Source organism: Hirundo rustica, chromosome 6 (genome assembly GCF_015227805.2).
Source record: "Hirundo rustica isolate bHirRus1 chromosome 6, bHirRus1.pri.v3, whole genome shotgun sequence".
Classification (NCBI taxonomy): Eukaryota; Metazoa; Chordata; class Aves; order Passeriformes; family Hirundinidae; genus Hirundo; species Hirundo rustica.
In genome coordinates, this window is record NC_053455.1 from 36,005,166 (window position 1) to 36,293,523 (window position 288,358).

At 36.4% G+C, this 288,358-nt stretch overlaps 1 protein-coding gene across 4 annotated transcripts; it reads left to right on the plus strand.

Moving 5' to 3' along the window:
• Nucleotides 1-111,683: 111,683 nt before the first annotated feature.
• Nucleotides 111,684-233,811, plus strand: PRKD1 (protein kinase D1). Of its 4 annotated transcripts, none has more exons than XM_040068021.2 (19): nucleotides 111,684-112,163; nucleotides 173,097-173,235; nucleotides 189,863-189,994; nucleotides 190,685-190,845; nucleotides 193,591-193,614; nucleotides 203,280-203,490; nucleotides 205,131-205,208; nucleotides 208,094-208,298; nucleotides 210,765-210,888; nucleotides 211,686-211,763; nucleotides 212,331-212,610; nucleotides 214,737-214,789; nucleotides 215,872-215,944; nucleotides 216,891-216,997; nucleotides 217,429-217,590; nucleotides 218,961-219,059; nucleotides 220,117-220,384; nucleotides 229,860-229,945; nucleotides 232,165-233,811. In XM_040068021.2, exons 1-19 carry the CDS (start codon nucleotides 111,975-111,977, stop codon nucleotides 232,381-232,383), a joined length of 2,688 nt encoding a protein of 895 aa, XP_039923955.1. In that variant the 5' UTR covers nucleotides 111,684-111,974; the 3' UTR covers nucleotides 232,384-233,811. The 4 variants fall into 4 exon arrangements, with proteins under 4 accessions (XP_039923955.1, XP_039923956.1, XP_039923958.1 ...); XM_040068023.2 differs by lacking the exon at nucleotides 111,684-112,163 and adding an exon at nucleotides 164,044-164,135; XM_040068022.2 differs by lacking the exon at nucleotides 193,591-193,614 and having other exon boundaries at nucleotides 232,165-233,810.
• Nucleotides 233,812-288,358: the final 54,547 nt, after the last annotated feature.

The window sequence follows — 288,358 nt, forward strand, 5'->3', positions numbered from 1 at the left end:
TGTTTGTTTTTTACTGTGAGGGTAACTGAACAATGGGACAGGTTGCCCTTGGACATCATGGAATCTCGATTACTGAAGATGGTCAAAAACCAAAAAACAACCAAACAAAAAAACCCACCAAACAAACAAAACAAACAAAACAAACAAAATACAAAAGAAAAAAAACCTCCCACAAAAAACACCACCCCAAAAAACCAAAAAACCCCCACAACCAACCAACCAATCAAGCAAAAAACCACATTTTGGACATAGTCCTGGGCATCTTGCACTTGTTCACCCTTTTCGAGTAGGGCAGTTAGACAAGATGACCTCTAGAGATCCCTTCCAAAATCAACTGTCCTTTGATTCTGTAACTGTGGTCTGTCAACTTAATTGCTAAAACCTGCCTTTCAGTTTTTGAGTCTACATGCATCTTGGTCCAGAAACAGCTTTAACAAAAACTTTCTATTAAGAACTCAGCTATACCTAACTTTTGCTCCTAAAATCACATTCTGCAAAATAGGTCAACCTAGATACATGATAGAAAGGTACTGGTATGACATATGTGATCATGTAGTCAAGAGATGATGTCAATTTTATAAGTATTTTACATTTGTAAAGTATAACTACGTCTGACTGCTATGTAGATTTTTTAAAGCTACAAACCACAAATAACTTCTGATAATAAAAAGGCAAGAGTAGGGGATCGGAATGAAGTGTAAGATATGTAAAAGAGTACTCATTTATGTGAGAAAAAAAGCAATGTCAGTAACATATTCTATCAAGCTTTTGAAAAGCTTCATCCTCTCTAGTAACATTTTTTTCCCCAACAAATCTATGATTTCTCAGGTTGCAATGAGTCATGTCATGTAATTGAATGTGTCACATCCAACTGCGATATGATGAGAAACAACATTACAAAAAGTGACAAGATTTAACATGACAAGTAAGAATGAAATGCTACAGTGGTAAACACCAGTTTTCAGCAATTTGGTATGTCATGCTTTTTTAAAAAGGACACCTAACAGTATGATTCTCATATAATAATCACAGCTCCTGACAAACAGAATTACTTAGTTTTCAATGATTCATGTTTTCAGACACCCAATGGTGATTATGCTTTGATATGCAGTTGAAAAATTGTTTTTTTGGCTCAATTAACACTGATATACCCAAGAAAATTAACCATCACTGTGAGTTTAAAACAAAGGTGTATACTGTAATCAGCTGAAATGGGACAAACTTGTTAAACAAATAATTGCAATTTATATTATTGATAGGGAGAACTGCTTAAAAGAACAGTGTCACTGCTCATTTCACAGCAGCTTGTAATGACATGATTTCTTAGTGAAAACAGGTGATATCACTAAGAAATCAGGTGATAGCAGATGATATAAGCTATCATCTGCTAGGAAAATTTCCAGGTACAGAAAAAAAAAAAAAAATTAAAATTCATCAATGCACAGAGATTGAAAACTGAAAAATTTAATTCAGACTGGAACCAAAAAGACAAAAACATTAAGTCTGGGAGGCAGAAAGAGAAAAAACCAAATTGGAAAGAATCAACAAACATATAGGAAAGAAGAAGCTAAATCTCACCATACAAATTTTTATTTTCAAAAGTTTCAAAATATTGGTCTAAAATCAGTATTTCTTACTTTTGCAGCATAAGAAGTATGTTCTACAATTTTTTTTCCATTCTTGACAGCTTGATAAGCTAACAAAATAAACTATGATTTTCACTACAGGGTATTTTGTAGATTGTAAGAAGCAAATAGATTTTAAAATATGAGTAGGTCTAGTTCTCCATTGCTGCAAGATCAAGTTTTCAACCTCTCTGGTGTTTAGCAAAGTTCATCATAAAGAAAAGAAGGTAGTTCAAGGATTTCTGATTTTCAAAATCCTGAAAAGAATGTTCTGTCTTTCTCGATTTTTAATTTTCATTTAATAGTAAACTCACTTGAAACTACCAAAACTCTTGTATTCTGTAAACCCTTTTGCTACCATTTCACTACTAAAGACAAAGAAACTGGAAAAACACCCAAGAATCACTACTGCAGCTGAATTGCATCTTTAGTGCCTCTGAGAATGATGCATGTATCACCCCCAATGAACAATCATAGTCCGGATTTTTTAATTTATTTTGCAATTACAATCAACAATATGGAAGTCCTAAAAAAGTTTTTATTGCAGTGGAATAGCTTAATTGTGTATGGTCACTGGTGAAATGTGCAAAAGCAAATTCACAAATAAAAAAGGAATTGATTTAAACTTCAGATGATAAGACAGAAGTTTACATTCACTATCAGAAAAGAGATAATGAAGCCTTTGAACAACAAGAATTATCAAGACATAAACAATTTTTACTTAGATGCTGACTATGATTTTTCCCTTAGATGATCACAAAATGCTGCAACTGTGTGCCTAATTTACAAGAGACCAACATTACAGAAGCCATAGGGCTAGGACCTTGGCCAAAGTGCCTAACTGACAATCACAGTAGAGAAATGCGAGCAGGTGTCCCTTGGGAATCTAAACATTAGTAAATTGAGACAATAATTTCCATAGTGTCAAGCGTTTAAAGTTCTGGCTCTATACCCTTTGTCTAGAAAGAAAATAAATGCAGACTAGAAGTTTGCCAGACTTAGACAGAAGTAAATATAAACCACCACTCCTTCCTTCTATTACACTTTCAGGATTGCAGAAGCTCCCTTAGGCTTATTGAGGGTAAAGCATGTCAGAATTATCAACAAGAGATCTCACATTTTGAGAAATGCCTGTGTTTTACCACTAGGCAGTCACACTTCCAGGCAACAGTATTACTGCTGTGATTACAATATACTGCAGAGTTACAGGTCACTAAGCCAAAAGGTATTAAACCTTTTTTTTCCCTTCAGTTTGATTGTATGTATCTAGGAGAGACATGCTAGAATTAAATCTGACTCTGATCCACCAGTCTGTGAGCAATGTTTAGGTCTAAAAAAGATGTTCCATTTAGGTGACATAATTGTCAAGTATTGAAAGCGCCTACCACAGATGGGGAACTGCTATGGCCATAGCTCCTATCAGCCGCAGCTTTTGGTGCTGCTTCCTCGTACTCATTGCCAGGATTGCCTCTGCTGACACACCACAGTTGTGTTGTTACTGCTGCTTTTCAGACCCTGAGTTTGGAGCAAGAGCTCACATCAAAGCACTTTTCTGGTTCTCTTCTTGAGAAAAGGTCTAGCATGTGTTGTCAGTATCTGTTCATTTCTTAGAGGTTTTCCAAAGAATTATGGTTAAGTTCCTCCATCTATCCATAATTTCCTTGAGCTGCCAGAAAGTTTTTGGCACTCCCCCAAAAATATGCTCCCACAAGTTCTGCTAAGATTCTCAGAGCAGATTTGCCTACCTAGAGCAGAATATCAGAAGATGAGCTGAAGCTGTACAGCTAATGTGGAAACAGTGTACCACTGGCTCCTAAATATGAAAGTACACCGATGTTACAGGCTCTGCAAGACATCTCAGCTTTTGATCATACTTTTCAGGGAATATTTCCCAACTTTTCCTAAAGCCATGCTGCTATACAGGAAAGAATACAAAATTCTATGTATCTAGAAGAGCATGAAAAAAGGAATGGGGTTCTCTGCCCCAGCAATTTGCTTGCGTGGGGAGAAGGACTTCTGGATTCTGACATCTATAGTTAGGCTTTTGTATTTTCTATGGACCTGTCATTAATTAAAATGTATGGAAGAAAGGGGAGGTAGCAGACTATTTAAATTAATTTTTAAATGTGAATTCAAGTTTCAGCATTATTGTGCTCACCATGAAAATGAATAACAGAGTTTAAAAAAGACGTGTATTTCAACTTTTGCTAAAAGCATCTCCAGACACGTTCTACTGTCTTGGAATTTGAAATTTGACACAGACTACAGAAATATAAGGCAATGAAATGGTCAGTTCTTTGATGGAATTTTTGCTTGGAGTTTAAAAAAAAAATAAAAAAAAAGCACTTTCAAGGGACCTAGAAAGACACTTCATAGGCTTAGTTTATCATTATCCTTTTCTGTGCTTTCCACACAGACTGGAAGATAATGCACAATGGAGATGAGATCAGTTTACTAAGTAATATTACAGTATTGCATGAGAACACTTTATTGCCTGTATTTGCTCAATTCAGACAGTAAAAATAAAACACTAATCAACAGAATTTCCAAACTTAACCCAGCCATATGAGACTCAGAAAGAGTTCCTCAGGCAAGTCTGTTCTAAATAAAAATTTTATGCAGGCAAGGGTAGCATAATTAGTATGATGCATACATACCTATGAAATAATTTAATACTTAGGATTGATGAATTAGAATTCTTAATCATAAATTTCTCAGCAATATCTATAGATGTAGTGTTTTATTAGAAGACATGTTGATTTTTTTTCTGATGTGGGTATTAATTTGGAATTGAAATGCTGTAAAACATGAAAACTATGATCTCAGAAGGATAACCAAAAGAGTAACAATTCAAAACACTCTGAAATGACTGAAGAAAATGAAAGTGAACCTTCTCGTATACTGTGCACACTTTTGATCCCTTTACTTGTCCTTCAGCAACAAATTCACAAAATGAGGATAAAAAATGACCATTAGAGGTTAGAATATTCCAGTGTAGCCTGATTTTGAGACTCGTATTTATAAGCTCACTGTCACAACAAAAGGAAAAACAATTTTAATGACCAAATTCCATACTGATGTTTTGAAATGCCAATTATGATGCATAAGATATGGGCATAATTACTAGTTATTTGAGTAGTATTCTGAGTTCTAGATCACTAATCCTACTGTCCTATATACTTGGATAGTGTTTAGAAAAATACGAATCTCTGAGGATTTATTTTTATTTTTTCATTTTATAACCTATATTGACAAGAATGCTTTTAAATTTTAAAAAATACACAAAACTCTTAATTGCTTTTCTTTTGATATCTCATTATGTGATTTAAATAATTGGGCTATTTTCAAACAAACATTTGAGGTGGCTAAAGCTCTATGATGTGTAGTACATTTTCTCCCCAAGATGTTTTCTTCTCATCTCTATTCCATGAGGGTGTGGTTTGTTTTTTTTTTTAGTTTTATACGGGCAATCTGAACACATTCAGACAGTTGTTGGGTAACTTGTGTCTGATTCATGGGCAGGGAGTAAACTAGAAAATTCCATGTCATAATTCTGTCTTGAAACAGTTACAAAAATATGTCTTTATTTTTTGTCCTTTTATATATCATAATAACGATAAAAATGTATTTAATATTTAGTATTCATCTTTATTGTTTATATGTCAAGTCCATAGGACCTGTTTCCATATACTTAAAAAGAAAGAATATAAATCTTATTTTATTCATTCCTTTAATTACGACAACGCTTTCATATTTTGTGTCTCAACTGGACTGCCTAAGCATTTTTTATGATTATTTAAAACTTGAACTTTTCTTTTTGAGTCACGCACATAATTTTTAATCACTAACTGTAGCTCATGCAAAAAAAGTAACAGCTTGCTACTTGTATGAGTCAGAATCTAAACAGAGCTATTTAAAAATCATTTGGAAAATGTGTTATTAGCTAATTAGCATAATGTAGTTATAGAGAAGATATACAATCTAACATGTTTCACTGAATCAGTTCATAAACAAAAACTGCAATTAGCTACTATTTCCTTTGCATTATTATTTTCCTTCAGATCCTATCATATGGCCAAGCCAACCTAAGTGTTGTCAAACAGATTTGAGATCTGAAATGCTGTGCTGCAGTTAATGTACACCTTTCATTTTTCATGTATTACATTCCAACACTCTACTGAAACATTTGCACCAAATTTATGTTTGATGTCTTAATAACTTTATAATTATTTATATGCATGAGGAAAGATATCATATTCTAGCTCACTCTTACTATTTCCAATTGAAATGCCTAGGTTTAAAATCTGAAACAGTGAAACTGAGCAAGAAGGAACAATTTGTTTTTTCCAGACTCAATATTGAGTTGAATTTGTGTTGAATTAAAAAAACCCCACAGTTAAACAGGAAGATTAACTTACTTTTCATGGCTATTTTAATTAGTTGTTAGAATCTTGCTCAAAAACTGATTAATTGCAACCATTTGATCATCATATGGATTCCATGTCAAGTAAAAAAAGACAACAGTCCATAACTCAGGCCTGACTGGTCTCTGAAATTTTCATTCATCTGTTAACTTTGACATATCTTACAAAGCGTGGCCACATTTTCCTTGAGGTCAGCAGAGATTGCAAGATATGTGCCTTCCTCCAGAATCCCTAAGCTCCCCAGTAAAGCAGTAAGGCCTGAGAGATTTCAGGGATCATTTCTTGACATTCATAGACAATCTCTGCATCCTAGTTACACTATGTTTCCTAGGCCTCTAGAGAGAAAGAATGACAGGCTTTTAGCCACCATCTAAATTTTCCCTGATCTACACAGACTTCTGATATAGTCACGTAAGAGCCAGCACAGAAACCAGGATAGGGGAGGAAAATGAAAGAAAGGATAGTTACATTAGAAACAAAAATAATTTTGGATTTTGAAAAGAAAGTTCAACACAGTGTAAAAAAGTGATACCATCTGCATTCAGGGTGAATATCATAGTTATTTCCAAGAAAAAGGAAAAATTTATATTAAAAAAAAAAAAATCTCGAGGACACACTGACTGAGTGTTAGTGATATTTAATATTGCTACTGGTGAGGCCAAAGTTTAACTGATTTTAGACTACAGAAACATCAGGAACATCAAACAACATTCATCTGAAGCTTTGTAAGCAAAAAGCAGTATTTTCCAAAAAATGTAGTGTAACTGTAAAGTTAGAGGAGAATACTACCTGTCACTGGGCATCTGTGGTTATTAAACTGTTCCCAACATGTCATCTTTTGTAACTCTGACTTATAAAGACTGAAAATAATTAGGGGTTTTTAATCAGAGTTCCCAAGTATTTAATCTTGCAAATATCTAGATTTCCTGGTCTTGTGCCTTGTGTTCAGTGACAGTGCTACAGATGGTCTGGGTAACCTCACAGACAATTTTCTAACTGAGATCTTATCCTGATTCTTCAGACTCCTTCCAAAGGCACATGCTAATTGTTTTTTATGACTGCCTTTCAATATTTTCTGGTAGACAGACAACATCCTGCATTAAGTTGCTTGCAGTAAAAATGAAATTGAAGATTAATTTTCCTTGTATTTTTAGGTTAAGTTTTGAGATGAAATGATGAAAACTTAGACATTAGTAGAAATGGACATTATAAACAAGAAGAAAAATGCTGATGTACATCCAATTAAAATAAACAAATGCATTTAATTAAAAATAATTTTAAAAACCCAACAAGGCAAATAGGCAAATACCAACAGCTGCTGAGGAGGACTCATAATTGTAAACTGAACTGAGAGGAAAGGATTGAGGGAGTATTAAGGTAAACTCCAAGACCAGTGTTTAATGCTCATCATCATCAGGGATTTGCTTCCTTTTCTAGTACTGAGATAAATTAACTTCCTTGTGAAGAAGGAAGATCTCATTTGTCAGTGGATATTCTAATCTTGGCAGTACCTGACCTTCAAAATTGGTCTGCACAGTCATGCACTAGCTCAGACAGTTGCACAGGATTTTGGTTTGCTGATATGAAAGAACAATCGGACATTTCCTTGGGAAAATCATGGATATTCTTACGTCGCTCCAAACAGTTCTCTCTCAAGGGGAGCTACAGAACTCTCACTGATAAAGCACTGGTACTGTCAAAACCATCCTTAAACTTACTGTTATCCTAAAGGCCATTTTCTTCCAAGACAAAAAAGTCTGGATCTGAGGAGATGAATATGTAAATCACCTTATTAGTAGCATACCAGTTATAGTGAATGTTCCCAAACTCTGTACAAGTTGTTCATAAAAATGTTGCTATAGTTTTTCTGGGATATTTCAGAGTTTCAGCTTCCACATACCATCAGTTTTACATCTTTCATAGCACAGAAACTTTATCTCCAACAGGAATCACCTTCTAGATTTATTCTGCCAACCGAGCCGCACAATGTATTTTTTTCATAGTCTCTTTTTGAGGAACAGATTTTAAAATATTTAATGAGTAAGCCTATGTTGTGCAGTTGACTGGAAACATAAATTCCCTCAGCATTTTCTATCAAAAAGCAAAGAATCACTGCTTTCTCACCCAGTTGCTATATAGTTACCACATCATTTGGCATCATTGTAATAATTATTACAGTAATTAAAAAACCTGAAATTTGTATGAAGGCTACAAATCCATGCACCTAATCCTATAAAATTGTCAACAATCCAAATGAAACATTTCAGACAACTACTTTCCAGGTAAAACTGTGTTTTGAATATTCTCACGATACCATAACAATATAAATATACACCCCAAGAGGAGATATCACTTTTTAAAATACCACTTGAATACGATGGAAAAATTTATATGAAAGAAACACTGAACTCTGCTTGCTGTCTAGAAACTCTTGCTTATGCCCTAGAATATCATTAAAATTATTAATTCTATTCTGAAAGATGAACAGGAGATCATACTTTGCACCTCAAAGTCGTCAAAATTAGGAAGCCAGTCTCCATCAATGTCCTTGTATAGGCAATGAAGAGAGCTTGTCCCCATGAGAATTCCTAACACTTCTCTGAGATACACTCTGAAAGAATCTCTCCTACATTTGCAGTGCACAGAACATATGGAAACTGTCCTACTAAAGCAGGAACTATAAGTAGTAATTTTGTCATCAGACAGAATAGCCCACTTGCCTGTTTCCAGATAAGTAAATCCCTCAGCAGTATGTTATGGAGAAATCACTGGCAGTGATTATTTTTAATTATTGGTTTATTTCACTTTTATCTGCAACCATGTTGTGCAATTATATTTCACAGAGAAGGCATAGATGGGACATTACTGCTACGACTTCTGTAACTGCTCTTCAGGAGCTCATTACCTCAGCCTCAAAGCCCAGTTTTTGACCCATGCCAGACTGGCATTATTTGGACCCATGGCTGTGAGTCTGCTTCAGAAAAAGTTAATTTCAATGTGATCGCTCCAGCCCTTCAGATCCTGTGTTCCACAGGACTTGAGAATCAGGACTTTTATATAAAATTGATGATGTATTTGAAGAGGTGTTGGGGTTTAGGCTTCTTCCTTTTGTTTCTTTCTCTCAGGGAATTTTCTCCCATATGTGTTGCCAGGAGACAATAATGACTGGGTACTTACGAGAGACAAAAAAGTTGCCAAGTTCAGGGGAGGAGGGCACTTAGCTGTAGTCCTCTTATCTGAGGGCTTCTCTCAGAGGGCAGAGATACTGTGGGAATTGGGCTGGGAAAAAAGGGGCTGGGGCAACTGCTAGCTGCTTGCCCACTTGGCATTTGGACAAGAAGGAGGCTGTAGTCAGTGTGGGAAGAATCCACCACCACCGTGGGGTTCTGTCTCCTGCTGCCTTCTACTGTGAGTGGAGCACTGCTCCTAACAGCAGCCGTTGCACTGGGACCTTATTAACACCCTGCCTCACCATCAAAGGACTCTTTCTCCATCTGCTGCAGGTGCGGAGTTTCTGCTGCCTCTTGCTTGCTGCCTCAGGCGAGCCCGCCCTGCCGCTCCAGCCGCTGCTCCGAGGTTCCCGCTGAGGCCCGTTTCGCCATTCAGCCCCGCCGCCATTACCGCGTGCTCCCCGAGCCCGCGCCACAGCGCCCCCTGCAGCCGTGGGGGGATCATCGCACATGCCCCGCCCCGCCGGGAGCCCCCAGCGCCCCTGGTGGCTGTGAGCGGAACTGCAGCGAAGGGGGAAGCGCCGGCGGCTGAGGAGGCTGGTACTCTGTTAATGCCGGAGCTGGTGGTGGTTGTTTGCTTTGTTATGCACACTAGTAAAGAACTGTTACTCCTCTTCCCATATCTTTGCCTAAAAACTCCTTAATTTAGAAGTTATTATAATAACTCAGAGGGAAGGGGGTCATATTTTCCATTCCAAGGGAGGCTCCTGTTTTCCTTAGCCGACACCTGTCTTTCAAACCAAGACAAGAGGAAATACTTTGTCACGACCTGGGAAACCAAAGTAAGAACTCTTCATTCTTTGCAAATGTTTAAAAATAATTCAGACCTAAATTACTGTCTAGGTCAAGTAATTTTGCACAGAAGCTCTCTAGCTCCACATGGCTAATGCTTTTCAAATACAGCTGCTTTTGAATCTCAATTGACTATGACTGCATATGTTCCTTTTCCAAGTTAAAAATTTCTAATGCTTCCTTTTTACTTAGAGAAGGGAATAGAAAATAGTTACAGCAATAAAAATAATTAATGGAAAATTTCAAATCTATAACCTAGAAAAGATTGAGCCATTTTGAAATTAGGCAAGTATGAGACCTGACAAGATAATGGAGATAGATGATTCTCACCACCTACACAACAGGAGATGAGGATGAAGAGACAGAAATACTGAAATATATTTTGTAGCATGTTTGCTTCCCTTTTAAGTTTGTACAATCATCACAGAAATAGCAGAATACTTAATGGATAGGTAATCAAGACTGAAGGATAACAATGATATGAAAAAATAATTAGGTTCAGACTGCCCTTTAAAGGATCAGTAATAGTTAGGCAACTTAATTGGGAGTTTGTTTCTTTAGCCTGTATTTTTTTTGTGGCATATATATTGACTTCTCAGATTATGTTGAAGGGCTGTAAAGAAGAAGCAAACAATAAAAATACAAATTGAGAGTTCTTTGCAAGATACTTGTTGAGGGGATACTGTGCAGAGACTCACCGTCTTAGTCACTCAGGAAGAAAGTTGCATTTTGGAAGAAGGGTTAATTAGCTTTTACTATTACTCACCTGAGATCATTGTGCCTAACTCACTGCACACATACTGCCTTGCCTACAATCTACAAAGCCTACTTCATGTATCTAGTACATTAATTTCTGTTAAGGATTGGGAGTGGGTTTTTCTTCATTAACTACGTGAGGGGTCCCAAATCTCTTATCCAGGTTTTTCAAGAGGAAAAGCTACGTTCCGCAGTCAGCATTGCTAACAAACCTGCTCTCACACACTAACTCAGGCCTGGGTAAAATTTGTCTACTCTTTCCTAAATTTTTCAAGAACATCTTAGGTTTTTTTCTGGCAGCTGCTTAGAGGGTGACCCCTTCATACTCCTGGCCTGCAGCATTAGCAAGTACAAGGGAAGAAGGAAGTTTAAAGCAGCATTTTAAAATTTTTGTGAAAGAGCACTAAACCCTGATGGAAGAGGCAATTGAGGACTTAGATGCAGGATTTCTATCTCAAAATAGGGTTAAATAAGGTATTGTCCAATAGATAATATCATTGTCTAGTAGTAAAATCTTAAAAACACTCTTCCATACACCTGAAAAAAGAACTATTATTCCAGAAAATCCTCTAGACATGGAAAACTGAGGAAATAATTACTTAAGTTTAGATGTGACTTTGATGGCAAGGGTTATACACACTTCAGTAAAGTCTTTGACTACACATTTCTGTATGGAAAATGAGCCTTGTTTTTCTTTTCTCAACAACACGCATTTGTTTATTTTCCTCTTTGCTCTTTCACATCTACAGTTTTTTTGTTGGTTTTTTTTTTTTTTTCCCCTTGGATATTTTTTCAAATGGACTTAATAGTTAGCAAAAGAAATTCTCAGTTTCCTAGGAATTTTCATTTCTTGATGAAGTCAGTTATACTGGATATTTTACATGATAAATGGCAATGCTTTGACAGGAAGATGTAATCAGGGTCAAACAATCATGTCTAAATTCATACATGCACATAAATATATGCATTAATAATATTTACTTGCATACATAAACAAAGCATTTATAAAGCAATGTGCTTATTGAGTTGCACATTGCACATTGAATCTGAACTTGCAAGTGCAATGCAAGCAATGGATCAAAACTCTGCTTGAAAATGCACAATGGAGGGTGAAAAAAAGCCGACCCTGAAAAAAAATCCTGCTATTTTAATTATTATATAAGACATAAATTGGGATTTAGATTATGCTCTACACATTGACTCAAGATAGCCTGAAACTAAAGTTTTTAAGATTTAATTTTCTGTTGTTATTAATGAATATTACAACAGTAGCTGCCCCCTGTGGCTTGGTATAAAAAGCAGTGTATATACCTAGCACAACATTTGCAGACCTCCTCAGTTTTGTGTTTTTAATGTGATGAAAAATTGTACAAGTAACAAAGGAAAATGTCATGGTAACTAAAACATTTCCTATACATGTATTTTAGAGGGAAGCTAAATCAAAGGTCTTCAAAGAATTACTAGGGTTCTTTCTAGGAGGTTATTGACAAATATGTAGTTTGTCTTCTGAGTTTGTGCCTCTTTCACAGATTGGTGTATTTGTGATCCCACAGGCAGGAATAAGTGTCTGTAATTCATTTCTCCTTGTTAACTAGTGTGCTTTTGTGTGTAGGATGATTGACAGCAAACTCGGCTTAGTCCCAACGGATGAGCTTGTTAGCAAAACCCTAGCATCCTATCTCTAATAAAGCATATCAGCAGTACATTTTGTCCTATCTATTAGCCTCTCTGTTTCTTTTTTGTGAAAAGCTGAGTGTCCCTTTGAAGCAATGACAAATAAACCCCTGAACTGAAGTGCTAGGCTGCCTTATGGACAGCTGGATAGTAAATGTCACACCGTGTATAGAATGCCTATTATCAGAGTGAGCCATTTGTTCCATTCCTTTCAGTATCTTAATGTAATACAAAATTGCTAAATCAAGCCCCATGTCTGTGACAGAACATAATTAATGAGAAAGCAGGAGCCAATTCAACACTCTTTATTGGGACCTAATTGGCTCAGGCAACAGAGTTGTCACTCAACAAGAGACTTCCTTTAAAGCAATTTTGTTCTTGGTTGTATTACAGAGCCTATTAAATTGTCCCCTCCTTGATCACACAAAGAAGTATCTGCATGCAATAATTAGCTTTTCCAAGGGGATTTTTTTTAACTCTTTCAATAATAGCACATTTTCAAGCACTGCTGGAGGAAATACAGCACAGGGATATGTGCAGCCTCTGGACTGAATAACTGTAATACATGCATTTTGGGAAAGCCTGTGAGGATTGCATCAAAGCTATGGCCAGGACATAATGGGGTGGCCTGATTTCAGAGAAGGCTGCAGGTCAAGCTGGGCATCTGATAGTGCACTCAGTGCAAACTGTTCAGCTAAAGGAGCAAGTGAAAGTGTAGAGGTATGGATTGTTTAACTGAGCGCTTGCTTTAATAATATTAAGCCACCATGAGGAATGAGAGGTCCTATTTCCCCATGCAAGTATCTGCAGATTCTAATACCATCATGAGCAGCCATTTATTTCAAGTAAGGATCAAAGCCTGGGAGTCTTTTTTCAGTAATTATCCATCAGAATTTACTGGACTTTGTGTCTTAATCAGTCGACTGTGGGAGAGTAAACTGGGAAATCTGTTAGTTTAATGGGAGATTTTTTTTGCCACCCAAAGAACAAATGTAACACTTTGGAGTTAAGTAATACATAAATTGTGCCCAAGTAAAAAGGGATTCTAGAACCTGGTTCTGTAACCTCCAAAAGGAGAGATTTCAACAACCAGTCAAAAGACAACTTACTCAAAGTATATCACTGATTGAAATTCAGTGATTTAACCACCATCAAAAATGTTCAGAAATGTTCACTATGTCTATAGGTAGAAAAATTTAACATATTTTCCAGAAAATTTCAGCTACAGCTACTAAGCCTCATAAGAACTTATTTGAAAGCCAGACAACAAAATGCGAGGGTCCTGAACCAGCTGAATATCTCTGTGTTTAGAAAGGCTTATCATAAGTTGAACTTCACATTTGCTGTTCAGTTTGGAGTTAAAGATAGTATAGAAGGATGTGGCCCATGTTTTTCCTCAAAATTGTCATTGACATCTGCTCTACTATGCAAACTGCAACACAGCCACTGCTTTGAAGGCTCAGCTAGAAAAGAACACATAAATATATTACAAGACCATTTTTTCAAATTGAATAATGTGCAAGACAAGATCCTAAATGCCAATGTTAATCAACAATGTCCTTTCACAGGTGATTCATGAAGTGTCTGAAAGCATATATTCCGAGTACAGTTTTATTAGCTTATTCTAGTAACCAGTAAAAATGATTACAAAGACTTACATAATCTAATTTTCTTTTATTAATCACATTCAGTCAATATTATAAAAATAACGTGGTATGTTATGATTAATTCTACATAGTATAGAATACTAATGGGCTTTGAAGAATTAAAAAAAAAAAATTACAACATGGGCAGCTACTGAGAATAATTTGACAAGTCAAATTAGAATGTTAAAAAATAAACATTTAAATTGAAATATTTCACCAAACAAATATTATGTGGAAAAATAGTAATGGAAAAGATATTTTGGGAATATATTCAAAACAGCACTGATTGAAATATTTTATCTAATGAAATAGTTCTCTGATGCTTAATTTTCATTCAAAAAGTACTTGAGCTCCTAAGTGAATTGCCAAGCTTCTGTAGTTTTGGGCATCGTAACTGTGTAACATGAGTTGGATGCCATGCTGTTTGAATATAACGCAAGACCAAAAGGCTGTTTCTCATTTCAGAAAACCTTGCGATCCAGATATTAGTAAGTCTCCTGACAACACATAGGCTGAAGTTAGATATCTCTGCATGTCTATGCTTGAAAGGTCATTGTCACTGGTGACATAAAAATGAGGTCTAATCAAGAGAGAAATATGACATCATTTGGTTGTCAGTGCAAACAGAACTAGAATGTGTCATTCCATGACTGGTGGTTATTAATACTTCAGTAACTGAAAAAAGACAATCCATATTAATATTGTGTCTCTACACATGCATAAGGACAACATAATGCATCTACATTAGCTGACAGTGGCTAAGAATAGACAAGAATTAGATGTATGTTTTTGTGAATTATATAAACAAAGTTATTATGATGCATAAAAAACCATTGTTTAGGTCTGTAAGTTTTTCCTCCTTACATATGCGAGGACCTCACAACAGATGTCTCAATAAGGACTGGTTTACATAGTGGCTTTGAACTGTTTCCTTGTTTTGATAAACAAAGCATTGTTGTAATTAGTAAATTGGGAAAAAAAATCTGAGTCAGGACCGAAATCTTTCCGTCATTTTTTGTGTCTAGTATTATCCTGTAATACTCCACAATGTTACCCTAGGAAAATGATGGCAAATTCCTTAGCATCCAATTTTCCAGAATATTATGAAAATGTCATCTTTTTCATGTAAATGCTGTCTTCTTTCTTCATGTAATGAAAAAATATTATAATACTTGTCCTAGTACCTTGGTCCCCAGTTGCATAATTTTACATAGGTCATTGTATTTCAGAAACAAAAATATTGAACACTCTAAGCAGTCTTGGATTTCCAGGCAGTAACTCTGAGGGAGTCTGCAACCTCTGAATCTGTCATGTAACCAGACTTTTCTTCAGCACAAAGTATGATTAAAAGTAATAACACATGTCATACCACTGTGGCAATGCCAACACAGAGGATGCGTTTCTACAGAACAGATGGTACTTGCAATGCTAAGAAGTCTATTCTCTTCATTTTACCTCATTGTTGCTTGGCTTCTGTGCCTTCTCACACACGTCACACATTTGAAAGTGTGCACAATGTCCTCTTTCTAAAGGGCATGAGCATATGAACTCATATAAACAAGATCAGAATGCAGATTAATTTATCTAGAGCATAATTCAATATAGATTTAAAACAAATACTAATATTTTAGCAGTAGAACTCTATAGCTATTATTTTAGCACCCAAGGAATTTTTAATTTTGAGAGATAGGGAAAGGTATTACTCATTAAAAAAACCTAGCAGGAATCAGTTCACCTACTATGTTACAGATACTAGTGTGAAATATAGCAGTTTAAAGAAGTGCTGAGTAAACTACATTATAATTTAAGACTGAACATTATGAAGAATAAGTTAAAAAAGAAAAGAGGTGTGAGGCATGCAGAATTCTGTCTGACCTTCATCTAAAATTGATGTTATTGTGAAAAAATCATGAGACAAAATGATGGTTAGAGGTTTTAAAATATCATTCACAAATTGGCATGTCTGGTATTTAAGTAATTAACAAAGCAAGAAGTTACACCTATAAAGAACCTAAGGAAAGATAATTATATATTATATAATCAGTAAAATATCCTCAAGATCTTAAATTTCCTTTAGAGATATGTAAAACCTCCAAAGTCATGTTAATGCAGATTTTGCAGACCACAAACTGAGGAAGAAAGACTTCAATGTGTACAGAAAGAAGATACTGTTCTGGGTTATGACTCAGTAAGTCTGTGTCCTGCTCCAGCCGTTGTTCTGCTTGTTTATTTCTCAGCACAAGAAGTGACGTTCAGTTCATGAGAATAATACTCTCAGATACCATATGTAGAATCAGGAAGAGGTAGAACTACTTCAGTGAGCAAGCAGGAATGATCTGCTGTGTATGCACCAAAACCAGTCTATTAAGGGATGAGTCTGTATATGGTGTAATAATAAAATGTGATTTCTCTCTTGATCAGCAAGGGTGTGAATAATGGCCCTGAAAGCCAGTTTATGCATTCTTTTGGCAGTTGGAAAATTACACAAATGACCTGAAAATAGGGCAAAATTAACTGCCATGATCTATCTGTGTGTTATCTGAAAAATACTGACAGCCTGCTTAATCCTCTTCTATGGCTGCCTGTGGGGTCCCCTGTGCTAAGAGATATTGATATTCAGCCTGAATAAGTCTTGGGAAAATGCTAGCATATGTAACATCTATATTTTAATGTCATCCGCAATATTCTCTGTATTTTTTTCTGCAATCACTCTTTTCTACAATAAGTCTAGTCTAAAAAGACCTGTTATAGTAAACTGGTCAGCCTGTTACATCTGCTTATCTTGATGGCTAGACAGAGAATATTGTTAATTGTATGTTATATGATAGAGTTTTCACAGTGTCCAGTACAGCATAGTGACCCATAAATTATACAAATATTTTCCTTCATATTTTTCTTTCTGCTAATTGACTTCATTTGCTTTCTCTTTGATTCATATTCTCAGGAAGAAAACATCTTCTAAATCACTGGCCTTTATTGTATTATGTCTGAAATTTAGGTAGAACACAAAAAGTGAGCAAAAATAAATTATTCTCCCCTTTGTTATCTACTCACTTAAGGGATCTTAACTTTTTTGAACTTTGCTTCTGTAGACAAGATTTGCTAAGAGAATATGTAGCAATTTTTATGAATATTTCAGGGTAAAAGAATAACTTCGCCTTGCTTAGTCTCAAGTTCTTTGATCATTCAAAGTTAAAGCACCAGAAATCCTTGAGGCTTACTGCTGTCTATCTCAGTGTTGAACTTGTATATTACAAGTAATGATCCCTTATGATCTTTCTTACTGTGACATTCTAAACATACTTCTGGGATCTCTTGGAAAATTCAATGCATTATTGGTGATCCTTTTCTGCTAGATACTTCCTGTCAGCCCAGGGAACAAAAAAATGATTATGAGGAACATGAATAAAACTCCTTCAAAAGCTGACATAGGCATTGACTGTGGGTTAGAGTTATTCACACAGCTCATCAGTGGGGAAGAAAATGACGTAAGCATTGTACTTCTTTCAACCTTTGGGTACATTTTTCATTTTGGCTAGGAATTCTATGTGAAAAGCATTTTATCATCTAAACAGTTTTTAAAATAACTATAAAAAACAGTTCACCCTCAGACAACACATAAGGCTTTATTTGGGAAAGAGGATTAGTACGATGAAGCTGACAGTCACTCTTTATTCAGGAGAGATTCAGCAAGCTGTCACTACTTCTGTTTTGAACAAGAAACATTAAAAAATGGTTATTTCACTGAAATACAAGGTTGCTTAGACACTGAACAGTAAGGAGGTTTTGTGGCACTAAAAAGTGAGTGTGAGCATATCTGTGTGCAAACCACCGAGGAGAAGACAAAGTCAGAGAAAAAATCAAAATGCCATAGAGACACAAAAGCAAAATGACCCTGAAGAAAGACTGGAAATGCCTCTGAGGAGAGGAATCCTGGGAAAATGTTGAGAAATGTGAGAAGACAAATTGTCTCCAGCTATTTGATTCCTGCTGTGTTCTTAGGAAGAAGATTTTGTGAATTCTTTGTAAATGAATATGGTCTATCAAATAATTTCTCTCCTCTAATGGAAATAGTTCACAGCATTTCACTGGTTATGTTTTAATATCAAAGGGATGCAATTGCTAGTAGATTCTGTATTGCTCTTCCACAAAAGCCGCATGTGAAACTATCTAGTGAAAACAGTTTGAGGAGTAGGGCCTCAGCTAATCCCACTTGTGTAGATATTTAAAAAGGAATTTACATGATAAGACTCTGAAAATTTCAATGCTCATTTTATGATATTTGTGCATGGAAAATTAATAAAGGGTGTGTAAATTTCCAGGCCAAACCCTCAAGCAGTTGTGGATTGAGGAGTCATGGTGACAATAATTCATCTGACATGAAGAAAAATGCTAGAAAAGGTAATTTGCTATAATTTCTGATTAATTTTTAGGAATAACCCCTCTGATGATATATTTTTAAAAGGTTTAAGCTGCTTTAGAATTTCCACTAAGTTTTATCACTTCTCTAGAGAAGATGAAGAAATAAATTGATTTGTAGAAAACAAAACAAAACAGAAAATTCAGTCACAGCAATAATTAGATTTAGATGGGAATGTGATCCCCAGACAGCCACCAGACAGCCACCATGCTACATACAGATGCGTTTTTTATTTTTCTGTATACATTACTGAGATTTATTGGGGTGACATATTTTTGTATTTATTTTTTAAAATGATGGTTTTTAGTTAAAATTAATTAAATCTACTACACTATTAAATATGGAACATAGACCGTAATATAATGCCATATAGCTAGAATGTTTTAGGTTATCAGATGCTGTTAGCAAGTAATATAGCACATTGAATTTATGAAAGAGCAAAGTTGAACTGTATGTTTGTAATAGGATCCTGTCTACCAACTTTTCATCCCATTCTCTATGCTGACAGTTGAAGAAAGAAAATTATCTTCAGCATTTTGTAAAATCCAGGCTTTTATTAAACACTATGGCATGTGTGTGTGAATTAACTTGCTTTTGAATATGGAAAATTCTTAAAATCAAGAGTCTTAAGCTACAGAGGAAAACAGAAGAACCTTAGTTTAGGACTTGAAACTGCTGTAATAAGAGTACGAAGAATTCCAAATGCTGTTATGTTCATTAGAGAGGGATTGAGAGATGTTTATAGTTTAGATAAAATAAGATAATTAGTAGACTAATGAATCTAATGTAGATGTGACACACATATTATCAATGTCAAATACAGAAAGTATTACAAATAATTAAGCAGTTTTAGCAGTCCATTTTACTAATGCAAGGCTAAAACATTTCCAAGTTTATTCAAGAAGCAGCCAAAACAATTAAATGTTTTTTCAACTGCTATGTTCTTCACAATTTTTTCTATGCTAGCATTTGTGACAACTGGAACTGAAACCTGCAGATTTTTTGGTAATTCAGAGTATTAGTTCAAAGGAGAAGATGACTGTATGATGACTAAGAAAAATTGTCATTTGTTCAGGCAAAACTTCATATAAAGGAGAGAAACATCAAATTTTTGTAATTATACTAGATAGCCTATTCTCAGGTGTCTTAGTATAAATCACGGCATTAAAAATATTTATATAATTTTAACGTGCAGACATATTGACAGCAGGCATTAGAACAAAAAGAATTCAGAAAATTAGCCAGGAATATGAAATGTCCATATAAAATTGTTGATTAAGAAATCCACAAAGCCACAGACTTCTGTTTCTCATTAATTTCTTACTCTGTTTCACTCAAATTGTGCTTCTTTTATTTTATGTTGGCCACTGCTTTTATACACCACAGCGTCTTTATCTTCAAACTAAATTTAGTTTAGGATTTTACAAATCTCACCGACATGTAAAATTATTACAAGGCTGTACTTGCAAATACCATTTCGGGACCCTGATGGCATACAAAGTGATCCAAATAACTATTATGACATTACACCTTTTGCCATTCCAAACTGCATCAAGGCATATGGTTTCCCATCCTTCTTAGTATGTATCAGTATTAGTAGTATTAATCTCAATGACTTGTGGTTTGCTATAGTGCCTTTTTATATGTTTCTAGACTTCAAATTACACTTTTCAAAGTATTAATTTTTTGTACTTTCTCATTTGAATGCATTGCATTCAGAGACATTTGACAAAAGACACAAGCTCTTTTCAACAACTTATGTCAAAATCAGTATATGGCCTAGTGACTTTCAAATGAACCCTAGAACAACACATTTGTCAATGGCAGCTCCTGAGATATTAGTTTAGTCTTCCTCATACCACTAATTTACACAGCCATTATGACTTGAGACATGCAAATTAGCAGCCAGGATAGAATGGAGATTAACTGCTGAGATCGCAAGTAATATCCTCTTAAAATTAATTAGCATTTTGGCTTAACTTTATTTTTAGGTTCAAAAAAGTCAAAATAAAAATGTTGAATATATTTTTTTCAAGTAGAAGTCAATACTTGACATAATCAGCCAAATTTTCAGAAAATTTTGATTTCCTCTGAAATTCAGATCCCCTTGTTGTAATGCACCTTTATTGGGTCCTGATTTAATGGCAAGTGAGCCATTTGAGCCATGAGCTTTTTGCCTCTTCCTTTTTCCCTTCATGTTAGGATTTCTTTTTTCCGAGTTGGGAACTTGTGTCCACTGTCCTGTTGTTCTACCAGTATCTGTTGTACTGCTTATTGCATTTCTATGTATTTCCTACAATGATGCATAGAGGCATTTCAGAATTTTTCTAAAATAAAAATTTCAATTTTCTTTCAAAATTAAAAACCTGAAAAATCCAATATTATGCCCTAATTTATAAAAAAAAATCTCATATATATAAGTAAAAAATATACAGTTTATGACCTTCAGGATACCAATACAGAGCAAGTTTCTTAAATAAAAATACCAAGAACATTTTTATGTTAACATGTGAGTCTTCAGTGAAGATCCTCAGTTATCTGTTATAATGATATAATAAGTGAAGTACTTCCATTGTTATTTTCACAGCGCAAGACAGAGTGCACTGGGAAACCCTATCCTTTCTTCTGGAGAGCTTCCCATGGAAGAACAGACTCGAAAGTGCAATATACATACTACCTGAATTTTGAGAAAAGTATTTAGTGCATTTCTGCCAGTCCATAATAGTGATAGCACTTTCTAGAAGTTCTGCTGGGCTGAGCTGTAGGACTGAAAATGTGCTGTTTCTTATTTGGTCTAGTCACCAGTATAGTCTTACATACATAATCACTTTCGTCTCAAGATCTTTACTTCCAAAGAGCTTTTCAATAGTTAAACTAATTTCTGAAGTTCCATATTATTTCCTGAACTTATTTTGTCCTTAAATCAGTCAAGTGCCTTATTCACATCTAATTCAGACTTTTCCAAACTGTACATCAAAGGCTACAATTTATTTTTAAGAGATATTACACAGGCTTTTAAGCAAATTGCCAAGTGGAAAAATGAAAGCAAAAGATACAATACACAGTTTTATTGCAAAGGTTTTTAACTTGAAAAAAGAAAAAGTATAGATCTTCAACTGGAACAATTATTTTAGATGCTTGCTCTTACAGTATTAACATCATGTTGTGTGATGAGATCTTACCACTACTGAATCTTCGGTGGTTGCTGCAGTTCAGTTTAGGAAACAGTAACACAACTGCCTAATCTACTGTAAGACTTAGATCCTCATGTAATTTTCATTTCTCTGAAGACAACACTGTGCAAACAGGTGAAATTACATCAACAAAGTCTTCTTTTAAGTACTTGGTGCTTAGAGAATTAACAGAAAATTAGCTAGTGAAAGTGAAAGCAGAAGTCAGTGAAGTATTAAAGTATTCAGAATAAAACTAGTGTTACAGTCTGTTAACTATTTTATTTCTAGATTTCTATATTATGAAATATTTTTATTTGAAACACTTTGAGGTATAATACATTATGTTAGCCTTTGAATAAGGTTATATTATATTATATTATATAGATAGATAGATAGATAGATATAGATATATATAGAGAGATATATATATTCTTTCCATATAGCAGAGAGTAAATGGAGGTAATAGAGTTTTACCTTTTTTCTTCTTTCTGACTGGCCTGGAACGGGCGACATTAAGCATCTTTTACTTATTAGACACTGCTTAAAAATCTCATCACTGATTGCATGCCATCACTGAGGAGAACAGAAAAAATCATACTGTTGAGTCAAAAAATAAAAAGCGTATGTAAAACTACTTCGACCAGCCATCAACCATCATACTTTAATAGCATATTATTCTGTGTGTTATCTGGAAATGACTGAAGAAAAAAACCCCATGAAGTAAACTGGCCACCACTTGACAAAAACACTTTCACCTTCTGATTGTGCAGGTTAGTCAAAACTGCAAGAATAAACTGGCATGTGGGATTTATGCATGTGATAAACCACTGTTTTGTAACAAGAAAAATTATATATCACACAGATAGTCTAAGCACAATTCTTTGCAGTATTAAACAGAATTACTGGACCCTCTCAAGTCTTGATGATAACTTTAATGGAAAAAACTTTCAAATTTTTTGATATTTATTCTTTTTGTTTTTTTCTTTTGTGCTGCTTTTACAGACCATGAAATTATTTGTTGAGGGGTTTCTTTAAATACATGATGAAGTCCTCTTTTGTGGTCTTTTAGCAGCATTATCAATGAATTCTGGAACAGTCCTGTAACAACAAATTTACTGGATCTGCGTGATGAATAGTAATGACATACTACAGAAAATGTCAGACTTTTTACAGACTATGGCTAAATGGACCAAAACATTGCAATTACAGCAGCTTTCATAAACTCATCTATTTCAGCAAATAAGATTTAAAAAAAAATAGAGTCTAGCTGTTCCTAAAGTTGTTCCTGTTACAACTCCACCTGAAAGGCACTTTTCTCTTCTCTTTGGAGACTTGAGGGCTGTGATGGCTCAAGGGAATGGCATGAAGTTGTTTCAAAGGAGGTTTAGGTTGGATACCAGCGTAAGGTTCTTCCATCAGACTGTGGTTGGGCACTCGAAGACTCTCCCCAGGGAACTGGTCATAGCACCAGTTTGACAGTTTGGACACTGCTCTCAGGCAGTGACTCTTGGGGCTGTCCTGTGCAGGGCCAGGAGTTGGATTTGATGATCCTTGTGGGTCCCTTCCAAATCAGAATATTTTAGGATTCAGTGATTCTACGAAAGGTGCTGAACTGCAATACACAGGTGAAAATAAATTTAAATTGGAAGATTTACTAAAATGCATTGTAGAAGAGTCCTTTTCTCTGTTCCCATTCCTAGGAATTTCAGGTTCTGAGATCTGTCGTATTTTGTAATACATCAGCTCAGTTTAAAAAGAAAAAAAAACTAAACAAAAAAATTGTCCTTTCTGAAAACTGATTAGTAGAAAACACTGATACACTAAGTTGAAAAATTCTTTCAACAATAAAAAATTAAGACTGCTCAATTAAGTGAGCTGTATTTTCAAAGCATGCATTTTTGTGAAAAAACATTTGTAGCATGTAGATAGAGAAGAAGGCTAAAATCAAAATCTGGTAAATTTTGAAGTGACTGTTCTGGAGTAGAAGACAGATCTTTCTCTGCCAAGAAAAATGTGCAGTAATCTATGCATCAGCTTTCACAGACCTTCCATCTCTGTAAGAAAAGTTCTGCAGACACCAGTTCAAACACTGACCTAAATTTTGAGGGAGCTGTACTGAAATCCACCATGGAGCAATCCATAGATTTCTCTCTGTTTTGAAGAACAGTATATGGCCACAGTGTACAGTACACAAATAGACTCCAGTTTCAGGCTCTGTAATCTGAGCTTTTGAAAAATTAGTCATATTGCTCAAGAAAAAGAAAATCCATGCTCACAGTTTGAGAGGATGTCAGTAACAGCTTGTCTTGAATTTCAATGCTGTTTGGACAAAGCCTTAAGTAGTTTTCCAAAGAAAACACACACAAAAAATTGTATACTTTATAATATAAATTTTCTTTAAAATTCAAGCTGTCACTCAGTGACCCTAATCTCAAATTTAGCAATGTAAGAGCCTTATAGGGAAGTGTCAGCTAAAAAGAAATAAATAGTCCAGTATAATAGAGCTATTTCTAACTCCTATGCTCTGATAAAATGCCATCTTTCTGATAACAAGTCATCTATATTACATCTAATATCAAGAGATAAAATTAACATATTGCTTGGAATATTAAGACAAGTCTTCACTGACACAAAGGGAATCATACATGCTTGATAACATTTACCCACATTTAACCATGAATTTGGTTTATCTCTGTTTGCCTTTCCTATTGAGCATATTTTCTGTGAATATGTAGGTATTCAAAATACACTGTGTAAAACCTCCTTGGCACAGATCATATCTGAAAGGCACCTCATCATAAAGCTACTTTACAATCAACTAACAAGATTTAGAAATCAGCAAGAACCTTTATCTTCTCCTTATTGGGCTACAAGATTATAAAGTCTTAAACTTGATCATAAGGTAGGAAAAAATGTTTCTGAAAACTAAATGTACTGTAATGCTGACATGATCACAGATCAAGAATAATATATTTATTACTGAACATTATGCATTATACAGGTATTGTCACTCAAAGTTTGTGCACAGAAATAGAGTTAGAAAATTTGAACGAGAATTTTGAGAATTTTCTGAGATTATTTTGTCAGAAGATATTGCCTTGCATAGAAATCACCCAGACTCATAATCTTAGAAAAACCCAGGTTGGAAGATATCTCTGGAGGTCTTGTATTCCAGTCTTCTAGTCAAAGCAGGATCAACTTTGAAGTCAGAGCCAAATTCTAAGGTAAATTTCCAATAGAATTTTTTAATACATGCAAGCATGGACATGTCACAATTCCTCCGCCAACTTTGCATCCTATAATTCTGATGTAGCAGCTATCAGCCATTTACATGAAAAGTAGCATTTAGTGATCTTACAAATGTTCACCTCCTCAGCTCAGTGAGAAGAAAGAAAAAATGCTCTGACAATGGACAGCTCTCTGTGGACATAAAATTATTTTTCTAACAAGTTACTCTCTTGGAATCTCCCCTGATACTGAAAATATACCTTTAACAGTTACTGAAAACTCAAAATAGAAATGATGATTAAAAATGGGCTATAGCTGCTGCAGATTTTAAGCTGTGTAATATCAGAAATAGTTGTCCTTTGATAAATTTCTGTAAAAGGGATTGGAAATTAGATTATAGACTCTTTGAAATGCACAGAATTTAATAGACCAAATTATGTCCTTTTATTATTATTATTATTATTATATATTCTCTAGGCTGCAGATGACTTACTCTATGAAAATCCGCCTCATATCAACATGAAATAGGCTCTTTGTCCCTTCACAGTTCTCACTGTAAAATGAACTATCGGAGTTTATCCCCCTGGGTAAAACTGATTTAACATATGTGCTACTGTAATAAGCACTTCTTCTCATCACCTGTTAAAAAATTGAAACTTATTTAGTACCAACACTTTGAAAAAGTCCACAGAAATGAAAGTTGTTACTTCTTGTTTTATTCAAATTTGATGCAAATGTAACTGTGGAAGACTCCTCCCCTTCTTACTAAAAAATTAAAAACCGTAAATTCATTCCTAAATAGATACTGCGATTTTCCTCTTCAGCCTCATATGACTTTTCAAGCTACTCTTTTAGGTCATATCTGTGTTCCAGTAATGATATATATTGTATATATAATTTAAAATGCAATCCATAATGAAATACTTTTGCATATCTGCCTTGCACTTTGCTTGCACAGTTCTACTGCATCTCTTTACAAGCATTCTTTACAAACACTTCACAGACATTTAAAATCACATTGTATACATATTGTCAATCATGTTAATTATATTTCGTTTCAATTTGAAAAATGCTGGTGGTGGACTGAGTCATTTTCTGTATCATTAGTAGAGATAAAATTAAAGGGAATGAAGCAGAGTAACACAAAATTTATCACAAGCTATAAAGAAATAGGAACTACTCTTAGATATACTCCAATATTAGAAGGCAAAATATCCTATTATAATGCAGGTAATTGAGTCATGTAAAACTGTAAGCTTATAACTATAATCAAAACTTAGAGTCGTGCGGATATATATCAGATTGAATGTGTGGTTACTATTTAAGTCCAAAGGAGTAAGAGACTCCATTATATTTCTGATTATAATTTTTAAAATGAAAAATTTGCAAAAAAAACCATTCCAAACTAATCTATTAGAGGAAAAGAAGGAAAACAAAGATTGTTATTAACAAAAATTTCCAACAGAAACCTTGAGCAAAACTTCCCTCTCTACACAGTTTTCAGAAATATGCAAACAAAATCCAAAGCAGGTTTGATGCATGAAAAAAATGATAATCTTCCAGCATAGCTGTGTAGATTTGCTCTAGATTGGTCACCATCTCTACAGATGAAGAAAAATTAGGATGATCATCAAACAGCAGCTGGAAACCTGACCGTGTTCTAACTTTTATTTTAAACATATGCTTGTAAAATGCCAGTAAATTTTAGAGGAAAAGACAAAACATGATACTTACTTCTTTATCCTTTATAGAAGCCAAATTGGTTTAATAAACCTTCATTGCTTCAAGAACAGGATTTAAAAATAAAGAAAATATATTCACACACTACTCAAAAATAAACTTTAAAAATGTGACCCTATATTTTTAGTGGTGATATCAATAATCCTGTTTATATTTTCCCCTGCAAAAGGCAGGCTAAACCCCCAAATTTTTTACATTCATTTAAAGATTCTGCAGCATTTGAAAATTGACAGACTAAGATCAAGTTGAATTTTGGTGATTACAAATCAAGGCAATACACTGTATTGGCTAAGCTGATAGATGAAAGGATAGAATCATAGAAATTTAACTTATTCAGATTCTATGAAACATTGCTAGACAGTCGATGGGTAGCGCCTGTCTGGCACTACGTTAAAGACTGAGGCTGGATGTATTTTACCTAAGCAAAGAAATGGAAAGGAAGCATTAAAGGGAAGCTGGGTACCAAAATGATTACATCTAGTACCTTTGAGAGAGGCAGGACTCAAAAGAGGGTGTCCTGGGAGACAAGTCATCTTCAGAGAGAAAACGGTAAGCAATATTAGGAAGAAAAGTAGTGGAGGAGCTTAAAATTGAAATCCAATTCAATAACAGTAGAGTTTCAGTGCTCAAACATCTGTGGAAAGGTATCGCTACATTAAAAGGAGTAGGATGTTAAATGGTTTGGGCTGAGAGGCCAAGTACCAAATGCTTGGCTTTCTGGAGTGCTGCCAAGAAAATGCTAAGATTCCTTAGAACAATTACAAGGCTTTTCCTAGAACAGTGAGTTTATTAAACGATCAAATATATTGTCATAACTGAGATTTTAAAAGGGTACATAGGCAGTAATTCCAAAATGGTAAGACTACCAAAGAAATAATGGTAGTTGTTCTTTCTCCTAAAGAGTATTGAGATTAAGAAATGCAATTGGGCCTCAATAATGGTGCCAGTTTGGGAATGAATCCAATGCATTAGATCAAGGAATGCGATTGGGGCTTCGGAAATATCCTTGCTTTTAATTTCAGACCATGGCATAACTACTAAGATATTTTCATTGTCTCTCATCTATACTGCTACTAAAAAAATTCTGGTGAATTCAAGCCTTTAATTTAACTTTCATGGCTCCATGATTAATATGCTTGTAATGATCTTATTCTTGTGCTAATAAAAGTAGAGAAGCACATAATACTGGGAAGAATGAAGTTCATGGTCCTGGCATTCTTCCATAAAGGGGGAACAAGAGATGATATAGGTACCAACATCATACTTTGAAATTATATTAAAATTGTTTCTAAGGTGAAAATGGTCTCATAATAATTTCCAAATATTCTTATGACAAACCCACTATTCAGCTGGCTTGAGTCCTTGCTGACAAACCTGAGACTGAATAAAAGGGTTAGCACAACAATCCTAGCAAAACTAGTATTGAGAAGTATTGGCAGAATTGAGGAAGCCTGCCTACAACTGTCTAGAGACACTATTTCTCTTTGTTTTAATATCACAATATCTATTGTGATTTTCTAACCTAAAGAAAATCCCATATAACTTTTTGTAGTAGCACAACCCAAATGAGTAAAACTGAAAATATGCCAACCTGCTATTAATAACTGACAGACTGATAGTAACTGCTGTTAATAGTTTCTCAGATTGTTTTGGGAAGAAGACAGCATGTCACCGAGCTTCTAGGTAAAGCTAGTTTACAAGACAAGCTAACAGAAGGCTTGTTCTGTAGAAGCAATACACAACACTGTCATTACAAAAGCTTCATGTTTGGCAGAACAATCATTCTCCCCTTTGATCCTGGGATCTGTAAGACCCTGCAATTTTCAGATAGCAATGGCACAAGATCAAGGTCAATAGTATTTTTTTAAGATAACATTTTTTAACAAAAGGATAGAAGCACAGAAACAGCCAAGCAGCAGTTGCACATGTGGCATTCATGTTTTGTAATAATTTCAGTTTGAATCCTGCCAATATCACTTCATCTCAAGCCACTTGCTGGGACGCTGAGCCCATCCATCCTCTCCTGTAGGCGTTATTTCTACCCAACAAAGAGACTGTGCTTGGCTCCAGAGACTGTTAGTCTTCAGTTTCACGGGCACAAAAACAATTAAAAATGTACTATGAATAGTGAATAGGAAAAAACAAACCCTTAGCTGTCAGTAGCAGGCACAGCATCATGGAGGGTCTCTCCATTAGTAGATAGCTGTATTATAAAAATAATCCTTGGCAGAAAGAGGACTTGGAGCACGTTCAAGGAAGGAAATTTTCTAGAAAGATTTCATGATTTTCCAGAGATTATTCCAAGATTTTTTTGACTAATCTCCAGTCATTCTCAGTATGCTCACTTACATCTTACAAAATGTCATAGACTTTCTACCAGCAGCTTTGGTGGTACAATAGTTACCATCATAAACATTTATAAAATATGAGATAATATTTCTGAATAGAAAAGCACACTAGATAAACCCAGCTTCTGTTCTTCAAAAAAACCCTGTGCATGCATAAAGAAATACAGATTTAGTCTACAATAAAAATGCAGTTACTTAAATAAGAGTGGGAAAATATTTCGGAAGATATCTTAACACTTTTTTCTTCGCATTTGTGTAACACAGAGTTCATGCCTAATACTGCCGTGACTGATATTACAGTAATACAATTGCGGAGGTTGCAGAACATTGTGTGTCACGGAAGATGGGGGGTTTCATGTACACAGATCACTCAAATGTTCAATCTTACACTCTGTGCATCAGATATCCTATTTTTTCCTGAGGCTATGTGTAATTTAAGAATTGTTTTTAGCCTAAAGAGAGCAGTGTGCATGTTCCCTGTACCCAGGGACCAGCATGTGACACGATACACTTCTGGAAGCTCCCCCAGCACAGGTAGGAAGAGAAGCAGGCTCTGCAGCGCCCTGAGTGCACTGTGACAAGTCTTGATGGCCCTGAGGAGACTTCTTCTCCACCAAACCCCCTCCCATGGGCCCAGGGGCTCGGTTCAAATCCAGGTCTGCGCTCTCACGCCTCACAGCTGGGCGGTTCCTGAGCCTGGTTATCCTCTCCAGCCCTCACCCTGGCCTGTGGATTGCCATCCCGGCTTGGCCTCTCACCTGCCCTGTCAGCGGACACGGCCCAGCCTCTGGCTGCCCGCTCTGCCACTGGGGGTCTGGGCCCCGCCGCCTGAGACCGTGCGTGGACACGCGTCCCACAGGTGTTGTCATGGGACCTCCAGTACACCTCTGAAACCATAGAAAACAGATTAAAACTGTTTAAGAAGTGCAGTTTCGGCAGTTTGAGGATTCTTTGATGTTTTAGAACCACCATGTAACATCTGCACGCTCTAAAAAGTATAATGAACTAGAGGTTGTACTTCCCAGAGACAAAATATTCCTTTGACTGATGTGAAACTTAACGTAAATGCTGAAGGAAGATTTATCTCTCTCCAAAAAACAGCATGGAGGGGGCAATGTTCTTCAATTTTAACAGAAGCTTTTCTTCAGCTTTATTACATGTATTTCACCATATTCCTGGGAAGAACACACAGAAAAGAAACACCTGAAAAGAAGCCATGTAGTGGCATGTGGTAGGTTATGTCTCCAGAATATACGATGTATGTCAGCTTAGGGGCAGGCTGTGGACTGAGGCACTAAAAAAAAAATCCATTCAAGACTCATCATTGCACTTTTGCTTGTACTCAACATTTGGTAAATTGAGAGGACAACCACGACATCCTATGAACTACTGCAGCAACAGATGTCCTAACTATAGCACTCAATGCAATTTGGATACAAAGGACCGAGGTAGCTACCAGCACTGTAGAAAAGAAAAGGTTATATACATTTGTTTAAATTTATTCTCAGGTCTACAAATAATATATTGTCAGCATATATTTCATCAATATGCATATCCTTCTACAGAAGAAATCCTTCCAGGGACATTTTCACAATATGCATCTTGCTGAAGGATTACTCAGTCAACAACCTGATATTACTTTCCTGCTCAGTGATACAATGCAGTATGTTCAATACAATAATGGGCCATTATCTCTTGTTTTCTAAAAGATGCCTTGAACTGCAGATAGAAACTTGTGTCTTATTATAGCCTTTGCTATGTTAATGTAAGAAGCCAAAACACTGTTGCCTCTTCTGGAAAGGTGGAATTTTCATTTTAGGTTTTATATACCTTGAAAAGCACACTTAAAAGCCAAACCTTTTTTTTTTTTTTTTTTAAGGAGCTCTACTGACATGGTTGACAGATTATACTTAACTTTCTGCCAAAGAGTGTGTATCTTATATCCAGATACCATACACTTGCATCCCAGTTGCACTGAACTTACTTCTAGATTTTTAGTTTCTTCCCATGCCTCTGATTACCTAAATTGTTGAGTAGTTAACAATGAACTGAACTGTTCCAGCAATAATGGTGCATTATACTTCTAGTCTGAGATAAAACTTGTGAAAAAGAGGATCTTGAAATAAAGAGATAAAGAGGTAATGAGGAATTTATGTCAAATCCAAAATCATTCAGCCAATAATTCTGTGACATTGGTTTGGGTATTTATTCTATTGTGTTTAGTCAATTCCTTTGGCATGCAAACCAATAAATCAAAATGACACGTCTACGTAGAGACTTAGAGCCACAACTCATGAAGATCTGGCTTTTTACAGCATATAGGAAGTGGGCTTTCTTTTCCTGCAGGCATCATCATTGAGAACCTTTCTTACTCCCCTTTTGTTAGAAATTAGAAGGTGTAGTTATCAGATGGTGATTACATTAAAAAACCCTTAATATATTAGTTCTCCTTTTAAAATGTCATAAACCATTGCTCTGCCTTAAGCTGGCATAAAGATGCATAAATTATAAGGAAAACTTATATATAGACAATCCTATCTGTAAATACTGAATTTGATTCCTCTGTAAAGAATATCTGAGTCACTCAAGTAGACGTATTTGATGGGCATGTGATCTAATTGTGTTACTGCTAAACCTCAAACAGTTGCTATTAGAAGCAAATTAGCAAGAGACCTTTGGATAATTCTACCACTCAAATCAAAGCCTCAGTCAATTAGCCATCTTAATAAATAACAGTTCCCTAAAATGAGACCGGAAAAAGAGATTAAATAAATATGCAAAAACGCTATAAGGTGAAAAATTTAACAATTTTCCAAAGGTCAGGAAGGAAGCCAGGATCTAAATTAGATTACAGGTTTGATTTTTCTACTCTTTTACCTTTATTCAGGCATTTTAGAACCAAAACATTTTTTTTTTCATTGTGATCACAGGCCATATCATTGTAAAGAATTCAGTTCAGCTGCATGTCATGAGAGTCAGGAGGGTACCTTAGAGCAAACAGTTTCGTCAGAAGTAATCACCAGGTAACTGGAGGCTTTTGGCTTTTTGTGGCCTTTTAGCTGTCTTGACTGTCATGAAATGAGAATTGGTGCTCTAGACAGGAACAGTTTCCTTCTTCCCAGCGTTAGTGCTTCTCTATGCAGAGAATGCACATAATCACATCTATGCATATATAGTAGACCTCTCTGTCCCTTGCTTTGATTTTGCCCATGTTGTCCCAGCAATTTGCATCATGTAATTTTGCTGTGGGTCTTGAAGTCAGCACAGACAACAGGTTGTTAATTGAGCAAACTAACTGTATATTCCATTGCTCTAGAGTGTGTCTGAGCAAGATTCATGTCCAAGCATGATTCTAAGCAGGTCTTCTGGGAGGTGTGATGCTGCATATAAATATTCTTATACTATTTTTTAGGGGAAGATATGTAGAATAAATTGAAGAATAACTTGAAATAACATACCAGCCTGTGGAAAAAAAAAAATAAAGATGACAAAAAATGTACCTTGCAATTGTGCAAGTGATAGAATTGATGATACTGTATGGTACAGGTTCTCATGATTTGGAATTAAATCCATATGAAGCTTCCTCATATGCAGAGAAGAAACAACACTTAGCCCAGTGTTGCTGCTGAATAATGCATTTCATACTTGCATTTTAAAAACCTACATTTAAAATACTGAGTTGGCTGACAAAAAATGCCCAGCATAGAGTGACTGCATTTCAGCAAAAGAGAGCTTCGTAAGTACAGACTAAATAGGGAGATCATGTCATAAGTCACTACACATATGGTTACTGGCAATGGCAATTCTTAGGAATTAACTCACCTGATAACCTAATTCTGCTTCTGTTAAAGACAACAGTAAGCTACTTCTAACACAAACAGAACTGAACTTGTAATATGCTGAGGAATTGATAGCTCTATACTATACACATTATAATGCTGCACCCCATTTCCTCTTAGCTGAACATACTTTAACACTATGATTAAATAAACTGAAATAAATAAAAATATTTTTAACAAAATAGTCACAAATTTAGTGGTCTTTTAATCTGAATATATGTTTGTGTACCCTCATTTATCACACATAAATGCTCAGTCTATAGTCATAACCATTTTTCTGCATATGTAGAATTATTTATAATGTATGTTTCATTCATATTACAACAAAAACAAGATACACATAAAAGAATTAAATTAATTTAAAGTTCCAGTTTCATATACTTTTATTGCAGCTGGTTTAAATCTATTAAGAGCTACCTATTAAAAAGACTTGAGTAGATTCTATTAAAAGAAGTTAAATTTATGATGTTTAGCATTACACATTATACAGTCCCTTTATTTTTTTGCTCACTTGATCATGCTGTGAAAAATTCATGAATATTTAGCTATTAAATGAAATGCAAAATTTTCATTACCATTTTATTGAAAACTTGACATCTGAAAATACCATACATACCATTAGTATTCTAGTGCATTGTCACCTTATTGAAAAATGCTGCTAAAAAACAATACCACCATTCAGAGAAAAAAAAATTGTCCGCCCAAGGCTATTAACTATAGTTCTACACATACATTAGTGACAAATAAGTGAAGCAGCCAATGCTCACAAAAGATGTCACTAAAATGCTAGGAAACAACTGTAACCATAGAAACCATCTCACACTGCAATCTGAACATCTTTTGTCAGTGTTTGACTAGAAATGAGATGCTTAAAATCATTAGGCTATCAAAAAATCTGAAGTCTCTTCATTGAAATTTACATATTTAAATATTTTGAAACCTGCAAAAACTTCAACATGATACTTTCATAAAATATTGTTTCAGCTCTTAGTCCTCAACTATCACTTTTGATATAATAACAAGGATTATAGAGAAAATTACTCCCTCCCCCAAAGTCTCCCCCATCAGACCCTATCTTTACTGCATATACCATGGAGAAAGACAACCTAGGCATTTAAGAAACCCCAAAACAACCCACTATGAAAAACTGAGATGAGAAGTAAGGACAATTCACCCAACTCTCCTTAATCAAAAATATTCATACGCAAAGCATTCACTATCTCTGCCTACTGCTCTGATATTTTTTAAAATATCTTTGTAGACACCATCCCTGCTACTAACAGGATTAGAGGTATGGTATAACCTTCATGACTTTATGCACAAAATTTTCTACTGTCAACAAAATATTTGAATGAGAAATTTTCTTCATCTGACTTTCAAAAGTTTGAGAACTTTGTAAGATTAAGTATCTCTCCATTAGGCTAATGGCTCATTATTAACTAATGAAAATGACCTATACAAACTGGCTTATATAATAATAAAAATGGCCTATACTTCTGGCCTATAGAACAACAGTACAGCCCAGCCTTTCTGTACAGTGACTGATTCTGTTATGTCGGGCTGGGGGGGATGTAGGAACGCAGCCTCAGTTCATTTTGCAGTCAAAATCAGTGTTGCAGTAAATCTGTGATGGTCTGAAAATCCACTGTGGAGAAACAAAACAGGAGCATAAACGGTGATTAGTCTTTTAATACAACACACTTCAGTGGTATAAAGGAGAGCTAATATTGGACATGCTATTGTTTGCAAGGAAGTCTTGCAGATATTTAAGATAAAAAAAATTTGTATGTTCATTAATTTACCATTTATAAACTATGAAATTTTGGAGACTACGGAGTGAAAATATTTAATGGAAAAATCAAAGGACTGAAATAACTTGTACAGTTTTCTTCCATTATCTTTTCAATAGGCTCTTGACTTTCAATAGGTCCGAGGTGCATATGGGCAGTACTACTTAACCAAGTCTCTGTTATGTAATGCCTTGCTCAATTTCTGTGTTTTTCAAGGCTTGAAGCAAAGTTCAATGGCCTTATTAAAAAGTTTTGAGCTGTTCATTTAAAGCACTGTTTGCCAACGTATTGTGATTTAACTCTTGTAAAGGAATGTGGAGAATTTCAAATTCCGCCTCTTCTCACCACCCCCATCCTTTGGTGGTGGAAAAGGTCAGATTTCAAGGTCATCAATCTCATGCTTTCACAAGTACTGCAAGACACGTTAGAACTGGCAAGAATGTCTTTCTTCTGGTTGGCAAACAAAGACAGTACAATTTACAAACTAGGAATCTGCTATTTTTATCAGCCAACTAGATTGCAAGTAAAAAAAGCAAAAGAGGAAATGAGGAAATATATTTATACAATTCTTTACAGAGTGTTTTTAATTTGTGTGTTTTACCAGTAAGTTACATAGAATTAAACAGACAAGAACTGATATATCTTAAATGCCATCTAACTCATTCTATAATTAGTAATTGATTGACTTAACATATACTTCAGGAGGTTATGTATACATAGATATTATGCTGCAGAAATTAAAAGAAAGAACAGTAATAGAAAATGCAAGATGATACTTTCTAGAGGAAATGTATACATAAGTACAAAGGTAAAAAAAAAATCTTAATATGTTTTCTGAAGAAGAATGGCTCACGGTACTTTAATGATGATGAAGTAATCCTTTTGGGATGAAGTACTGTAGGCAATTTCATCTAAAGTTATAATGAGTTTTAATTTCTGAACCCAAACTTGTCCTACATCATGTCCACATGTATATTTAAGGATATTCCAAGAGTAATGCTTTGCAGAAGACAAAGAAAGAGGAAAAATTATGAACAAGTATCACAACTGTCTTTATAGTTCTAGTAGTCTTTAGTTGTTCTGGTATTCTGATGGTGAAATAGCAAGTATCTTGATTTTACCAAATGACATTTAAAATTGCTTCTTTAGGTGCCTGATTCATTTGTCAAACATGTTTTTCTACTTCATATGTTTTACAGAAAGATTATATAATAGGAAGCATTTGACTTATCCTCATTAGTAAGTCTCAGTTTAGTTTTATCAATATATTAGGATAAAGCACACACCATAAGAAAATAACATGTATCACTATATAAATACATAGATAATATAAAGATATATTATTAACAAAGTCATCAACTTCTTCAATGCTGGCAAAAAAAAATTGACAACTTATCATCTTCAAAACCCTTAGCATTACAGGGGTATCAACACATCCAAAATTGGACATTAGCTAGTTCTACATCCAGTGCTTGCGGCATCTGTATTAATTCTGTTTTTGACTAACTCAAAAGTTTTTCTGTCCTGAAAAAAGTTGACACAAAATTATCGAGGAGCAACTCTGTTCCAACAGCAGAAGAAGGTCTTTGGCTGATTCACAGACACGTGCTGTTACTTACAGTCATATCTGATACGAATCCCAAGAGAAATAAAGTCATATTTAAACAATCTCTATATTTATCAGGACTTTCCTGTGGTTAACTGAAAAGGATTTATTGATTATACTGATTTGTTTTGCTAAGGAAAACAATTTTAAAAACTGAAAATGTGAGGTGTGAAATAAATAAATTGTGCTTCTTGCTTTTTTTACCTACGTTGTCACCTATACTAATATTTTTCATCAAACTGAATTCCATAGTCAGTCAATCACTCAAGAAGGAGGTAGTAGTTGTAGGCTTTTTTTTCTTAAATATCTGTGTATCAGCAAGTATTTTTCCATAGTATAAAGTTGTAAATAAAGTTGTAAATAATCTTCAGGGTTGCTAGGCCCCTACAACTCCCCTTTTCAACTGCAAAGTGCAACAGTGCAACCATCGTCTCACAGTTCTGAATTATTACACATTTTTGGTCTAGTAATGTAGTAGATATACCTTTGTTGGTGTGATAAGTGCAGAGGTTTCCTATTTGTTTTTAGGTACAATCTAATAATTTAGTAGTTAACTTGCTCAATAATTATTACTCAATAACAAAATACTGAACCATTGACTTTGGTTAGATGACTGTTCTTTCTTCTGGCAGAAATTAAAATCTGCTGAGTTCTCAGAGAGTGCCTCAATGTTGTGGGTCATCCTTGGCTGTATGCCAGATGCTCACCAAGCCTCTCTGTCATTTTGCTTTCTCAGCTGGACAGGGGAGATAAAGGTGGAAGGCAACTCATAGGCTGAGATAAGCAATTTACTAAAGCAAAAGATAAAGGCTGCACTTTCACAAAGAGAAAAAAAAAAAATTCTCTACTTTCCATTGACAAGTACTGTTTAGCCACTTCCCAGGAAGCAGAGCTTCAGGCTATGTAGTGGTTGCTCTGGAACATAAACACTGTAAATAACAAATGCTCTTTGCTTCCTCCTTTTCTTAGTTTTTATACCTGAGCTGGTATAAAATGTGGTTTGGAATATCTCTTTGGTTAACTTGGTCAGCTGGCTTGATTGCATCTTCTCCAAGGATCTTTCCTATGCCCAGCCTACTGGTAAGGGGCAGAATTTTATAGAGGCAGCATTGATGATGTGTCAGAGACCCTCAGCAGCAGCTGAAACACTGTTTTATTATCAACACTTTTCTTGCTACCAATGCAAAGTACAGCACTGCAAGGGCTGCTGTGGGGAAAATTAACTGGACTCTAGGACATATCCAGGTTCACTTACTTTCAATAAAGTCCATCTCTTATTGCTTTTTTCAGAGACAGAATACTGTTCCAGATGGCCAAATTTACTAGTCCAGCCCCAGCAGAGCAGGTCTTGGTTATGTCTTGATGAATTGGAGGCCTCCTGTCTCAGCTCATAAGGCTAATTTCAAAGTCAATATTTATTTATTTATAAATTCATTTATTTATTTATTCATTCACTCACTCAAGTTTGGCTAAAACAGATTGAACATTAGCAAGAATGTCATGGCCTTATTGGATTCATTTATGCATTTGTAATGCATTATTTACTTCATTTATACCCTTGAATATTCAGTAATCTAAATGATAATTCAGTTATTTCTGCAACTGATCAATGACATTGTCTTATAATAGTAAATTCTTCATACCCACTACTGTCAAATATGTGGATTTCTATTCATGTAAATATTTTATATGTCAAGATTCTCCAGCAAAATATAACAATAAATTTTTCTTCAATAAAATTGATGTTAGCATACCAAATATTTTAATATAAAGAGGTAGTATTCATAGGTCAGTTACCTAATTTTATTTCTTTATTCATAGCGTTGATTTGAAAAAATAAATTAGATCATAAATTTGTTCTATCTCAATGCTTTCATTTTTATATTTGCAATAAATCGGTAGTTCACATATTTATGTATTAATATGAAATGAAATGCTTTACATAAAGATTAATGCTATCTTGATAGATTATGTATACAGTAACAGTTCAGGTCTGTGCATACTCATAACTGTTTGATGTTTTGGACTTCAAACTTCATATGCTCTTGTATAATTAAGTTACACATTATCATATTCCTGATAACTACACTGACCTGAAACAGTGTTTTCCAACCTTTGTGGGTGGGCCTGTCTCGACATTCACAATCGTGAGGCACGCACGTACACACAGTTGTTAGTAAACCCAAAGAACACATACACCCCTCATTTTCTGTGATAGGAAACTTATAGGAATGCTGTCTGATGTACAATGAAGGTTGCTGCAATTTCTCTGCATGTCAATCTCTTTAATTGCTGCTATTCTTCTGCTCAATTCTACCACACTCACACTTCAAACTTTTTTTTGTTTGTTTAGGATAGAATGTCATTATCGAGACACCAAACATTTCAGACGCGTACCAATTTCCAAGTAAGGAGAGAAGACTTTAGTCCAATCAAGGTTAGTATGTAAGTGCCCCACTTTCCTTTATCAGACATATCTGTTTATATCTATCAGTTGAATCTATATTTCTTGTATCTGTTAAACAGACTTTTAGTATTAGAGTCACTAACTATATTTCGACTTCATACTTAGGTTTTATAAATGCTTAGGCCAAAAAAAAAAAAAAAAAAAAAAATTGTTACATAATGTAACACTGTCTCTACCCAGACAAAGCTGGTCTTTAGAAAACGCAACCCAAACCTGAGTTTAATAACACATGATGAATGAATGCAGCTAAAGATACATATCAAATCATGCACATAGGGAGACATTAGTCTGTGTAGAAATAATCTGTATTGGAAGTAAACAGACTGCACACAACTCATGAAAGAATCAAATTCCTATTTTTACCAAGCAGTTCTTGAATTATACACATTAACCACAACTTGCAGAAAGGTGACTGACTGTAGTAGGTGATGAATAGGGAGCTTGACTACACTGAATATCCATCTTTCAAGCCTTCCTATATTTAATATTTTTTATTGCTGACACCCAACCATTGCGTTAAGCAAACACCAGAATTACACGCATATCCTTTATTTACAAAATCAGCCTAGTTTTCAGGGTGAAGGAAAAGATATGATTTAATTTTTTTCCAAGTTTTCATATGCCACCATTAGTGCAGCATTTTCACTCACAATTAAAAAAAGAGCTATGCCTAATGACTTCATATAACCACAGGCATACCCTGACTATCTTACTAGTGATGATTTCTGATTTGAAACCCAAAGCGTTTGTAAATATCCATTATTTATACCTTCACAGTATATCAAGTAAGTTTACACCCAGCATTTATGCTCCTTGACTACACGTACTGGTGCTAATGCTAAATAGGTTAAAATATTTATATAATACTTCATTATTAACAGTCTTTTTTCAAGACAATTACATCAGCAAATTTTGTTACTCATGCTTGTATAGAGACTGAACTTTCGCAGTGGATCACCAGACAGCCTGCCAAATTATCTTTGGCGGCTAACATGGTGGAATCAAAGTAGAAAATAATGGAATGGCATTCCAGGGTTCAGCAATACAATATTCCTTACATTTAAATTAATATAGAATTCATATTCCTTACATATAGAAAGTGTTCATAATTACATTGTTAATGACATATGATTGCATTTTGATACAGACATTCAGTATACCACTGGGTAGATAAAGATATTTCATAGAATTTATAAATAATAATCTTATTTCAGTTTCAGCTGTTGTTTATTGTCAAGCTCACACTAATGAATTCAAAGCTTGACTACAAATGTAAGGCAAAATACTGAAACACAAGAGTATTATCTGAGATTTTCACTGAAAGTTATTTTCACTGAATTTTTTTTGATTACATACAATGAGCTAAACAAATTTGATCTCAAAGGAATTTGATATTTCAGTGGCAGATTGCAATCTCTTCTCAACATCATAAAGAACAACCTGTTTCACATTAGATATCAATAAGCTTTCACTTCTGTAGTAAATCAGGAGCAAGCCTATGTAGAATCCCTAGTGTAAATGTGCTGGTTTTGGCTAGAGTAAATTTTCTTCACGGTGGCCAGTGTGGGGCTAGGTTTTGGATTTGTGCTGGACACAGAGCTGATAATATAAAGATTTATTATTATTGATGAATTTACACAGAGCCAAGGCCTTTTCTGCTTTTTATATGGCCATGCTGGCAGGGAACTTGGGGGGATATGGGAGGCTGGGAGGAGACTCAGCCAAGACATGTGACCCAAACTGACTGAAAGAATGTTCCAGACCATGTGACATCATGCTCAGTTTATAAGGTGAAGGGTTGAAGGAGGAAGGGGGCAGTATTTGTAGTGATGGTGTTGTCTTCCCAAGTCACCCCTGCTCTCTGGAGATTGCTGAACACCTGCCTGCCCTTGGGAAGCACTGAATTAAGTCCCTGTTTTGCTTTGCTTGTGTGCGCAGCTTTTGCTTCCCTCATTAAACTGCCTTTATCTCAGCCCATGAGTTTTCTAGGTTTAACACTTGCGATTTTCTCCCCAGTTCCACCGGTGAGGGAATGAGCAAGCAGCAGCCTGGGGCTTGGTTCCTGGCAGGGTTAAATCACCAACTCAGGACTTGAGTCTGGCACTCTTATGTGATCATCCATATTGTTTGCTGTGGTTCTGGCCTGGATCAGCTGGCATTCTGTTTGCCAGGAGCTAGCATGGTGTCCTATCTGGGCAGTGAACATTTGGTGATGATTTCAGCCAGTGGCCTAGATAGGAAACTGCTGTCTTTGGTGTGGCATGTTCTGAGTAGGTAAAATAGGCCTTGTGTCACAAACCAAACCAACCTGACTGAATAATCTATTTGTAAAGGTTTAAGTGTTACAGTGATTGGGGACCTCAAGATTTGAGTGATCTTTTGTGTTTCTGGGTGTTCAACAGAACATTTGGAATTTAGATTATTTTAGGCTGATGAAGTAATGAGTGGAGATGAAGAAATGAGTGGGAGATGAAGCAATGTTCTTAAATGTTGGAACTGCTGTTTAAATATATTTGGGGAATTTAATCCTAAATGTTTTTACTATAAGCATAATCTGAAGGACCCCATGGCTGAATGCCAGGAAGTTCTTGGAATAGTATTTTCAGGAACAGTGAGGCATAATGACAAATAGACCACTGCAAATGTAGTTTCAGCATCTGATAGGGACCTTCAAATTACACCACAATTATACTTGAATTTATTATTTTTTATGAGTGCTCTGGATCCAGCCCTCCTTCTACCAGTTTAAAAAGCAGTTTCTCAAAGTGAAATCGAATTCCATCATTAGGGGACAGATTGTTCTAACAAGCTGGATTAGAGCAGCATCAGCATGAATTTCAAAAACTTGCATGGAGCTATAAATATAATGTGCAATATTTTTGCAATATCTAATGTGTTTTGGTCTAATGTTCAACATGCCCCATTGTTAAAACCAGCTGTGTTCTTTCACTTTTCATTCCTATAAAGCTGTGATAAAGGCTGTCAAAGCAAACCCTGCAGCACCAGCCTTTCTTGATAAAAGTTCTGTGTACACAGTACACAGTAATCTCAAGATGGAACTTTGTTTCAAACCAGAACAAAATCTTCAGCTAATTATAAGTGAACTATATTAAGCACAAAAGGCAATTTCAATTTATACTGAACAAAGTTGCATTTTACTCTTTCAAAATGCATTTGTTGAGGTTTCTAGAATTAATTGAAAATTCATTTCGTTTAATTTTCTAAGGTTATTTCTTTTATTGCTTTGAAGTAGAATGTGTAATACTGTAACATCTAAATCCACCCCCCCGGAAGATTAGTGGGGCTTTTTCTTTGTGTAAATTTGTATTTAAAGCTTTAGAATAAGAAATGAATCCTTCTTTTCATTCCTTACATCACATTAGTGCAGCAATCACTAAACTAACGGTCTTATTATGAACACATTCAAAGCACTTGGAGGAAAATTGCCAACAGAAGTTATACACAAAAATAGGTCTGCTGTTTAAACAGAAGAGGATTAAAAATAAAATTGTAGTGTATAGGTGATTGGTTTAAGTAAAAAAACCCCAAAAAACCAAAACACAAAAAAGTGCACTTCTATTTGTTTTGACTTTCCTGTATATGGTATAAAGAAAACCTGTGGAATTTTTTTTTTTTTTTTTTTAATTATCTTACCTACTTTTTGGGCAGGATTTCATGGAAATACCATAGAATTGGCTCTTCTCCCTCTCCTGAAAGATTTATGACCACTGGGTAATTCTCACATCTGTTTTAAATACAGGATTTGGCTGGACCCAGGCAAAGACATAAAGGTTAGAATGTCCTACAGATATTACCTTGGCTCTACATCATCAAAGAATGTTTGAGTGGCATTTTTTTTTGTCTCAGAGATGTCAACAGTAAAATCTATGAGCCAGAATTAATTTCATATTTTTGGTAGGATTGTTCATGTCAACAAGAACGACATTGTTACCTCCTTACAGAAACCCTAGGGTGGCATGTGGCTTTCTCCTTGAATGCAGAACTAATTTGCCAGTCACCCAGCATTGCATGAAGTGGCATCAGCCCAGGATGTGTGCAGGGTTTTCTATGAGGCTCTTGAGACTAGGACTGAGGTCTGTATATTCCCTGGTTTGTTTGCTGTAGGTAGGAGCTGCTCTAATCCAACAGCAATCTTTCTGAAGCCCAGATACAGGAGGAAATTTGATGAGCAATTCAAAGTTCCAGACATTTCCTCTTGCCTTTGAGATCAAAGGAAAAATTTGGGAAGAAACATTTTGAAACCAAGTTAGGAAAAAGGCAAAAAGACTGTAGGAGCAAAGGAAATTTATTTTAAATGTATCACATCATCATTGCAGTTTCATCTGCCTACTCTGGGGTCTGCAATGCTTCTAAAAAAATAGGCTTACTTTCAGTGAGGAACTGCTGAACAGAATTCAGAGGCTGGCAGAAGTGACTCAGAGACAGCTCAAGTCTTCTCAGCAGTGGTAACTGATTTTAGTTTCCTAACGCTAAAGATAAAACTATCTCTGAGGCTGTAAGATAGGATAAGAGGCATAGAGAGGAGTGATTTTTCTTTCTACTATTAAAGGACTATGACAGATGTTTAGTTTTGATGATTACTTCATATTCAGGGGCTAATGAACAGCTGCATTGATATCATCTGAATGTACAGGTAGGAGGCAGAGACTAATAATCTAGTTTGGTACTTTTGGCAAGTGTGACCCAGAATGTGGAAGTCATTATTTGAGCCAATGTGGTATCCTAGGCAAATCTGAAATGCCTAAACCTATCTCTGGTTTGGCATTTCCAGTACATTGTTAAAGGAAAGCTATCAATTGTGTGAGAAAAGAGAGGAGTTCTTACTCCTCAGATAGAGTCAGGTAGAAACCAGGGCATACAGGGACCAGCTGCTCCCCCACAACTGGTTATCAGCCTTCCTCTTGCTTAGTGGTCATTAGGCTTTTTTAAAATTCATATGGTGTATATAGCTAGAACACCGACAAAAATATATCGTTATCAAGACACATTAAGAGAAAACTCTAGACCTGAGAGGCATGGAACTCAGACACAGAATGCAAATGAGATGTATGAACCTGTGGTTAACCTTATCACTGCAGACTTGCTAATTGGTGTCTGTCTGTGTGCCTGGTGAATTGTGTAGGAATCAATGTTCTAGCAGAACAGGACTTTCATTTCATTATAAAGCCATAAGGTGTTAGGACCCCTAACACACCCTTCCTGTTATGGAAGATTAGGACCACAGGAAGGTTCTTGCTGTGTTCAGAAGTTACCAACCCAAGATGCATGAGTCTTCCCCATTGGTTTGATGGTTAAAAGTGGCCAGACCAATGTAGGCTGTTTTTTGTCCCCCTAGTAATTTGCTGTTTGGTAAATGCTGCAGGTGTTTCATGCCAGTGGTATGTTATTAGCTCTATTTGGTCATGACCAAGGTCTGGTCAGGTGTATCTTATGAAGTGTCATATTTAGTCCTCTTCCTTCAGCTTCAATGAGTTAAGTTACAGGTTTATGGGTCAATGCTTTTCTGATTCGGTTGTAATTTTCCATTTTTATTTCAATATTTCAGTGGCACAGCACAATGTTGAAAGAGGCTGAGTCTGGCAAGCTGGTAGTCACAAGTAATTCATGATCTGTTTGTAGGCAAGCCTGAGACCAGCAAGTATGGTATTTTTCAGCTGTATTTCTTGCTGTCAGAGGTATATCATGAAGAAGAAGATTTTTAATTTTCTTCCAGAATAAGGAAAAAAGTAAAATCAGAGACTAGCTTGAGTGAATCCTATCTGTGATAGAATAAGATATAATCTTAAAGCCATGACCTTGGAAGCATAATTAGATAGAAAATTGTTAATTTGGTTTTTAATGGTTCTTCTACAATCTCGTACCTGGCAAGGGTACCTTCTAGGGTATTGTGTGACAGATGGTTTTGGCGTCTTTACTATATCAGAATGATGAAAGTGATGAGGAAGAGTCTGAACAATAGTACTGCTTCCTGTATTAATTTAAAGGGTTTTTATTCTGGCATTTTGGTTTAAGCAAGAAGAAAAAACCAGAAAGTGTTCTTGCATACACCAGAAAGGTCACTTTTAATTTCTACAAGCATTTCCAAGTAGAGCAGCATGTCCAGAGGTTCCCAAGGCAGTAGCAAGCATGGACATTGCTGAGAAGGAAGTTTCACTAAAAGCCAGATGCAATTTTCTATGTGACAACAACTAGAGAACCTTGTTGGTCCTTCAGTCAACTAGAGCTTTTGTGGTTCTCATCATGAGCATTCTTTCCTTGTATGGCATGACAGCACAGCAGGGATGCTGTCCCACTTAGAGGATGATGGATTCAGTAAATTCTCACACAGGCAGTGAAGATACACTTAAGGAGGTAAGAGTTAATGAAGGAGAACCAGCATTTTTGTCAAAGATGTTGAAAGTATGCAAGTCAGATCTTTAGGTGTTCCAGACCCTGTGCAGGTAGATGTCTCCACTCTTAGGGATGGCATGCCATGTTACACACCTCTAGGAGATGGCTGCATTCATCTGGTTGAGCAGGTTCACCTGCGCTTTGGCTGGGTTGAACAGGAATTTTGGATACGTACCATGACAATAAAGGAAGAAAATTTAGTTGAAACAGTCAAACTGAGGGAGAAAACATACCAGTAGATTTTTAAAGACCCTTGCTATTTAATTCAACTCTGCTGGCATTTATTCTAAGTGTCTAAAAGCCAGCTGGAATAAAAATATTTTTGTTGCATTCTTCACATTCTCTGATGCTGAAAGAAGGGTTCATACTTTGGTTCTATTGAGAAAATGTCCTAGTCTCTTTCTTATTGCTACAATAATATATTTAAAACAATAGCCATGCTGATATCAATTTAACTTTTCACATACTCAGTTTCATGTGGGTATAAAGACAGTTTGGGTTACAGTTTGCAACAGAAAGTGTTGGTCTTTAAAACCCAGCTCTGGAATCCCCATGGTTCTACAAGTAATATATTAAAAACTCCAACCGACATTATATTCATCAGCTGGTCCCTCCTCCTCCATCCTCCCTCTCCCTCCAGACCCCCCGTTTCCCCCCCCAGGATTAATTTAAAAAACAAAACATGCATGATAAACGTTTCAGGCTTTCTTAATACGAAGAAATTTTTAGGCCCTAAAATTCTTTCTTTTCATTTTTGGCAAATTCCTCAGTAGTACATAGGTAGTAGACATGGTGTTGTGCAATTGTATTTTGAAGTCTCTCTATGGAGTTTCTCCTTGTTTAAAGGATGGTGAAGGGAATGTAGAACTGCATCTTAATTCTATTTGTGGTTTATTTCTCAAGGAGCAGTGCACCTTAATGCGTTTAATGCAAAACTGATATTTGTTGCCTCGATCCTTATGTGTAATACCTAAAATGGACAAGAAAATTTTCTGCACCTATCTGGTAACAGTTATCTGTATAGTCATCATGTATTTGTTAACTGTATGCTGCTTTGTGCTTGACTTATGTCTTTTAAATAATTTTTTTTTGTTTGCTTAATTTTTTAAATAAATTCAGTTAAGGAGGATGTTCTTGTCATTATTTTCAAAGGAAAAAAAATGAGATAGCTTAACAAAGGACATAATCTAAGACTTGTGAAATCTGTGGATGCTATTTCCCTTAGGTTCTGAGAAGAAAGGCTGTCTCCCTGCAATTGCACAGAAAAGGACAAAGAGTTGGAATACTGTAACAAAACCCTAACAGAAATAAGAGAGGACACACACACTCTTACATGCATGAAATTACTCTTGTGATGCTCTTAATAGTGAAATTGTTATTGCTACAAATTTATCACTGTTCCAAAGTGCATGTTAAGATCAACAATTTTGCTTCTCAATATAGTAGTGATGAATTTTTCTGTCTCCTGAATCAAAAAGAATATTGAATTGCATGTGGCCATAGATGCTATTGAAAATGAACTGTAAAAGATTCAGAATGGATGCCCTCCTTTGGATTCTGCATTTTAAAAATATTTGGGGATAGATTTGATTACAGATTGAGATCCACAACTCCTTAGTACATACTTAATTTTAAGCACATGGATAATTTCACTCATTATAATGGGATAATTCAAATATTTATTAAAGTTATTTTGCAGAAATGGCAAAATTAATAAATTGAACTATATTTGTGAGATAAAAGCACTTTTGCCTTTTTTTTTTTTTTTCCCTTTAGTTCTACCTCTAGTCTCAAGGTATTTAAAACTCAAAATATTGTTCATGTTTTCTTAAGGTTCTTAAGTTTTTAAGTCTACTGAAAATGGGATATTATATTCTAAGTTCTTTACCTATTTTGAAAAAAAAATCTAATTATATGAATTTTTTCTTACTAAGGAAATTCTTTCTGTAAGGTTGAAAGTATATTCCTTTCTCCCAGGAAATAAACATCATCTTTATCTCTGAAGGCACTAGTATTGCCATCTTCCTTCACTTATATATTCCTTCACTTGAGAGAAAATACACATTTCATTTTCCTCTCCAGCTGTTTCACTTCTGTTCGTGTCTTCTTTGAATGTATAAGGAAAATATCATAACTGTAGCTTCCCATTGCATGTAATCTAATTTGAGCCTGATGACACATTTTATTAAGACTTCTAGATGATTGCTTAGATCTTAAAAGACATTTATATTTTTATTTAATCTGTAGAAGTCATAAATGCTAATCATCAATTCGTATACCTAATCTTTAGCCTTGCTATGTAAAAAATGAGTTCTTTAGATAAATCTTGCTACAAATATTCCATTACATCTTTCCAAAAGGTTTTAAAAGGAGTGGCATGCAAGACAATAAAGCCAATACATTTTATTTAAAATATGTTTAAAACACTTGGATCAGTTGCTTCGCTTTTAAATATGGAAGGTACAAATTCACTAAGGGAGTCATAGTAAGACAAAAAAGTAGTAGTAAAATTATGGTTCATGATTCAGTAAGATACAGCTTAAAAGTAGAGATGCAATTGTCCATCCAGGTGAGAAAGCTTGTGTTAAGAGTCACTTCATGGAACTAATGTGCACATAGAAATCTTTAACAAGAGGAGAAGCACACAAAACCCATCAGGTCCATGAAGAGCAAATAAAAAATAAGGGGGGAAAAAAAAATCTGCCAGTCATACCACTTTGACAACAGACTTCTCCTTTTAGCCTTTCATTACTCCCATTTAGATGAAGATCTGTTCTATTTCCGGGTCTATAATGAATAGCTAGTACATATATGCATAATGGACTTACTATTTCCACAGCGAGTCAAATATATGAATAGATCAAATCTACAACACATGCATAGTAAGTTCCAGTATGGTTGTGCTGATTTTTTCACAGTGCATTTACACAGCAAGTTCACATATGTGCATCTATATAGCTCCATAGTCAGGGTTTGGAGAACAGACTTATCGTTTGGGCAGTCTGGTACACAGCCCTGAGTATGAACATGGTGTTATCATGCAGTCACAATCAGGTATGCCCTGTCTCCATGCCCTGGCACCAGTGAATTCCTGCACAGGAGAATGCAGGTTCCCGCTGTCCTTTCCTCACTTCAGTCTGACTACTTTATACCTGGCACATCAAGAATTCTGCCTCAGGTTTTAAGCCTCCACGAGTAATGCCATGACAAAAACAGAAGCAGCACCACAACTTCCTTGTAACTTAAGGCCCTATATGCCCAGATGCAGCTCCTCCCAAGCATTACATTCAGAGTAGGAACACCTGGAGAGATGTTGTGGAACCATACAGCAGGAAAACTGTATGTGGCACTCAGAATTCCCCCCAGTTTCATCTTAGAACTCTCAGACAGTTTTCTACTAAGCAGGTGGGACAGGGGCTCTTTCTCCAAATACAGTGTATGGCACCTTACTAGTGAGAAACGGGAAAATTAAGAAGTTTACACCTCTTGAAAATTGTAACTTCTGGAAGTTGAAGACACAAATGATTTTCTTGGCCAGTCTTTCTAGTGAGCTGACACTTTCATGGTATTTAGTCTAGAGAAATATATTAATTCAAACAGCCCTCTTGCATAAGGCCGCAATGCTGGTAGCTGAGTGACAAAATCAATGGAAAGGTGGCTAAGGCTAATCAGCCAAATGAAAAAAGAAAATACGTAGGTTAGTCATAACAAATGTTCCCTGTCAAAACGATACACTCCTCAGTGGAGTGGTTTCCTGAGGGAAATGATGGAAATGCCATCACAAGAGAATTTTTAAACTGAAGTTGACAAAAAGCGTGCTCCAGGAAAAATCCTGTATCTATCTTATGCCAAAGAAATGTGCTGAGTATATTTCTATTTCTTAGATTTCTCTGATTCCACATAAGTTTATGCTATGTAATAGAAAAAAACCATCGCTTTAAAAAGATAAGCTGACTGTGCAAACCCAAACAAAATAATTTTCATTACTCTCAGATAATCTTTCCATATCATCCTTAATAGCAAGAAAGAAGCAGGGAATCTGCTCAAAATAATGGTAGGTGTTTTCTAGTGGTTTTTGTCTTAATGCTATAGATTTAATATACATACTTGAGTCTTAATGTTTTTTTACCAGCACATGAGGGCAAATTTTCTGTCTCAGACTGTGCTGAAAGACCTTACCATAGAAAACCTGAACCAAAATTACTGAGGAGTGATTATCTTGCTTCTCTTGTTGATGTTTTCCTTATATTTTCCTTTTCATTTGTTATTTTAAAATTATCTGTGCTCTAATGGAAATAAAACCTTGATGGCATTAGATGGTCAAATTCATGGGAGATTTCTGAGACTGCTTAATTCTCCAGAATTCATTGCCATTCTGTGAAGTGGAATAACACTTCAGGATTTTTGGTGGTGAAGGTAATTTGAGTTTTAAGAAAATTCCCATGGTTTCCCATGGTGGACGCTGAAAAAGATTAATGTAATCCTAGACTATTTTCCAGGTATGTTATAAATCTCTGCTCGATCAGTTCTGCTGCAGTGTCAGGAGAATATCTGTCACAGAAAAATATCTGCTGCAGAGCAGTTCATAAAAATGAAAACCTTTTCATTTTGCAATGCAGTATTACAGAAACAAAATGGCAATTCCTTCATATCTAACAGACACCGTTTTACAAGTAAGCTGAATAACAAACAAATCTCCAGAGAGCCAAGTACAACATTCGGGAATACATTTGAGAAGAGGCCAAGATAAGTATTTTTAGAAAATTGCTATGTAGGTAACCAGCTACAATAGTCTTTACAGACAGGATGATGCCTGACACTAACAGGCTTAATTTTGTTAAGCAAAGGAAAGGCTTATTTGTTCACGTTCCTATCAGCCCGTTCTGCATCACAGTAGTTTATGTGTTTCAAGGAAATTTTCTCCAGGGAATTGCCTTACTCTGTAAAGAGTGGAAAGGGGGTGGAAGGAAAGTGGAGAAAAATAAAGGCTCTTCCTCACATGAATAATTTGCCTAGTGCGAGGCGGAATTGTGTTAATCCTGCGAGTTTTAAAAGCCTGCTTATTTTTCATCCTCTGGAAGGTAGCGAAGCACGAACCCCAAATCCAGACTCACACTTTCTCCACAAAGCCTCAAACGCAAGCAACCTACCTGGGGCTGCTGGCTAAAGATACAAATTACTTAACTCTGAATTAACTTAGATTGCAATTTTGTTGTTGTTCAACCTGAGCATTGCTCACGCGGAGGAAAACTGACACCTAACTTTTAGAGAGAAATGCTTTGCGGCCGGAGCGGAGCGGCGGGAAGCGCAGCCGCCACTAGAGGTCACTGCAGGCCGCACGGTAACGGCCGCCGCCGCCGCTTGCGCACGCGCGCTCGGCTCGCACGGCGCCGGGCCGCTCCCGAGCGCCCTCCCTGGGAACGAGCGGTCACACCTCGGGGCCGCCGGCCGCGCACCGCCGTGCCGCGGGCACCGAGATCCCCGCTCTGTAGAACGGGGGAAACGAGAGATTCTAAATGCTTACCGTTAGGAACGTACACACAGTTTTTAACTCGGGATGTTGGCAGGTGTGTGGGCAACCAGTGGTGGAAGAAATATGCGGGTTTTTCCCTCCATGGAATCTATCTATCTATCTATCTATCTATCTATCTATCTATCTATCTATCTATCTATCTATCTATCTATCTCTCTCTCTCTCTCTCTCTCTCTCTCTCTCTCTATCATGTGTGTGTATCTATCTATGTATCTATCTATCTATGTATCTATCTATCTATCTATCTATCGTGTGTGTATCTATCTATCTATCTATCTATCTATCTATCTATGTGTGTGTGTGTGTGTATATATACAGTTAGTTAGTTAGTTAGTTCTTTATTTATTTATTTATTTATTTAGTTGTCTAGTTGTTTATTTATTTATTTAGTTGTTTATTTATTTATTTAGTTATTTAGTTGTTTATTTATTTATTTATTTATTTATTTATTTATTTATTTATTTATTTATTTAAAGATTAGTTTACAAATTAATCAAGGACTGAATAAGTGGAGGACAATCTGTACTGAAAAATGCTTGACTGTTTTGGTTGTTCAAGCTTCCAAACTGGACATTCAAATAGTGCGGCTTATCTCAGTGGCCTGCAAATATAATCAAAATAATTTTGTAGACGCATTGTCCATGAATATATACATTCATTAGTTAACCTTCCCCAATGTTGTCTCAAAAGTTATTTAAATTATTATTTCGGCAGCATTCTGCACTTTTGTGCAGAATGTATTACAAATACAACTTTTATCGGATAGTGTTTTCATAAAAGCAATCAAATTTAGAATTTTTTGTGTTGAGAGTTATTTTGGTTTCCTTCTTTCACCAAGCTATGGTACATTTGTGGAATGTATCTGTGTGCAGGAAAAGGCTGCGCTAGGGATAAGCAAATAGAACACTCCATTTGTGTACAGAGAGGAACCAAAGAGAAGACAATGATGATTCATGGCATAAAGAGAAAAGTTGAAGATTTTTTTCCCCTTGTGAACACATTAAGAACACTTAAACTTATGCATTCATGTATGCTAAAACATGCCTGGACTAAATGTAACCAGCATGTGTACCCAGGAAATGTAAGAGGCCTTTGTACCCATGGGGACAGAGTGGGATATGAAAATGTACCAGCAGCATCACAGCAAAATGTGTGTATATAAAGGAAGGATACACTGGAATAAGGAAAAGAGAAAGCTATTTAGAATTATTGTAGGGCTACCTGAAAAAAAGTAACTCAGACAAGTATATCTTTGAAGATTAATAGAAGCATTTAGGTTTGAAAAGACCCTTAAGGTCATTGAGTCCACCCATTAACTTAATGTACTAAGGTACACTAAACCGCGCCCCTAAATGCCACATCTACACGTCTTCTAAATACTTCCATGTAAAGTGGTTCCACCCCCTCCTTGGACAGCCTGTTCTGATACTTGACAACCCTTTAGGTGAAGATATACTTCCTTATATCCAATCAAAACTTTCTCTGGTGGAACTTGAGACCGTTTCCCCCTGTCCTATGGCTTGTTAGTTGGGATACCAAGACTCTCCTCATGACCATCTCCTTTCAGGTAGTTGTAGAGAAAAATAAGGTTCCCCCCCTGAGCCTTCTTTTCTCTAGGCCAGACAACCCCAATTTCTTCAAGTGCTCCTCATAAGACTACATGCCTCAGATTTTCATGGCTGGAATATGATGTATGGTTTGAGTTCTTTGAATAAAAGCAGTATTTAAGATCTAGTACAATGGACACATTTCTGTGTCAGAACTTTATGGAAATTGTAGCAAATGGTTTGTCATGTGTCCTAGGGTAACTTTATGATGCTTGTATCCCCAGTCGTCTGTTCTGTTTGTGCTGTATATTGAGTTCTGTGCCTTTAAGACTGGTTCTAAGGGCAAGGAGAAGCGCGGAGTTTTTTTGAGACAACTGCCTGACTCCTCCACATTCTTCTCCAGACTGGGTGTTTGGCAGAGGCTTGGAGAGACTGCAGGACAGAGATTTTTTTGCTTTTAGTTAGTTTTAGCTAACTAGGGCAGAGAAGTTCCCTGGACTGTTTTTTTTCCTTTTTCTTGGAACTGTTTAAACCTGCTCTGGACTGAAAACCCAGGGGAGCACTGGGGGCTGCACCTGCGGCCCATCGGTGATGCAGTGTCCGTCCTCGCGCTTGCCAGCATGGCCACAGGCCAGCTCAGTTTATGCACTGCAGCAACGTGGAAGGGTCGGGGCAGCAAGTCGGACGAGCCGCCTCCTCCCCGTGGGTTCTCAATTCCCCCACGCCGGCGACGAGCGGATCGATGGAGAACGCAACCGCGGCGGCCGAAGAAAGGGTGACTCCTCTAGGCAGGGTATAACGGTGTTTATTGCAGGGAGAGGGAGCACGGAGCTCAGCACTCTCTGACCCCCTGCCCAGAAGAGCCCCAGGAGCAGGTGTGCACGAGCTTAAAAACAGGGGAGGGGACCGGGGTGGCGACAACCGGTCCGCCAATTACAATAACGAGGGGTATAACTGGGGGTGTAAGCCTAATAACTGGGGGCCAACCAAAAAACGAAGAGAGGGGATTGCCAGGGCCCCAGCCTATCACTCGACCCCCTCCCTGGAGCTTTCTAGGATCCAGGGAAGGGTCCTGGGGTGACAGACAGGGCGCCCAAGGGGAGAGAGAGGAGATTGACAATTAGGTATAAAAGGGGGAAGAGATGACTGACATATAACAGACTTTCTCTAACTCCGAGCAGTCAGGTTACAACCAATACTAAAAACAGGGGGGTACAAGGAACAAACCATTACAGAAAACTCAATATAAATTACATTAAATAAATAAAACAAACGCACACCACCACACACCGGGGCCTGGAGCTCGGCATTTTCCAGCAGCGCCGGAGAGACTGGGACTGGTGAGAGACTGAGAGAGAGCCGAGCTACACCCACGGCAAGGACTTTCTCAATTTGCCATCTCACTCCAGAATGAGAGGTTTTATTCTTTCATATTATTCATTCTTTGTACTTGTGGGAACTTTGTTTGTTGAGTAAAATAGTTTTTTTCATTTTTCTCCAAAGAAGTTTTTTTACTGGACCGGTTGAGGGGAGGGGCCACTTGGGTTTGCTTCCCAGAGGGATCCCATTCAGGGGTTTTCTCCCAAATTTGCCCTAAACCAGGACGCCATGCAAAACAATAATAATAATTAAAAATTTTGTTTAAATTACTACTGTGTCAGCATAGTCATATGTTTGGGGTTACATTATAGTAATATGAAGTGTGCAATTCTTTAATATGACTTTTTCTAGGTATATATTTTAAAATGCAAAATCAAATTTAAATATTATCAAGTCGGTTTTATTTTACAGGCAAGTAGCAGATATTTGGTGATGTGCCATACCGCATCTCATTCAATGGTAATTGCCATCACTTTGTCCCCTCACCCATTGTATAATTTTTTACCAAAGCCTGTTTAGAGATAATGTCAGCCTAAATTAAAATGATCATCTATAAGGATCCAGGACTATGTGTCCTGTGTAAATCTAAGCAAATGCTAATTAGGGGTGTTGCTAAGAAATATTAATTACCAAATATTCTATCCATAGCAACTGTACATGGTACCCATTACAATTAATAGGAGCTCCTCATACATACTGAAGAGAAATAAAAGTATTTAAATAATTTAACATGGCTTCTTGCGGGAATCCTCTAAGTATGGAGAAGAATATTAAGTAGGGAGAACACAGAATCATGGAATGTCCAACTTTGGAAGAGACCTTTAAGATAATCAAGTCCAAAACTCAACCCAGCAGTACCACTGTAAGCCTTAAACCACTAGACCATCACTCACCACCAGATCCGGATCCCTCTTAAATACCTCTAGAGGTGGTGACTCCACCACCTCCCTGGGCAACCTATTCCGATGTCTCATCACCCTAGAAATTTTTTTTTCCAATATCTAATATGAATCTTCTCTTAAGATTGTTTCCTCTGGTCCTCTCCCTGCAGGCATGGCAGGAGAGACCAGCACCACCTCACTACAGCCTCCTTTCATTGTCAAAAGTGATGAGATTCCCCCTGAGCCTCCTCAAGACTAAAAAAGTTGTTCCTCATAAGACATAATCTCTAGTCCTTTCATGGGCCTTGTTGCCTTGTAATTTCAGTAGGTTTTAGTAAGGTTTTCTAGCACTTGGGACAGTGCATCTTGGATAAACGTGCAGCTATGCTAAAGTTAATGTGTTGAAAAAAAATTGCAAAGTGAGCCCTGGAGGAGACATGAAAATGTTTCCAGTACCTCTAAAACATGCATGTTGTTTTCATTTAGCATCAACAAAATGCACTACAAGATGCAAAGATTTCAGTGGCATGGGATCTCCCACAATGGGAGCTGTTCTCCAGCTCAAGGATTCCTAACAACCATTCAAAAGGCAAGATGACACTGTGGGTGTAGAGACAAGCCAACACGCTACTTGGCATCCAAGCATTCATTTTTAACAAGTCTTTAGAAAAAACAGTTGTGAAGGAAACTGAGAAAGCGTGCCTCAGAATAAATCACAGAACAATGCCTTTCTGAGTTAACAGAGGTGAAGCAATAGCTGTGAGATGTGAAGAGCCCATATTTATTTAGTAAAAAAACAAGCCCTGGAATTATGGTAAATGACACTGACTCTCAGAGATGAGCTGTTATTGTTCAGACTCCTGCAGCTGTTCCAGCTAACAGTTTCCAATTAGAATGAAATTACTCATAATCAAAACACGGGCCAAAGTAAACTGAAATCCCTAACTTCCAATATAACATGAAAAGAGAGTAAAGGAAACAGAAATACATTTAAAAACCCAACCATAGAAAACCATAGAAAGCAATTCACTTCAGCTCACAAAACAAGGCAATCTATCTTTCCTGCAAAGAAGCCTGAGTTCAATTATGGCATTCTCTCACAGACTAGTTTCAGTATAACTAGTTCTGCCTCTAAATGCTTGGCCATATGTGGCCAGTGTGAGAAATATTTGGTTGTTATCATTCATTTGCTGTTTTAAGCTGTTCCTTTATACCTCAGACTCAAAGGGAGTAGACAAATGGAGTAATCCTGTAGGCTACATTCAGTGAACTGTTCCCTGTCCCTGTTATAAGAAGGACAATGAACTCCACAATCAGATATAACTAGAGAGTACACATGGCAATTAATGTAATTACTTTCCTTTTTTCTACTATTATTACTATTACTATTACTATTACTATTACTATTACTATTACTATTACTATTACTATTACTATTACTATTTATGAATAAATGTTTCCAGGTTAATGAAATTTTCCATGTTGCAGATGGAAGCAGAGTCTTGAATCTATGAGTGCAGAAGGCTGTTGGAATAATGTTCTCAGACTGCTGAAGAGATTGCTCTTCTTAACATTGCTGGAATACTGACATTCCCAATAAAACCACAAAAAAGAAAATGTACCAGAACATGCAAAAATTTCTTTGCATGTTCTCTTGTTTTTACACTTGTCAGTAGCAGGATTCAAGATCCTGAGTTGCTGTGTGTTATTTCACCACAGAAGCAGAAAGCGAATGTTGAAGTGGATCACCAGAATCAGGGTTGAGAGGGCTTGATAGATGCATAGGTAGAGTCTCTCAGGGAGAATTTTAGAAAGCTGGAGGGAGAATTTGTACTGAGGTGGTGTTTTGCTTAAATCCCTAGTTATTTCATACTTCCTAACAGCTGAGAAGATAGACGTACTTTTTTTTTCCGTTTGTGTATCATTTCGCTTTAAAATTACACCTTGCAATATTGGAAGAAGTAATATTAAATATAATGTCTGTTTTCTAGCATTGTTAGAGAAGGTAGAATTAGAGACAGCTCTGGAGCCTATTGAATTACACCCAGCTTGACAAACTGAAGCATTTCCAAGGTTATGTCCAGTTAAAAAAAGTGTGAACTATGTTCCCTGGGAGACTTGTCCAATATGTAATTACCATAACTGAGGGCTTAAATCAAGAGAAAGTGACTACATTACTATTCTGTATGGGTATGCCAGAATTTTTTCCCCTACTTGAGGCAGGTTCTAATTAACAATGTTAGAATTTGTAAGTAATACTAACTGCTGTGGGTTAAAATTGTATTTCTCCCCTCAGATATCAAAACAACCTAATAACAAGGGAGAATTTTAAATGCAATTCAAGACTTTAGGAGCATGTTTACCCTTTCTTAGTAGAAAACATAGAAGTCTTAAAAAACTGGCAAAATGCTACGGAGCTCACCTAGGACAAAAGCATTTAATCAAAGAGAAGAAAAGTTTCCTGTAGCATTGTATACACTCTCCAAAAGGTACCCTCAAGCAACTACTCAATTCAGAGACTTGACAGGGGATATTATTTGTGGGAAGGACTACATGATGGCTGTGTGCTTTACTTTTTGCCATGCAGGTACAGCACCTTTGCCTAATAGGAAAGTAAAGATGGGAATTCTGCAACTACTAAGTAGAGAGGAGAAATACCCAAAAGCGGAAAAGACACTTTTGCAAAGGACATAAGCTGCCTTTTTTACTGTTTCGCTTTGCCTTTTGTCTGCCTGAAAAAAGAGAGAGGTGGGAGTCTTAAATTTTTTAAGTATGAACAATAAAGTTCTTGAAAAATAGAACCTATATGTGCTTTATTGATGTAAGCAGTAATGCATCATCTGTTCTCCTGGCTTCACTATTGCAAGATGTTTCTTGCATTGGGTTTGCTGTTCTAAAAAACCCTCCAAGAAGACAACCGTAATAATTAGGAACCAACCAAACTTTATCAAACTTATCAGTAAGTAAATGAAGTAGATTTATTCTTCCTGTTACAAAAAAGAATCTCATCTAGTAAGATATTTTACTAATTTTCTCCATCATGGTTTCTTCCATGGTTTGGTTGATGTATGCAATGTGACATTTCGACTGAACTTAAAGAATCTTTGTGCATGGCATCATACAATGTTTATAAAAAACCTGCTTCAATTCTTGTTTTCTCTGGAAGCAGCACAAGCTCAAAATAAGTCTTTTTCCTCTGTGAGAGGACAATGAGTTCATGCTACAGTATTATCCATATTTTATCAAGTTTTGATGACCTGAATTGTCTTGACATCCAAGAGAGATGCATTTGACAATGTGAACAGATATTTTTTATTGTAATTTAATATAACCTACATTTAAAATAATCATGATAGCCTTCTGAAGAAAATGTCCAGCATTCAACTGGATAAACATATCATGAAACGTATGACCAGCTGGATTACAGGTTGGGCACAAAGGATTACACTGAATGGGGTGGCATCATACTGGTGACCTCTCACTAGAGGGGTTCTGCAGGGCTCCATCCTCAACCCTGTGCTCTTCAACATCTTCATAAGTGATTTGGAAACAGGACTGGAAAGGTTACTGAGCAAGTCTGACACTAATACAAAACTGGGAGGAGCTGTTGACTCCCTCGAAGGCAGGGAGACCCTGCAGAAAGACCTCAACAAGGGCAAGAGAGCTGGGCAATCTCCAACAATACAAAGTTCATCAAGGGAAAGTGCTGGATTCTGCATCTGGGCCCGGGTAATCCTGGATATACAAACAGAATGGGGAATGAGATTCTGAGAAGCAGTGCCATGGAAAGGAGCCTGGGTGTCCTGGTTGACAGAAAGTTGAATCTGAGCCAGCAGTGCCCTGGCAGCCAAAGAGGGCCAAGCGTGTACTGGGGGCACCAGGCACAGCATCACCAGCCGGGCAAGGGAGGGGATTGTCCTGCTCTGCTCTGCTCTGCTCTGCTCTGCTGGTGCAGCTTCAGCTTGAGTGCTGGGGAAAGTTTTGGGTGCTGCAATACAAAAAAGATATAAAGCTTTTGGAGAATGTCCAAAGGAGGGCAACAAAGATGGTGAAGGTCCTTGAGGGAAGGCCATATGAGGAATGACTGAGGTCACTAGGTCTGTTCAGCCTGAAGAAGAGGAGACTGAAAGGAGACCTCATTGCAGTTACAGCTTCCTCATGAGGGGAAGAGAAGAGGAAGACACTGATCTCTGTGTGGTGACCAGTGACAGGACCTGAATGGTCTGAAGTTGTGTCAGGGGAGGTTTAGGTTGGATATTAGGAAAAGGTTCTTCAGTCAGAGGGGGGTTGGGCACTCGAAAAGGGTCTCCAGGGAAGTGGTCAGAACACCAGACTGCCAGAGTTTAAGAAGCATTTGGACGAGGCTCTCAGGCACAGGGTATGACTCTTGGAGCTGTGCTGTTGGGCAGGGTGGGGAGTGGGGCTTGATGTTCCTTGTGGGTCCCTTTCAACTCAGCATATTCTGTGATTATGTAATTAAAACCCCACATTGTTCTATTTGTTTAAACATGTAATTATTTAAGTTATTCTGAATCCATTTTCTTATCTAACCTATCCTTGGTTAGTGTAAGAACATTTAGAGAAACTTCATTAAAATGCAAGGACATGCACTGGAGGAGTAGTGATTGCTTCCTGTCTAATACCAGTTGCCTCTTGCTGACTTTTAGAGAAATCAGAAAATATCTGTCAAGCATTGGCAGTCAGCAGATAATTAATGTCTGTCATATTCTGAGAACTTTACTTCCTTGGCAAACCAACTTTTATGCTCACATAATACTCATATAATGCTCAGATAACACAGTCTACACTCTCTCCTGAATGGGCCTGTGTCATTTAAGTAAAAGACATGGAGTAGTACAAAACGTGACATCATAAACCAGCCTTAAAAATAGAGGCATTTGTGTTGTCTCTCTCCAAAGATGCACATTATACTGAAGCATTATTTCATGAACTGTATATGGTAGTGACACGGAATCAGATTTCCAAAAAACACAAAAAAACCCACCCCAACCCCCCCAAACTTGCAATTCAGAACAACCTATGAAAAAGGAAGGAATAAATCAAGAATCTACCTGTCAAGAGGACTTTTTTCAGAAGGTAAGTGGGAACTGAGGATGAGATGATGGGAGGCCAGAAGCAGGGGCACAAGAGGCACTCGAATCAGAGCTATTCCAGATCTTGTAAGTGCATGTTGAGCAACTGAAGGGCTTTACTTATACTGCTAATGGATGGTCCATTACCAGTTAGATTTACAGTCAGTTGCAGATAACTGCTCTTAACTTCTGAAGAGATTCAGAGTAATCAGTTTCCCGTTTGGCCTTCTCTAGGTGGCCTATTTATTCCTTACTTGGTGACACAAATTTGCTTGAGCGTATCAGAATATTTCACACGGACTGAGGTCTTTGCAGGTAACTAAAGAGAAAGAGTTTACCAAAATTTTCTCTATTCATTCTATGTAATGCAATCTTTCCCTGGACAAACTGAAGGGATGGTGGCATGTGAGTGATACATCCTTGTCCATATAAGGCTTAAACTAAGACATAAGAAATGGTGGAAATGTAGTGTAGTTATTGTGTAAATTGGTGCAATCTTTCACAAGAACAACTGGTGCATCCAAAGTATCTCTACTCCAGCCAATGAGACAACAGTTCAGTTCAGTGGGTACTTACTTGGTTCATAGGGTACTTTCAGCATCATAGTCTATTATTTTTTAAACTGAATCAAAACTCTCTGAGCACATGAAGGACAAGAAGATAAGAAAAAAAAGACATTTCCTGGAACACGAAAGATCCTCTGTAATGTTTTGCCTGCAACAATGCTTGACAAGTGCTGTGAGAGAAAGGATTTGGCTAGTTGAAGAAATCAAATAATTTGATACAATATTTCACAAAAATTATGGAGTTTATATTATGATGGGACCTGACTGGAGTTCTGTTCAGAAAATGGTACACATTTCTTGCCTAGCTACATTCTCAAATTTTTTATTCTTCCATCTGCTCTTCAAAGGAAAATGTTTAAGTAGAAGAAAGGAAAGACGGGAAGGGAAGGGAAGGGAAGGGAAGGGAAGGGAAGGGAAGGGAAGGGAAGGGAAGGGAAGGGAAGGGAAGGGAAGGGAAGGGAAGGGAAGGGAAGGGAAGGGAAGGGAAGGGAAGGGAAGGGAAGGGAAGGGAAGGGAAGGGAAGGGAAGGGAAGGGAAGGGAAGGGAAGGGAAGGGAAGGGAAGGGAAGGGAAGGGAAGGGAAGGGAAGGGAAGGGAAGGGAAGGGAAGGGAAGGATGTTCATGAGATTGAATAGAAGAATTGTCTTGTTGGTAAGGATTCACCTCTCCTGTTCCCCTGCTGAGAGTCCTGACAGGGAACAATCACAATTTTTGCAGAGATAATATATTCTTTCAGAAATTTTAATGAAATGAAATTATTTTTGCTTACATATCTTTTGCATTACTCTTTGCACAAATATGTATATATATATTTATGGATATTTAAAAAATTGTTTGTACTTTGTACAAATATCCTAAAGTTTCTTAATATTCATGTTTTTCTCCCTAAGCTATTTGGCTCCTACCATTTAGATGTTGGTGCATTTTAATATTTCTGCTCCTGTTCAGCTTGCAAACATTTTGAGGAAAGCAGTCCTGATGAGATAAGCTATACACAAGTAAATGTCAAGTATTTATAAAAAAGCAGCTCTCCAACTTTAATTATATTTCAAAATTAGATGCTTGTGTGTAAGATCTCTGAAAAAAGCAAAACTTTTTTTTACTGGCATACTTTGGGATGCTGGTTTTGTGCCACAGAAATAGTTTTGAGCCAGCTCTCATACTCTCATCTATCTAAACTGACCTAGCTGTGTTTCATGTGAGCAGAAATAAATACCTGAACTTTTCAATTAACCAAGATTTTCCCGATTCTCCAGTGATACTGCTACCACTAGGAAGTGGTTATTCTACCTATTTTTTTCCCCAGAAGATCAAGAGTAGATATTTTGTGTATATATTTATACATTAAATATGTTTTAATGTTCTATCCACATTGTGCACAAATTTTCATTTTTTGGGAATGCAATATAGATGCAAGTGTCATTTCTTATCCCTCTCAGACCTCACAATGCCTCAGACCATTAAGCTGAGAGGATTCCTTTCTGTGCTAACCACATTTATTGATTCCACATGAAAAATAAAATTTTTATTAGAAGTCTAGATTTTAAAGGTGATGATTAAACTTTTATAAATTAAAATGTCTGTGCAGCACTTCCTGTTACTCTCAAAATTCCTTAAAGTCCTATTCTCTTCTGGAGAATTGTTTCACAGATGAATGTCATCAAAAGGCTATGCTCTGTAGCATTTTAAACTAAGTACCTCCCTTTCTAGTTTTTTTCCAATAAATTTCAAAATGAAATTACAAGGAGTGTTTTGATGTGGAAAGTAGTCCCAATTTTTGTAATTCCTTATCCCATCAATTTTTTCAAGTACTAACATCTTACCAAGATGAAAAATTAATTAGTCCTAACTTGAGTATTTAGACAGAAATAAAATATCCTATCAGGACTAAAAGTATCAGTAGTGACTATTATACTCTTATAAAATGTCTGTGGCAGAAGCTCCCAAAGTAGGTACATGACACACATGCTATTTTTCTCAGTACAGAAGTAAAAACTGTTCACAGTGTGGTTACTAGTAACTACAACTACTAATAGTGTCTGCTGTATAAAAAAAAAAAATACAGTTTTTCTCTAAAGTCTTGCCTTAGTGTGAAGGAAATATTTTTAGTTATAGAATTGTAGAGAGTATTTCTTTATTACAAAATGCTTAGAATTTTCACAGATTTCTTTAAATAAATTATTTGAAAATAATTTATACCTGGTGCAGCTTTCATTTAGTAATCTGAGAGATTCATTACTACATAACTAGAAAAGTTGCATTTTAAGTGTAACAAAGCCATTCACTTATGCATCTGAAATGCCATATTACTAGTAGATCATTATATTAATTGGAAAGCTATCTAGCAATATAGTACACTTCAGTGATTTCTTTAAAAATCCCCTAAATGCAAAGGAAATTTTCCAAAGTTTCCTAAGGAGATTTCATAGAAGACCATCCTAATGAAAATATTTTCCTTTTTACCCTTAGGGAGGTCAGGGAAGAAATTCTAATTTAGGCACTAAAAGAAGAAGAGAGAATGTCACTGAATGATACACACAGAGAGAAAAAACAATGGACTGGGTTTTTTTCTAGCATACTTATGAGGTTTCATATTAGATAAGTACTTCAGAAAATTTAAAATAGTGTGTTAGCTCCATACTTTTAGTGTCCCTGAAGATCTCTGTGAAATAACTAGTGGATTCAAAGACACCAGTAGTATTGCATACCTGAAGGGCAGTAGAGGGAAAAAAAAAAAAAAAATCACATAAATTTGATCCAAATTACTAAATTTAGCTTTTTTTGTGAGGAAATCAAGATGACAAGGTAATGTCACTTCATTAAAAAATGTCATTGTTTTGACAGGTTTAATTCAACCTACAGTAATCTGATCAGCCTTCAGTGCATAGAAAATCTGAAGCTGACTTGGCTTTATCTGTTTTGGCACTCAGACTGTTTATTAATTAATGATGTGAACCTTGAACATATAAGGCAGTTTTCATCATATGCTAACAAGAAATCTCAATGTGTCTCTTTGTCAATACTCTCTTCATATTCTACTTCCACAATTTTTCTAAATATTTTCAAATTATACCCTAGGTTCTTAACCCTTCTCCAAATGAGTATTTTTGTCCCACTAGAACTTGTAATGAATGAAAAAAGTGAATAATCAGCAGTTTTTGTCATTGTTGACAAATTCTTAATGCTTAAAAACATAGAGGCTTCTAGCAGTAGGGTAAATCCATTAATTTTCAAAATCAATACACTTTGAAGGAACTGAAAAGTCACACAAAATGCACTGTCTCAAAGTCCTCTTGTATTAAGTTTGTAATGAACCTACATTGTGGTTCACATTTTTTTCCATTTACATATTGCATCTTAACTGCAAAATCCCTAACTGTCCTTTCACTGTGCACAGAAATAATACTGTGAGAATGTAACTGCCTTCCAACAGGGTCCTTATCGCTGTAACCTACTGATGTGTTTAGAGGATTGCATCCATGTAGACAGGCTATCTTTTCTTTTATAACTGTTGTGTAAGCAGAAACATGGAAAACTTTCAAAGACCTCATCTTCAGAACTGAAAAAGGAAAACTAATTTTTTTTTAATAGAAAAATAAAGATTTTTGTTAAATGGCTGATAGAGAACACAGAACAGCATAGGAAATGAAGGCCTGTTGAAGCAAGGTTTGTCCAGGTTATGGCCAAGAAATCTCTTTTACAGTGTTCAATTTTATGACAGCTGCACTCCACAGAACAGGCACTCACAGCATTGACAGATGTGCCCCGATATTGACAAGGTTTGGTAATAGATTTGCAACTCAGACTATTTCTAAAAACTTTAACTGGAACAGCCACCTCCTTTAAAGTATTTAAGCCAAATGTAAAAGTCCTTCCTCTGACATCACTTTTCTGTGTCTGAAAAACATCAGTAGTTACAATCCTGAATGCTGTTTCATGGACAGTCACCAAGCTGCTGATGCAGCCTGTGCATACCTTGTGCTTCTAAAATGAGTGAACCTTAGGAACACTCAAGATCTTGATTTTGTGGCTGTCCCATCAGGTATGGCCACAGTTGCAAAACTGTGTCTCGCGTAGGACAGTGTAAACCCCAAAACTGTCCAGAACCTTAATGTGCTCCCTTGGCAGAATCTCTACATGCCAGAACTTATATTATTTTATGATTCATGAAGAAGCTAGCATCACAAAGGTAACAAATCAATAATATAAAAGTTTAGAAAGGCAGAAAAAAATTGTTTTAGTTGTTTTGCAAATAAAGAAGAGTAGACCTCAGGCCTACTGGACCACATCTCCTATGCCACATAGAGATTTTAGAGCTCCACTCTTTTATTCTTCCCATTCTGTCTAGTTAAATTTTTCATTTGTCGGTAAATACTTTCCTCTATAAAGTTTTTCTTCTGGTTCTTTGTATTAACAGACCATGCCTTGTGGTTTCTGACAGTAATGGGGCAATGCTACTGTGTCACGTATGGTTTCCAGTGCCTATTCAGCGCAGGGATGGCAACCCAACAGATGCATCCTCTCACCCTAATCTCTTAGATGATTTAGGGACATGTAAATGTACTTAAAGATATACTCTTTCAGATGATTTTAAAAAGGAAATGAAGGTTAAATTCCAAACCAAGCTTAAGATTTACTGGCTGAAAAGAATATGTGTGAATTATCATAGTTCAGCGAAGGAAACTAATGGCTCTTTGATCTGTAGCTACCTTCAAACCTTGTTTAAGGGATAGTGGCATTAAGTTGTTTCCTGGAGTTTCATAATTGAATGAGTTTAATTTGTATAACTTATTTTTAGAGGAAAAAATATTTGATTTTTGGTGAAAAAAGAAGAAAGCAAAAAGATTAAATTTTGAAGTTGTTTTCAGGTGCTTGTAATCTCTTCTAAGACATTACATACTCTGAAATGAAGTAACGTCTACCTCAGATTGATCTGGTTAATCTATACCATAAAGGAGAACAGAAGCATGAGACAAACTATTGGAACTTTCAGAAAATATGGGAGAAGAATGCAGAATGACAGTATAATTGTTCCACATTGTCAATGTTTTGGATATCAGGCATTTTTCTTTAAAATCTTGTGAAAGAGATACTTCTCAGGTGTAAAATTTCATTTAGGTCAAACTGTTCTTCATAGAAGTATGAGAAGAAAATTTTCAAACAAACATTCCTGACACCTTTGCTAATTAACCCCTTTATCCTGCCTTTCGATCATTAAGTCCCAGAAAATGCTTTTTTCTGTTGTATTTTTATGTAAATGACATTTGTTTATTAGACTGGCTGACTGTATTATATTTATGATGTTATCTTTTAAAATGGGTTGAAACCCATGGGTTTAAAGTCTTTCAGAAATGCCAAGACTTAAGAAACAGAGTGCTGCCTGTATTCCCTTGATCTGAACCACATTATCATCACTGATTGTTTTACCGAAGAGAAGAAAGTAGAAAGATGGGACAAGGCACTCCTCTGAATAAAAAAAATACAACCTGCCCCCTTGAATTCCAATATTCTTTGTTCAGATTTCTTATTTGGTTGCACAAAGGACTTAGCTTAGAAAAAACCTGTTTGTTATTTTCAAATAGTAGAAAGTTTCTTAAGATCTACATTCTGTTCTATTTTTCACATAAGACTCAGATTAAAAACCAAGGTTCCACCAGAACAAGTTTTTTTCCAGCCAAATAGAACCACTGCTTTTAAGAACTGACTGAAGTGGTTCCATCTGCATTGAGAGCTGCACCTGAAGCCTGTGTTGGAAGTTTTATCCTGCCAACATTTATGTGCTAATTACTTCTTTAAAACTTGAGAGTCATTTCCCCAGCAGCACCTGGAATAATTGCAGAGTGACTGGCAAATGAGTCATGAAGATACTGTTAACTGTGCCAGCTAATAATTCTCCAGAATCAACATGAAACATCAGCACATGACCTTTTGATTCACTGCAACCCTGATTTTGTATCCTTCTTACTTGATTTGTTTGTTGATGTTTGTAACAATGACAACAAAAGAAAGTCCTATCCAAACTAGATTTTTTTTTTTTTGTGTGAAAATGAACTGTGTTCACTAAAATGAAGAAGGAGAGAAAATGTTGCTAAATCCAGAAAGGGTTTTATCAAAATAGATGACAAATTATTGGCTGAAAATACCTTTTACATTGACTTGCACCAATTATGCTTCAGTTCTTCTGCTTAACAACCAGTTAGTTAAACGTGTAACTTATAAATAGGGAAAAATAACTCATTGTATAAAATGTAGATTTTAAGCTCTCAAAGAACAGTATTTACATAACATATTCACCACAGATATTTTCTGATTAAATTTTTAAAAATGTGCCAGTTTGAGTATTGCATTGCATCGGGCCCTTTTCATCTGAGAATGATAAATTATTTCAAAACTATCTTACTTCATGCCAAAAGCTCCCTTTTAAAAGAAAAATTGGACCACTTATCCAGTTTAAGAGGCTAGCAGTTACGTATAGTTTACTTTTGTATTGGGTTTGTGTGGCAAGGTTTTGGAAACAGGGGGCTCCAGAGTGGCTTCTGTGAGAAGCTCCTAGAAACTTCCCTTGTGTTAGAGCCAATGCTGAGGTGGGTGAGTCTGCACTGGCCAAGGCCAAGCCCATCAGCAACAGTGGCAGTGCCTCTGGAGTAACCCATCAAAGGATGAAATAGTTTTACAAGCCTCAGAAGTATCTGAAAGATAACAGTTTGATTTTCTCTCAGGTTCTGATTTAAAACAGTATTACAGAAACTGCAAAGAAAATCACTTGTGATGACAACAGAAAGAAACTATGACAATTATTGGTCCCCAGTCTGTAGGTCTAGCTGTATTTTAATGAAAATAAGGACAGAGGTTTTGGGGATCAGGATAATATAACCAATATTAGGTAAGGATACAATTGAATACTATCCAAGGGAATGGTTCCCATCTATTTTCTTATTTGTAGTGGGACTCAGTGGCTTCAGAATATGTATAGCATACAATTCTATTGCAAGTGCAGAGTAATTTAATTAGGAAAATGCAAATTTGGTAGAATGTTTGGTTTGATGGTTTTTTTTTACTTTGTTAATACTAATTTAAAATGATCTTTCAGAGTAGTGCAGTTACCACAACCATAATTAGGTAGTCTTTCTTTGGTTTACTTGACTGCCAAAATGTAAAGAAGACTATATTCTGCAAAACCATGAATTCTGGGAACCTCAGTAGTCTGTGTATTTTCATCACTATATTTCAAAATGACTTCTTTCTCCTTCTTTTGTGAAATGACCATTTCCTGATGCCATTTTCTCTTCAGTCATCTTAAGGTCCTTTGGAAGAATCCTGTCCCAGGCTGCACCTGAAGTATTCCTGATGCCTAACATCCCTGACTGAGCAGCAGCTCCATGGGACAAGCAGCTGCTGCTAGGCAGGTCCTGCCTTCCAGGAAGGGAAAGGCGTCACACATTGTGTCACTACAAAGGCACCGCAGGGACACGCACCACAGTCCTGGAGCTAGTTTTGAAAATATGTAAATGTAATCATCTGGTGAGTACTCATGATAGTCTCTGCTTTAATGTGTTAATGCTCCTGGCTTCTTAAGCCTTGGACCAGCAGGATTAAGCCCAGAACTGAGATGAAAGAGACATTTGTGTATGCCAGTTGAGTTGAATGAATGGTGCTTGCATTGTTTGAAGTTGTATAGAGAAAATCTCACATATTAAAGGACAGATACTTTCACAGCTTCATGTGTTCTTACAGAAACATCTTGGAAATTGCATCTACAATTTTCAATACTATTACTACCACATTATTTAAATCACGTTTACAAGGTCCATGAAATATGCTGTAGTTTAGGAACTACCGCTCTACTGCTTGCCTTTTCAGCTTTCTGAGAGACAAGTCAGATCTTTCAGGTCAATATTTGTTTCCTCTTTGAATACTTTCTCACTCAGCAACATCAAAATGTGTCCCGTGTGAAAAATGGTTCTAATTATGTGTTGTGGCAAAACTTTCCTGAACCAGACAGTCAATAAAAGGAGGAAACTCTGAAGTTCATTGATAAAAATGGGGAAAGAAAATGAGTGGCCTTTTGACCGACATGAACAGACATGGAATAAATTCTAAAGCAAGTCAGGAAATAGAGGAAGATGTACTCAGAACAACAGGGGACAAACGTTTACAGCTTAGTGTATATGTGAGACTGGAGGTAAGAAAAGGGAAGCTCATACCTCCTACCTATCTCTCTGAGTCTAAAGCACACCTTCCCATCTGAAAACTCATCTGCAGGCCACTTGGATGGGACATACAGGCTGTGTTTGGCATACAGGTTGTTTTCTTAAAAATCTCGCTGTACAGTAAGTTCATATTTTCTCTTTTACCTAAGGCACTATATACACCTCTAAAAACTCTCATATAACTAATTCATCACACTGCTACCAAGACCATAAAGCTTCTCCTTAATAATTGAATATTTTAAATTTACTATATAAATAAGATTTACTGCTAGAAGAAAAATGAGGATGAATAGCGAGGTGTGCATTTTCTTTCTTAGTGCATCAAGTACAATATTTATATATTCATGTAGTTGCCTGGTTTAAGAGGCTGTCATAAATGGGCTGAAGATACTTGTGAGAGGCAGTCATTCAAGGAAGTTATAGAAGCTCCTCCATCTTCCAAGAACAACCTCCCAATTAACTGCTTCAACATGAAATTGTGAAATTCTTAACGTGATAATACCAAGAAGCACAACATTTGGTGAAGATATTTTGATATGAACAGAGCTGGTAGCAGTAATACAGCAATAATTGCTAGCTCATTTACGGCCTATTTAGCTCGTGCAGTGAACCAGATGAGAACAGCTAATGAGCACAGCTTCTTGCTGTAATTAGTAGAACAGTAGTGACTCGCAGATGATTTACAGTTTGCAAAAGTCGGTGTATTTACTGAAAAGCTTGTGTTCTCTGTGAAGCTGTGCCATATGATGAACTGAGGATGCCATGCTTTACTTTCCAATAAGCCTTAAGATTTGGTTTATAATAACCTCAGAATTCATCTAAATCTAACAGAAGTACAACACCGAAGATTTCTGTGTGCTCTTAGTCTGTAGTCTAGCCTATCAAAACTTATTTTGCCAGTTGATGTATTTTCTTTCATTCCTTTTGTTGCAGAATTTTTTTTTTTTTTTTAATGGTATAATTCTTGTCCTACTGGCAGAGTAAAGACCATTTTATGTTGTGGTAAATCACAGACATATGTGATGTGAAAAAGCCAAAATTTAAAATAAGTTAAAGAAAGGAGAATAAAATATGGGAGAAAAATGTTTGCAAAAGATCAGTACTGATATTTATAGACCCCAAATTGAAAGGTAGATATTTTAAAGAAAGGTTAAATTCCCTTCCTTTCCTTGACTATTGAACGGACTGCTTATAGACGAGAATGTAATTAGAAATGTCAGACAACTACACTCAAATGATATTTACTAAATCTATGCAGAAATACTAAATATTCTTTTGAAATGTGCAGCTCAATGTTTCAGATTCACAGAACTCAACCAGAACCAAGACCAATCTTGTGTTTTTAGAGTTTTATCTTCATTACTATTTTTAACACTCAGTGCTTGAGTGCTACTTTTCTTCTTGAAGGATGACAACTGAAACTCTGAAACTATTAAGGCCTGGTAAAACCATAGCAGAGGCTTTCCTTTAGCCAAGATCTGTACACTTAAAATCACACCTCTAAGAGCAACCAAAAAATAATGCAGGTGGGAAATGATAATATCTTATGATGGTGTATAATTTGTAAATACGTGAATAAACTTTTTCATTAAAGAATGACATAACTTCTAAATAAAATGTACTTCTATTTCAAAATGCAGTTAAGGCAAATTCAATTTAAAATTGATGGGCGAGTTGAAAGGAAACAGAAGTAACCCTGTTTTAAATTTCAAACACGAGAAAATGATCTTTTTAAACATCTCATATTCAGTGTCATAAGCACTTCATAATAGTTTGTTTTACTGATTATAGTTTTTCATTCATTTAAGTGTCCAGTTATTGTATCTTATATGCAACATGAAAACCTCAGGTCCTTCCTGAGGGTTTCCAAGTCTTCATCAATATGTTCCATCCACTATATTGCATTTATCACATTTCCTATGCTGACCTATTTGCTTTATCTTGTAGGCACTACTTAATTATTTAATGAATTAAAGTAATGGAATTAAAAGTAAGACATTTGACATACTAGGAACATACAAAGTCCACTACCTTAATCAATTGTACTTAATAGCTCAACAAAATTTTAACAGTGATGAAGAGACCACTCAGTCCATATGACACTGGTAGTATCCCTCAGTTAAATCCAGCTGCTTAAATTACTGCTCTTGTAAGTCAGTGAAATGAGTTTGAACACTTTTATGAGGGAGGAGCAGAAAATACTTCTTCCAGACTTCTGCCTGAATGGGGGGAATGGGGAGAATGGGGAGGTCAGGCAAGATGATCTCCAGAGATCTCTTTCAACTTCGACCATTCTGTGATTCTCAGATTATATATTGTTGAGGATTATTATTATTATTATTATTATTATTATTATTACTACTACTACTACTATATTTTTTAACATGGTGCAAAACAAGAATAAGTATTTATTTGTAAAACTCTGACACAGAATGTATAACTTGTCTACTTGTTGGCTGGGAAATTAAAATTCAACTATGTAAGAAAATGCATAAAATAGACTAAGCAAAAATTAAGAAGTGTATATTCTCATATTCTCTTTATACTTCCTACTCATTCTTTTTAATACTTCTTTCACGTTTTCATTGTATTGCATGCTAGACAGGAATTCTGAAACATGATAAAAACTCCTTAAAATGTTTAGCAGCAACCCTTCAGCAAAATGATGCGTAGAAAGTAATGATATCTGCAAGGTTCACACAGGGTAGAGAGGTATTATCAGTCCCCCTTTGTATGCTAATACAAATCTGCTTCCTATAATATGGCACCTGCCCATTTCTATTGCTGAAAGAGTTTTTCAGCAAATTTAACAATATTTGATGCAGACATGTTGAATACCTTGGCTAGTGAAACACCCATGGAATCAGATTCATCCTGCTTTTAAATACTGTTTGATCTTATACTACTTTCATTTTTGTGCCTATACCCCCTAATCACTATGGTTTCTTTCTTACCTTTTTGTCATTTAAGAAGAGGAACAGAATATTTGCCTTTCTCTGCACACTTATTTCCTATTCCTATTTGTAATCCTGGGTTCCTTTGCAACTCTATAATGAAAAAAGCTGTCATGGTCAAAATGCAGAAATCTCCCTTTTAGCTGCTGCAAACAACCCTCTCAGTCCCAAACACTACTGAAAATTTTGGCTACAGAGTGTGACTAGTGTGTCATGTTTGACTCAGTGCACCCAGAAGCATTGATTATGTGCTTAAAGGTAAACAAGAGAGAACAGTAATTTTGTAGGAAACCTGCATAAAGGCAGCTTCCTGTTTACCAGCAACCCCCTAGATCTTCTCTGAGTTTGTTTTGTCAGGTTTTATTTTTCTGTCATGTCTTTAAATTTATCTTCAGGAGTGTCATAAAATAGTCCACTAAAAAGTGAATAAAAATGTTTTCCTTGTACATACAAACTTTAAGAACTTTTCTCTGTGGGTTTATATGAACAGAGATTTTTTTTACAGATATAGCCACCAGCTGGATGCAAGTGCAATTTTATGTGCTTGATGCACTTGGCTTTTACCACCCTTACCTTTACCACAAAACTACAAGTAAACATAGCAAAACTGTGAGGAGCTAGACTTTCTCAGAAAATTACGTTTAAGAGATTAATGTCATCATTAAAATTATTTCCTCTGTTTTTTTTTTTTTTTTTTTCCCCCAACCTTATGCAGGGTTACTGTTCAGGAAATTCAGAAAAAAATTACAGTCTGGCATTTATTTGAAATGTAAACACTATCACATGCATATCCTATCCTACTATTGTATTTTTTTTTTTCAAATATACAATTATTAAAAGGTAAAAGGCTTTAAGTTGATGCCAATAAACTATGCCTTGAATTACTTGTACTCTGACATACATAGGTAAACCTTACATTTAGTTTACCCAGAAGTCAATCTAGATTACATTGTATAATATCATATTTAAGGACTATTTTACTATAAGTTTATACAAGCCTATGGGAATAGGATTCAAAATAAAGTGTAATCCAGTAAAAATGAAGTGCTTTTCCTTGGAATTTCCAAATTTGTAAACACAAGAATAAGCTTTCTCTTTATGCATTGGTCTCAGTTTTGCAGAGTTCTTTGTTCAAGCAACACTGTCACAGACACCTCCACAAACGTTCTGTTATCAGTATACTCACACTTCTGTAAACGACAAACCACACCAGAGTGATGCTCAGGAAATCCCCTAGGATTTTATCCTGGGATGTTGGGACCCTGGAGGCTGAAAATTTCAGGCTTTCTGAGCTGAAGGATGCTGACCCTCAGGCAAGCACCACATTTAACTTGACGCCTTGGAACAGGCTTCTGAGATTAGTGATAGCACGGGGGTTATAGGTGTGTAGTTTGAATGGTATTGTGTGATCTCACAAGCTGAAAAACTTAGATTTAACATTTTAGTATACAATAAACTGTGTGAGCCAAGATGGAGGATTTAAGGCGTTGTCTAAGTTTTTCTTCTTCACCTTCTTCTTCCTTCTTCTTCATAGCTTTGGGTGGTTTTCTGTAACTGGGTGAAAAAGTCCGCATTGTGGGCCTTGGGTGGTCATTATTAGGTCAAAAGTATAAATAATATAGGTGTCACCTTGTAATTGGGTAATTATCACCTAGATAGCCTTAGAAAGAATAAGAAGCTCTCCATTTTGCCTCGTTTCTCTAACTTGCTAGTTGGAGCTCACACCTCGTGAGACTGTAAATAGATAAACAACCAGTCCAAACTCAAATCTACATTTCCCATATCTTTCATCCTGACCTCGGGAGAGACGAAAAACCAGTACTGTGACACTGGGACACAGTAAAGAAGAGAGAGATGAGGATGCATGCTTGCCTGATGTTTTTCCACAAGCGCCCCTTTAGCCAGTCTTCTTTTCCCCTTCAGATCATTGAACTGAGAGCAGCACACAACAGGTACCTTGGGTCTAAAGAATCCCTGCTCCTGGAGGAGCAGCCAACCTGCTCAGACTCTTCCCATTGCTGGTATTGACTGCTCAGAGCTTTTGAAAAGGGATGGAGAGCTCTGACTGGCCTGGACTCAGCAGCAGGCTCTGCCTGGAACCCCAGCAACTCCGCAAGTCCAGGCAGAAGCAGGTAAAGAGGACCAGAAACTGGTCTGAAGCAGTATGACTGGTCTGCCAACATTGTTTTGATCTGTGTCATTTAGTTTTCTGCATTAACCCCCCCTTTTGCCTCAAAAAATACATGAGAGATAAAAAAGAATCACCTAATACATCAGGGTGTGTATCACAAATGACATTTTCCATGGAGTTTTCATTCATATTAGGACATCATTTTGAAATGTGGAATATTAAAGAATAATAGTCTTTCAAATAATTGTAGGATTGTTTTCCAATTCACCAATGAAATGTAAGTACGTTGTCAAAAAGTTTAACTTACTGCTACAAAAAAATTAAAAGTAATTCAAATTATTAATTTCTTCTGAACATTTAAGTGATATGTAATACCTCTCATATTGTCAAATCATTATATATGATAAATTGTAAGGCTCTTATTCCATGTAATTCTTATATCTGTTTAAATGCATAGATCACCAGTATGTCTGTTATTTGGACTATTTAAAGTTATATTATACATGAAATGTTTATGTAATCTATAGTTAGAGCTGTACAATCAGAATTTAATTATATACCTGGAATATAAAATTTCAAAGAATTACACTTTTAAAATCTTGATATAATTGCTGAATATGGAATGAAAACCAAATTACTATAATTTTTTTTTGTGTATTTGCAATACTATGTCTTTTCTTTAAATTAAAAACTCATTTTAAAGCCATTTCTGCAAGGAAACAGCAGGATCTTAGAGGCAAAAAAATATTTTTTTCACACTTTGGAAACTGAATACAATTTGAATATAATAGAACTTTTCAGATGTTATTTAAGCAAGGGTTTTTAGTGGTGGGAAGAGGCAATTAAAAAGATTCTATATACAGAAGTATCACTACTGACTCTTAAAGTTCAGACTTTCATTCATCTAATAAAAGTAGGCAAGAAGAGTACTTGCTTTTTACACGGTGTTCTTTTTGACAGGGCAGGAGTCTCTCACAGAGGAGTTCCCATAAGCTCCTTGGTCTTTCTATCAAAATCATTGAAATACATACTGTAGCGTTAAATATGTATACTTAAAGGCTTAATTTAATTGACTCATTTTTTGGGAATTAAAAAAAAATCTGTAGGATTCAAAGTATAATTAAAAAAAAAAAAAAAAAATGGAAGCCAGGAGTCAACAAAACGCACTGCTAGTGAAGGACCATACCTTACCTATGAGACAGAAAATCAGACAAGTCTGCTACTAGAGCACTGCTATTGCTTTTCTACATATTTAGTATATATTATAAGGTTTATAATGTAACATATTGTGAAAATTATTTTTTTATAACATTAGAAAAAAAAGGCTTAAATATATTATGTGAACGTTAAATTTCATGTCTGCCTGCTATTCCTCTTGGTCGTGATCAAGAAATTTTCTACTATCAATGCTATGTCCTTTTTGTACTTTGTTAGTTCACTATTTTATTTGGGCAATACTCTTAAGATCTTGCAACTGGGGCATTTTCAGACAGATGAATGAGTTATGGCTTGAAAAAAAATTTTCCAAGTTGTGTCACAAGATGCATTTGTTCAGATGAAAGTATTTCCTCCTAGAAATGTGCTTGCTAACACCTGGGTTTCAGATCTAAATAGAGATACCCAAACCCTAAAATTGGTACCTTTGGTATTCCTTACTTGAGTTGGAAACAAAAGCTAAGAAAGAAGCTGGCAGAACTTTAAGAAAAAGCTTTCATGCCTGGAGTTGCAGAATAATGTACATAATGATTTCTCCAGTCTTGCACAGTGTGCATCTTTGAGAATACATGAGTCCACCCAACTTAAAGTCACACATGCACAGCAAAACAAGTAATGCATAATGAGATGGTGAAACTGAACTGTCACTGAGGTTGTAATTCTCTGTGTCTCATTTTTGCTTCAGTGACTCTTTTCTTTTAGCCTGAGACACAAGCAGAACAAACAATTAGTGCAATAATTGATGATCTGTGCCTTCAAAGCTTGTGGTGGCCATGCTCATGTTTTATAAGTCTTGTAATGCAAACACCTCTTCCTTGTGATTAGCATGCTGCCTGTTGTTCAATGATAGTGCTTGGGGGGTACACCTGTATCAGGAAAAAGATTTTTATCTGCACTTTTTGGTCAGTGAATAAACGACCTTTTCTTCCTTTCTGGTTTTAGATTCCAATAGCAATCTGCAATTCATGAAATGATTACATATGTAGCTCATCTTCTAGAGCCTCACCTTGCCTTCTGATTGGGATTTTACTTGAAATACTGTAAAATAATGCTACAAGTATTAAAAAAACCCTCTAAGTTTACATATCTGGTTTTGCATTCCTTGAGTTATTTGAACATTTATGTTGAGTCAGATTTTATCCACAGTAGTCTAGTAAATTATTATTTATTATTAAAAAAAGATTCTGAGCTTCTTTAAAAGCTAGCAAAAATCAAAGATCTGTAATCTTATTCCTCATCGTTAAGTTTTAGGGCAGGATAAAATAAAATTATGTGAAAGAAGAATAATTAAACTGATAAACAGCATGCCATTTTTACAAGAGAATATCTTGAATAGTATATTCAATTCCTTGATTTAGAGATTAGGATCAGATAGGAATGAGTCTAGAAAAAGTTCTGAAACCATTCCAAAATAAAAAGAAATGTAATGGATGGCATGCACAGGACTATTCACCATTGATTCGAAGCCTCTCTAGCACATACACCTTTCTCTAAGGCTGCTTGTCAATACTTCTATACTTACTCACTTTCCTCTTTTAGCTAATAGGTAAAATAAACCTTAATTATGGTCCACATTGTCAAATAAGGAAGTGGAATTGCCCTTAGAATCTTATTAAAATCTTCTGGAATCTATAAAATAAAATGATGATACTCAGAGGAACCTGTTTCATGTGGATCAGTTTTGATCTTTTTGTGTATGAGAAAAGAAAAGAAAAGAAAAGAAAAGAAAAGAAAAGAAAAGAAAAGAAAAGAAAAGAAAAGAAAAGAAAAGAAAAGAAAAGAAAAGAAAAGAAAAGAAAAGAAAAGAAAAGAAAAGAAAAGAAAAGAAAAGAAAAGAAAAGAAAAGAAATAAAAGAAAAGAAAAAAGAAAAAAGACCACCCCCTGTCCTTTTGCAATAATGGGTGGATACCCCCACTGAAGTAAATCCTTAAAAAATTATTGATTTATTTATTTGCAGATATCTAAATTTTTCATACTTCTGTGCATGGAGAAAGACAGCAAGAAGTTTAAAGGACCAGTAACTGAGATTCTATAGTATCTTATTTTCAATTCTGCAAGATTTCATTCTTATAGAAAGTGTCACAGATTTGAATATTCTATGCTAATGGTGTTAGCACAGGAAATTCATATATTTAGAGCTCTCAACACTTGTGTCAAAACACAACACACAGTGTTAACAAAGCACTCTGCAGTTCCTGGGTAGACAATGCTAAGTACAGTTACCCTCTGTAGGTACAGTGACTTCAGATCTGTGACTTTCAGATAGCAAGGGATCCTTACTGGAGATTAATTTTCTTCCCTCTGTCATCTACCATGCAGGACTTCATGGTTTTTTATCTACTTGTACACCATAAATTCCACTTCCTAACACAACCTCGTTCAGCATCACTTAGAAAACTGTTCTAAATGTATGCTGCTATGTATTCAGAGAAGCTAAAATCTTCTAAAAGTCCTCAGATTACTGATTCATGAAATGACAGCTAATCTGAGATAAGATTTATAACCACATTAAGGCCAACTCTGAAAGAAATCCACCCACACTAACATAGATATGTCATGAGTGGGAAACACAGCATAAAAATTTTACTTAGAACATTTTGATGGTCTTTCTACTGATAGGTAAAATCCTATGCAGCATCATATTAAAATAAAGGGAAAAGTTGAGGGGAAATTTAGGAAACAGAAAACTAGATGTCTGAACTAAATCTGAACTTATCTTTCAAATCTTGTTGTTATTTTTTACCATTTACACATGGAAAAAGAATACTATAGAAGATAAGGTTTACACAGTGATGTCTGTCATGATACCCAAGATCTTGCTGAGCACTTACAGTTGTTTCAGAACTCAGTTAAACATTTGAACTTCTATTGCTTTTATTCTTTTCAATGTGGTTTCTTTACAGTGAATTTATCTATTACCACTTTCAGAAGATTTTGTGTCTTCTTTTTTTTCACAGGGCTAAATATTTTTCTATATAAATTAATGTAGAAAAATTCTCATTGTTCAGTTTAACCAGAGAAGCAGATCATTTACACTCTGCTGCATTTCCATTTCAACTCCACTTGCTCTCATTTTTTACCTGATTTACATCCCCATTAAGAAGCAGTCTTTGTAGAAGAACTGTAAAATAAGTTTCAGTAGATTGACTGCAGTCAAAAAATCTCAAAAGGTGTTCGGCTATAGATGGCCAGTCAAATAAACAATTATCATGCTCAGAAAGACAAACAATATTTAGTTATTAAAATTTTTTAAAAGTCTGTGCAGGATTCAAATGCAAATCCAGCATATTACTACACAAAACCATGCACGATCATACTGGGTTCACATTGGCTGTGATATGAAGGACAGTTGGTAAACAATAGCTGAAGAAAAGTGTCAGCTTAATGCAATGTCAGAGGCCGTGCTGTTATCCATGACTCACAGCGGCAAACATGAAACACAGTCTATACAGCTTCAGAGAATTCTCAGTGATCATTCATAACAACATATACTCATTATCAAGCTTGCAAGGTGTTTAGTTTGGTCTCAAAGCTTTTGTTTTGATTCACTTTGGTCTCATCATTTTGAAATCCTAGCTCAAATTTTCTCATGTCTCAACATTTGTTCCCATTGTGCATGCCTTGAAGCGGAGAAGAGGTAGGTGACAAGAAAAGGAAAATTGAACAGATCTCAAGATGTAACATTTTGAATTCAGAGAAAGTTTTTAAGCACAAAGTTTTGAACAAAAACTTCCTAATGCTGTTTCAAAGGCCAAGGTGAGATTCATTCTTTCCACTAACAAAGTGAATGGATCCTTGAAATCCATTGGAACTAAAGATTCTTACACTGATTGAATTTGAATCTCTCTATTAACATATTACAAAAGCAAATATTCAATAGAACAGAAGTAATTTTATTGTGCTTGGTGCATAGTTACAGAAGAGCACTCAGGAAAAAAATCCCATCAGCAAACTCTAACTGCGTGATCATAAATTTTTGCTACAAAAATTAAATGTCCTAAGTTTTTCTCATTTTCTTATACTTAGGAATACAAGTTATGCAAATTACATTTTTTATTCCTTTGTGGAGAAGTTTACTTAGAAAAACCCCTTTTAGATAAAGCAAGCACAAAACAAAATCTTTTAGAGATTGGTCGCCGAGTGGATATCAGTTAATAGCTTGCAAGTCTTATTCACAGACACATCATATTTAACATCAATAAGAACATTCAAATTGCGTCACAAGACTTTGTATCGCTCTGCACCTTCTCCTGAAAATCTACTAAAATTACTTTTTGTAATGCATATGAAACACTAAAAGACAATGTAAGAGGCAGGTGATGAGTTTTCATGTTTTGCCTGGTGGTCAAAAGTTACAAAGACCTATCTATGACACTGCTTGCTTGCACACCCTTAAATGATCTCCTGAACAAGCCAGCACATAGTATTTAGCGTTTCCACTAAATTTTATCCTGCATGGCATCCACAGCAGTGTGGCCAGCAGGGTGAGGGAAGGGATTCTGCCGCTCCACCCTGTCACCCTGGTTTTTCTGAGTTTTTCATAGCCTTTTGAATTTTCATAAAATGGAGTCAGATCTTTAGTTACTGCACAATATTATGAGCAGTTTTTACCTTTTTCCCACATATGCAACATAAACAAATCCTTTGTTTTTCATTCTCTGTCCTTTGTTTGCATATTTCTAACCTGAAAACAATTGTAACTGAAGGCTGGTCTGGCCAGTTGGCTTGAGAGGTGAAAACTCTAAAAGCCAATCTTCAGCCAGACCCACAAATGTATAAAAAGTAAGAAATAAACAAGGAGGCTCTCTCTCCGCCCTGACTCAGCCTTGAGCTGGGACGGAGGAACCTCTCTGCCCTACGAAATTTCTCGTCTACGTGTGATTGCTTTGCACGTCCAGGTAACACCACCCTGCTCTGGGACCCCAGCATTACAAGACCATGGACTCATGGCAGTGGGTTCAGAGGAGGGCCACAAAAATGATCAGGGGGCTGGAGCACTTCTTCTATGGGGAAAGGCTGAGAAAGGTGGGGTGTTCAAAATGGGGAAGAGAGGGGTCTGTAAGGGGACACCTTACAGCAGACTTTCAGTGTTTAAATGGGGCTTCTAAGAAAGATGGGGACAGTCCTTTTTGCAGGGCCTGTAGTGATAGGGCAAGGGCTAATGTTTCTAAAATAAAAGAATTATAGATTTAAAAGAAATTCTTTTTACTATGAGGGTGGTGAAACACTGGCACAATTTACCCAGAGATGTGGCAGATGCTCCATCCCAGGGAGAATCCAAAGTCAGGTTTTACAAGGCTCTGAGTAACCTGATCTACTTGAACTTGTCTCTGTCCATTTCAAGTGGGTTGGACTAGATGATCTTTAGAGGTTCCTTTCAACCTAAATTATTACATGATCCTATGATTCTAACAAACTGGGGCTGCTTTAAAAGTGTTGACCTAAGAGAATTTCATGTCTTGCCTGGGAAGAAATACCTCAGAAATTTCTAGTTCTTGGCTCACCTGGCAGATTAAAAATTTGTAGAATAAAGAAAGGAGTTAAACAAGACAGAAACAATAAAGTAACTTAAACTTTATTAGCTTTCATCCTTCAGTGAAAAAAATTGTTAGTGGTAACCCTAATTGCAATTCTCATCCTGCAAATTAGCAGATGTACCTGCTAATGGACAAATCTCGGACTGCTTTTCTCTTCAGTTACAGTTAAGCTTTGTCTTGTAAGTTATTTGTTAAGCTTGCAATTTCTCTGGTCTCCAGGACAGCTTCTTTTGTGAAGACAAGAATCATTGTACCACACAGATCTAGTCTTCTTTAGCTGGAAAAATCCTCATTTTCCTTCCTATCTAATAAAAGTGAGGTTCAACTACTACACGCATGCAAAATGAACAGGGCTGTAATATAAAAGTATGTAAAGAATATGGTGGAGTTTTTAATTAAAACAAGTTCCGAGGGAAAAAAGGCAGTTTTGTTCTCAGGGGAAGAAAAATGCTTTTTCATTTATTACTGCTATTTAATAAAAACTGAAAAAAAAGATGTAAATTAGCTCAATTTAAAAAGCTCCTCTGGTGATAAAACCCGGTTACTGAACTATGAAATCCAAAACTTAACAAGACCAAGGAAATTCCTGATTTTAATGGGTTCTGAATTAGTAAATACATGGTGATGTAAGATCTGTTGAGTGCTGAATGAAAATGAGCATTGTAACTTCTATTCCTCACATTTTTTATGAACTACAACCCCATGTCTTCTGGCAGACCCACTGTGGTGGTTAGCCATTTTTAATAAAGGGGTGCCTTTAATTTAAACATTTCCGATTGATTCCACAGCAAGAGATAATCTTGCCTCTTCGGCAGAAGTTTCCTAACTACAAACCAAGAAATTTAAACTGCCAAGAGAACACAGAGCCACAACATAAATCACAACAAGGAAAAGAAATCTATCTTTTCCTGAAGGACAGCGCATGTGCTGAATGCCCAGTTCCACCAGTGAACATCCTGTTAAACCTTGCAGAGCAAGAAGGATTCATTTGCTGGACTAGTACCCATTGCTCCTTGTCAGCTCTGCCTTCGTTCTGCAACAGCAACAGAGTTTGTCCAGCCAGCTGGGGCAGTATGGACACGAGGGAGGCAAGCCAGCCAAACAGGGGAGGATTTGTGTCACACTGTGTTTTGGTTTTGGATTTCCTACAGGTCCTGCCTAGCAGGTATGAGTCCCCTCTGTGTCAAAACTAGTTCAACAACCTACTAAAACATGGTTTTACCAAGCTGAGCATGCCAGTGGGCTGAAGTAAACGTGTGAAAGAATATCCAGACCAGAGTGTGTTTAGGGTGCTGTCGCACGTTGCACAGTTGAAGGTGTAAAAGTAAACAATGACCAGGCAAGTTACTTTTGTCCCAAGTAACAATTTCTTAAATAGATACTAAGTAAATCATCACAGAATATTTAGCATAAATCTGCAGTATCCTGATTTGAATGTCTTTTTCAAGCAGTCAATTTAGATATAGATATTTATATAATTCTATTTATTTAGTAAGTTCAAGGGCATCTTAACTGGCTGAAGGGAAAGAAAGGGAGAAGGGAAAACAAGTGAGGATTTTCATGTCTGATCCAATTTTTTCTTTTTTCCCAATAATCGTTAGTGTGACAGTGTCACGTTAGAGACTTATCACTTAGCTGCTGAAATGCACAGGCACTGGAACCAACACATAAAATACATCTCAATGCAAGTTATTAAAAGAACAGGACCTTTCAATTATAGTAAATTAAATCAATTTAGTGAAAAGGTGTTAGAAAACTGCATGTAATTTATCTGATTGCATGCCCTTGTTCCTACAGTACTTTGAAAGCGGACATCTTTGTTGGCAAATTATCCACTAGAATTTGGAATCAAAATGTGTTCAAAGTGATATTTGAAGTAAAGACTCAGTTTTCTTGGTCACACTTTTATTATCATTTGTCTTCTCCATTTTTTCCCCGTGCTTTACATGTATTGTAAAAGGAAGCTGTGATGCTAGTCAGCAAAATTAAAAACCTTCCCCATCTTTTTAAAAAAATCTGTCCAATAAAAACTATGCAATGAAAATTGATCACTTAATCACTGTGTTGTCAAAGCACTGTGTATTCTTAGTTGTAGCTGATACACCTGAAAATGGATGGATATCCATTATTTATATTCTCATCTGGGTAAATGGGTGTATCCATTTCAGTGCCATGCCCAAATCTGAATTCACAAATTCAAGCAGTCATTACAGAGAAAAGAGGAAGTGTCTCAGGAAAAAAGGGAAGTCCCAGAACCTCCCAAAATAGGGTAGAATAGGCTGTTTCTGTTGGAAGGGCTCTGCATGTAGCATCATGTAGCCCACATGCCTGACCAGATCAGCACCCACCAGTAGTTAAAGCACATCTTTAAGGGCATTGCCCAAATGTCTCTTAAACACTGACAGACTTGGGACAACAACCACCTGTCTGGGGAGCCTCTTCCAGTGTGTGACCACTCTCTTGATAAAGTAATGGTTTCTGTTGTCCAGTCCAAACCTCCCTTCCCTCAGCTTTGGACCATTCTCACATTTCCTGTCACTGAATCCTAGGGAGGAGATCAGTGCCTCCCCCTCCGTTTCCCCTCCTGAGGAAGTTAAAAAGAGCTAAAAGGAGGCACTTTCCCCTCACTTCCTAAGTTTTCTTCAGTGCTTATTCTCTAATAGTTTTGCTCAGGTAGGTGGAAATCCAAGAGTGAATGGCAGGTCTCTCTTGCATGGATAAAAACATTGGATAAATATATCATCTGCATCTTCCACCACATGAGCAATTAATAGTGGTAGCATCTAACTAATCAAAATCAGAGTTCACAGACTGCTACATTAATTTATATGGGGAAAATCTAAGATTTCTTGCAGTGTTATTGTTTCAGATAGACTAGGACAAGAATGTTAAATGTTCTCTAAGGGGATAGTTGAGCTTCCTGTGAGCTACAGATGAATTCAGGTTTGTTCTCAATTCCCAGTGAAACACTTCATCATATCAGCAACAAGCCTACTGATTAAGGAAAATATCAGACTGATTTTTTTTGTTGTTACCTCTGTGCAGCATCATTATGTGAGAAAAGGGTTCATTTTAAAAGTTACAGTTTTATTTTATTTTTCTTTTCCTACTATTATATTTTCTCAATCACTTAATATTTGTTTCTGTCCTAATTCATTCTTTCCCTCTATATTTTATTCAATGAAAAAGTCTTCATATCTCCCAACAGTTTTGCCTCATCTCCCTCTGTACACTAAAATAATCACTCTTAAGACAGTGAATATGGTTGCTAACAGAATATCATCAGGCTTTAGAGCTAAGTATCACAATGAGGTTAATGACAGATGGGAAATGCTCATACATTGCAGTCATGGTTTCAGTCTGTCTGCAAACACAGTTTGCATTACTTTATGTTTTGCCTTGAAAGAACCTCAACATCTTGGGTTTCTTTCTAAGGTTAAGGTTAAAACCTATGAAATCTGAATATACCATTGTGTCAATACTGAAGTAAAGCAAAGCACATATGTCTTGTTGTATGGGTGTCTGATTTTCCTCAGTTGAAAGTTCAAGTCAGAGATGTAGATTGTTTTTTGGTTTTGTTATTGATTTTTGAGGGTTTTTTGTTTCACAGTCATTAATAGTCCAAAATTCTTGGTTTTCCACATTCTTGTCAGATACATAACACTCCTATTTTTCCGAAAAACTGTCATTTTCCATCAGAGGGAGACCTGCACTCCACTAAAATACTTTATCTACAATGTCTAGGGCAGCTTGGCAGCTTGGCAGCTTGGCAGCAAGAGGGCAGGTCCTCAGGGATGGCTTTGGCAGTCTTGCATTCAAAGGCATCCTTATCACTTGGCCCAGCTTGCCTTAGGAAAGATTTTATATCATGTGTAGAAGAATAATCACACAGCCTTCCAGGCCACCTCCACATAGGTAAATTTTTTTTCCTGCTCTCTCTGCAGATATCTCTTCACCTCTCTCTTTATTGTCCCACACCTTCCTAACCTGAGTGAGAAAGATTTCTCTCACACAGTCCTTGTTCTGTCAGCAGATCTTACAGTAGGCAGTTTTCTAATGCCAAATCCTGCATTTTACTATAGTAGCTAGTCTTAAAACATTCAGACTTCAAGCTTTTCCACCATCAGTATGTAGAGTTAAAAAAACCCAAAATAGTACACCAGTTCTTGAAAGTGTTTGATGACATGATATGCCTGTTAACACATGATGCACTGCACTACTGTTCAGAAAGCGATGTGTGTGACACGAAACAGACGCCCCATAGCCAACCCTGACTAAATTTTGCAAATATCTAAGTGACTGCCTAAGCCCAGTTATATCTATTGATTTGCAGCCCTAAAGATGAATTAGCAAAAGAGGTCCAAGATGGTAGCAGCTACTGGCAAGTATGCATGGGCTTTAGTCAGAAGGCAGAGCCTTGAGATCAGTGCTCCTATTCCTGAAGAACTCTAATGGACTGCAGGAAAATAGAGTTCTAGTAAATACTGATAAGATGAAGAAGAAAAGAAGAAGCCAACCTGCCTCCTTTAATAAGCTGTTAAAAATTCTTCCTTGCTGGGGCTGATGCAGATTTATTCATACAATATTACACAGGGAATGGGCATAAGGGTTTAATACTCTTAGAAATATAATAAAATCTCTCCAAACCCATACAAAGAGGTCCTTTAAGGGTAGCTAGCATGTCTTACATTCTTGGGGCACACAGAGGGGTTAAGAAATCATCATACTCTATGGCCACAGGGATCACATGGGTAGGATTTCCCTTCAAAGGAAATATTTAGTTCATCCCAGAAGGGAGCTTGCATGCACATTTGCATCTCTGCAGCATGAACAATAGTAGATTAGGAGTGGGCCAATGCGACAGTGTAAACATATATTTTGCATCTGCGACGTTCAGTAACATTCCACAATTCTTCTCTTCCATCTTGTCCAAATGAGCTTCTTTTGGCTTTAAGCCATTTCTCCATGATGATGTCAATGGCTTTAGCAACGCAAAACAGGCTGTGCCTGTTATCGTCACTTTTCTTTTTTCTTTTTTTTTTTGCATTTTTGCATTGTTACAGCTGCTCAGCCAAACCATCAACAACGTATTTCCCACAAACTAAATTGAGCCAATAACATTGTAATCCAGTATAAACAGAGAAGCAGTTGATTCCAATTAGGCAAAAGTTTCAGTGTTTCCAGGCTTGCAGCCAGTTTTTGGTTTATGAAATCTAAGTTACAGCTTAATCAGTTTGCTACTTAAAAAAAAAATTTTTTTTTTCTATCCAACAATATCCTGATGATAAAGGAGTGTCAGGAAGAATGGATTAAAAAATCTTGGTGGTGATTTTTTACTATATTTATCCCCAACCCCTGACAGTAGGGAATTGCATAAATAAGTACTTTACCATTCTAAAGGTGAACCAAGCAAGCAGCAGGAACAAAGTTACAAAAAGATCTGTCTTGTAGTAACTTTGCAGTTACCTCAATGTGGAAAAGAAAGCAACCTGGTAGACAATTCTCACACAAATAAAGCTGGTGCTGTAGTTAAGGGAATGATTACATTTAGAAAGCTGTGGCAATCAGTCAAATCCTGAAAGATAGGATTAGAGCTAGAAAATCTGAGAAAAATAGAATAGTCTAAGTGTTTTAGAATCAACATACAACAATGTAAATGAAGGTTTAATGTTAATAAAGTTAGGAAAGACTGAATAAATCCTGATGACGCCCTTGAAAAATCAGACTGTATACTCTAATGTTTTACACTGTTAAAGAATACCAACCGTTTTTTCACATTGCAATATGGACAATGCTGTAGGCATAATGGCTGGATAATAATTAAAAAGTGTGGGGTTTATACTCATGCAAAATTCATCACTATAATGTTGCTAAAAGAGCAAAATCCAAATGAAAGTCCTCTTCCTTCATAACTTTTTTTTTTTTTTCTCCCCGCTGTGCATTTGGAAGAGATTGCCGAGAGAGATTGTGGAGTCTCCCTCACTGGTGCTGTTCAAGAACTGCAATCGTGTGCACTAGGATGACCCTGCTTGTGGACCCATAGAAGTAGGAGTGGACCCATTCTGATTCTGTGGTTTGTCCAGTGCTTAAAATTTCTGTCTTTCTGTTCCTGGTAATCTCCAAAAGATACTGAGAGGTTGGACCCAAAGAAGACCTTGACACTTAAGGTGACATTTAAGGACATTTGCAAAATGCAGACACAAAATGAGACCTTAAAGCCCAAAGTCAAGGTTTGTGATAGCAATAAGGTTGTCCTGCTTTATTCAGTGGATGGTCAGGGCTTTATCAGAGACACCTGTGAGACCACAACTTGCATCTAAGCAGCTCACTTTCACTCCTGTTATTCCATGCACATACAGAACATCTACTGAGATTATAAAATATTTTGGGCCAAACCTTCTTCGTTTCACCCGTGCTGCAATCTCATTATATTGAAGTAGCTATAGAAAGGTTATTGTACAGCAGTGACCCACACTGCTTTTAAGTGATTTTCCTCCAAGCCTCCAGATTCAATGTAAAAGAACAGGGAAGAAAAAAAAGCTTAAACTTATAGGCAATATGGGCATGAATTCTTATTGCTTTAATCCCATTCAGAGACCTTGTTGAGAAAGGTTGCCACATTCAGCAAGAACATCTACAGAAGTCACTTTTTCAAGCACTGTAATGTAATATCTAATTTATCTAGCTGAGATGCCTGAGGTAAGGGTTAATTTAGGGCTTCCTGATTATTCCATAAAAGATATTATGAAAGTAAAGTACTATGAATGAAAGCCTGTATCTGTACTTTAATTTAAAGCCTGTGTCTGTGTAATTGCTTCAACAGTTCACCAACAAATCTGTAAATGCAGTTTGAGTAAATGTTATAAACCTAAACACAACAGCTGTTAATCTTAACATCTCTAAAGCTTCTTTTAAACACTGGGAAACCTGGTCTCTTTCATGATTAACTCCTTATTGGGTAATGTAATATAGCATGGATATACCAGCTGGTGGGACTTCTTTGATTTCAGGAGTTATTTTCTCACTTTAGTTGGAAACTTGTTTTTTCCTTTTGTGAGGCCATAACCTAGCAGAAGTACTAGACGCATTTTATTTTCTGAGAGAAGTTCAAACCATGCTTCTAATATATGTTTTGCCTTATTCAACATTATATATAACTACAATTGTTCTAAATGTTCAAAAAAGATCTGGGGAACCAGGGAATATATGGAAATAATGAACAGGATGATACCAGCTTATTAATATTATTTTTACTAAGGCTTTAGGTAAAATTACTGTTTATTTCCAAACAAAAATCTGTGTACCTTGAGAAACAGAAAATCAGAATCCTTTTTGGCACAGCAAGTCAACACCAGAGTCAATAGCTTTGTTCTTCATTTATAGAGATCTACCTCTCAACAGTGAATTATGAGACAATATAATAAATCTACATCAAACTGTCTTTACTTTTATACAAACTGAGTCTTATTGTGTCAGTCTTGTCAACACTGCTGAATATTAATGGGAATAAAGTTAATTGCTGGGTGTATAAAGGTCTGATGCAGTCAAAGTGAAAGAAAGCACCTAACAGAAATCTGTCAATTTTGACAAGCTGTAATTTATTTCTACTTCATGATATGTGCTGACACGTTTCAAACCTTCCTCTAGTCTTTACCATAAATTGCAATTATTATAATTCACAGTGACATTTGACACAGAGGTTGGGACCTAGTTTACCATATATAAAAGAGTTTACATTTCAGAGAATTCACTTGAAAACGCCAGCATGTATTTCTCATTGTAAATCCAATTGTTTCCACTCACACTGAACAGGAACAGTAAATTTTGTGGCTTGCATGGCTTAAGAAAAAAAATAGCACATTGCTTTAGCTGAAATATAAAATGTTTATGACAAAACATTTACAGATATTTAAAAACTAAGATTAAATTTCAGTGTGACTGTACAATTATTAGTAAGTTTTATAATATTAGACACTGATGACATCTAAGCTTGATGGATTTTTTTTGAGTATTTTTTTAGCCAATCAACGTTGGTAATAATAAATGTTTTAGTGGTAACATCAACAGCATAAAGGAATTTAACTCAGTTTAGTCCTTGAATTTTGCTCGTCTGTTACTCAGTATAGTTTATAAGAAAGGTGTTGATGAGTATTCAGTTCTTGGACAGAAGAAAAATTCCCAAGATGAATGAGTTTTTGGTGATTGTCTCTAGACCTATAACCCCAGTTTTGAGGTCTGGGTGTATTATGTAATTTCTAACACTTAGTAACTGTAACTTACAAATACAAATATCTCTATTTAAAATGGTATCGATTTAGAAAAGATCACAAAGATTGTAAAGGTCATCAGATGATGCAGGTGATAAGAAGAAATGTGCTACCTCTAAAACATCAGCCTTTTTAAAAGATTTAAAATTCTTCAGAAGACATTGTAATTTTAATAATAGCACCTGTAAGTTATGATCACTGTGTATGATTTTAATTAACTGCACAGCTTTATTTATCTTGACTATACCTTTGCCTTCTCAGGCCAATAACTTGTCACCAAGCAACTGTTAATGTTCTTCCTGCCATAAAAGTACCATTTAAGACAACCATAATCTGCATTTTTGTAAAAGCTCCAAATTCCAATTTAATTCACTGAGATCAGAGTTAGTATTTTATTCCCTCTTCTAGACACAATTGCACTTACAGTCTAGAGACATTTAGAGAACCATAAACAGACAAAACAACAATAAAATAAAATAATAATAATAATAATAATAAAAAAATAATATCACAAGGAATAACAGAAAGATATCTATGTAATGTATCCACTTTTCTTCTTCTCTCAAAAGAGCAGACTTTCAGCTGCTTCTAAACCATTCTTTCTTTGCTGAGAAACTGGTAAAGACATCCACAACATCACACCAGAGAAATCATACATGGAGGATTAGATTAAGCTGAGATATTGCATGTTCTTTTGTTAGCAAGACTTTGGGCATTCTGTAGATTCTTATCATGGCAGAGCACAGAATAGTAAGCTGAAACCATTACTACCACGAGTGCGTTTATTTACGTAGATAAACGATAGATGTCAAGGAATGGTGTTAGAGGAGAGAGGAGTAGGAATGTTTTCTATCAACCACATGGACCAAATCTAGAAAAGTTTTGGGTTACCGAAGGAAGGGAGAAGTGCAGAATAGTTTACAATATTTTAGATATAATTTACTGATATGATTTTTTCAGTAAAAACTGTAAAGCGAAGGTTTATGGAGCTAGCATTGTTTGAGTCTTACATATGCTTGGTAGCCAGAACCCCTTCTGTCTTCCATTGCTTTTGTAGATATTTGTTTTTTATCAATACAAGAAAACAGAAAAGAAAATGTTTTAAGTACTGCAATTCTCTACAAATATTTAATTATATACAGGAAGAGGGTCTCGATTTATTTTCGTGATAAAGGAAAACAAAGTTTTTGATAAAGTTTTGAATGGAATAACACTCGTGAAATCAAGTTGCCTTAGTGGCCATCTCTGTTGTGAATTTCTCTGTGAATTTTATTTGAAATACTGAGACTGTCTTACAATGAAGGCATTTGAAAGCTTTTTCCCCCCACATCTTTTTCTAAGTGGTGCTAGAACTATTAGGATTTAAAACTTGCATATTGAAGATATTCATGGTTTACATCATTATTTTTAACTACATAGACAACAATAATAAGAAAGAAATACCATAAAAAAGACATCAGGAGAAAATCCATGTCAGAAAATTCAGATTCATGTATGCATTTTTAAAAATAATTAGGTATTCCAGGGAGGATTCTCCATTTCATTATTTGCAGTACTGCACTAGAACATCAAGTTTACTAAATGAAAAGCTGTGACTTGGGTCACTATATGAGAACAGTAGTATTTAAGGGCTTTTTTTTTTTTTTTGTCTTTACAGAATAATAAACATTAAAACATGGAATATATTAACCCTGCCATTTATAACTGTAGCAAATCTTTAGTGCAAATTACATTATAACCTCTCCATTATGTCATTCGGAGTATCTGTTGTGCCAAGTACCCATTTACCCGTGTGATTAAGCCAAGGTTTCTGCAACCTTGACCAAAGACACTTATGAAACAGTTCCCCTATGGCAAATGAGAAAAAGCAGTACATTCCAGGATTAACACATTTCACATGTCCCCGCTTTCTGAATTATTTCTCTTGAACATGCATACACTTACTGAAATCCAGATTGCTTAGAGTGTAAGTCCCTGAAGTATTGTTCTTCTTAGCTAAAAGGATCTGGATGAAACGTTTAGAGCTGCTCCTGGTTTAATTACCATGATCTAAAATGATTTCAGCAGACACTTGTAATAAATCCCTGCATATAACAAAGCCAGTTATAGCAGCTACTTGTCTGGAATTCATGATCTTATCCCACTGCCTACAGAGCGTATGTCAGAATAAAAAATAGTGATTATATGTTCGCTAGAGAAATAGTGTGTCAAAGCTTGGACTGATGGAGCACATAGCACTTCTTTTCCTCACTGGCTGGCCCTTCCAGCTGTGGTTGTGAAACATGCTTATTATAATAAGGTAAAAGTTCCACCTTTTTTGATCCTGAAAAGCATTGCTACTGAGAATTCAATCTTATTATTACCAAGAACTTCTTTTAGTCATAATTTCTCATCACTTAGGGAATTAAGCAAAGAATTCAGCATTTGTCCATGGGATCAAATCTGCTACACATAAACACATTGTGAATCTGCCAAAAGACATACGTCCGAAAAGCAAGATTTTTTTTTTTTCTTTTTTTTTTTTTTTTTTTTTTTTTTTTTTTTTTTTTTTTTTTTTTTTTTTTTTTTTTTTTTTTCCTCGACATGCTAGGAAATGCTATGCTTTTAATAAGGACCTGGCTTGTTTTCAGGCTCATCTTTTTGTTAAGGTAGAACTGAAAGCAAAAGCCTTGGAAGTAGTTAGAAAAACAACGTAATCACCAAGATACCATTATCCTGTCTCTTGTAGCTTTTATATTTGTTCTTCTCAAAGCTATGGACAGCAAATTACTCATGTGATACCTGAGCTGCATAAAGAAGATTGAGTCTGGGCTGTTAATGATCTTTTCACTCTGCTTTGGTGTTTCTCTGTAAAAGCTCACATGTAGCTCAGATGCTGGGTGCGTGTATTATTCCTAGGTACCCAACAAAATACAGAGATGGAAAGTGTCCTTCATCTTAGATACACTACTGATGAAAGAAGTCTTAATTCTGTATGATTTTTTCTCCTTTTTTTTTTTTTCTCTGGAGAAGGAATTGGTTTTCTAGGACACCAGATACAACTTGCAGAAAAACATTAGGTTCCTCTTTATTTTTTTGGTAGTAAGTGACACACATTACTAAATACCTTAAATGAATAATCAACTTAAATGAAACAGAAATTTTAGCTAGCAATTAAGATGTGATTAATAAGACACAGGTAAATTATTTACTCAAAACATGATTATCCAGGGTGTGTTTTTATGCTTAATTTTTAAAGAAATTCTTTAGACAGAAATGAAATATATAAGATCATTACCTCTTATTTGGATAAAGACACAAAGCATTTTTTAAACTTTTGTTTGTAATTTCCATATAGAACTTTTTCCACAAACTTCTCCCAGAAACTCCAGAGAGAGATAAGAAAAATATCATCATTGCTGATAGTACAAAGCCAGAGCTTACAAAAGATTAACTGGTATGCTCAAATTCACACACGTTTGGGTGGGCTGGAGGATCAGTTTGGGCATACAGAGCTCATGTTGAGATCAACCATAACCATCTGACTTCTTCTCACTCCTCTTCCTGTGCCCTTTTATTAACCAGGTAAATGCAGCTGTTCCAGGATGACAGTGCTAATTCAAAAAACTATTTAGCAATCATTAATTTTCTTTGATCCTTTGTCAGTTGCTCCAGTTGGTGAAAAGTGTGCGTGGAATCAATATGTTTTTACCCTTTTATCATCTTATAGGTAGCACATACCAGACAGAAGTGCATCTGGTTCTGAATGGCCTCAACAGGAGGAAATCAAAGGCAAGGCTGATTACCTTCTACTGGGTACCTCAAGAAAACTCTTTTCTGTAGAGTCACTCCAGAATGGTTATTCTACAGGTATAACTGTGAGGTAAAAATCTGGCTTAATGTACTATAGTATCCTTTAACCTGTTTATCATATCTATTACATACAAATTTTTCAATAATTTATGACTTTGGAATGCTTGCCAAATTCTTTAGGGAATATTTTAAAAGTAGCATTTCTATTTTGTTGGAGTTTTGTTGTTTTTTGTTTTCTTTTTCTTATTTGACCAGTCTCTGTTTAAAGTATCTTTTTGTATTTTCTTAACTTTCAGATCTTCAGTCAAGGGTGAGGAAAGAAGTCATACAGTGCAGGTAGCAGATTTCTTAGCAGTGTGCTCTTAAGGGTCCTCCAGGCATTTCAATTTCTAAAATAGTGTGATCATACATTCCAGCAAACACAAAGTTCATTCTAGTAGAACACCTTGATGAACAAATCAATTTTCAATTTTTAACTTTCTCTATTACAAAAGATATCAATAACCTCTTTTTCTATCCTGAAAAGTTTAACACAGAAAAATCTCAGCAAAAAGAAAGAAAAGAGGTTGATTATCACTAACTGAAATGGTTATAGGAAATCCTGTCACACTGCCCCTAATTCTTTCTCAGGAAAACAAGATTAACACTGAAGATCTTCATGCTGTTTTGATAGTCACATAAAGTAATAACAACATTTATGTAGGAAATATTGTTAGACAACTCCTTGAAATAAAAAGAAATTTTGAAAAAGAGTTATCTATGGTAACCTCAAGAAATCACTTTTTTTTTTTTTTTTTTTTTTTTAATTAATAAGCTAAGTAACTTAGCAAAACCCATTGAAAATTACAGTGTTATTGGTAGACAGCATAAAACCAAAACTGTGTTTTTTTCTACTGATCTTTTTTTCCTGAAATCCAACCCCAAAGGACAACTTAGAATACTGAAATGAATGGGAAAAAAACGATTCACTCCATGAAAAGACACGTAGTTTAACTTAGTTCAGTTTATTTCCGTTCAAAAGAAATAAAAATTTGCATTCATGAAGTTAATGGAAGCATTTTGTTTTGCTTCTCCTCTGATTTCAATAAATTTACCTTGCATGCTTGGAAACACCTCTCACACTAGGTCTCCATGACAAAAAAGTAACTTCAGACATTTATAGAATAAAGTGATTACAGAACCTTTACAGAGCATTTGTGGGGAATCACTTGAATAGATAATGGTGAGCCCTTTTTCTGGTAGGTGGCCAAAGATGCACATCTGTGGGGAAGCCAATAGCACAGAAATCTGCCTGACATAAAGTAAAAGAGCAGCTCTGATGGGGAAATGTAGAACGAGCATATTTCTGCTGCACTTTGATATTAAATTTGGGATGATACTTTCCTTAAAAAAGAAAACTGCATTTTAATATTTCCTCTTTTGCTGTGGACTACCCACATCAGTGCTTGGAATAATGTGCAGGTGCCATTTAACTGATCTAAATGCAGAAAGATGAATTTGGAATACTATCAAAGCACACATGGAATAAAGGAACATTTCTGTTTCAGCAGCAACATGAGAGACCTGGTTTTCATTATGCATTTGAAGTGTTTAATTTAAACTGGTAATGGTTAACCAGGTCTGGCCTCGAGCTATGGAAATCTGGGGAAAACATCCATAAATAAAATCCCTTCTATCGCCCTTCAATTTTTTCTTCTCTAAAGTCAAAGAGAGAGAGAGAAAATATTTCTGGAAAATATGAAGACCGCTTATGTGATCTATCTTTCTCCTAGAATGTGCAGAGAAAAAAGGTAAAAAGTGTACAGCTCCCGCTGAGAAGCCTAACAGCCTTAGGGTTACCTGCACTGAAGTAGTAAGGAACACCTTACAATGGAGTTTGGAGCTGGAGGTCATCGGGGGAGCGTACACAAAGCATTCATGAAAAAGGTATCTTAGATGTCTGTGGTTTCCAGATGTTTAGGTGCACGTGGTTTGCTTGGCACAGAGGAATCCCAGCCTCAGCACGGGCCCTAACTGCATCTCTCGGATTGAGGGAGCTTGCAGCTACTCAAATGGGGGTTTGCATATTTTATTAATAAATAACACTATTAAAATCAATTTATAATTCCCAATAAATGAGTTTATTTTAATAACAAAAAATAAATACTACTTCAATAAGAAAATAACGAATATAGAATCCAGGCCCTGTGTATGCTTCCAAAATTAGGCTAGCATATAATACAGTTCAAATAGAAGGCAAAAGTTCAAGATCTTCTTTGCCTAAAGCATTTACATTTTCCAGTGAGAGTAACTATTGTCCAACTCTGTCTGTTAATGGCACACAGATTTCAAACATTTTCTATCCCAGTGTGAGATAGAAGAAATTTAATTTTCAAGGGACTAAAAATTAATTTACAGCTTATCTTCTTTCTCTAGTAAAGTGATAAATTATACTGATATTGTATTATGATTTAGTATAAACTAAAAGAAAGCAAACATAGAAGAGTAAACATATATAATTTCTTCCTTAGCAACAGTTCTAGAAAAGCATAACAGTTTTAGCCATAAATTATCTAGTACCTTAATAATGGACAATAAAAGTGAGTATTATCCAAAATTAAATTGTATTCAATATTATAGTCTCATAAAAGAACCTTCTTAGGGCTGAAAAGGTTTATTTCCATAATAAACTTTTAGGAATTCAGCAAAACTTCCTCAATGACAACTGGTGACCTTCAGGCTTGTCATGGCTTGTTTAACTATAGATTTAAAAAAGGTAAATAGACAATTATTTCTCTTCCTTTTTACATTGTGATCTGTTGGAAACCCAGCTTACCAAACAATTGATATTAGATTTTGTTGTTAATATGCAGGCAAAATACTGTTTCTAATATCAAAACGGACCTTGGGAAGTCATATTTCTTGGAAGTTGTAACTAAACTTTTTTTTTTCTTTCTGTTCCAAGTACTTTGGAATTAGTAAACCAAATCAAATGGTGTTTTAGTCAGACTGTCCCAAATCCAGTGGCAACAAAAGAATAATACACATCTTTACAATTTAATGACTCTTTCTGATTTTTAAGCAGCCCAAGTGACCACAGAAAGAAATTACTGTGATTTATAGGACCAGAACTAAAAGTCAAGAAGAGATGAAAATGGACCTAATGTAATTTACCAGTCTCTTAAAAATAAGACCTGCATCAGTACAAATTCATTTTAATAACAACAAGACTACTTGCTTATGTGAGTGTAATTTTAAAATACTTTGACTATTCTTTTCTAAAGAAGTATAAAAATAAGTATCAGAAATTTGTCTGTATACAGTTGTATACATTCTACATATCATGAAACGGATGGTCATGTGAATTGGATCAGGAAAGACGGCAAACGCTTTTCTTACGCTTGATTCTTAATTCTTGTTTAGATTAATTTAAAATTAATTAATTAATAATCTGTAAATTTGGGGAGTTGAAAACTTGAGATAAATTTTAAGACTGCTATTTCTAAATAAATTAATAAATGAAATAATGCATGTTTAAGTTATTTAATTTTTTTTTTTACTGAAAAAGGTCAAGTGATAGATTAATATTAATGGTACATGTATTGGCTGAACAGTTAGCACGACACAAATGCATTGTCCTTGTACTTCCAGTAGATGGCAGGTATAGTACTTCAAACTTTTAAAAAGTCATAAAACTCTTAACTTTTTTAGACAATAATATGCTTTTATCTAGGAAATTTTACTTATAATACAAACCCTTCCATATGTGTGTATTTTTACATTTAATATCATTATAGAAGATATGCCAAGATGAAAAGAAATATTTAATACAAACACATTAAGTCCTGAAAACAAATTACAAATTAATAAAAATAGAAAGAACACAGTGAAGAATGTGCACAGAGAACTGGAATGCTCAGAATAATATTCACAATAAAATAAAAGCCACAAATGGCAATCTAAAATAGGAAACTTAAAAGCCTTTGTATTTATTTTTCTTTTTCGTAAGTCTGCCTCTTTCTAAAGCAATGGTATCTTTTTCCATAACAAAACTTCAATTTTCTGCTATGTGTCGCTGCAAAACTAAGAACCATGTTATGACAGTCAAGCATTTATAATTCAGAGATTCAAGCAGGAAGGTTGTTGGTTAGACCAAGATAAACATACACACAAAATGATGATGCTTTTTTTACTTCAAGATTGAGTTATAAAATCCTGCTTGGAGCAGAGGACTTCCTCCTCTCACAGAGCAGAGAACAGCTAATATTCTGTTACAGATTAGGGACAAAATCTTTTATTTTCTTTCCATTGTTCAGTATATAATTCCATGCCTTGTTCATTGCACATTGCCACAGCTTCAAACTACCCTGAAGCCTATATTATTAATTCCTTTAAGTGTTTATTTGCATGTTATTCGGCTTAACAGCATCATCAATGCCACTTTTTCTCGACCAAGTTTTGGTTAGTTGGCTTTCTGATATTATCTGTTTTAGAAAGGGGGAAACAGAGATGCTTTGAAAAGTATTTGGAAATGTTCGTTGGATTTTCTGACTGTTTTTGGTAGTGGTACATGTTAAGCATTATAATAGTACAAATTTGTCAAAAAGATACTTCATTAATTTTTTTTCAGTCATGAGTGCAGCTTGAATGCAAACCAAGATAATTGCACACCTAGTGAGAATTTCTGAGACGTATTGTTTAAAGGAAAAGACTAATATAACACACAAACTGCCATCAAAATCATCATCTAAATAGAATTTTCCAGGCAGGTTTTCCCATTATCACAATGCAACCATATCTTGTGTTCTTTCTATTCCATGCCTCATTCCATCTTCAGCACAAAAGAGAGCAGCACCTACTTTTTAGTCATTTTCTTTAGTTGTCCACTGTTTGGTCACACAGCACTGAAAGAAGGAGTAGAGTAATCCCAGCAGCATGTTTACTGTCCTTGGTTTCTCATCTCAGCCTCACTATGTGAATATTAATTACGCTATTTCCTGTCTTGGACCTCATGTCCCCGAGCCATCTCTCATGAGATTTCAGACAGTTTGTCCTTGTGCACTATAAATTCTTCTGTCCTCTAACAAATATTGGCATTCACTGCTTTTCCTTTTCGTTTTCTTTCCATCCAACTGTCTCCCTGGCTTCTTATGTCAAACTATCTTCCAGACTATTTCACTTCTTCCTCCACATTCCAAGTCAGTCCAAATCACCTTCTGTAGCTCTTACCCCTCCTCCAACCTTCCCTGAAACAATGTACTGGCATCTTGTTTCAATATTCCTATGTAATCAATTCTGACTTTGATTTTGACTTTGTTTTTGTTTCAGCTATCCATTGCTGATCTTCAACGATCCACAGATTTGACCCCTGAGTCCTTTCTCCTGCCCTCACTGTTTCCTCTGGATGCAGGAGCTCTGAGTCCCTTCAGTTCTAAGATGTCAGACTTAAATGAGATGCTTTCCTCATTTCTGTTGCCTGAAAATCACAACACAAGGCATTACACCATATCATGAAATAAACAAGTAACAGAGGATCATGAACACATCAATACCTGTTATGCTCTTCAGTCCAGAGCCTAATATTAACTCTCTCCCTAAATGAAGAAGCTCATGCAAAGAAACCTGGTTTTCATCATGTACTCTAAAGTTTGCCTGCCCAGTTCCACGGCGAAGATGGCAAAAGCCCAATCTTGTCAGTAATGAGAGGTGTGAGAGACATAAGCAATGCTGGAATCAACAACTATGAAACATCTAGTGAGCATGTACAAAATGACATTCCCCAAAATCCTGTTACTTTAACAATCTTCCTATTTAAAAGAAATGGGAAGACTTTTTTATTAATAATACGCTGCCAAATCTCCTCTTCTACTTATAAGTATCTGAGCTGCAAAGTTTTTCAAGGAAAAGATCAGGAAAGATTTTTTCTTGGCTTCATTCTTGGAAACCATGCAATTAGTTTTGGCTGACTTACAGAGTAAAACAAAATAATTTCTCATGCAGGTGCCAAACATGAAAGACTTCAGTGAAATGAATAAATTAAATGAAGTTGTATGACACAGATAACAGAGAAGTAACCTTAGTAAAAAGTAGAAAGCCTTGATGATAACCAGGTCATTTAATATGTGTTCACAGAAAGCATAAGGTAGCCACAGCTTACAAAAACACCCACTTCTCATACCTTTCCCAGTTTTTCATCTGCACTATGCCTATTTCCTGACTTGGCCATTGCACTGAGGTCATAGCTTAGATCACAAGGGTTGTTTTGATTTGAGTAGGAGAGAGATCTCTAGTGAAGACAGTTATGACTTTAATGCAATCTTATTTATTTATCCATTTTTTTCCCTTTGTACTTAGGACTTATAATCTTTGTCTGGGCTGCCATCCCCCAGTTAACAATCAGAACAAAAATCTGCTTCCAAGCTTAGAATTCTGCAGCATTTCATTTTTTGTGATACATTTTGCTGCCCCCTCACATGCATAGACATAGCATGAAATATAGTCAATTAATCCACTTTCAGATACATTTTTTAAAAAAAAAACATTGAGAGGTTTCCTCTAATTACAAATACAATAAAAAATACAGGTACCAATTACACATTTGCTGCAACTGCCTAAGTCCTCAGACATTAGCAATTTCTACAAGAATGTGAAACCAATACTAGCTTTTTAAAAGTGGACATTCTTTAGAGAAAAAAGTGAGTTTGCACATGTCATAAAAAATTCTAGTTAATCAGTATTTATTTGAATGGGTTACTGCATATACATGTTATGTACAGGCTACGCACAATAACAAAAAGACACCATTCAGATGTGAAAAGGACAGTTTTATTTTTGGATAAAAAAGATGCTCAATGATGATGAAAGGACGTGATTTTTCATTAGAACAAAATAGCAGTATTAACCACAGCCATCTTCCATATTTTTGGTCACTTGACTTCACTTGGGAAAAATAATCTGTCCCTGAACATATAGAAAAGAAAGGTGAGAAATAAAAGAACAAAAGACTTCAGGAAGTAGGCTAAAACAATGTTCACTACCTAATAATATTGCAAGACTTTGTCAGCCTGATTCAGTCCAGAGCCTTGAATCTATTCCCTGTGAACATATTACTGTTAAAAAAAGAGAGACTGGAGCTTTAACGTGGCATTCTGTAGTCAGTTTATTTCACAAGTGTTGAAGGCTAGTTGAGAAAGTGGAAAATTTTTGAAGATCTTGTCACATGCTCTAAATATGTCAAACAGATCTAGAACTAAAGCTTTGAATGCGTATTTAGGAAAACACTATACAACAATAAAATTTTTTTTATGCCCTTCTCTTGTAGCATGGTAGCAGTGAATGTATCCTGAATGCTTCTCCTTTGTTTGATTATGAACTGCAAAATATTTCTGAGGAATTAATTTCCACCACATTTTCATTCTTTTTCATATTACCATACAGCAGGACCAAACCAGAAAATTGCAAAATTCTCCTGTAATGCAAATCTTCAATATGTCACTAGCATATAAAGCAGTAAGCCCCACAGAAGATGCACAGTAACACATGACAAAGACTAATGCAAAGAAAGAACAAGATCTGAAGCCAAATTAATTTATGTAATACCCTGTGTACTCCAATGTAAATATCCTGCCATTTAAATTTTCAGTAAATATGATGAGATTTTAAAATTCCTGAAAATTGAAAAAAAACCCGCATCTCCATCCAACAATGAAAAAATCCAGAAATCACCTTGTTTGCATAGTTTCAATAAACTGCAATGGGATAATGTTCAATATTACTAGAAACCTAGGGATCAAAAAACCCCAACCAACCACAACCCCCAAAACAGACGCAAAACCAAAACCCTAAGCAACCCACAGATCGTGGCTGTCAGTATTTCGAGTCCTTTTACTGAAAAACCACGCAGCTTTACTACCTTCTTTCCCCTGAAATATTTTCAGTCTTTTGTCACCAGTTCTGTCAGCGGAGCACAATAATGTGTTTTCCCGGCCAACGAAAGATCTTTGACTGAAACGTTCCAGGCTGCTACACACATGTGTGGAAATGAGCCTGGCCTAATCATTTTTCCTCCCAGTTCTGTGACAAACGCAGCAGAGTGTCACTACCTCTAGAAGCTCTGCCCAGACAGAGCTGTAAAGCAGCCCAGGGCTTCTTGTTTACATGTAGATGTCAAAAACAAGTTTCCTGTTCTCTAGAGGCTTAGGCCAAAAAATCTAATCGCAAACACATGCATGGAAGTGGTAGCCATCAGTCTTAGGAAATTAGGTCATTGAATTATAAGGAAAAATGGTTCTGAAGTGGATATTTACTGGAATTCTCAAAATCATTGTTTGAAAAACAGCAGCTAGCTCTCTCTAAAACTGAGAGTGTGACCGGACTAACATGGACATTTTGAAAACACTAATTTTTTTTTTTAAAGAGCATGAATGAATGCTAGCAGAAATTCCCCAATGATAGCAGAATACAGGGCTGGAGAATATGTTTATTCAATGTGCCTGTATAGACTGTGGAGAGAGACAAGAAGTCCCAGAGGCTGAGTTAGTTCATAAAACAGAGAAGTTACAATCATCACAGATGATCCTGGCCATGTGTTTTTTCTCTGAGAACAGAAAGCCCATTTGCCATTAGGATGGATTTTGCTGTGAAACACACATTGGCTTAACTGTTTCTTCAGTACTGAGTACCACTCCTCTACCTTAGGGAAGTGATCATATTAAAAAGGCTTGGAGCAAATGAAAGAGAAAATAAAAGTCTTAATTTTGAATTAATTACTTGCAAACTAAAGTCAATGAAACTATTTCTCTTCTTACATTAAAGTGCAGCTAATTGTCTGTAAGTTGTAGTACTCTGACATAAACCTGGAATCTGCAGGTTTTGCACATAAACAAAGCTATTAATTTTGTCTTCACATCACTAACTAATTAAATTTTCAAGTTTTCCAGGATAACTATATCCAGCTGCCATTACATTAAGGAAATTCTTTCTGTGAGCCATGCTAACAAATTTTCCTGTGTCTATTATAGAGTCTCAAGTGTCACAGATAGGAATGTGGCATAGTTGAATATTTCTATTACGACGATTTTTTTCAGTCCACGTGTTTCAATGCTGTTTTTTTAAATTATGCTTCAGAACTGGGCTAGATCACAGTTTGTATCTTCTGTTTTGGTCAGGGTGTAAACAAAAAGGATTAAATATATCTCTGCTCTTTTAGTTAAGAACTGCACATAAAAATGATATGAGTGTTGCAAAACAGATGATTGATATGCCTTCATTATAACTTCTTCTTATTTCTAACCACCATTTCCCCCAAGGCAGAAAAATACAAGTATTATGAAGGTTTTTGATGTGCAGCAACCCATTGATCAGGATATATGGTGGTTCTTAATTTTATTCTGTACCTCTACAGTTTAATTCACTGCAAGTGAAGTGGTGAATTTACAGAACAAACTGCCAGACAAGTGCTACCCTGAGTAGGCTGGTCTTTGCAATATGTATATTTGAATTAGAAAGGTCAACTGCATCCAGAAAGAATGCTTAGAACTTTTGAAATCTGTAGTATCGAAAGTGTCCAATGTACATATACACCAGAATCTCATATGAAAAGAATCACGTTGGTATAAAAGCTACAGTTTACAAGTGTAGAATATTTACAAGACCTCAAAGAAGTATATTTTTTCCCTTTGCAGAAAGATTTTTATCTGTGGAAATGTGGAAATAAGCAGACTACAGTTAAGTCCAATCTATTCTTTAGCCAAGATCACCTAATGGTTCTTTTCAAACTAATTTTTAAACATCTATTTATCATGAACAGACAATAAAATTTGCTATCCATACTTCTTGCTTAAGTGTGATACCTAAGATAAACACTAACTGGATGAATTTATTTTAACTTATATTAAATGCACATATGACTGTTGAAGATTATTGATTGTCTGTGAATATTTTTGTCATTATAAATTCATAGTACTGTGGAAAAAGAACAGAATAGGTATGTATATCAATGAAAATTTATTTAAAGTTTAAACAAATTTAAGAAATAGTTTTTGAAATCCCTGTCTAATGTTTATATAGAACTTTCAATGTAGTGAGGCTTAAAAAAGAAATATAATTTTATAGACCCAGCTAAAACTTTGAAACTACATTTTCAAAATGGTAATAAAGCCCTGTCTCTCTTCTGCAAAAAACAGTCTATTGGATAATGTTCGTGAACATCATGTGATTCCTATCTCTCCAATCATTTGTTATTGTATTCCTGAAAGGAATAAGGAAGTGGTCTCAGACCTTCGCAATGAAACACTTCTGTGACAACAGCTGAACTTTATCCCAGGCAGAATAAACTTTTGACAAAGAGTTCTGGCGGAAATGTTGACCATCTATCTTCATGAACACTGTACAGGATAAATAATCCAAGTGATATTATTACAAGAAGCACTTTGTGAGGGTTAACTAGAGAATTCAGAGCTTAATCCAGTTTCTTACCATATATTCAACATAAAGATTTAATTTAATCTAGTGTTACAGATGAAAAATTAAATATGCCAGACTCAGGAAATATAAAATTGAGGTTCTCACAGCCATTGGCATTGAGCCCCTTTGCAGAGGCATTGAATTTTATTAGATCAATGCTGTAAGGATATGCTGCTGGCTACAGTGCAGTTAAGTGACAGGTGCTGTGAAAAACATAACATTCTAGTTCCCACCTTCCCCACACTTTTCATATTCCCTTGAATTAACATAAATATCTGTAATGAATATAATATGGCATTCCACACTGAATTATTTTGGCTTTTGGAAAAAACAGATAATTTTTCATTGGAAAGTACCTTTCTAATCTACCAGCTACTGACTCAATTTAACAAGGTGCTATATACTAAATGTACTTCAAATTTTTATAATAATAGCTTATATTTTCAGTTCCTGGTTTGTATGGGTTATCTATTGCAAAATGCCTAAAAAGCTAATGTATTCTAAAATTTAATTGAAACCCATGAGGAGGGGGGATTTGGGTTGATTGAAATGAGAAAAAAAAATGTTTACTGACAATTTGCTTCTCTCCTTTTCCTTCAAGGTCCCTAGAATTTCCAGCAGATCTTTGTACCTGTATGTTTTATATTTGCTTACTTTGAGATACCATGTTGCTGGCTGAGGAGTCACATAATTTATGAAATGTAACTGAATGTATTTAAATGTTGTGGTGAATACAAAGAAGCAACCTTATGATGAGAAACAGCTGCAAGGACATACAATGCACAAAGATCAATCACCCTAATATTAAAGATGTGAGTCACTGAAAAAATATAATTAACTATTTCCTACACCACATCACCTGAGATTAGGTCAAAGTAATACAGACCAGCTGTTTCATGATCCCCTGACCCCAAATGTCACTGCTGCAATTAATATGGACCAGCCAAACAAGACCACCTAGAATCCTAATGAAACAAGCTTTAGACAGACGCCTGTTCTTTGCTACATCTGTGAGGACTTTCCCATCTCAGTGTCTTAAAAAAGGAAGATATGGAATTATCTAAAACTCTTATTTCATCCAATTTCTTAAATCAGGTTTATTATAAAATTCCAACTTGTAACACATGTATGCAGGCATTTATAAAGAGCTCTCTGCAATGCTGTGTGCTCAAGTCTGAATGGAAAGTAGCAGAAAGTTTTGCCCCAACACACACACATGCATGTACAGTCTCCTCCTCATAGGAGGGTATTTTATTTCTCTCTAGGCAGGAGACAGGTGGGGGGCAGTTGTTATTGAGTTAATTTGATACTGGTCATACTCAAATTCAATTCCCTGCTCTATTAGAGAACGAGGTCCATAATTTATGAGAAATTCTCTCAGCTGTAAAGCACAGAGCATTGGTATGAGATTCAGCTTTAAATTAATTTGCATCTCGGTAGCTGGCTATCTGCAAAAGTATTACATGTATACTATGTTTAAATCAAGACTGCATACCTTTGTTTTCACAAAGCATCGTGAACTAAAAATATGCTTCATTTCAGGGTGCTCAGTATGGAAATAATAGTCTTGCTCTGGTTTGCAAAGCTGGTATAAAAATATATTTCAGGAACAGTGGTGTATTCATGGTATAGGATGAACATATAGAACTCATGTTTGGAAGATATCCATATATAAATTTTTCCACTTTCTTTGTGAAACTCAAAGGGGAAAAATGAAAAAATGTGACTTATTTCTATGTTTGATTTCCATGTGCCCTTTTTGAAAAATATTTTTTTCCAAAAAAAATCCTTTATTCTGGATAATATAAAGTATTATCAAGATCAGAATAATTATGTATTTTTAATATTCTTCTGTTGTCTATCTATATTTCTAATTTCACATTGCTACGTTCTTTTGTATCCCCAAAAAACCATTATTCTAATCAAGTTACTTTTAAGACTCTCTTCGCATGCTTCATTGTGTCAAGATCCATTAAATTTAAGCATAATCAAACACTCCTAGAAATCTGTTTGAAATGTCTTTCTACTCTATCTTATTATTTCCTTGTTTATTTAACCTAGGGTGACAATGCTGCAGCATTGTGTAGAGCTTCATGTGGAGATGCTTGTCTATTATGACAGGGAAAAGATACACTTTTTTTTCTCCCTATGATTAAGCCTAAATTATCATTTAAATGAAAGAACCTTTTATTACTTGAAGAAGTTCACCAACTAAATATTTTTTTACATTTAGTGGTTTTTTTTTTTTTTTTTTTTTTAATGTTGTAGTAAGATACAAGAACAGAAGTTTTATTTTCTGTGTGTATTTAGTTCTATAAAGTTATCCTAAATAAACATGTGATGCTATTAGTGTGAGAGTGAGCTATCATTATTTACAAGACTTGTATGGAACAACTTTCAGCATTCATACAGTACGTAGTGTGTTTACCAGTCTTTTATTAGTTGAAAATTAAAAGGAAATGAAATGTTGCTTATGTGAACCCCAAACTGAAAAGCTACGATAAGATAAAGTTAACACTGCAAGGCAGTGACTGTAAATGAAACAAAAATATAGTTTTAGTTATTAGCCTGCTCAACTGTTAGGGTCAAATTTTTAAATCCGAACATTTTCAAGTAAGAAACTATGACGTACGACTGTAGTACACCTTGCAATATATATTTTTTTTTTTCTCTGAATCTTCTCTTTCCATTTGTGTCTTCCTCTCTCCTACAGTTACCTTGTGATCCCTTGCACCATTCCATTCTTTCATCCTCTCTCCTCCTGTGTAAAATACTAGGTTCCCCCCTAATGTTATTCCTAGCTCTGGCTTTTCAGCGTCATGCAGTGAAACCAAAGTAGCAGCAGTAACCAACATCAATAAATATTAAAAGATCAATGATAATTTAGGTAAGAAATATATTGATTCTCTGTTCCTATATGCAGTCTCTCTTAACTCATTAAATCATCATAAGTGAGGAAACTTGCACTTAAGAACACAGGAGCAGTGTTTATCGATTGTCTTATATCTTTGTCTCAACAATCCCACCTCTTTTATCTGAACCTGTGTGTGGTCTTATTATTCATGCAGCAGTCATTATATAATTTAGGTTAACCACAATTTATTCAAATTAGATTGGACAAAAGCATTGTTTTTATAAATATATAAACATAAAATAAAAATATCAAACCACATTAAAGTATGTAAAAACTAGTCAAGGAGAGCCTAATCAACCTGGCAAGCTCAGTTAGCATCATTTTAAATATCAGAGCAGAAATTCAGTAACATTTCAGACATATCTAGCAGTTAGATAAATTTCTAGCTCAATTATAAAACTGCTTATAAACCTATATCCTTTCTGTACTATCAGAAATTGCTTAGCTCACAAATAAGACTCTGTTATCCTTACTTTCTCTTGGCCACTCTGCTTGTTCTCTGCTTTGGCTCCATAAGCTTTGGACACAGCTGTTGATGGATAGTTAAGAGACTCTTCCTTCAGGCTGTATCCACTTACAGAAATACTATGACAATGACACCTATGCCTACAGATCAAAATCATGCATCAATTACAGCACACATATCTGATTCTGCAGTGGCAGTATTTTCATTCCCAGGAGCTGATGAAGGTCCCTTTTGAACTGACAAAGAACTTCAATGATAATGACAAGGAGACCTGGACAATAGCCAGGGTTACTGCCACAATATTAGTGTCGAGTAACAGTATAATACCCTCTTGATGTGTAAAAGAACAAAGTTTATAAATTGCTTATGTTCGTATGTACTAATCAGAGTATAGTACTTCAATAATTTTGCTGTAATAATAAAAAAATAACTAAAATACTGTATAATTGATTTTCAATAGCATACATCTTTTACTAATGGGATTATCAATCTAGTTTCAAGAAAATTGCCAAAATGCAGCAAATGCACTAGCTGCTTATTGAAAATTATGCCCAGCTAAAAAGTTAAAATCATGCAACCATTTCTGAAGAGGAAATACATATTATATATTATTAGAAAGTATATAGCTCTTGGACATGGAGATTTCAGGTCACTGTAGAATTGTAAGACAGTACTATTCAGGACTGCTTAGTGAAGTGGTAGTACGTGACAAAAAAGTGTCCTTCACACAGGATACTCTGTTCAGAAATCACCTAAGGAGTAGCATTAAGAAATTACTGAATTAAACCTGTGCTGTGTCTTCCTTTAGGCACAATGACTACCTCACTTCAGTATCCCCAGAATGGGAAGAGTGCCTCAGCAGTTTCAAGCAGCAATGACCATCTTGTTCCAGGCATACTGTGCTCCTAAGAACCAGAGAGCCCATGAGGACAATTTGTACAAATGCCAAGATTCTTACGCGTATCTGAATGCATCAGTCATTCTATCATCACGCCATAACAAACATCCTCAATTCATACTTTGGGACAGACAGAGCATGCCCTATGTCAGAATTTTTCAAGCATCTTGAGGTCAGTTTGGTGCCTAGAGAATACAGAAAACCCAAGAAACCCCTTCTCTCTCAAAGCAGCACACTTTTTGCTCAAAAAAACCCAGAGTATGCAGATATTTGACATAAAAATGCTTTCTCCTGCAATATTTCAGGATATATAAAAATTCATTATATTTTAATGTTATCTACCTTTTATGTCCATGATCATTTTGGTTCAGGCTCGTAAAACTGTTTGCTGACTATGGAAGCCTATCACTGGGCATTAACTTCCATTTCTGAGATATAAAAAGAGAAAAAAAACAGATTTTTTTTTTTTTTTGTGATCCATTTATAAAAAATACTACTTTGAATGGTATCAGATTTTTAGACTTGAATTTTAAATTATTAAGCTTACTGTTTTTAAGTGTTTTGTCCCAATTATCTACAACATTTAGTAGAAAGTAATGGAAGACTCCTTTCCTTTTAGAAATGATTATGCATTTTCAACAATTGGAAACATTTTTGTAAAAAAACCCAACAGAACCAAAACCACAAACAAATATTGTGGGAGATTTACTGTATTTGCAACAACCACTTAGATCTTGAAATGTTATCATTTTCTCATGGACATAAGTAGCTTATCGGGAAATCCCTAACCAGTTGTACAGCTAACATCTGCTTCTTCTCTCCAAATAAATACCCAGGAGCTTATCTGTCACTATTGCAGATATCAGCCCCATTTCACTTACCAGTTCAGCCCTAACACAATACCAATCCCAGATTCAGTCGCATTTGCATTTCCAACCTTGGAATCCTTTTACTTTCCATCACAGTCTACACATTTCTTCCCAAATTTCATTCCATTGTATTTACCAGTCAGTTTTTCTCTTTTTGCCTTGGTTAATTAGTTTTCAATACTTTGCTTTTGTTTCAGGAGAGAAATTACAGGAGCATTCAGTCCACTTCAATCATCATTTCAGCATCTGAAAACAGCGGAAAGAAAAAACATTTTCACTTTTGTAGACCTGTCTTTAATAAAACACATTTTGCTGCTTAGCAGGAATGCAAATAAGTCTGAACTCAACTGTAGAAACAGTTATGTTCACTTATTTTTAACATAAACAGATTTGGCTGCATATTCAATGTTAAAATCTAGGTCTATATAAAGAACGTATAAGCCATCTGAGACATGAGAGCTACTCGTAAAATTTGAGGTTTCTGCTCTAGCACAGAGGTGTATGAGTAGATTGGGAATGTGTAAGATGAAAGAAATGGAAAAATTTTAGGGTCAAAATGCAAAAATGGTATTGGCCTGATTCAGCAACAAAGTGTCTTTGCCCAGCTTTAACTGTTGTTGCACGCCGAAGAGATAAATTTTCAAGGATGAAAAATTGTTATCTTCAGTAGTGGTGTGGAAAGTAAACTCTTCCACAGGCTTCTGCTCTGTGTTGAACTGTTTATGGAGTCCAGCAGAAATGCACATGTGAAATTAACCTAAGGCACAAAGGATTTATGCCAAATCACTTTCTTCCTAGACAGATTTCCTTCTGAGAAAAGAGACATTTCTTACATGACAGAAAGAAAAATTACCATCTTAACATCCCATTAGGAATATAACAAATAGCTAAAGACAGATAATCTTCCACTCTGATCTTCAGAAACCAAAGAAGTTACCACAGTACTGAGCCCAAAAAGCTTATGCGTAAACACTCAGTCTAAACTTGCAAACATCAGGAAAGGTTACCTGTCACTTTCATGGCTTATTTATTCTAATGACTACTTGTTTTCACAGTGAAAATTTGAAGTTTGTTTTCAGTCACACTTTCTATCTAGTTTCCAGTGACTGCTTCTTTTTACTCTGTATTTGATTTTTTCCTATTCTTATCTCCTTGCCAAGATACACTATACTATTGAGCATATTGTCAAGCAATCTATTGATCATAGAATGAGATATGATATTCAAGTATCTGCCTCACAAAACCAGCAGTAAACATCTCATTGTAAATCACCTGTGTTCTACTCTTTGGAAACATACAGCAACTAAATTTTAGGTCAGCAACTTTAACCTAGAAACTACCACCACCTAGTTCAAACAAAATGAGCTACAGAGTGTTCTCTATTGCTTAGGCATAATCTATATTAATCTTTCCTGGCTGTCTGATTTTTTAAAAATTAAAACATATGTGCCATAAAATTGCTTCTGTTGAAAAGACAAAAGATAAATGGACTGTTTAAAAAAGGACCAGTTACATCACAGATAGAGAACAGCAGAAAAAAATAAAAACATTATGAAGGGGATGTTACTCACTCCTGATGAATAGAACAGAATACATCTATGCAATGCAGAAAGCTGAAAGAAGATCACAGGTTCAGAAACACATCAAAGTGGAGGGTCAACTAAACAGTGCATGAGAATATAGAAAGACCACTATTCACCCTTCATAATCTGGCAATGCAGAGCAATTACAGCAACTGTACCTTGAGGGCAGCTTGGAGATGCTTTCATAATGTGATGTTACAGTGACATCCTCGGCTGACTGCCCTCTTCCCGTACATAGCCAGATGTGTAAACTGTCTAGCTGTGTATGGCAAATCCATTTTTCCCCAGAAAGCTTGAGGTGGCAGCTCATGTTCTGCTGAATTGATCTGGACAGGTGCAGTAAAACCTAAGCTTCTAGTGGTTCTTCCACCTGTGCATGTACAGATTAGCAACCAGGCATGCACTCTGTATGAGGTCAGATACCGCTGTGAATGATTCTTCCCTTCCCTGGCATCAGCACAACAGTTCCCTGATCTGGAAGGATCATGAAATAGGTGACATTTCAGTAAGTACAACAGGCCAGGTTGTACTCAGGATCACATCATGTGGTTCCACTGAATCCTTTTATAAATGGCATTTGTATATGACTGGCTGACACAGCGCCAAAGAAATCATGCCCTCATCTATTCTGATTACAAAGGTGTATTCAACACAGCTGACACACTAAACAAACAACTCAGCAATCTACAACTTTTAAAAAATACTGTAACCTTTCTTTTGGAAAAAAAAAAAAGTTGTATCTGTACAGAGGATGTTGTGGAGCTGCCGCTAAGTTGTGACATGTGAGCTCTGTCGCTTGATTTCACATACGTGAGAAAACCAAGGACATCTAATTCTCAATATTGTTACTGCTACTTCTGCTCTGGTTATCTGAGGAACTGCAAAAGAGCTGTGTCATGAATGAGTGGTTTAGGTTGCTCAAAGAATCACCATCAAACACATCAGCAAAAGTAGGTTTGATATGAATTTGTAAAAGCACAACTTTAAGTCTGACGGCAAGACTCACTATATTACTTACTATATGGATGAAATATACAAACAAAAATTGATTTAGAATTGAGCTTGTCTAGAAGACACAAGAGTATAAGGGATGCTGAGTGCTTTATATCCTTTAAGATACGAGCCATTGACCATGTCTGAGTCAAAGATTCAAACTAGCCATGCCTAAGGTCTCATTGGGAGTTTAGGAAGTAAGGATGTCCACTCTGAACCTCAGATTCAATCATGAAACAGGGCTGCAGGATCTTCTAGTATGTTTCTCCCACGTTGATTCCTGTATAGAAAAGCTGGCTAGGCCATGGGGTCATGAGAAGCTTGCAGTACTTCCCAGGCTGGAAATTAGCTAACAACAGTAAAATGGGTCCTGCTAAGACAGGATCAAAATAAAACCATACTGCAGATGTAAATTATGGTTTTTAAAAAAAGCAATTTACAATGAAACAAGCTGTAAATCAGATCAACTACTGAATTTTCAAACACACACGTGGCATTTTCAAACATACTACCTGTAGTAGTTCAAACAGGTACAATAGGTACCACATATATAGGTCACATTTTCACTGCCTTCGCACACCTTCAAGAAGAGGCTTTTTTAGACTAAATATTGCCCTGCCATGAATGCTGCTTGTGCAAACGGGTGGGGCACCAATCCCAAGAGCTGGGAAGACAAACTCATCCTGGTTTTGGGTGGCAGGGTGCTCCTTCTTAACCCAGACTGTACCTGAAACTGGAAGCTGGTTTAGAGAAGGGATGGGCGCAACCTGTCCCTTGCTTCTTCCCAAAACCCGCGGGGACTGCTGGAAGCGGCGGCACGATGCTGACCGGAGCGGCCGGCCAGAAGAGCAGGAGTCAGGTGGGAGCTCCCGCTTCCCCGGTACCGCTTTCCGTCCTCGGGGACAGCTGCATCCCTTCCCGGGAGAGACCACCGTGCTGCCTGCCAGCAAGGGAAATCCCCGATTCTCCTCGGGCTCTGCCTCCATCTGCCTCTTGAGGTACTGCCCAGCGGGGATCGCGGGGGAAGAGGAGGCTCTCAGCCCCGCCAGCCCCGCAGCCCACTGGCTGGGCCAGGTGGGGAGACCAGAGCCGGCTCAGCTGAGCTCCGCCGCGGGGACCCATCGGACGCCGCCGCGCTCACAGCTGCCCGTGTGGTGGCGGAGCGGCGCGGCGCGGCGCGGCTGGGCGCGGGCCCGTCCCGGCGGAGGGCGCGGCCCGTCCCGCCCCCGCGCCGCGCACGGCGCCAACAGCCCGAGCGGCGGCACCACCTCGGCGGCGCTGGGCTGGGCTCGGCTCCCCCCGCGCGTCTTTCTCGCCGCCTTTCCTGTCTGCATCCTCCCCGGTCCCGTCCCCCCCCCAACCCCCCCCCGCCATTTTCACCCGGGAGGAGCTCGGAGGGACTTTCCTGAAACTTCGCGGGGAAACTCGCCCGGCGCCTCCGGGGCGGCCGCAAACTTTTCGCGGCGGCGCCCGACTCGGTCCCTCCGTCCCTGACTCCTCGGTTGCGGCGGCGGCTCCGGCGGGAAGTTCCCGATGAGCGCCCCTCCGCTGATCCGGCCGCCCAGCCCGCTGCCGCCGCCGGGGGCTGCTGCCGGCGGCGGTGTCGCCTTTCACCTCCAGATCGGGCTGAGCCGGGAGCCGGTGCTGCTGCTGCAGGACTCCTCGGGGGACTTCAGCCTCGCCCACGTCCGGGAAATGGCTTGCTCCATCGTAGACCAGAAGGTAAGAAGAAGGCCTCAAAGAGAGCTCCCTCCCGCCGCCCGGGACCCACTGCCCCCGAGCGCTGTTGTTGGCTGTAAACTTTCCTTTCCCGGCGGCTCTGCTGCGGGGTTAAACGAAACCCGTCCCAGCTTCCCTGCCGCCGGCCCCACTTCCTTCCCCCGGGCGCCCCTCTTGTCTCTGCCGTGCCCCCCGCGACCCCGGTGCGGAGGAGGTTTTGTGCGGGATGCTCGCGTGCGAGTTTGACTTTTATTTTGCTGGCCGGGGACGTAAGTGGCTTTGCGAACTAAAAGCCGTTATTAAAAACAAACTCCGCCCGGATCTATCCGCTGATTTTTAACGCTGCGGAAGCGGGGGGCGCGGGGGGCAGAGAGCTGTCAGCTGTGATGGCAGCGCGGCGCCCCCGGGGGCAGTTCACGCTGTCCCGGCCTCTGCGGGAAAAGGAAAGTTTCCACTTAGGAAAAAAAAAAAAAACCAAAAAACAAACCAAACAGTAACAAGGAAAAACCAACCCCGAGAGCCCAGGATTCAAAGCGGCGCTTCGCGCTTCGCACGCCTTTCCTTGTGCCGGGCAGCCCGGCTGAGCCGCCGGCCGGGGCTGGGGCCCCGCGGTGCTGCCGGCCGGTGCCGGGCCGTGGGTGCGGGGCGGCGCTGGGGGCCGGCCCCGGGAGCTGGCAGGTGGCCGCGGCGCCGGGGGACACTGAGTCAGCCCCGGCCGGCGGCTGCTGCGGGCGGCCGTGGGGCGCTGGGTCGGTGGGTGGGGAGCCCCGCTGCCCGCGGGGGTTGGCACCGACCGCGACCCCTCCGGAGCGACACCATCGTCAGGCGCAGTTCACCTGCGCTTAGGTCAAACTCGCTCTATGCGTTTATGCAACAGTCGTGTTGTATTATAAAGTTCTACTTTTTTCCGTGTTTGTTTTGTGAAAGTATCATAGGGATTGCAAAGGAGAAAAAAGCCAGGCTAAATATTCAGGATGATTATAATGGAAAAGGATTGTCTTCCTCTTCCCCTTTGTTTGTACAGAGGTAAAATAATTTCAGGCAGGGATATATATATATATATATATATATATATATATATATAAAGTTCATAGCTTTGCCTTACGTCTCTTCGTAGTTCATCAACCTGAACTTCACTGAATAGTGGAACTTCTTTTTTGTTGAAGAGCTACTAATGAAGTATTTTCAAAAAAGTATAAAATATGCATCCTTATTTCTAAATTTTGCATTCTTCATAGTTTAAGAAGTGGCTATCTGCTTTTTAAAATTAAATTTTGGAGAGAAGTGTACGCTATGTATGTTACCATATTTGTTTTTAAAGCTAGGCCAACGCTTGTCACTTAGTCACATATATGTCTGAAACAGCTTAACTATTTCACCATTCAGAAGTTGTGCTAGCAATAATGGAAAAGCTAAGATTGTTGTATTCATTGTTTCTATTTACTGTTCTTGAGTAGTTTATTAATTAATGGGCTTACTGTAAGCTTGATTTTAAACCTCATTTCCTAACAATGTACCATTGTGTAAAGAAAACGAAATGTGCTGGCCTGTGCTCAAACAGTCAAACTTACTTGAGTGAGTACTGACATAAAAATTTTGAACCCTAGTTTGTTCCAGTTTCTTAATTGCATAGAAGAGAGCATCATGTAGCTGCTTCTCTGCAGGGCACAGTTGAACAAGGAACTTGCTTCGAGTCATAGTTTCTCAGAGGTGAAATAAATGTTTTTTCCCAGGGCTGTCGAGAGGGAAGTGGCTCAAAGAAAGGGAAAACTGGAAGAAAGATAGGCTTTGGTTTGTTTATTTTTATTTTATTTTCTTGTTAAATGATGGCCTCTACCTCCTCCACCCTGCAGAGCAATTTGTATGTTATTTAGTCCTTAGAGTCTCCATTTTCGGCTTAAGGCTGCAAGTGTGTCTGTATACGTGATTTTATTAGCATGCATTGTTTCACTAAACATGATGGGATTGTTTGTGTATTCAATGTTACTTGGCACACTGCCAGAGACTTAAAAAAAATTATGTGATATATAAAGCTGTTACAAGGTAACTATTTGTTTGTTGTAGTTTCAGGATTTTATCCTTTCCTGGCATGATTTGCAATGGTGTCTACTCTTGATTTTATAACAAAGATGTATTTGCTTATCACAGTCAAGCAGGAGACTATACTGTGAAGAATTTTATAGTGAAATCTCATGCTATTTTTGAAGTTTCTCTGGGTCTGTAGAGTAGTGGTCAACCAGGTAAAAATTCCCTTCCAAACTTTCTATTTGGTCTGGACTGATGAAGCAGTATAAAAGGATGAGAAATTGTGGGTTTGTTTTTCTCAGTGTTTGTTAGACTGCTAAAATCAACATTGTGTCTGTGGTGTGCTGTTAAATATTTAAGCATTCCTCTTGTACACAGCTTTAGTTTTAGGATTGATGCTGAAGAAAAATCAGCACAGAGTCAGTGTTTATAGGGAGCCTCTTCCATGGTAGTGTGAGCATACCTGATTTGAGATGGCTGTGACCCTTACTCTGCACAGGTTTATACACCCACTTAATTTACTCCTGCTGAAAATTTGCGTTAGGTTGAAATAAACTTCTCAGAGTGTGCAGAGTGAAGAATATGTAGGCCTGAGTAGGGTGTTAATACAGTGTGTGTGGGTAAATAGATATATTTATGTGTGTGTATATGTATAGTCCCTCCCTATTTCTATATCTTTATGTGGTAGTTTTGTATATAAATAATGTACGTGTGTTCACAAATATAAAAGTTAATGCTAGGTATAATTTAGTAGTTCATGTTTCCTTATAAACATGTATTTGCATTTACTTACGTTAGAGTACTTTAACTTTTGCACTTCAGTTGCTGTTTAGGTTTTTAATTTCGCTAGAGTATAATTATATTGATGATCTAATGTACATGATGTGAAAAATTGAATGAATGAGGTGTGGCTTTTTCTCTATTTTACATGAGACATTCTTTCAGAAATTTTATTCTGAGATAACTGTAAAGGCATTTCCTTTACAAATCTGAAGATGAAATGGTGCATACTGATTTCTGGCATAATTTCAAGCACATTTAAATCTGTTAAGAACTGTTCTGAAGACAATAATATTTGATTCCTTTAAGTTTGTGTATTTTGCTTGTCTTGCTTAGAGCCAGTGACATGAAAATCTTGAGACTTGTTGATGTGGGGTTATTTTTTTTCCAGTAAAAATGGATCTTTAGCATTTAAATGATGATACAGTTGACAAGAAATGAGGATCAACTTTAAAATATGTGCCAGTGTTTGACTTCTAGGCTGACTCCTCCACAAGAACAGTGGGAGGATATTGTAAAATATGTTTGTTTTCTGAAGATAAATAGTATGAATTATTGCCCTTTTTGAGTTAGCGGCACACAGTAAAACCACTTCTCCAGGGCAGAAGTGCGCTTTAATTATATGGAATTACCATGTTACCAAAGAGTTATTATATTAAAAAGATAAAGAAAGTAATCTTTGTACAACTTTTTAATACAAATCCATGCAAGTTTAATTCAAAGGGGATATTATTATTTGTATTTTGTGTTTATTGGAATTCTTTGTCATCATTATAGCTCGCATATGATGAGTTGGGGTACTGTGGTGGCATTGCCAAGTTTTAGAAACTTTGAGTTTTCAAGTAAATACACAAGGCAGTGTTATTTGACTTTAGAATGTGTATTTTATAAAATAGCTTTTAGGTCCGCCATTAAGATCACATGCTGGTTAGGCCTTCAGCACTAGAAGACTTAGAAGTTGTGAGGAATACAAAAATCATAAATACAAGGAAAGAAATTGATCATAAACAGAGGAAAAAATATTTGAGCTGCATAGGCTGTGTAGTTCAGACTGATTTATAAAATTAGTGTTGTAGATGATTCCGTGGTTTGAATAATTCTGAAATTTTACAGTAGGAAATAAAGATAATAAAGGGAGAGGCCATTTTGGGAAAGGCAAAGGATAAAAAGAAAAGTACTTCGTTTAAATAGCATATGGAATACTGTGCCCAGATTCATCTTTATTAAAGGTTATCTGGTGTTAAATTACAATCAAATTTAAAATTAAATCAAGAGCTGTGTTAAGAGTATGCCTGAGAGCTGAACCAAACACATTTAGGAATGGGTATGCATCTACTTTTGCTTCTAGTTGTCATTATAAGGGAAAATCTAACTTAAATAAAAAGGGAAAACAAAAATGAACTCAGTTTTGTTTTCTTAGGCTGGAATCTCTTATGGTCTGAGCATAGAAAGGAGAAGACCTTTCCCAAAGGTTGATGTGAAAATATATTTATCTTTTTCTGCAATGTTTTTAAGCAGTCATGGAAAACATGTGGGGTTTGTTTATATGAATTATGGGGGTGTTTTTTGTTTGGGTGGGTTTTTTGTTTGTTTTTCCCCCCAAACCTACATATTGTCCTAAAATAAACAAAAGCCTGGTGGTAATTAAATCAACTCCTCTAGAGTCGGATAGGGACTCAGGGTACATGAGGTACTACAGAGATTTTTAGCTTCAATAAACAGAAATTGACAGGTTTTTACTATGCTGACTAGGAGTCATAGTCATTCATTCAAACACACAAATGTAAACATTTCATGGATACACAACACTGTTTTCTGTAGTCACAGTCTTTATGTGTTCTAGAGAAGTTATTGCAGATGTGGTGTTTGTGATAGTTAAATTCTCATGGTGTCTTTTACTGGTGTACACTGATAACAAAGTGTTAATTTTGTTTTTCCATGAAGTGAGTTTTTCTCAGCACCCAAGTGCTTTCCTTTGCCCGTGCTGTGGAAGTATTGAGTTGTTAAATTGAATTTGAGAAATGCAGGGTGCCTTGTTGTTATCCATGTAAACATTTTCCAAACTCAAGGGAGACTTTTGATGTTTACAGTTTAATCTTTTATTGACTTTACATTTGTTGCCCTCCACCCTGGAAACTGTAAGTTGCTGTATTTAACATTAGTTTGTGGCTTAAAGTTATTTTCAGGCCATATTTGAGAGGATGGTAGTAAAATATAACTTCAGTGAAAGGGAGTCAGTCTGAATTATTTTAAAGAAACTGGGCTTTTTAAGAAATGTTAACTCTGTTAGGTCATGCATCCAGATAAGGAAAATTGGTCTAATACCACTAACCTGTGTAGAGCATTTGAGAATTTCCTAGCTAATGGTTGAAGACCATTGAATAGATTGTTATAGAATAAAAAGTAAGATGGAGCTCTAGATAGAGGACAGGCTTCTACCAAAGCCTTTCACACCTTAATTTTTAAAGGAATTAGAGAGGGAATGTGTTGTTCTTGTGTTATTTCCACTGATGCTTTCCCCAGGAAATACATAATTTCTATAATGATTTGAAGAAAGTAGAAGATGAATAGGCATATGAGATACTTCTCTCACTGCTTATGAGATTCAGCTCTGTTGCCAGAGAACGATGGAATTTATTGAATGAAGTTGCAACATTTCCCAGGTAGAGGTGTTATGTGGAAATAGTATGGCATGTGCTCATTGCATTTGAAATAGCCAAGGTCTGACTGTCTATCCCATAGAAGTCTTGCTGATTGCACACCACATGATGACCTGAGAATGCACAGAGAGCCCAGTGAGTCCTGAACGTGTGGTGAATTTGCGCTCCTATGTAGGTGATCTCTGCGGTGGATTGTGTGAAACACCCTGGTACATGGCAAATCCCTGTATGGATTTGTGCAGACTTTGACCATAGGTGTTTTCCTGTGACTTCTGGAAATCTCTCACAAACATCTGAAACTAAGTTGTTCTTCTTACCTAGATTTTCTTTCCCTTCCTCTGTGTTTGGAGAAATCTGCCTGTATGGTTACTATATGTTTATACTTGCAAGGTTACTTGCAAGGAAACAAACACGCTTAGTGAAGACTGCTTATTGTTACTTTTGGTTTCCTACCTTTACTGTATTTTGTATATGAAACTATTTCAGTTAAAAACTTCTGCCAAATGTGTGTTTGCTTTTTTTCAGTGGTTATGCCAGCAATTAGTTTTAAGATACAAAAATATAGAATTAAAAATTACAATAGAGACAACTCTTGATCTCAATGTACTTGGTGTCTGTCTGTCTCAAGCAACCTATGATAAGCACATGCATTGTATCTAGATATTTTTAAAATTACAGTTGTGTAGGTCTCTGGCTTTTTGACTGGTTGACATCAGAAATGTTTATGTTGACATTATGTAATATGGTTACAGTTACATAGTTGCAATCAAGTATATAATTAAAATCTCTCAGGTGTTTATCCAAAGTGTAGGTGAACTGTCCTCTTAAATACTTGATTAATCTTCCCTGTAGACCAGTGTGGCTGTATATGTTGTATATCTTTATGTATATCTTTAGCCAGTGTTGGCAGTTGACTTGTTGTAATGGTTTTAATTTAATAAAACCGGGCGGAAACACCAATTAATGTAGGGGTTTTATATTATTTTTTTTGTGGGAGGGAGAGATTAGGAGAAAAAAATAAACAAAGCAGGTTTAAGCTTAAAAATGAACAAAAATAGTTTTATTAACATATATTAAAAGAATGAGGAGGAAAGAAAAAAAAAGAGAAAAAAGCTTAAACTAAAACAGAATGACACTTTAAAACATGCTTCTTTCCTTTTACTAACTATTAATTTTCTTATTGAACAGCACAGAAAGACACAACTTAGGATTTTCAGTTTCACTATTTAGACATAACCACTCATTATCTTAGGAGAAGAGTCTTTCTAAGATCTTTTATGAAGACGTTTGCCACAAGACAAAATAGTCCAGTGCTCCCAAAGTCATACATCTGCTGCCGCCCGGAGTTGTCACAGACTGTGATGTTCTATCTGCAGAGCTTCTCAGTGTATCTGGGGTACTATTTACGAATACTTCTTCTTATCTAAAATTATTTTTGTCTCAAAAGGCTGAGACCTCCTTTTAACCCAAGAGTGGGGGCTTTAAAGTTCCCAAATAAATCTCAATTGCATCAGTCCTTAATTTTGATTAGAATAGCATTCTACCCAAATAATACTAAGATGCTGCAAAGAACAGTTCATTTCTTCATAATTTACCTTAGAAAAGTCTGGTTAAAAATGTCTACTTCTTCAATCCTATTCCAATATTAGTAGTTCTTTCACTTCTCATCTAACTGACTTCATTTGGTATCTGTTCTGTGTACCCTTATGTTTTCTTTCTTCTTTCTCTCAAGGAAGAATTGTGCTTTAAAAGTTCCATGTTGCTAGAAAAAAGGGTTAAATCTGTTCGGGCTGGCAAAAACCACGCAAGGCTGCAAGAGCTGAAGAAAATACAAAGCTGTGCTGATGGAAGAAACTAGTAGATGTCCTTTTTTCCACCCCTCGGTCTCATCTAGGGCAGCCCGGCTCAGAGTTGTTATGGAGGTGCAGCTTGCTTTCTCTGCTGCCAGCGGTGATTAAGCTGGGCCATGTTCTGGCCCCTTCTGCCGTGGTCTGAGCACATGGCCCCGCACTGCCGAGCTGCAGCGGCCCCTCTCCCCTGCCAGCAAGCGAGGGAAAGGGGCTCAGCCGGCCCCGGCCCTCCCTGTGCGGGCAGCAGCCTTCAGAAGCCTGGCGAGGCCCGGCCCGGCCGCCCAGAGGGGCAGCAGAGCCCAGCCGGGTCCAACCACGGTGTTACCTCATAGCAGATCACTGAAGAGAGAGAGAGACCGATTTCCCGCCGTTAGTTTTTAAATGTCTCCTCCAGAGTCACATCGACGTTTCCCATTGGTCAACTTAGCTGCCAATATCCTGGCCAGCTTTTTGATAGGTCCTTGTTCTCCTCCCCAAACTACTCCACGGTTAGGGCAGGGAAAAAATATCTCACAATTTTCTATAACTAGAAAACAAAATTGTGCCAACCCATGATACTTGTATATGTCTCTTGATGCTTGGAGGAGGACTTCCTTTTCTTCCGGAGCTACTGCATGCCTTCTGCATACTGGCAAATTGTTATTTGTAAAGTCTTCCTTGTGCTGTGTTCTGGTAAAATCATAGAATGATTAGTGGTTGGAAGGCACCTTAATGATCACAGAATCACAGAATGGGTAAGGTTGGCTTCTTAGCCCAGAGTTGGCTTCTAGGCTGCAAGTGAACATTGACAGCTCATTTTGAGCTTTTTGGTTCAAAAACATCCTGGAATCTTTCTCCCTAGGGCTAGTCTTGATCCCTTCTCTCTCCAGCCTCTACTTGTGCTGGAATTGCCTCAACCCAGGTGCAGGACTTTGCACTCGGCCTCGCTGTGCTCCTGAGGTTTCCACAAGCCCCTGTCTCCAGCCTGTCAGGGACCCTCTGGATGGCATCATTTCCTCCAGCTCGTCCACTGCACCACACAGCTTGGTGTCAGTAGCTAGCTTGCTGACAGTGCTCTCAGTCCAGCTGTCCGTGTCACCGACAAAGCTGTTAAAAATGCCCATCTCAGTACCAGCCCCTGAGGAACATCCACTCCTCGCTGCTTTCTTTAGCTGTTGAGCTGGTCATTGCAACTGAGTGCTACCATCCAGACAAATTCTACCTACTGAGAGGTCCATCCATTAAATCCACATCTCTCCACCTTAGTGAGGAGGATGTAGTGCAGTTCAGTTTCAACTGCTTTGCACAAGGCCATTAATATAAAGTCCTCTGCTCTTCCGTTATCTACTGCTGCTGTAACCCCATTGTAGAAGGACCCCAAATTTCTCAGGTATGATTTGCCTTTAGTGGAGCCATTAGTTAGCCATCACCAGTCACCTTATTGTTTTCCACTTTGCCTTAGTGTACAAGGGGAGCTGTTCTGTGATTTAGCTAGGCACTGAGATGAGAAAACAGTTGCTTCATTTTTCTATATCAGACTTGAGTGTCACTTTTGCAGGGTTGATTGTAGAGGTTCTGCTAGAAAGGCTACCTAAATTTTGTTATTGTGTCTCACTTGCTACAAAAGAACCTGCTCTGCTCTGACATCCCCTTTGTTTACATTTTCCTGGCTTGTGGCTTTGGTATGAATGTCCAGGATTTTGCAGACCAAAACAGATTTCTTTCATAGGCTTTCAACTTTTTTCATCTTCATACACTTTTAGTACTGCTAAATAAGCTGCTACTTTTTGAGACTTTTCTTTCTTTTTAAATATTTCTATCCAGGAAATGATAGCAGACTTGTTTTCACTTAAAACCCATGTTTATGATTAAAGTAAATTGTGCATATCAGCTTTTGATCTTTTAAAGTGTAAAACATTGACATATGCACTTCAAGTCAGCTACTTCATGAAGCAAATTTTTGTTTTCTAAATGCTCTTCTAGTTTTATCTGCTGAAACAACATGGAAGGGTAGTGTAGCGTACCACACCATGTTGAGATAACACTTTGGATATACTGCAGTGATTTATGCATAAAGTTAGGCATAAATTCCAGTGTATGTCTTTTTTCTACTTTCTCTTCCTCCACTGTGGCTTCCTTTTTCTTGTTCCTTATATGTGTTTTCTTCTTCAGCTGAGGAAAACTTAGTTGAGAGGTAAGATTTCATTTGTCCAGCTATACAATACGTATATTCATGTTGTATTGCTTACATAGCCTGTTGTGTGTTCCTCTTCTGCAGTCAGAACCACATCAGAAATAGTATTATGACATTCAAGATAAAATATAGTCATTATTTTGATTAAAATTTATCAATTTTTTTTTAAAGTTAAGAAACATGAATGTACATCATCTAATCTGGTTCTCGGCTGTTTCCTAAGAGAAGAGGCGTTTACGGACTTTTATTACTGGTGGGCATAAAAGGGTTTTCCTTTGACTTTAGGGACAAGGTGTATACAAAGATTGTACATTTGTTGTACATTTTAAAAGGGCTGTGTGTGAATGTGTCCTGTGTAGTCTGAAATCATGTTCTATGTCTTCTTTCTTCAAATTATTTTTTAAAAATTCAACCTTGAGAAATATTTTTTTCCCAAGTGTTAGAAATAGTTTTTGTCAACAGCTTGTCAGATGAAAAAGCACAGGCAAGACACAGCTGGGTCTGGGAGAAACATTCTGGCTATGAGGCAATTTTCCTGAAAGATCCTTGTCCTTAAAAATGTCAACTTACCTATCGCCTGATCTTTCCTCTTGAGAAATCCCTTTGCAAAAAAATAGAAATTACTAATGTATGAGGGCTGTAGTCATCAAGCATACTCTGCTCTCCCTCTTGGCAGCACTGTATGTCGTTATGTTAGTTATGAGTGCTAAGCTAGGGACTTGTATTCAGGCTGAAACATTTCTGAAAGCCTCATAGAACCTTGGGCCACAGAGGGTTAAACTTCTTAAATTGTGTTATTAATCCATGGCGTGATGGTGTGTGCCATGAAGAAAACCTTGCTGATAAGGAGATGGCAGTATGAATTGATGTTTTCAGTTTAGCTGCGACAATTTTCCCATTTTGCTCTGAAGTTCAGCCCCTTCTGCATCAGTTTTTAAGGGCGGGGTTACAGGTCTGTTTGTGTGACAGGACTCTAGGTTGTAAGTGTTGTTCTTACCTCTCTGAGAATTACGTGCTGACACCCAAAGTCAACTACGTCTAGAAAAATGTGAAAATGACATACCAGAATAATAACAATATACATACTGTAGATATCTGAAAGGTTGAACTCATGCCTTTGTTCTGTTATTTTTATTCTGCTTACCTCTAAATAGAAGGAATGCAACAAAATATCTAGAGTATGAGTAGGAGTCTGTTCAATTCCAAACCCACGCAGTTTTCACTGCATTCCTAACAGTTGTCTGTCCTACATGTAAAAAAAAAAAAAAAGAGTGAAAATTGAAACAATCTGGTCAAATTTATGTGCGCTTGTGTAGGGGTGGAGGGACTTAAGTTAGGAGAAAAGACCTCTTCATTTTAGACTATGTGATTTCTGGAGGAAAATTAAACATTGCTGTCTGTGTGTTATCCTTCTCATGTAACAGTATGTCTGCAGACCATTTTGTCACAGGGCAAATCGTCATAGCAGTAAAGGTTCAGGTAACTGAAACAGAATGTCAGGCAGAAAATATAGTAAAATCAAATAGTTTGGAAAATAAAAATACTTGTCCTCTACATCTAGAAATATCTCTAGTATATCTTTAATCTGTGTTTATGATCATGTATCATGCCATGTGGACTTGACCTGGGGATTGGCATGTTTTTTAAATCTTACGAAGAAATGCCAGTGTTCTGACTTTGTTCTTAAACTAGCTTAAATGATCATCCAATGTAAACTTCCTCTTTCTTTATTTCTTTCATTTGACTACTTTTATTTAGTAACTCATACAAAACTCAGGAGATTCTCAGCTGTATTCTGGTGCTAAATTGGTTCTTGGTGTGAACTCTTAAGAAGTCCAAGTTTACAAAGCTGGTAGAGCTAAACTCTTCCAGATGGTGACAGGGGCTGAAACCAAGAACTGAGAATTAGGGTTTGAAAGAGATTCAGGTCGGACATTAGGTAAAAATACTCTCTGATAGGACAGTAGTGCAATATTGCAACAGGTGCACAGAGAGATGATGGAGACTTCATCCTTTGTTTTTGGACTAGGGTAAACAAAACCTTGTGTTGATGGTAGTTCAGCTATAAGAGAGAAGTCTAGGTAACTTTCAGAGGTTCTGATGTTTCTGTGATTCTCAGAGTATGCAGTGAATCTTTGTTTATATTTTTCCATTTGTTACATTAATGCCTACTATATATTAGCTTGCCTGTAGTATAGTAGAACCTTATTATATATTGCTATATTTTTGTGTACAGGGAAGAAGTCCCTCCCTTCAGTACTTCGCAGTCAGGGTGTACTAGACGGCTGGTGATTACACCACATCTTGAACTGCATTGAATGATATCTCAGCATATAAACGCAGCACTTTAATGGCAGTATCTTTGAAAGAGACGATGTGAAATGCATCTTAGGTGGTGGACAAAAGCACGGTAATTCCTTAGGGAAAATTGTTAATAAAAACCACACCAACCCTTTCCATATGAAATAAAGACCTCTAATCTTACAGATTAGACATAAAAAAATAGTTAGAGGAATGGCCTGCTGAGTTATCTATTGTTATAGAATGGTGATGGGTTGGTCTGTGCAGGAAGGATGGATGTGAAGTAACACACCCATCTGCTGCAAAATTTGTTTCAAATGGAACAATGTGCAGCTTTTCTAGGAAGGAAGATGATACGCTGCTCAAGTGAACTGACGAGTACATGTTTGATTTATCTGTCCTTTCAGGGAGGACCATGTGCATGTTAAGAGATGTTTTGCAGGGCAAAAGATGCATTATTTAGACCTCACCTTGCTGTTAGGGCTTAGTGGGAAGACCAAGGTAACAGCCAAGCTAAAGTTGATATTTGTTGTCCTAGGCTGCAATGTGAGATGTGCCAAAAGTATGTATTCTATCACCATCTACATGAGCTGTTGAAACTAGGTTGGGCAGTGTTTCCCTTGCCCCCTCCCTCCAGACTATCTTCTGTTAATGGCCCATTAATGCCCTGCTCCATGACTCATAGATAACTCCCTCCAGGAGCTATCTCTGTTTAATGGGCAATCAAGGACCCATTGCAAGACTGATAAAATGATATCAGCCCATTGTGAGATGCTCCACCCAGGGGGAGGAGCCAAGCATTCCCACCTGGATATAATCTGGGATTTGGGACAGCACAGGCAGCCTTACCCACTGGATTCCCAGAGGACAGGAGCTACCAGATCTTTCTATGGGATCACTGCTTCAACAAGACCACTTCATCTGGACTGCTACCAGCACCCTAACTAACATATCACTGACAGAGTCAGAGTCAGAATCTTTTGTACTGTTGCATTTATTTTATTTTACCTCAGTGTTTTTTGTTTTGTTTTGTTTTGTTTTGTTATGTTTTTTGTGGTTTTTTCCTGCTTCTCCTGTTAAATTGTTTTTCTAACTTGGAGTTTCTCGCTGGTTTTGCTTTCAAGCCAGCACAGTTGTACTGCTTCTTGTTTTAATTCCACTTTCACCTGTGCTCATTGTTCTTGTGCTTCTTAACAGGCTCTTGTTGGCTGGTGACATTATATAATTTAGGCATCTAAAGTTACTATCCTGGACTGGTAAGTAGTTGAGGGCATGCCAGTCCAAACTAAAATTTGGCTGCTGACTTTTCAACATATTTTAATGTGCTGTGCATTCACAGTTAGCACATATGTGCAATTGTATGTTTAAATTGAAGAGTTTTAACAACACTTGGTAACCTTCAGAGCACTGTTTCATATTGTAAGCACATAATTTTATTTAATACCTTGCCTTACTCAGAAGTAAATGAGTTATGTTGTTAAAAAAAGGAAATACACGTTTTGTCAGTTTTACTAACAACTGAGCAAGTTTTTGGGTTTTTTTTTTTGGGTATGCTATAACAAGGAGAATAAAAATCCTTTTGAAGACTGACGTGTGAAACAAGAATTTCTAAACTTTTTTAAAGCTATTGAAAATCACACCTGTTTGTTCAAAGATGGCCTAAGAACAAAAAACTTAATCTCATCAGTTTAAAAGATCAGCAAATATCTACTTCCTTATTCAAGAGGTAAATAAACCAATATGTAAAAACTTCATAGAATATATTTGTAGATGACTCAGGGAAAGATCAGAAGGGAAAAAAACCTTGTTTGTTGATCTCACGGATATACGGAGTGTATCAATTACTGGTGAGCGAAGCTACATTGTTCAATTTAGAAAGCATATTTTTATTCTGTTAACTGAATTTTTGAGTAGTAATGTCACTGTTTCCCCCCTCTATTTAGCACAAGCAGGATGTTCTGAAAACAACAAAACATCATTACATAACAAGAGGGGCTTTCCAAGGAGCATATCAAACCTTAACTTCTACCTTTTGAATAAAGCTTAAAATAATAGCGTAAAAATCTTTCACTAGTGTGGCTTGATTGTTATCCCCTCGTTTCCCTTCTGTGTTTCAAACAAAGATGAATTTCACTTGCCATGTTGAGAACATGCTTAAATGAGTACAGCTAAACAGTAGGACGAGTTTAAAAAAAATGGAAACGTCACCTTATGATATCTACATTTATAAATATTAATACCTATTTTAATCTAAGAAAGGTGCTATTTTTTGATTCCAAAGTTTGCATTAAGATTCTTATGAAATGATGATCAACCAGCTGTATGACAATTTGAAAATACATGAGGCTTTAAATTAGAATAACCTGTGTTTTTGTTCTTTCTCTGGATATCAGTGGGAGAATGGGAGCAGATGACTTGAGTGGACACTATTGAAAGAACTAGATTTTGGGTTTTTTTTCTGAGAATTAAGTTGCTTTTTAGTCTTTCATCCCTGCCTTCTCATGCCCAGGTTTGGTTTTCTTTCATGTTTAGTTCAGTTACATTTGATGAAAAACTAGTAATAGCAGAGAGAACTTCATTCTTTTTTTTCAAAGAGGCCAAAATCAGCATATAACAAGGGGACAGGTAAACCTTACTGAAGGTAGTCTGCCTTGGACTTCAGGCTTTTAGTTTGGAGAGAATTCATATGGGATTCAAACATTTCAACAGGCTTAAGCATAGAAAAAATTGTGTCAGCATTGATAAATTGTGAGACAAATACGTTGGAAATCAAGCTTTATTATAACTGGGTTAAATGGATGCAAATCATTGGGCATCCTTGGATTTAGTTCTGCCTTCTAATTTTCCTCAGCAGATAACACTAAAGAAACTTGTTAGTAGGTTCTCTAGTTATATGTAAATTTGTAAATACTGATAGAATATGAACATGCTTTCCTAAATTAGTTGTTTATTATAAAGGCCTTTCATCACATCACTGTGCTACTGGGAGACAGTGCTGCTGTTGTACTCAGCTTACAGGACTGGCTCTATGGATAGTACAGTGATGTAAAGATGAAATGTAACTCCTTGCAGGTTTTGATAGCTTTTTTGAGCTTTCCTGTGATACCTGCAGTGTTCAAAAGTTTGATTCTGAAATCAGTTTAGACTGATCAGAGAGTAGTCTTACAGAAAGAGTAGTCTGTCAAATTAAATTATCTAAAATTCTATTAAAGATCTAAGTTAGTGATCTGTTCTAGGCAATATTCTCAGTTTTTACTGTCTTACTTTAAGACTTCCCCTTTCCCCCCTCCTACTCTCCAGTGTATTTGGTATCTACACTCTTATATTCTCCAAGCTTGGATACCTTGGATTATGTATGATGTCAAGGATTTCTGAGTAGTGTTTAAGTCATTTACAGGGCTGCCAAGTGCAAATGTGGTCTGGTGCACTCAGCCCAAGAAGGCTCTGAGTAGCAGTTGCTTGGAGAATGGTAGATAAATGGCCATTGGATTAGGAAATCCTACTGTAAGTGAACAGTGCATTGGCAACTGTTGTCCCTGTTGTTAGGTAATGATCAACTGATAATGTTTGTTAAATACAAAAAGGAACCAAAAAGCCTTTGAATGCATACATTGAAGTAAATTATTGTAGTGAGAGGAAGAATTTTTTTAAATTTTTTGATGGAATTTTTGTTCAAGGGAAAAAAGTGAAGCACACTTGTTCTGTTCCTCTTGTAATATGTATATATCTGCTCTGTGACTTCAGTTATGTGCCACTCTGTAGTACAGCCAGGTAAGCAAGCTGCTATTGCTACAAAGACACATTTCAGCAAGCAGCTCTAGAAACAGGGGCATGACTTGGAAGTGGTTAGTTGTCTTAGTAGATATTTGTTTTCTTCTGACAGAGAAAAAAATTCACAACTTTATCTGTATTTATTGTCACATTTCTCTTTTTTTGTGTGCAGACTTGCTTATGTCACACAGTTTCATATCTTCTACCCTCTGCTTTCTGAAAGTACATTGATGTGTCTCAGCTGTCTTTTCTTCTGCCTAATCCCTAACTAATGATGCTTTAAAATGGTGCTTTAAAAATTAATCAGACTGTTTCTGGGGGAAATGAAAGAGTGATCTGCATGTAATCACTTTATGCAAGGGAAGAAAAACAGTCAAATACATAAATTAATAGTACATAAAAAAGCTTAAGACTTAGAAGTTATACACTGCTGTATTTTGTTAAAAGTTCCTACACCTCCTCAATTTTATTTTCCTCCTGATTTTTAAAATGTATTACTACAAGTGAATCAAATGTGACTCGTAAATGTGAAGGCATATTGGATGTTTTTGTGTTAGAGTATTCAAAAATGTCTTCAAAGTCAAATACTAAATTTCGAAGTGTTTATAAAATATCATGGTTTTCAAAGTAAAATGTTCTCATTTTCTACTTTTCTTGATCCAACTTAAAGATTTGAGAAATAATTATATATTTTTTTCTTACCAGCATGTACCAGTTTGCTACAGGTAGGAAATAAATGACTAATTTGCCTTGTGTTATTTTTCCAATTGAATATATGTTGCATTTTTTTTCAAGTATCACGATGGCTATGCTGACCCCTTTTTAAAATAAAAATAATAATAAAAATGTCTCTATTTCACTGTTACTGATCAAAAAAAGAGCCTGAAAGAGTTAAGAAAAGATGTTGAATTTTATGTTTTTCCATGTGTTTCCACTGCTTGGTTTTACATATGGATTTGAGTGAAGTTGGAGATCATCTGAAGCAGCAGATTATCTTGTCTGGATTATGTAGAAACCAGTTGTATTTTCCCTGAAGAATGCCTGTACCTTATAGTTTTTTCAGTAAAATCTGGCAGAACTTTTTGCATACTGACGAAATGTGAAAATGTGCTAATTTTGCATGCTTTTTTCAATGATATTTTGTGCAGTCTCTCTAGAGGCCTTTTTAAAATAGATTTCATGTAATTAGGATGTATCAACAGAAGTCCATCCATACATATGAAAATTATAAGGTGATCCAAAATCAAGAAAGTGAAAATCAGTTTAATGAGCCTGAGGGCTACGTGAAGACGTTTCAGTGACAACTTCTTATCCATCAGTAATATTCTCTGTAGGAGTGATTAGGTAAACAGGATGGTTGTTGAACAGTGCTTATTCAGGCAGCTTGACATCTACAGCCTAAAACTATCAAATCTGTCTCTCAGAATCCTAGTGGTCTCCTTTTTCCTATCGGGCAAGATTCAGAAAAGTGCAGCCTTGACTTTTGCTAAAATATTTAGGATGTGTGCAAGGTCAATTAGACTTGGCCATAAGGTGGCAGGTGCAGATGTGTTGCATTTGGTATGGCAGAGTGTATTTCAGTTGTAAATTTAAGGTTTTTGTATTTGTGAGGTTGCTTCTTAAAAGGTTGAAAAATCCTTCTGGTTGAAAGCTAGGATGATTTTACAGAATGTTCTGATCTAGACTGATCAGCATGTCTAAAAACATGCAGAAAATTGCCATGCTTCAATAAGATAATTTGGTTTGTGTTTCACATATATTGGGCACTTTATAGCAGCAGAATATAAATTTAAAGCAGTTGGTTATATTATTTGTGCTTATCGTCATAAATCTGAGCAAAACTTGGATACTCTGAAGTTATCTTCAATTTCAGCAATTTGTTTTTTATGATATTAATATGCATGAATGCTTATGAAAAAGAGCATGCCGTTGAATGGGTGCGCTCTTGCTCATCATATGCTAAACTTAATTTGTTTGGTCTTTGTCTCATGAAATGTGGAGGGAATCTGAACTAGAGTTCTAATAATTTCTGATTGCATCATTATTTTTTTCTCTCTCTCCAATTAAAAATGGAATTACAGTTTGTGTGACCTGCTTGGGTTAATTGTGAAGCAGAAGCTGTGTTGTCATGACATGAGAAATCAGTTGAGTAAGCAATGACCAATGCAATTAGAATACATAACTTAATTTGAAAAGTAGGGAGCAAGATGAGAAAAAATTGCTGGAAATATTTTGGGAATATTTATAACTGAGAGCAAGGCAATTTTTTTTTTGAACTACAGAAACTACAAAAATACAGGTCTATGTTAGATATATAGCATTTTGGAGCATTTTGTTTTGTCTTTATGGAGAAAGGATTGTAGAAGAATTCTTCAACAGAATTAAAGATTCAGATTACCAAATTAGTTTACTTCAAAAAAACCTTTACAACTCAATTTGAGGAGCATAAGAAGAGTATCAGTTATGTTTTTATTTCCAGCTTTTTGTTAAGAGGATGTAATTTATTCCCATAGACAAGCATAAATATTACATTTCATGCAATTTCAAATGTAGATTTGAACTCAGAAATAGTATGCTAAAAAACATACAAGAAAATGTTGTGCAGAGTTTTAGTCCAGAATGAATCTTGTGTTTTAATCTTGACTGTTTTAATCTTGACTGTGTTTTTCCAAGAGGGACAATTTTGATTTAAATTGGGTTGGAAAACACTGCACTCTTACCTTGGTTAGAGCTTGAAGCTGTAAAACTTTGCTGTGATATGACTTTACAGCTTAAGAATATTATTATATTTAAAGCAAGACTTTTACTGAATATAAACATAGTAATGTCCTTAATGGTCTCTGTAGCTGCCACGGATTTTCTGTCTGTCAGGATGAGGATAGTTACCTGCATTCTTTAAAGTAAATTAAGCAACAATAAAGTAGGTACTTGAGCTTGGATGGAAGTGGTCATTTATATCTGATCTCAAGGCCCTGAGAAATAGTTGCCTGTGAACGTTTTTAATTTGCCATACACTTCCAGTGTTAGGTTGTTTTGTGTTTGTTTTTCCATCAACTGTTTGCACATGCATGCTTCTTGCATAGCTTCCTGAATGTCAGCCAGCACTCGAGGGCACTTGAGATTGTGTATCTGCAAAAGGAATCTGTTTCCTGGGGAACCTGAAGTTTTTTCTTTTACTTTTAGAATTCTTTTTGTGCAAGCCCAACAATTCTTTCAGAGCTGTAGAAATACTTAGATACCGGTTTTAGGAGACACAAGTAACATGTGAGTGAGTTCTTACTAGTCAGTGCGTGTGCTACTGTAGCTGCAAGAAATAACCCTTGGAAGCAACAAATTTTCAGGGCTTCTCCCCAGCATCAGATGAGTGAATAGGATTTTTGGAATGAGGACTAGGGAACAAAACACAGTGGAATTTACTGACTGAAGTAATGCGTGAAGAAATGTACCCATTTTAAAATAATACCAAATTTTAATAATATATTTTTAACCTGAGAATGAGATATTCTGTAAAATATACAAGGTGAAATTGACCTTTGAAAAAGTAGAAGACAATTAGGGCAGAGCTGTAAAACTGTTGACATCTGGTTCTTTATGCAACATCTCTATCTGGAACCACTTACATGCTATGTTCGAATTTACTTGCAATAGTAGAGCAGGAAATCATGTTTGTACAGCTCACTGCACAAATACGTTGAAGGAGTGAATGCCTAGTAGGTTTAAAGTGATAGGTCCATGCTAGATGTTTCACTGGCAAAGAAAGCAGTTCTTCCGTGGACAACCTGTGGATTGTCTAACCACCTTCACAGTGAAAAATGTCTTTCTAATATCACACTGAAGTTTCTGCTCTTTCAATGTCTACCCATTGCTCCTAGTCCTATCACTACAGTTTGAGGAAGAATCCCTCTCTAGCTTTCCTTCCTCTAGGACCATTTGGGATACTGAAAGATTACTGTGAGGTCTCCATGCAACCTTCTCTTTTCCAGTTTGATTTGTTGCAAATTTTGAATTGTATCTGGTGAATAAGGCAGGGGAAAAAAACCTGGAAGAAGAGAAGAGATAATGACATAGTTTATAAAGTTGAGTGCCATTTTTTGTGTTTGTATCTATCCCCATACCTGCTTCTAGATTGTTTTGTGGAGCAAGTCAAGTAAGTTACTGCCCTGTTGCTTTCTGTCTACTCAGTCCATGAGATCTGGCTTGCTAGTGTAATATCCTGCATCTGCTACTTTAAGAAGTGCTTCATTTTGAATGAACTAAACATGATGTAACAAATACAGACTTATTTTGGGTGTAGGGAAGCAGCAAAAGGGAAGAAAGTGTTGTGGCTTTATCTTCTCAGTTACCCTTCATCTCTATAACCATGTATATATTTATATAACTATATGGAAAAGTGTTTTCCCTTAGTGTTCATGCTGTGGCTCTGACCACATTCCTTCCTTATATTTTGCGAGGGTGTGCCACCTTCATTTATTGATTTGCATTTGCTACATATAACAGGAAGTGCTTTGGAAGGCAGACAAATGTGAAAGAGCAAGCTGGGCACAGGCAGCTACTTTTGGCTTACTCTTCCTTGGACTAAGTTTCTGACAATTCACAGATCTAATCATATTTCTCATTTCATATGCCTGTTATCACAACAATTTAAAAAAAATTAATATACTCTAGCAGACAGTATCATACAAAAGTAATTGAGATTTTTTTCAATTTATTTAATTGAAAATTAAAAAAAAATACTATTTAAAAAAATGATCAGCATCTTCAAATAAGTTGATCATACTGTATCCAAACAGTAAAGGGAAAACAAACCAATTAATCCCAGGCACAGATTGATGGAGGCATCACAAATAGCATTATTATAAGTGTAGACTCAGTAGCATGGTCCTGCAGAGCAGATGGCATTTTCATAGACAGCCTTAATTTTGGCACTTTGAATTTTATGATGTCTGGCTTTGCAAACTTAAACATCTTTTTGTGAATATGCAGATGTATATACTGTTAAACTGATCCAGAAGCATACAAAGGGAATGGAAGTTATTTGTACCAATGTCCATGTGCTTTATCACTAGATTTGAAAAATTGAAATGCTTCTTACAGTTTGCCAATTGACCTAATAACCCAGAGAAACATGTGTAATGTTTTTGTTTTCATTCTGCAGCTGGTCATATCATCGCATTCAGTGATGAAATATTCTATGTTTAGAAAATATCTGTAAATGCTTCACATTTAGAGAAATTCTGAGATAGTGTTGTAGTTAAATATTTTTGCCAAACTGGTTTTGGGTAAGTAGTTCAGGTGATCAAACTTTCTGTTTCTCTTCTAATGGGTCATTTGTTGAACAGTATAGTAGAAAAAAGACAGTGCCAGAAAAAAGACTTTTTGAGCAGGTCATATGGTTCTTATGAATTGCACTATTTGTACATTAGTCAGATTCATACTCAGAAAAAGTTCTAGTTTGTATTTAGCTTCTCTAATAAAAAAGTATATTGCATGCATTTGGTTTAAGAGCACCAGTATCTTAAATGAATGTATTTATATAAATTTTTCTCCCAGTATATGGTATCTAATGCTAATGAGCAGCGTAGTAAATTGAATCCAGCATCATAATCTTAGGTCAAGTCCATCCATCCCTCATTCCAGTGACTTGGAACTACATTTACGTTTTCTAGGCAATTAGATGTGTTGGCTGTCCCTTCTGCAAATCTGTGCAGGCCTTGGAAGTTTCTTTAATATGGATCCCCTGAGGCAAGTACTTTCTGAACTAGGAATAAAGTTAAAAAATTGCCTGCCTCATGAAGGATGTTATATGTGGATGCTATTACTGATGTTCTTCTCTTAGAATATCTGCAGTAGGAATTCTGCTTCCTTTTTCCTCACTTGCCTTCACTTACTTTTGCTTAAGGGAGGAACATTGGAAATGGATTGAAATGATCATAGCATTTGTAGCTCTGGTGGTGAACAATTAAAATGTTTCTTTTGGGTTTTTAAGTTTTATAAAATGATACTTAGTTTTTCTTCTGGTCTCCATGCTGCACCAGTTTGTCTCTTGGACATAAATTTTTCAGTACATCAAAAATCTCACGAGCCAGACTAGCAGTTTGTCTCCCCCAGTACACTGATCTCCAGTGGTAATAATTCTGAGAAGCTCATTAAGGAGGCAGCTCATGCCTGGCCTCTTCTTATGAGGCCATTATTTCTCATGCTGCCCCCCAAGTCCCTATAATTTATTAGTGAGTTTAGAGAGCATATCCATTCTTATTTCAGGATCAGCTTTGTTCCTGTGGTCCATTGATTTGTCTAACGTGTTTCTGCTTCTGTTGATACTTCTGCTTCCACACTTTTTTCATAAACATTCCAGAAGATCCCTGTATGATCTGTAGAAAAAGAGCTTAGAAGTTTTCTGTAAGTCTTGTGTGCTCTCTTAGTAAGGAACCTGAGACGTTTCTTGCTAGAGTGGCATTTCCAGTTAGAGGGAAAGGGTTGTCAATACTTGTCAGATGGAACATTCTGAGAGCTGAATGTCCTTTTTTCTCCCATTTTCTCATATCTTATAGTCCTCTTTAAGTATTTTGCACTGTATTTTGGGACTATACCAGAAGGTTTTAGAACTATGGGCCTGAATAAAGTGAATGATCAGTGCAGCCAAATCAGTTGGTCTGGTATGATACAACTGTGCCTTGCACCGTGTTTCATGAATTCCATGCAGGTATTCAAGAGTCAGGTGTACAGTTTTAATGTGTGGAAGAGTGCAGTCATCCTCTGCCTTGTGATGGATGTCATTGGTAGGGTATGAGGATAGTCATATGTGTCTGAGGAGTAGATAAGGCTGCTTAGGTTGATTTAGTATGAGCTAGCTGGACAGCTAATGAAGCATGGTTAAATTATCTTAGCCACATTTGATGCTGTAACTGTGTCTTTTTAGCTCATCTCAACTGCAAAGTAAAACATATTTAAGCCATAATGTAACCACTGATCATTTGTTTATCTATCAATCAAAATTCATCATGACTTGGGTTCTTTGGTGCTGAATTAAATATTGCAAAAATACTAGATTTTTCAGTGTTTTAGTTTTCCAGGAAGCCTGAAAAACTCAATACATGGGATGCCTCACTATGATAATGTGAGTAAGAATCAGAAACCTCCTCTATATTTACTATAATTGTTGCTTCTGAACAGATTATGAAAAATCTCCTTACATTTTTGGCTAGGTGGGGGTGTCATTCAGTAAAAAAACAGTTTCCAATTTGATATTTGCCATGTTTTTCTTCTTTTTTTTTTTCTCCCTGAGATTTGTTTTACCTTTTATTTTGTATTTCTCCTGGCTGTAAATTGAATGTTTCTTTAAATTTTGGAGTTTCCTTATACATCTCTAAGGCATCCTAATTCAGAAAATGGTGTAGAATAGATAAATAAATATAACTGAACATACACACTAGCAAACACGCTTGCTTTAAAATTATATTTCTTCATATAGGCAAAAAATAGAGATTGAATTGTTTAGGAAGAAAAGTTTCTGGATGGAACAATAATCTGCAGCATTTTTGTATCCTGGCATATTTCAAATTTGCATTATTTTTGCAACTCAGTTGCTCTCCTGTCAAATAAAGAGTGACTTGGGCAATTACAGCTTTTTCAGATGAGGAAATAAGAGGAATGTCTATGCTGCAGTAATGTAGAGACTTGCCTTCTGAAGTGGGGATATATGCTGCTCACAGGTGGTAGGATGACTGTACACTCTAAGTGGCACTGGACCGGCTGTCAAGATTTTTATGCATTTTTCTTTCCCCTAATCTCCCAAAAAAGGCCACCAATTAATTTTTGCATCTGTCTTATCAGACTGAATACTCTGTGATATGTGCTGTACAGATACAGTTCCACTGCTGAAAAAGACAATCTGGCAGGTTGTTTTGGTTTTCAGCTGTTTGACTACTTGCTATGTATGTAAAAAACAGTAGGTGGAAATAGAACATGTGAATTTTCATTATCTTGAAATAAAAACCCCTACTCAAACACTATTTTTTAGAAAAACAACAACAAAAAAAAAGATTTTACATACTGAAGGAGTGGTATTTGTTTCTTCATGGTGTAAATTATGTTCTTTGTATATTTAATGTGGAATTAGTAGTCATATGATGACCTTTTGGCTTTTGAATCATTACTTGCTTGAAAAATAATTGTTCCTGAGAAGTTTGGCTAGGTAGCAACAAGGCATTTCAGTATGAAATTTATGAAATTACTGTTGGTTATGGGTTTTTTTTTTGGGGGGGGGAGGTTTGGGGGGAGTGTTTTTTTTATGGCTGTTGTGCATTACTGGGATCAAAACACATGCTATTTTATGTTGATTCTTTTAAAAAATGTTTTGGTTTCTGAATGTACATACACTTGTTTATATGTGTCTGGCTAATGTGTTTCAAAGTGTGTCTAAAACGTGTAAAAATTTTAAAACATAAGCCTTTCTTCCCTGAGTCTTTGCTCTCTCTGTTTTGACATACTGCTGTAGATAGAACTGACCTTACATATGGACTGTGATGTCAAATGTGGATGAAAGTGCTGGCATTAAGTTACTATTACTTTCAATATTTTGTCTCTGTTATGAAAATTTTACTCTTTGACACTTTCACATAAGTGACGGAGTCATTACATCACTCTGCCTTGTATTTATTCTTGTTAGGAAAGTTAATTATATTTCAGTCTTTCTTTAGTTGTGTGCTTTGAGATCAATGGGCAGAGATTACACAGGAGCATTACTGGTAATAATACTAGTAATTAGCTATTAAAATTATTTCTATTCAGAATAAGAATAGGTGATTAATAAATTGTGTAGAAACAACCAGTGCTATGAGGGCAAAGTTTATGTGTGGAATATGGGTGTTTTAAAGATATATATTCAATCATTCTTATAGGAATAGAATTAATTTGTTATGGTGCATATCAGGGGAAAAAAACCCTTTGAATTTTAGTTCATATCAGTTCTGAAATCATAAAAGAAAAAGATTGATGCTTACAAGTGACATTTCAGTTTAGATTTTGGAATGCTAACATGTATCTTTGAGTCCCTGTCTCTTTTTGTCATCAGTCATGTACTTGACTCCTTGCATTCACACCCCTTTCAGTGATGTACATTTAATGTTTATGTAAATTCAACTGGGAGCCAATGTCACCATTTCTGCTTGTTTCACATGGTGTATTGCTAAGCAACATGTGTACAAACAACAGTTTTGGCTTTCATTTTCTCTCTTTCCTTCAGCCCCCCACTTCACTAACTAGTGACACAAGTTTGAAAGGTATGTATTAGCTTGTCAGGCAAAACAGTAGTTTTAGTTCATAGTCTGTGAAAAATGAAAGCTGCAGTATATAGCAAGGATTTTGGATGTTGGATGCTCTTCAGTTTCACTGCTTAAATATTGATCTTATTCCCAGCAATTACTTTATTTTCCTTGCAATCACCTTTTTTTCTTCTGGGAGCAATGACTCATTAGGATATTTTTACACATCCTTTGCCATTTCCATTGAGGAAAAGAATTTTGGAGTACTGTTGTTCTCATGTACATACCTGTTATATTGTACCTGTACAAGGGATGGGTAAATTACAGATGTGATATCTCTTTTTGATATTGCTGAAGACATTTTATTGCACTATCTAGATTCCTGAAGTGTAAATGTAGAACATGATAAAAATGTGTGTGTATATATATAAAGAGAGAGACAGGATTTCCTGTAACTAGAGTTTATAGCGTATGACATTTTACATTGGTATACAGCAAATTAGATTCTGATGAGAGAATTGAGTAGGGGGACCTCAACAGTCAACTGAATTGAAAAACAACTCATACTCAACAGAATTGAGGAAAAAATGGAAGTAAAGGGCACGTTTTCTTGCCTGATCTATCACTAAAGGCAAAACTCAGGAAAGGGATACATTCAAAGATTTTTTTGAATTTCATTTTTGTTTTCTGGGCAATGAATTTATTTTTCAGTGTTATTTTAGTAGCATAGCGAAAAGAGTGTCTGAGATTGCTCCCCACTGTGTGGACTTTCCTTGCTTATGTTTTGCTAGGTTTTTATGTGGTAGTGTGTTCTGACTACCTTGTCTTGTTTTTCCTGCTTTCTAGAAGGAACAATTTGCGAATTTCTGAATATGAGCTATCATTGCTTGTCCTGCTAGATTTGGACAAGGAGGAGTTGGGTATATTGTTTACTAATGGCTTGCTTTGTAAGTATACAGGATTTTAAATTGGTATTCAAAATCTGAACTGCTTTCTCAGATTTTACCGTTAAAATTATCTTACAGAACTTAAATCTTGTGCATAGATATTATCATTTGCATGTAACATACAGATAAAGGTGATCAGTAGTAAATTTATTTGATTTACAGTTTCTGCTTTTATTGGAAGACTGATGGTAGCCTTGTTCCTATTTTGCCTTACCTTTTTTTTTTTCCTCCTATTTTTGAGGAGAAAAAAATAATATCTTTCCTAGAATGTTTGATTATACAAAGGTGAACTCCATTATTCTTCTCATTTGATATTCATCAATTTGCATGTTAATGTTTTCAGTGGAGGCTAAATATGCAAATTTCACAGCTTCTTAGCAGATTCCTTAATCATGAAGATATTTGTATGTTTAAAAAGAAACAAAGTAAACTGCCAACATTGCTTCATAAAATTACCCTGCAGGTCAATCTGAAAATCATGACTGCTGCAAGAGTTTTGTCTCCATAGGGACTAGAACAAGCTATCACTGAAGTTGAAGTTAACTCTTAAGATTTGTCTTTTGGGTGGGTTGATTCCTCCGTCTTTTTGCTGTGGTTTACATAAACAGTTAAACAAACATTCAGTTAGCAAGACAAATCAACAGGTCTTCCAATCTTTTTTGTATATGTTCTTCAAAAATACATTTGTACACATAGTAAATACAGGTAGCTGCTTTACATTCGATTGTGTTTAGATTGATAAGGACCTCAATGCTTTTGTCTGTTGCAAAATGGAGTTAACATGATGAAAGCCAAGAAGCAATGTTTTAGTATTAATATATGTCAGAAAAAAATAAAAAGGTGTTGGTAAGACTTTCAAAACTTCACTTCTGAGGCTAACTGAATTTCTTTTTCTTAGCGTGAGCTTAATTCCTTCCTTGTCTGCAGAGAGAAGACTGTAATGTAAGGCTGCAATAAGCTAAAATACATTAAAATAGTAGTACAATTAACAGGTTTGCTGACCTGTTAGCACTGTTAGCAGGTCTGCTGTAGAATTGGGAGGATATTTGAGGTATACCTAAAGTACCTTGGGCTCTTCTGCCTAGTGATGGGGGAAATAAGTTTCAGAAAACAATTTAGAGTATCTCTGTTAGGATTTTCCCTAATGGCCTGTATTGCCTCTAGTATAGTCACCCTCCTGGGCAGCTGCTGGTTGTGGGACTGAGTCCTATCAAATGACTGGGAACTCTTTTATATTGAGAATTTTTTCAATAATATTAGCTCACAGAACAGTTTAATTTGAACTGCTTGCAGAATATTATTTCCACCATTTCCTGGATATCATTTGTGCCACATTATCATTGTATTTAAACTTGATTAATATGTCTTCTGAGTTCATTTTCTTATACTTTAGGGTAAATGTTGAATAATTATGTCTGTAAATTCATGCAGTTTAGAGCTTATGCATCACATTTCATAGTCAAATTTTACAATTGTCATCCAAATATCCTCATTTAAATGAGATATGCATCTCATGAGGCTGCCCCAATAAGAAAAATTTGAATAAAATGTATGTTGTCTTGTCATTATGATCTCTGTGAAGAGATTTTTCTCTTCAGCTGTTTCAGTGTTAACTCAGTTCTCTATAATAATTCCAGTAACATTGTTTCAAAGGAATAAAACATTAATTATATGCTTTTTCCGTAAAATGTACACCAACCTTAAAACTATCTATAATATATTTTAAGCACTGTTATTATTGCAATAATACTAGTTGAACCTTGACTATAGGCTGATGTCTGGAAATTAATATTTTGGTGTCCCTTAAATAGTTTGTTGCAAAAAGACATTACAAAGGAAGACTGATACCATACAATCTCTTGGAGCTAAATTAATATTTTAAGATCACATTTCTTAAATAGTTTCTTAATAGGAATAATTTGATAACCTTCAGTAAGTTGATTTGATGAGGTGAATGTCCTTTTCCAGACCAGATTTCAAATGAGACTAAGAAAATCAATACTTTTAAAAAAATGTATTCAGCAGAAATAAATGCAGTTTGCAACATATACTGTTTCAAACCATTTCTATGAACAGACTAAGATTTTTATTCTCTAATCATATGTTTAGGGAGTCGGCTATTTAGCAGATTTTTAGCTTTCCAGATGCTCAAACAATGCACTCTTAAGTACAGTATCCATAGATTATCCCCAGAATGCTGTAGATTAGCTATTTTAAGATTTGAATTGTGACTAAAAGCTGAGAAAAAGCAACAGCAGTTGCAGTTGCAAATGTGTTATCTCCATAGCTCATTTAAAATGTATTTATCAGGGAAAGAGACAAAGTAGTCTGTGTCTGCATGTAACACTGTTACTTCATTAATATTTTACATACATATGTGTGTGTCTATAAATAAAACCTTTATGTGAATTCTGTCAACAACAAAGAATATCCAAATGAGAGGCCGGTTTTGTTTGTTTACTTCACTAGGAGGGCAGTACAAGTTGTGATCACCAAGGACTGATTAGCAAATTTTGGACAATAATGAACATAGTTAAATTTTAAGTAGAGCTTCTTTCTGTTTGTTTAGATACTCAGAATTTTACATTCTGGCAGATAGGTTATTTCACTGTCACTTGGGACAGTACTTTTAATTTGCCTTAATGTAATAATTGTAACTTTTAGAAAAATATCTTGTTATTGAATACTTTGTAACATGAAATTTTTAATCCTTAAAATTAAGAATAAAATATGTTTAAATTAATTTGTTTAAAATGTTTTTCTTATTAACAAACCATACTTGCTAGATCTATGTCTTGTTGGGTTACCTGATTTAGCCAACTAAAGGCAAATCAAGTTGGAAGATCTGCTTCTTAAAATATTTAGGTTGAAGAAATATTTGTTAATTAAATGGCTTTTCTGATAAAAATCATTTGCCCCCAAACCAGTGAGCTGCGCAGATACTTGAATGAGAAGTCAACAAAGGGTTGTAATAAGTTTTCTACACGGAGTAAAGCCAACCCAAATAATTTTTGATGGCTTATATCTGAGTTGCTAAAAGTCTGAAGTCATACAGAACTTAATTTCAATTATAGGAGGTATCTATACTCCAGCTGAATATGTTACCAAATACTTTTTTAAAACGAGGAATGACAAGTCACAGTTGAATTTTCCAGCTTAGTCTGGTGTAATAATAATTGTATCTCTGTGCATCTCTCTTCCCTGATATACATAGTAAAAAGAGTCTCCATATGTTATTTTGGCCTTTCTGAAGTCAGGTAGACTTGGAGCAGGTTCCTGCAGAACCTGATGGCTCCAGTACTTTTCAAATTGTTGGAGGACAGCTGCAGAGCAAGGTTGCAGGCAGAAAAGGACTGCTATATGTAAACCCAAGAGCGTTGAGCGGCACTGCTATTACCCTGCTCTAATGACAAAGATGACATAAAAAATTGCCTTTTTTTTTTTTCATTTTTTTTAAACCAATAATGTTATTTCAGAACCATTACTGGTTGTTTGTTAGCGTTATTGACAGTGTTTTGTGTATTTATTCTTATTTCCTGAGGGTTAGATTTTCATGTCCGACAGTCATAGAACAGCCCAGGTTGGAAGGGATCTTGAGAGATCATCTGGCCCAACATTTTGTGGGAAAGGCAGCCTAGGTGACATTTTCTAGCATCCTGTCTAATCACATCTCAAAAACCTCCAGTGGGGGGGCAGGTTCTTGTAGTGGGTTGGTGCTGGCCTGATGCCAGGTACCCACCAAAGCCACTCACAAAGCCACAAACTGGATAGAGGAGAGAAAGTTTAATGAAAGGTTCATGAGTTAAGGTCTGGGAGAGAGATCACTCATCAAAAACCATCACAAGCAAAACAGGCTTAACTTTGAGATATGCATTAAATTTATTACACTAACAAAATCAGAACAGGATACTGAGAAGTAAAAGAAAGCAAAGAAAGAAGTAAAAGAAACCCTTAAAAACACCTTCCCCCTACCCCTCCCTCCTTCCCAGCTCTACCTCTTGCCCTAGCAGAGCATGGAGGCAGGGAATGGGGTTTTGGTCAGTTCATCACTCGAGGCTTCCCTGCTGCTCAGGGAGAGGAGTCATTCCCCTGCTGCACTGTGGGGTCCCTCCCACAGGAGACAGTTTTCCATGAACTTCTCTGACGTGAGTCCATCTCATGAGAAACAGCTCCAGTGAACTGTTGCAACACGAGTCCATCCCATGGGCAGCAGTCCCAATCAGACTGCTGTGGTGTGGGTCACTCTTACACAGGAAGCAGTTCTTGAAGGACAGGCTGCTCCAGCAATGAGAGCAGGGCCCCTATATCCACAGGTCTCCCATGGGGCAGCAGCCTCCTCCCAAGCATCCACCTGCTCCCGCCTGAGGCTCCTCCTCCGCAGTCTGTGGGTTGATCCCTGCATCAATGTGGACCTCTGTGGGAACAGCCAGCTTCACCATGGTCTGCGCCATGGGCTGCAGAGGAATCTCTGCTCCTCCTCCGCTGAGCTTGGTTGTCTGCATGTTGTTCTGCTCACATATTCTCACTCTTCTCTGACTGGAATTAAAACTGTGCAATGTTTGTTATGATTTCTTCTTAAATGTGTTATCACAGAGGCATTACCACCATCTCTAATTGGCACAGCCTTGGCCAGTGGCATGTCCATTTTCGGAGCCATCAGGGACTGGGTCTGCCAGATGTGGTGAAAGCTTCTGGCAGCTTCTCACAGAAGCCACCACTGTAGGCTCCCAGTTCCAAAAGTCAGGCCATGCAAACCCAGTAGGTATGACTGCTCTTACTCTAGAGAGGACTTAGATTGGGGTAGAACATTTCCTCATGCAGCTCCTACCTGTTGCCCATATTTTTCTGCATATCTCCTTGTGAAGAGGGAAGTTTCTGTACTCATTGTACCCACCCTTTAAGTACTCAAACATGAGTATGAAATGGTTAGTACTGTTAATGTTTTTGCCTCTGTTGGAGAATTTTCACCCAAGTATCTGGGACACTGCAAAACATAAATTAAAAAAATAAATCTCCAAGGAAAAAGAACATGAAAAGACATTTTTTGCACTTCTTTCAAATTTAAGATTATGTAAGATCAACATGCTGAAAACTAAGCTTCACTGTTTGTCGAGCAGTCCAGCTGCAGTTACTGGAAACAATGGTATAGATAAATCACATTTGCATTGCCATGTGTCTTACTACCACCTGTATCTCCCATCCAGGACTGACCATGAGTTAAATGCACAGAGGAGTTGGAGGCAATAAAGTGTCAGTGGAGCCCTGATAACCATCTAAAGAGTATTTTTTTAAAAAAAAGGACTGTGTCTTTTTTTTCCATACCTCACATTCTCTAATGTGAAAACATTTTTTACTCTCTGTTGTTTGCTTAGAATAACACTGTAAGCACTGCTGGGACTATACCACCATTCTTGTTGCAGATACCTCACTTGAAATGTGCATGGATTGATTAAACTGCTGAAGTGCCCTGAGCGCTGACTCCCAGCTGTGCTTGTTCTGATTGCTGCTCGTAGTTTGTGCTGGGAAATTTACTCATGGAGAACTGGCAGGCATTTGGCATAACCCTGCTCAGTACTAATTGTGTAATAAAACTGGAAACAGGGCTTAATATTCCCAGGTACAAATGGCCTTCTGAAAGAAAAGGAAAAACCTGGCATTACCACATAACTCAGTACAGAGATGTTTAATTTTTGGATACCTTTTATATATAAATGCTAGCTGTATAACTAAAAGTGCAAACTAGATGGTTTACTGAATCCTGTTGTCACAGCTGAATTTTTCCTCAATTTTTCTTCAGTCCTATCAAGGCTAATTTTTTGTGAGATCTTGTGAGGTTTTGTTTGTTTGTTTGTGGTGGGTTTTTTTGGTGTGGTTTTTTTTTTTTTTTTTTTTTGGTTTTGTTTGTTTTTACTGTACTGATCTTACTTGCTTTCTTGTTTACTGAAGAATAATGAAGGCAACGTGACAGTAGGAGGGAGGGAGCGTTAATTATTTTTAATATTAATCAGTACTATGAAATTGGAATTTAAAGAAGGAATCCTGTTATAGGTTATCATATTTCATTATTAAGGTGCAAACTATGTTGCTGGTATTTAAAATGGGCAGGTGACTGTCTGTGATACCTGATCATCACACTGTGAGACTTAAGAGGCCAGAAGACTGTAGTAAAGTCATTGTGTTCTTTGTTGGAGTTACTAAATTTGATCTGCTGGTGACTGAGCCCTTCATCTTGAACGTAATGAATACTTAGCACTAAACAACTATGTATTATTTATTCAACTCTTTCATCCAGAAAACTAGATCATTTCCTGTGCCGATGGGAGAAGAGTGACTGTGAGTATAGTCCATGAGCTAGATGCTAGTAGAAGCAGAGTCAAGGAATAAATACCCTGAAATATACAAAGAATTGGATTCACTGAGTTTTCAGCGCTAGTTCACAGTAATTGATTACAAGTATGTACTTCTTGTATAAGTACTGATTCTGACAATAAATTGGTGTGAGATGCGAGTGAAGAAAGCCAAGACTATTCCTTTATTTTATGGTACGTTTTCTTATGTTTGTAGATGTGGATTGGTTCCAAATAAGAAATTTCTGGCTTTTAAATTTTTTTTTAGTACAGACATATTTCAGATTTTGCCCTGTGAAGAGAGAATTTTTATGCAAACGAAATAGGCTTTTTTTCTTCTAGAAAATCTAGATATTGGCTAAAGTCACTGTTTTAAAATGTGAAAGATTTCTCACCAACACTGGGTTGGGTTTTTCATTTATACAAACTTCTGAGTGTTATTACTGAGCGAATAGGAAACTTACAATCTAAAATCTAGTAACTATTCCATGACTTTATTTTTACAACATTTATGTTAAAGCAGTTAAAATTAGTGTTATATTCAAGAACTCTTTAGCCAACCCTCTTGCTAGTAAATGGCTGGCAATAATAGTTCTACTTTCTTCATTAGCTTTTAAGGGAATTAGATTTCAAATAAAGTTAGTAACGAGAATGAAGCCCCAGATTTCTCCTATAATGATCATGTATGACTTAAAATTCTTGTACTTAAAAATGGGTTTGAGACTAGCAGCAGTTCAATAAAATTGCTTGCAGTTTCCCGATTAGTAGATGAACTTTTTGGAAATCCCTGTTTAGTACTGTCTTTAGTAGGCCTAAAACTGCAGAATGAAAGATGGCTCTTATTTCACTAAAGCTTTGCTGTCGTACCTTTCAACTTTTGAGCCTGCCAGTGTGTGATAGAAGGCATCAAAATGTGTGAAAAATGACCCAAATGCAGAACTGTTATTTGCAGTTATCAATACAAACTGTTATTGTGCCATAATTGACAGATGGTTTTGCACTCTAATATCTGTTTTTAAGGATATTTTTACACTGATTTAGACAGAGTTGTGTTGCGGGTTGTGGGGGTTTTGTGTGTTTTTGTGTGTTGGTGTTTTTTTGTTTGGTGGGTTTTTTTTTTTTTTTTTTGTTTTTTGGTGTTTTTTTTTTTTTTTTCGAGGGAAGGGTGTGAGCTTTTTGTTTTGTTCTTTTTCCCCCCTAGCGCAGCAGGCACAAACCCCAGGAATTAATGGTGCTCAGCAAGAAGGAATTGCACTGTAAAAAAACCTGGGGGCATATAATAACAAATTGGAATTTGTTATTGGAGCTGGGGAGCACTATGGCTAAAATATGCTCTGAACCCCCCTGAAAGTGCTGTTGAATAGCTGTTGGGTGTTCTAGTTTGAAATATATATTTTTCTTTCTGTAAAACTCCATAAGATCTGAAATTTATTTTCCTGCAGAGAGAAAAAATACTTGAGAATTTATAAAGCTGGATAGAATGAAAACTGATTTGTTTCTAGTTCCTTGGCAAGCACACTTTGCTAAAGCAGTGGCAAAGTTTACTGTTAAAGTGACGTCACTTTGAGTTCTCCTCTCCTGTCCAGTCATTTACTTGGACTGAACAAATGGTAATTGTAGCTCTGCTTGAACACTGGTATTAAAATTAATGTGTTCTTAGAAAGTTCTTATTTTTGTACAGGTCACGTCTTGTTTTCCTTAGGTGTACAATTTCAAAACTAGTGTCAGGACCAAACATAGATTTCTCCAATTTGGTGTAATTTCTACTTAAATTTTCTAAGAACATGGAACTGTATATTTTAAAACTAAATTAATTTTTTCTCAATTGAAAATCAAGAGTTTACAGTTTCTCGCTTGAGAGCAGCACTAGTCAGGTGTTTGTAAAATAGAAAAGAATTGCAGTTAATAGGAAGGTGGATGTTAGGGTTTGCTGGCCTGTGTTTCCATGGAGGGTGTTGTTTTTTGGGGAACTGTATAAAAAACTACATAGTTTGTGGTTGTATTCTATTACAGAGTTTTGTAACTTTCATTGTGTTCCTTGGATAGATTAATAGGTGATCTTTCTGGCTCACGTCTTAACTGTTGATGGATAAGAAGGTATTGTGAGCAGTAGAATAAAGCTTCTGCAACACCATAAAATTTCCATAGATCCTTTACTGGTGTTAATTACAGCAAAATTCTCCAGTAAGAAGAATTAAAGTGACTGACTTGAAACGTCTTCAACCTTGCTATCAGCAAGGTTCTCTTCTAATGATTACTTCTGCAAAGTAGAAATGCAGGAAGCTGTGTTGGCTGTGGAAACTGTGATGTTGCTGTGGCATTTGGGTGAAATGGGGAGGGAATTGAGGAACCTACCGATAGTCTGAGAGTATGAGGACCTGCCTGAATTTTGAGGTTGGTGTTTCTACCTGTTGTTGTTTTGGTTTTTTTTTTTAGGTGGGAAACAGAAGAAAGTTGATCTTAAGAGATGTTTAAGTGAGGTAAAACAATAGGGTCCAGGTCACTGTGGCAACCATTTGAAAGGAGTCTGTGAGGAGAAAAAGAAAGGACGAGTTGTGTAAGTTGAGAATAAGATGGTGAGGAATGTTAAGCTAGTGTACAACTACAGGAAGTGCAAACAAATGAGCTGTGAAATGTCTTGTCTGTGAAACAATCCATATTAGATATTGTGGAAAAGAAAGGACAGAGCCCACTGGGAAATCCCAGATGCAGAGGGAGAGAAAAGGCATGAAGGCAGACCATTTGGAGATAGTGACTTCTCACCATTTCTTCATGCTGCACATGCTTGCAACTCTTTTTCCCTGATGTGGCCTTCTTGTATGTTTGCTGGTCCAAAGTTGTTTCTATTCGGATCTCTCCTCAGGCCCTTCTGTGTGTCAATAGAGTAATTTCTGGTATTTAAATGTCCAGAAAACTATTTCTTGACCATACTTACTCGTCTGTCCATATTCTACGTCTGAAGCTTTGCTAACTCCTGGTGGGTTTTAGGGGTTTTCTTCAGCATTTGCTGAAGGTAAATGTTAGTGTGTATTGGTGATAACTGCATGGAATGTGTTCATCGCCGCCACTTTAAGCACTATTTGAAATTGTTAGATGCGTTTCCTGAAATTAGGTAGAAAACTGTCACCTAATATGTTTAGAGTTTTTTTGTACACACGTGTATGTGTGTGTGTATATATATATATATGTGTGTTTTCTTTTTGTGTTTTTTATTGCCTTTAACCTATTGACGATCTAATGCTTGGAGCTGTCACAGGAGGTTGCTTTGTCTCCTGTCTGTTGCTATAAATATTTCTGTCATGATCTTAACAACAATCTGTAATGATACAAAATTTGCCAGTTTGCAAAAGTATTCTCAGAGCTACATCAACTAACAATGAGTTTGGTATTAAAAGAATAAAGAATGAGCCCCAGAAATAGCTTGTTTGTGATCTAGTATCACTTCCTACCCTTCCATGCATGGATTTTTTTATACTGTGGGTTGGGTTTTTTTTCCTTCTCTGTTTTATATACCTTCTGGGGAATTACTGGAACCTTTGTACAGGGATTAAAAAAGTGATAAAAGCAAGTGTCAAATATGTTGGTCCTTTATGTAACCCAGAGTTTTAATATGATGAACAGCAACACCTAGCCTTTAGGCATGAATGTTCAGTTGCTGAGAGCTTCAGCATTAGGTACTAATGTGGGCATTCATACCCACTGCCCCTTGCTGTAGTAATTCCCTGTAATTTATTTACTTTATCAAAGACACCAACCCTAATCTGACAGCATTTGCAATCTGCCAAAGTGTAAAACTGTCACAAGATGCATTTACATATATAGCAGAATCTGCATAGCTGTACAGGAGGTGAAAATAAGTCGATATAAACCTGTGTCAGTGAAGATGGGATTTTGTGCACAAAATCTGGCAAAACAATTTATCAAATTTTGAGCTGTCCTTGGTGCCAGATGAGAAATGAAAAAATTTATGAGGAAACGAATGACAAAAGTTTGTATCAGTTTATTATAGGACAAATTATTATAGGACTAGCCACTCAAGTATTGAAAGCTCACAATACATGGATATTAATCACTGCCTAGAACATATTCCTAAATTATAATTCTCTTTCTGAGGGCAGCTATTTTTCATGATGACCATGCTTTCCTTCTAAGCTTTGATTGATTTTATTTTAGACTAGTGGTGTTGCATGTTAAGTTTTGTGAGATTTTTGGTGGTTTTTCTTTTTCTTTTTTTTTTTTTTTTCCTATTTTCTAATATATTCTTTAAAGATGGAACTTGGATTTCCGTCACAGTCACAGATAAATGAGTGTATTAACGACACGTACTTCAAAATAAAGATTAGTACTATAAACTGTTTGTGCTTACTTATATATAAGTTTCTTTTGTAAAATAACGTATTGGGACAAAAGGGTTGAGGGCATCTGAAGTGTGCCCCTTTTTGCAATGGAGGAGCTAAAGTAAGGGCAACTTCTATGATGTGCCAAATCACAGACAGTTCATTACCTTTCCAGCTGTTTGTTGTTTGTTCCACATGGATCAGCAAAGACAGAAGAGCCACACTCTGGATTTTATTGTTCCTTCTCTGCTTGCGTTGGGGAAGATGCTACCCTTTAATATTTGTTTATATCCTCTGAAGTATTCCAGTGATATTCACAATATGGGATGGCGTCATGAAGATAACTGAAATTTAAACCTCAGGAAACAAAGAAATGAAACATTATTTTGTGTGTGTATATATATATTATATAACATGGTCTATACTGTCACTGGAATATAGTGTAGAAACTTCTGGAGAGCAGCAGGTGGGTCAAGGCACACGGCAGCCAAGTCCTGGGTGATCCTGGTGGGGAGGCAGATGCAGCCATTGCTCAACACATGATAGAAGCTATGTAAAGGAACACTGTTCTGCTAAACTGTTATTACATCTGCAATGAGCAGCTCTGTCTAATTGCTAATGAATTGGTAATGGACTAATAAGAATGAAAATGCTGGGGAAGATAGAAGTAGCCTGAAGCTGCAGCTTGGACGATGCAAGACGAGGAACAGGTTGTCTATCACAGATGTAAAACTGTTAATATTGTGCAATAAAATGCTTCAGATATTAAAATACAAGGCATGTCTGTGTTGAATCCTCTGTCTGGTAACATTAGCAAGTATAAAATGAATGTTGCACTGTGGGACTATAAATACACATCTATTGTGCTAAATTATCCTGGATGGAGGAGTAACGTGGAATTGCATAACATCACATAGCTTTTAAAATGCACACTTGTGAAAATTGTAACTAATAGAATCATCATTAGTTTCTAAAATTACTATTCCTATTAAAAGATGTTAAATTCACTGACTTTTTTTTTTTTGTTAAAATGTAACTGGTTTTGCTAGATAAAGTTTTGAGTTGTTTCAGAAAGTAGAGTGTCAGGAAACCGAAACTTTGAAAAACAGGAGATGAAGCATTAACCACCATGCTGACATGGGAAGGTCAAATCCTTAATTTACCCACAGTTAGCTTTACTTAGAAGGTGGAAATAAATGTACTTTATATTGTAATGAGAATTCATGTAGATTTGTTCCAGACTCACTAATTAAGTACCACTTGAAATTAATGATTGTTTTATGCTGAAAGCATATTTATATTTTTTCTTTTTGTTGTGGCAAGGGATAGTCCAACATGAATATTTATTAAAACTTTTCAAGTTATTTAACATTTTACACAGTGCTTCTTTATTAATGCTTCTTTTAGCAGTTTATTTTTCCCATATCAGTTTTAGAGCAGGAATGCAAGATGAGATTTTTGTTATGATACTAAAATTGAGCAAAAAGTTTATTCATTGTCTCCCCTGAGAAAACAATGTGGAGTTATATGCTTGGTTTTTTTAAGTTTGCTTTGATTTGTTTTATTAATGTTTACAAATTACATACATAATTTTTTTAGTAGTTGTCAGACCATGTGCCTTGAAAACATCTAGGGTTTTTTTGTTATATAGCCAGATTGTTATCTGTATTCATGTATTCACACCTTCAAGTTAGTATTTAACCTTTCAACTTGCAGTACTTCCATTACAAGAGACATTTAATGACATATGCATCACTCATAAGGCTTTTGAATGTATATTCTTCAGGTGTACCCTGGTTTTGCATAAAAGGCACTCAGAAATTGCTTCTAATTTTTCAGTAACAGATATCTAAGAAGTGAGATGATTGATCATAAGCCATTCCTGTTTAATGGCCACCTTAAATTTAATAAACCTAAAAATTTAGGTAAGATCTAGATTTGGTAGTGTAATATACTTACTAATATTCTATCGTTTTTTCCAAGACTGCTACAGAAAAAAATGTATTTTGATCTCTGTCCGTTACTTTGGAATAAAGATCTTTCTGATACTTGTAAGCACTCAGTTTTGCGAGAATACTAGGTTAAATTTGTAAGCAAGGAATACAGAGGAAGAGCTTACAGGAGAAGTAGTCAATATAATGCATAATTTATCTTGGACTGTGGTTTTATAAACAAAAATATAATGCTTTATTATTTATCAGACCATTGAGAGGGGTCTTTGGTCAGTGAAGGAAATAAGAATTTTTCTTTTCCTCATCCAGAGTATTTACATTGTGTTGCCTGTGTCAGCTTTAAAATCTTGTGCTTTGACAGTCCATGTTTTCTGTTGTTGGCATGTAGAACTGACTTTATTCTTCCAAGTTAGTTTGTACTGGTGTGAGACTTAAAATCTGTTTTACAGGTGAGGTATGTAACATATATCATTGACACAAAAAAGGAGTAATAAATGCTTTCCCTAGCTACCAATACAAACAAAAATGTTAGAGTGGAATGACGACTTAGAGTGAAATTTAGTATTATCCAAGTATGTCTTTATCTTGTCTTAGCAAAATGAATCTTAAAAAGATGATTGATTTTTTTTTTTAAATTATGCTGCACTGATTTTGGACCAGGTGGTCCAACAGGTAATTCAATTTGTTTGTCCATTCCATCATGCTTAGTGTTCTCTTTTTGTGTCTCAGTCATGCTGTTAAGATGCCTCTGAGAAGTGCCAAGCAGCATAAGTCCCTGTGGAGACTTACATATATTATAGAAGGTTATGATGTGAGGCTGTGGACATTATAAACTTGGAGCTCTTGTATGGCTTTAGATTTGAAAGATGGTCTTTGGTGTAATAACATGAAAAACAGGTGATGTGACTGTCCGAGTATTTATCATTGTGTGTAAAGCATAACTTCAGTGGGCCTTTAAGGTGGGCACTAGGTGGGTGGGACAGGTGAGAAAGGACTGGAGTACCCAGATGTGTACTGGCTGATGCTGTGGTCTCTCAGGCAGCTGGTGGATGAATCATCAGCAAAATATTCTGCCCAGATAACAGAAGTGCTTTCCCATGGGTGCTTCTCCTTCCCCACCCTTCTCCTTCCCCCAGTCTTTGATGAGGTGTGAGAGTGCTGGTCCGTTTTGATTACAAAGATGTGGCAAGCAAGAGACATGAGAAGGTGCCATCAGTGTGATGTATTTATACAGCAGAGACAGAATAACTGGAGTTTGTGCTTTCCTCCAGTATTCTGTGGCTAAAGAAGCCTTACCTTACCTTTTTCTCAGACTTAAGCAGGACTCTGCTGCTGCTCCATCCTTCTGCTCTTAAGGAAACTTGTTTGAACATTCTGGCTTGGACTTCTTGACATTTATATTTCTCTTCAATGTAAATTTTTATTTAAAAAAATAAATAATATGTTGGCATACCAGACCTAAGTGTTGGCATACCAGAAAGATGCCAGTATCTTGAGGAGGTTGGACTGTGCAATGTGTTACGGTTTGTAGTGGTTTGCCCAAGGGAAATACTAGTCCTGTGCAAATGGGATCTCTTTCATCCTTCTCTTCATGATTGCAAATACTAAGCCTAAATTTATTTTATTTTGTATATACAAGAATGCATTCAGATGTAAATACATATATATATGCGTATATAACAGTGTTGAAACTTTCGTCATCCGCAGGAGAGGGCTGGGGAAAGTGATGTTAAAACTTAACCGCATATATTCCGCTAGGAATGATTGCTGTTGGAAAGTCTGTAGGGTAAAATCATGTAGTCAGTCAGCTAACGTTCTTATTAATTTTTCTTTTTACTTTTCCTATAACTCTTTGTGTCTGATGGTACTTAAGTTATTGGATGTAGCGTCAGCGAACTCTGCTCTGCAATGGCACGCTGATGGTGTTAGCTGCTGGTTAGAGGGTCACTTGCTGCTGTGGTAACCCTGTTCTGAGGAGCAGGAGAAAGAACAGGGAGAACTTTATAGAACCGTGGTTTCTGGTTTCCTTGTGATGCTGACTATGTACAGATGCCAGTGCAAAATGAATATTCCTTAAACAACTGTGGATATTCTAGAGATAATATTCATTTAAAAGATAAATGGGAGATTTGACTTTCTAGAAATTCAAACTCAATTTTGGTCTTAGTTTCGTAGACTGGAGTGCAACATTGCTTTGCCTTTTGTTTGCTTCAAGGCATTCTTTCTTTTGCTTCAAGGCTTCATTCTTCCCATGGGGAGGAATTTCTGAAAGTAACTGGTTAGGTGTTGTGTCAGGTAGCTTTAGCAGGCCAAGAAGTACATAGTTTATTCAGAGGGCAATCAAAAGTTATGTGATGTTGCTGCAGCCTCTTTAGCTTGAGGCACTTAAAACCCAACGTATTAACTGAATTCCCATAGAGAAGTGTAATATTCTCAAAGATTGATACCTCATTGTTTTTCAAGCTGTGACAAAATGTTGCTTGTTGTTTCTCTGCACTGGTATTACTTAGCATATCTGCATTCATTGTGGTGTAAATACAGGATGTGGTTGTGGTGCTGTAGCCTCTTTCTTTAAGTTTGGTTTGACTTTTCAAAGGTATGACTAAGATGGTGTTAATGCAGAAAACTGCCGTTTAAAAAATAAACAGTAAATCATTCTTTAACCGTGTGTACACTTCTCAAGTATAAGGTTAAGACCTGGTTCTGCAGATACATGTGACTAAATGCAGTGATGCAGCTCTGTCAACTCTCAGTCCTAATGAATTTGTTTCATATTAGTTTACTTTGAGTCTCTTCAGATTACAGTTGATAAGCATGTGGGGGAGTTTTCAGTAGGCTTGACGGAGATGAAAGATAGGAGGTTGTGAAAACAATTAGATAGGAATAAATTATTTTAAAATACTAAATAAATATATGTTGCAGAATTTCAAATTATTAAAATGATAATAAAATTGAAAGAAACTAAAACCCCATGAAAATTGCATAAGAAGATTTAATCATTCTCATATGAAGAATGCAGAAAGCATTAATCAGAATTTTACAACAGGTGCCCATTGATATGGGAAATTGCATTATCCAGCCCACTGAAAAAGACATACTCTCACACTAGAAGAGAATGAAACTTAAAGCAGGAAGTAATGACAATATGAATGATATTTGAAATACCACAGAAGGGGGGTGGATGCCGGTGGTAGCAATGGAGCTTTATTGGAAATAAGTACTTAAGCCTGGTGAAGATAGCACTCTGTTGTGATGGCTGAAGGCTTTCCAAAGTATGAGGGAAGATTTATGTTGTTTCCTTGTAAAATTAAAAAAAAAGACAGGAAACTATGGTTTTTGACTTCTCTGGTAGGAAGTGGTAACATTTTTGTGCATGCATTGCCTGATATATTTGGAAACATCATGACAGCCCTTCATTAGGCTAAAACAACTAAGTGGCTGTACAACTAAGTGCAACTGAGAACATCTGCTCTGAATTTTTGTTAGTTATGTTAATCCAGTTTTCAGTGAAAAGAAGCTTGCGACCTGTGGACAGAGAGAAATACTGGCAGAGGGAGTGGCAGTAAGTTTGACAGCATGTGTAAAAAAAAAGGAGCAAGAAAAGTAGTTATTGCTTGCACAACACTAAGAACTGTTTGAAGTCCTGCATCATCACAACTGCAGCACTAACTTATTTTTCTTTGCTTCTTTCTGCCAGTAGCTCATTTGCCAGCACTGATTAGTCGGTCTGGTTTAGGATTCCAGTTCACCTGTGAGATGGCACCTCAGAAATAAATCATCTGTGTACAAAAAATTCACTTGAACATTACTATTAACAAAAGCAGCTTGTTACAAAAATACCTAAACAAAAATTTCATTTAGTGTGTAGGTAGGAAAACAACAGAGAGAATATAATAGACATATTTAATATATATTATATATTACTATAATATAATGCTGCTAAGGATATAGAAAAAGGTTACAAAAGTTCTCAGGTCAATAAGAAAGAATTTCTGGGCTGAAGAAAGTAGAATTTATGAGTTTTCAGTTTTGTATGTTTTGTATGTCTATTAATTGTTAAGAACTTTCTGGAGGAGAACTGCATTATTTGAATTATTTATCATCTATTTTAAAGTATTTGCACAAAATTAAAATTTTCTGCATTATTCCTTTGCCATAAGCCAGTATAAAACGTGAAAATTTAGCTCTGGGAGATTACAGCAGATTTCAGCTGTAATATTGGCATGCTTCAAAAGATTTTACATTGCTTCAGCAGCTTATTCTTTATGCCTACTTCTAAGAGGATAAAACTGATTAACAGATTAGTAATAATTTGGTATTTTGGTAAGATTAATAGCAATGTGGATGTCTTGGGTTTTTTTAGTTTTTTCCTTCTTAAACTTTAAATACGATTCTAGGACTGGCAAGGATCTCCTGTGTTACCATCTGCCATTGCAGACAGTCCTATCATTTAACTTGTGTTGTAAATTTGTCGAACTTGACTTTTAAGATTTGGGTTTCTGCCCTTGGGGCTTTACTTGGAAAAACTGTCTGAAAGATAAATTTCTTTGGAGCTATGGATTTCTTTTTAAATATGCAGCCTGGTTCTCTTGCTAGTCAGTCACCTGATAGTCACTTTTGTTGTCTGTATCTTGGGTTTTCTTGTTATTTTCCTTCTGTTTTAGATCGATACCTCTAGAAGCTTGTCTTATTTTCTTTTTCAAGTTCATTGAGACAGATTAACCAAGCAAGACTTTGTCTCACCCCATAAGATACATTATGTATTTCCTTAATTCTATTAATTTTATCTTATTTCCAAATAATCTGTTTGATATTTTATTTATTTATTTATTGTCAGTGGAGTTTAGGGATTATGAATCGTACTTACATTAGATTCTACCAGTGCTTTTTACTAAAGCATGAACAGATTACTCTACTGAATATACTTATAGTCAAAGGTGCAGATTTTTGTTTGTAGAGGCACACCTCCATTGTCGTACTTAGTTTCTGTAAGCGTTGTTATGTGCAACACTACTTCATGGTAACTGTGAGTTAACAAGATTAATGTAGGGCCATGTATCCTCACATAGCATATTTTAAGAGAGGTGTTTCTTTCTGGACTTGGCTTTGCTATAAATAAACCCAAATACTTTTATTTCAGTAAAAATCATCTTTGTTAATTGACTTATAAAATCTATTTCAGAACGTTCTTTTATGATTCAGTTTATGTTGAAGGTGAGGTCAGCTGGCCATTGTTTAACAGTAAATTTCTGCTGGATATGAGGCAGAATGCTGATGTCTAATTTAGTAACGGACTGTGAACACAAAAGTTGTCTCTAAAGGAGCTTATGATGTGTTCAAAACAGGGTTAAAGAGGTTACTCAACATGACCTGACTATTTTTTTTTTGAGCTGCCAGTCTAAATCAGAGTTTTATAACTTCTCTTTGTCCTGATAGTGTCTCTGCAATGTACTGGTAACACATGTGGGGTATATGAGATGACAGCAAGAATCTAGCAAAGCCTATCTTTCCACTGCATTTCACAAATTATACACATTATGAAACTTAAAAAACCTTAATGGTAAAAATAAAAATTGCCAGAAATCAGGGTACAGGTTCTGGAAGTCTTTGGATTTAGTCCGAAAGTATTCCTGTCCTGGTTTCTAGCCTAGCATTTTATTTCCTTTTGAGCGGTCTGTAACACCACTAGATTGTCTTGTGCTTTTATGTCTCATTCATTCCTAGGCTATTTGCTACACCTTGGGGCTGCTAGTAGCCGTACGAAAAATAACCACTGCTTAATCAGTTCTGGTGTGCTAGGATTTTATCAGTCTATTAAAAAACAATCAAAGGGTATTTTTGTGTCTTGTTGCTGAAAGGATAGATTAGTTCATACAGTATGTAGTGATATGTAAAGGAAATCACTAATATTTTAAAAACAGTAAGCATGGCATAAGTTAAACAGCTAAATAAAAATATCAGCCTTAAAAGTCTTTGAATTTGGACCATCTGCGGCCTTTGATATAATTGTGGATAGAAATGTGGAATATGTGCCCTTTTACATTCTCAGGCCTTGTGAAGAACCTCAGTTGGATGACAGTCTGAAATGTTTCTTTCTGCTCTTTAGGGGTAGGAGAGGGGTAGTTGTTGAATATGAAATTAAGATCTTTCTTCATTGCAGTTCTGAAATCAGTGGTTCAGAATTTTGTGCCCTGTTCTTCTCTTATCACACTCGTTCACTGACATTGACCAAACTTAATGTTCTTGTTATTTAAATTCATCTTCAACATTCCTTTGTTTTCTTTTTCCTCTAATCATAGTTGTAGAGGTTAAACAATCAGAAACAATTAGTGAAAATAATCTACGTAGCAAGTTTGCCTTTTTTTTTTTTTTTTTTCTAAATTAGGGAAAAAGCTCTTTGTGCTCATTACCTACTGAAGCCACTGTAAAGAGATGCGTTTGTTGTATGCTTGTATGAAGACATAAACTCACCTTTTTTAGTAATGAGCAATTCATTGTTAAAAGACAAAATTTTCTCATTTAGTCTCAGTGATCATTTTGCTGTACACACTTTTTATTTATTTCAAAATCTCAAAGGAATACATTCATGTAAAATGATGCCAATACACGGCGAGTTATTTAGCCATTGTGGTTGACAGGCATGGGACCCTGTGGTTTAGTGGCTTTTTATATCTTTGTGCAGGCACAGACGTTGGAGGAAGGAGAAGGGGGAAGGGCAAGGTACATTTGTTTCCTCATGATTATGTTTTTATTCAAACAGACTTGAAAAGTTTTGTTTTTTTACTAATTTGCTTCTTGCTATTTTGAAATTTTCTTCAAGACCCTTTTTCAGAGATGACTGCTGCATTTGAAATACAGGATTGGGTGTCTCTTTGAAATGCCATTCTGTTTAGAAAGAACACCTACCATTTAAGTAAAATTATAGTGCTCTGAAAGCAAAAAAAAAAAAAAGTCTTTTGTCACTCCTGTATATTTATGCATATTTCATTTTAAACAAAGAGGATTTTTTTTTCCCAGCCTGGCAGAAGTAATCATTGGCAATTTTTTTTTTATTTTTTTAATTTTTACTTTTTAAAATACCAGTGTGAAGATTTCTCTTTCTGTTTCATAATTACTCTTAACAACATAGAAAATCGTATTTTTTAATTTTTTTTTTTTTTTTACTTCAGCTTTCTCACAAACACAACCACTTCCATTCAGGATTGGATGATTCCATTGTTTTGGTTGCGTGGGCTTTTTGGGTGAAATTAAATGCTTTTCTCTTGGATCCAGCTGTAGTTTGGGGGAAGGGAGGAGGAAGCTGATGTGATGTGGGGAAGTTGGCATGGACTCTTTGGTTGTTATTCCAAGTAGGCAGACTAGCTATGAGTGATTTGCCCAGCTTTTATTTTCATGAGACATCTTGGAAAGTGGTCACTTTCCTCCACTTACATCGTTATAAAATCTTATGAACAAAAAAAGAAACTGGACTGTATTTAGGATAAGATTTAGCAAAATGTAGGTAAGTTTGCAAATTGGAAACATTCTGAGTAGTGGTGAGATATGACAGATGCATTATTGCACTAAACAACATTAAACATTTTGCCTTCTTCCCATTGCAAGTAAATAAAAGTATGGTGTAAAGAATATGTCTAGATTGTTTCTAGACTACTCAAATCTTGCATATCTGTATTTTCAGCTGTTTCATTGTAAGTAGTCAGTTATTACAGCTTTCTCTGTAATGTACCTTTTTCTGAGTGGTGTATTTTTTTTTGCGTGTTGAGGGAGATTATCTGCACAGACTTCCGTAGGCTGAAAACAGAACTTTTTGCTGCAGCCATGTTTGTGGCTGTGGGCTGAGATCATCTGCGGTCTCTAATCAGATCAGTCCAAAGAGGGACCAGTGGGCGGAAGGGAGGGATTGGTCAGAAAACAAGAAGCGCAATGTACGTGCGCATGCAATTTAAGTATGCACCTGCCCATGGTACCATGTCTGTGCGTGCAAAATTGTTTCTGGCCCTGGAAATTTGGTCTATATTCAGATTTGGCTTTGCATAACAATACAGCTGTTATATTTTTACTTTTTTTTTGCTACTTGTTAATTTTTGTTCATTTTACTGGGTTTTGAGTAAAACCCCCTTTCTCCTCCATGCATAATTGTCAATGGTAGAAATGATGATGCTGGTGGATTTTTTTGTGTAGAAAATGTGATCAAATGTACATAGAACCTTTGCTTATATGCACCCATTTAATGGGCAGGTTTGACTTTTTTTAGCTTTCTTATCACATTTTAAGTTTTAATGTGGTACAGGTTACAAATGCACAGCACAGCAATAAGAAATGAATGTAAACCAAATTAATCTAGTTCCTAAAAGTTAGTTTTTTCTGAGATACAGAAGAGCAATTACCAGATGCTTTTAAAAATCATGGCCTCAGTTGTTATTTTACCCTGCTGAAAATTCCAGAAAGTCAAACTGGTATGTCAGTGCATCATATCCAGTTTCAATGCTCATTTGCCTTATTGGAGCATAGTAATTAATGACCAATGTATGCTTCTAATGGTACATTGCATAAAGTGAATCAAAGGTGACACAACCCATGAAGCATTCTTCAGTGACTGCTTTAGGGTTTTGAAACATCATTTGTTGTTACTGAAGCCATACATATTGGCAGTTCAACTCAGCATGCTGGATCACTGCAGTCAGATCAGTGCTTATTTGAAATGTGTATAGCTTTGTTCTCACACAGTTGTGTGCTTGCTGGTTTTAAAGGCAGAAAATAATTGAGGTGAAATTACCTGCTGATAATATGTAATTAGTTGAATGAAAGTATTTGTTGGTGTGAGGAAAAAAAGAGAAGCCATTCACGAAGCAGAAATATTACGTCTGCAGTTCTTTGGTAAGCATTGCAAGGCCAACCCTACCTCAGATTTTCCTTATGCAGTTTCAGAGGATCTGATACAATGAAACAGATCTGTTTGTCGTAATAACGCATCCATCCATTATTTCATGGTTTGATTAAGCATAGTAAGAACACTGCCGCACCACATAGAGAGAATCAAAACAGTTGTACAAGTCGTGGGAAACTACTTAGATTTATTCTTCTAAATGATAATTAAAATGTTTTTATGATAACAGCGCCCCTTCAGTGTTTAGGGAGAGAGTAAAGTACTGGAGCTGGTTGGCATGAAGGGTGTTAGGTAACATGTGACAGTAGGTGGTTGTGTATGTAGCACCTTGAGTGTTCAGTATTGGACATGGGAAACACTGGTGGGTTTCACACATAGAGTGCAGAGCAGAGGCATCCAGTTGCAGCTGGGCTGGCTTGGTTTGAACTCAGGTGTATTGTCAGAATCTGTGGTCCAGGAGTCCTTGTGAGGGGCACTGAGAATTCGTGGCTTGCTGCCACACAAGTAAAATGCATGTGGTCAGAACTAAATGGATTAACCACCATTGTTTTTGAATTAAAAAATGGAAATTTATTTATTTATTTATTTATTTTTAACTTGTCACTTTACTTGTTGCCTCTTCTGCAGGGACAGGAGAAAAAATGTGACAGTTCAGACAACATAACTCAGTTCAGACAACTTTTTTTTGTCTTGTCAGGAAAGGTGTGTGTCTCACCTGTGAGAGGAAAATTCAAGCAGCTCAACTGAGTTATTAGATTTTAAGATGGTGGTGAATGAGGCTAGCTCTATTGGTCCCTCTTTTTTCCTTTTATCAGAAGTTAGTATACTAATGTTTTTACTCACATTTGTAGGGTGACTCAGCTTACAGGACATCCAGGAGTCTGCCCCCTTTGACTATGAACTTTACTGCCTATCTGCCTGCTTCTGATCTATTCCAAAAGACTAAGGTGGCCCATGAACACCTCATTTTGTATATTCCTTTTCAGTGTATGAGATCTTGATCACTCAGCTGCTGGCAATACAATCCCCTGCTCCCTGCAGACGTCTAGTTGCTAGGATCTTTGTATATTAAGTGTCTGTCTTTTCACCCTGGCTGGCTGGGTGCCAAATGGCTGAGACGTCAAGCAAATAAGATTATTTTACAATGACTCGTTTGTTTTCAGAACTTAGAAGGGTTTCTTTATATGTTAAATGAAGGTCTAAAAAGTTTTCTTACTTTGTGACAGCTGCTTTTTCCCTGTCAGGAACAGAATTTAGACTTTGCTAGTAATACTCTTCAAATATTGTGTTTAATGCCAAAGACTTCAATTTCTCTATAGAAGACAGGAAGCCATAATTTCCTTGCTCTAAGCAATATATTTTTAATACAGTGTTCTGTATGAAAATACCCTGTGAACCAGAAGTTTCAAAGAGCTGATTCACCTTTTTGTTCTCAGCATAAATGTCTTCTCTTCATCATTTACAAGTTACTGTTCTGATTTTAAGTAAGAAAAAAAAAAAAAATCTTTATTTTATGGCCCTGTTTAAGCGATTGTTAGGAAAATGGCTATAAAAGAAGAAAAAATAAGCTTTCTTAAAATATTCTAGCATCAATTATGGAACACAGTTCTGCAACTGAAAATTGTAACACTGCTCAATGAATGTAAAATGCATTAAAAAAGACTTTCTTTAAAATAGAGTTTTCAGGAAGGCAAGAACCAACACTTGAAATTAAGTATTCAGAGTCATGATTAAGTCAATAACTTTTCACAAAAGCATTTACAATTTTTCTTAGCAGCAGGGGAACTTCTATCTCATCAAAAGCAATAGGGAGGAACTTACTTAAAGTCCAAAATCAGAGGGGAAGAGCCGTGAGAAAAGTTCCAGTCCCTCGTTGTTCCTGAGAACAATACTGTGAAAGATATTCTCTATTGTAGCAGAAGAGGTGAAATTTAATGAGTGTGAAATTCTGTACTGGAAAAATTAAGTACTTAAGTAGGGTAATATGGAAGTGAGTATTTGAACAACCAAACCCATGCAGGAGTTTAGGGTTGACAGTGTATTCGTTTCATGTGTTAGATACATGATTTCGAAGATGCACATCCCAGACACATTAAACTCTAAGACAACTTTTGTCTTGATGTTTAAAAATATTCTTGAGGCAGATAGGTCTGACTGAAATTAAACTGTCAAATAATCTGTCAGTACTAGTTGGATGGGGGTGGACATGTATTCACCCACGCTGAGATGCAAATACTTCCCTTGTGAAATGTGGCAGCTATTTGGGAGCTCTACATGACCGTTCAGGATAAAAAATGAGGAAGTATTTATCCAGTTGAACTTACAGTGGGAATTTTAGATAATCAGAAGGAAAAGTCATAGGTCTGTGACTTGCAGAAAGGAACATTAAACCGTAGGAATGTACATTACATAGTTTTCTTACTTTGCACTGTAAGTTGGGGGTTTTCTCATGTCTTCCAGGAGAGTTGTAGGTATAGACTTTCAAAGACCCAAAAGGATTTCTTCCTTTTTCAAGTCAGAATCAGTTCTGTCTGCACCCTTCTTTGTCCAACCTGTTTGGGAACATCCAGTGATGGAGATATCACAAGCTCCCTCCAAAGGACATTGCTGGTGTTTTGACTACCCTTCTATATTGAACTGTTATTCACTTTATATACACTTATTACTGCCTGTCTAGAGGCGGAAGTAAGAACTGTCCAAGTTCCCTTCTGTCTGTCTTCTTTCACCTAGTCATTGGTTAGCTCTTTAAGTCTTGCCGTTTGTAGCACATTCTGCAATTTTTTTTCTGCTGCTGTCCTTGGACTGTCTTTGGACACACAGAACTAGACTGTGTGTTACATTTGAGGTGTTGTCAATGCCAAAATGATCAGGATAATTTCAGATACCTGTTGCATTGAATACCTCTTTTGGTGTCCTGAGACTGAAAGAAAAAGGTGTTCTGAGAAGAGTCCCAAGAAATCTGTTAGCCTTCTCCAGTTTAGCCTGACAGGAAGTGTTGTTGCAGCATATGACATTATGGTAATTTGTTCTAATACTTTTTTGCATAAGAAAGCCATAGGAGTTGTCTGAATTAACTCTTTTTTAAATGGAGTATCTCTATTAGAAACAAAATTCCTATAATGTGAAAATAGCACAGCCATATTTGTTTTTCAGTGAGCACTTGTTTTAGATAAAAAATTAAGCAAGAAAAGAAGTTGGACCAGCAAAATAATTGTTGGGTAATCTAATTCTACATAGCCTCAGCTGCTAGAAATTGAAACTTGCAGTTTCTTCATCTGCTAGGCAGGTGAACCAATAGAAAATCAGATTTCACTTTCTGGTACTGATGCTTATCAAAAATGATCAAATCCTGACCTGCCTTTAGAAATTGAACATTTTAATCCCCTGCTGCCATGGACGGGAGAGTATGTCTTTCAGTTCCTTCATTATTCTATTAGTCCTTCCTGAATCCTTTTGCCAATGGCCTAGATTTTTGAATTTTAAATGCTAGGTATGTGAAGACTTCTGGTTGTGTTCATATCACTGCCAGAAGCAGAGCTAGTAAATCCATCTGCTTTTGATATTCCCCAATTTATGGCAAAAACTATTCACTAGTAGTACACATTAATCTAATGATCTACTACACTGGCTAAATTTCATTGTTGCTTTTCAGAATAGAGTCCCTTTTACATCAGAGCAGTTTATATTCCATGTTTCCACATGCCTGAAATAATACTTTGCGAAGTCTGAATCTGTTAAGCTATGCTTGCATTTTTCTCATTACATAACCAAGTTATATTGTTCTGCTATAAGCCAAGGTAGTTAAATGTTAATACTGTCCTTCATGTTCTGATTTGCTCTATTATTTTGAGAAGCCTACAGCTCAGTGTCCCTTAATCAAGAGCAGCAAATAATTTTTTTTTTTATTTTGATTATTCCAGAATGCAAGCACTGACTTTTCAACTGTTTCACTTTTGCTTTTTTGGACTTGACAATATGTGTGCAGCTTTTGTGAGTCCTCTTCAGCATCCATATCAACTGATGTTAGAGTACAAAGTGTTTAATCTTTAATATTCAATAATATCTTTTCCCCAAATGGGGAAGGGATTGATAAATCTTTGTGGGTGATAGAATTGTTAAAGTTCTTTTTGTTCCTAAAGAAAAAAGCTTTAAGTATGCTGACAGTGATATTTCCACATTACTTCAGGCTTCTTCCTTGGTTTTCTACAACTCTAATGTTTCTATTTATATCTATTGCTATCAAGTTTCTGTTTTGAATATTATAATTCTGTATGTAGGGGGGACATACTTTAAAAACTCCTTTTTGCAACCAACCTGGCAATTTCTATGTTAAATGCAGTTATTTTTTTGAAGGCAATAAAAAAAGGAAAATTAACTATCCTTAAGGTTTATTTATATACTTATCTTTAATTTGTTTTCTTCATTTTGTGTGTTTCTAGATTCACAAAATGCTTAGACGTGTCGAACCTTTATGCCTCTTTGTGCTGTGTTTCTGCAGTAAATACATGTGATTAAAGGGAGCGTTGGATGGGAATGGTCCTATTACAGAGAGAGAAGCATTCTTGTGATCTGCTTGTGATCCCATTGTCCTTTCAGTGGTGTCCATTTCTTTTCTGACAGTGTCCTAATATCACGATGGCCTGCATTCAAAAAGTTGTGCACTCCACCTTTGCAACTTTAAGGTAGGTAGGAAGGCTTGGAACCCAAATAGCCTCTTCCCAAGTGCTTCACTCTCTAGAAGCCTATATACAGGTTTTGTCATATTATATAAAAGCTGCCATTTTTTGTCATGTTAAAAAAAAAAAAAAAAAAAATCATGTTGTTTTCCGATCCCTAAACAGGTGTTTGGCAAAGGAAATCCTTTTGGATGTTTTAGACAATGAGAACAAAACTTCCCGTGACATGACTTAGTCCGAGCTACAAAGCAATGCTAAATCTGCATAAAACAATAATTTACAAGCACTTTTGTCCTAATGTTTTTTACTAGCTCTTACAGGCAGCTTCCTCTTAGTGTTTTGGAATGGGGAATTAGTGTGTATAATATGGCATTATGAGTTGTTTATTCTAAATTAGTCATCTGATGCCCAGTACAGACCTGGTTCTAGCCATGTGTGCTCATGCTGAACTGGTATCCAACATGTGTGCCCTCAGTCTGTTCTTCTGCTAGAATTTCTTCCTGATTATATTCCTTACAGAATTAGCGTGCCCAGTAATCCTGTTACTTGATGGTGTCACTTTATGCTTTATTAAAAAGTACTCTAGTTATTAATAAATGGAAGTTTTATCCTTTATTAAGAAGGATTCTAGTTTGTAATAAATTGAAGTAAAACTGACAACTGACTAAGGAGCAAACTAATTATTAGTACTAAAAACTGAACCAATATGATCATTAAACATTCACATTTCTATCACATTCAGTATGAGAGAGCCCTTTACAAGTATTTTTCAAATTACTCTTAGTGTATGTCTTGAAATACAGAATTAATATTGGCAGCGGATGAAAGAGATTCTTAATATTTTCTCTTAAAATTTTACTTAAAATGTGAGGGAATTCTGCTTTTTCAGGATTAAACCACATACTTGTGAATACTTTATTTAAAATAGTACTCTTGAGCAGAGATATGTTGTTTTCTGTTTCTGTGCAAAACAAAAATTATTTTTAAGTGATTATGTAGGCGGGCATCTATCTTGAAGGAAATAAAAGTTGATTTTTGAAAGTAGAGCGGAGGTATAAGGAAGGGAGAGTGATCCGTAGGTCTCTTACCTTCATTACATCTTTTGAGATCTCTTACCTCAGCAACAGAAGCTTTGACTGCATGTAAGCAATTGGTGTTGTGCAATCTATAAAAAGATCAAAGACACTTGTTCTGTGTCTGTGTAGTCTATTGAGTGAGGTACCGGGCTGGTTACTGAGTCTCTTGAATTGATGTAATGCATCAGTGATGCTGAAATGCACCTGGTGGTAGACTCTCACAGAAACGGGACTTTGTTTTGGTTTGGTTGTTTTATTAATAGTGTTTGGAATTGGGTCTTGAATTGGTTTCCTTTCATCTTTCTTAAATTAGGAATCTGTTCTCCCAGACATAGTATATGGCATAGAAAGAGTAAGACTGTAGCTTCAGAAGCAGTCAATACTTGTAAGCCGGGGGATCTTTGGATGTTTTTATGTTAAAGGAACTAGAAAAAAACATTGATGTTGTTAGTGATTCATAATCCTTTTTCTGCCTGTTTGCTGAAGGGCATGAAAGTTTCTGCTCCATTTCTCAACCTCCTTGGTGAGAAATGCAATCTGTTCGTGAGGTATCTGCATAAATGGATGCCTGTCAACAATCTGGCACTTGTCACGTTCTTCTCCTAAACATTTCACAGGAAACTCCATAATTCTGCACTGGGTGGACAGTGTTGAGCTGCATAGAGAACGTGCGCAGGAACTGTGGGAGCCTTTCTGCTGAGGTCTCCCTGTTGTCTTGGAGAAATGTGGCATTAATAGATCAGCGTAGATCTCAAACTCTCAGCATGAAACAACCGAGAAGACAGAAACTCTAAGTGGTGTCCCTCAGTGCTTCCACCTGTGAAAATTTTCAATTCAATAGTGCAGTGTGTGCAGATGTGGTAGGTGTGATAATGTTTTTGCCACCGACAGGATTCAAAGACCAGTTTATATTCTAAGTCTCATTGTGATTTAATTACTATTACTTTTCTAAATGTTTCTACAGAATTAACCTCTTAATCTACATGATAGAGCAGTCAGCACAAGTGTGCTTTGATTTGCATGGCACATTAACTTTTAGAATTTTTATGTGACAAAACTGAGTGTTTTCTCAATTTCTGCGTTATTGAACTTATTCTTTCTTTACTGTTTCTTGGCTCTGCATCGTCTTCATTGCATTGGAAGTTGTAATAGAATATTAATAAAATGATGAGGAAATAATAGTAAAAAAGATTCATTTTAGAGAAGACACATTGTAATTGAGAGATAAAGGCTATTTTAAATTAAAGTAGCTTTTGTATGGTATTAATGAAAATCAAATTCCAGCACATAATCAGTGTATTTTCAGTAACCCATTGCATGTGGTAATTCAGAATAAGGTACTTTCATAGAAGTTTCAATGCAAAAGAAATCCAATATTTTTAATGGAAATGGAGATAGTTGCATTTGTATCTTGTGACAGAACAAATAGAGTTACACTAATTATGCTAAACTTCTCTTTGTTTGAGAGAAAAGTGTTATTATTTTAGATTTTTCATGTTCAGTTACTGTGGTGGATTGACCCAGCCAGCAGCCACTCGCCAGGCACAATTCAGGAGCAGTGAGAGAAGAGTCAGGTCTGGTTGCCCTGAGTTGGGAGTTCTTAAAGTCTGCATGGAAGTTGCATGAGTAATGTGATGTATATTCAGTATTTTTGGCAGCGAGCAATTTGAGTGACAGAAGGCAAACTGACATACAGTGGCTGGAAGCATAGGTAGTGAGAGAACCTGGGTGTTTGAAGAAACATAAGGGAAACAACTCCTACCCTGAGTGGCCACAGGAGAAAACTTGTATTAAAAAAGACTGATGAATAGGTTGTTCAGAGTTCAGGCTCTCTCCAAAAAAAGCCATATTTCTATGTTTCACCATGGCCATATTTTTTTACTTTTTCATGGATTTACTTTTTCAGCCTTGTTTTAACTCTGAGGATCTTCGTGTTCCACAGCCTGTCCAGGTCAGTGTGTGTGGGCAACATACTCTGTTCCTGATGTAAGAGAGCTGAAGGAATCTGATTTCTGCAGCAGATCATTACTGCAAACAGAGATAGCGAAATGTTTGTATGTATGTATTTTTTATTTAAAATACTGTTTACATCATAATGCAGTCAATGAGAAGTTTGTTTCTTTGTGATGGCCCATTTGGAAGCTTTGCTTACTAACTGCTATTCTGCAGGTAACAAGTCCTTTATAAAACATGTATATACATCTTTGTAGTAAAAATGTAAAAAGAATAATGAATACTGTAAATAAGGAATGGTGCTGCCAACAGTAAAGCATTAAGAAGCTTAACTGATGTTAGGAATGCACCAAATGGTGATAATTCTCTGAGGTTATGTCTAGATATATTTATAAATAAACTGAAATGAGAATACAGGCTCAAGCATTGGCCCAAAATCACATAAACTTTTCAGCTGCTTAATTGCATGCTTCCTGATGCAGTTTGAACTATGCCAAATCACATTCTTTCAGATGATGCCGAGACAGTTTGGGTCCTAGCATGTGTGAGAGGCTGTCAAAAATAAGCAGTAGCAATGTCTTCTCCCTGCTTCTGGGGAAAGAGGTCATCTGTGTGGCAGTCAGCCATTTCAGTGCCACTTAGCTGTGGATCCAGAAGTTGGTTCCTAGCTGGTATAGTCAGTATATTCTTAGTAACTTGCCCGTTTCACTTGACAGTTAGATTGGAAGCAAACTTTCTAATACATATTTTAGAAATGCAAAGGCAAAAAGGGAGCAAAGAGCTGTATGGCTGTTCCCATTCACCATTCACATTTAACCCTTGTAAATGTGGCTCTTGGCTATGCTCAAGGGTCATGAGACAATCAAGGTCTTTTCTGTTTCTCCTCTAAGTGTATTTTCCTTGCTCTGGTCATCTCTTCCTCGCCTTTCAAGATTTCTTCAGTTGCCCCTTTGCCTTTTCAAATCAAGATACTTGTTCATCCATTCTTTATCTGTTTTTCTGAACCTGTGACAAATGGGCTTGACCTGAGCCTGTCTTGGGTAATCCTGCAACAGAGGCAGCATCAAGTTGATTGGTACTACTCCTTTTATTTTCTGACCCTTTTCCTTCCTGTATAACTGAAGACTACCTGGGAAGAATGAAAAAGAAGGAAGGAAAGGAAATAGTTTGTTGCCTATCCTTGCTGTTTGTCTGCCTGGCAGGTGCAGAAACAGTTACTGGAAAAGTCTAGGGTGAGTCACCATTTCTGAGATGTTTTAAGCACAGAATGTGACATCCTGGATTGAGGTGGCGATGCCACCGCTGCTGGAGCAAGCTCCACCTCCTGTTTGTACTCAGATGTTGCTACATATATTCTGTATAGCTGTAGCATAAACTTTTGTTTGATCTGCAGCGTTTGTGTTACTTTGTAGTAACTGTAGTGGTGTGTATGTGGAGAAAATCTTTGAATGCTAACTGACGTTTCTTACAACAAAACCATGAAGTCCTGTGGTATTTTTGTTATGAATAAGACTAATATTTTCATGATAGCATTGGTAAACAGAGCCTTTTAAAAATCTCTTGGGTTTTGCAAGTGAGTTAATAATGACTGCTGCAACTAAGTGAAAATTTAGGCAGTCCTGTTGAAACGTTGGCTTTTCAGTGTCATGATTTTGCTGTGTTGTGACCTCTGTAGAGAAAGGAAATTCTGACTACTAAAAATAAATTGCACTGTTATTTTAAGAATATACAAGAAAAAAATGTTTCAGTTTGGTTAATGTGATTGTTTCAAAAGTTTTGTACATTTATGTCTTCATACTAAAACTGGAGGTGATGTAAGACTATTTATTTACTTACTTATTTATGCACATGTTAGGGTCAGGTCAATAGTCTTGTTTAGGTTAGGTCAAGGTTACTTGTGTTTTAGCCAGTTAAGTTAACAAACATTCAGTGTGACTCAGCTTCTCCACATGCAGTGAAGACATTGTTTAGCCCACAGCCCTTATGTGTGCTGGATCAATATCTTTCTGCTGTGAAAGACTTCCAAGTTTCATCAAAGTTCTTGTTGCAGGTGCTGTTACGGTAATCACTAAAGGCTTCTAGAAACCTAACTAATCTAGAAGAAAAAACCAAACTAAAAAAACCCAAAATTAATTTTAAGGAAAAGCTCAATGATGACTGAAAAAATTAAAAAACACAAAAACTACTCTCATTATTTCCTAGAGTAAAGCAACAGAAACTAACCTTTAGAGAAGATGCGCAAAATTGTAGTAACATACAAAAAGACAGGAAGATGACTTTTTTTCTTTTTCACAGTGGTAATCTGCCTGTATATTGCAATTTTAATATGTCTCAAGAAGTATTTTTGCAAAATTATCACCGCAATAGACTTTTTGGACTATTAGGCAGCATTTACTAATTGCAATGAAACATCATCTTTTTTAGAGTATATGTTTTCCAGTTCTTCCAGGTTAACTTCTTCAGGTGTAAGAAATTTATTTCTTATGTGGTTTCCATTTGACATAGCAACTATGCTAATCTTCCAAATGCATAATTATAAAAACAACTGGTGAAGAGTTGTCTCACCTTAGAGAATCTCATCTTTCTTTGAAGTTAATTTCTTTTCTAAATGGTGGTTTACCAGAAAAGAAGGAGACTGAGTAGGTTGTCTGTTCAGATAACTATGTATATGATTTGTTGTTATTAATGGATTTTTGAAATCTTCATAATTCAATTTGGAAATATGTTAGCATTTAGGTATATCAGGTCCGGTAAAGTTTCATTCTCTAATAATGAAACCGTTCAATTGTCACAACAGATAGAGTTTTAAATATAACTAATCTTTTCTTTTGTCAGCTTCTCTTTGGTCGTTGTTTTGAGAACAACTGTTAGTAATGGTTTTGGATGTATGAAGTTCAGCTTGTGTTTGCGTGTCGGGGGACCAGTGCCATTGAACTTAGTGACTGATGCAGTGGATAGTGCATTAAATGAATTATTGAATACTTATAATTAGATGTTCTAGTTATTGAAATTTGAGTCTGCATTTTTTTTTTTTTTTTTTGGGTTGTTGTATCACTTGAAGGTATTTTAATTGAAAAACCAGAATTTGCATAATCACTTGGCTTCTGTGTGGTTATTGGCAAAATATTTTCGTGGATTTTCTTGAGATGTTTACCGTGTCTAATGGTAAGAACACTTCAATGATTGCTTCTCTTTTGTATTTGCTGCGGAAAGATTAGTGCTGAAGCTCCTTTTAACCCCGTGTTTTGTGGAGTGCAAAAGTGCCCACAATCTGCCAAAGTGCCCACAATAACAAATTGAGAGCCTGATCAGCAGTCTTTTTCACCTGAAAATATAATTTTATTTTGCATTTCTTTAAAGTCTTATGGGTTGATAATCGTGATGTAATATTTTTAGAAAATTGAAGAAGCACACAATTTCAGTGAGCTTATTACAGGTGACTTCAAATGCTAGTAACCCTTCCTTTTTTTAACCATAAAAGCTACTACAGTATTATATAAGACATGTTCTATATGAATGTTTAGACAGCATTTTTTTAATGCCCAGCGTTTGGAACAGAAGTCTGTTATTTGCCTCTTGCAGTTCCACTAGTAGTAAAGTTATTTTTTCCACCTATATTTTTCACTCATATTTTGTTTCTCCTTATTGGTGGAAAAGGATTAGTTAAAACAAAGGGGGGAAACTCATTATAGAGTGTTTCCCTTTACATTTTCTTTAATCAAGGCAGAAGGGTATCTAATAAGTAACATCAGGACTGGGATAGACTTGAGTTTATTTAGAAATTTTGCTAAATTTTAAATCTGGAACCTGGAATTGCTGGTAAGTGGTCGTGTTAAAATGCTGATATTTTTATTTCTACCCAGGAGGAGGCAGGACACATTTGAAATACGCAGCTAAACTGTGGCAGTTAAGCAAGTTATTAATGCTGTAAAGGTCGTTTATCCTTTTTCACTTGTAAAGTAAAGCACCTTTGGCTGAACCACCCTGAAAGGCCATTGAAGTGATTCATTTTACTTGACACTTGGAGTAGGCAAACAAGGTGTTTATGGACAGCTTTGATGTCTTCATGGCTATTGATGACTTACTAAACAGCCAGAAATGCATTCTGTTTCTGAACCCCATGTAAGCAAGCCTTCCATTTCTGATTCTTACAGATGTACTGTATTTCCTCATTATGGCATTTATAATAACCATTTAACTCTGGTAATTCTGCTTAAAGCAGCTGTTATACTGAAACAAGGCTGCCTATTAGTATTGGGGAATTTAGCTCCAATACCGTAATTTCCCTGTTTTGTCTCGTGTTTAGCAAAACTGAATGCTGTTAATGGTGGTGTAGTACCAAGCATCGTGGCTTCTTCCTTTTTTTTTTTTTAATTTTTTTTTAATTTTAATTTTTATTTTATTTTTTTAAATTTTCCCCCTTTTTAATTTTTATTTTTTATTTATTTGGACTCTGCATATCCGTGTAATTGTTGGCAGGAATAAGCTTAGCTGAGGAATTTTTGTCACTGTTGCTACTTGTTGGTCCTTCTACAATGTTCAAAGAATCGCACCATCAAAATGACTGTTTTGATGTGAGAGTAGTGTGTCTGGGGAAAACTAATTCAACCAGAAGATATTTCTTGTATGTATTTTATCAAAAAATGCTGTGACTGAACTTACTTTTTTCTGCAGAATATAATGACTTTTACCTCACGATACACATATTTCTACATACGTACATAGTATGTGTAATATTGCACATATTTTTTTTAGGTAGAAAAAGTAGAGCTATTTGAAAAAAGCAAATGGAATGGGAATATAAAGGCATAGCAAACAATTTAAATCATAATGAATTTAGAGGGAAGTGCCTGTGGTATTTCTGAAATCCAGTTAAATGAGAAAAATCTTGCAGTTTTTGAAAAGGATCAGCAGATCCCATTTTGAAGAATAATATTTCTGCCTCTAGAAGAGAAAATTGTTAGGAATGCCATGGTGTTTGTGTATAACCTCAAAACATACCAGTTTATTTCTCTGGTTGTACTTGTCACTGTGTTTTCTTCATTGCATGTTGCCAAAACATTTAGTAGTTCATTGATGTAAAATTGAGTGGTTTCTTTTGTGACATAGAAAGGGCTTCTTGGTTGTGTTTTCAGAACAAAGTCTTAATTCTTTCGGCTCAGAGCATGAAGAAAAGTGCTAATTTTTTTGTTGCAGAAAAAGAAATAACAAAAAGAAGGAAAAAATTACCTAGATAATAATCTCCAGTGTATAACTTCAGAGTTTTTTTAAAGCCTTTTTTAGTTTAAACAGGATTTAATATGATTTTGAAGTTCCAACTTCTCTACATTGAAACAAATTATTATGATTAAATTTTGAAATATTGTTTTGAAACATTGTTTTATGTGCCTGGTAACTTCAGTCTCAAAAATAGATATTTCATATTGAGTTATCATTCAAGTGTTGCATCTTAGGCAGAGCTGAAATATATTTCTTTTGGCTTCAAAGCATCCTTTGGGGCAGACATCTGGGGAGAGATCGCAGAATCATGGACTAATATAATATAATATAGACTAGAAGGGTGCTCCAAAGGACATCTAGACCAAACACCTGCTCCAGGTCTAATTAAAACATCTTACTCAGGAACTTGTGTGAGGAAAAAGTTACCAGCAGTGGCTGCAGGATACATACTCTGTCTCATTCACTACTGGATACTGCATTGTTCACAGGAATAGAAAGGCAAAGGAGCTTACGTGCTTGGGGGAAAAAACCATTTTCAGAATATAGTGATAAATATTTTCATAGATTAAAAAGTATCTATCACATATATCCTATGTGATACCTATTTGATTTGAGAAGTGGTCCAGTGTGCCCTCAAAATTAACTGTGTTTTACAGCTTTATATTTTACAGTTATGTGTTTTACAGCATAGTAAATTCTCATGGGTTTGTATTTGCAGTTTCCCGAATGTGGTTTTTATGGAATGTACGACAAAATCTTGCTCTTCCGCCATGACCCTACCTCTGAAAACATTCTCCAGTTGGTGAAATCAGCTGCAGATATCCAAGAGGGAGACCTAGTTGAAGTTGTCTTATCAGGTAACTAAAAAACAATGAAAATTACTGTAATTCTTTTGCAAATGAAAATATCCAGAGCAGTTTTCTCTCAGTTAGATTTTGACCCAGCATAGGTGAGAGTCTATACAACCAAAATTTTCTTTTTCTTGACTCCTATCTCAGGCATACATAGGCATATTACGCCTTTTCCTTTTTTTTTTCTGTTGCCCTGTATATTTTGTAATAACCCCTTTCAGCCATATTACTAGTTAATTAACAGGTTAATGTTAATAAGCTTTCTGCTTTATGTAGAGTGCTATGAAAATATCCGCTGGAAATAGAATAATTGCTTTTTCAAAGCCCTGCATAACAGTGCTTTACAAGACTGCTCTGATTCTTTACATGATTTATTTTTCTGAATTAGGAGAGGAAGGAGAGAGCACAATTATGTGACTTAAATATAGAGGAAGTTTGAAGATGTCATTAGGTGTCAATAGGACTTGTGAAAAAGCTTAGAAGTAAGAGGATGTGAGCCATGTGACTAGGAGTGATGCTAAGTTTGCTTAGGCGTGCAGTAGAGTAAATGCTGGAACCATAAAGATGTAAAGGTGTTATTTGGCAAGTAAAACTTGGAAGATGGTTGAAGGGTGGAATTTTTGCAGTTGGAAAATGCAGTTAGAACATCTGGAAAGATGCTTAAAAGTACAGAGGCATGTATGCCATAGGAAAGTAAAAACTGCAACTGTGGGAGAGCGTAGGATTAATGAAGAGAAAGGCCAAGTCCTAATGGATCCTGAAAAGAGCGTAAGCGGTAGGTCACGTAATCTAGGCCAACTGAGCTTTGTACAATAGTTTTCTTATATAGGACCCTATTCTGTATTGATTAGAATAGGAAAAAGTGAAATAAGGAATAATGCATGTCATTCCTGTAAATTATCATTAGTCTTTTCCATATCAGGAAACAAGTTTTTCACTTTCAAAAAGGTACCAGTAATCTGAACTTAATATTTCCCACAGACCATAATCACTCCACATCCCTAATTGTGATGCAGTGAAAAAAGTTAACAAGGACTTTAGTGCTTTATTTGATATAATGTTTATATTCTGAAATATAGATCACATATCTTCTAGCTTGCCAAAATTAGGCATGTAGCTGTTTCAGGAGCAAAGGACAGCAAATGAAACTTCTAATATGTTATGGCCTGACTGATGGCACTATAACAAGTGAAAACCTTCAGTCAGATGTCTCAAATTAAACACATTTCCTCAATAAACACTTGAAAGCATTAGTGTCCTCCCCCAAATGAGCTTAAACTAAATGCAGCAATTCATTTTTGCAGACAATTCCTGTGTCATGGAAAGGGGAGGAAAGTATTCCTAGTTCTTCAACACTGAAAATGAGAAAGAACTGTACAAACAATATGTAATGTTTAGGGAATTATTCAAACTAATGCAGGCCGTTTTTTATTTAAAAAGATTCAGATATAGTTTGAAATTATGATGGATTTTGGCAATAGTGCATATCAAAATAGCCGTAGATGGGTTATCTCCTTTTTAATTAAAGGACAAAGTCTATCTACATACAGGGCCATAAGAAATCTTTTTCAGGATGTTTAATAATGTGCTCTGAAAATTTAATTCGAAGGGATTAAAAACAACTGAAAACAGAAGAGATCGGCCTTCAGCACTACAGTGTATGATATTGAGTGCTTGAGTGGTGGAAAGGCAAATGAAATACGTGTTCAGATGCATATGTTGAACTAATCGAAGTGTTTTATTTCTAGCCTTCATTATAGAGAACTAAACAGAATATACATTCTAAAGTTCTGTAAATTCAAGGTATATTATGGTAATTGTTTTTGAATGCCATGTCCAAAAGAAGCAGTAGAACACATTGTTATTGCTTTGGACTTGCTGCTGGAAGCAACTTGTGCTTTGGGTCAGCATTCCCTGAGGCACTGATATCTGATGTCAAAAGCTGTACTGGTTGACTGCATTCATTTTTTATTGCTCAGGTCAATGCTGGTCAGAGTAGAGAAAGCTGAACTGTCAGTCCTCGTATTCAGGGTTATACAATCAGTACTATGCATATTCTATTTTTCATTGTAGTTTACTTTAAACTTTATTAAAAAAGCTGGACCATCCGTGATATTTTTTTTTTTTTTTACCTACTGCACTTATGTTCTTGGCAGTTTAAGAATTAGTAAATATGGTTGTTTTCTGGTTTGGAGCCTATATTGCAAGTTCTTGAAAGAGCTGAAAATTATTTACAGAAACTTAAGGGGAGAGATATTGCTCACTGCAGCTGAAGCACCTTAGTCCGTTTTAGTGAAGAAAATTGTACCTGCAGATGTCATGCACCACAACTGAAACAGTTTGTGTTAGGGCAAAAGATTTCTGGTGAAACTCAAGAAATTTACCCAGGTCATATTGCAGGACCTGCTGTGCTTTTGTATTCCTAATGAACATTATTAGTTGCATTTTGCATTGGTGCAATAGAGCATAGTATTTTAATGGACTGCAAGAGTCATGTAATGTGCTGGACAAATATTGTGTGTCTGCTGACTCGTCCAGAGGAGATAACCACAGGCTCTTGCAGTCAGCCAGATGAATTGTGTTTCAGTGCTAATACAGATTCTGGTGTTTTGGAACTGTAAGGTCAAGCATAATTATAAGAGTGGAAGCAAAAGTGTATGTTGAGTGTATGAGATTTGGTTAGCTGCACAGTAAAGGAAGAAAAGGGAACTTTAATGATGAATGTCGTAGCCCTAATAAATATGGGATTAGTTTTACTTCTACTATTTTCTTCCTTTTATTTTATGTATTTTTAAAGTGTCTGTTTGACAACTTTATTTATGGGATTCTGATACTGTTTGTGTAGGAATATGGGAACACTTGAGAAACATATTAGAACCAAAAAATTTGTGTGTTGGGTGCATTTGGTTTATTAGGCTGCACTCCTGGGCATTCATTGAACAGTATCACTAATACCCTTCTGGCAGTAACATATAACTCACCATATTTCTGTTTTCTTAGCTGTGTGTTTTCTATTTAGTTTTTTCTTCAAAATATTGGAAAGCTCATCTTGTCTTCAGATGTGCAAAAGAGGAAAATTCTTTACTACTTCTGTGGAAATCTCCACTAATGTGTTCATTGAATCCAACATATATTTAGTTCTATGGCATTTCAGAGTGAAACGGATATGAATCTTTGGAGAAAGGATTTTATCAAAGTAGAAAGGGTTCCTTTAATTAGAATACCATCAAAAATTAGTAGCCCAAAATCAGGAAGCAAGGTACAGAAGTTGTAATCAAAGTTACAGTCAGGGATGGCTGGAAATTAGTAGTCAGTCATTCATAAACACTGAAAGGAACAGAAACCAGAAGTTACATCTTTTTAGAGCTCTCTCTCACTCTCTCTCTCTCTAAAATGTAGTCTTATGGTTTGGTCAAGAAAAGGATTTAAGCTGAAAAATGTCCTTCAGTCTTCATGTGATCAAGCAGTATTTGTTGAAATCTTCAACTGGGCCTCTGAAAAGTTAACTTTTATGTTCCACTCATGAAATATAGAATGCAAACATTAATTACCAAAGTAGCATATTGTAAAATTTACAATAAATTTGAACATATGGATTATTTTTGCTGTGATAAACTCTCTTCTTTAACTTAACTTCTAGGTTTTTGGAGATCTTTGCTTTGACTAGCTTATAAAAATAACCAATTTCAACTGCAGTTTGTTGATGTCAATGAATTGATATTAATGATAGTTGCTGTCCTCCGTACCCTTTCTTTGCAGAGAAGTTAAATAGTTAACAAGTTTTTACTTAAAGTTGTTTCATGAGATCTGGAAAGATCTACTAGATGAGTTATCCCCTTTCTGAAATGAACAATGTGTTGAAAATATTATTTAAAGCTGTCTGTAGCTGCAATTGCCACCCTTCATCTGTGTATCTGTGACTTTTTTCAGAATAATGGTATTTGTTGTTTTTCCCTTAAATGGAGGCACAGAATCTATAGGGCAACCTTGACAGATGACAATTGCTGTGGTTCTGTACATCTGTATTCCCTTTTTGAGGACTTCAAGGAAACAATCACTTCAGATAGCCTTAAACTTATTTTTATCAGCATAGTTTGTCCTCTTCTGTACCTTGTTCATGAAGTTTATTTAAAACTGCTGTGTAAATTTGCCAAATCTACTCATGATTTAGAGGGAAAAAATTTGTATATTTACAGTTTTAATATGGGTTTGTTTATAAAAATTCTATCTTGTTTTTACTGAGCAAAGTTACATTGAGATGTAAGAGGTTTTTGTCTGCTGCTGGAAACAATTTGAAATGTTAGCATCTCGTGTGAATTAGTGAAATATACTTCATCTGCTTGCTGTGAGCAGTTGTGCTCAACCTGGCAGGATTCCTGAAGCAAGAAAGTTAAATAGCAGCTATTTTACGTTCCCTTGCTGGGCTGATGAGGGCAGGAATTGATCCACTGCTATTGTTAAGAAGCTGTTTCTGTTGTAATATCACACAGATGCTAGATCACCTGCTTGTTAGATGTAGGACCTTTTATTTTGATTTCAGCACAGTTTATACTGCCTATGATAAAATATACTGTGCTGAATAAAAGCTGTGGGTAGCTATACAATGACAGTAAATGCCATTTATCAACACATAACTGGATTGTAGTGTTAGTTCAACTTGAGATGAAACATTATGATGTTGTATCTCTGAACATAATGTTATAGTACTTACATAGTTGGTCACAGTTTGTGATTTTGCTTTGTTGTGATTGAAGAACATCCTTCTCTTGGTGCCTTCGTGGCTATGTTAACGTGCTGTTTCTCGATGTCTTGAGAAATACAAATATCTTTACTCTGTCTAAAATGAAATCTTTAAGGATTATTCTTTCTCTATGTCCTTTCAATTTCCTCTAGCTGTCATTTTTCTTATTTTTATAGAGATAAGGCTCATTTGTAATTAGGTTAAAGCTGATTGGTTCTGTATCCCTCACTGTTCATTAGTTTAACGTTGTTCTTGGGTTACTAATTTCAGGTAGATGATTGTGTTTGAAGTTCTCAGGACTGAAAGATTCTTTCCTTTTTTGTTTGTGTTTCCCTCATTGTTTGTTTTCCTGTATATAACTGTTAATTGTTACCTTCTGGACAGTGCCTGTATATGAGAGGTCACTGTTCCACTGCTACCTCATAGATCCATCCAAACACCCAACCTTATACATCTCTAATTGATTTTTTGAGAGAATACATTTTCAGTTTGTGTGCTCTTTATTGAAATTGTCAGTTCAGTTGAGATATTTCACTTGTTTTTTAAGATTTAATGCAAGCACTTTCAGTCCAGATACTCATAAAGAAATGACGCTTTCATGAGAGAACAGGGTAAATGCTCAAATGGATAAATAAGTGTTTATGACTTGGGAAGCAAAGGGTAGAAGTGCATGCTCTTTTCGCAGTGGAAGCAGGTTACCAGCAAGGTACTTAAGTCTGTGCTGTTAAATACATTCATGAATGAGTACTAGTAAAGTGTCAGGTGTAGCAACAGAACAGAAAATAGCTTGTAATGTCACTGCCCTTGTGTCATCTACCTTTGTCACCTTCTGCTCAAGAGAATGCTGATCCTGCTTTGAGAACTCTTTCAAAGACAGGATACCAGGATTAGTAGACTTTTGTCTGATCCAGTAATTCATATGCTTTTGTATTCCTATCACATGATTACACTGAAAAGAGACATATTTCATGTCATACCACTTTACCAGGCCTCACCTCAATAAGTCATACAGTCAGCTTTCCTAGAAAGATGGAATCAAAGCTGATTAGCTACATTAATTGCAGTTATTAAAAAATACCTACCGACTTCCGAAGCAGACCAAATTAAATCTTTATTTGTATATTATATTCATTTTAATGCCTCTGGGACTAACCCCCCCCTCCCCCCGCCCCGCCCCTTATTCTTCTTAAGGTTTTCTTGATTCAATGAGGCTCTTTTTTTAACCTTTCTTACTAATTTTTACTCTGTTTTCTTAATATAATACATATCATATTTACCCTTTAAAAATATTTTAGATACTATAATTTTGACTGAGTTTATCCACTTAGTAACAGTAACTCAATATGTTATTCAAGATTTATACTTCAGCATCCCCCATGTCAGCTGATCCTTTCTCTAAAGACTTGAGGTGATGAATGAAACTTGGAGTATCCAGTATTTTTATGGATATTTTTGTGCTCATTTAGACTTACAATGCAATGCTAACATCTGATTACCATTCAGAATCAATATGGAAGGCTTATAATTAAAAAAGCATTGATGGAAAAAAGTGCATGGTAATAAACCCCATATTTTTGTCAAAGGATATATCAACTCTGTTTACTGTTTTACAAATTTATTTACTATTTAGTCTGTCTTTACATCTATGGTATGTGAAACTTGGGTTTCACAAATCACAGGATTTGTCTTTAATAGCACTTGAGCTTTTCTTAAAGATATAGTGGCAAAGTCCAAATTTCTTTTTGTGCACCTTATCACTAAAAGTCTTCAAGCATATACCTTGAATATGTGTATTTCTTTATTTAAAATTTATGTGTGTAGCTGAAGTTACAGTATTTTCTTTCTGCACGCTAATGGATTGTCTTTTGCACGCTCAGGGGTGTGTGCACCTCTCTTTGGAGACCACTGCTATAGGTCCAATTGAAGTTGTATATTAGGAAAAACAAATTCATCTCTGTATGAATTTTTTTTTTAATATTTGGGTAAGAAAACGTCAATTAAATTTTTTTCTCATTTTCATAGTTCTTCATATTCTGCCAGTTGTTTTTGCTACTAACACAAATTTTAATTATAAAAGTGTCACCATTGAAAGAACTCTCCTCACTAGATGCCATTCCCTTTCATCAAATAATTACTTCCCCAGTTTCTCCTGACTCGCTACAAATTTAATGGGGAGCAAGCCTTGCTTCAGCTAAGCAGAAAACTCTTTGATTTGTCATACAGGCTTTTGCTTTATTGATTTGTTTAATAGTTTGTTTGATGAAACATTTGTATCAGTGTGTTTTTTAAGTGATAGTAGTGGTCTTGAATAGAGAGTAGTGATAAATGATTCAGCACATTGAAAAATAAAGTAAATCTACTGTTTGGACAATCTCCTTTTTTAGTCTTTCTGAATATATCTCAATAACTCGGTGCTTCAGTAGGCTTCAAATTAAATATGGCTTATGTAAAAAATATATCTTTCAATATCACCATTGAACTCACTGAATTTACTTCCATTGGCTGGCTGCTGGCTTTGATTTTGAGAGAGCAAATAGAAGTGCACAGTCTCGTAGTAATTTCCAATAAATTATGTTTGCAGCACTTTGTGGTAAGATACACATCTTCTTTTAGGAAGTGCTTGAGGTTTGTAGCTAGAAGAGGTCTGAGCACAACCAAGCAAAGCTCCTTCCCTTGGAGAATGTAACAATTTGAAATGGCAGCTAAGGAGAAGGATACTCAGGAACTGCCACAGATTGCAGTCTGCTGGATTTTATATCTCGATAGTAGTGTGACTTAAGCCTGGAGATGTTGTCATTCCAGCTGAAATCTGGCTCACTCTGGTTTTTAGAGAGGCTCCAAGAATGTTTCTGTTAACATAGTTAAGATGTGACTTGTTGGCAAAAAGAAGTTTGGAGAGCTTTTCCTGCTTCTTATGACATGAAGACTCCTATCACTGTAGTTTGGCCGTGCAGAAGGTTATTCTGTAGCAGTTATGTTTGTTTCCTGATTCTTCTTTGGGTTTGTTGTGGGTTTTTTTTTTTTTTTTTTTTTTTTTTGCTTCCTCCTCTTCTTGAATCCAGTAAACTCTTACTCATTTCCTCTCCAAACAAAACAATTCCAGTCTTTTAGTCTCTCCTTAATATGTCTCTTCCATGCCTCTAGTGGTTTTCCTCATCTGTCACAGCTGTTCACAGCAACTGAACACAGAATGTCATGTGAGGAATATTAGTATCACCATTTCCTGGTGTTAATTTCTAGTTATTTATGTACATCAGTGAAATATTGGGTAAAGGTGTTGGGAGTAGAACACTTCTGTTGTCTTTAGTGAGCGACTAAATATTTGCTTACATAATTTTGACCTTCTGATCTACCTGGCCAGGCACTGGAAAAGTTTCTATGATGAGTCATTGCTGAATTTTTATAAACTATTTTAAAAAAATCAACCACAATTCAGAACAATGATTGATTTATTTCTTCCAGGTTATGTCATCTTGTGCATTTCTATAGCATTTTTAATTTCCCTTCTCCCTTTTCTAGCGTTATCCTGGAAAGATTCAAGTGGAGCTGAGAAAACTGAATGGTTATATAAAGTTTCCACATCTCTGATGGTCTCATCAAAGATCTGAGACCTTAAGAAAGCATTATTAATCAGACGGGCACTAAAGCATATTCTAGAAGTGGTCATACTAGTGTTTGTTGTTTCATCACCTTCCAGAGGCTTCAGGTGAGACTGTCAGGCACATAGCTCCCTTCAGTCCTCTTTCTCATCCTTCTTGAAGGTAGAAATGACATTTGCTTTCCTCCAGAATTTGGGCATTTCTCCCAATCATCATGATCATTCAGAGATTGTGGAGAGTGGCCTCACAAGGACATCAGGCAGTTCCCTCAGTGCTGCTGGGTGCATCCCATCAGGGCCTGTGGACATCCAATAAAACTATGCCAAAAAACCCCAGACCAACCCATCTGTATTTGGTCTGTAATGGTATATATTTATGAATTCTTAGGGTAATTCTAAAAGATGTCTAAACTTTTGCAGATAGTTAGCATACGGTTTGTTTAAAAGTAATTTATGCAGATGTGGTTCCTGCATTCCTCACTGAATTCAGCATAAGATTGTACTTTTAATTCCATTATACTTTTAGCCAGTAGCATATATTTACCATGTAACAAAAAACCTTAACCTTTTATGAAATAAACTTGTGAGAATTAAATATGTTTTACAAGTGCTATTAGTTCTTTTTGAGCACCTCTTTTTTTGGTTTTTTTTTTTCAGAATCCTTGGGAAAGAACTGTGAAGTATATTAAAAAAAAGAAGTCAGAGGAAATAAAGATGTAAAGGACTCATAACATTTTAAGATGCTAATTTAGGTCAGTCAGAGCATAGAAAAGGAGTAAGAGCCTTTTTTTTTCATTTGCAGCTGCTCCTTAGTGCCAGTAGTCAGAATCAATTTTGATCACTGCACCAATAGCTCCAGTAAACCTGCAGAGTATTTAAATTTTTTTTCCTATGCTAAATTGATACCTTTGCAGTGTTTTGTGATTAACAAGGCCTGAAGCTGTGAAGTAAGGTATTGCTGTTTTTTCCACTTGGGTGAAAACTGGCTAAACTCGTAATGAAAGAATTGAGTGATGGGATTTCAAATTAACTTAAATTTAGTGAGCTGTATAGTTTTTAGATTTGAAACTACGCAATCATTCACAAATAAATAGAAGTACATCAAAACTGAACTTTAAAAATTCAGAGTGTACAGATGAATCAAGCACATTGACTCATAAATGTTAATCTTTTATTATTGCTCTGCTTAAAATTCTGAGCTAGCACTGGAAAAATGCTTGCAAATGGTTTACTGTTGCCTTCGGTTTATTTCTTAAATCTCACGTCGCTGATGAGACAGTGTAAACAACAGCCCATAGTGAATCTGGATACTGGGATTTAAGAAGGAAGGAGATGAGGGCCTTAGTTGGATGCTTCCCACGCTGGTTCATTTGCTCCCTTCCCAGCCTTACATTTGCCAGCTTCCCACTGCTCCTCTCAGTCAGGAGTAAGCTGGTAGCCAAGGAAGGCTGGGCACAAAGTCTTGTTTATTCATCCCGTGCCGCCACTTGCAGCTACCAACCTTGGTCATGATTGATCAAAATGCGTGAAGGATCTCTGGCTTCCATCTCTCTCTGATCTCTGGGATCTTCCCCTGTTTATTGCATCTTCCCTCTATGCAGGGTTTTCACCCTCGCCCTTCCAGCCCCCCTTCATTCTGACATTACTGTTTCTTTTTGGGGGCCTTTCTTTTCCCTCTCCTTGGCTTTCTGGACAGCCAAGCTCATGTTTCCAAATCAAATAGCCCAGGTGCAGCAGCACAACATGTTACCAGCTTTGTAGCAGGTGATTTGGTTTCCTGTATCTCTGTCCCTGGAGGATTGAGGACATGCAGCTTTTGGTTAGTCTGGATATTATAAAAAAATTGCAACTAGCCTGTACCAGTTGCATTTAGCAAGTAGCAGGCTTCTGCTCAAGAGCTCCAAATTCAGATCTCAAAATGTATCTCTCCCTCTGTCCCCACTTCCTACCTGAATGTCAACCTAGCATTCCTAATTTGAACTGGTTTTACCTAAAGCACGGGGATAAAGCAATAATAGGTAAAGGTAACAAAATGAAATTTATTGTATTAGAAGGATTTTCCCTGTATGTAAAATTTAGATTGCTAGAATACTCACATTCATATCCAGAAAGCTTAATGGATTCTAATTTTCCATATTGAAGTTTGCCTACTTCCAATCAGAACAAATAAGAAAACAATGATTATAAATGTGCACATGTACAGGTTTTAGGAGGTGATTATTTCTAGTCAGTATTAAGGTCCTGATAATTTCAGTTTAGTTTTTAATTTGAATTTTAGGGTGGAGATCAGATACAGTCTTTGACCTGTATGAACTGCTAGAACTCTGCCAACATAAATGAAACTCTGGAAACTCAAACTGTATTTGATTGCCAGGACTGGAACATTGAAAAGAATGGTTTCCTTTCTCTTAGTCCAGCTGAACTGTATACTCAGTCATTAATTGTTATTGTTTAACCAGTGCTTGAAGTTTAGTAGTGAGTTATATTAGTTTTTTAAGTGGTGGATGCCAGTGCTTCTTGTAAGTAAGGATTCAAGTTACAAATGCCTGTGGGGACTCAACAGAATACATTCCTCTTAAATGCATTCCAAATGGGAGAAGGTAGCAGGAGAATGCCTTCTTTTCATAGCTGCAAGATATTGCTAGTCTTGTGATTGATGGTTTCTTCTGCCGTGAGAGGCGTGGATGCAAGATGACGGTGCCCATTATGTGAAGCTCTGTGACTCGTAATTGCAGGATCTCACCTCTGTTTATAGTTTGAAGCCCTTTTGGACTTGGAACACAAAATGATGAAGTAAATAATTGCCCTCTTTCTGGAAGCAAGACCTCGCCTCTCTGATGTGCAATGTCCTCATGTATTACTTTCCAGCTGTGCTGAATGATAGGTCTGCTACTGAGCCCAGAACAAGGAGTACCAGCCATTAACAGCCAAGTCATTAGTAGATCTGATGAAATAGTCTTGTCAAAACTGTTGCAAGTTTCCATGTCTGTGTTTTGTTGATCCTAGGAAAGCTTACATAGATGATGACAAGGTAGTCTGAAGGTTAACAGTGTAACGGTGTCATATTAAGAACATAATATTGCAAACTTTTCTGCAGAGTAATTATGTTTTTTAGCATGTGCTTTTAGCCCTATTTGGAGGCCCCCCATTTTTACAGCACAATTTTACATACAGCCACAAAATTTTCTTTACCCCACCAGTACTCTGTCAAAGCAAAAGGGTAGCGTGGTTACAGAAGGTTTTTGTTACCAAGAAAGGCCTCAGTGTAATTTGGAAAAAGTATACATATCTTTCTCTTCATCAGCAGGCTTTGTTTTGTTTTGTTTTGTTTTTTTTCTCAGTGAATAACAGGCATATTCTGGAGGTTAAAGCTTTGAATGTTAATGGCTGTATGAAAGGCTTCCTAGACATGTAATTTTAAGAAGTTGACTAGATGGTAGGAAGAAGTTTAAAAGGAGGACCTAATTTATAAATCACTTATTAAAGCAAAACTGCTCATGGGAGATTTTGATTTCACGTTTGCTTCTACAAAGAAAATTATATATACTTCTCACAATCCCCAGTTTTTTCAAACTATTTAAATAATATATTTTTAATCCCTTATCTAAATTATTAAACTAATTGAAGTTAACTGAGGTACTGATTTTTATTAGGCTGTTTGTGGTTTTGGTGCACTCTTCATACTATTTGTAAAACTAACGAGTAAATCAACATAAAACTCCTTTCCAGTCTTCCAATTTAGTAAATGTCACTTATGCAAAATATAACTTCAATACAGGCATAACATTAGGTTATTCATTGCAATTTCTATGAACTTACATGAATCCTTTACCAGATTTAGAGAGATTTAGACTGTTTTTATTGTACATATCCCTTGTTTTAATAATGGTTTGGTTAATACTTGTATGCTTCTAGAAGCAATCTCAGGAAAACCTACTTTTATAAACAAAAAGTTTGCATCTCTAAAATTCACATATATGTTATCATAATTCATGGCTATCATGTCTTGAGGGTGTTAACAGTAGGTCTTCCTTGTCTTCTCCTAGGAGAGAAGTGCATACTTACTAAGTATCTTGTTTCCATCAGCTTCTTGATTTTATATTTGCATATCCAAATTTAAGCTAGAGGCACAACAACAAAGAAGGTGTAATGGTTTTAATTTACTGAAACCAGGCAGAAACACCATTTAATGTAGTGGTTTACGTTCGCCAAATTCCAGTTGCTAAATTTAGTGTTTATTCTTTTTTCTGTGGGAGAGAGATTAGAGAAAAAAAAAGCAAAGCAGGTTCAAGCTTAAAAATGAACAAAATAATTTATTAACATACACTAAAAGAATGGGAAAAAAGAAAGTTGGAAAAAAGAAAACCCCAACTAAAACAGAATGAAACTCTAAAACACTTTTCCCTCCCCCTACAAACTATTAACTTTCTTACAAAACAACATAGAAAGACAAAACCTGTAATTTTCAGTCAGTTTCACCATTTAAACATAATCATTCATTATTTTACGAGGAGAGTCTCTCTAGAGTTTTATGGAGACGTTTTCTACAAGACAAAATAGTCCTCCAGTGGCTCTTAATGTCACACATCTGCAGCCCCCCAAAGTTTTTTGCAGACTGTGATGTTCTATCAGCAGCCTTTTTCTTTGACTACCTATAGGCCTCTCAGTGTATTTGGCGTACTGTTTGCGAATACTTCTTCTAGTCTAAAATCATCTTCATCTCAAAGGCTGAGACCTCCTTTTGACCCAGGAGCAGGGACTTTAAAGTTCTCAATTACATCTCAATCACATCAGTCCTCAGTTTTGATTAGAATTAGCATTCTCACTAAGTTGCTACAAAGAGCAGTCCATTTCTCCATAGTTTACCCCAGAGAAGTCCGGTTAAAAATGTCCACTTCTTCAATCCTGTTCCAATATTATTAGTTCTTTCACTTCTAATCCACTGACATCATGCAGTGTCTGTTTTACGTACCCTCTGTTTTCTTTCTTCTCTCTCTCAAGGAAGGGTTGTGCTTTAGAAAGCTCCATGTTGCTCGGAAGGGGTTAAATCTGCCCAGGCCTGCAGGGGTGCTCCCTGCCCCGGGCTGCAGGGCTGTAGAAATGTAAAGCTGTGCCAGCGGGGGAAGCTGGTGGAGGTCCTCTCTTCCACCTCTCAGTCTCATCCAGGGCAGCCCGGTTTGGAGCCGCTACAAAGCTGAATGCGCGTGGCAGTGCTGAGCTGCTCTTTAACTAGAAACAAAACTGTGGCAACCCATGATAGAAGGGTACATTGCAGATCTATTGGAAGCTGGTAGGGTGTAGTGTTCAGTTTTGGTACGTATCCTTGAAAAGGCTCCTACATACATACATACATACGTACGTATCTTTTCCGTGATCATTTCATTTGCAAAGAATCTGAGATGTTAATCACAATATTCTTCATAAAGCTGTTAAGTAAATACGCTATGCCAAATCCATGAATGGAAGTCTGGAACAGAAGAGCTGAGGCTTGAAACTCTAGATGGAAATTCTGAAGGAGACAAGTAGAGAGATGGCTTAGTGATGTGTTTATAGCTGGATTGCTGAGATGTCATAGCATGTTGTAATGTGTTGTGTGGCTGGAGTTTCCAAAATGCTGAAGACCATGTCTTCACATATATATCATGATTTCATAGACCAAGCAAAGAGGAGAGGAAGTGAATTATCAAGGGTCAGTATGGTTTGCATCTATAATTTGATCTCATCCAGCTGCTGACCTATCACAGCTCAGTTGGTAACCTGTATGTTGTGGGACCATAGAGGTGTCTGCTGCCTGACTGTGACAATTTTTCCTCTTTTTTGTGTATGCTGGTGATAATAGAGGCCGCCCCAAAAAAATCCTTTTTGAATTTCACAGATCGGTGATCTGCTGGGAAGGTGTCTGAATTTCTATCTTCAATATGAAATTAAATAGGGAAATTAATATGCCCATATTTTGTTCTCTTTGTACAAGTGAAATATACAAATGTATGTTTGTATTTTAATAGCATAAAAATATATTTTAAAGCTTTGAGTGATTGACCCTTCCAACATATTCTTTGATTTGGTTGGAAATGCAGGAAAATATTTGGCAACGTGCACAAAAAGATGGTTCACTCTGAGTCATGAAGTAAAATCACAAGAAATCTGTTCAATGTCTAAAATGTGTTCTGAAGGGAGGGTGTCAAGAAGATGGAGCCAGGCTCTTTTTGGTGATGCCAAGCAATAGGACAAGAGGCGATGGGCAAAAAACCATGTACAGGAAGTTCCACCTGAATATAAGGAAGAATTTCTTTACTGTGCAGTGACTGGAAGCACTGTGCAAGCACTGGAAGAGATTGCGCAAAGAGACTGTGGAGTCTCCCACACCGGAGATATTCAAGAACCATCTGGAGCAATCCTGTGCTATGTGCTCTCAGATGACACTACTTGAGCAGGAAAGCTGGACCAGAAGACCGTCTGTGGTGACTTCCAAACCCGACCCATTTTGTGATGAGTTGTGTTTTCTAGTACACCAAAGAGAGCATTGTCATTACAGGGTGAACATTGCCTTAACAGTGAATTTGACCACTGTAGTATGGAAAAAGTAGAAAAATATATTTGAACAAGTGTTTGGAAGCCCTTGAGTGAAAAGTATGCCTGACCTAACATTTTTAGATAAATACAAAACTATTTCATTTAGTTTCAGGATGTTTCTAGTATGTTGAAGTGTTTTATGAAGTCCTAGTGTTATGAATTAAGTAAACTTTTGTAATACAGCTTTTTATAAAATAATCTTGAAGCAAGAATGGAAAATCCTGAAATAAACAAACTGTTAAATGATTTAGATTGTTCTAGTAAAAACTTTTTTTTAAAAATGAAGTTTGATATTATTGGAATAATTGGATGCTGCTTTTGTGATGGTATTCTAAATACTTTTGTTAATAAATCTCAAGACTGGTTGAGACTAGGAACTTATTTTTCTGTGGACAGTTTTGGAAAAGGGTAGCAGTTTTTGCAGAGAAGCAGCTGAGACAAGGACATAAATCTTTATTGGTATCCTCCTTTAGTAAGTTAAAAATGTTTTCTTGATTGGTATGCAGAATTTTGGTTCTCCTTTCATTACTAGACAAGGAACAAGCCAGGGTATCTGGATCTTTTCGTAATTCCTTTGAATTGAACCATGAAAAAACAGGGCTGGGTTGGGGGAGGTTGTTTTGGTTTGGGGTGTGGTTTTTTCTTTCTTTCTTTCTGTCAGTTGCAAATCAGGAATGTATTTTTGTTGAAAGACAAAGTATTTCTGTCAAGTGGCTGCACACCTATTGCATTCATCCTGATATCTGTGAAGAGTAAGCACACTAATAACTTGTTTAAATGACAGTCTGAATGAGATCAAATGTTTGAACATGTGATTAGAATTTAAGATTTGACAGATATTTCTTTAGACAATTTGATATATGTTTAAGATATTTAATAAGAAAAAGAAAATATTTAATTTGTCTGTTTTTAAAAGTGTTGTGGTACTGGTTGTCTCTGTATTATAAATAGTTTTTAAAACATTTTAATTGGTTATTTTTGTAGTTTGCCTTTAGCTAGCTAGCCCCTCTAACTTTTTCAGCTGTTACACTAGTTGCAGGCTCATGTCACTTTGTAAGGATTTGGTACTTCAAGAAATGTACAACCATCCTCCAAGCTGCCCTGCAAGGACTTCTTCTTTACTGAAATTTGGGTAGATCTTTGCATGTTTTGTTTCTAAGCTCTAATATATGTTTTTAACTTGTGTGATCAGTTCACAGATACCAACATAGGCTGCTGAATTAATTATACCAAGTGATCAGCAGAAACAGACTATTTTAGATATACTTTCATTTACTTGTCAAAAAAAATTGCAGTATTTCTTTACTGGAAGTGTTCAGTTTATTTTATGTATGTACACCTTCAGGGTGTAATGAGTCAAGCCTGTAAAAGAGTATTTTGAAAAATTTCTGACGTTTGATTGAACTCTGACAATTTTGGTAAATGTTGATATGCTATTATATTCCTGTGTTTGATTAGAAAAATATTGTCAGAGACGTTATTGCTGCATGTTTGTAAATACTGCCTTACGCTTTTTCCAGTGGTCATTGTAGTATGAAGGTATATCATCACTCTTTTTATTTGAAAAATATTATGCAGTGAACAATTCCAAATGCAAGTTTTAGCATCATAGTGGCCAAAAGAAGTTTTGCTTTGTTCTGTGATGAAGTAGCTAATAAGTGAAGAGCAGTAGTTATGTTACTAATTTTATTAGTTTTTATTTTATGCTCTTGCTGTTACAGCTTCTGCTACATTTGAAGACTTTCAGATCCGGCCCCATGCTCTGTTTGTTCATTCATATCGGGCTCCTGCCTTTTGTGACCATTGTGGAGAGATGCTGTGGGGGCTGGTGCGTCAGGGACTCAAATGTGAAGGTAAGCTGCAGGGAGATGTAATTTTTCAGTGTAAAGAAGAGACTCTTCCATTCTACTTCTGTTTGTTGTGTCTAATGCTGCTTTTAAATTGGTTAGAGACAGTAAGAATGGTCAAAGTAATTAACTAATTAAAGGACTTATCTTTTTGGCTGCTCTAAGGCATCTTAAATATGGCTCTGTAACCTTGAGTGTAGAAAAATTTGGTCGATAGGCATTTTTAAGAAAAGGCTGAGTGTCTTATTCTTCCCTTATGATTCTTAATGAACCTGTGTCTCATTTTGTATCGCAGTAATTCAGATTATTTAAGTGAAATTACTGTCAATCCAGGTGAGGTTCTAATAGCCAAGTTTTCTTCTTTTACCACACCTATTTGACTTTTGGTAGTCTGAATCCAATAGAATAATCATTTGCAGTGAGACTTCCTTGCCTCCCAAGTGCTGGTCCTATAAATTTCCTGCACTTTGAGGCCATAGATTTTGAAAAATCAGAGAAAAGCCACTGACTGTATCTATTTGGAGTTAATAACATTATCTCTCAAAAATTTTGCTAGAATACAAGAGCAGTGTAGAGGGAAGAGTTTAATAAAAATTGAGGCTAATATTATTTAATTTATTGTTTTGAAAAAATACAAAATTATTTTCTTTTTGAATAGTAAAACATAATTGGATGGTTTTGATTTTCTGTTTTCAGGATGTGGTCTAAACTACCATAAGAGATGTGCATTTAAAATTCCTAACAACTGCAGTGGTGTACGGAAAAGACGCCTGTCAAATGTATCCCTGACAGGACTCAGCACCATTCGAACAGTTTCTGCAGAACCCTCACCCAGCATGACGGATGAAGCCCTTCTGGTATGGGATTCCCTAGCTCTAGAGGCCATGGGAGGAGCTAAGAAACGATGACATTTTGTGCTATAGAATCTGGTTTTGCCTGTTACGGTCTACAGAGGAGGGTGGTATGTAAATTATAAAGTAAGAGAAGGCATCTTGACGTAAAAGGGAGGTCACCAGTTTAAGGTATGTGGGTTTAAGGTATGTGTCACTTCTGATACTCCCAGGAGTCTCCTCCTTTGTCAAGAATTAGGTTATTTTTAAGATCTAAAACTGTCACCCATGCCAATATAAGTAGTTGGATCTTGGAGAATCTCTTCTGGAACTAGATGTTGATTTTCTTCTGTATCAGACCATTATTTCCCTTGGCTTATTAAATAGGAAAGATTTGCATCATTAGGACACTGTGACCCAGACACCACAGCATTAAACTGAGTATCTGTCGCAGTCAAGTCTGTAGTTAATTAGTTGAAGCCTGTGTATTTAGCATATTTCTGGGTGTTCAGAATAAAGTAGGAGAAATCTCCATTAAATCCTTAGATGGCACTTTGTGGTGAATGTATTTATATGTCTGTGTATATTTGTGTGTATGTATATAAAGATGTACAGTATACACAAAAGCACATAAATATATGGTATACTTGGATATTCATTAATATAATACTTTTCTGAAATGAAAGCAACTCTTCTGAGAACTAAATGTTGATCGGAGTAAATGACAATGATACCTCTTCTTTATTTTTGCATGTTTGTTCTTTTTAGCACTCATGGTCATAATATACTTGGATAGTTAAGATTTTACGCAGTGTATAAATGAATTCACTCCTAGGTGAAGGTTTTGAAAACCTTATGGTTTAAGAGAGGAAAGAATTTATAAGTACACACAACAATTATCATGTTTTCCTCTCAATTAGAATATTAAACTTGACATACTAAAAGGACACTATTGCAAATTATGTAGACATGGTGTTAGCTGCAGTGCCATCTATGAACCATAATTATGTACTTATACTACTGATTATCATTAGTCTAAAGCTACTTGGAAATTAAGGTTAACATTATGAATCTGTATTTTTAATTGAAAAGCTGCATAAATGAGTAAGGTGCTTAAGTTCTGCAAACTACAGCAACAAATGTTTATGGATTAATCATAATTCTCAGTAGGTTGTTTCAGAAATTACTTAGGCCAAGACAGAAAATTTTGAGGAAGGCTGGCCCTCATTCTGTTCTTTTTTTTTTTTTTTTTAATTTTATTTTATTTAAAAAAGTTGTATGAGTGAGCATCCTGGTATACTCTCTATAAATATTCACTGCATTGTACAGTTAAAGTGTAGCAAAAATTTTTCAGTTTGAAAATAAATTATATTACTGTGTTGTTTGCTGACACATTTTATATATAATAATTTTTATAAAAATACTTGTTTTGCAAAGCTATATATTTCAAAATATTTGAAAGCATTAAAATTGCCAGTGAAGAAATGCAGTGAGTGTCATATGTACTGCAGGCTCTACTTCTCTGAGAACTTGTACACATTGGTGTTGCTCTGTTAATGATTCAGAACATCACACATGCGCACACACACATGTAGGCACAAAGAAAATATATTTACAGGAGGTAAAGGGATGGACCTAGAGAAATCAAATCATTTTCTTATCTGACTTTTATTTCATGAAATCATGGTATCATTTACCAGATTTTTGGAAATGCTCTCACACATGGCTTCTGTATGTCTTTTGTGCTGTTTAGTTTTTTTTTTTCCTTTGAGTGTATTTCTGTTCCTGCCCCTCCACCCTGCTTTTTTTAAGTGGCATAAGCTTTGTCAGTTCTCATGTACCAGATCTGTCCTTTGGACTCAGTTATTCCGCAGTGCTTGTGAGTTAAGTTTTATGACAGTTTATATGGTGATGCCAATCAAACCATGAACTTTGGAATGTCTTTCATTTTTCTACAGTCAGTGAGAATATACTGAAAAATATCAACCTTGCTCTTAAAAGTGTATCACTGATTCCTAATATTGATGTGTTACTTGAATCGCTGCTAACAATATATAATCTGTTATATCTATCAGTTCTTCAAATAGGACTAAAATAAATGTATTTTTACCCCAGTTACTATGTAGAGTCAGAGCAGAATAATTCCTGGGGATCTTTGATAGATGTAATTATCAAACTGAGTTGGTTCTTCTTTTTTTGAGGTTGTGTGCACCTGATAGGAGACTCAGTATGTAAGCCTGCCTTCTGGAAAAATGATACAAAGTGAATAAGTTATGCCCTACCTTACGGAATTTTGTTCATTTAAAAATCTTTAAGGCAGGTTAATGCGGAGTCATGGAAGATGTGGCATTCCACATAATTATCCTTGCATGGGGAACCACCATGCACAGAAACAGTTTCAGCTGGGTTATAAGGGTTTTTTCATTAGCCAAGAAAACATTTCATTTGAGCTGAAAATTGAAATGGGGACTATATTTGAGTACAGCTTTAAAACCTACCTCCAAAGAATAAAACCTTCTTTTCATTCTTTACTTAGTGTAAAACTTATCAACAGAAATGCTAAAAACAAAGTAGAACTAGGAGGATACAATGCAATCCAGATTTTTGCATGTCTCTGCTCAAATGCAGTTCTTAAGCATTTATTTTATAAAAAAGAATGAGAGTATAATATGATCCCACATTCATGCTTGCTTCTAAAATAATGTTATCTTCTGTCTTTTTCTCCCCCTTATTTCTTTTTTCTGTTTTTTCTTCTTTCCAACTACCTGTCAGTCTCCTGTCAGCCCCGGCTATGAGGTATGTACTGAATTTACTCCCTACCATGCTGTCAGCAACATCCTCTTTTATGATTATCAGTATGAATTTGAAGGTGTGCAGGAATTAAATCAGATTAGTAAAGTCTAGATTCCAAAGTTAATGTCATAATTCTTATACTAAACAGTAAAAGCAGTGAACATTAAAATAATTCAATACAAAAGTGACTTCTTAATTTCTTAAGCATGAAAGAGGTCATTTGTTAGACTGAGGCCCTAATTTATACTGGTAGTAACACGTGGAGAAAAAAAAAATAACTTCACTTTCAGGACTTGGGAAGTTGCTGGAATAGTGTAGAAAATAAGCATTTTATTTTTAAGCTGAAGAAACCTCACATTTAAGTGCTCACCAGCAATAAACTTCTGATACCATACTACCATTGGGTTAGCTCTTTCTCTCAGACTATGGTTGAATTGAAAAAAAACCCCAGTCTAGGATTCTGTATTTCTGTGGAAATAGCCATGAACAGTGTACAAATAAATTACACCTCTATATAAAAAGAGTGCCAAGTCTAAATAAAAAACAAATATTTTTTTAAGTCGGTGATTCATGTCAAAAGTTACTGTCTTTGTCTTTCAATATGGATTTTCTAAAGAAGTTTGGTTTGTGTTTAAAGTTTCAAAAGCTTTTGAAGTTAAAAAGTATTGGCATCTTTCCCTTGCAGCATGTATTTGGGATGCAACCAGAAAAGAGCAGGCTTTGCAAATCTTAGAAATACTACATTTTAAAAATACTGCATAGTTAGTCCGAGGAATATTTTGTTATGCTAAAATGAAGTTTTCCATGGCCAAACATCTATTTCTTTGAAAGAAATAACTTTATTTCCTATAATCATAGAATGGTTTAGGTTGGAAGGGACCTTAAAGATGATATGCTTCCAACACCTTACAATGGTTAGGGTCATCTTCCACTAGACCAGGTGCTCAAAGCCCCATTGAACACTTCCAGGGATGAGGTTTCTATTTCTTCCTAAAACACATTCATTCTTACTGTGTGCCCCAGAATTCCAGCTCCACAGAATATCCATAAAGCAATAGAAACATGTATATACAAACCATAATTTTTGTAATATCTAAGATGATTGTATTCTAAATATGTTGCTATCTGATAAATAATGAATCCACCAATCTGGATGATGGCGGGTTACCCTAAATAACAGCATTTAAAGGTAGGCATGGGAAAAAAAAAGTTATTTGGAGGTAAAAAAAAGTATTTCTCTTGTGAAAATGTGTTAGCTATCTATGGTTTTACTTCAAAATATATTTATATGACACAACAGAATTTTATTTCTATTTCTTAATATATGTTTCCATTATTTTGGAACATTTTATTTGTTTTCTAGAAATAATGAATGTAGTAAGGTCATTTTATAAACACACTTGAAGTGATTTCTTGGAAAAAGTCTAGCTGAGCTTTGCTTTTAAAATAGAAATGATGTGTCTCATGGGGCATAGGTAAGTGGAACATTACGTATGATCTTTGCTCTTTGATGAAGAATCAGGAATTCCAGTTCCTTTTTGCTAAATGATTTAAAATTTACAATGTAAATAGTTTTAGTTGAAAAGACTATTTTTGTATCACTGACACAATACAAAGCACCAGGTGTTGCTTGCCTCTGTAGATTTGTATAAGCAGAGCTGGCTTGAGGCTTTTTAGCTATATATAGAAGAGCGATTCGCAGAATTAGGACAGTAGACGCTCTGGGAGGGAATTGTCTTGAGTTGTGGGTGGCCATTTTCTCTTTCTTGCCTCACACCCAACACTTAATATAGATGCCCCTTTGTCTCAGCCCGCTGAAATAAGGAGTCCTTGTTTCCAGTGACTCAGAAATAGCCACTCTAAGAAGCCTTTGTTTTCCACACTCCTACAGAAGTTGCATCTCCTTTTCCCCGTTCCAGTCTCTACAGAATCTTGTATGCCTCCTCAGCTCACTGAACTGGAAAAAAAGGGCCCTTGAGGGAGGGAATAAAGAAGAGCTGGGGTGTTGCAGCTGAGAACAGCTTCGTGCCTTAAACATCTTCTAATTACAAGTCCTTTTCTAATGGCTGAAGAGGAGTTCATTAGACTGAAGATCCTCAAAGGCAAAGTTAATATTTTCTTTTGAAGGCACTCAGGTTAACTGTGAATCAATACCATTCTGTTATGTTTTTTTCTTGTCACCCTCAAATTATCTTTCCATGCTCCAGTGATACACACTGCACATTGTTTGTCTGAATGGGAGCTTATTTTCAGTATTCTCATATGTTTAATAAAAACTGCTATGCTGTTTTGGATAGTGCTCCTGAAGTTTGTTCCAAAATCTAGAGTTTATTTAAAATAATATAAAGTGAAATAGAGGCTTTGAGTAATTAAACTGATCGTAAGTAATGAGTAGAACCAGATCCACCAGGTGAATATAGGGTCATGCACTAAACAGAACTAAGATTTGAGAACTCAGACACTGACAGTTGAATATTTAAATAGGAATTTAGGTTAATTCCACAATGTATTTTTTTTTAGTTTTCTTGCCTTTTGCCAATAACTTAAAATGTTAAACATAATAAAGGTCAAAATCAAAAAGTATTTCAAATGTAGTTCCCTTTTTCCTTTAAATTTTGCATATCTGTGATATTAAAAGTTCAGCTGAATTTCATATTAAATCATTTTAGGATACAGAAGGTAAGTTTGGACTGGCTTACCTTAAACACTGCTGTGCCGTAAAACAATAGTAGTCCCAGTAATACCTGCCATGCACTAAATGCTGTAGAAGTGAATTTGTTGTAACTAATGCAAACTATATTAGTGCTTTTCTGACCTAGTTTGTCCCAATACTATTGTTTCAGAGGTTTATTAAAATTGGATAAGATATAGAAGATGACCAAGCCAATAATTTCAAACTACAAGATGTATATTTAGGAAACCATTAAATATTGTGTCAATTGTGTACCTCATATTTTCTAAATATCTAGGAAGATAGAACAGAAAATGCTAAACAGCTTAAAATGAAATTTCGTATGTGCTGTGTCTGCTGATGTTTTTGAAGGCAGTTGTTAGAGATCCTAGAGGTTTTATGGCTATTTCACTCTTCAGCTTGGAAGAGGAGAGAGGTTCAGGTTGTTTTTAAATCACCTATTTGTTTTCAGCTTATGGCCTTACATCTAAGTCACCACGGCTTAAACTGGGGATTTGTAGAAGCTCTATGACTGTAACAGTAGGAATTGTTTAGGAGTGTGTGGTACATTGAGGGAAAATTAGGGGCTAAGTTCTTGTAGTTTCTAAGTGCTAGCAAAAGGATTTGCACATATTGAAAACTGACAGATTTTACTTCCCTGTAGTATCTCTGAGACATACATTCATGATCATTTGGGTTGTTGTGATTTGGTACAAGATCCCAAAATGTTATTTTGAGGAATAATGGCAATCAACACAACCTTTTATCTCCACTTACATGGCCCAGATATGTTCAGTGGTTCTTTCCCTCTGTTCTAATATACAATCTTGTTTTTCTGTATTGGTAGCATAGTACTGCCCCCAAACTTACCTCAGACCTCACCAAGCTGGTTTGTCTAGATCTCTTCTGTCCAGAGCCAAAACTTTCCAAACCAGTGTCTGTGGTTAACCCTAAAGACCTTCTGGTTGTCCCTGATTTGGTAAGGATGGTGTGTAGACAGTGACAGATGGGACACATTTATACAGACATTGTGGGGGGGGCAGGGAGAAGGCAAGATTCATTTGTGATGGGATGAATCAGAGTTCTCCAAAGACTAGCTGAAGGGGTTTGTATTGAATTATAATTTGGCTATGATACCTTTTTGTGCTTTTCCCCCATTTTTATTAGCTTTATTCAGACATAACGAAGCTGCCGGGTCTGCCCTCTGATGTGTGCATTCTAATACTGCAAGATACTTCCATGAAAATAACTTATTAATTAATATACTTAAAATTTTGAAGTACATGATATGAGAGCAAACTAGTCCTGATATTTTTGAATGAACTTGTGTCTGTAAGATGCTGGAAAAAAAGCTTTGTGCTATGGAAGTCTTACTGTGGCTGCTGGTACTAGCAAATCCAAAAAGAAAGGGCTTTTGTTTTGGGAATTCCCTGGTTCTGAGGAGTCAGCATAGTCCCACAATGCCTACTGAAACCTAGTAATCTTCTCTTGCTGCTTTCCAAAATAAGGCAGGTTAAAGACAGAGCATTCAAATACTGTCTGCTGCTATTGATGTCTGAGGAGAAGAACAGCGTACATAATAATTTCCATCTGTGGATAGTTTAATATTAACAGCTTATACTGAAGAAGTCAGTTCTTTGATGTGTTTACACATGGAAAAGTGAAATGTTTTTCAGACCATAGCTATCTAACTGTGGTGCTTGTAGGATTAAATCATACACTTGACTTAAAGAGAGGAGTGCAAGAAGCCTTGAAAGACAACGGAGTTGATTGCAGTCTAAGTGGTATTTCAGTATATTTAACTGAAGATTTGTTTCTTTGAATTCACTTAATTACAGTCACACAGTTTAATTTGTAAAAGAAAGTCAACATTTGCATTGCATGAAAAACAGAGTTCCTGTGGTTACATAGATTTCTAGCACCTCACTTGACAGTAGTTTCCTGTGAAGAAATTGTGTATGAACATATTAAGACTTTATCCTCTGTCTTTAATATAGGAAGGAAATGCCTGTTTGAACAAGTCTGCTTCAACACTAAAAACGAAACTGATGCAAACAATTATTTGTCTGGTTTTTTTTCAAACAGACCTCACTTTTCTCTGTTGTCCAAGGAAATAAAACCCCCTAGATTGTGATAGTTTATTCTTTTGTTAAGGCAAACATTTCAAAATTGTGGGAATACTTTTATTATATCTGATTTAATATCTCAGTGTGAACTAAAGGAATAATGTTGCAACACTTCTTAGATACTGAGCCTGCAAAAGGTTAGCACTTATTTGTGTAAGTTTTGAAAAAAAATGTGTATTTAGGAGAGTATAGGTTGTGTAGCCTGTTCTCATCTGAGTGGAAGTTACTGACTTGAGCATGTTTCTGCAAGCATGATTGCCAAAATCATGTGGTGGTTTCTTTCTGTCTCTTATATAACACGAAGCTTTTTAGTAGTCTTGTCAGAATCCCTGGGATATTTTTAGTGGGACAGTCAAAATCTTTTAAAGGAAATAAGCAGTCTCTTTTATGTGTTAGACTAGCCCATGCAGATGGATTTTTGAGCTGGTCCTTAGTTCCGGAGAAGCCACTTCTGTGTCCAAGCTTTTGTTGCTTCCCATTAGTCCCTTCAGCATCTCTCTACAGTTTCTTTGATTGCCTGGAAGGAATAGATGCGAATGCTACAAGACAGTCAGACTCATCCAGGTAATAAGAATCCAGCTGAATCCACTGGTGGGGAATCAGTATTTATTTCAGTTTCTTAATTGCGTTTTTCAGTATATTTGGACAAGGTAGAAAAGGACAGGAAATGTCTGCTGGGCTCTTTTTACCTTTAGAGGACTGTCTTTTTCCTGCAGTGACTGTACAGTGGTTCATGCTTCTGGCTAACGTAGACAAATTGTTGTGTCTTCTAATAGCTTTCAACAAAGCTCACCAGAACTCACATGAGGGGCTTCAGTATATTGCAAAAATTCAAAGAAATTGAAGCAAGAAGAGGCAAGGCATCAGTTAAATAAAAGTCATGAGGAATGCCCCATGCTGAGGAAAAGATTGGCACATCTTCCTTCTTGCAATTAAAAAACCAAACCTTTTTTTTTTTCTTTTTTTTCCCCAAAGTAAGAGTCAACAAACTGGACTTTATTAGATATTCTCACAGTTAAAACATAATTGAAGTATCTGGGTGATCAGTGTCACCGGCTTAGTGGGACAGTTACATACCTGCATATATTTCTTGGTGTTTGTTGTCCCTTGGAAAATCGTACTCTTGAGCTGTTAAAGTATAGATTACCTTGCTGGGATGATAGTTCTAAAGGACTGTTTAGTATTTGGAGCTGTGCAGGCTGTTAGTTTCCATGGTGTAATCCGGTTAAGCAATCATTTCCTGGGAAGTTTCCAGACTTGCTGAGTCAGTAGTCTGGCTGGCTATCAGGAAAAACTCATTTATCTTTCTAACAAACTAGGCACTCCAGTTGAAGGAGAAGGTGCTTTGTGGAGGAGATTCTTGCTTTTCCAGTGAAAATAGGATAGCTCCTGGTTTCCTCTGCTTTCAGTGGCTTAAAATTGTGGCATGTATCTGATGCTGGGAGTACTGGTAGTTAGAGTTGAGGGATCTTGACAGGACTTTTGGATGATATTGGGAGGAGAAGCTTATCTGACAAGGGGGAGGAGGTACTCCTCTTAATCAGTCAGTCATCAGAGGGTGTGGCAGATGCTCCAGCTGCTGTTGCCATGAGTTATCTGTCATCAGCTTCCCTTCCCCTTGAGCAGGACCCAGGGGGCACATTGCCTCTGGCTGGAGGAGGGAGGGAGTGGAGTCAGGCATATCAGGCCTGGGCATGCAGGAGTGAGACCAGATCCATGAATTCTGAGGTCTTTTCTAGCATGGGGGAAGGTGAAACTCAGCTTTACCTCTTGACCTGAAGGCACTGTAAGTTGAGAACTGCTGGTGCCTTATGTGTTGTGCTACGCTGCTGACACATAGCAGCCCAGCACTTGGGGAATGGCAAAGGAAAGCTGAAATACTTTTCTCTATAGATTGGACTTGGAGACTGACATCTTGCAGTATGTTTTCCAGTGTTTTATCTTTTGTTTACAGCTCAAGCAGTAATGGACACTAGAGAACATTTATGAATTACTAACAAAACTTAGTTAATTGTCTGCTCAGTAACACAGCTTGGCAGCCATGTGAAAGGAGACTTGAAGTAAATATTTCAGAAATTATAACTGTGCATTGACTAATGTGCATTTAGAGAAAAAAACCCCAAAACCCTACCAAACAACACGATGAAAGCTTTATTAATGGTAACTGTATCTGATCAAGGCTGATGGTATGGTGAGTAACTGTTTTGGAGTTATCTCAGGAACAATCAACTCAACTCTAGATGTAGAGCATCTAGAATTTACTTTTTGTTCAGCCTGACATTTTGTCAGAAACATACACTAGCACATTAAAACTGAAATATTTGCCATCAATCTAAGCAAAAAATACAGCAAATAATTTGTCGCACACTTGTACTGTACCACACATGAGATTTGATCAGACTTCTAGGTCAGAACCAAAGCTGTAGGGGAGACTGTCTCTCTCTGTTAATCATAACTTCCCAAGATTAGTCTCAGTACATTTCTGCAACACCGATGAAGTTTCTAAAACCTGAAAGGCATTTGGTGAGGAAAATGGCCAAATCAGCTTTCTAAAATCCTTTAAGCATGAAGTCACCTAGGTATAAGTAATTTGGACTTTGCTTTTAGCAGTATTTAGCAGGTTGCCAAAATAATTTTTGATTAGGCAGTAATTTGGAAGATGAAGGCAGAGGGATCATAGAAAATAGGTTTAATGTTGATGATATTAGTCAGGATTCTAAGAGAGATGAGGGCATTAGGAGATATTTGGATCACTTTTACTGCAGACAAGGGTAAGACTGTCAAGAAACAGCTCTAGTGATAAGAATGGTAAGCTGAAATATTAGTTTGTTACAGTGACATAATGAAAGCAAGCACTAGAACTCTTTCCCTTACATATTCTCACACCTTTTCAGTTAAACTTTGTTGTAAGAGGCTAGCATCACTACATGCAAAATGTCCACCACATGTCCAGAATCGAGAAAGAGAGAGCGAAGTGTTGTGACTAATGCATTGCAAGCCGTGATAAAAATTAAGGTGAACCCTTTAGGAATTATTTTATTCAAAAAGAAAATATTTATGTTGAATTATAGTATGCCACAAGCAAAACTCTTCTGGGAGCTGAGGAGCAAGCTCAGGGTTAGGTCTCTGGTCATCGAGTATGTTTGAGGCTGTAACTTGTGAGGTGCTGAACTAGGACTGTGAAGTAGCATCAGTCTGGACCACAATTGTTTCTACTCTACACAGGCATCTGTTTTTCACTACTCCTTGTGACCTCTGCCCTGTCCACAAACACTGAGGGCTGTGATTTCTAGGTGGCTTGCACTAGCTGAGCAATGCAGTTTGTGCAGGATATGTGGCTCATTTTTCTGTCCTGATGGTCTTCTGCCTTCTGTTTTACAGGCCTGTTCATGTTGACTTCATAAGATTTAGTGCAGCCTGTCTTAGAAATTTAGTAGTTAACAAATACTTAAATTGAGACTAATTAATTGTTTGGGGTTTTTAATATGCATAAGTGCTTTGCAGCTTGCAAAGATTTAAACCTCAGAAAGTAATAAGCTTATAATATCAGAGAATGTACTCAGACTTTTTCCACTTTTATTTGTGATAAAGAAAAGGCAGATGCTTTCTTACACTTCTTTCAATCTAGTTTCTTTGTGTGACCATGTATACCTGGCTCATACAATGTATTTTGCATATTTTTACTTTATTTGAAAGGACTGCATTAGTACAGTGGGTCTTTATGTCTCTTGGAAAAGACATCTAATTCTACAGTATAATCAAAGAATTTATCTTCATGGCAAGAAATCTATATGAACTTTGTAAGGAAGAAATTTTTTTTCCCCCATGGCAAATACACTGTGAAGACAAAACCTGAAACTAATTCCTTAGGTTCTTCTGCCATTAAAATGACTTTTCAATTCTTCTTTACTCCAAAAGCCTCAGACAGAAGCATACACAAATGCATTTTTCTGTATTTTGGTGACTGGGAAGTACTAATCTGATGGAGGAATTTCTATAGTATTATGTATTTGAATCCAAGCAGTGTTTCGAGTTAATGTCTACCTGAAGCTTCGGCTACTAGTTTTTGAGCAGTTCAGGCTCATTCTGAGTAATTTGTTTTCTAGCCCTCAGATTAGTGATCAGATTATATGCAGATGATAGTGAGAAGGTACTTAGTTTTAAATAATCAAGCTACATTTTCTCTTTTTTTTTTTCTCCTTTTGTTGTTAATTGTGGGTGTAGTTTTGTTATTTCTCAAGGGCAAGTATAAGGAGAAAGCAGTTTTCTAGGTGAGTTGTTTTCTGGGTTAATTATCATATGTACATCTAAATTAATTCAGTAAAGAAAATAAGGTAACTTTTTTCTTGAGAAATTCTTTGGATTAAACACTTATTGTGATCTCTTTTGCATAATCTAAATGTGGTAAAGTTAGGGACAGCAAAAATTATAAATAAAGGGGATAGAAAATACTAATAGTTTTCTATCATTGAACTCCATATACATAGAATAACATAATAACTTTCTTAATATTTATACAAAAAATACAGCCTTTAAAAGTTACTTTTGATGTAAAACAGAAAATAAGAGGTAAAATGCATTTCTGAGAAATTTTAATGTGGGCTTTAATTTTGATTAACTTTTTTTAAAATAAAAACCTGTTTCAGTCACAATGTGATGTGCATGACAGTAGTGTTGGCAAAGGTGTTGTTCAGTTCCATTGAAATTTTTCAAAAGCAGTCTGAGAGGGGCATGATGCATGTTTTATTAGTGTTTAAAGGCACATGACTTTTTATGACATATGACAGTGTTACTGAAGTGAGGGAAGTTGATATGATGATATGATATTCTTCTAAAAATAAATACAAAGCTCCCTTTTGTGTATTTTACAGCAAAAGACTCCGTCAGAATCATACACTGGGCGAGAGAAGAGGTCAAATTCACAGTCCTACATTGGACGACCTATTCAACTAGACAAGATTTTACTGTCAAAGGTTAAAGTGCCTCATACTTTTGTCATCCACTCCTACACACGTCCAACAGTTTGCCAGTACTGCAAGAAGCTTCTCAAAGGGCTTTTTAGACAGGGTTTGCAATGCAAAGGTAAGTAAATGTCCTTCAGGAACATAAAAGCTAAGCATAATAAAATTAATAAATTAGTGTTTGAATGGTTACTATGTAGCCTTATTCATGATTTCCTCACTTACCTGTCTACATGCAGGCACATGTACAATTACACTGGATTAAGCTGCAGTCAAATTTACAGTAATTGGTGTTCTGTAGGAGCTGGCTGTGCGGCTGTTCATTCTTACCCTTTGGTGCATGTGCACTAGCTCACATTTTTCATTCAGCTGAAAATGATCTTCTGTTTGGCATAGGTGAACCTGTGCTTACAGGAGAATAGTTAACATAATGGACTATAATCTTATCTTCATTGTTTTCAATCTACAAAGTCCTGTGTGTGAATTGAAGCATATACCTGAGCCTCAGCAGCTCAGTGTTTGGGGGAAGTTGTAATGGAAGTAAAATAAGATGGGGTTATATGAGAATTTAAGCCCACATTTTTTCAGTGTGACTAATGTGCTCTCAAGTCTCGTGGCATTGTATACCTTAGTAGGAGCTGGAGTCAGGCCCCTTGGATCCTAGCCTAGATTGCTGGCTTACCTTAGTCAACCTTAGCCTGTAAATAAAGAGCATTGTGCATGCTATGGGGTTGGAATGTTGGCTAATGGATGCTTAAAAACACCTTTCTTCGATTACAGTAAATAATAACTGTAATAAAATCAATCAATATACTTTGTGTTACTTCTTTAAATCCTACAAACATTCAAAGTTGCATTCATTTAAATTAAGGTGTGATTTTGATACAATTTAACTAAAGCAAAATATCTATCAAAGCATCACCTGTTTCAGTTCATTTTGAATCCTGGTGACCTAAGCAAATATTAACCTACTTAAAAAAAAAAAAAAAAATTATCTGTAGTTTGGCACTTTGGTACCTCTGGTTGGTTTTTGGATCAATCTTAAATAATCACAAGGATATAGACCACCTTAGTATATTTTTTCCTTCCTGATTCTTTGTTTTTCCTGGTGTGTTAATAGGAAACAGCTCTTAGTTTAAGTAAAACGTGTTCATAACCCAAAAGAAAACAATTCCTGTTACATCCAGTGAAGTGCTACTTACACATATGAAAGAATTAAAAAAAAAAAAAAAAAAAAAAAAAAATTGAAAAATAGGGAAAGGACTGAAGGAACCCACAGTTGCAAGCTGTCTAGAAGTTGCCTTGAGATGTAAAAAACAAATATTTTCTCACCTAAAATTGTTGGCTAGGCCTCTCCTGTTTTAATTTTCATCAGTCATCAGTAGTCAGTCTCTTAAACTGCAGCTGATACACTGCAGCCCGATTCTGCTTCTTTCACTTGAAAAGCACTCTGGCTTTGGAGCCAAGCACTTGTGTCTCCTCATCACTCCCCTGGATGAGTTGAGCACCACTTTGGTTGCTGCTCCACCCAGGTACCCTCGGAAAGGCTGTTTTTCCCCTCAGACATGTGCTTCTAGCATCTTCATCCTGTCCCTTCCAGGGACGGGCAGCATGGAGCCAGGCTAGTGCACACTCTCTGAACATGTGACTTGTATTAACGAAATGATAGGGCTTAACATCTATAGGCTGCATAGCAAGAAAAAATATAATTGTATCACAGAAAAAGAAATAATTTGGATGTATCCCTTTTTCTTTTATCAGACTGTAGATTCAACTGTCACAAACGCTGTGCTCCTAAAGTGCCAAATAACTGCCTGGGGGAAGTTGCCATTAATGGTGGTAAGTTGCATTAACAATTGTTCCTGTCATTGTTTAAACCATCAGTTAAACAGAAGAGAAATGTAAAATTGTGACGTGTACAAACACACATTTTTCCATTGCTTGGGAGTGGCCTTTCCTCTGCAGAATTTCTGATGTCGAAGATGAGGTGTGGGAGGAATGTTGTGAGTAGCTCATACACCATTGGTTTGGAGTGTGTTTCTTCCAGATAGGTAGCACTGGCAGACAGGCTAAGCTCTGCCACAGAGGTGATGTCAGCAGCAAAATGGCCCTGTGCTAACACCTGGTATATGCAGAATGCCAGGGGAAAGCCAAAAGCCACACGCGAGAAGTTGGCACTCACCTGTCAGCTGGAAGCACAACATTATCTTTTAATGTAAGGGGAGAGAAAAGTAGCTATGGATGATCTTCCTGAGAAGGAAAAATTTACCTAGAAGAACTAGGAATGCCCTTCAGAAAAAAAATCCACCAGTTGCTGATGGCATAAAACTAATCATACCACGTGCCACAGATGGAGTCTTGACTATCTGCCGATTCTCCCATGCGTGTGCTGCTGGATTTGTGTTAAGTATAGGGGTGTATGGGGTAGGCTTGACAGACGGTACTGGAGGAAGAAAGGAGTGGTTGTAGATGAGTTGTTGATTGCCTGGAAAATGTCACTTTCCCATGTGATAAAGGAAGGCAAAGTGTGGTGAAGTGCTCAGCTTCTAATGCGTATTACTGTGTTGTCAGCCTAAAGTGCTTCTGAGGTTAATAAAGTATTACCTTAGGACACATTCTTTTTCCTTTAAATCAGTGGTCTGCTTTATTGAAGATATATCAAGAAATTCCAAAATTAGGAATGTTAACTAATACTTTTCACAGTATTTCTCATAGTACTGTTACTGTATCACTGTGAAGTTCTTATGTTTAACAGGAATATTGCTACAGATACTAAGTATTTCACTTGAAATGTGACAAGGTGCATGATTTTCCGGAAAGTAGATGATGTCTTCCTACTGAATGTCCTTTGTTATGCACCTCTTGCTGGACTCTTGGAGTCACTATTACTTATTTTCTTTTAATCCTACACCATTTATATCTCACTTAACCATTAACCAACCCACAGCAACTATTCAAGAATGCAAGTAATGTTGCCAATGGACATTTGTGGTTTGGTTTTCAAAAGCTAAAATATATACCATGAGATGTTAATTCCATTAATAGGAGTGTAAAATTTTCCCTGAGATTTGCAGTCAGAGAAAGTAACTAAATCTGCTTATAAATGATAAACTTTTTCCTGCATAGATGCAGTTTTAGAGAGGAGCGATTGATCTAAAGTGCTATGAAAAGACAAGAAGGAACATAAACTTTGTTTCTGCACAACTGAACTAAATGAACAAAATTTGCATTTGTTTCTGAATTGCTCCTCCAAATTCCCTCTTTCCATCTGAGGCAGCTGTACTTATCCCTCCAACACTCCCCACCTTTGCTTCACAAACAACACGCTACTTTTGCTTGGACTTTCCCTCCTGTCATGTGAATCTGATGCTGGGCTAATGGGAAGTGATAGTTTGTCTCAGGAAAGCTTGTGCAGAGTCACTTGGGGTGAGAACACATATCCTGGGCTTACTCCAAGTATATTCCTTGAAGATTGCAATCTTAACATTTATAGAACTTGGCTTTTTTACACCAAATAATATTCTTAGTATGGTATACATAGAATCCTCGTAGAATCTGAATTGTGTGTCCTGAATGATTGATAGAGTGTCCCTGGGATTATCAAAGGCAATTTTATCTGGTATCTCACTTGTATTCTCACAGTAATTCGGTTCACATTATTTTCAAACTTAATAAACAAAATACAGAATCTGTCATTTTGTCCATCTGCTGTGTGATGCATCTTCCCTAAAATAGTGAGTGAAAGAAGAGCTGAAGCAATGAAATTCCAAGTATGGTGTCAGTAGTAAATGCATTATATACTAAATGTAGGGAGTTATTTTTAACTGATTGTAGGTTTATTAAAAATAGAGATTTTAAAAGTGTTGTAGGAATAGCAAAGAGAGCTTTGAACTGTGAAGTATCATTCATGACTGAATGACTGGTTCTGCTAGAGATGAAATATGTGGCTCTTAATCACACGTCAGATTATATCCAAATATCTTAAAACTAGTGCACATGAAAACAAACTTTTCAGATGTGCACTTCTAATTTCAGTGAAATGCCATCAATTCCGAACATTTTGCCGTCAGACAATTCAATGTGCTTTTTCTTATGTTACATTGCCTTCACTGGCTGTCAAGAACCTTCCTCTACACAATTAGGCAAAAGTTGAGGAGAAACTATTTGATGTGTTCCATGTGATTTTAACCTTACTGCAAATTTTTGAAACACTGTGAAGTCCTAGAAAAAAATAATGCTGTCTTTACCCTCTGACTGGACTAATGATTTTATGTTCCAGGTAAATCCATTCACAAGCAGCAATGCAACAAAAAGTTGTTTCTTACTCTGATCTTGCTTAGACTTATCTAATTTGGAAATTGGAAAGTTTAATGTAATTTAAATATAATCTGGATGATGCTATTAATGCTATGCTGTAGCCAAATTAGTGAAACCTTAAGTCTTTGGGTTTGGTGCTTGTTTAATATTTATTTTCTTATGGCAGGGAGCATTGTTTCATTGGTATTGATTATTGTGCTGCTTTGTGCAGGCTTCACAGAAAACACTGTTCCTGTGCAAAGGAGTATACAAGTCACATTATAAGTCATTGTTTACTTTATATTGTCTAGGTGCAGGCAACAGACTTCCAAAGAGAACTTGAGTTTTTTGGAAGCTTAAATGTGCCAGGATGTTGTAGTTGGAGTATTGCATGTTTTTAGATAATAACTTGAGAAATGATATTCCAGACCTTCTTAGTCCTGGGGCTGAGTCTGATGTGGTCATGGAGGAAGGGAGTGATGACAATGACAGTGAAAGAAACAGTGGCTTTATCGATGACATGGAGGAGTCTATGGCTCATGATTCAGAGATGTCAATGACAGGATGCCATAGTGACAACGGAGAAATGCAGGATGCTGACCTGGATCATGATGAATCTAACAGGATGATCAGGTGAGCTGGGGAGTGAGTGTACCTTCCATCTGCCTTTGTATTTATTTGTACGTATCATGCTAGGGCTCAAGGGGGGATCTACGTGGTCACTATTGTAACTCGTTTAGAATGGGGAATGCTGGTGAAATGTTTGAAGGTGCAGTGAGAATGCTTCATTGGTTATATGCATTAGTAATTTAAGTATTTAAAACTTAAATTTGAAGCAGTATTTGAAAACTTATGCAAAAGTAGTTCTTACAGGTCTGTTCCTGTATAAGGATGATAGGAAACTATTTGTGCATAAGCACTTGTAAAATATTTATTTATTTTATTTTTATTTTATTATTTATTTATTTGTATTTATTTATTTATTTATTTATTGTTTACTTATTACATAGCATTCTTTCCCTGTTTTAACAGTGCAATGCCTGGTCATATAAATAAATAAACAAAATATGTAAGTAGCTGTCGTATAATCAGATCTAGACTAATTCTAATTTTAGATGCCTTTATTAAAAAACAGAGTTTGACAAACTTAAATAGTAACTTGAGGCAAGTTACAAAATAGATTAGTTCTTTGAAATGACTGTTCAGGAAGGAAAACAGGAACTGAGTTGTGCAACGTACCTCAGAAGTGGATTAAGAGAAGAAACGTTATTCACTTATTGGAACTGTCCGAATAGTATGGAAAAAGTAGGGATTATTCATTGTCAGGGAACCTAAAATGAACTAAGGTAATTTCAGCTGAAATATCCTTGATGTAAGGGATCTATGCCTTTAATGGATCTATACCTTATAAAACATTTTTCATTCATACATCTGTTTGACCTGCAATTTCTTCTTTTGCTTTGCTTGTTGGGAGTCTCTCTCAGTAATATGTTCCCATTATTTCCGTGTTACTGTCATACGCCTGTTGCACTGATAGAAAGCAATCCATTTCAACAATATGCAGTTTCACTTCATGCGTCAGTGAACTACTGTCATATTTATCTGCAGAGCTATGATGTGCGTGATGTATAGACACATTGTATCATTGGAATATGAGCTTGTGCTTAGATCATGAAATCATTGTCACAGAACATTTTAAATTTCCAAGTTTTATTAAGCAGACAGCCTTGCAAGTTTTCAAAATAAAAATATCCAATTGTACTAATAAAACATTTATAACTAAAGTGCATGTTTTACTTATGTAAACAAGTCCTATACTTCCACTAGTACCTCTCTGCAGTTATTTCCAAGGGTAGTTTCCATATCCATGGATATTTTTTAAGTGATAAAAGGCAAATAAAAAGTAAACCTTTTGTCAGTACAGACAAGAACAGCTAAATAGAAACTGCAGATGGTTAAATCATTTTTAGGCAGAAAAGAGATGCTAACTATATGTTACATACTTAATTAAACTTTCAGACAGCACTTTCTGCATTTTGATGGGAAACTACCAATTCATAAAACTTATTTCCAGAATGCATTACAGTGAAGCAGGGCCATCTGCAGACATCTACAGTCACAACAGCTTTGGGAACTTAACATATTATTCTTTTCCTAAACACTATCAGCCCGTTTTTGTTGGAGCTGTTGCACCAATAGCTTTGCTAGCAGGGCATAATAAAAGAGCAGCATTGTGCTCTGTTTTCACATACAATGCAGCGTCACTGTTGAAATTTCTGCCAGGAATAACTGAGTATTCATGTTTAGGCCTGAACAGATTGAGTCCATATTCCATTACACAGAATCTGCTTTAGAAGTTGTTCACTCAAACAGCGAGGATGATGGGCTAGGCTGCTTCTGGTTATTACCAGATTTTATCTGATGGTGCTGTCGGGCACGCTGTCACATCCCCATGGCTTCCCAGCTTACTGTGTTGGCTGAAAGGTAGAAAGTTGCAGTGTGCAATACCCTACAAGGAAATATGGTTTCACCTTAAGTTTTGAGTGCAGAGTAGCTTAAACCTCTTTCTCTGAGAGATTCCAGAAGATTCTCTGTGTGCCTGGCCCAGGGTGTGTGCAGCTGGACAGCCGACACTTTTTCTACTCGGTAAGCTGTCGTCACTCCATTGTGTGTTCGAGCCCAAGCGAGATCACAGGACAGTAATCTGATGGACAGTGTCTGCGTAGGTTATGAGAGATTCAACATCAAGTACTGCTCTGAATCATACATTGCACAAGCTTGAGCAATGGCTCCCACAGCCTAGCTAAGGCCCTAGTCATTTGCCCATTTTCTTAGCTCATCTTTAGAAATATTTTTGGATGAGTGTGTGTAAGCCTTCAGAAGGTCTCTGACATTCCCATTACAGTCTTTTTTCTATGTAATCTCGAGATACTTGGAATGACAAAACAAAGTCGTGTATAAACCGGGTTTGCTAACCATGATAAATATGGATAATTTCTCTGTGTGTGTATACGTGCATTCTGATTTTAAAGTTTTTTTTTTTTTCTTTTTGTCTGAAGTTATCTTCTTTTTAAAAGCCTTTAATGATTTATTCTTAAGCCCTTCAACCAGCAACAATATTCCATTAATGAGAGTGGTACAGTCTGTGAAGCACACAAAAAGGAGAAGTAGCACAGTAATGAAGGAGGGTTGGATGGTTCATTATACAAGCAAGGACACACTGGTAAGAACTGTTATGGAAGACCTGTCTTCCTGTACTTGTTTTATTACAGTATAGAAACAAATTCTAACAATACTCTGGTAATTTACAGTCACTCATGTAAGGCATTTTTTGCTATTTCTATGATTCCTAAAGTCACAATTCTTGTTGTAATTAAGATTGGCTCTCACTGCTTGTGAGAACAGGAGACAGTTAAAGCATGCAAAACCCATCTGATTATATTTGTTGCATTATCATAGGCATCCAAATGTAAAATCATTCTTAAGGAAGTGAAACATAATGTTGAGGAGTTCTGTAAAGTAGCTGTACTTTCCAGCCACACTCTCCCCAGTACCTTACTGCCTATAGAATTGAGACTTTTGTGAAGTAGATTTCGTGTAGAAAAAGGCTATTTTCATTCCAACCTGCTAAAACATGAATAAAGCCTTCAGTATGTGACTTTCAAAAGTGAACCAGGGTGTTCAAAGTATACAAAAAGGTGAACAAAAGGATACAAAAAAGAAATTTCAAGTGCATTAGGCTCATATGTATCATCAAATTGTGCTGTATATAATGCAGACATCAGAATGACATTTTAAATTTTTGAAACTTGTACAATTTTAACAGATCTATTCCTGAATAGCAGAGCATAATAAGAGGTCTGTAAATTCTAAATTCAGTTATATAGTCTTCATTAAAATCATGTGATAGTAATTGGGTCTTTATCGTTCACAGTACATCTCTTCAAACTAAAGAAACATTTTGGCAGTGGTGCTTTTGCGAAATGAACATTTCATTAATTTACTTCGTTTTCATTGCAGAGAAAGCGACACTACTGGAGGCTGGACAGCAAATGCATTACACTTTTTCAAAATGATACTGGAAGCAAATATTACAAAGTAAGGAATATTTTTCAACCTCTTGTTATAGCAGCAGAATATAAGGACTAAATTGCTAAATTGTTGCTTACTAAAATTACAATAGTAGTGTAACTTCTATCTAGTTTTTTGTTTGGGTTTGGTTTTTTTTTTAATTTCATTCTTTAAGCCGCATATGTGTGTTCTGGTTTTGACAAATCTCTGATCAGAAAGGTGTCAGATAACAAGGACCCATAAAATGTGTGCTGTGGAAATGAAAAGTTTTTTTATGAGAAGTCAACAAGGTTTTGTTTTCTAGTGGAGTTCTCTTGATACTGCTTTTTTTCTGAAGGAACCTCACTACTCTCTTTGATAAGTTCAGTTAAATAATTAAAGTTCTATTTAGTCTTGGAGAGAAACATTTAGTATTTTACCATCAACAGTCGTCTGTGTCACAGGGTTTCAGATTACAAGAACCTTTTTGTTTGTACAAGAAGCATGTGGTAAAAGGCAACAATTAGTATCATAAACTAATCAAATAAAGCTCATGCTGAAGTTTTATATGTTGATAATCTTTACACAGAAAGCAAAATATTTTTTTCACTTTAGGAAATCCCATTGTCTGAAATTTTATCTCTGGAACCTGCAAAAACTTTCACTTTGCTGCCTCAAGGAGCCAATCCTCATTGTTTTGAAATAAGCACGGCAAATATAGTCTATTATGTTGGAGAAAACATCGACAACCTCTCAAGTGTTCCACTGAATAACAGCGTTATCAGCGGTGGTGTTGGCATCGACGTGGCACGAATGTGGGAGATGGCGATACAGCACGCCCTGATGCCTGTCATCCCTAAAGGGGCATCCACTGGCTCAGGGCCCAGCCTGCACAGTAAGTCTGTTCCTTTCCTGCACTTTTGACAAGCAGAATCACATCTCAAATGACATTGCTCTGTCTTCTGCACACGTTGAAAGGATGGACTGCACAGCTGGTAAAGGCTATTCTGTCATGTCATCTCGTCACTTGTTTTCTGTATTATTCTAAACATCACAGTTTCTCATCCATGTGTTTTCAGTTCATAGTAGGACATCTGTATTGATACACAAGATGCAGATATTTTAGTAAGCAAATAGTTAAGAAATTAGGAAGGCTTCTAATTCGAATTTGCATTGCTGATGTGAGAAATAGCCTCCTTGTGCAGAGGGATGAAATTTTCTGAGCTCCAGTTTGGAACTGATAGATTTTTTTTTCCCATCCTGGCTAATTTATGTCTCTAGCTGTCTGCAGAAGCAGTTCTTCACTCTTTGGGTCACTGCAGCACAGATGATATATATAATATGAGACCTGTTTTAATGTGTCCTGGGTACTGATAATAAAGTAGCACAGAACAAACAATTCCCCACTAGTAGCCTTGTGCTGCTGTGGTTGCTCTGTACTTCTGTTCAGCCTAGTCAGTGTAAAGAGAATTTAGATATGTCTACATAATTTAGATTAGACCTCTTGTTGCAATATACATGTACTTTAGCACTTGACATCTGGATGCTATTAATGCAGCACGAAATGCTAATGAGACCACAAGCCCTTCAGAAACCAAGTAATACAACAGGCTGTGGCATTGCATCTCCAGGCACAACAGCTCACGTATCAGATTAGATCAGCAATGTCCTTTGCTTTCTCAACTGGGATCTTGTATAAAACAGTGTCAAATTCTGGATGTCATTTCCATCAGACTAGTTGCCTAGTGCCCCTGGTTTGAGTCCGGTGTAGCTAAAGAATCATCTGAAATACTGGACTAGGCATGACCGCTGTCTTACAAAGCCTTTCTCCCTCTTGGGAAGTTTGAAAAAATTCTTTACAGGTTAGTAGTTATCTTTGGGTTATATGTGCAGAAATTAAGATTGTCTGAGGCATTTAGAACAATTTCTTGTGGACAATGAGAATGATAGCAACCTTCATTCTTTTGCTCAAAGTCTAAGACTTGTCTGTGTCTTTGTCCATGCTTTTATTTATCATTTTATTATTATGGGAACACAGCAGTACATAAATTTGAAAACAAATTGGCAATGATTAAAAACCTCTCCATAACTGAAACATTCGTTGCCGAAAGCAGTCTTGCTAAGGAAAGGGAATAAGCCAAGTGAGGCAGAAGTTACTCCTGTTACTTACTGCAACTAGGATTAGTGCTGATGGGTAGCAGCAAGTGTCTTCAGTGTGTAATACAGGCCTTAGAGTAGGGGACACTGGTTTTGAAATTCTTACTTAAACAAATGGAAAGTCAGCATGAACGGGATTCTACACAGAAGTAGGAGACAGAAGTAGCAGTGCTCCAAATAAGCATGCTTTCCTTCCCAAAGTATTGTCTTTGTGTAATGCAGTTAACAGCAGGCATATTCTGAATTTCCCCTCAGTTAGCTGGCAGTTCAAATGCTCGTGACATGCTTATAACAAGCTCAGCTCCGAACTGATAGAAGCTGGATCTGGTGTTTGTTGTATTAAAATGCAGGTGCAAGGTTTTGTTTCCACTATGTCTGGAAACTTTTAAGTTTTAATAATGTCTGTTAGGCCAGATAAAATGTGTAATTGCCTAATTTGAATGTGTATTTGCCTTCATCTGAATAGCAACAAATAAGTTGTAGGTGACTAAATAAAATTATTGTTAAATCCACTAAATATAACCAGTTTAATTGCAGTTGTTACTTGTGTGACATACAAAGCCTCAAAATAGAATGGGAAAAAGCAATAAGAGGCTTATAAATGGGAATTACGAGACTTAACTATTAAAAAATTATTAATGAATTGCATAATTCTGGTTTTTCCCTACACTGCAAAATTGTTCAATTCATGTGTTTGTGGGCTGGAATAATTTTATATTAGCTGGTAGACAAATAAGCTGACCTAATTGCTGTAATTTCTAGAGCTGTCAGTAGGTACTGATGTAATATGAATGTCATTTCCTATTACTACATGTTTCAACTAAAAGCGCAGCAGTCTAAAGTATATTTTGCTTTCTTCCCCAGGGGATATATCCATCAGTATTTCTGTGTCAAACTGCCAAGTCCAAGAAAACGTGGTGAGTGTTCTCTGGATGCTGGTGCTAGACATGCTATGATTAAGCTGGCAAAGTCATTGATCTGCTTTTTAAGAGGAGTGTTAGGGGAGTTCCCGTCAGCCATTTCTCACTTACTTTGAAGAAATTAACAAACAATTAGCTTTTTTAACTTTTGACATAAACCATCTTCGTGGTACTTTTTCTCAAGATGCAGGAATTACGTATGGGTAATTTCACAGGCTTTAAGCTGTGGATCTGTATAGGACGTTAATTACCAAATGGAAAAGCGAGGTGTAGAAATTACTAGTTGGTGGAATTTGTCAACTGAACTTTGTAAAAATGACCACAAACCTTCCTAAATATACCATTTCCTGTCATATCCGAGAGATCAGATATTCTCTGTTGTACGAGATGAAACTCTATCCAAAGGAAGAGGTGAATATATCATAACACACACTTAGAGAATTCTGGGTTTCTTTTACTTTAGGACAGTTAGATACAGGTTATGTGGTCAAGTTAAGCAGTCACACCGCTTGCTTTCTATCTCATAGCAGATGGAAAAAATAGATACTCCCTGCAGCCAGCTGCAGCTTTGGAACAGCTCTGGTAGTTGTCAGAAAAAGATTGCAAAAAGATTGCCTGCTAGGGATGTGTCCATTTGCTTCTAACAAAAAGAAACACCACTTTTGTTATGAATTAGACACTCTTTTACTCTTTGTTGTATATGCTGCTGGTTAAATACCAGGAAAATAAAGCTGAGCTGCAAGATTTGATGTTTGTTTGAGTCTCCCAAAATGAGTCTGCTGACAGCTGGTGCTTTAGCCTGTGTTACTGCACTGAGAAATAGCGAGACATGAGACTGCCTCTCTGGCACAAATGGAATATTTTACCCCTCTCAGTGAACCTGTTAAAGATTCCTAAGCTTTTACAGCAATTAGTTATTGTGGCTTTTAAGAAAACACACCTGAATTTTTTGGCAGATAATATATTTTAAAATTTACTGTACTAAAAGAATGCTACTTCCCACTAGAAAAAGAAAATTAAATACAAAATCTTCTTCCCATATCCTTAGGGCTTTTAATATCTGTTGTTTATATAAACAGGATATTAGCACTGTATACCAGATCTTCCCAGATGAAGTATTGGGATCAGGACAGTTTGGAATTGTTTATGGAGGTAAGGCTTTGGTGTATTGTACAATTGTGCTTAAGGTAAAATTTTTCTTGAATGGGGAAAGTATTTGGACTCTGAAATGTTTTGTTGCAAAAATTTGCTGTCGTTTCATTTAAGCAGTATGTATTCAACAAAATACATGTTCATTTTTTGTATCGATGAAGTAATTTTGTAGATTGAAGTTTTTCTGCCCAGTAGTGGGTCAGCATATATCAATAGCTTCCTATTCTCTCTAAGTTCTAATAAAGTGAGCCCTGAAGTGCAGGAAGCTGTTCTTAGTGAGAACTGTAATGGACGAAAAAAATATTATTCTCCCTTCTGTGTTTCTTTACATATTCCAATGAGGCATTTTTTTTATTGTATCTCCAGTAGCTTGTTAGAATTGTTTCTCTTTTAATTTTTGTATTACTTTTTCCTCTGTGTTTTCTCCTTTTCTCAGTAGTTTTTTGGGGATGTATTTAGGTACAGTTGTTGTTGGAGACAGTGAGAAATGAGAACTAACAAATTTCTCACTGAGGAATCTCTGACTCTCGGATAAACTTGGGACAGGCACTAATATGCCTAAAGGCTATCGCATATTTCATTATTTGCTAGTGTGGAGCTACCAGTGAAGGACTAAGTCCACAACAAGCCAGTTGCACAGAATGCAGCTGCAGTTTGCATATATATATATGAGAATATTAACTTTGTGTCTATACTGTTGAAATGTAGAGCTAACAGTCTCATATATTTGTTTCTTACATGTTCAAATGGCTTTGTCAGGTGAGAGTAAGAAAAGTTCTGTTGTCAAGGGGTAGAAAGAAGAGAATGACAGAAAACTTTTAATGTCCTATCTCCAAACCAGCTCTGAGAATTACTTGGTTATGGCCATTTGTACAACCCATGAAAAAGGAACCTTTTCATAATTAATCACGTTAATTGATGGAGAGCTTTTGTTTTATTAATGCAGGAAAACACCGCAAAACTGGAAGAGATGTTGCCATTAAAATAATTGATAAACTAAGATTTCCAACTAAACAGGAAAGTCAACTTCGTAATGAAGTTGCCATTTTACAGGTACTTTTCTGTTTTGTTTTTTTTTACTGTATTAGCGCCATTATTTATTTCTGTAAAAACCGGGTAATTAGAATGATTTTAATTTATAATTGCTAATGGTTTTGCAAAAATATTAATATTTTTGCTGCTTATTCTCCATAAAAAGCTAAAACCAAATGTATCAGCTATGTCACACTACAAGTTACAATTTCTGCAGTTTTAAGCACCAGGCACGATAAGGAAAATGTATGTTAAACTAATGTGAAATTCATACATTCTCCAGTACTACCCCTAGAATTTTTTTTCCCTGTTGCCTACACGTTAGGCACACAGATTAAATTAGGAAATACTGAAAGATTGTCTGGTTTAGGTGGGGGTCTGAAGTCTGGATGTGTAATGTTAAAAGCTATTGATCATGTTGAGAAATCTAGTGCTGTATTTATCTTTAATAGAATCTTCATCATCCTGGGGTTGTAAATCTGGAGTGTATGTTTGAGACGCCGGAAAGAGTTTTTGTTGTTATGGAAAAGCTCCATGGAGACATGCTGGAGATGATCTTGTCAAGTGAAAAGGGCAGACTGCCAGAGAGAATTACTAAGTTTTTAATTACTCAGGTAAGAAATTAATGATAGACCTAGAAGGAGATTTGAGGTCAATTATTATCACTATTTCTTGTACTTTCCTTTTGACATAATTTACCTGTCTCGTTTATGAAAATCTGAGTAAAACAGGCGTGGTAAAACAGCTTTCTTTACATTACTGTCTGTTATCTGATAGGTAGTGAACCGTTAAGAGGCCTTAAAGCTACAGACATGTAGAGCTATTGGCTGCTGGATAGAGGGGACATCAAGCTACAGTTTCTAATATGATGGAAGAATTAAGCACAAGAAAGGAAAGCATTAAAAGCAAACTGTTGAAGAACTACAAAAAGAAATTTGAACCTCTTGAACTGCCTGATATCAAACGACTGCAGTTCATACTATGACCACTGCAGTTCATACTATGCAATGTTAAGCCTATTTTCTGTGCTGAGATTGGATCTCAGTGCTACCTGTGTCTGGATTCCATTATTACTTCTATTAACAATTTGATATGGGATTTATTTGAGGTTCCTGTTGTTATAGTCCTGTAATATTATCATACTGCTTCTTTGGCTGCCTGAAATACTGGTTTAAATTTAGATACACACATGGGTAGTGAGCTACCTCACCATCAGAGAAGCCCATGTTTCAGCAGTCAGGAAAAAAGAAAGTAGCAGGAGCAGCAGTATTATGGTGTTTTTAATTGTAAATTCTGTATTTGAGGTAGAACTTAACAGGTTTCCTAGATACCAGGCTTTAATGGGCAAAACTTCCCCCAGCTTTAGAATTTGATTTCTTCTGTTCACAGGTTCATTCAGCCTCCCCCATCATTCACTGCTCTAATACAGTGGCAAATTCTGTCAGCCCCTGACCAAACACAAGGAATTGAGTTAAAGCCACACAAAAAGGATGGGTACCTGTTAAATTGTCGCTATATTTATGTGTATGTAACAGAACAGAAATACATACCACACTCTCCATTCTCTCTCTCGTCAGGAAAACACTTCAGTTGGGTCATACAGTATTTCTGGGAAATGTTTTTAGTTGAATCTAGATATGAAAGGTCATTCTGCAAATGTTACTATATTCAAAGATTTCATACACAAAAAAGTAAACAAATACTTAGAACCCAGTTTTAAAAAGATGTTTACAATGTAAACTCTTGGTGAGGGAAAAATCATATTCGATGCAGTGAAACATCAAGAAAACTTGAGGCACAGCATTTTGGGTTTTGTTGGGTTTTCTTTTTCATTGTTTCGTTATTTCGTCGTTTCGTTGTTTTCTTGTAAAAGGTACATTCTTGTTGGATTGCTTTTCTTCACACCAGTCCTTGCTTCTCTGCTCACTGATACTGTTTAAACAATATAAAACAAACAACCATAATTTCATTTGTTTATTCACAGATCCTTGTTGCTTTAAGACATCTTCATTTCAAAAATATTGTGCACTGTGATCTCAAACCAGAAAATGTGTTATTGGCATCAGCTGATCCTTTCCCACAGGCAAGTAGAAAATGCCCTTTCTTGAGATAAATTATTCTAATTAGTAAGTGTTAGCAATGCTTATGTAAACAAGAAAATGATTAGTGACCTGTTTACACAGAATTTTTAGGTAAGAAAAAGTTGATCACATATCAAATGACTTAATAAAGAAGTTATGTTTGAAAATCCTTGACTCTTGTCACCTGTCTAAAATACTGAACTAGATTTTCAAGTGTGGCATAGCTACTTGTGTGATAATTTTTAATTTGCTCACCATTACAGCACAAATTACTTGGCTAGTTGATTTGCTCCAGAAAGAATGTTATTTTTCTGAAAGTTAGGGTAGGGCTCATGAAGAACAAGAGCTTCTTCTTTAATTCTATGTTTTTAAATGCCATGTAGGTCACAGGATATTTAAATATACATTCTGATTGGTTATATTTATCAATAAAAGGTATTTTTATCAGCTTCTGTTACCTTCAGTCTACAGAGTTCATCTACAATCTCCCTCAATCACCCATATTGAAAATGAGTACTATTGATCATTTTTAAATAGTGTCAGTATCAATAATTGGAAGGGAAGGATCTGTACTGAGTTGTTTTAAGTGAGATTTTTTTAAAGCTGCTTAATCTGTTACTTTGTAGAACCCAACAAGGAAGTTTACAGAGGGGCAGAATATATCTAAATCCACAATAAAAGAAATGTGGAAGTTTAAGAACTAAATTTTGTCAAGTTGCTTGTTTTAGGAAAAAGCCATAGGTAAAACAATTTTTCTGTTTGCTGTGTTCTTGTTAGGAATGAATAAGTATTACTGTGTATTACTACTTTTGTCAGGAACCTGAGCTGTTAAGCCTATCCACAACTGTGTTTTATTCATGGACTGAAGGAACAGACTGGTATTCCAGTCTACTGTTTCAGTGGAGTAAGATTATTGCGCTCAAAGTGGAGTTTAAAAAAAGTACCCTTGAAGGAACAGGAGAGATGCACCTTGCAACTAATTGATGATAAAACTTCTTTAACTATGGATTTGATAATAAAAATAATATATGTCTTACTGTGCCATTTTTCATTGAACAGGTAAAACTTTGTGATTTTGGCTTTGCCCGAATCATTGGAGAGAAATCATTTAGGCGTTCAGTTGTAGGAACACCAGCCTACCTTGCTCCAGAGGTTCTGAGAAACAAAGGCTATAACAGATCTCTGGATATGTGGTCCGTGGGTGTCATCATTTATGTAAGCCTCAGTGGTACCTTTCCATTCAATGAAGATGAAGACATTCATGACCAGATCCAGAATGCTGCTTTCATGTATCCACCTAATCCATGGAAGGAAATTTCTCTTGAAGGTAATACCTGTTTGTGGCTGTTCTTATATAAATGCTAAAAAGAGTAGATGTATTTTGCCTTTATAGTTTTTTTCCTGTATGAAACAGAATTAAAAAAAAAAAAAAAAAATCCAGTAATGTAATGTGTCTGTTTTGTGCTATCAGCTGATTTAGACATTTCCTACAGAGCATGTATAGACTGCATATGGCATAATCTTCTAGCATGGGATATCTCCAGGAGGTGTTGAAGGAGCCACATACCCACCCATGGATGAGATTGCTATAGAATCTGTGGGGAGCTTAAGCTGCTGTAATTGGTCTTGTGTATATTTGTTTATGTACCTCATCATTCAGCTCTATTGCATCTACAGTTTTTTTCATGTTCTACTTGTTCCAGTAATTGAGCTTGGTTTCAATAGGATGCTGTACTCTGATATCTTTGTGTAGAAGATAAAAGTGAACAATTCTGTAGATGAGATTTGAGAGACAGTGTGAGAAAACATCATACAAGTGACTTATGCAGGGGGAAAAGGCTTGGAGATAACTGTGAGACCTTTGAAACTCCAGTTCTGGTCAATGGCATCAAAGATTTTAAATAAAAACCAAAAGAACAATATGACTAGTTCACTAGGAAGATCTTTAAAGAAGGTAAATTAGTTGTAATAAAAGGTAAACACAGCTAAGTAGGGCATTTAAAAAAATAGGCACTTCTGGTTTCACTAACATTTTCACGTACATGGCATTTTCAGGGAACTTGATTTCCTTTGGAATTTTTCTTTTAGTCCAGAATTCTGCAGGATTGTAAGTCTTAAAGCAAAGAAACATTATAAGCATCAGATTCTTATATCCTTTTCTGAATTGTAATATTTTCCAAACTGTATTACAATATTAGCATTTATAATTTCTGGTATTTACAGTACTGTTTTTCTGGTTTTCAGGTGATATGTTTAACATACCTGTTAAGCATAGTTAGAGCAGTGTCCTTAATGCTTACTGTAATATATATATTACAGCCATATGAGATTCTCTTCTGAAAATGCGCTGAGAGCATTGTTTGTTATTTTATCTCAGTGGCAGATGAAGTTTGAAATCTGTTGGAGAAAAAAAAAAACTATAAATCTGCACAATTACACACTGAAGTTCTCCTGAACCTCCACACACTTTGATATGTAAGCTGACAGAATCTGTTGGCAGCAATGCTTTATCTGTCGCTAGAGATAAGCAAACAGCAATCAACACAGGGGAAGCTGCAAGAAATTGTCTCCCACAAGTTTCTGCTGTGGTAGACAGAAGATCAATTTTGTACTCAGAGGTGAAGATTCAGTAGGGCACCTACAGAAAACTCACCTACTTGGGTGTTACCTTTCCATTTGTAGAATCACAGCCTTCATTAAGAGTTGATGGATACCAAGCTGCAAGCATGTGGAAGGGAGGAAAACACACTAGCAAATTACTAAATTAAAAATGCTTATAAATTGTGATTTTATTACATTTTTTGTATTGCTAGGTGATGAACCACTCTATTGTGCTAAGTGAAAACCTGGAAAATGTCTGAAGAGATTCCATTGTCTAACATAGGGAGTTGAAGACTGGGTCTCTGTCCAAGCATTACTTGATAAGGCTGGTTTTTAGAGCTCAAATTTGAGCTAAAACTCCATTTTACTTAGGGAAATAAAAAGGAATGTTTCTCTCATGTCCTGCTCCACTCCCCTGCACAGCTTGTGAGAGGGCAGGAGCTGCCCCTGTGGACCTGGTGGCTCCATCCAGTTTCTGTTACCTCTGACAGTGCAACATGATTAAAATGCAAACCTGTCCTGGTGTCCTGACACATCTAATCTGGACTGCAGTTCTGAACAGTGCCGCGTTAATTAATGCCACGAATTATTGAATCATTTAGGGGAGAAACACAGATTATTTTAAAGGTTTTATGAAGGAACTTCTGCATGCCTATTGCAAAGTTTGGTGCTAAGGAAAGATGAACAGCAGTTAAACCTTTTGTGTCATCTCCATGATTATTGCTGTGACACAGTGAGCCAGTTGTTTAAAACTTCTTGCAACTGTAGCTATTCCAGTGCTCTCTTCAGACCACTGCTCATGTAAAAAGTTTAGGAATAGCTAAACTTAATTATTGCCATCTTCTATTTTTATTGTAATGAGAGAGGAAAAAGCATGTATTTCTTTGGATTTAATAGATGGTGCAGCAGTTAGAGTGAATTATTGTGTGTTTGGCACTATTTTGGTTTTAGTGCATACTACACGTTTTTCCCAATACTTGCTAAACAACAGCATATTAATTTGTAAGCTGGAAGGCAGAGGCAAAACTTTAAAAGAAAAAAAAATGAGATTGATCATGTGTAAATAATGTGTCTGGAAAAGTAACAGTAGTAAAGTATCCTAAATATTCCCATCACATGTTATCTAGTCAGTTACTGGTCTTTAAGTAAAATTGGCTTTTAAATTTTTAAATTGCACTGATGAGGTGATAAATTCGTAAGAATACATGACCCATAACAGTTTAAACTGTATGGTAATATAAATAATATATTTAAAGTCTAACAGATTCAGAGGAAAAGCACATGGAGATAAGCTGTATTTTGGAGGAAAAGTGTGTCATATTGTGCAATATTCTAGTCCATGTTAATTTTCTTGATAGTTACTTTTTCTGTAGCATTTTCTAGCAATTCTTAAAATAAAAATCTGCGGTCACAAGTCAAGACAAAAGACAGAACATATTTGAGGATAATATTTTTTAAGTGCTTAATGTTTTTAAACCACCATCAACAGTTGTCTTCTCTGCCAGTCATTTATATGATCTAGTCATTCACTGAGTCCTCTCTTTCTTTAATGTGTCTGTCTGATGTCATAACTCCTGGACTAGTTTCATCAGCTCTTCCTGATGAGCAATTTAGCTTTTTTGTGTAATGCTTTGTCCTTCCTTTTCCCCATTAAAATGTAACTTAGGAAAACTAAGACCTTTCAATTTTGTAGGTCTCAGATTTCTCCATAGGGAATTCTGATTTTTACCTAAGTGGTTGCATTTTTCCATAACTTCACTTTTTGAAAGAACACATCCCAAAACCTGAGTCTGTTTTTGGATGTCTAAATAGGATTGTAACACATTACTGGAGATAGGTAGTTTTTGTGGTAGATGATTGGTGTGTTTTAGAAAACCAGGTTTTGTCAGAGCCATTCAGCATTTCATTGCCCAGTCTATTTCTGTTCTGTCTCCGATGTCTGTCAAGCCAGGCTGCATTTCTAAATTCACTGAATTGCTGTATGACAATTTGAACTTAATTCAGTCTTCGTTCTGGCATTTTGCTAGATACTGATACAGAGGAATCTACTCGCAGAATTCTTATCTATTTTATAGCTTTAAATTTCATGTGTCTCAAACCTGGAACCTGTTTTCAACAGTTTTACTGTTTGTTTCCAGCTTTGGCCTTCCAGTCTACCAAATTTGCATAATCTCAATGTTAGCTACATGTTACAAGAGATAAATGCTGCTAATATAAAGATAGAACTCCATGGTGGATTTTGTTTGTCTACCTGTTAGTGTATTTTCTGTACTATGTCTTCACTGTGGTGGCTATTCTTTTGAACTGTATGGTCCTAAAATGTGCTTTGTCAAGATTGGAATTATTCATAGTGTTTCATTCTGCTGTTGTATTTTCATAAAACATTGTATTTATAATTCTTTTTTCATCAACTACCAACAGCACAGCTCTTACTACTACCCTGATGGGCTGTGTCATGTGCACGTGATTCATTAGGTGCTTCACATTACTTAATATTATTAAAATAATTTGGGGAGAAGCAGTGCAATACCTATCATGCATTAAATTTGATCATGGTGTCCCTGTTACAATGCTTTGTAATCATAAATAAATACCATGGCTGCCTTTGAGCCAGTATTTATTTATACTTGTTACAACATGTCAATAGAAACTCTGAGTGCTTCACACGTTAATAAGAAAGTCACATGAATGAGTGAGCATTGAGTATGAGGAGGTCAATGCATGTTGTAGCTCAGAGATGCTCTCTGCCGCTGTAAATATTTAGCTAGCTTGGCTCTACTTACACATTTGCTAGGATAAATTTGTATTAGGAAACCTCTCTTGTAGGGTACAGCTTAGAGTTGCCAAGGATTTCTTTTGAGAGTACAGCTGAATCTATGTCCCTGGAAATCTCAGCCAGCTGAAGATCATTTTATGCCAAAATAACTGCATGTACCCTAGAGTATTTGTCAACAAAGCTGTATTGACCCACAGCAGGAAAAGGATTTATGTGTATGAAAAAATTATAATAATGACGACCTCCTATTGAAAAATCCAGTGCCCAGGAAGTCCTGGACCTCCTATATTAGTGGCAGCAGCTTAAATTTGTACAGTGATGGCAGTAAGAGTAGGTAGTATTCTAGGTGTATTTTAAAAATTCTTAATCAATTATAAATTTATCATTAATTTAGGACTGGGTTGTTGGCTTTTTTTAATATCCTTAAGGTGATTTCTTGTTTATAACTTATGTAATAAGTTGAAATCTGTAGGAAAGGACTAAATGAATAAAATGTTTGTAATAGAGTTTTCATTTATTTTATAAACTTTAACATTTATGTGCCAGTCACATCCTAATTGAGTTAAAGCAGTCAGTCCTGTGAAAAGTAATTACTGTGTTAATTTGATACTTACAGTGAAAATTGTGACTTTGTCTGTACTACAGTCAATTATTTGCCATAGTAATAAACTTGCATAAGCAGTATAGAGTGATGAACCTCCTTACTGTGAAGGTTCTTTCCCCTGGATTGAAACTAAAGAGTCATCTTTCGTAAAATCAAAGGGATACAGAGCTTTGTAAAGTTTGCATTTGAATTTTTCTGTTGGGGATTCTGCTGAATGATTGCCTGTCTAAAAGGGCAGTATTCATTCTACTGGAGTAGTTGGCTAGTTTATTCTCTTTAACAAAGCCTCCAGCTCCTGGAACTTTGTTAGTCCTCACCTGACTGCTTACACTATCGTGGAAGGTAAACAGGAGCCCATAAAAGGGTTAGAAAAAGCACTTCCATAATCCTCTCAGAACTTTCACTCAGGTTGCCTTCTTGGTGGTAACCTGGTGCAGTCCCATAGATTGTGTGCAGACCATAGGTGGTCTTTCTTAATGCTCTGAATTTATTTCATGATTGATTTTACAGAAGATCACTATAAAATTTTTGAAGTTCCTAAAATGTCAAATAAGGGTTACTTTAAAACCTGATTTAAAAAAAGTTAGTGAACATGCATAAAAATATCTAAAAAATACTATGTATACTACCCTCTCCTCAAAACTGCTTTATCTTGTTAGACAGAATATTTAATATTGTAACAGATGATGCCAAAATTTAGTCCCCTGAAGTTGTACATCTATAATAAATGTTAATACCTTCCAAATTTTTATCTTTGGTGTTTTTAAGTACATCTCAAAACTTAATCATCAAAAAATTATGTGGGTTTTTTTTTTTTTTTTTAATTCAGAAATTGAGTAAACATGAATCTTACTGTTCATTCATTCTACATGAACTGAAGCCAGACCAAGCTTTGTAAGATAATGCCTGTCAGGACACTGTCATGACAGGATGGGTTTTTGTGAGTTTAAACAGAGAGGAAAAACCGTGAACTTTCCACATGTCTTTTAAGCATTTTAATTCCAGCACACACAATGTCATTATTAAACTTCCTAGATTCTTCTTTGCATTACACTGCACTGCCTTTGTTGCCCTGTCTGTATCTATCACTTACATCTTGGCTTCTGTTAATCAGACAGAACTCTTACAAGTTAAAGAAGTGGCATTTCTTGAATTGCATGATTTCCTGATGAAAAGTAGCAAAGACTCTTTGCTGTTGAAACTCGTGTTTTCTTCCTTCACCTAAATTAGAAAACTCTGAGTAATAAAACAAATGAAATTGTATCAGATAGTTTGAGTTTCTACTTCATGTGTACTTCTAGTAGTCATGTTGCATTTCTGCTTATTTATTTGTGCTTATTTCTTAAGAGGCAAGGGGTAGGCAAAACTTTCCTGGCAAAAAGAACCCTAGATAAAAAACTGAAAACCAACAGCAGAACTGGTTACAGAGACAGCAGATTCCAGTGGTGAAACAAGCAGACTGTCTGTGCAAACTGTTCTCGATTGCTCGATACTGACAGTTGTAACCATCCAGGGAAACCGCTTTTTCACTCTCATCATAGTTTTCTTCCCTGTCTTTTTTTCTGCACCTTCTCTAGTGATTTTTTTCTAGACCAGTGCCTTTCTAGTCTGTTCAACAAGCCATTGTCAATTTCCCCCAAGAATACAAAGAAATATGTTATTACATGTAATACATCCTTGTTCTGAAGTGAAAAAAGGGGAAAAGGGGCCCCTCATCCTGTTGTAACTTGAGGGAGGTTGAATAGCCAAATATGATTTCATCACTTGTAAGGCTCACAGTCATATCTGCTTCCAGTGGGTTGCACAGAGGAATGTAATAGAGACATTTTCAACTCTCAGTGGCAGGAAGAACATTCAGTAGGTACTTGACAGTTACTGAGGCACATGCTGGGATATGCGCACCTACATCGCAGCAGTTACCAGGATAATCAACCCTTTCACCAAGTTCTTGACCTGTTTTCCAAACTGAGATTCATAGTAAGTGATTGAAAAATGAACTCTGAAGATCATACACACCCAAATACCACTGAAAATAATAAAGAAATGGTAGCACTACTAAATTCACATTCATCGCTGGCTTATGTATCCAAAGACGGACTGAAGTCTTACTGTAGTTCTGCTGAATTTAAGGGTAAGTTGACAGTGTTGCAGAAGATGCTGATGTTTGCTGATACCTAGATACAGGGTAATAGACTATGTTTTCGTCTTTGAAATGTTAGATAAAAACAATGGTCACTACTTCTTGATAGGTGATATCAAAACTACCGTATATGACTGACTTTTCAATCTCTTCCCCTTAACTTGGAACGTCTCTTATGAAAAAGAGGAAGAAGATTAACCCCACTATTTTGGAAAACAAATGAGTTTTTTGCTGAATGTTTTGAAGAATTCTTATGTTTGAAGAATGATGCCAGTAATGATCCTACTGGATATCCACTGATTTTCTTAACCTACATACAGTTCACAAACATTTTGAGAGGGAACAAAATAAGCACAAGTTAGAGAATTTTGCATTAACTGTAGTTGATGCTAAAAGAGACATGAGATAAGAATCTGTTTGTCCACAACAGAAAAGTAAAATTAGGAAAAGAATGGCCTTGAGCCTCTGGCAATGCTTTCTTTGTCAAAAGTCCTGAGATTTATTTTCTATCGTTTCCACGATTGGTTTGATTTCCAAGACAGTATTCATCACCAGGAAGTCAGGGCTGCTTTAGTGATACTCTCTTCTTGCTAAGAATACGTTTGTGTCAAACTGACTGCATAAATTCAGACTGCCATGTGCATTCCCATTTTCCTGGGCATTGTTTTCATTGTGCTCTGCCTAATGGCAGAAACACACGTAAAGCCCTAGATGGCAAACTGAGCCTGCAGAGAGGAAGTCTGTTAAAAAAGAAAAGCTTTTCCTTATTGTTGTACAAAATACAACCTCAGAGATAATTGGTTTAAAGAATTCTGTCCCATCTCATACTCTTAAAACAGACAAGATGATTATTCAGCTCCTTTAATACCCAGCTGGCAACAATATCCATCTGACGTGTTTCAGACCCGGTGCCCCTCAGTGATGCTGTGTGTCTGTGTTACTTTCAAGACCATCTTTCCCTGTCACCATGGTATAAACAGAGAAATAAAGATGCAAACCAGCATACTTTGGACATGCCAAGGGATAATGTGACAAAATGGAAAAATTGTAGGAATATTATCATTCCTTGTGGCTAGTCAGTTATTCTGGAATAACAGTAACTTTCCACTGGAACACATGCTGAGCATTAAGCACCACCTAGCAGGATTTAACCTTTCATTATAGCCTATTTTTTTTTAAAATTTATTTTTAAATGTTTTTATATAGTTGCATTCAAAGCTCATCAATCTCATTTCAGAGATTTTTCTAAATGGGCCACTCATTGCAATTCCGTGCCCTGTTCATTGGCTAATGAGCCTCATCCCTTCAGGTGCTACAGCAGACATACCTACAGGGTGAAAAAGTTGGGTTTGTTCAGCCTGAACTACTTAAAGGAGGCTACAAGAGAGCTGAAGAGAGACCTTTTACAAGGGCATGTAGTGATAGGACATAGGGTAATTGCTTTAAACTGAAAGAGGGGAGGTTTAGGTTGGTTATTAGGAAGGGGTTGGATATTAGGAAGAAATTCTTGATTGTGAGGATGATGATACAGTGGGATAGGTTGCTCAGAGAAGTTGTGTATGCCCCATCTGTGGAAGTGTTCAAGTTGGACAGGGCTTTGAGCAGTCTGGTCTAGTAGAAGGTGTCTCTGCCTATGGTAGGAGAGTTGGATCTTTAAGGACCTTTCCAACCAAAGCCATTCTGTGATTCTATGAACCTCTGTGAATCATTGACTCCAAAACCATAGAAGTAATGAAATTTGTAAAAGAAGCCCTCTCACTTTTCTGGAAAGTGACGCAAGTAGAAGCAATGCTCAGTTTGAAAGAATAGTATTGCAAGACTTGGTGACTTATAAAACCTGATTTCTCGACTCAGTGATTGGGAAGGTGCTGCTATCAGCTAAAAGTGACACTGAAAGTCTCAGAAAAATATATACACCTATATATTGTTTACTGTGGTACCTGAAGAATACTCTTCTTGGGAGGAAAATGTTAAAGCTGGGAGATTTGGCAATGAGGGAATGTTTTCACGCAAAGTGACCTTGCACCTTGCTGCTAAAAATGTCAGTGTGGGAAAACTCCATTTATTATGCCTAGTGTTGCTTGTCCTCTGCCTCTTTTGGGAAGTAGAATTCCCAAGTAGAGATAACACAGTCTGACAGACAGGCTTGAGCCTCGTGCTGGGAGTGAGAAACGCATCCTTGAGATAAACTGCAGGTGCACACAGCCTTTTGATATATTGGGGCAGGCTGTCCCCCCTCTCGCAGGTTGAACTGAGCCTAACGCGGCTGGTGACCCTGTGTCGGTGCCGCCTGGCGGTGTCGGTTCGGTAACGGAATAAACCTGCTCCGTGCATTTCAGCTTTGGAGGTCGTCATCCATTTTGGTGGTCGTCTTGGTTGCCGCTATGTGTCTAATCAAAACTGTCGACCTCACTTATGTGAGTTTTTTTTCCTTTTGAGCAGGATCAGAATGAGAATTATTTTTAGGCAACTGTTCAGTAAAACAGTTGTAATCCCATTAGGATGGGTTGCGTGGGTGCCTTCAAGTACATAAGCATTGACTGCAATTTGTAAAAAGCTGGAGTACGAAGGGATAACTGCCCCCTTTTCACAACTACCATGTTTGTGTAGCTCCCTGTTTGCATGTTATAGTTGAAACAAATACGTTTGAACTAACATTTTGCAATATTATTTCTTTTCAGCTATTGATCTCATAAATAATTTGTTGCAAGTGAAAATGAGAAAGCGCTACAGTGTGGACAAAACGTTAAGCCACCCATGGTTACAGGTATTTCTACAAATTCCATGTTTTTACTTTTGCGTTTAGACTCTAAACATATAACAAATTTTCATCTTTAAGCACAGTTGAATCTAAGAAAATCTACAAACCTGAAGATGTTTTTAGATCCTTAGAACATCATGTTTGTTCACTGATTTACCTATGGTTTCTCATTAATTTTTGAATTATTAGATTCCAATAATAAACAGTGTCATGCTTTCAAAATACATTGCAAAAATATTTTATCATATTTGTCTTTGTATCATATTTCTCATTGTTGAGAAAATGATATATATTAAAAAAAAATTCCCTGTAGTCAATTGACTTACATTATTTCATTGCTTGGAGTTTACTTGGATTCACTTCTTATTAAAATTATTCAATGGCCTTCCACTTCACAGTCATCACAAAAACTAGTGAAATTATGTGCTTGCCAGGAAAATACATTAACCACTGAATATATTCAACTGAATTCTTCAACTAAAAACTGAGTTGTAAGGAATTTTTAAAATGCTCGCGGTGTCTGTCTTGGGCTCACCACATGATAATGGTAATTTTTTTTTATCCTGGCAGCAGCCAAATCACTGCAAAGGCCTAAGAGCAGTGAGGAGCCAGGGCCTGTCCCAGCATCCCCAGCCAAGGAGCAGGGAAGCCTGGGGACAGCCCAGGCCACGGCATTGGGTCCCTTCCTGGAGCACTGGCTGAACCCAGACAGATGCATCAGCCTGTCGGATCACCCAAGGGAGCTTTGTTTGCATCTAGGAAAGTAATCACGGCACAAGCATGGCATAGGCCAGATGCATAATTCCCAGGAATCTTTATCAAACCAGAAAACGGAGTCCTACTTCGGTATCTTACAGCTGATACTGTGTCTCAAAGTAGATGGTGATCCTCTGGTAGGAGGAAAAGAGCTGTAACCACCCATGCCGCACCCTGCCTTTCTCAGGGACATATGTATCTGGGGCTTGCTTTCTTCCTTTCAGATTTCCTGTCCCTCACTAGTTTTTCCCTCCGAGACTGCTCTTCTCCCTGGCAGCCATTGCAGGATGCATTTGCTTGAGTCTTTGGGGACCAGATGCGTCAGGGCTGAAGTCTGCAGCAGGGATCCTGGCTGTCTCATGATACAGGACAGGGTCCTTCTCCTCTATATCCACTTTTATTGCTTGTGTAGTAGCACGTGGAGGTGAACTAAGAGGAGGCAGTTCAGCAGCAGCTCTAGCACCAGGGATGGGATGAGTCCTCTGTCTAGAAGAGTCCTACCTTGCAGGCTAAGGAAAAATAATAGTGGTTATTTTTCCTTATGGGGCAGTGAGACTTAGTGGTGTTCTCTGAGAGGATGACTCTAAGAAATGGGCCAAAGTATATGGGATACTAAAGGATGAAAGCTTTACGCATTTACTGCGTTTGGGCTTTCTGGTGCTTTGGCTATGTGGTTAGGATTGTGTCTTAGGCTGAGACAAGATGAAGGAGAAAAAATAAAACTGGATACAGGATCATGAGGAAAGTTTAGTCTGCATGAGGCTGGGATAGGCTCTATTACTGCAACTTCATGAGTGCTTTGCGTAGGAGTAAGAAAGGAAATTGTTAACTTGTGTACTTTGGACAGTTGAGAGGCCGAAGCATGATGGTCTAAACAACATGAGACTCAAGCTAACTTCCAGCCTTACATTAGACTGTCAACGTGGAATTCTAAACTACATTAATGTTTTGATGTATACGTTTCTTTGAGCAAACCAGTAATTGCCCAAGTTCAGAATAGGAGTGTTTTCTAGCCCAAGCTGAGTTTATGTACTGCATTATTATACTGAGATGCAGACTCAGCTGTCTTGACTGATACAAATCACTAGAATGTACATGTATGATCAAAAGATGTTTCTTCTTCTTTATTCATCTTGTGACTAGAGTGAGGAATTACTTTACCACCGCGTCTCAGTTAAATATTTGGCAATCTATACATATCCGTACATTTTGCAAAACAAGCTGTAACATCTCAGTACTATACTTGTGACAATTCAATAAAATCAATTTATTTTAAAAAAATCCTCTAGAGATGAGATGTATATCTTTAGCCAGATTTCACATTTATATGTTACAAGATTTTTCCATTCTAGACCAATAGGGATAACCCTTAGATAGCTGAGTTAATAGCACTTTGAGTGTTACTGATAGCAGAAGGAAATAAAATTTATTTTAGGAAATCTAAAACTAACACTGTTATTCTCTTTTAGGACTACCAAACCTGGTTAGATTTAAGAGAACTGGAATGCAAAATGGGGGAACGTTATATCACCCATGAAAGTGATGACTCCCGGTGGGAACAGTATTCAGAAGAACATGGATTGCAGTATCCAGCACACCTTATCAGTCCAAGTGCTAACCATAACGAAAACACCAAGCTAGAAGAAACAGAAATGAAGGCCCTCAGTGAGCGTGTCAGCATCCTTTAAGTTGCATCCCCTATAATCTGTCAAAACACTGTGGAATTAATAAATACATACGGTCAGGTTTAACGTTTGCCTTGCAGAACTGCCATTATTTTTTGTCAGATGGGAACAAAGCTGTTATACTGTTACACTGTTGATATATCTGAGTTGCCAAGACAAATCAACAGAAACATTTTTGTGTGACCAACTGTGTTGTATTTACAAAAGTTCCCAGAAACACTAAACTTGTTATTGTGAATGATTCATGTTGTATTTAATGTATTAAAACCTGTCTCCACGGTGCCTTTGCAAACTAGTGTTTTTCTTACTTGAGCCTCATTTTGGTAAGAGAGAACTTTCCCATGAAGATCTTGGGGGTTTTTTGTGCATCGTTAGCATTGTAATTGTAAGCAAACTCTTGAAGAGTAGATTATAACTGCTGTTCTGTGAACAACTTCTACCATTTGGATAAAAGCTTTATTTAGTGTTCTAAAAATAGAAAAAGCAAAAAATAATCCTTTGCATAGAATTGTACAGTTTCAAATCGGATAACCTGTGTGTATTTGTGTGTTGGTGTATATAGATACACATGCACACAGTATAACTTGCTATTAAGCCTAAATGCCTTAGTAAAATATAAACTGCAGCATGTCATTTGTATTTCCCCTTTTCTTAAAATATTCTTCTCTATTATGAATATTCTGTAATATGTACATTCAGAAGCTAAATAACATGTTGACTTTGTGTATGTTTTCAATAAAAGTCTTGTTAAAATAGGTTCATTGATGAAACTTTCTGTTTAAAGTAATCCTGGAGAGACATTAGAAATATGTAGAATAAATTAATTCATCGTTAAGAAGACATTGTGGAGGTAGGTGAGAAAATGCATGTTCTGAAGCACCTCTTGTTGGGCAAGGTCTAATATGTTGACTATTCTGCCATGCAGTATTTTCTGTCATATCTATATTTTCTGTCAGCATGTTCCTACAAGACTAAAAATTGGCTAATAATTGCCTGTTGTTATTTTTCTTTCAGCCTTAAGCTTAATCATCAAATGACTGTAAACATAAAAATAGGCTTGGGCTGATTATCAATTTTTCTGTCAGTAAATGTGTATGTGCTTGAGTATATTTAAAAGTAAGTCCACTCACAGGTGCACTGGTCGACTCCTGGATATAGAAAGATTTTATATATATACCATTCTATGACTCCAGGGGGTAAGTCAAATAACTTTTCTAAAGGGAAATTAGGAGAACTAGCAGAGTCATACACTTTGTTCAGATGCTAATATAATTTCTGCTCATGAGTAGCCTGGACATCACAGAAGTGCCTTAATTTTGTTGTGTCATTTCCTTGGTATTAACCAGTAACAGATTTGGAGCTCTGCTTTCATATTGATCAAATTATGTGAGGATTTTATTAGTGACTTGATTTCATTTACAATTAGTATACTAACTCTTGTGCAAAGGTAGTTTCAACAGCACAGATAACTTCTCAGAAATATCAAATAGCATACTGGCACTCTGTTCTTAACTTTCAACAGTATGTCTAAGGATCTGGGTGACAAAAATAAAAACTGCAACTTTCAGTGAAGGAAGAAGAACATTGAGTACTTCTACTAAACCCCAATGTCTCCTGATTTCTTCCACAACAATGCTTAGCATGCACATGAGTTTGCTCAGCACAGACCTATGTTAAACTCTGTCAATCATGGAGCACTTTCAATAAAACTGCCAATGGAGCACAGACAAAAGTATAAATAAATTTCTATCCTGAGAAACTTTCTGACTAGCTACTAAACATGATTTCCAAGGAACTCTTATTACTAAGGGCACATTTCACTTCTTTTCCTCTCCATGCCTGTTTTGTTTTTGTGGAGGTTTTTGGGTGCTGAAGCTTGCTTCATCAGTTTAAGAAACTTGTGCAAATATTCATTGCTTTTCAAAAAATAATCTACCATTAGCCAATATAATACATTAAAATTTTCCCTGCTGCTGCTCAAAAAATATTACACTGTGAAATTTGAACTGTTTGCATTTCAGCCAGACAGATGAATTCACTGATTCCTAACTCGTAGCCTAAATGGAAACTTGCTCTTCCAGCCACATCGAGATCAAAGTGTACTGAAGCAAATCTGGGGTTGTGTTGTCCTGTATAATTTTCTATCTTTTTTTTTTCTAGTCTGTGGTAGTATTTCCTTGGCATTTACTGTTTTCCATTAGGCTAACAGTTCTGCACATGCGCCGTGGAAGCAAAGCCAACAATGGTTATGCTGCATATAAATGTTGACCTGAGGATCTGTTGATGGTATTTCCTTTTCTGCTACACTGTATCCTATGTATATCAAACGTGTACAGGTGTACAGGTGAGCATACATCTGAAAATGGGTTTTGTGTCAAAACTTGGCTGTGGTGTGCAGAGAAGTATCCAAGGCATACTTGGAAGTCAGAATCTCTGATTTATGTTAAGTTGCCATTTTCACTTCTACAGTCCTTGGTAATTCAGAAACAGTTTATGCAGTGTCTTGTCTAGTTACCTGCAACAAGGTGAGCAAAAGCATGCACTTGTGCAATTTGTACAGCTCAAGTGTCATGCAGCTGCTTAGCCATATGTCACCATCCATCCATCCATCCACATCTTCACATCACAGGATGGAAAGGAATTCCCATCAATGTGCCTTTTTCTCCCTTTGCCTCAGATATGTATCAGACCTCCTTGTTCTCATCTTAGCAGGATCTGTTCAAAAGCAGTTGGATATTCTACTTTCTGTGTTTGTCCTCCCTGCTCTTAACCTTTTACACCTCCTGAGAAGCCTTCCTAGAGTCTCACCTCTCCAGGGGTCCTGTTCTCATGTCAAAGCAATAGCTATCTGATTTTTGTCTTAGTAACAGTATTTTTTGTTTGAGAGATTATTTGTTTTACGTTATTGAATAAGCAAACACCTCTTCTGCACATTTGCATTTATCCTGGAGAGTGAAGTCATAGATGTGATAGGAAAAATGCTAACAAAATTATACAGATACTTGGCATCCTTTCAAATAAGGGAGAAAGGAAAAGATAAAAAAAAAACTACTAGGCAAATATTAAGACTTAATCACTAGATAGGTTAACCCCCATATACTACTTCAGTCCATAAGACTGGGCAAAAAGATTGGATTTGGGTAATTATGGATTATGGTGCAGTATTATTCAACTAGGTGTTCCAAAATGTTGGCATCCTGGAAAAGCTCTGCTTCATGCAGATACTCCAGAGATGATTACCTGTAGATGTTTAGCATCCCAAACTTAGCTAAACTTACCACTTTCACAGAGAAACAAGTTATGTGGTGGTGGTTTTTGGTTTGGGTTTTTTTTTGGTTTTTTTTTTTTTTTTGGGTTTTTTTTTTGTTTGTTTTGTTTGTTTGTTTGTTTGTTTTGCCCCTAGAAAAATAGGTCATAATGTATTCAACAAAGGAAGTCAGGCACTTACTGCACTGGCCACCTTCTGCCTTCACCAGACCTGTGGCATCTGAACTGAAATCTCATATTTCTGGGGTTTCCCGTGCACATGCCAGCTGGGAAAGAGCCCAGCCAAATCAGATGTATACCAGAGGAACACTTTCCAGTGGTGACAAATTTGACATGTGAGTGGGGTGCAATTTCACCTTGCTTTTTTGCTTACCTTGTTTCTAGCAACTGGAGTGAGTCAATGCTGAAATTGGAGTCTACTGGGTGAACTAGTATTTGTCTGTGCTTCTTGATGGATCATTGCTTTATTTCAGTGAAGAACAGGGAGCACACATAAGAAGTGTAAATGATTTTGCTGCCTTACTAAGCATATCTACAAACCTGAACATCAGCTGTTCACAAATAATAATTTAATAAAAGTCTCTTTCGGTTTCAGATTGAATACTTGGTCTTTTGAAAGGTTCCATGAAATGAAATGTTTTGCACGGGCATCCAAGCACTAAGGCCCTAAACTAAGGGAGTCTGTCTCTTCTGTGAGTCTGGAGAACCTGAGGTCTTACTCTGCAGAAGTCTGCCAGGCAGGGTGCCAACCAGGGGAGCTACAAGGAAAACAGGCTTGATGAAAATGTGCCTTTAAGGCAAATGCCAAAATCTGTAAGCATGTGTGTGCTGCCAAAGTTTGACAAAAATTGGCAGATTCTGTTAAAGTATTTCTATCAAGGCAAACTATTTTTCAATATAAATTTATGCTACATTTGTCAACTACAACTTAAATAGTTTTCTGTACAACTTCCAGAATTAACAGTGACTTATTGGTAATGACCTCTGACACTTTAATGAGGACTGTTCTTTCAAAGAGTCCTAATAACTACCCTGTGAAAAGCAAGTAGATATTATGTTCCTCTGTTGACTTAGGCATATAAAAATATGAGTTATTTGAGCAGTTAGGTCACTGAATTTAATACATGGAAACTTAACTGACATATTCTTAAAAAAAAAAAAAAAAAAAAAAAAATTTGACTTGAGGGACCTGGCTCACATTTACCAAGTAAACAGCTGCAGCAATTTAAGATGTTACTGTCTCAGCCTCCAGCTGTTTGTTACTGGCCTAATAACAGAGTAAAAATAGAATATTTCAACTCTTCTGGTTGACACTCAGAAGAATCTAAGCAGATTTTTTTATCTTAATGTTGAAGTTAATTTGTCCAATTGTGAATTAGAGCTGGGATGCTTCATTCTGCCTGCTCTGGCATCAGGAAAAGGGGCAGGAAGGAGGGTGAGGGCATTCTGCTGCTGTAGCTGAGTTTACCAGAAGTCACAGGTCAGAATGCTTAACTGTATTTCTCAAAAGTGAATTATGCTTGCAAACATGAATCCCTGAGGGTTTCTAGGTGTTTCAGGCTTCCTGATTTCTTCTGAAATAGGATTTAAGGTCTTTAGAGACTAATTAGGCTCTGTTGAGGTTTCTAAGCTTACCACTTTTGCTCATGGCATTGTATTTCTCTGCTCTCCACAGATGATCACTAGGTGTTATGAATAGTAATCTTAATAAAAACAATAATTAAGGTGATTTTAAAAACCCATGCTCATGTAAAATGTATGTATCCACAGGCTTTACTCTGTCATCTGCCAAATGGAAGTACAATCAAGAATATGCATGGCACTAAGTGGTGAAAAGTTAGAGCAGGCATTTGGCTCACAGTTCTGGACTGGAAAACCTCTAATAGGCAAAATGAGACCTATTAGTAAAACATAATGACTGTAGTTTTTCTTAGGGAAATAAGGAGATCTAAATCAGGAGCACTTTCAATTCAGCTGGGTTGAACTTGACTTAGGAAGTTTTGCACATCAACATTCCATCTGGAAAATGGGCCAGTTCAAGATTAACTGCTTTCATTCTGGTAATGGCCTTTTCATATTCATTGTGGTCTGAAAACAGCCCCTCTTGGCAAAAAAATGCAGATGTCAGTATATGCATATACACTAATATTAAAGTTGGAAGAGTTCCTATTAAACAAACAGTCATCAGAAAGTATTTATTTAATGCTCAAATACCCCTTCTTGTTCTCAGAGCTTGGTAAAACATGAAGAAAAAATTCCATAGACTGCTGCTTTCAAGATCACATTTCAGGAAATTCAGAGAAAGTTTTAGGATTAGGAAGCTGAATGCATACATAGAAATTGTGAAAAGCACAAAGCAAAGCTTCTAGGTATCCAGTATACCTGTTCCCCTTTTTGCAACAATTGAGATGCACAATATTTTTACATATTCTAAAAATTTATGACTATTAGCCCCTTACCTGTGAAAAAGAATACAACAGTTTGAGCTTCACAGCTGGGGTAACATCGGTTTGCATGCATGAACTGGCTTGCTCAAAACAAGTTCACATTAATAAAGTTTCAGTCTCACTACAAGAGTACCTACACAGACAGATATTATCCTGACATATCTTAGTCTTCTTATGGATTACTGACATTTGGAAAATGCAATATTCAAAAATATGCAGGAATGTACAGCATTCTCAGTCAGCTCCTCATTATGTTTCTATATTTAACTACATTTGTAGATGGCAAACTGACAAAGAAAGTAAATGAATGACTTGGGCACAGAGAGCAGTAACCTTGAACCCAAAGCCAATAAAAAGCAGGCTTACTAAGTGATATATTCTCACATTTCCAGTTAACTTAGATGCATCCAAAGACCCCTAGATGGGATGTTCTGTGGGAGGCAAAGGGTATATTGTGCCCATAAAATTGAATTGTTATCCTTTTACAAAAAGAAAAAATCTCTTTGTCACACATTTGAAGTACTCATAAATACACAGACTCCCTGTGAGTACAACCACAGTCGCCTCAGAGGTCACAGTGTCTGTAGGCTGATTGCAGAATAAAGGCACAGCCCTTGAAGTCCTAATGACAGGCACTAGTTAGTCATGGCATATCCATGGATTTCCAGCCTCGTTTAGCACAATTCTCAGCACATTGCAAACAAAGTACTGTGACAAGGTAGAATACAGTTTTGTAGTACATTAGATTAAATTTCACTTGTGTATATCCTGTCTCTGTGCAAAATACGGAGCTTGTGGTAGTAAAGAATGCACATACAAAGAGGCTGTCTGTCAATGATAGGTGGCAGCAGTAAAATCCTTCACAGTGCTATATGAAAAAGAAGCATGGTTTCATAACATAATTTACTCTTTTGATCAAGAGAAGAGAGGTGTCAGCAACTGTACTAGAAATATAATTTCTTCTGTGTCTTGTGTCCAAGCCTTCCAGTCAAAACTGACCTTGTTTGTCCCTGGAAGCATCCTGTGACTGGGCTCCAGTTCCTGGGGCAGGGGGGCACTCCCTGCCCTTCCTTTAAAAGCCTCAGGGCTTTGCCCTTGCTCAAGTCCTTGCAGTGCCTTTTTCATCTCACAGACCCACCATTTCCACATTTACTGTAGAACTGCTACACACTTTTGCTTGTGAGGAGGCTCAGGCAGCTTTTGGACTGAAGGAAGGACACTGTCTTCCAGTTCTTCCACTCTTACAGCAGACAGTATATAAAGATAATAACTCTGTGACTCTGGGAAGGAGACAACGGAGCATAGGCAAGGTACTGCAGACGGTGCAGGACTAGTATTGTAAATGCTGCAATATTTTGCATATTATCACATATATTTAAAATCTTGATTCACATATTCCCTCTCTAATTTGTTTTGAGCAGACTTATTCATGTATTCATAGCCTTAAGGGTGATGAAATTAATTTATTACTCTCAATAATCCTTTCTCAATATTTGTGGTCTTTTTTTGGCTAGGCTGGGGCCTTTACCAGTAAAATTATATTGGCGCAGCTTCTAAAGTAGACATATTTATATGAGCACAAAAGTATATTATAACTATAGAGGTTAAATCCCTACTTGTACAACAATAGATATACATGTATGACTAGATCAAGACAATATTATCACTTGAATTAAATTCTCATAAGTAGCCCAACTTTACTATTCAGACAAAGCCTTAACCTCCTCTTTCAAGTCACTTTGCCAAGTAGCTGTCATCATTTTATGATGCAAACAAGCATGCACTTGCCTGAAATCACCAGAGTAATCTCTTTTGAGTGGGTAATATCACAATTCTAGACTGAACTCAAACCAATGATCAAAGACAAAGACGCCAGGGCATTGCCAATTTTCTGAGCCATCCAGTAACCATTAGCTTACGTCGTCTGATTTGCACGGTAAAGCGAGAGGCTGTGCGATTTTACTCCATTACCAATATATTTTCATACTTGGGGGGCTTTTGATGTGTGTTTATTTATTTGTTTATTTATTTTTAAGTAGGTACGTATTAACAACCCCTTGTTCCCAGCCCAGCGCAGACTGTACCTCTAGACTGCGGAGCCCAGCGCGGAGCCGCGCTTGGGCGGAGAGCGGCAGTGCCCCCCGGGCCGGCCCCAGCCCCAGCCCCAGCCCCAGCCCCAGCCCCAACCCCAGCCGCAGCCCCAGCCCCAGCCCCAGCCCAGCCCAGCCCAGCCCCAACCCAGCCCAGCCCCAGCCCCAGCCCAGCCCCAGCCCAGCCCAGCCCCAGCCCCAGCCCAGCCCAGCCCAGCCCCAGCCCAGCCCCAGCCCAGCCCAGCCCCAGCCCCAGCCCCAGCCCAGCCCAGCCCCAGCCCAGCCCCAACCCAGCCCAGCCCCAGCCCAGCCCCAACCCAGCCCAGCCCCAGCCCCAGCCCCAGCCCAGCCCCAGCCCCAGCCCCAGCCCAGCCCCAGCCCAGCCCCAGGCCCCGGCCCAGCCCCATCCCCAGCCCCAGGCCCAGCCCCAGCCCCAGCCCAGCCCAGCCCAGCCCCAGCCCAGCCCAGCCCAGCCCAGCCCCAGCCCAGCCCAGCCCCAGCCCAGCCCAGCCCAGCCCAGCCCAGCCCAGCCCCAGCCCCAGCCCCAGCCCAGCCCAGCCCCAGCCCAGCCCCAACCCAGCCCAGCCCCAGCCCCAGCCCCAGCCCAGCCCCAGCCCAGCCCCAGGCCCAGGCCCAGCCCCAGCCCAGCCCCAGCCCAGCCCAGCCCAGCCCCAGCCCCAGCCCCAGCCCCAGCCCAGCCCCAGCCCCAGCCCCAGCCCAGCCCCAACCCAGCCCAGCCCCAGCCCCAGCCCCAGCCCAGCCCCAGCCCAGCCCAGCCCAGCCCCAGCCCCAGCCCCAGCCCAGCCCCAGCCCAGCCCAGCCCAGCCCCAGCCCCAGCCCCAGCCCAGCCCCAGCCCAGCCCAGCCCCAGCCCCAGCCCAGTCCCAGCCCAGCCCCAGCCCAGCCCCAGCCCCATCCCAGCCCCATCCCAGCCCCATCCCAGCCCATCCCATCCCAGCCCCATCCCAGCCCCAGCCCAGCCCAGCCCCAGCCCAGCCGCAGCCGCAGCCCAGCCCCGTGCGTGCCTCGCCACCTCCTGGCCGGCGGCGGCAGCTGCGGCGGAGCGCCGGACCCGCACTGCCCCGCCCCGCCCGGGGAGCGCCGGACCCGCCCCGCCCCGCCCCGCCCGGGGAGCGCCCGAACGCCCGCCCGCCAGCCTCGGGCGTCACAGCGCGGGAAGTCACGCTCGGGTAGGTGCTAAGGCTCCTTCTGTCTGATGTCGGAGTGTTTGGGGGTTTCCACTGCCGCTAATTACTCTGCGTATCAGAGCAACAATTCCCCCTGCCTTCCATTTGCAGAAAAAAAAAAAAATTATAAAAATCTGTAAGTTCTTTTAAAATATAGAAACAGACGCCAACAGCTAGAAATGGATGTAGCACTTCTGGCAGCTTCTAGTCAGCAGAGGTCACGGAACAGTGCTGCCAAGCAACTTACAGGCAGCCGCTTCCAACTAAATGATAAAATAATGCTGCATAGGAAGAGGGCTGAATGCCCCACTTTCAGTTCAAAAGCATTTATCCATAAGACAATAGTAAGATACCTTCATTGAAATGATTAGCGGTTTACTTGATAATTAATGTTGAGCAAATAGTGGAGTAAAAAGCTTAGCTTGCACAAAAAAAATCTTTAAACGATGTGAATATAAGTAAGATCCTGAAAGTTCCTTAGAGAAGTTGGGCAAAGAAAATAACGCATTCGTGAGTAAAAATTATTCTGGTTTAATTCCATCCAGAGGGGAAAAAAAAACCCACAATACTTTTATCTCTAGATCAAAATAATTTTTCTTTGAAATAAAGAAGTATTTGGAAAGGCAAGTTAAAAACCACAGCTAAACAATAATGAGATACACTTGGGAATATAAAAAGAAAAGTAGGTTATTCAACTACCTATAAGTAGATGGGAGCTGATTATTGCTTAGACTTCTTTCCCTGGTTACTTTTTACTTCTTGATATTCTTCTTGTTTGGTCCCACAACTCGTTTGCTTTCAAACTTTCCAGTATCTGGCATCTAAGATATATTGAAAATGTTGACAGTTTATTTACCATTCTGATTGTAATGTCTCCCTAAGTATGTTCTGAAGTCTTCAGCTGTTTTTTGCAGAAGTAGATTCCCAACTGTATCAAGTACTTTAATGTGTAGCTCACATCTATCATTAGAGTTCCCCAAGTAAAAATTTTGCCACTTACATTATTTGACCTTTACCAGTAGATGTGCAGTTCACTTCTCCATTCCCTTGCAAATTGTTCTGTTGTAATCCACACACTACTTGTGGTAACATTTTCCCTGGTTTTTTTGCTCCCATTTCAGCTTGTCTGCACATTAGGCACCACATGATAATATAAATAGTCTCTTCTTCTGGAATATCTTCCAGCATGATTCTCATAGAACTGCTCCCACAACTGGCCATGGTTGGGTTCCTTTATGCATTTATTGAGTAAGGCCTACTTCCAGCAAAGGCTTTCTGCTGGAGAGTATTTACACTTGTCAGGGGAAACCAGCCACAACCTGGAAGTGGCCAGTTTGGTACTGGATTGCCTTTGCATCTCCATCTTCTCTTTGGCTGGGAAGACTGAGAGGATGGCAACAGGATGGAAGCATGGAACAATATGGGCAAATAGGTGGCAAATTAAAATACAAGACTGCTTTCCTCCAGTCAAAAAGACAGAGGTTTTGGCTGATTAAACGTTGGACTATGATAACACTGTCCAACTACTGGATAGAGTAAGTTTAGTGCTGGCTTCTGAACATAGAAATGTGGAGAAAAACATATATTACATCAAAATGGAATCTGCAACAGTGAAGTCCTTACACAGAATACATGTTCATTCCTGCTTTTAACTGGGGGTTACCCACACATTCAGGAGGCTGTGTTTCTCAAAAGGTAGCTAAACTGTCATCCTACAGAAATCTGTGTATCAAATCTAAGGACAATGAAAGCCAAATTCATCTTCACTAAGAAATTTTCCAGTTTATAGACACTGTATCACAAGTTACCTACTGTGTGGTTCTGAACTTTACAGTACATAAGCCCTTTGCAAACTTTATTTTATCAATCTTTACAGGTCATGTGAAGATCAAACTGCCATCACTCCTGTTATATATCCTTTCTGTTTGTTAAAAGCATTGAGATGCATTTCAGTTAAGCATCTTTTTTCACAGTAACAGCCTAGTCTGGCAGAACCAGAACAGACAGAGAACTAGAGAAAATAAATTTAGAGTATATTTGCCACAATGCAACTGTACTAACCCTTCTGTATCAGTGAAAGAAATTACTGACCAAGTTCAGGAAAATAGTTTTCCCCAGTGTAGTGTCACGGAATTAGATCAATTACTTGTATATTTCACTTATTCTGCTGTGATGTCTTAGTATTTCTGAGTTCAACCACGCTTTCTCAGATCTCAAAAGTGAGCCCTTGCAAGGCTCTGGACACAGCATCCAAACGTTACCAGTCCCACTTAAAATCTGAAGACGTTATTTCTTATTGACTTAGGCGTGCCATCAGCCTATTCCAGTGTATGGCTCCTTTATTTGTCAAATATTCTTAACCCACTCTGAATTGCGCTCTTGCTTCCCCAAAATGTGGTGGCTTAGGACCTGCATTGGTATGCAGACACATTGCTTTCTGTCACCATCGTCTAACTTGATTTTATATTGTTTGATACTTATGAAAGAAATAAATGAAAGCAACTTGAGCAGGGAAAAAAAAAATCTTTTCCAAAAGCACTGGCTCTATATCCTGAAATTTCTGTTCTAAAATATGCTTGCTACCTATTTGAATATTCCTTATGAAATAAGAAAACAGACAACAGCAGACAAAGCTATCCAAGTTACTTTGTTTACCTCTCTTCAGGGCTATTGTACTAAAATAGTGTAAGAAATTTGTGGGGGCAAGGATTAGCTTAGCAAATTGCTACCAGGAGATGGCACCATTAACAAAATAATTTGAGTGCCACTCAAATTTCCTCTCTACCACCTCTATGTCTGAATGATTTGTCAATTCCAGGTGTTTGAGTGTGATCCTGCATATCTATTATCCAGGCAATCCTGGCATGCCAGCGATCCCAGGCATGGTGAAAGGGTCCTGCACGCTGCATCACTGGTGATTTTTCGCTCCTGTTGGCAGATCAGGGCTTACCGAATGCAGGAAGAGATGCTGGGCAACATTTTGCTCTTGGATAAGTGTATACTGATTTGAAAACAGGATTGAGGGGGTATAGGGATATAATATTTATCCATATGTAATAGGTTGAGAGCTTTGTTTATTTATTTTAAAATTTTATTTTATTTTGCCATATATATGTTGCTGCTGACTCGCATGAAGACCTGAATGCGGTGTCAGAGAAGGGCTGGTGTGAAGTGGACTAGCTCCAATCACTGCTGCAAGAGCCAAATGCAAATATTTAAACACTCCTTCCCAGAGGCTGAAGGTATGACATTCTTTGTCATCCTTCCAACATCTCTAAAGAATAGGATTAAATGATTTTATATTCACAAGCCTGCAGGGAATCCAACTTAAACTGACAAGAATTTAAAGGCTCTGAGACCTTACCCTACCATGCTCTGAGAGCATCCCCGTGGTCGAATTGGTTCTGAGAAAGGTGAAGGAAAGATTTTGGTTGATGACAACAATGTCAGAATTTCACCTGTTAACTGCAGACAAACTGGAGCTTTGCACTCACACAGCTTGGAGGATCAAATCCCCAGTGTGACAGGAAGCAAAATATTTGCCATGTGTTTCATTTCAGTTTTAAGCACTTCAGATTTTGAATCCTCTTGGTTAAGTAATTGATGTTTGAATGCCCTGTCTCCTGCTTGGTATTTTAAAATAAACCTTGCTACAGCACAGATTATGAATCAAAACAGCTGCTGAAGCTGAAAGTGTACTTAAGCAGCAAGATGGCTCTTTGTGAGTCATAGTAACTAGTCTTACATATATTACTTCAGCATGCAGGGAGCTAAGTTTAATGCACTTTGGTTTAAAAAATTCATTATATAGATCTGGTGTTTACACTTTTTTTTTTTTTTTTTTTCCATGTCTCCCCCATCACTTCCTGCCAAAAAAAAATGAACTAAAAAGATCCCTTGTTATCAGTATCTGTTGTCAAACTTGTGTTTCTCATATGCCACCGCATATGAGATTATGAATAAATCTTTTGTCTTCTGCAAATACAACCAGAAACCATCAAAAATCAGTTTTTTACAAGCATTCCAGTGAGCTATTTGCAAGACAGTTGAACTCTGTCATAGAAGCCCCTCCAGGTATGGTTAAAACACTTACATTATCACTTGTTCATTGGTTGCACGGTGAACTTTAAGAGGGCTGAATAAAGAAAAGAAACTAAGGGCTCAAATTTTGACCTTTTATTGGGGTTAGCTCAGGAGCTGTGTGTATGTTTCACTGTAGGGAGGCCAGGCCATGAAAACATGCATCAATTCCTCTGCATTAAAAATTGTGATGAAAATGCCGTTTTAAGACTGGATACAATTTTCTTGAAGCATGCAAGCATCCATGTAAAATCTAGGTACAAAAACTTTGCTCCTCTACTAAAACAGAAAGGGGGGTGATTCTGCCCTTCTCCTCAGCCCTGGTGTGGCCATGTCTGGAGTGCTATGTCCAGTTCTAGGCTCCCCTGATCAAGAAAGACATGGAGCTCCTGGAGAGGGTCCAGCAGAGGCTACAAAAAACTATTAAGGGGCTAGAGCATCTTTGCTATGAAGAAAGGCTGAAGGGGCTGAGCCCATCCAGCCTGAAGCAGAGAATGCCAAGAAAAGACCTTCTCAATGCATAGGAGTATCTTCAGAGCAGGTGTCGAAAAATGGGGGCAGACCCTTTTCAGTGGTGCCCAGCAGCAGAACAAGGCAAAATAGGCACAAACTGAAACACAGGAAGTTCTGTCTGAACATGAGGAAAAACTTCTTTACACTGAGGATGACAGAGCACTGGAACAGATTGTCCAGAGATGCTGCGGAGCCTCCTTCTCTGGACATACTCAAAATCTGCCTGGAGGTGGTCCTGTGTAACCTGTTCTCTGTGAAACTGCTCTAGCAGGAGGATTTGACTAGATGACCTCCAGAGCTTCCTTTTACCACAGCCATGCTATGATTCTGTAAAATCAGAAATGATGGAAGCCATTGCTCAAAACACACAAAATAAATCAGAACGTATAATACAAAGAGCATAATAACTGAAAATAAATACAAAGCACTGAAAGCAAATTAATGTAGAGACCATCAAGAGACCAGGAGGCAAAATTACAGTGTGGTGCTATTTTATTCATCAAAGAAACTGCCTAAATGAAGTAAAAGTAGCGTAATGACATCAAAAATTAAAGAACTGGGGCAAAATTCAACAGCTGTACACAAATGGGATTATGAGCAGTCAAGATGCTCTCAACTTTTTGTTATCTACAGTGAAAAGGGAAATAAAAATTGTTCATGGTCTTTGTAATCAACAAGAACTCAGAATGCATTTTCCATCGAAGCCAAAAGCAGCGCACAGGATGGTCACTAGCTGCTTGGAGTTATTAATAAACATTATAGTATTAATCAGTCTTTCTACTGCACAATGATGACATGCAACAGCACTTGTCCTTCCCAGTTTAGAGTCTTACTGCTGTAGCTTACTAAACCTTGCCTTTTGAACTTCAGCAAACCTTCTAAACTACATGTTCTGAGAAGCTCTAATAAGCTGTGTCCTCTGAAAAGCTGTATTTAGTGCACAGTGTATCTTACTGCACGCATTCATGGCAAAGGACAATGGAATCCGAGCTCTCTGTAGATTCACTATGTTTACCTGCATTTCTGCTTGCAGTTCAACATAGAGGGAATAATGCTCAAAGATATTTGAGAAAATATGGGGATTTTTTTCCTTGCCTTTCACTTTTAACAGAATCATTCTTTGATTATTACCTCAATTTAAATGAATAAGGGAGGGTACAAGTTACAGAGTTAAAGCAGGACCAGTATTAGTTCTTCGTTTCTACTGGCCATTCATCTGAATGTCATGAGGGAATCCAGCCACTGAATGTCTGAATGTTTGGAGTCTCTGGAACTGATGGGAAGCCTGATCACTGCCCTTTAACCTTCTGGCCTCTGGCTTACTCTTAAATTCCCCCAGAAAAGCTGAACATTGCCGTTCAACTTCCTATCCCAGCAGTAAATTCAAACTCCATTGTTACCTAAAGTCCTAGAATCTCTCTGAAAAAAAGGCTCTCTGCTTTACAATTTAACCCTTTGAGCACTGAATCAATGATGTGATCAATTTCCACTGTAGTAAAAGTCTTGTCCTCCTTCTTTAAAATCAAATATTTTTTTCTTAATACGATGGAGATGATTATGAAGTTCCAGAAAAAGAACAAATATCCCAAATGTAATGTTTCTTTTTTTTTCTCTCCCTATTAATGAAAATCTTGGAAATTCATCTGTCTTCAGGAAGATGGAGAAAGGCTCTATGTCTTCCCTCAGCAGAATGCCTCATCAGCTCCAAGCTTCTCATTCCACCTGCTGCAATTTGCAAGCAAGCTGCTATCAAGTAGGGTTTCCACTGCTAGAGCAACTAGAGCTTATAGTTGTAGGTCTTGTGTCTGCAGTCCTAGAACAAAAGTAGAAGAGTGAAAGTAGGGAAACACATCTTAGACTTGAAAACAAGGTGAATTTTGTAATCTGATGTGATTATGCTTACATTCTGGACACTATGCATTGATGGATTCAGATATTATGTGTATTTTTCCAAGGAAAATATGGAATTAATAAAACACTCCATCAAAGCACCAAATTACTATAACTAGACAAGTCAAATTGAATATTTTGCTGCATACTAAAAAAGCCGGAAGGGTTGTGGAACAACTAGGGCAACCTTGCTGTGAAGAGACTTCACTGTGTTAGCCTGAGTTAAGATGGAACAGAGAGGCAGTAGTGTCCAGAAAGTGCAAAAGCAGGGAGGTAGACTCTCAGGCATAGAAATCATAGAGAGAAATCATAGATTTCTCAATGAAAAATCTAGAAAACAACAGGACAAAAGGACAAGGACAAGGCTTATGGAGACAACTGGGTTTTTTTACTCCAGAAAATATGATACACATAGCCACTCTAATTTCTTCCATGATAGATATAGAATCTCATCCTAGTTAGCTTACCTATCAAGTGCAAAACCTTTTGATTGAATATTGTCGAAAGGACTTTAATTCCCCAATCCTCCCCCCACATCCTCATTGAGAGGCTGGAAGTTGTTTGGTATAATACTTAAGGAACAATTCTTTTCCCCGAACTTCAGGCATTAGCTTCTGTGGGTTTCATTTTTCTGTCCTCATGTTTCTGGTTAGAGGAGAAAAAGAAAAAGAGAAATATTCCATGTAATGGAATAGAACTGCACTTCTGCTGACCCTGATCTTCAGGTCTGACAGAGAAATCAGCTGTGCTCTCAATCATCTCCCAAACAGAAAAAACTTTTTACATTGAAAAAGCTTCAATGCAAAATATCAGCTAACCAACAAACAGGCAAACAAACAAAATATTTCTTGAATAACAGTGGACTATTTTTCAATTATCTCTTAGTCTCTGTAGTCCTGGCCAAAACCTGATTTGGAGATCAATCTAACAGTCATGAAAGGTTCACCAACAGTAGTGCAAGTTGTACCTGAAAGACATTGAGGCACAATTTGATTCCAGGCTTTACACACAGTTTGAGGCACGTTTCCTTGTACTCCACACATTTACCACCAAGCCTAATAAGTTCCGTTTCTCTCTAATTTTAGTGAATTGTCACATTTACTAGTGCTGCTCCTTGTTTATATTTTGATGTAAATTTTAATCTGGATTGCAAAACTTTAGGTCCATCTGCCTATACAAGGTTACAAAACCCTATGATTTTAAATGGAGCTGCCTAAAAATAGCAGAACTGGGGTAATGTTGAAAGACTTTCCTCTCTCCTTTCTGCCCAATTCATCGAGAGAAACTGATAACTATTTTGAAAAGCAAATCACCAGCATCTATAACTCTGGAATCACAGGTCAAATCTCAATGGGGTTCACTCAACTCTTCATCCTTCCAAAGTACCTAATGTAATTAAACATGAGGAGCATTAAACATGCTGCTTGAAAGAGGAGCATGTGCCAATACTAAGTTAATATCTCCTAAGAGTTCAGCCATAGGCAAGGACTCTGCTGGTGGTCCAGAGCAAAATTTCCTTTCCAAATTTCACAGTATTGATAAAGGCCCCTTCTCCCTTGTCGAAGTCTGTATGAATGTAGCTCTTGGAAGCTGTAAATAAAAGTGACCAAATATTCAAAATCCGAACACTTTTTATGCAGAATTTTGTTTTCAAGTGTCAAGACTACTCTTCCAGAAAAAAAAAAAAAAGTCAAACCAAAAAGCAAATAAGCAAAGACTCTATGAGAGTTTAACAAACTTAGGTTTCTCAGACAGATTAAAGCAAACAAACAAAAAAATCAGTTTTCTTATCCAAGAAAAAAAGTTGAGGCCTTAAACCCTACAGTTTTTAACAAGCAGTACTTCATTCTTGTTTCAGGTTATTTACAATTTCTCTGATTGCTTTAATCAAAGTAGGCAAGCCAGTTCATTAAAGACGGCAAGATCATGAAAGGCATATACTGTATATCTGACAAATATCTTAAATATACACAAATTGAATATTAGGAAAAAATTCTTCACTGAAAGCATGGCCAAGCATTGTAATCGGTTACCCAGGAAAGCGGTGGAGTTACTATCCCTGGAAATGTCACAAAACCGTGTATATACGTTACTAAAGGACTCGGTTTTGTGGTACACTCGGCAGTGTTCATGGTTGGACTTGATGATCTTGGACATCTTTTCTACCCTTAAGGATTCTCAGACATAATCTTTCGTAGTTATTTGAAATGGGGTTGACAAGACACACCTTTCTAGCAAATGTTGTAGTAGGACAATAAAACGAATTTTTCCCAAAGTTTACCAACAGGATAAAATTAGAGGTAAGAAAAATAAGAACCTTTGATGATATCAGATCCAGGTTATCAGAAATGTTGACTTCTTATAGACAGTTCAGATACACTAAGATCTGAATAACTTCCAGAGAAGTGATGCATTCTTGTCTTTACAAGGTTCCACTGCTGTTGTTTTTTTTTTTTTTGAAGTACAAAGAAAAGCATAGAAAAGCTAAACAACTGGGACAATAATTCTTCTGAAACCAGATTTAAATTACTGGAGCAATCAAACAAATTGTAATTGAATTAGTGTTTACCAATAATTTTGATATATTGTACCTCAAATTTAATTTCTGTTCTCTATCTAGAGAGATCTCTTTTTTTTTTGCTACTTTTTGTTCATATCCAATATTTCTTGCCTCCTCAGGCTTTTTATCCCCCATGTGAGGCCTAAAAGCTCCTTCTAAATCACAAAGGAACAATGTGTACATGACTTCCACATAATTCAACTGACAAAATTAAAACAAGTATTTAGAATTTAATCATCAAATTCTACCTAGGACTATAAGTGATGTAGGGCTCTGAGAAAGGAAGGTAAGGTGAGGCAAATGGAGGAAGGCTTGGAAAGGTAAGGTAAGGCAAGAATATTTGTGCCCAACTTTAAGGTCTGAATGTCCACCTTTTCTTCTTAAAGATGTATTATTATTTATTGCTGATATTATATTAGTAATATATTATCACCTTTTCCTCTACCAGTTAAGGATCAAAATGTGCAAATAATATGCTAGTCTCAGGGCAGCTGGTCAGCAGAAAAAGATTTTTTTTTCTGGAAGAGTTTGAAAGCTATATAATAATTAACCTCATATAATAATTTTAAGTTCCCTCTGCACATTTTCTTTACATTTGAAACACCTTGTATGCAGCTATTCTGTGATGGAGGTTATGGTCTGATTCTCAGTAGTTTATGATATTTCCATTACTCCAGAGATTTTATAGAAACCGGCGAAATCTGTGCAGTGCATAGCAAACAACCACTTTATTCACTCTCGTATCAGCACAATTTGTTTTTACCACTTCACCCTAGGAATTAAAAGTGAAGTAAACGAATAAAATTCATTACAGACAGAATTTTGATAGCTACAGCCATTAGCATATCTGAGTTTGTTCCATGTATTAGCGCCACCAATGCTCGGCTGGCGAGTAGCAAAGAGCACCTGTCAAAACAAAAGAGCTTCACGCCTCACAAGTTTAAGCCCCAGGTAAGAAACTCGGCCTTGTGGACAGGCTGAAAAGAAGATGTTGCAACCTGAAACGAAATAGACTTGTAAGAGAGAAAATAAGATCCCTCTGGGTGCCAATAGTCCTCTGTTTGCCGTGATTAAATCCTCTTTGTTTCATTAGATACATCAGTGGAGAAACAAACAGTGAGATCAAGATAAAGAGCTTGCAACACATCTTTCTCTCTTTTTCCCTCTCCATCAAAATTGCCACCTTTTTCCTTGGACAGGCTTAAAAGAACTGCCTTGCTCAAATAAAATTGATGAGACCTCTGAGCAGGTGTACAAGACAGCTTTTGGCTTTAAAAAAGTGCCAAGCACTTATGTCAATGACCTGATCAAATGATAAGCATGCTGGCTTCCTTTGCTCTCTAATTAATTTTCTTTTTGAAGAGAATACCTAGCATTGCATGATGCCTAGGCTAAGCCTTTAAGTCTTAACACCAGCTGAAAGTCAATGGAATAATGCTTTTCTAGGAAAATTAAGCAATGTAGAGTATATGCACCTCACCAGAATTACAAGAGTATTGTTATTCTCCAGCTTGGGCCAAATGTTTGTTTCAGCAATTGTCTTAAGTATTGTTAAAACAACATAGAGTTTCATTGTTAATGCCACACAGAGTTTCTTTGTGTAAACAAAGCAAAGATGCTGGCAGCATTGCGTCTACATAAAGCTGGCAGGAACTGGAGTCAGATAGACATACATTTTAATTATCTCTTTGAATCAATAACTTCATTCAGAGACATTTATTACCACATACTGCATTGTAAAGCAATTACAAATAACTGTGCAACTTTTTCCCTAACACTGATTTCTCCCTGTAGAAGTAGTATAGTCCAGTGAGGGAGTGACCAGACCAAGTAATGATGGATGAATAATCAATACACTGAAATAATAAACAACCCTTTGCACTTTATTTTAATTGAAGTGGAAGGAGATAGCATTCAATGGTACGTCCTATAATGCTGAAGTGCAAAGGTGAATGCTAAAAACGAATGTTTCTTTAGCAGTGGTTGATTGTGAAAGAATAGAGTTAACAAGCGATTTGTACTTAGGGACATTATCCTTTTGTTTCATAAAGTTAAAGTAGTTTGCAAAGCTTACTCCTCCTTAACCTGTTTATATTCTACAAATGATATGGATGTACTACTTCTGTTAGTAAAAAAATATACAGGCCAGACATCACTGCCGGATTAGTGTAGAACTAATTGCAGTAACAGTTTGTGTTATTGCAGTTAAACTGATACTCAGCTTAGGTATCCTCAATGAGGTGAGATAAGGGTTCACTCAGGTGCAGATACACAATACAGCTGAAAAAAAGAGAAGTTAGGCTAGCCTGATAATTACACTTTTTTTGTTGATGACTTCCTCTCAATGGAAGAATAGGATTCCACAAATGAAGTATGCCTTACTGTGTTTATTTACCCACACACACAGACACACACCCCCACAAGCACCTGGGTATAAACAGTTCCTGCTTTCAGACTACGGAGCCTTTTCTTGCTTTGGCCTCAGCCTATGGTTACTGTTTGCTGACTCTAAGGAACTTAGGTCATTAAATATTATTTGTAGAAACATCACCTCTGCATGCTGCAGAGTTAAAAGAAATATGCAAATGCATGAATGAATGGAAGTGGGGGGAGGTGTCAAAATTTAACTGATGAAAAGTAAGAAGAAAATTGTCAGTGGACTAAGCTGAGCAAAGTTTTGGTCTTTCATTACTTTAAATGTCCAAGTCTGAAATTGCATATTTATATTTCATGACAGATTTTTTAATCAAATTTTCTTGCACCCTCAACACAGTATAATAATCTTTAACTTCTAAACCCCACCTATAGTTATAATTTTTAAACTAATATAACATAAAGGACAAGGTTGTGGTGATCCTCCTACTGTCATTTTATATAATTTCTCTGATTTACTGGAAGAGCTACTGCTGAAAGAAGAGTTTCACTGTGAGCAAAAGTAGGGCGTTCATGCTGAATACATTGGGATGTGGCGCTTTCTTTTCCCTCATATGTTTTGCAGTCTACCAAAGGACTAGAGATTCAATAGTCTGTGGCATCAAATATTTGGAATTTCAGCTTTGGATTTCAGTTCTCATGGAACCCTGAATTGACCTAATGTTAGACAGTTGAAGTTCTACCCCTGCAGTGCCTTAGGACAGCAGCCAACTACTTGTGACTAGGCATCGTCCAGCTGTATCACTGCTGTGTTGAGATGTAAAGAGAAAGAGGGCCGAAGCAAAAGATGTACAGCATAATTATGTAATTTCTTTATTATTAGAGGGTTTTCAAAACTTTCAGAGGGAAAGATTAGTTGTTATGAATTTTTAAATTGGAAATACTAATCAAACAGGGGAGTTTTGATTTTGTTGCTGCTATAGTCAGTCACACTCAGAATTCCCACTTGATCTCTTTGTAAAGGCACAAAATAAGAAAAATTTAGATTCTCCCTCCTTACAGGGCACACTTACCTCCTAGTGCTGTCCTGCCATAGACACTCCCAAGACATTAGACAAAAAGGATAAAATACTCCAGTGGGCATAAACTAATTGTAGCTTTTTCAGTTAGGGAAACTGGTTTTAATATGGCAGCCAACACTGAACCACTTTGATGAGAACCTGACGGATCGTTTTGTTCCCACAATGATCCAACAAACTGGTGTATACATTTGTTTTGCATGATCCTGAATGGTCAAGGAAGCTTCATGGCTCATTTTACAATTCCTGTTTGTTTTACTGCATCTGTTGTAGGAATAATCCATTACAGAAGTGAGCGCTTCTATTTCCCCATGAAGATGTTGGTATTAATACATGCCAGAGAAGACAAAGCTTATGTAAAACATGGCATGAAAAAGAGAAATACTAAAACATGTTTTTAAAAATTACTAGAATATCAATCACTTTAAACTAGAAAAGGACCTCAATATTTGCATTTGTAGCAAGAAAAAGTTATGGGTTTCTTGCTTTGGTGTTTTGTTGTTGTTGTTGTTGTTTTTTTTCCTTTGAGAAGGAAGATGCGGAAAAGGGCACTGTATTAGCTAAATATTGTACCTTGGAACATCAGTCATTTTCTACTCAATAATACTGAAAGGGTCTAATTTATAAGTTTTTCCATTTCTCTGTTATGCTGGTTTGTAAGTTCTGACATTGCTACTGGTATGTTAATGAGAAGCTAGTGTTCCATTAAGAGTAAACCATATGCTCTACCGCATACTGTGAAAGAGAAAGCATATAATGTGACTGTTGCCTTAGTAACACATTAATTCATTTTGTCAGTGTTGGCACAGATCATTTCATTTATAAGAAAACAAGTATAATAGTTTACCACATCTATAATATTTACAGTGTTTCTGTTACAAAACAGTGACAAAATGAGTTTAAAAAATAAGAGTTGGGATAGTATTATTAATATATGGAATTTGTGGTAAAAATGTTCCCATACAAATTAAAAATAAGATTGGTGTAAATTTCTTTTCACATTATAGCGCCGAAGTGTTTGTTTTTTGCATATTTGTATTCCACTAATAATATGCATAAAAATATAGTCCATGAAAAGCCACAAGTACATTAGCAGTTTTTAATGAATGCTAAACAAAATATTTCATACAACAGTTCTGTTAAGTTACAACCATTAAAACCAAATTGTATGTTAGTGTGTTGAGCATAACAAAGCTAAACATCTATCTCTTTTATCTGGTCTTCCAGGTGTTTCTTAGAATTTTAACACTGCTAAAATGCTGTAATTAAAGTATCCTGTTCCCTTAAGTGATCAAATCTTACATTTTATTAATTTAAGACATAAGTACATATGAATGTGTGTGTGTGTAGAATAAATGATACTTGATGTGAATAGAGTGACTGCAAATATTTGATGAGGAGAAGAAATGCAAGAGGAGGAAAGGTAACTCCCCTCATAGACTGCACCTTCAGAATGGTCTCAGCCCTACTTCTTGTTCTTAGATCATTGTACAACTGTAAATGCATGTTTTTAACAACAAAGCTTTTACATCTGGAATACAGACTGAGAACCTTATACTAAAATAAACAGCATTACATTTTAGATACCACTGTCATGAGAAAATTATCTAAGTGCGACTACTCTCTGTTGCATATCCTAAAGAAGCAGTTAGTAAGTCATCATCAGTGTTTACAGCCCTGTAGTTACACGGACTAATGCACATATCCTATAAAGGTTCTGTACAATTCAATTTCTTGTCACAGTATGGCTATTGGGGCAATTTACTTTCTCAAAAATAAAGAAGAAATAATTCTAAAACTGTGTTTGGACCATACCCAGAAAATCTGTAATGCTGTGGTTTTGGTTTTTTTTAGAGAGGATTTAGTTAAACACTATTATGGAACTTTCTAAAGTATCTCACACATTATTTCCATCAAATCTTATAAAGTCTTCTGAACAACTCTGGAAAAGTTAAAAGGAAAAACTTATGGTAATATAATGCACAATAATTTGCCACTGGAATACAATCATGGAAAAGAATCAGAGATCAGAGTCATAGAAAACAACACTGGAATACTATATCTAATTTTGGTACCAGAATTCCAACAGGTAGCTACTTGATATTTTATTTTATTTATTGAAGAATAAAAATCTTTTATGTCTGAAATAAGATTTCTTATAACTGAAGGCACTTTAGCTATTAAAATGCATTTTGTCACCTGTGCAACTAAATTCTGTTTCTGGATTAAGATCTTAATATTTTTTTCAGATTAATATTGTGAAATTCAAAGATTAATTAATATGATTGCTCATATTGGATGGTTCTCAAATAATATTGGTAGTATATTTAATAATCTCCAGATACAGCAAATAAACCAACTATAATTATAAAGAGCTAATAGAGTAGCAAAAAACTCTTGCTAGATGCTACACTACAAGCCCAGTTCTGCATTATTGGTAGTTTTTACAGATGCCCTGCTAACATCCAGGCCATGGTTAACTTGGCTGAGGAAATAAAATTTTAGATTTTCTTGCCTTCTAAAATAAAATTACACGCAGGAAGCTAGATGTACTGATAAAGATCACATGGTAACACTGAACACTTCATATTTCTAAAGACCATACCTAACAAGAAAAAAACAGAAGGAGAAAAGCTTGTCAGCATGAGGGTTGAAGAACTTTTATGGAAGACATGCAGCACATTTGATTCAAGGACTGTGGAGTGTACTCAAATTTTCTTTCACCTCATGATCAGACATCACACCACCAGTATGAAAGGAGAATCAATTCAATAATCTCTTCATGTATATAGAGAAAGCACTAAATAAGGAAAGAGTGGTGACTTATAGAATTAATAAATAAATTCTTTACCTATTGTAGAGGGCAATATCAATTACTTTCCAAAGTTCTCAGGACTCTGAACTTTTGAAATACTTTGGGTCTGACTGATTTCTGACTATTTAAGATAATAAAGAAAACTCAATATACCTAATTCAATGTTGAAATTATCATGTTTTTCTTTTGACCTAAGTATTGAAGGCATTTTTGATTATCAAACAAAATGAAGTGTTCTCCCTTTAGATGATTTTGTATGTTTCACAACTGTTATGGAGAAGTAAGATGATTAAGTGTAATTAGAAACATATGTACTAAATACATATTATACACAACTGCCATAAGCTTTCTCTATAGAAGTAATTATGTTAATGTATATGGAAGCTTAAATCAATTAATGAAAATTTTCTAGCTCCACCATATCACCAATATAAGGTTTCAATATTGGTTACTGTTTCATAAAAATCATAGCTATGGGACTTTCTGTAACAGGTATTGTTGTCACTCTCTCTGTACAAGCCAGACCAACTAACTCGGAACATTTATATAAATGGTGTCAAAGATAAAGACTATTTTTCAAAAGTGGCTGCTGAAGTTCAGAACTTCAGTATAAGTGTGTATTAGCACATCATTGAGGAAACCTATTCTTGAGAAAAGTGCTTTTCTGAGCATGCATTTTAATAAGCAAAGAAATCCAATTGTGTCTATATCAAATCAAATGTTAGACTCTTATCTGAACCCAGATGTGGGGTAAACTTTGCCCTTATTTCTTCAACAGCATGGACACTAAATACCTCTTCCATTTCTGCTGGACATCTCACATTACTTGACAGTCCTTTAAAGGCAAGCTAAGGACAATTTTAGTTTCCTACTTCTCTGAAGGAAGCATGTGGCCAGGTAAGTAGATGGAGCAATGCCTTCTGCTGAGTTGCTGGTGCTAAATCAGCATTTAAATCCATTTAAATCCATTTAAAAATATTGGATACTTTTGTAAATCTCTGTCAGAATTTTAATTTTATGTTTCTTATTTAGTCAGTAGCAAGCAGGATTTTGACCTCTGGAACACAGAGCAAATTCATATTCATGCCAGAAGATTAATATAGAAGTGTATGTTTAAGTGGTTGCACCAAGGTGTTATGTCCAAAATGACAGTCTGCCCCTTAGACACAGTCGCTGCTAACCAAGACATTTACTTACTTTAGACTTCGTGTTCCCTGCTAAATCTTTTTTCAAGCATTCTGGACCTGACACTATGTATAGCATTATACACTGAACTCCACATGTGTATAAAAGATCTGGGCTAATGTTTCAGCATTCCTGATGGGGCACAAAGAACAGCCAGGAAAAACAAAGAAAAGCCAAGTTTTGTATTGGGTTCTCAGGGGAAACATGCAAAATCTAGTTCTTCTCTAGAAACTGACCTGAGTGCTGACAAATGCCATTTGCCAGCAGAAATTCAAACAAATTATTTAGAATTCTTTAAAACGAAGGTACAAGCTATTACGCTACCCAATAATCATTGTCATAATGGTTGGGCGTGTCAAGCAACATTCACAGTACCAAAACTTAGGTGGCTTCCTGCAGCATTGGCCTCACCATAATGTGCCATTTCACTTATGAAGCACACTGTGACCAGTGGTGTTCCACTGTCTTGACACTGTCCTTGCATGCTGGAGGGACAGGACAACCAGCTATAGCAGCTACTGTAAGAAGAGATTCTGTTCCTTAAAAGCAACTCATTTATTTTCAATCTGCTGCTACCACTGCTTTTATCCTGAGCTCATCAACTAGATAAACACAGCTTATGAAACAACAACAACAACAAAACAATTAGTAAAGAAAAGGGAAGCTGTCAGAAAAGATAAAGAATCTTAAGTGCAACATGGAATGTTTGAATGTTTAAAAGCTATCGTCCTCTAGTCAGTGGCAAAACGTTTAGTTTGTGACAACCTTGCAGTATGTCCACGGTAGCATGTAAACACAGTAGAGCTAGTTGTATCTGGCACATGAGCATTCTAACTTGCTTCTGACAGCCAGATCACCAGAAGCTTATTTAGATAAGATAGCTTATTTAGAAGCTTATTTAGGGGGTGGTGGTGATGAGTCTTTGCCAGTTGTAGAAATAGTAGCCTAACAACTTGTAATACATATAATTACTCTCCATATCCCCTGGTCAGCATATCTTCTGATATGTAAATTAGATGGAGCAAGCAGATGTATAACCTAGGAAACATTCCAGATTCATCTTGATAAAAGTATGGTATTCATACTGGGCAGGATTCCTTTGTCTATAACAATGACACACCAAAAATACAGGCAATGTAAAAATAAAGCTATTGATCATTTCCAGGGGTACAGACTACGTGGAATATTTTTATTCCACCTGCCATATCTAATAAGCAGTATTATTTGTTGGCATCACACTAAGGTAAATATGTGACACAAAACACAGGAAGAGATGATAGAACCTGCAAATACCTTATAAAGAAATTTCTACATCTTGTGAATGTACCTAAAAACGAGAAACCAGAGAAAGATGAAGATGAAAGTGGTAAAATTCATGGCTAAAGGAGCTACTTTTATCTGCGTCTGAGAGATTTAGAGAGCTCTCTACCTACCTCCCTACCTCCCTACTTGCCTACCTACCTATTGCAATTGCCTCCTGCACAAACACTGAATCATAGAATCCTACAACGGTATGGGTTGGAAGGGACCTGAAAGATCATTCAGTTCCACCTATCTTAATGTCCCAAGCCCTGACACTAGATAACACAGAGAGTCCTAAAGAAAATTATTCTTATTTCTTAGGGAAAAGAACAGCCATGGGGCACTTAAACCACCTATTTTCCTCGTTTCAATCAATACTAAGGCTTACTGAGCCTTTCTGGTATTTTAGCTAACTAAAATAGTGGAAGTTAACACACAGGATCTATATTACCACTTGTACTTACAATAGACACAGTTTTGGGGGTTTGTGTCTTCTTTTGTTTTGGTGGTTTTTGTTTTTTGGGTTTTTTTTTCTTTTTTTTTCCCTCTCATGACAGTGCTTATGCCTTTGAAGCAAACTAGTTTTCTGGACATATTTAGATTTAGGAACACCGAGTATAGTAAATCCTATATTTTAGGAAACATCATGATTTGTCATATTGTCACACACAGGAAAATCAAACCTTTTTCTTAAGATTAACTTGTTGACACAGCTAAGATATCTTTATAAGACATGATTTTCACTGTTTAATGATGCATTTGAAATAATGTAGCAAATCAAATCTGTACTCAGTGTGACTGTTGAGTGCTGTTATTCTCTAGGTATAATATCAGAGCATTGGAAAAGAAGAGCATTTCTTTGCTAACTCATGGAAAAACAATGGATTTTTTGTTCTTGGCCAGATTCCCTAAAGAGAATTGAATTGCAAGGTATGACCATTGTTTATTCTATCATATTAGAGTGTATTATTGTAATGGGGTTAAGGCTATAATGAATTTGAAATTATTTTTCAATACAGATATTTTGGATTAAACCAAGTACTATGAAAGCATTCCACAAAATCATTGCTGGAATATTTCTGGATGCACTCAGGCGATCTTGTTTTAGTCTTAGGAAATTCAATGCATTTTATATTGTTATAAATTACGTGTTTAATTCTCATTGGGAAAAATATTAAATGAGGATAGGGTAACCTGATTCTTTTTCTTAGCTTCTATTAGGATGTGTATTTGGTTAGAATGTTTCTAATACAAGCCTAAAACATGTATGCATTTATTGACCTGATCTGTTCTACTGAAGGTCCAAGTGAGTGGTGGGAACTGACACAGAAAATGACATTTTTTCTTATCAGGCCATCAGGTGGGTAATGGCATATTTTCCTTACATCTCCAACTTATAAAATTCATAGTTTTCTTAACTACTGAAAGTTCTGAGCTATTGCCTTCATTCTGTGCATCTTCAGACTAACCATGAAAGATTATCTTGACCTTCTCTTAGAAATATTTCCAGAACTGCCTTGAATAAGATGTCAAATTCAAGGCAGAGGGACCCTTCTGAGGACAAATTTCAACTGAGTGAGCAAATTAAATAGTATGCAGTGCATATTTATAAGCTGGAAAACTTTCTACTCCTCCTATAAGCTTTACAAATGAAAAATTCAAATATTTATTTATATTAGGTTGATAAAATTCCAGGAGATGAAATATGGACACTTGGTAAAAAGAAACTCTAACTTCAACTGCTCTCAATGCACAGGTGATGAAGTGGCATAAAATTCAGTAATTTTGTCACAACCTAAAAAACAACGATCTAGAATACATAGGGAAATTTATTAAATAAATAACTAATAGACTCTAATATGTGTAAATAATTTTGTAGCTTACACGAAATGTTGAGGAAAGCACTTTCAGTTCAATTTACCTTTAGTAAGTAGTCTGACCTTTATATAAACATTTTCATATTTCAAAAAATGTTTTAATGTTTATATTATGCATAATTTTTCTGATTTCTATATTTCCAGCATTGCTTTCTCTTTGATTTGTTGGCTGCATCTCTGTTTTTCAAATTGCTATCTAAATAAATTAATGTTTTCTCTCATATCTTTCTTGTGAACAGCATTTTAAATCCATGGGAACTGAGAGTTGCATGAGGTCAGTATTGCTATTTCTCCCCTTAAAACCTCAGGCTTAACAAGCCAAACAGAAATTGAAGAAAACCTTCTATGCGCACAAGTTTAATCTCTAAAATTTCTGTTTGTTATTTTCTGTTTTGATCTCAGCATTAGTTGGCTGAACTGCCGTGCTGGTGATGGAAAAAATAATATCGAAGCAAAAACTACTTGCATTTTTTGAGATAGTCACCAGAGGGCATTTATGGACTAAGTCAAGATAAATTTCTGCATTCACTGTGGGAATGCTGAGAAGTGTTCTGAATGACACCATATTGCTATCAAAACTAAATCACTACTTTTATAAATGGAAAGCTTTGATTTAAAATGAGATCTTAATTACAAAAAGGAAAGAAAGAGAGATGACCAATATAATTTTTGGCTTCTCTAAAATTATTTGACTGCATTATATATGTCAGATAGCATGAATATTCACACTACCATGGAAAAAAAAGTAAAAGAAAAAAAAGGTAGCAAACATCATTTTCTTTCTTTCATCATTTTACAAATACGTAGTTGGAGGATGAAGATAGTTCTTTTTAAGACTACTACAATGGAATAAAAGTTGAGCACCGGGGTTTTTTTAAGAGATTGTTTCCTCTTTTATGTTGGAAGATGTGCTAATTAGTATTAAATATCTGCCTTTCAGTGAATATAATAATAAATAGTCTAATAAAATTATGACAACTTTGAGGAAATAATTAGGGATCAGATATTAAAATCTGTTGTGATATTCAAAATGTAAGGGCAGGTCCAGAATATGAATTTACTTAAATCATTATAAATTTATTATTAAACAGTTTTTATTATCAGCTTCTGTGAATACAAGAAATTCTGAATTTCATGTATGGCTATGTTTCATGATGAAATAATATCTTTAGAAGTATCTTCTTCATCAAGAAATATGTCTTTTTGGCCCTGTTCTCCCAAAACAGAGGTCTTGTCAGTATGAACTGCAAAAAATAGAACTGAAATCCTTAAGAGACATGCATTAGACAGGAAACCGTATAAAATGTAAACCTCAGCTTTGATAGTGTAACTAAATACTGTGGAAACTCAATTCTTATTTTTCAATAGGGAAGAAATTTCAATAGGAAAGAAAATGCAGGGCAGAAAATACTTGCAAAATTAAGAGAAAATCAGTTAAAGAAAAAAAATGTTCTCTTTTTGTGGATATGTGCATTCTCCTGAGTAAGAATTTAGCAGGATTCAGTGAACATTATTTTAGACAACACCTGTTATAAATTTCATATTGTTGTTTTAGCTTTATCATCCAACTTTTATTCGAAAGAGCTCACAGGCATTGGCAAAAATAAAATTGAGTCTGAAACCTTTTAGAGAGAATTGCCTTATACTGAGTAAAAAATAAATCATGCTTTTTTTGATAACATGGGTATATTGCATACTCTTTCTTTTCCACACTGTTTGTTTCTGTTTTTGTTTTTGTTTTCATTTGAGAAAGGCTGTACCTTGTTTATACGTTGCTTATTTCAAAGCAGCATTTTCATATGTATTTGTAAGCCAATGCTTTCAGAATGTGACTCAGAGCAAGTTCAAAATATTTCCATGCCCTCCATTTGTATGGTACAATCACACTAGAGTACATGGACATGCCTTTGCACCATGTTTGCAGTCATCTTTCATCCCTTGAGAATGAATACAGATATTCCTCCAAAGGTTCTGTATTGACTAAAAAATTTTAACTTAAACAGTGTAAATCACATATTTCCAAGTCAAGAAACTCTCACAATAAATATATTGACTGTGTTCTATGTAATAGAAATTTTCTATGCAATAGAAATATTCTATGTAATAGAAATGCAAAATAACCAAAATTGTATACTTAAAATACTCTAACTGGAGCCGGAACCTTCATTTGCATGTTGCAGAGAAGTTTAGAGTTAACTCATTTAATGGCTCAAAGTTCAGGAGACTCCTCCTGCTGCAGCATTGCATTAAATATCTTCAAATAAAGGGTTAGTGCTGGCAACGCCTTGCTCCTCTATGTCACCCTGAAGGTTCAGGTGGTTTTGATTATGTTTTCAGTAGGAAGAGGGTATGTGAATGGCTACCTTGGTGGTTTACTCCAAGTTAACTATAGACCATATCATCAACAGTGCTGCATTTAAGCTAGAATAATGAATTACGTGGTAAAATGATACCTGCTGTATTGCACAGAACAACCCAATTCACTGACTGTTACGATGACATTACTGGCAGCAACAAAGAGACGCGATTTCTGAAGTGATTTCTTGATGACAATTCATTTCAGTGATAAAGATTTCATTTGAACTATATTTAATTTACTCTTTAAAAGTATCACCCAAGAGGCTGAGTTTTAATGACGTGACTATAGTCAACAGATAAATAAATAAAAATTAAAAAGACATGTTAAAGTTGATCTCTTCTTTCTTTGGCTACATAATCTTTCAGAGCTGTGAATTGCATAGTAGTCTCTTACCTAGTTCTCTGAAAGCAGTGTGACACCTCTTGGAAATCTTCATTATACATCCTAATTGCTTTGGAGTAATTAGCTTAGGAATATTATATATTTATCTATATCTACATTCATATATATATGTATGTGCATGTATATATATGCCCACACATGGAAGCATTTCCTCTATTTAAATATATGCTGACAATTGTCAATTTGCATTTTTTCCTTCTTCATTGTATATATCCAAGAGGCCAAAGATTTACAGACTTAAGAAATAGCTGGGAAAATATTTATTCAGAATTTTAATAACATTTATGATTCTTTATAAATGACCTAATTTTTATAAAGCTATCATAGTCCTAGAATATTTGTGCCACAAGGAACTAATCACACTCCTAAAAGATCTTGAACACATGCAGTCTTCAGGGATATCACTTCATGAACAAAATTCAGGTATCATCAATGTCAGAGGAGAAAGTTGGTGAATAATTAGTTTCTCTGTGATATAAAACCAGGCTACCGTGTTCAGAAAGAAAACGCAGGCTGGAGTTTGCCATGGAAAAGAAATGTGACTACAATCAGGAAGAAGGCACTGAGAAGACAGAATTTCACACTCTGGAAAAATGGGAGAGATCTAATGAGAATTATATGGAAGACAATGGAAAAAGTGACTACAGAGGAAAGAAAACAAAGAACCAATGACCTCTAAGACTTGAGAAAACAAAGCTAGTGAGACACAAGGACAGTGCAGCATTTCTTCAAGCCACTGCATTTCAACAAAGTGATCATCACACTAATTTTCACGTGGAAATGTAGCATATGTAAACAATCTAAGGTTATCTTAGCTCCTGATTAACCTAACTGGACAGACATAAGAGGAAAATGAATAAAAGTGATGTAGGATTATTAAAGAGAGACAAGAATGACTTGGACTTAAAACAATTTGTTAAGCTAACAGATTACCCATTTCTCCTGGGATTTGAGCAGGATCTGATGCTACTTAGCATTTTCATTAATAACACTGACAAAAAAAATTTATTTTGAAATTTTCTAATGACACAAGAGAAAGATTCATAATCAAAATGTTCCACAGGACAGCAGCAAGATACTAAGGAGTGAAATTAGAGAAATTTCATATATGATAAAGCATTATCTGGAAAAATCAGAGGAAGAGAAGCACTTCTCATATTTAATTGATTCATGTTCGTTGCAAAGGGGTAGAAAAAAAACCAAAGACAATCCTCTACTTTACCAACTTTGGATTAATCCAGAATTTCCAGAAAAGCTGTGTTCAAAAGCCATGCACCTGCTAATGCACAAGAAACTGGTAGGATCCCTTTACTATGGTGTGTAGCTGCGGTCATCACTGGAGATAAGACCATACCGAAGCTGGTGACGAGAACTACTGGAACAATTTGAGGTGGATTTTACAGAAGGGGATTAATAGAGATTGCTTATAGAGAGATGAAGTACAGAGAGATGTCCCAAGCAGTTCAGGAACACATGTGGATATCAAGAACACCCTGCCTGCAGCACAGGCAAGCTGCTTAGCCAGCTTTAAGGGCTTGATAAATGTGCACAAATATATTGCTTGTCTTTGTGGTGGCATTGTGACTGATAAAGTGATTCTGAAGCTCCCTTCCAGGAACAGCAGCAGAACAGAATATAAACTTCAGGATGAATGGAGACAGAGCCTGTATAGGCCTGTAGGTGAAATTTGTTTGTTCTTTTTGTGTTTACTAGATGTGCAACTACATGGAATTGCACAGCATGGCTAAAACAGACAGCATTCAGACACAAAATAACCCTTTTTCTCATCTAAACTCTTCGCTTAGAGGAAACTGAAAACGGTAAGTTGTGGCATTTGTTTCTAGTCAGACATATTCTAATCCCCATGATTATGGCATTCCATCACCACCATTAAAGATTTATGGTGGAATAAGATAAATTTTACTGTAAGAGGTGCTAAATGCAGATTTTTATTTATATCGATAGAAATAAATCTTTTTAATTTTTTTTTTTTTTTAAATAATAGTGAAGAAACATGAACAGAAAGATTTTTTGGATGCTGTAATTTATGACTTCATAGCTGACAGATTGGCTGACAAAGACTGATGATGCTATGGATAATAGATCTGTACCCATCTGTGGGGAGAGAAACACTTTGAATGGCAGCTTTGGAACCTCTCTGCTAGACAAAGGTAGCAGCAGAATGCTAGAAATATCTGAGGTTGAGGTGGGGAGATGAACAATTGAAAGATTTAAGAGGAGTTATTGTCCTTCCAGATAAGGAAAATAACCATATTTTTTTTTTCTTTTTTCCCCCCTGCCTATGAAAAATGAATATAAATTGAATCTAAAGAATTTTGAGTGCACTGATTTGTTTCACAGGGATTCTCACCCAGTGGGTCAAAATGAGAGCAATATATCCATGAATGAATTCAAACTCAAACTTTTTCAGCAAAGCACTAAAAACCTGTAACTAATTGCACGAGCTAAAAGGTATTATTGACAACTAGATCACTGTTTATGAGTACAGGGCCTCTGGACATTGTTATCAAGCACTTAGGTTTTTGCTCTGTATTCTGTCGCAGAAGTTGCAGTGATGTTTGAGAAGATATTCCAGTCTGACATTGTTGCTGCTGAGTTGATCCTCCCCTGTAAAGAGGAATTTGTGGACAGCAGTTTCTCAAACATGCACCCATATTTGCTGGAACTTCTTTGCAGTCACTCTGAATGTGGCAATCAGCGGACCTAACACCTGCTCTGCAAACAGCTGTCCAGCCAGCCTTTTGTTGTCATCTGTATTCTTTTCCATATGAGTGGAGAAAGGAAGAAACCCTATTGCCTCTGCTAGATTGCCACCACATCAGGGTAGTTGGTCAGTGAAATGGAGCTTTGTATTCCACATCCCAATAGATGTACTTCCAGAGCCACCAAGGAGTTAATGCAGAACGTTGTGGTTTGGCCAGTGGGCATACATATCAGCTTCTCTTTCATCTCTTCTACTTCGGAAACAATCAGCAAAGAAGCTAGGTAGCTGTGGACTGCAACAACCCAACGCACAACACCACAGTACCTGTACTTACGCTATACAAAGCACATACCTTCACTTGTCTGAGCATCTGTTTTCCAAAGCATAAAGAACGGTTAAAAATATTTGTCTGGTAAGAATGACTCTAAAGTGAAAAAACTTGCTAGCTCCCACTCTCCATGTAATTCATTAGGATTTTAAAGTACTCATGAGTGCAATTATGGGTATAGAAAGACATATTCCTCAAGTTTCTGAAAATAACTAAATAATGAATAATGAAAGCTCATTATTTTGAAAATGTCATTATTTCCTTCTGAATCAATTGCAGATTAGAAAACAGATTTTTTTTGCTGTTGCTGAAAACAAATAATACCTTTCTCATGAGTATTTTGCCCAGTTCTAATGTTTCAGAAGCAGTCTTGGATGCTCAAAGCATTTGTCATTTGAAATAACACTGCTTCAACTTTCAAGCCTGCAATGATAATAATTAATACTTTCTATCAGTACTTTCTATTCATTGCAAGTACCAGTAACATTAGTGACATTGTTAAAAGTTCCTCATCTGAATGCTGCTGAGATAGATGAAATGCATGATTTTGGATAATAATGCAGTATCATTTAAACCTGGATTTTCTTGCCACCATTTTTCCTGGCTTCTTCACTAAATGGTGCTTTGTCGAGATTATTTTGGGACCCAAAATGTTAACTATTCATTGGAATGCACTGTATAAACTTAGAAACATGATGAATAGTATTTTAGGCATAAGCATTTTAAACATATCTGTTCTGTGTTTAAATGTCAGAACAAAGCATATTACAGGAAAAACACCTACAAATGCAAAAATGCAATAAAGCCACAAAATATGGGTTAAAAATTTCCATATTTGATCTGGGTAGCAAATTGTAGAGAGAGCAAAAACCCCCTACGCATAACCAAAGCTGCCAATTCTGGATCTTTCAAAAAGCAAGGGCAGGATACCAAGTACATGATTCTGCCTTGTGCCAAGCAAGCATCTATGAAAATGTCACCTTTATGCAAGTGAAACACAAAACGAGTAGAATTTGCCCTTAAATGTGAGGGGGAAAGTGTTCTGAAAATAAACAAATTGCTTTTTACTGCTAATTAAAACATGAATCAATAAATATTTTCAAAGTTAAATAATACTGTTCCTCTCAAGCTGAGCACCAATCTGCTGGGCTCCAGCCAGGAGAGAATCTTTTCTAGCATAGTTACAAACAACTGATGAGTGGAGCTGAAAACAGAAACACGAATACAACTTTCACAGTAATTCAAACAAAACTGCATGACTTGTAACGTATCATTTAAAGGTTTTTTACTCTTTCCACCTTTTTGTATAGTGGTCAGCACATTGCTGGTGAGATAATGACCTACAACGAGCAGTCAGATTATGGGAATTAAGATGTCAGTTTCAAAATAAACACCAGTTGGTTCAACAAAGCCTGCAGCTAGGATTATGTCAGGACTAGGAAGACATTTAAAACCCAATTGAAACAGACTTACTGTTTCTGAACAGAAAACATGCTGTAGCATCCTGTTTTACTGTAAACTTAGAAAACTGCTGTAGCTGACTCTCTGAAGCTGATTTCTCGGCTAGGAAGGTGGTCACGGCAAAGTCCTTACTCTGGATGCAGAATCTGATCAGATTCCCATTTCTTGTCCTCTTGTACTTGATGTCCTTGGTTTTCTCACAACAGTTTTCCATAGGTGAGTCTATGAACCCAGAAGGAGATCCCCAGTTAATATCATCTACTCTTGCTGCTTTGCATATTGATTATGGGATAACATTCCCAGCAGAGACATGTAGCATGGACAACAATTGTCGCCTGAATTATAGAAATGTAGCTACCAAGATTTCAGAATTATCCCGTGATGCTTACTGACTTCTCAGGAGTTAAATCATGTCATGTTTGTTAATTACACGAGAAGTTAGCTTAATCTGAGAGTACAGAAAATTCTTTGAAAAATGGTTTGTACCGAACATGATTAGACAACCCTGCAACATTTCTTTTTTCTCTCTCTTGCACTTATTTTGAACATAACAAACAAATTAAAACCTCCCAACCCTCCTATTCCCAACTTAATTCTTAAAAGAATGAAAAAAGGCCTCTATACCTGAATTGGGAGAAGTTTTAAGGAATGCTACATACCAGTTATACACCATTTAAAAAAAAAGACAGTTTACATTATTCTGTAAGGAGCACTATAATATTAAGAAGGCAGATATTTTTATTAATTTTTTTAATACATTTGCTAAACTCCTAATCAAATAAATGTGTATCACCTGTAAAACTGTGATGTGATATCCCTAGAAACTGCCAGTCACCATAGATGTTGTAGCCAAAACCCTGAGTAAGCCATTTCAATTTAAAGGCAGATTCCTTGAGTTGCAGGTCCCAAGTTTTTGTGGTTGGTCTAAAGAGTCTTACAAAAATAAACACACTCAACCCTTTTATGTCTCTGAACCCCAAAAGGTAGTTTTATACCAGCTATTCTGGACATATCTGGCATATTCAGGACAAATTTATCACATTATATTTTATGTCCATTAGACCTTAGATTAAACAACCTCAAGTAGTGGACACATTATATTAAATTTTCATGAAAAATATTCAACAGAACATTCTGTCTGAATTGTGCCTCAAACAGTCTTCCAAGTCATGGCTAATATTATTTCAAATATCCAGATTTTATAACAAGCCTGTTGATTTAAGACTACCTACAGTTCTTCAAACTTTAGTCAATCTGTTGGAGATATTTCTAAGTTTTATTACCAGTCAGAGAATGAAGATTTCAAACCTATTCAGCAATACTGGACAGATTTCTGGTAAGTACAGGAGTAAGAATGCTCTCACCAGAGACTGTTCTGCCCAAGGATTTACCTATGGCTTTGTCTGGCCTCTGCATTCAAAAAGAACATTCTGGATTCTTACTCTGCATCTCAGCCTTCCGCTCAGTCTCTCTGTCTTGGCTGTCTCAGTTTTGCTTGTCTACAGCTCTGCTACTCCTTTGTGGGTAGCGTGGGGGTATATATATGTATATTGCATACATATTTTGAAGCACTTGGATGGTGGGTTTTACAGCATTTGGATGATGAGTGCTAAAAAATACTGAGCAGTATGTGAAGTCAGGTGGTAGGGAAATATCAAGAACAGAAAGTGGTAACAATAGTAGTGTCGGTGGTGGTGGGGTGATGGCACAGCACAGGCTTAGGGGCCCCGGGCCAACTCCTGGTTCTGAGTGTGATTCTGGAGGCAACACAACCTCTGCTTTGATGTGGATATCAACACAGGACAGTGGACAGCCCTACAGGAGCACCCTGGGAGGTATAATGGATGGGACAGCATGTGTCCTGCCAAAGTATTTGAAAGTCCTCTCTGTGGTAATCTGAGTGTGGTTAAGGTTGAGGTTCAAATAATCTATGGTTAGTGAACCAAAAGATTATGCTTGCTTTCACACTGCAGTCATTTATATTGTCTTTATGAGAAATTGTGTCTGGACGCAAAAAAAGTTGTATTTTGCAAGAAAAAGACCAGTAGAATTTATAGCAAATAAGATTGGTAAATCCAGCATTAACAAAAATTTCAGAGTCACTGTAGCTGTTGCGTTGCAGTAGGAGTAAGCTGAAAATGATAATTTTAAGAATACAGATATATTATTAGAAAGAGCATAGCCCTGCTTACAGCTGCATCACTTCAAATATACTAAATAGTGCACTTTACTATCTTTTCTGTATAAGCATTGGGCAATGCTCATATAAAAATGAGCCTACCTCTCACACACCCTTTTTCTTTGCTGTTAAATGTACTACATGCATGCATGGACTGGAACACAAGGCATTATCTCACTTCCTAGGTAATGCACAGGGGATATTTTACAATTCCTAAATGACTGTTCCTTGCTTGATATTATTATTTTACCTTTCAACCCTCTGTATTCTTTTACACATTACTTATTTTCACTCCTTTAAAACAGGGACAAAATGAGTAATGTGATGGATTAAATGAAAGCTGGAAAAGGAACTAATTTTTGTGCTTTATAGAATTTTCACGTGAAACTTTAAACAAGTAAAATCAAAGAAACAGTCCTTCTGAACCCACAGGAATATGACAAACACATATTTAAAAGGAAGATTTCAAAACATTTACTCTACTATAGTGGGTCATATTTGGTCTTCATACAGGCATACATATATTCTATACTGACATATAGAGTAATAGGCTTGAGGTTTTAAAAAGAGGTTATAAAAAGGAAATCAAAATGTTGTGATGTTAAAACTGTAATCGTTTCAGCATTGTTATTTTGGCCCCTTTATACATGTATCATGATTATGGTTCTTTACTTGAGCCTATCTATTTTTGTACAGTCTCTGCCTCTTTTGATGAATGATTAATTAAACAATATTTGACTAGTTATTCAAAGTGCGATCTCCTTTTACTTAATATTCACCACAGATTTGTTCTGTATTTTGATACACTTACTGCAGCATTTGAATGCTATAAAGAATTCAGTTAATTTATCTCCACCAAGTTCTGTGAAGATAGTTGGTGTTATTATCCCTGCTCTGTAAGTGACAACCTGAGTATGAAGAAATGATTGGTTTAACTGAAAAACGTGTGGCTACTCTGGTAGAAATTGAATAGGATCATCGAGTGAATGGCTGAATCATTATGCATTTATGTCAAAGTATCGATTGCAACATTTAGGAAATAGAGCATCTTTTGTTGTTTTGATTCATTAGCTGAGAAAACAAACATCTCCTGTCCAGAACAGTTTCTAATTTTTTAAAAAAGGGACTTTTATGTCAAAAAGAAGTCTTCTGAATCTATGGAATTTCGGTATCAAACATTAACACAGCAACTACAGTATTATGTGAGCCAACCCTGGTCCATGTATGAAATTATTAACACCATCACTACTTTTTAACTGCGGAAGAGTGAAGCTCTGTGGACATTTGTTTTTAATCCTTATTGTAGAACATAATGATCAATTGACTCTGCTTTTGTCTCTCTGGTTTCTTCATCCTTGCTTTTTCCTGGTTATGCCCAATCCACTTCTCCCTTCGGCCCCGTGTGTGTAATTATCTGGTATCATCATACAGATCCTATTCCTGTCCATAAATGTGCTGCTTCTATTGCTTCTGCTGGGTTTTTTTTGCTATATTTCTGCATATTTTGAGCAAATGTTTACTTTGGTCAGGACATACTCACCTCTGCCCACATTGTCTGCCAACCAAAAGGGACGATATGTTAGATCTGGAAGGGGAAGTTCTTTTCTCAGGTTGGAGATGGACTACCCGGAGAGAGGAATTCTGATTATGTATGAACTCAGATTTTTTTCACAGTCTGGTACCAGTGAGAATTGTACAATAACAATGCTATGTACCAGAGCATCTGAACAAATGAACTACAGTGATTCAGTAATTCGTTGATACGAACCAAGTTCTGTAGGGTGTGTTTGGCTCATGGTGGTTTCTTTCCATCTACTAGTTTTAGAAACAGCAGCTCTATTTTGCTTTTTAATTTTATATATATATGTGTGTGTGTGTGTGTGTGTGTGTGTGTGCATGTATGCACACACAAATAATTAAATATAATTAGCTTGATGTATAATACTGAAATGTCAGATTTCAGGTAGAAATCCAGGTAGGGTTCAGGTAAGCTTACTAAATTTTGGCAAAGCTAAAAGGTAGTTCTTTTAATGGAAAAGAATTGAACAACTTTATTTCTGGAAGTAGTACCTGGGACAATTAGTCATAGAATTTAAGCCACTACATGGAAATTCCAAGAGTAAAATTCTCTGAGAGTTCCCTGTCTTCTTTTTTTATATCCTTGAGTAGCCCTTCTCCTTGCAAAAACCAACAGTGGACCTGCAGATATTATTTTTAAGGCATGGGCTTGTTTATAACCTCACTGCCTTGCATCACATGTTATCAGTCTATCTATATCCCATCTTCAATGCCAACATTTTCTGATAAATTCTTTTGAAATTTGAACACATTTTAATTACCATTTCCTGCACATTAATTTACTTTGCAACAGATTTTAAAAGAAAATATTTTAAATGTAATTTTCTATCTTCATTTCTATTTCTTTAATGACAATTACATATTTTATTTAAAATATTTATCTGTCAAACTAAACACCTTCCTGTCTATTGACTTGATTGATATCTCTTATAGTTGTTAAGGTTTAAACATACCAGGGATAAAGAAATTTTTAAGAAAATTAACAGAGAATTGTGTTTGCCAAGAAACGTTCACATTACATTTTTCCAAGAAAATTAGGGTACTGGCCATCTAGAAATCATCTGCCTAAGAAAAATTAAAGTACCAAATGAAACATTTTCTTCATGCCCATTTTCCCTAGAAGTGCTCCCACCTATAAAAGAGTTCTCAAAGATTTTTTTTTATTTTTTTAATTTAAAACTACTTTTCAAATTAATCTCTTTACCTCTCTTGATATCTTTCTGACAACCTCCTAATCTCTTCAAAATGTTGGTTAAAAAGTGCACCACTAAATCAGCCTGTCATCAATTTTGTCTCTCACCACAGTGACTCAAAGAGTTGCATCAGCTAGATCATTTAAAGAAACCACAACTTTTTAAAAGAACATCTGCTGCTGTAATTTATAATGTATAACATAATCTGACATCCAAATTTGACAGAGTTTGGTAATGTCTTCCAATAATGGGTTGTGAGAGATTCTGTCCTGGGATGCTGCAAACAAAGAGGCAATAAATTATTAAGAGATGCAGCTACCAATCTAATAAGAAAAAGAATCAACTCTACTTTGAATACTGACAAATATGATGCCATACAGACTCCTTTTTAAACAGCCTGTTTTAATTTTAAGTATGTGCCGGTTTCTCAGGACATAATTTCCTGAGATTAGTGAATATGAATGAAAGTGCTAAGTGCTGACAATTTGAATTCTCACTTCTTTTAACACTCAAGTGCTAAATATTGCCCAAACTTTTGCTAAAATGTTAAGTATCTATCTTTTTTTTTCACTGGTAAATTACCATTGATTTGAAAATCTGACAGCTACAGCCATAGTATAGTAGGAAGAACAGTTACTGTATAGCAGAGGTAAATTCCAAATATGATGAGAAAAAAACCACCCAATTTTCACGAGGAAGCAGAGATTTCTGAGAGCAAGAGAGTAAGGCAATGTGGGCTCAGTCTCGGCAGAAACATCCGAAGAACGGAAGTGGGGTGGGTAGTGAGCAGTAGTTTCTGCAAAAAAGATAGCATTTCTAGGGACAAATTCTCACCAAAAGTCTGTCATTATATCAGTTACTTACGTAACTAAAATTCATTGGATTGTTTCATATCTACATGCTGGGTGTGCAGGTACTGTAAGGAGATGAAATTGGGATGGGAAGCCTGTAGGAGATCTGCAGAGATAAAGTGGATTAGATAAACATTAGTTGCATTTAGAGAACTGCTATTAGTACCATCTGGCAACAAAAATATTGGTTGCTATCACGCAATTGCACTGGAACATGGGTATTTTTTTTGCTAGCTTCCTGTAAGTGGTCCGCTAAGAAAAGTCGCTTTCGATGCACATGAACAGTAACGAAAAGGAGGAAAGGGACTGGTGGAAAGCAGGTTCATATTTTTTAATGGAAAAGTTATCCACTCAGCAACAAAGGTGGTGAAGTTCCCAGTTTGAAAGTACTTTACAATCAGAGGCCTCATCAAGAGAGTCATTTTCAAAAAAGCACCACACTCCCTCATTGCAAATGAATAAAAAGCTGAGAAAACAAGCAGAGAATAAAGCTACTCTCAGCCTGGGGTTGGCTCCGTAGTGCGGCCTAAATCAATCCCCATCCTTTTTTATGCAGAGTGCACTTACATGCTGATGTGATGGCACAGATTTGTACAAGAGGTCCCAGGTTTGGTAACTTAAAAGAGGCTTAAACAGTTCTTAAAATACTTTAAAGGAGAAGGCATGTTGTCTGCAGTAAATACAAATGTATACTGCAATTATAAAACAGCATTTCTTCCCATTAGAAATAAAATATTATTTCTGTTTTTCATGTTGTATTCATTTTAAAGAAATTGTATTCTCTTATAGAATCTCCAGCTCATTTTTATCTTTGTAGCATAACACACTGTAGAAATAAATGGTGTCTTACCAATGCGAGCTATGCAGCAGATTGTGCAGCCTTCATTTTTCAGGAGTTTGTAACTTAGCACGCACTGTCAATAATCCAGTACTATGATTACATTAAATTAAAATTATATAAAAATATTTTGTGTGAAGCTAGAAAGTTTTGGTTCCTTTCATTTGCCTACTCTCGCCTGAGTCTTTTAGGGCTTCCAGCACTTCACCAAAACACTTTTTTTTAAATGACAGTTTAGTGTCTCTTATATTTAAATATCTCCAAAATTATGCTTGAAGAAAAATACAAAATATTGCAAAGACTGTAACAAATGGAAAAAAGTGTCATCACAACTATGTGAGTCTATTTTAATTTGCATTTCTGCACATAATTTTAAAAGAAAGTTATCTTTTCAAAATACAAAATAGATGGCCAATGCCCTAACTAACCATGAAGTTGGTACTACACTGGTGAATACCCTGAATTATCAATCTGCATCTCGTGTAATGAGACCTGACTGGTAAGCTTATAGGAATGAAAAGCAGTTGCACTAGGTGGGATGTGAAACAGCTTATCATGTTACATCATTATCCTGATATTTTCCATCTTTACAGGATGTGGAAAATTGACATATCAATTAACAGATAGGAAGTCTATTAAAATATTTTAAAGGATCCTAAAAGACCCATCATTTGAAATATCCATCTTTTAAATGTGGCAGTAGAGTACCATAACATGACACTCCTACATCACGATTTTGATGATGTACAAAACAGATAATGACAAACATCAGCTGCACTGCATGTGTTCCTCATGATGTTCATAAACCTTAGCTTAGGAATGCACATATTCAAGAACTGGCAGAAACTGTGTAAACTAGAAGAGATTAATGTACCACAAAATAGAATAAACTTTGTTTTCTGCTCATGTATTTCTGCTACTAGAACTAAAAAATGCATGTGTTTTTTTAAACAGTCTGCTATCTGCTTGGAAGTTACAGCAGGTCCCCGTAGCTAGATCGGAGAATATATTCATATTCTAAGAGTGAATTTTGGTGAATCTAATTTGTGGTTACAAATTACCAGATTAAGTAATAGTTTCATTTTTATGTCCACCATTACCAACAAAAAACAAAGAAAAACCCCACAAAAAGCCCTTTTGCCATAAAATCTACCACTAATATGCCATTTATCTACCTGCTTTTGGCAAAGACCAAATCACCAAATTTAAATGCCATATTTGGAACTCTTCAAGAACTTCATGTTCACAGATGTCATTATGAGGACTGTAAATTTCAATCCTAATTTGTACCTCTATGAATCTATCTGTCTACTCTATTGAAACACGGTAATTTGGGAAAGAATGAAGAACAGGCAGTGAAGATCTGTTGCTTGAATGTCATTACCTGTCACTCCTTGCTTCACTTATATGGCCCATTTTGAAGATCATGCTGCCTTTTTATACTTGCTGGATATCCATTCCTTAGACCTCATTTGCTTGGGTGGTTCAAGCTGTCAAGTGCTCAGAGTGTGTGGCAGCAATTTTGCAAATTCCCTGAAGCGCTTAGCCCCTATTTCATCTTTTATACAGATGACTATTCCTGCTTACCTACAAAAGCCTTCTGTTCAAGAGGAGAATTTTTTTCAGTCACACTATTTAAAATCCAACTGACTCAACTGACTCTAACTTAAGATAATGCAATTAGCGGAATTTGATTATTTACATAATTTTTAATATGTGTTGTAGCACAGAATATTTATGGTAGCAAAAATAATATCATAATTGTGTTAATAAAGCAATATTTTGTACTTTTATATTCAAAATTTAAACTATAAAAAATATGATATATGTATGGTCATAAAAGGATACCTATTTGAAATTTTCTTATAGAAGCTATTGCAGAAATCCCAGAACACATTTCTAAAACGTTTTGAGACAAAGGGTCTGTTGAAAAAGTCTCAAATATTTCTAAGTTAGTACTACACTAATGACTGGCCTGGGTCATACTGCAGGACATGCAAATGAATCAAAGGCGTGCAACTGGAATTTCACCTTCCTCTGAAATGTCAGACATGGATTATTGAGGGGTAATATTTGTGGGTCAGTGACACAATTTCAATTCTTGAGTGACTGAATTTTGGTAGAAAGGCTCAGAGTTTAAATTGTCAAGATTAACAAGACATCATTCCTTTACAAAAGCAAAGATGGTATGTCCATCTCTGGAATATACCTATTTCCAGTCAATGCTTCATATGACCTACTTGTGATGCACTCCTTGTGATACACCTGTCAAGATTCTCTAAAGTCTTGACATAGGTGCCTATGAAAGACTGAGATTTACAGCTCATGCTCTCATTTTTCACTCACTTTCAAATCACCACTTTCTGTTTTGTCTCACTGTATCTCTAGAGGCCAGAATATTTGTGATACATTATGTTATAATGACTAATATATTTAACCAGAAGCTAGAGGATATGGGTTCTGGGCTCTTATATTTAAACCTGCATCTGGCAACAAAGCAGTCTTAGGAGGGACATAATTTAGTCCTTACTGCTTAGGATTTGGGCACTGAGCTGAAAAGAATACAGAGAAAAAGACAAAAGGACATTAATTCTCAGACCTGTGATGAATACTTCCTACTAGATTAGTCTGGGTAGCCCAGTCCTAACCTGAATATTTTTTTGGACACAGACATGGTCCTTTTCCATCATTATTGTATTGGGTTTTGAGAACATTGTTCCAGCTTCCTACTATGTAAGAATTTTGTAGGAGAATTGGTAACCATTCTTTTGGGATAATTCCAAATTTACTCTGTTCCCCATATAAAAGGATGACATTCACAACTGGGTGAGAAATTATAATGGATTTCTCCAACTCATCAATTTGTATTGATTTCTGTGAGCTTATATGAGTTTGAGCATGTTTTCAGGGAAAAAACATGTTTAATTTCAGTATGAAATCTTACATTCTGTCTAGTGTCTCCAAAGAACAGTTATCTTTTAAGAGAGCCTTAAAAAATTAGTGGGGCAACATTTACAAAGTACCATTTGTTCATTCTGCAGCAATCCTCACACTGTCTGTTAAATGAAATTGGCCTTCACTTCTGTTTCTGAATGTGATGAATGGCATCATTCAATAATATATGTTTGCCGAGTTGCAATCTTGTGCAGTGTTAAGTGAGGTTCAGCCTGCATATAAAATATATTCTCTAATTAAAAAAGAAACGAAAAACACCCCCCCCCCCCCCAAAAAAAAAAAAAAAAAAAAAAAAAAAAAAAAAAAAAATAAAAAAAACCACAACACCAACCCAAAAACCCACAACCAAACAAGACAGGAAATGACAGGGAAAAACTTTGATGCCACTATACACACTATCAAAATTCCAGAGATGACATTAATCACTGGGAATATTGTTTCACATTGAGTTAGCAGTGCACAAACTGGTAGGACAAATTGTACCTTGGGGTTTAAATTTTTAAAAAAATATCCTTACACATGCAAAATTCTTTTTTTACTCATGAAAATAGACATGTCAAGGCATGAGTGGAAAGGCAATGCTTGTGTGTTCTAAATAAAAAGGTTCAGGACATGTGCACAAATGCCTGCTTCTGGATGAAGAACCTGTTCTCTTTACATTTTGAGAAGAGATGTGAAATTGTAATATCTAAGGTAACAGCAATTTTTGTAAGGTTTTTTCTTTCCTTAAAAAAAGAAAACTGACAGGCCATATACTATCCAGAAATTCCATGTTGAATCTAATTTTTAAAAAATATTTAAATAAGGTTGTGGTCCTTAGAAATAAGGTTGTGGTCCTCCTTAGTGAGTAATGAGAATCCATCAATACTAATCACAACTGTTTAAAGCACATTCATTGTAAAGCACAAAAAATTAAAAAAAAAAGACGATTAATGGCATATTGAGTGGATCAAGTTTTATTTGTGCTAAGTCTGCTCTCTCAGGAGCATTTTCTATTAACATTGCTTTCTACAAGTGATAGAAGTTTTAACCTTGGTGTAGCAGATAAGCCATTGATCTGTCAGCAGACTTTTCCCTACCTCCCACAGTATGGCGCTTTAAAAGTTTGTTTGGAAATGAAACCAAATTCTATGTTTCCTCTACAGATGGTTGACCTCTTTCAGTTAGTGGCTGCATTACTCATTTAAACAATTATACAGGTCAGAATGGTGTAATCTAAATTATTTAGTCTCTGAGTGTTTTTCAGACACCACTGACAGTCCGAGAGGATCCAGCTGCTGGTTATACCTGGATTTGAACTCCAGAAGATAACAGAGCTTTGGTTAAGAGTTTTAGTCACCATACATTGTTTCATCTTCAAAAACACAAGCTAAAAGCAAACTGCTCCTAAGGGACTGCAACTGCACAGGTATCAAAACATGTGAATAGCAAGAACTAACATTCCCTGGACCAAATGTTCAAAACAGTTTCTGTTTTATCTGACTAAAAATACCTGGATACTCCTCCAGAATGCAAATCTTAAAAATACTTTTTCTTGTTTGTCCCCCACAGGGAGCAATTCAAGTCTACCAAACAGTCTAGCAAAATATTATGATAACCTTTTCTATCCTAATTTGTACTGGAGGCTGTGTGTGTGCTAGGATCAACATTAATTACTGTATAACATTTCAGCTGTGTAGTTCATAGAAATGTCAGGGAGTTAGCTAAAGGGGATGTGGGGTCCTGATATCAGCGGGGGGTGAGTGGCCTCAACCATTGTGCAGCATGTGGATGATGAGAATTAAAAAAAATAGAATCCATAACTGAGGTGTTAAAGCTAACTAACCCCAATAAAAAGTTCTTTTTCACCAAGAAAACCGTCACATAGATAAAGTGTTCGCAAGCAATTATTTGCATTTTCTAATAAAATCTAAGTTAATAAAGTCTGGAATCCAGCAGTTAGCAAAACAGACTGTAATAATGATTCTACCTAATAATTGATCTACTTTGTTAAAGTTAATATATCAGTTTGAATTAATGCATTTTAAATTCAGATTCCTTTTGCAGCTTGAATCCAAACTAATTACAGGTTTTAAATTGTCACTAGTAGGAGCTCAGCCAAGGCATATTTCCTCTCTTCTTTAGTTGCACCCTGAGAATTCATGAATCAATTTTTTTCTGGGTCATGACTTCGCCCCGCCAGGAGCAGAGAAAACCCTTCAGTGTGAAGAAAATTTAATGGCAGAGATCCCAGTACAGGCAGAATTTGCACGCAAATGGCTAGGAAGTAAATGGCAGGGGAACTTTCCAATGTATGAGAAAGAAACCTTAAAATCATTTATAGTAATCCAAACGGCAGTGAATCAAATAAATAGTTTTAAGCACAGCAGTATCCATGTCTGTCTTGGCAATTTAGGATTGTTGGATGATTTAAGAGAGGACTGCTTTTGCAAGCCTTTTTTTTAAACAGTAGAGGTCACCTTAGTACAAGTCTCCTCTAAAAAAACAGCACACAACAACAATAAAAAACCCTTTTCTTCCCTGATAAATTGCACGCTTAGAAGTACTCACAACTTCCTTCCAATGTTTTATATAAACTTAAAAACCCCAAGATTTTATTGTCAGTTTAATTTCATTGTATTTTGCTATAGGGATTATTCAATACAAAAAGAGGAACTTTTTCTAAGCACATTTACCGTTTTAATCAGTGATCTACACATACAATTCATTCAAATATCTGAAAATTGGTTTGTGTTTTAAGCTTTACAATTATATAAAGATCTGTCAGGACTACATATTTTTTTGTCTTTTATATTTACCATTGGGAAAAATGTGACAAAGTAATTTGTTTCTTGGGAGGAGATACTCAGACATAAATTGCATCTATCAAAATTCACTCATCTTTATTAAAAAAAAAAAAAAAAAAAAAAAAAAAAAAAAAAAAAAAAGGCATTCAGAAGCCTGACAAATCAACAAAAGATTTGGTAAATTAGCATAAAATATATCCAGCTTAATACAAATTGACAAAGCTCTTTCTACAGTATTTGTTTTCATGGCATGGCTACCTTTTATCAGCCTTGTACCTAACATCACCTTGGAAACTGCTTTGTGGAAAAGCTTTACTAGACACTGAGAATGAAAGCAGGAAATTATTTGTTAACTACTTAGAAGATTCTATACACAGTGAAGGAATTTTTATAATAATTTAAGAGCAATCAGAAGTAAATGCTTTGCAAAAGAAAATCTGACTCTTTAAAGAAAAACGGCACACATAATCTTCTTGCGGTACATACAAATATATTCTTAAATATTAAAGTAGTATTTTGCTTACAGTGCCAGGTTTACCAGATTTAAATGGTGTAAAGCAACTGTTTTGGCAATCTTCTCTGCCAGATAAGGTTATTTAAAGAATGCACATTAAAAATCCTACTTAATATCTCGAGATTATTATCTTTATACATTATCACTTCAGAAATGAAATGTCTGGGACATTCCTAAATGCTATTTTACTTCTAAATCACTCGATTAGATTTCCTGCTTGAGTGATTTGTGAAGAAAACATTACATATATATTTTTTTCTGATTACCAAACCACATTAGACACAAAAGTCTACTTGAAACTAGTTTACAGTTTAAAAACAGGTCTAATAACAGGTGAATGCTGAAAAATCTGCAAACAAAATGGCAGACATGAATGACTTCATTTAAGGCATAATTGCTTCTCATCAACCCAAGAAATCATGCAGAAACAGTCCCTGTTTCAGCCAGCCAGGGAGAGACTGGAGAAATCACTCAGGCATGGATTCTAAATGGAAGGTCCACTCCTGGGTCTCAGCCAGGGAACTGCTCCACACACAGATCCAAGCTTAGGGACAATAGTCCTTAGAATCACAGTTCATCATAACAGATAATTATACAGCAAGTAAAACAATAAGGTATTTTGGCCTTTCAATAGATAGACTAATTGTGGACTAGGGAGTTCTGCCTGGGAGGCATAAAACACACCCCTCTGTGAGTCATTTTATTGTGGTGAGGAGTGGCATGAATTTTGTGGAAAGGGATTTTAGGAACTGGTGAGTTCCATATGTTGTTTTTTGCTGTATGTCTCAGGCACATAGCCAGAGTTTCCACGCACACAGCTAGAAGCGGGTTTTTTGTTGTTGTTGTTTTTTTTTGGTTTTTTTTTTTTTTTTAAATTCTTCCCACTTGCCCATTTAAACGTTTTAAGGAACATTATATTTTTTTTTCCCCCAGCAAAGTCGGTAACCGCAATTATTTTCCTCTTTTAAGCATAATAACATTTCAACTTGGATAAGGTGGAAAGAACTATATTGGTCCTTTCAAAGGGAAAATACTTTAAGATTACATATTTTATATATGGTTTTCATATCAATGAATTCATAACACTGGGTTAAAATATTCCTTGAAACTATTGTGTACCATTTGTTTTCTGGATTGTTTGTAGAGACAAAAAAATGAAGAAGGAAATACATGTAGTTCAAGACAGAGCAGCTTTTGAATCTTTTTAAATGTGTCATTCTGTTTTATGCTCAGCCAGTTCTTTTTCTTCCCCTTAAAAAAGATGACAAGCAAGCAAACTCTTTTCTAGCAAATAAAAGTGTTAGTTCTTGGATGGCATGCAAAGAGTGCAAATGCATAAGAAGGCTGACCTCCTGCACTAGGAAACAAGTACTCTATCTCTGCAATTTGTGCAGCCCCACTGCCAGCCAATTAACTCGAAGTTGAGTTTTGACTCAAACTCATGACCCTTCAATCCCCACAGTCATGTGTTACATCTGGTATCATTGAATTAGTCCTTCCATTTTGGCTTGATGCTTTTTTTTTTTTTTTTAAACCGTCCACTTTCTTTCTGCCAATTTTTTTTCTAACCACTAATGATGATTCAAGAAGCTTTCTACAGTATCTGCATATTTGTTTGTTTTTGAGTAGAGCTCCCTTGGAAAAAAATCTGGCATACATTTTTTTTTTCTAAGAATACCATTCAATTCTGCATTTCATGATACCCTTTTTTCCTGTTCTGTACTATAATGGTGACCATTACATCATGTACCCTGAGGGCTGTGCTTAAAAAGAGAAAGGATGGTGAAATTAGCAAAAATAAAAGGAACTCCCTGACTTGAATTCACAAACTGTGCTTGTTTTTGTTAAACAGAACAAAATCTGCGGTGACGGTAGCAAGTTCAATAACGTGTAGCGCATACGTTTTTCTCTGAGCTAGAAAGCACCTTCCTTAAGAAACGCTTTTAAAATATTCAATGTAAACTACTGAAGATACTCATATTAAGTAGTACTCCCCAAGCTGTGAGTACATTTCTTGTATTATTTTTAGGGGTTTTTAATGGTATACAATTTATCATCTGGAACCTGTTTGCCTCCCAATCATTTGTAAAATTTTGTTTTAAAAACTCTAATGAAATGAAAAGGAGCAGTTGATTTATCCACTTTTTCAGAAGTCAAACCTGAAGAATTAGAGAGATGAAAGTACATTTAGATATTTTTAATCAGTATTGCTTTTCTAAGAATCTTTCTTATGCTAGCAAACCACAGTGAACGGTAGCTATGGTCGGTAAATACAGATAATTCCAGGGGCGAACGCGTAATCAGGCTTTAATGGCTTAATACATTTTTTTTTCCTTCATCGTGTCTATACTGGATTTTTTTTGCTCAGCTATTGTATATGCACTGCCTCATCCTTATGTCAGTATATCTCCATGTAAGTCTTCCGCTTGCCTTTTGAAACTAGTTGAATGTATCAATCCTCATATATATACGCACACATGTGTATGTGTGTGTGTATGTATGTGTGTGCATGTGGATCCAAAATAAACTGAAAAAGAAATTATACCCGTGTCAACAAAAAACTACATTTGTGGTAAAAGCGGTGGTATTTCAAATGTTTTCGTGCAGATAAAATATTTTTGAGGTTACTGTGTGAAAGCACGATAACATCATTGTATCATATAGAGCAAGTCTTATAACCATCACTGAAAAATAAATGCATTATTATTGAATGATGTGATATTTAAATATAAAAGCAGTTGAGTGCCCTATCAGTTTCCTCTTAATATTTTGCTGGTACGAATGTTTTTCTGACTTCTAAATCACACATTTGCTAAAATGAGCTCTGCTAGATATCAGTTTGAACACAGGCACAATGTGTCTCAGTCAGATTCATAAAACAGATAGCTGAACTAGAGTTTGACTTTTGACATCAACAATCTGACTTCAATATTTCTCCACAAAAAGAGACTTCTGACTCTCGTCGCTGTTTCAGTGTGATGGATAGCTTTTCAGCTGCTGACAGCAGTGAATGTAATAAATGTAATCATCCACACTGGGGGCTGAATATTTCTATTTTTTAAGTTTTCCATCTTGTGCATTACGAATGACAAAGTAACACCTGCACTATTACAGTCCCTCCTTTCCTACGAAACGGAAATACAAAAATATTATTATAAGTTGTCTATGTATTAGTACTTCAGTGCTAAATAAGCTTTTAATTACCTACATTTGTTGTTTTTGTTTTTGTGGATTTTTTTGTTTTTGTTTTTGTTTTTTCTCTAAGAAACACTTGCAGAAACAGAGCTTAATTTTAGCTCTGTTTGACTTCTCTGATCATCTGGGTTTTCATTGTCATTGCTTCATAATAATTTAATGTCATATATAATGACATAAAACCAGAGAAAACCACAGAAGCTGCCAATCTGAACTGATCTAAGTGTTCCCTAGTATAAGCATAGAAAAGCCTGATTTGTTTGTGCCAACAACATTCAGCGAGGTCTATAACTGGGCTAGTGTTCCTTTGCTATTTAATTTTCAAATAGTCTTTCAATGTACAGTGTAGCTGCTTAATCAGAGTGTTTTATCTACCACAATTAACAAAATGAGTGAATGTATATATTGGCAATAGATAAAAAAAGTATTAAATTTATGTTTACCACTTTGTCAGCTAAACATTTTACCATCCTGCTTTTTCCACTCACTTCATCTATAAGCAACTATTATTATGTTTGCTACTGAAAGTGTAGAGCTGAAACACATGCCTAATTCAAAATTAGTTCTAAACTTTCATTAAAAAGCTTTGCAGAGAAATATCTTTTGTAAATGAAAAACTTGTTTGGAAGCATATAAAGCCACAGTTTGCATTTTCCCCAGTCTTTGAAAGCAGTGACTTATTTTACTTTACATCTAATTAAAAGTTTATGGAGATGCAATGGATTTTTGTGCAAATTAGAATTAATTAGAGTTATTAAGAAGCCATGAAAAGAAGGATTTGAGAAATAGTGAGAAATATTATTTAAACCCTAATGGAATTCAGCGAAACCCACAGGTCTATTACAGGTCCCTGATTTGCCAGGATCACTGCAGGGAATCTAACATTAATAAGCACACTGGTAATTAAATCATTTGTTACTTTGTCTGTAATGTTGTAATGTTTCACTGATACTCTGTCAGAGCTCTTTGTGCAGATCAGAGCTAATCAAAGGTAATCAATTTTCAGCATTTGAAAAATCTGTAAATGATTATACATTCATCAGATCATTTAGTGGAGTGCAAGGAAAGTGCAATGCAATTAATCTTCCTGCATGAGGAGGAATTACCACCACAGAATTCAACAGTTATAATTAATTTCATTGTCTTGCTGTGAATTTTGATTGCTTTTCTTTGGACTGTATAGTACAAATGATGATTCATTGCAAAGTATTTGCAAAGCAAACACACCAGTGTGCTATGCAAATTAAAGTAGCTGTATAACAGATAGGTTTCAAACTTCCTATTTACTCAGGGTTGTTGAGTACTAATTTGCCAAATAATTGCTTGTTAACTTTATACACTCTTCCTCTGAATATTGAGATTGGTAACCAATATAAATAGAAAGCACATGCTGTTTGATATCTCATGGTAAGTGTTTGAAATACTAGTTAGCACTTAAACTTGTACTCAACCAGAAAAAACATAATTTATAACATGTTTTTCTAAAACTGTTCATTCTACCTTCTTTAATATTTTATTTTGGGTTTTTCTCACTGTAAAGTTCACTGAAAGACAAAGAAGGAATTTTATGGCTTTACCACGAACAGCCATATAATCTTAAATCAGATATAATTTTTTAACCATTACTGCTTTAATATTAATTTTCCTCCATTTCCATTACTAAATAGTAAGGAACTTTTTCAGGATATTATCAAATAATAGTAGGCGGTACGGACATTTCTAGAAAGCCAGTCTAGGCGCCAAATACCAGTGTCAAAACCAAATGTTGTGCTCCAGGTTGCCATACCAAACTAGAGCCTGCTTGAAGGAACTGGAGTGCTGGGCAGACACATTAGCTGCTGCAAATTCAGCAATAATCTGGAGTCTAATTTTAGGCTTTAAACTAGAGGCTACGATCAATGATTTGCATGATTTGCTCATTGTTAGTAAAATATTAACAGAGAAGAGTTCAGATTTGAGAAATGCCAAAATTTCATTCTAAAAGTGCCAATTGATTTCAAAAAAGTGTTGAATTAAGCTTTGCAAACAGAAATATAAGAGCAAGGATTTATGGAGTGTGGTAGGAATGTAAGCTATATATTCAATATGCCCGTTGATCTGAAGTAATTTCAATTTTATTTTAAAAGCTGTAATGCTTAATGACTATTGGGAATTATCAGCAGATAGCTGGTTAGTCGTTGCAGCATTGTATGTTAGGTGCTGCTTCATTTATAATCAGCTGGAAATTTTTAATTGAAAAAGGTAAACCACTATAATACTGCATAATTTTGCTCTGTACAAATGAGGTTTGGTAATAGTAATGTACAGAACATGCACGTATGTCTATACATGTATATATGATTATGCAGCATATATACAATAAATATTCTTCGAAAGCCAATTCTCTCATTGCTGTCTTTATGACAACATCATGAATAACACATGATTTATTTAAATTTAAACACATGATATTAGAAAAAAGAGAGACATTTCAAAGAGAATGTGAAGACGGAATGACAGTCTCCTATCAATAATAAATAGTAAAATTTAAACATTGCACAGCTAATTATTGCAAGATACTAACAGAAGACAGAATGAGAGATGTTCAGAACTGAGAATTGCCAAAATGTGGAGCTGTAAATCCTGATTGTCTAAGTGTTTCTGAGAGTCCTGGAAAATTCTTTGAATGAATGTACACAGAAATCTGAGGCATTCAAACTCAGCTCTTCATTTCAACCTACTTGGCCATGACTGAGTCGATAGACTAAGTCTGACTCAATGTTTGCAGTCCACAGCTGAAATTACAGATATATAAATCCAGATATGAAGTTAATACCATTTTCAGAACTTAATGCTGAACAGGAAAATATTCTGATACTTATAATCTGTTCTGATGGCTCTCCACAACTCATAAGGATTTTTTACCTAGTGCATCTTTTCTTGTATCAATGAAAACTAAAACAAAGACAAATCTTGATATTTAGAGAACAGTGCAATGCATATATACAAGGAGTCCATGCTCTTTCTGTTTCCAGAAATGTCTATTTTTTAAGACATCATCAATATTTTCATAATCGAAAAACCGTTGACGTGCACATTTCAAAAAGAAAAACTCTTCTTGATGGATATTTGGTTTATAGTGGATTTATATCTTTCAGTGAAAATTCCAAAGACATTGTACTGGGAATCTTAGAAAAATAACCCTTTCCATGTTACAATGAAAGTATTTTCTGGCATTTGAACTGGTTTGGGCTATCCTCACAGAACCATTCAACACAGACTTTTTCATGACATCTGCAGGAAGAAACTACTGAGAAAAAAATATTTTTGTGCTTATCAATAAGAATTTTCATTTGTATCTGAACAGAGGCTGAGAGGTTAAGATGAAAGGCACATTTTTCAACTTGTCGAATTTGTTTATCTTACAGTCACAAAATCTTTCATATTTTACTAGGAATGAATCAAGGGCAATCAGCATGATATTATTCAATTTGGACCGGAGGTCGATGGACCCTGTATTTCATTATTCCACATTTGTTCCAGGCCATGATCTTCTTGTAACCAAGGGTCTGAAAAAGATTATTTCCTCAGATAAAATGAGGAAAAAGTAATATAAAATGTAATGTCTCTCACACCCACACAAGCATATTCTACATTCTTGTATATAGGTACAGACATTTTTCTCCTCATTTTCCCACCAGAGTTATCCTGCTTCTTCATAAAAATTCTTCATTTTCTCTGACTTTATGGAAGACTTCAAAGAGTTCAGATCTACACACAATGAAGAGAATTGTCAATTTATTGTGGCTTTAAGGGCATCCCCAAAACATACACTGTCCTCTCATTGGCTCTATTCAGTTCACTTTTCTTTGTCACCATAACCTCTGTAAACACCATGGAAACCTGCTGCCGTGTCCTCATTCTACGCTCCAAGCAGTTTAGCTTTCCTGAATTGCACTATGTTCACCTTT

What these genes read in the sequence shown, in the direction of transcription:
- PRKD1 (XM_040068021.2), top strand. Translation starts at nt 111,975, where the DNA reads ATGAGCGCCCCTCCGCTGATCCGGCCGCCCAGCCCGCTGCCGCCGCCG. An exon ending in GCCAAGTCCAAGAAAACGTG is followed by an intron (nt 214,790 to 215,871) that starts GTGAGTGTTCTC and finishes TTATATAAACAG; the next exon opens with GATATTAGCACTGTATACCA. An exon ending in CTAAGTTTTTAATTACTCAG is followed by an intron (nt 217,591 to 218,960) that starts GTAAGAAATTAA and finishes GTTTATTCACAG; the next exon opens with ATCCTTGTTGCTTTAAGACA.